The sequence below is a fragment of the Carassius auratus genome, chromosome 26 (assembly GCF_003368295.1).
Source record: "Carassius auratus strain Wakin chromosome 26, ASM336829v1, whole genome shotgun sequence".
NCBI classification, from domain to species: Eukaryota; Metazoa; Chordata; class Actinopteri; order Cypriniformes; family Cyprinidae; genus Carassius; species Carassius auratus.
This window is the reverse complement of record NC_039268.1, coordinates 1,618,544-1,851,197: the sequence shown is the minus strand read 5'-3', so window position 1 is coordinate 1,851,197 and position 232,654 is coordinate 1,618,544. Positions and strand designations below refer to the sequence as shown.

At 35.0% G+C, this 232,654-nt stretch overlaps 1 protein-coding gene across 1 annotated transcript; it reads right to left on the bottom strand.

The window, feature by feature from the left end:
• Positions 1-2,811: 2,811 nt before the first annotated feature.
• Positions 2,812-146,467, bottom strand: LOC113044051 (VPS10 domain-containing receptor SorCS1). Its single transcript, XM_026203639.1, has 27 exons — positions 145,547-146,467; positions 70,730-70,797; positions 61,539-61,638; positions 44,845-45,003; positions 42,422-42,495; positions 39,595-39,659; positions 38,877-38,995; positions 38,194-38,283; positions 36,686-36,865; positions 34,625-34,771; positions 32,529-32,631; positions 29,226-29,302; positions 27,052-27,143; positions 26,661-26,768; positions 24,705-24,822; positions 22,518-22,651; positions 20,364-20,477; positions 19,944-20,115; positions 17,608-17,794; positions 15,416-15,549; positions 15,123-15,246; positions 14,423-14,535; positions 11,024-11,158; positions 9,147-9,246; positions 8,835-8,940; positions 3,930-4,096; positions 2,812-2,988 (listed from the first exon to the last, which is right to left on the bottom strand). The coding sequence occupies exons 1-27, from the start codon at positions 146,216-146,218 to the stop codon at positions 2,924-2,926; spliced, it is 3,723 nt and encodes a 1,240-aa protein (XP_026059424.1). The 5' UTR covers positions 146,219-146,467; the 3' UTR covers positions 2,812-2,923.
• Between the last annotated feature and the right edge of the window lie 86,187 nt (positions 146,468-232,654).

Below are 232,654 nucleotides of genomic sequence, written 5' to 3'. Positions count from 1 at the left end.
TTGGACTATTATAGTAGTTAGTTTTTTATTATTATATATAGTATAGTTAGTATATATAAAAACCTCAGAAACCTTAAAAAATTACTATTAAAAATATATACCTATAAATGAAATAAAAACATACACCATTTTGATTGATACTTTATTTTTATCTATGCTTTAAAGGTTACTTCAGCAAATTACATACTGTTTTTACAAAATACTGTAAGAAAATCAAAACACAATAACGGGGACTGATTTCATTTAATAAATACGATTGCACCAAACAGAAACAATTCCACAGAGCACAGAGTTGAGGTCAAAGAAAGATAAAAAATAAAGAAACAGAACATTACCCACCTAAAACTTTTATATATTTATATATATATATAAAATCTTTACAGTAATAAAACTCTTGTCTTCTACAAAAATAATCTTCCGTACTCTTAAGAGAGAAGTGGCAGCGCTGGATTTTGATTTCCTGGCTGCCGCAGTTTGTCCGTTCAAAGCTCATAAAGTGTCCTGTTTTTGTAGCCAGTGGTTAAACAAAAGCTCTGTCTTCAATCTGAATGTACAACTCCATTTAATAATTACAATGTATTTATCTTCAGCCACCAGGTTTGAAGTAATGTCATTTTTAGACTGGATCTTCAAACACTGATTCTATCGTATATGATTTTTTTCTTCTTCTGCCTTTCAGCAGAAACAATTAAATTATATTGCTATTGTTCCTTTAAATAGCCCCTCCCTTACCCACAATGCCCTGCACTCATTTGATTGACACTTTCAACTCATAACTTGAGAGTCTTGTCATCCATCGTCTCATATGCTAAAGACAGCATCATACCGCAGAGCGTGATATTATGAAAATATAATCTGTACTGTGATTGTGTCAAGTCCATAGTGAATTGTCTCAGTATGAACATCTCTACTGCTGTGGCATGATATTTATATGCAGTGTACAAAAGGTTACAGTCAAGGACAACTGAAATAAAATTAGCTATTAAAATTTCCCTTTTAGACATGCTGTTTTCAATATCCTGACAGTTCTGCAATAAAGATGACCTCCATTTACATCACTGAAAGTGAGAATGGAAAGACTTACAATAGCTGGTATGATATTTAAATATAGCTTAATATTTAAAAGAAAACATAATGAAAGGAGAGCAGAATTTGGAAGCAAACAGTTCATAGATGCAAGAAAAGGGATATCAGTATTGAGTGTGACAGAGATGATGAGGAGTATGATTATCTGGCGTGTGTAACAGCACCATTATAATGAACAGAATGGCCATGCAAAAAACAAAAAACTAAAACAAAAGTCACTATTTTATTGTTTATTGTACTAAACATAATTGTGTGAAACATTATTATATTTTTTTTTAACAAAATTGCAAATTAAAAGTTTAATTTGGCCATTTCAAATGAACCAAATTAAATTAAATTAAATTAAATTAAATTAAATTAAATTAATTTAAATTAAATTAAATTAAATTAAATTAAATTAATTAAATTAAATTAAATTTATTAATTATATCATAAAACAAAATTAAATTAAATAAAAATGTAATTAAACAAATTTTTTATCAAATTAATTAGGACAATTAAAGTAAAATGTAAATAAAATATATTTTTCAAAATTACACTGAAATAAAATGCAATAAAAATAAAATAAAACGAATGAAACGTATTACTTGTTTTTATATAAAATAATAAAAAATAAAATACATTTGACAAGAAAAGCAGGTTCATATAAACATTGGTTTGTGCCAACAGTTTTTTTTTTTTTTTTTTTTTTTTTGTGTGCTGTGAATTGTTGGCGATCTTTGAGTAGCTGAAGCCATCAAATTAATACTATAAATTATTATAATTATTGAATAGTGACTATATGCTAATGGATGAAGGTCTGTATGCTGACTTCCATACATGACAACTATTATTTGGATTTCAGATTATATAGTATTAGTAAATTCATCAACTGATCATATCTTCCCTATGATTTTATACTGCTTATACTGTATGTAAAGAGGGAAAGTAAAAAAAAATAATAAAAAAAATAAATAAATAAAAATTTAAAAAGTCTTAAATATTTCATTGCGTACATACATTCTTATCCATCAGCCTGTACAGTTCACTCAAGTCATGACTGAATTGAAATGCACAGAAAATGACAAACAAACAAGCGAAATGAAAGCATAAATCATGTAACCATACAAATTGTTTATGAAACACAAGACACAGTATATGATTATCATCTTCTGCTTGGCCATAATGTCTCAAGAACATCAAATCAGTTTACACAGCATATCTTGACACTGATTGATCTGTAAACCAACAGTCAGTTATTTCTACATAGAAACACAGAATTTATTTTACTAAGAAAAAAAAATATATATATATACTTTGATATTGCAGAGAAGCCAAAATAAGATAAACAAGCTTCAACATTAACCCTGTTTCATGAATAAATGCATGAAACCCATAAAATTAGTGGTAAAATCTACATTTCTGTTACATGTAAAGTACAGATGTGCTAGATGTACAAAATGAAACCCAGAAAATGTGTTTCATTTTACAATAATCATTAATAACTTTACATTTTATTATTAAAACACTTCCAAAATGTCACATATCAATGTTGCACTGCCACTTTTAGCGATAAAAATAAACGGAAAAGGTAACCAAGAATAATTGTCTTTTTTTTTTCTTTCTCCACCCTTCATGCTGGCCTTTGCCTCAGACTTTGTACACACTGGCATCTTTAGAAATGAACAGCATCAAAAATGTTTTATTGAATACATAGATGTATAAAAAAGCTGTACAAAGTTGTTCTAGTATTCACAGAGCACGGTAAAGTTAATGTCCAACATGCACAAGTACTGAATAAAGCTTGAAACCTTTGTGTCCGCATGACCAAAGTCCTTGACATGGCGGAGGCTAGAGTTCAAACGTCGATGTATGTAGGAAGATCTGATGAGAATTTGACACGTGGATGAGGATTGATGCATTCTGGGAATTGCAAAGAGACAACATGACAAAGAAATCTAAATCACTACTTATTCTGTTCTAGAACTCAAATGCACAATATATACTAATAATTATAAAACATACGGTCTGTCTGCCTTGGATTGTATTTTAATTACTATTATATATATATATATATATATATATATATATATATATATATATATATATATATATATATATATATATATATATATATATATTAAAAAATATATGTCTAATATATTAAAAAATATGTCTAATATATAAAAGAATATATGTCTAATATATTAATAGCATATTCATATTTTTACTGTTTTATTTATATCACCATGTAATTTTTTTTTTTTTTTTTTTTTTTTTTTCTTCTGGAGAATTTGACACATGGATGAGGTTTGATGCATTATGGGAAATAAAAAACAGACACAATGAAAATGAGAATGTATTTATAAGGTTTCAGAACCGTCACTCATCTGCACAATTTTTTTTTAATAAAATGTAAGAAGAAAAAACTTTACTGTTCTATTTTTTATCACCATGTAATTAGTAATAAATTTAATGATTGGTAATATTTTATATGATATATTATATCATTTAGCTATTTTTTTTTACAAATATATGCAAAATTATATTGTGTAGAGAAAACACCATTCTGTCTGTTTAGAGAGGTACATTCTTACTATCTTACCAAATGACAAACAGCCTTATATGAGTGTATCAGTGATTCCCACAGCAGCCTAGACGGCTGAAATATTTCATAACCTGATGTTCTGTTGATTTATTATAGGCATCAAGAGGTCGAGCTGTTCCCTGCAATTAACAAGGCCCTCTTTACCAACAAAAACTGGTGAAGCCATTTTTCCTGGAAGTGGGATAACAGGCCACGACTGAGACGAGTGACAGGTACAGTGAGAGTCCAGTAGAAGAATGGACAGTGTGGTACTCACCGATGGTCTGGGTGTTGGGCTCTGTGTCCAGAGGCTCCAGTGATGTGAGCAGTTCTCTCTGAGAGCTGCAGCTGGGTGTGCTGTCAGTGGGAGAAACTGGACTCTGGATCATTTCTTGCTCTTTTTCGTCCTGCATCGCTGCATAGACGTGGAGGCCTGGGATCTTCCTTGAGGAAAGATTTACAATGAGACACAAGCAAACAAAGCTTGATGCTACGAGGCATGCTTGGGGAATCAGCCAGTGAGAAATGAGAAAAAAAATCAATATTGTCAAGTGTTAAGCAATCATAATAACTGAAGGGGAAAAGTCTCCTAAACTTTTAGAAGTTACCTTTTTGATTTTTTAGGAAATAATCATTATAAGTTACAAGTTAAATTATGTTAATTTTAACCCATTTATCAAGAATCCAATATCTTTTTCACAGCATATTTAGCAGCATAACTCTTTTAAACATTTTTAATAATGCAAAATGCTTTTGAGCGGCAAATCAGCATATTAGATTGACTTCTGAAGGATCATGAGACACTGAAGACTGGAGAAATGATGCCGGAAATACAGCTTTGCATCACAAAATAACTTACATTTTAAAATATATTCAAATAGAAAATAGTTATTTAAAATTGTAATAGTATAACACAATATTGCTGGTTTTACAATACTTTTTTAAATCAAGGAAAGGCAACCTCGGTGAACACACACACACACACACACACACACACACACACACACACACACACACACACACACAAATACTTTCTTTTTATTAAAAAAAAAATAAAAATACCGAATCTAATATATTATTTATGCATTTTTAAGGCTTTTTTTTTTAAAACCAAGATAAGACAAACAAGCTACAGTAGTGGTAAACAGTCATCTACAGTGACTAGCAGACACTTATCTTTCAGCAAGGACTACTGGCCGAACATTACCCAATTAATATTCATGAGCCCAGCTGATAAGGTTCGTAATGTGCGCTTCCGCTCTTTTTCCGAACTTTCTGATGGCCCTCACATTATCAGCTTTTCCATTCACGTCATTCTGTTCCTTTATCACTGGAAGCATGCGTTTATAGTTTGTGAGTGCGGTACAGTCCGTTTACAAGCCGAGGTCTGGGATCTGCTTCAGGGACAAGTTGTAAAAGGACATATGAACAAAAACATAAAAATAAAAACTCTATGTGAAAAGTCTCACTTAGGAGTTGATAAATCAAGGCCTCCCTTTAGAGAGGTGATTTTATCCGTCTTGGTCTGCATCATTACGGAGGGAGTAAGCCACGTAAGCAAAAAACCTTAACAAGAGGATTCAAAAGCAAATTTATTGTGCTAAATACAACTGGAGAGGGATTTAGCAGAAAGAAAGCAACACAAACGGGCAGCTCATTAAACTGTGATCTAGCACCCTCATTAAAGGACTGGTTCACAGAAAGAAACTCACACTCATGCCGCTCTAAACCCATTTACATGCATTTGGCAGATGCTTTTCTTCTGAGTTTACTATACTGCAACTGCAATTAGTCCTCATGGGACATGAGGCTTTCAAGCTTCAAAAAACGGCACAAATGCACCAAAAGTAGTCCATAGCACTTATGCTGTATATTTAGGCCGTTATTCACTGATCTTCTGGGAATTGAGATTACAACTCATAAATGAATCATTCAGATTCATTAATTTATATATTTTTTTAACAGGAAGTTCTTCCTGTTCCTTCAGTAAGTGAAAAGCCAGCTGTAGCATCGCCGAAAGCCAGACTGCCAATGTATTAAAGCGCTGGGAAATTCTTGGCACTTCTGTTGTCTCCAGATCTTGTCTTATTGAACTCTTGTGCCCTTTTCTCTCTGTCCAGTGATGGAAATGGTGCAATCATTTAACATTTCATAAAGGTCAACCTGAAAAACTCAAAGGGCTAAATATTGATAATGTCTGTGCATTGACTGACATTTCTCATTTGTTATGAGCACTTAGACAAAAAAAAAATAAAAAGAAAGAAAAAAAGAAGGTTGTGCAAAAGAGAAAGGGTGAATCACCACTTGACATATATGCTCTGTGCTTTACATTGTTTTAAGCTGTTTCGTTAAGATAAACTGAGCCACAGCTTAGTATATATATATATATATATATATATATATATATATATATACATACATCAACAAGTTACTGTGTGATGGAGCCTAGAGAATATCCCCCAAAATTCAAGATATGGGGCAAAATGCCCCATATGAAAATCTGTCTCATATTTACATTACATAGTTAAAAATATCACACAAGCTGTAGGATAAAAGTGCAAGATCACACGATGTGCAAATGTGATACACATCTTATACAACAGTTCATTAAGGAGTTAATATTGTGTTATTTTAGACACAATATTGTCGGTTTTGCTCAATTTTGCCAACCAAAATATAAAGACAAAGCAGAACTGTTCATCCCTGATCAACCCACAGTGGCATTTCATTTCTTAATCCACATTTTGAACGGATTGGGTGAACCATTTGGCGAGTTGAACCATTGGCCAAGTCGCGTTGGTTTTGAAGTGGCGCTGCACTGACCCATTGTGTATGACATCAAAGTACCGCGAGAGCGATTAAAAAGCACAAGCAGCCGTATTCTCTCATAAAATCTTGCGGTACTTTGAAGTCACACACCGATCGGTCTGATGGTGATGACCCGTTTCAAATCGAACAGGCCTAATAGATGCGTTTGACTTGAAGTGGGGCTACAGACAGCGATCAACGAGAGTAGCCACTTGCAGTCAGTGCGGAGTTGAAAACGGTGCCGTCAAGCTGGACACTTTCTGCTCCCGTTAGTGATGAATCTGCAATGGACCTCGAAACACTCTTGCGGTACTTTGATGCCACACGTGACAGTCATGTGGCGATGGTGCCGTTACAAGTCGGACAAAATTTCTAACCGGCATGCACTGCTTCAAGTCAAATTGCAATCGGTTTTTGTCATTGGCTATAGCGGACCCCCACCTGCTGTTAGCATTCCACTGACTCCCATTCATTTTGGCGTCACTTTGACAGCGAATAACTTTACATCTAAGGTGTTTAAAGACTCCATTTGTCCATTAATTATTTCTAAAGAAACACGAAAATGTATAAAAGGCTCCATTACCCTCTATCTTACGTTATGGTCCCGTAGAAGCAGTTTTTGTAAAAAAATAGGCTAATGATTGTATCATAACCAGCGACTCTCTGTCGCACAGTAGAGAAATTACCATATGGACAGGAGGAGAAGCTCGCAGGCAATCTTTTACTGTCTATGAGGCTATCGGGGGGATGTGGAGGCATAAAGTCAAGGGAGATAATTACTCAGAATACTTATCAAAACTTGCTCCTGTTCACACTCGCCTTCTCTGCAAGATTCGGTGGGTGATTCAGATTTCTCTTGGCACAGCGATTAGAAGACGTACAGGTTGCTCATGTGACATCTACATCATCAAGTCTGCGCAGTACGCCCGAACCCCAGGAAGTGCGTGCTTCTTATTGACTTCATTTTTCTCCATTGAATCCAATGGGGTCGCTGTGTCCATTTCTTTTACTGTCTATGTTTGCACAGTGCTGCGTGAAGTCGAACGCACCTAATGACTCAGTGAACCATTCGTAAAGAACCCTTTACTTCACTTCTGAATGAATCAGCCATTTGAACGAATCAAACGAATGAATAAATGACTCGTTGGCTTAATCATTAAGACATTTACCACCACCTACTAGCAGTTTTAATTGATTATTTAGAGTATCATTTAATTAAAGCAATAATTTAATATTTTCATAGTAATAATAATAAAAAAAACTTAAGAAAATAAATGATTAAAGTTATAGTTTAATGTTATAGTTCCACCCAACCAAAAATGACAATTCTGTCATCATTTACTCACATGGTCCAAAAGATTATATGTATGAAACATTTTTATCAAACAAAATATTTCTTGCTGAACCTACTTTTTGTAATCTGTTTGCTGCTTTGCACTGCAATGACTTTAAATGATCTTTTCAGAGTAATTTCTCCAAATTTGATGTGCGATTAATTAGATTAATTACCACATCATGTAATTAATTAGATTAAAAAAACTTTAATCACTTACCAGCCATAATACACACACACACACACACACACACACACACACACTACACATATATACATATATTACTATTTAAAATTAATAAATGTTTTCTATTGGAATTTTTTTTAATGTAATGTGTGTTAAACATGATTTCAAAGCTGAATTTTTATAAATATAACTCCAATCACATGATCCTTCAGAGATTATTCTAATATTCTGATTTGCTGCTCAAAAAACATGCATTATTATTATTATTATTATTATTATTATTATTATTATTATTATTATTATTATTATTACTATTATTATTATTATTATGTTTTTCAGGTTTATATATAGTGTATAGTGTATCGTAGTGTATATTTAAATAAATAGTTCACCCAAAAATTAATTTATTTTCCTTCAAGTTGTTCCAAACCTGTTTGAGTTTTTTTTTTCTTTTTCACAAAAGAAGATATTTAAAAAAATGTTGGCAACCAAAGTACTGACCGTTGACTTTCTATAGTATGGGGGGAATAATACTGTGGAATCATCAACATACCCATAACTTTTGTGCTTGACAGAAGAAAAAACTCATGCTGGTTTGGAATGACATTATTTTTTGGTAAATATATAAATTATTCTGTATTAAAATAATAATAATCTCCAGTGTAGTTATTTTTATTTTATTTTTGTAACATTACAGAGTCTTGATTTCTTCATTAATAAATTGTAATCTTTCAGGCTTCCCCAGACCAGGCTTAAACCAATTTAGAAAGCTTACCATATTTTAAACTGACAATAAAATTGATTATGATCTATTGACTATGATAGGTTGAAGGTTTAAAAATGGATGACGATACCTTTTGAATTTATAGATGAGGAACACGGCTAAACCCACCACCACCACAGAGAGGAGCATGAGCATAGCTGAGCCACTGTGATTCTCACTTGTGTCCACTAGAGGCGCTAGATGCAGGGGAAAATAAGACAAGCAATTGTTGTCAGTGCACAGTCTGGCACTCCTATTAATAAACCGTCACAAATCTCTAAAATTAAAATGCCTCAGTATTTATAGAAAATAATTAATTGTACAATCAATGTCATATGGGAACTGTTCATCTAAAAATTATAATTCATATGCAGAAGAACAGTGTTTGATTCTAGTTCATTACCTGCTGATAAATGGGCAGCGTATACTGTGATCTGGACTCCTGGTCTGAGTGTGAACTGAACCAGATTCTGATTCAGAGCGCTGAGAACCAGTTCTGAGAGCTGAAAGCAAAATCACATACTCATCATATTCATACCACGCTGGATGGGAAAACACTGACTTGTTTATAATACGTCCAAATCTATTAAATTAAATGACACAATAAGAAATAAGACATTTCTGTCCGTAGGTGTCTGATTTTTCAGTCCTGATGCATTGAGGCAAAACGTGGGATCTTCATGTTGTTTGTCGTACGTGAGCCTGTACCACACTGAGAAGACGTTTCAACATAAATCAACTCTATCACCTTCACTCACAAATAAAGATATATGACATAGGAGGGAGATCTCATTTAGGCCTAACATCTCTCTCCTCTCCCTCAAACACACACAGAGCCCTTGACAACCAGGCACTTTTATGTATGCATAAATCTTGAAAGCAGATAGTTATTTCCCTCCCAAATAAAAACCTTGTTGGTTTTCGTGCTCGATTATCGCAGATCACATTTTTAAGGGTCATTCTGAAACAGGTGCTAAAAGGGATATTTCACACAAAAATGAAAATTAGATGTTTAGCTGCTTACCCTGAGGACATCCAAGTTGTAGGTGACTTTGTTTCTTCAGTAGAACACAAATTATGATTTTTAGCTTCAGTCGTTGCAGTTCACTTCACTGTTTTGCACTCTATCTGCCATGTGCTGCTCTACTTACCTTTTTTTTTTTTTTACATGACCTATTTGTATAGTTTTTTTTAATTATAATAAATATGATGTTAACAGTTGAGGGAAAACTTTGTTTATTTATTCTTGGGCATCAGATCTGAGCGATGATAGTACCAAACCTCACATAAATGTACTTCCTGTTCAAAGAATACCTTTTTTCGCTCTTTCTACCCAAGCTTCATTAAATCTGTCTCATTTACTAAATGACTCCTGACTTATTTCTGCGCTCCTTTATTTCTCCGCCGCTCTCACCTTCTGTCTCTCTCTCTCTCTCTCTCCTTATTTCTCACCCTTTTAAAATTAGACCATTCCATGAATAATTACTTTCTTTATGAATTGTACCAGGGTCAGTCAGTCTATTATACTTTTTTAATAAGGCTATCTACACATTATACTTTGAACACGCCACCCTTGAATAGAGATTTATGAGGATCTGCAGTGAAAGGTCCATTGCAGATTCAAGGTATGTTTGGGTGAGGAAAAAAAGCAGCTCATGCATGGACATCCTCAAAGTGCAGATATCCCCCTATCATCCGTGATATATCCCTGGCCCATAAGTGATCCAGTGGATGGGTTACTTATGACCTCCTCTATAGTGAGTCTGTATCACTGCCTCAAAAATATAGATGACTCTGCATATTAATATTGGAGAATATGAGCCATCTTCTCAAATTCGATAATGGCTGTTCTCTGTTATGGCCAAATATACTGCAGAATGGCCAGAATTGCCCTTGACCTCACAAGTGAGTTATAAGAAATGTATCTTACTGATACTTTCTGAAGTTGCTTATGAAAGTGTATTTATCTGCTTGTCTCATAACCTAGTATTTCATTTCAGGAGAAATTTAAGCGACTTTCTGATGAAGAACAATCTCTGTGGACTAGTAAAAATAGGTTTTTGTCAAGAATTAAATAGGCCAACATTGACATCTGCTGGAGACCATAAGAAGCTCTTATCAAGATCCTCCTTTTACCCACCATCCTTTTGTGTTTGAAAAGACTGAAAACAGTATTTGAATATCTGAGCCTTTTCTTCTGAATACGAGACAAAGCTAAAGCAAAACATTAATTATAGCTGAGTGTTTCACGACTGAGATTGAAAATCATGCATAATGTACCTGGTCTAAATGGGTGGCTGTTTTGTCTGGTTTCCCCTCTGTCAGCTGTTTGTCCGGTAACAGGAAGAACTCGGCCGCTGTTGGCAGTCCGGGCAACACAGTGACCAACAGCTGCTCTGGATCCACTCCTGTCGCCTGAAGACCAGCAAACAGACTCTTAGAGATTAAACAGGATTAGAGGAATATAAGAGTCAAAAAAAAAAAAAAAAAAAGACAATGCCTTTATTTCAAATATTCTTTTAAGACTGACTTTTTACCCCAAATATGTTTTTATCATTTATTATTATTATTATAAATTATTAATATTTCAATATTGTATTATTATTATTATTATGAATACTTCAAAATGTTATTTTATTATTGTTATTTTATTAATGTTATACAATTATTGTTATTATTATACACATATTAATACCTTTATTAAGCAAAAATACATTAAATTGATCACAAGTGACAGTTATGATTTATAATGTTTTTCAAATAAATTATTTTCTTTTGGACTTTCTATGTATCAAAGAATTCTGAAAAAAAAAATTAAGTAGCACAACCATTTTTGACATTAAATATGATTATGAGACATTTCAAATCAGCATATTAGAATGATTTGTGAAGGACCATGTGACACTGAATTAATAAATTATTAAAATGTTGTAATATTTCACAATATTGCTGTTTTTGCTGTATTTTTGAACAAATAAATGCAAAATAAGGGACTTCAAAAAAAAAAAAAAAAAAAAAAAAAACTTTTGTGTGGAAATATTTGAGCCATTATTTAAAATGGTCTCTGAAATAAATGCAATTATTATTATATTATTAAATATTATATAAATATATGTACTTAATCCAATACAATTAATAGTTTTCTGTCTCAAGAATACACATGATTGCACATTCCATTGCTGCAATGCAATTTAAAGAATACATCATTTACTCCCTCATGTCTTGTAGATGAGTTGAACCAGATTTGACATCATGTCACACATCATTGGTTCCCACTCTCGCAACAAATCAATTCTTCTGTATTTCCCCTTTTGTGTTCCACAGACGAAAAATGGTAGGGCTTAGAATGAAATGAATTTGAGTAAATAAAGAAAGAATTTTCATGTTTTTTAGAAAATAAATATATAAAATTGTCCTTGGTTCATGTTACAAGGTTACATAGTCCACCTCGTTCCTGTCCATATGCCTTGCGCAAAACTCATTACACACATTACCACTAACCAACTAGAGCAGAACACACATATGGCTCACATGAGAACCGTTATTCTCAAGTGTCATATTTCATAAACATCCATAAAGAAAGTCCCCGTGTTCCATTATAATGGCCTCTTGAAAATGCCACGGGGTAAGTGCAGAAGAACACTGAGGATTATTTCGGTCTGTTGTGCCATATGTTTGAATATTCGTAAAGCTTGTTCTGTCACAGTGCTCTTTCCCTTCCATCGGTGAGAGCAAGTCTGGAAGCCAATTTCACAAGTGTGTCAACTTGAGTTCTTCAAGCAAAGTGTGGAGCGTGGAAACCCAACAAAGTTCCTAAATACACTTGTGTTTGTACCCTTCTTATAGCAGGAATGGATATCACATACCATTCAAAAGTTTGGGATCCATACTTTTTTTTTTTTTTTTTGAATAAGTTATGCTCATCAAAGCTGTTTATTTGATAAAAAAAAAAAAAAAAAAAAAAATCTTTTTTTTTGCTGCAATATTTTTAAGGATTCTTTTATGAATAAAATAAAAAAAGAACAGCAATTTTTTCAAAATAGAAATCTGGTGTTTTTTTCTTCTGCATTTTTGATCAAATGAATCAACAGCCTTGATGAGCACAAGAAACTTTGTTAGTTTGATCCCAAACTTTTGAATGGCAGTGTGTGTGTGTGTGTGTGTGTCAGTATACAGGGCTGGGTAGATTATTATAAATTGTAATCTGTTACTGATTCCAAATTAAGGTAAACCATTACATTACACATTTTAGGTAACATAATAAGACTGCTTTTTGATTACTTTTATCCTAACTTGTTTATTACATTAATTTAAATAGGATAATCTTGTACAATAGTGGTGTAAAAATACAAAGAGTAAGAAAATGGACTCATTTTATTTAACAACATTAAGTGTATTGAACATTATGCTACATCAAGTTTTCCAAAACTTCCAAAACGAAAAGCTAAAAATGAACAACAAGCTTCTGCCTTGGTTTGTGATATCACTAACATTAAAATGTACATATACCCTGCCCCCGGGAGCACACAATCAGCTAGCCAATCTGAGCCCAATGTGGTAAAATATCTGAAAAAATAATGCATTTAAAAATAATAATTAAAATAAAAACAAAGCATGAACACGTGTTACAGTGCCCATCATAAACACAATCAATCCTTCGAAAATAGCTGGGTGACCACTCCTTTAAAGGAAATACATGAAGTTCAGACGACAAAAAGTTTGGAAATCTCCGCATTACATGTAAATAATGTAAAAGTTTAAAAATACAATAACAGATAATAATACTGTTAAATAACCTATAATTGAAATAAAACGGATATGTTCTTGATGTTGAAACAGTAGTTGATATTGAATGTTGAAACACTTCTTAAACCTGAAATTATTATTTTTTGTAAATCAGTTGGTGAAATGATGTGTGTCAGTGTCCACAAAACTGGACTTTCTGAGTTTATATAAGCGGATTATATGAAACCAGTCACTACCAGCTCAGTATATATAGACTCTGAACATTTAAATGCCCTCTTGAATTGGTTCAAGTAGTGCTTTAGATTGAGATTCTCTGAAAGGAATTTCTGTTAATGTCGTGACTACTGAACAGAATTCTTCTTGAACATTTTTATGCTGACATTTGTCAAATAATGCTCAAAACCCGAAACGTCAAATGCCATTACATTTCTGAGAAACACACCCAGTAGTGCTTTATTGTCATCCTTTGTGTTTAATATCTATACAGGAAATTCATAGAAGACCTTGATTATTGTTTGATTAAATCATTTTGTTCTTGATAGAAATTAGTCATCTTTTATTCTGTATCCTAGAGCTATGTCAGATCAGACGATGAATATTCTTGCACACATCATTTAAACTTTGTGCAAAGAGCACTGACAGAAAGTTCAAGAGAGTTTGAGTATTAATATGAATAAATAGGCCATAGTTACATACTCCAAGGAAAATAAAGACTTTAATATGTATAGCTTTTAAATGTTATGTTAGCACTATGCCACATGTAGATGGCCTCCAAGGAAACAGACATGAATGCCTCTTCATGCTTTATTATAATGTATATGCAGTGGAGCATTATATATTGAACTCTGTGATGTCACTGAATAGGGGAGCAGATTTTGTGAAAACTGTGTGAAAACTGAATGTTTTGTCTGATGGGAAATGGTTTAAACTCACCTGCACCATAGATGTTTTAATGACTCGACTCACATCAAGCCTCCATTCAGCCACATCAGGGTTGTGATCATCAAGATTAGATGAAAAGGCAAGAAGATGAGATCTGAAGTATTCTGCAATGATAAAAGAATAATAATATGTGCTTACAATTATTGTGCGTTTCTGACTACTGCAGTGCAGTACACCTGTGCTGCCGCATTTCCTTTCAATGTGTATTTACTGTATGATACTTACAATGCAATATGAATATGGTTTCATTTTGAGTATTGACATTTTTGAATAAAAAATGTTTCTTCACCAGCAAACCATCATATTAGAATTACATTTTACATAATATCCAAATAGAAAACAATAATTTCTAAACTATAATTATATTTTACAATATTATTGTTTTTATTGTATTTTATTTTTTTGTTGCTGTTGGTAAGCACAAGTGGTTCTTTCAAAAACAATTGATATATTAAAATATATATAAAAAACATAACATTATTTTTTATTTTTATTTTTTTTATTTATTTTTTTACCATACCATTTACCATTTTTACCATTCCTTGTATGTTTAACTACAATAGAAAAACAAATGTATCACAGATATACAAAGATCAAGGAGCAAGACATATTTTGAGAGATCTTATTGCTCACATATGAAGCTATCTTCAATACCTAGCAGCCTATTTCCTTCCTTGTGTGTAAAACTCACCGTGGACAGCGATGGTTTTCCTGTCTTGCAGGATGGTATTCCCAGCAGACACCTGCACAGTGACAACGCTGATTCCCTCTCGAGGGAACGTGAATGCCACACTCCCCTCCAGCGTGATCACGGGCTGTGAATACAGTTTGAGAGAGACTCTCAAGAGGACGCCCTGTCAGCGCAGCTGCAGTGAACATGCCAGCTTTATTTACATGGCAGTCGGTGAGGCAAACACACACACACACACACACACAGATTGAGTCATGCACAGATGTCTAATGAGTCACACAAGGAGACTTTACCTCTGAATTGTTCCCAAGCCACCAGATGTAGGTGACCGTTCCCACTTGGCTTGGCGAGAGAACCACCGTCAGATTGACTTCTTTATTTTTCACAGCGACAAAAGGGGCGGAGAGGTGAATAGACTCCAGCTGACCTGCGCCGAGAGAGAAAGAGAAGAGAAAAGTTGGTTGGTCAAGCCGAAAGAGTTTAACAGTGCTTGCTAGTTCTCAAATCTTGTTCACTTCCTCACATTCAAACCTGCTGTGCTAAAAAAAGATGAGAGAAACCAATTAAGTTTTTCATTTTTGTGCTAAAACTAGATATAAATATATCTTAGTATAACTTGCCTTATATTATAATTATATATATATATATATATATATATATATATTTATTTATTTATTTTTTTTTTTAATTAACAGTTTATTGGGCACAAAATCAACGTGAGATTGATTTCTAAAGTGTCATGTGACAATAAGTAATGGCTGTTAAAAATTCAGCTTTGCCATCATCACAGAAATAAATTATATTTTGAAACATATTCAAACAGAAAGTAGTTATTTAAATCTGTAATAATATTTCATAATAGTAAAAATAAATGAGACAAAATTATAATAATAAAAAGTAAAAAAAAAAAAAAAAAAAAGTAAAAAAAATAACTGAACAGCAGTTTTATGATATATTCTCAGAGAATTATATATGAGCAAAATATGGTGGAATGTGGTTCTTAATTGTGACCAAAAAAAAGAAAAGAACAGCCTTAATGAAGCACAAACTAAACATCTTCCAAATAATATGTATAATGACATATATTCATTCATTCACAACTACTGCTCATAGGAACACAGAGCCATCTGCGTGTGAGTTTCAGCTCATGCTCCAGAGGCCCTATTTGCTTTGCCTGGCACGACAGGATTGACAGATTGGAAGCGTTCCGTCTCCCTGATCAATATGTCACTGCGGAGGCATCTGCCTGCCTGAATGAAGCAGGGGGTGGCAAGTTCACTAAGTGGTCATGGGAAAAAGGTTGAACATGTAAATCAAAATACTTAGTTAATCTATGTTAAACACTGATATTTGACGAGCTTCCTCTAGCACAAACACAGACTACAACTACTAAAACAAGCTCAAACTCAGGCCATCTGCTCGCAGAATGTGTTAAAATAGCAACGTCCAACATCATTGCTACATAGGATAGAGCTGTCTGCTCAAAAGTCTGTAAAGCCAGAATTTTCAATTATTGGCATGAAGTCTGATCCATATTCTGGCCAAGAACCACCCACGTAGACAGGAACGGGCCATGTGACCACCATTTGAAATGACCAACCGCACTTTTCTTTTTTTTTCAAAACATTGAGGGGCAAGGACATCTGAAATCAATGCTTTTTAATGATCTCTCACAGTCTGTAGAGACAGCATGAAGGCAATTCAATAATTGGCACTAACTATATATTAAACTAGCTAAAAAAATTTGTGACATTTTTAATGCTACTCATAATGTACCTGTGCATTGTCATAAGACGTCTAAGTGGTTTAAATACAACTTAACAATAAATATAACAGTTCGACGCTGTTATTCACTTAAAATAATTTCTGTATTCTGTGTGTTTTGTGGCATAAAGAATCAAGAGAATTTGAATAAAAGTATTCCAAATAGTTCTGCAATAACATTCCAAACCTTTCTTGAATTGGACTCTTGAATATCCTTTTGAAAAACATTAAACAAGAAAACAAATCTAAACTAATAGTATTTGATTCACTTAAAATAATTTAGTAATAATAATAATTATAATAATAATAATAATAATAAAGTAATAATTTATTTGTTTGGAAATTGTATGGTTTTAATTTACTAAAAATAACTGGTCCATAACTCTTAAAGTTACATTAAGTAAAGTTCATCAGACCTTGATGATATTTTGGGTTCTTGGGACCTTCATCATTCACTGAAGTTTCTGTCGGCAATAACTAAGAGGGATGATTCCAATCTCGTGGTCCAGTTAGAGACTATAAGCTTGAAATCTAGACTGCTTAATGTAGAGTGCAATACGACCAAGGCCAAATGAGATTTTTCTGGTCAATAAAGCATTAATGAGTTCATAGTCCTCAGACCCAGTGGGTCTTTAAAATACATTACGGATACAAAAGTAGAATACGATATGGCTGTCTGTATTGTGCATATTGTTACTCGCCCTCCCATATCTTGGCTTACATGTAATGTGTAGGAAGAGGAGCACTGTTTCCGAGCCCAGACTGTTCTCCGCCGTGGCTGACACTCGGTAGATTCCCACATTCTTGTAGATGTGTTTAATGCCATCTTCGATAGAGCTCACGTTGGAGTAGGTGAAAGCATTTCCATCGCCGAAATCCACTGTGATGCTGGTTTTCGATCCATCACCCTGGGGAAAAAAGGGTAATAACATAAAACATCATTGAGTCTTGGTCAAAAGAAATATAAAACACACACACACACACGCACACAACCAGGCTGGTGAACAAATGTTCTTCATTCAAAGAACCACCTGTAATATCTTAGAATATTTCCACTTTTTTTTTAGGCAGAAAGCAAAACTGTTCCTGACTACGGTATTGGCAGAGCTCTGTGTACGATTCATTCAGCTGTCAGTTCATCTGCTTTGGAAGATGTCTCGTCAGTCCCAGACCGCTGATCTACCATTGGAAAACACTGCTCTTGTACAGGCAATATGGACCCACTTTATATTAAGTGGCCTTAACTACTATGTACTTACATTTTAATTAATAATTTAGTACAATGTACTTATTGTGTACATACATGTTTTTACATTGTACTTATATATATATATATATATATATATAAAAACTACATGTAATTACATCTGTATTTAATTTCTGTGATTACATTTATAATTACACTGTTGACCCATACTTTACACCTTAACCCACCCTTAAACTTACCCATACCTCCAACCCTCTCCTTAACCTTAACCCTATCCCAACTCAATAGCAGCAAAAGTCTTTTACAATACAATTTGAACACAGTAAGTACATTGTACTTATTTTTTATGTAAGTACATAGTAGTTAAGGCCACCTAATATAAAGTGGAACCGGCAATATTTCTAAAAAGCTCAAGCTTATAATGCCCGATTTATGGTGGATGATGGTTATCTCTGTACTTTGGGATATAGCAGTAGGTACTATGGATAAATTGTAAAGGTCACACTTTAGTTCTCACTATAACCAGTTCTCACTATGACTAACTATGACTTTTGCCTCAATTAACTCGTAATTTTCTGGTTATTAATAGTAAGTAAGGTAGTTTTTACAGTTTAGTCATTCATTTCCAGCGTGGTTAATGTATGAAGTTTACATACATAAGTTTACATAAGAGTTCCTGTAGCTCAATTGGTAGAGCATTGTGATATCAAGTGCGAGGTTGGGGGTTCGATTCCCTGGGAACACATGATAGGTAAAAATTGACAGCCTGAATGCACTGTAAGTTGCTTTGGATAAAAGCGTCTGCTAAATGCATACATTTAATTTTAATTTAATTTAATTTTTAATTTAAGTTGTGGACATGCATCTCAGAGCTAAATCAAGATGAGCATTTGTGGTTAACAAGGATTACTTTTTTTAGTAAAATGTCAATTGTTTCACTAGAAAAGACCCTTATTCATTGTCTGGGATTGTGTTTGAATTTGATTTTGAATTTGAACCTTTAACCTGTTTGCTCCCATTGAAGTCCACTATATGGAGAAAAATCCTGGAATGTTTTCCTCAAAAACCTTAATTTCTGTTCGACTGAAGAAAGAAAGACATGAACATCTTGGATGATATGGAGGTGAGTAAATTATCAGGATTTTTTTATTCTGGAAGTGAACTGGTCCTTTAATATGTTCTTTGTATTAATAAACAGCCAATATGCTAGTAAAATGCATGCTAATACACTACTTGTCAATAGTGATAATTGGTTCTTAAAACAAAGTGTTACTGGAGTTGTTTGTTTGTGACTGAATACACTGGTCACAATAGATGGGTTTTGTTCTAAAGTTGCGAATTTAACTTGTGCACAAAATTGGAAACATGGCATAAAACATTTTCAAATTAGCACCGTTTCCATTTAACAAGTCAGAGAACTGAATGAACAAAATGCATTAACATCTCTCATTAATCAAATTAGATTAATTACATTACTCACATTTCACTGCTGGTTATGTATTCTCTTTATAATCATGTATATGACAAATAAGAATCTTGAATTAACCCTTTTTGCACAAGTTAAAAACCACATCTAGCGAGCGTAACAACTTTTTTGTAAATTAAGGGATTTTTTTTCTAAATTTGCCATTTCCATCACATGTTTCTGATGCGATACTTTAAAATGTGCATACAATGGGATAATGGAAACATAGCTAATGACTGTAAGCAGTCATTGGGAAAGATGTGTTTTCTAGCTATTATTTTGCAGTTGTTTTTATCTGCTCAGAATGCAAACTCACATTCCCTGAAAGATGATGTATGAATATGTCACCTATAGGCAGTGCAGGAAACACTGAATCTTTCTATACCTCCTCCAGGAAGACGAGAAAGGTGACGTTGCTGGCAACAGAAGCCGTTAGCTTCCCTTCGCTGGTCACTAAGTGAAGGCCCCGAGGGGCCTGGCTAGGGCACAGCTGCCTACGAGCTGTGTACTTCTCCATCACTCCACCGGTGCAGTTATTAGACACCACCTTTCTGTACCTGTACATACATTCAAAAATCACATTTACAAACCAGTTCTGAAGCTCCAATACAAAACAATCAGTTGACAACATTGAAATGCACTAGCCTACTTATCTGCGATAGTGAAAACACATACAACATTTTAAATGAGTCATACATCAAAATCATTTGAGAATGCAGATGGCAAACATGATTAACATCAATGATAATGGGAACACTGAATAATCACTTTAATGGATAGATGCATGCGTCAAACGAGATCTCACCCAGTGCTGTTGAGGAATGTGTGTTCTGTAGTACAGGTCCGAGACATGGAGGAGGGCAGGAACCAGAATGCTGGAGTACATTTCCCATCAGCCCTTCTCTCGAAGCCATAATCACTGTTAAAAAAAAAAAAAAAACCCGGTGAGAACAGACATGATTTTCCCTGCTTCAAAATGCCATGCTTAATTCAGTGTGCTAATTGCATTATCTTTTCAATTTCTGAGTTTTCAAGTAAATCCTACTGCTTTTTTTTTTTTTTTAGTTTATGGTTGGTTGAATTACATAGAGATAGCCTTTATTATATTGAAGTCAAATTATTATTATTACATTATTGAAGCCTTATATTGAAGTCAAAATGAAAATTTTTCTCTCTGTGATTAACATTAATAATTCTCAATTTTTTTTTATATGGAAATAATTATAGCTGTCATGAATAATATGTATTTAAAGCAAAAGCCACTGACATTATAGTGTATAGTATGTATTCAATCTTTTTTTCTTACTGACAAGTCAAGAAAAGTCTTTAACAAGACATTTTACTCCTTAATAATAATGCTTGTTACATGCTTTAAAGCTTTTTTTTTCTTTGCAGTTATATAACATTTAATTTCTAACAATTTATAAAAATTGTATAGCAGCCTGCAGTTAAAGTGCTAGCATTTCTCTTTCATGTTAACATTTAACAAATATCCCAAGGAAAGAAATGTCTATGTATTCTAATACATGGAAATTTTTGTCAGCATAAAAATACTTTCGGCATCCACTTTTATATTAATTCATTTATTTTTAGACTTAACTGTCAGACAACAGAAGCCGAAGTTGTTTGTCCTGCAATGCAATGCAGCACCCCAATCAAGAAAAAAAATGACACTAATTACCATGACAAGCTACACAGATGTAGCCAGCTTGTGTTGGTAAACGCACAGCATTTCACTCCCTGATTAACAACTTTCACACTTTGTTCTGTATGGCCCCGAGGGGCCTGCAAATTTGGAACTTTCCAAAACAGTGACATTAATAACTTTGATAATTCAGGGGGAAATGAGGAGAGAGGCCACATTTACATGATGAGCAAAGACTGTTAGGAATACAGATGGAGGGTTTAATCAACAAAGCGTGGGGCGTGAAATACTACAGAAGACAGGGTGGTTGACAGACGGAGACAACAGTATTATTGAGGAACTGTGATTTTTAAGAAGTAACATGTCTGTCTCCATTTAGCCGTCTTCACACAGCTTGACTAGTTTCCACATAGCAAAGATCTTCTTTAAGAAAATAACTGCAACTCGTGTGAAAATGCTGATCTTGTAGTGAGGACTAGCCACGACTTATAGATAGACAGACTTATTTCATAAAGATATCAACTCACAGATACTTCTTCAAAAATTTATTTTGAGACAACTGTTGACATGCACTAAAAAGTTGAGTTCGATTTGTAACTTTTTGTTGTTGTTGTTTTTTTTTAAAGAAGTCTCTTGTTCACCAAGGCTGCATTTATGTGATCAAAAATACAGAGAGAGAGAGAGAGAGAGAGAGAGAGAGAGAGAGAGAGAGAGAGAAAACTGTACTATTAATACAATTAAATTATTAATATTACAATTTAAAAGTGTTTTCTTTTTTAATATATATTTAAATTTAATATATTCCAGTCATGATCCTTCAGAAATCATTCTAATTTTCTATTTTCTGTTGATATATATATATATATATATATATATATATATATATATATATATATATATATATATATATAATTATTTAATGAATAGAAAGTAAATGTAAAAGTAAAGCATTTATTTTAAATTAAAATATAACATTATAAATGCCTTTTTAATGTCACTTTTGATTAAATGCAATTTTGCTGAATTAAAATGTATCCTCCTTAAAAATTAAATTAAATTAAATTAAATTAAATTAAATTAAATTAAATTAAATTGTTACTGGCCCCAAACTTTTGATTGGTAAAATTATTTAATTAGAATAAATAATAATAATAATAATAATAATAATAATAATAATAATAATAATAATAATAATAATAATAATAATAATAATAATAATTTGCTGGGGTTTTTCACATTGACATATCACAGTGTTAAAGTGGTCTGTTTTACAACAGATTGGGAATCTTTAAAGAACAATGCTTGTTTACTTACCACTCAAAGTCTGACTCAGTGCAGTCACATGGCTCGGATATCATCGTGACAGAGTAGGTTTTACCCATAACACACCTGGCTATGGGCTTTAGCTTTCGGTAGACTCTTTTGACTCCCATGAGGCAGCGGTCACCCTATAAGCAGGATTTCAACATAAACATAGATGCATGCATACACACACACACACACACACAAATGTTTTCTACAATAAAGTTGGCATGTGGTGTTTTCGTTCAGGTTTGTTTTAGTTCTCACCATAATTCATAACAATGAAGCATGTGTGCATCACACTGAATTTACAAAAAAATGACTGGAAATTTCCAGAGACTTGAAAGAAGAAGAGAGAAAATAGGAAAGAGAGAGGAAAAACTGTTTCCGCTCATTGTACTTGGTCGTTCCATATTTCATATCTCACACCTGAACTCTGTGGGGTTTATTTTGTCAAAGATTTCAGGCTTCTAGGCCTCTCACAATGTTTTTTTTTTTTTTTTTTTTTTCACTGAATGGCTTGATCTCATCAGCATAGTACTGTAGTCTACAGCCCAAAAGCTGACTTTTAACCATCCAAACTTTGATATCATTCTGTCTTCTGTCGACTTCTGTTGTCTTCAAGTCTGCCTTAGCTTCTCAGAGTTTGTCACAGAAATAGAAAGCACTACAAGGCTTCAGGTTAAAGTAGGACAGTCTACTACCATGTCCTTACAACTAATAAAGGTACATCTATTATACTCCTGTGAGAGGACACTTGGCTTCTGGCGTGGCTTCTGGGATATATATTATTCTGTTCAAATATAGTCTCAGCAGCGGACCCTGGGATAGAATGTCAGGACCGGTTAGTAAAAAATATTGTAAAAACAAAAAAACAGAAAGCCAATGCAGAACACTCTTTAGTGCAATCTAAAGCATCAGGCCTCAGTGGAGAGTTTATTATGCTGGAAAGATCAGACAAAGCAGAAAGGTATCTGACCGAGACTATACTGGCTTCTTTTAATTTTAAGGCTTGAGATGCAGTATAGAAGCTGAGTTGAGGACAGTGATGCATGTAAATGGACTGTATTTATATAGTGCTTTCAACAGACCACATGGCATGGAGCAGCTGGGGTTAGGGGTCTTGCTCAAGGACACCTCGACACTTGGTCAGGTGGATTGAACCACCAACCTTCCAGTTTGTAGACAACCTACATGAACCACTGAGCCACTGCCGCCCTATGGGACGATGGGGAGATTTGTTTTACAGAGGAGCCCGAGGGAACTTGGAGCAATTTATTTCAGATTTTTAATCAAAGCTAACAACGTCTCGGTTACATACGTAACCCTCCTTCCCTGGTGGAGGACACGGAGACGTTATGTCATGACAACATTGAGGATTCACTTGGGAGAGAGACCGGGGAGCCAGAGAGACCGGGATGGGTAGCAGCAGCGGGTGCCTCTCTTTTTAGAAAAGAGGGAGATCGCAACGATGCCATGCTCGTTCGCCCACAAAAGGTACATGAGTCATCAATGAATGCACTTTCTGCATGTTAGATGCCCAGACACTGAAGACAACGACTATGTTCATCCTCAGAAGACAGGTAACGACCACAACCAAGGGGGGCATGGATGGAACGACATCTTTAAAAAGACGCAAGCCGTTCGTGATTTGCTCTTTCAGTTAAAGTGCCCAGGGGAACGCTGTAGACAGGGACACTGCTGTTCGTACCGTGACACCAAGCAGAAAAGATTCCAGCCACCTGATGAAATGGGCTCTGTGAAGATCAAGAACATTCATCCACTCGGCTCCGAAGCAAAAATCTGAATGAGTGGATGCACACAACCCCTATCTATACCCGTATGCATGGGGAGTGATGCAGCTATGCTAAATTTCATTTGGCATTTTCTCTTAAAAGTCATAGATGATTGGGGCTCCCAAGTGAAACCATAATGACGTCACAACATAACTCAAAATGACTGACAAAGAGTGAACTTGTTTGTTGTTGGTGACAGAGACAAATTACAGTTCACAATTTTGAGGTTTAAGATGATATTAACTCAACATGAAAACTAGTTTTCTGACCTTTCTATTCACTGGGTCATATTTATTTATTTGTTTTTGTTCTATCAAATGTGTATGTGTTTGAAAAAATGATTTGGGCAAATATTCAAATTGGAGAACCAAATGCTAAAATACTAAATACTAATATTTCTCACCTGGTCATGTAAATCCCACTGCACATAGTCAGACTCGATGCATCTTCTGTTAAAGATAGACCTGAAGTCTATCTTTACCAGCTGCCATTCTGAGCGGTGACTGACGTGACCGAAGATCCTGCAAACAAAGGCACAACGTCAGCCGCTGTATGTCTGGCGAGCAGTGGCATATCGAGAGCACACTGACTCTAATGATAAGAAAGATGTAGAGCGGACAGGAAGAGGAAATGCTTAGCAATGTTATCCAAGTCAAACCACATCAGTGGAAACCTGCGTCAAACTGTCAACAAAAAGTCTGAAACTCACATTGAGAAAGTCTGACACTCAAGAACAGTGTGACACTTTTAGGGCCTGTCAGAAAGAGAGCAGAAAGTATCTAGGAATATCCTACAAAAGGCAAACTTCATGAAATACTTCTCAAAATAATTTGAGGTTGTGCTGGATTCGGGATGATGCCAAATCAGAACTGGCATGGTCTTAATGATTTGCCTTTTCAAATAGGTGAGTCATCACTGGAAGGTTTAAAAATAAACCATTTGCTTTATCATTAATTGCTTTATTTTTATCACCAAGCAAATCACTGAGCATTTTATTCTTACGTTTTTTTTTTTTTTTTTTTTTTTCACAATTACCATTTAATCATATGAAACCTGTAATTATGACAGATTTTTCACTGTAACATAAAGTCACAATTAGGAAAAATAAAGTAGAAATTTAAAGTCATAATTACAAGATATAAAGTTTAAAGTATAACATTTAATAAAAAGTTTAGTTATACAACATAATTTTAATACAGATATCAAATCAGTTAATCACATAGCAGCAATTCAACGCATTTTTGCATGTAGACATGGTCAAGATGTTCTACAGAAGTTCAAACTGAACATCAGAATGGGAAAGAAAGGTGACTGTGAGTTCAACACATTCAAATGACCTCCAGATCTCAATCCAATAGAGCACCTTTGTGATGTGATGAAAATCTAAAGCAACTGTCTGATACTATGATGTCAAAATGGACCAAAATCTCTAAAGATTGTTTCCAACAATTTGCTGGATGCTATGGCACAAAAAAAATAAGGTTGTTCTGAAGGCAATGCCGGGGTCTAGGAAGGTTTACCTAACGAAGCAGTCTATATATTGTTTTCGAGCTAGATAAAATGGTACTAATATGCATGTCTAACAAAGCTGTTTAGTCCTATAGAGGGTAATAACTATGGAAGCCCATTTCTGCCACTGAATAAAAAAATAAATAAAACAAAAGTCTTTTTCTTTTCACGATTATCGCAGTTCTGACTTGTTTATCTCACAATTCTGACTTTTTTTCTGAGAAATGCATGATATAAATTAACAGTTGTGGGCTATGTAGTCAGAACTGTAAGATATAAACACAATTTTGACTTTTTTTTTTCTCGCAGAAATGTGTGATATAAATTAACAATTGTGGGTTATAAAGCCAGAATTGCAAAGATACAAATAAACTCACAATTCGGAGAAAACAAAAGTCACTGCGAGATAAAATTGCAATTATGAGAAAAAAATTGTGAGATTGAAATTCTGTGAACAAAGTTTATCTCACAATTCTGACTTTATTTCTCACAATTAGTTATTTCTCAGAATTGTGAGTTTATATCAAACTTGTGAATTTTTAACCCACACTGCGAGTTATTAAGCCAAAATTGTGAGAAATAAACTCACAGTTCAGAGAAAATATTCATATTTTTTCATCGCGATTGTGAATTTTTCTTTTTGGCGTAAACGGGCTTCCATACAGTAACAGAACAAATCATGTCAGTTAGGGAAAAAGTGACAATGCCAGCACTACTTTGAATTTACTCAGATTCTTTGAGGACATTCAGGGTTTACAGTGTTCGTCACATATACCATATTTCATCAAGCACCATTTTCTCATTCCAGAACAAGCAAAATGTATTACTAATGAATATTCTTCAAACTTACGTCATTATAAGCGTTTCCTCGCCCGGTTCGCCCAAGACACCGTCCACGAACAGTGGGGATGAAGTGAAGCTGTATTTGTTCCACACCCTCCCCTCATCAAAGCTCAACCTGTATAGAAACCAGTTGCACACAGCTGAAACTACAGTGTAGAAAAGTCATGTAGAAAAGATTGCATTTCTACACACAGCTGGCAAATAATTCAAACAGGACTTTACTGCACCTTTACGACATTTAATCTAGATTACTAGACAAAAGAATTACACAGTCTACTGGGTTTAATGAGAATGTTCACACTCCCCGTGATTATGTGAGTCAGCTCGGTGCGATTGCATTGACTCATGTTTTACGAACACACGCACTGAATATTAGTAATGATTTGGTGTAGGATTACCAGAGGTGCCTGATGGGAAGAGGGGTGTGTCTAATTGCCACTAAAGCTCCGCCTTGATCCAGATACAGCACACTGTACTCTTCATCAAATATCTGGAATAGACAAAGAATGTATTAATTATGTGCTGCTCCATTCATTTTGGTATTCTCATTATATACTGTATTAAAATACTGCATAAAGTATAAAACATAACAATATTTAATTTCCTTTTATCACAATTTAGTGAATTTATGTGTGTGTGTGTGTGTGTGTTTGATTTATATTCAATATATTATTTTACATTATTTTGCATGGAATTAATCTTGAATAATTGATGTGACAGCCCTATTTTTAAATGAGACAAACTAACTAATATCAATAGTAAAATTTCAATGAATTTATTAAATTGCTAATACTCACTGATGCGTGTGCTGTTGTTTTCCCTCTAAAATAATATCTAAAATGATTGATGATATATACATATAGATGTACACAGTACTCACACATATTATGTAAACACAAACATTTATTTTGGATGTGATTAATTGCAATTTATCGATTTGACAGCCCAATTTTAAAGCATTTTATCCTATTTGATAAAATTATATAAACTTAATACACGTTAATCAACCTGTCAGCTAATTCAAAAGCAAATTTTAACCCTTTATTTCCATCCAGTTTGATTCTGTCCTGTTTATATTCTTTGTTGTTGTGTAATCAATTTACAATTAAGTCTGTTGTGCTTTTCAGTAAATTACTTCCATAAATTAGACCACACTCAAAAAAAAAAAAAAATACAAAAGCAAAGAAGAAAATGTACAAACTGTGACAGTACCTTTTCTAAAGGGTACTACAGTAAATTGCACCATTAGGTACTAAAATGTTCATTTTAGGTACTAATATGTACCTTAAGTTACTATTTTGCATTCTTTAGAGATAAACATGGTGCAAAAGTGTACCTTTTAAAAAGGTATTGCCCCAGTGACAGCTTTTGTACCTTTTCTTATAAGAGTGAACACAAGCATAATTTTATATATATATAGAACTAAATAATAATAATAATAAGAATAAGAATAATAAAAAAACTCTAAAAGCAGTGGCCCCTCTAATCATCATTACATATTCGCTATAAGTTGCAAACATGTATGAAACAAGTAATTGCCTTACAGTGGAAAATCCAGCCTGATACAACAGTAGGTTGACCTACTGCAAAGTTGAACTGAAAATTGAGGCCCTAATTAGCAGTTTCCATTTGTTTGCCCCAGAGCTCTGATAACTGCACTGTAGGTGCTGTGAATTCTTGCTGACATGAATTCCTGTTGAGTTTATGCCTTGGGGCTTCAAACATTTAGCATACACAAGTCTGTTAAAGTGGAGGAAAACACCATCTGATTGGCTTAAGTACTTCATGGGCTAATGATTACGAGGCTAGTGTTTATGTTAGCGGGATACTGTGTGGGGTCTGTTTTGTTTTCCTTTGGCTGTGAACACACTGGAAAAGTTGGATCAACCGAGCTACAAGCTCCGCTAGAGTCATTATAACCAAGAAATGCATATGACCCTGGGTGCTTTGATCGACATAAATCTATGATAAATAAGGACTGCTTATTTCTGAAAAATATTTTTGGTGGTTGAGTGCCAAAGTTTAAAGAAAAAAAAAAAACCTTCACATTATGTACTCCTGCTCATATGTGTCTCAGGGCATTATTACATATGTTCTCGTGTAATTTTCATTCATAATGTCAGATTGGATGAGTTATGACAATATTTCCTATCCTTACTCTTATTGGGAGGGCTTTCAATTTGATTAGATGAAAGCTGGCAACCACAGGTCTGCTGTCCTTGAAATGATGCTATTTCTCAAATCCCAGTGATTGTAATTCTTACTGACAAGAAATATGACATCAAACCCGTGCCCTACCCGTGCATGCTTTAACTTTTTGCCACATTAATTTTCTCTTAATTATTTGAGCTCTCCAATTTTAATTAGACAGCTGGCCCCATAAATTTACATCGCATCATCAAACATGCACCCACGGGCATCATATATGTCATTGAATTTAGTTTTCTCTGAAGGTGTCATTTGATTATTGGCTTTGAAATGCGGCACATGGATTTATCCGCTTAAAGATAAGCATCAGTGCTGAAATTACTGTCCACCCTCATCTGGCTGAACACCCCATGGTCAGAGTCACCTGCCGCCACGTGTTTCCAGCGTCGGATGTGATGAACATGCTAACGTTGCTGCTCGTTAACTCTGCGCCGATTGAACCTATGGAGAGAAGAGCAGAACAATTACAGTCATGCTTACCGAAGCAGATCGAGAGTAGATAACTAAAGCTATATGAATATGAAGATTGAGTGGATTGTGCCAAATGATCATTCCAAATGCTGGCAAGTGTTTTATAGATTTCGTCACGATTTGTATTTCTCTTAATCATTCATTTACCCACAATGACTACATTTTATCATTAGTTTGTGATTATTAATGATGACTAGATTAGTTTGAAGATTAGAAAATAAATGTTTTTGGACTGTAAAATGCAAGGGCAGCTACAGAATATCATATACTCTCTTTCCCTTTTTCCCATAATGCTATAGTGTGTGCAGTATTCTGTGACAGAATAACTATTATGTTACTTGGTTTTGTTCCATTGTGTACTGCAGGATAAAAGAAAAGAAAACAAGTTTGAATGAGAAACATTCAAATGAGGTGATGAAAAGATAAATTCATGCATTCAAGGGATAGATAAATGGATGGATAGATGGATAGATGAATGGATGAATGGATGGTAAATTAACAAAGATGGTTGGATGGATTAATGGATGGACAGAAATATTGATGGACAGATCAATGGATGATGGACAGAAAGGTGGATGTATAGAAATATGGATGGATGAATGGACAGACTGAAAGATGGATGGATGAATGGACAGAAAGATAAATTAATGGATGGAAAGAAAGAAAGATGGATGGATGGATGAAAAGATAGAAGGACAAATCAACGGATGGATGGACAGAAAGATAAATGGATTTTGTTCAATTATGATAATTGATGCAATGAAAAGATATGCATTTAAGGGATAAAATGATTGGCGGACAGAAAGATAGTTGGATGGATGAATGGATGTACAGAAAGATGGATGGATTGCTGGATGGACAGAAAAATAGATCGACAAATCAATGGATGGATGGACAGAAAGATTGATTTGTATCCAGCGGGATAAGATACAAAAATATTTTTAAGATATTAAATAAAAAAATCTATTCATGCAATAAAAAGATAAATCCATGCACTTGAGGGAGGGATGGATGGATGGAACAGACAGAAAGATAGATGGACAGATAAAAGGATGGACAGACAGAAAGAAGGATGGACAGATCAACAAATGAATGAACAGAAAGATGGATGGACAAAGATGGATGGACAGAAAAATAAATCAACGGATGGATGGACATGAAGATGGATGGATCGATTGGATGATGGATAAACAGACAAAAAACAGATAGATAGATAGATATATAGAAATAGTCAGATTGATAGATAGATAGATAGATAGATAGATAGATAGATAGATAGATAGATAGATAGATAGATAGATAGATAGATAGATAGATAGATAGATAGATAGATAGATAGATAGATAGATAGCTTTTTACAGCAGCAAATGCATCATGTGTAATGAAATCAGAGTCTGACCCTGTGAGGTAAGTAGGAGTTCTAGAAAACCTCTCTATCTAATAAGCTAAGCAACTCAGGAAAGTCTGTGGCTTCTCTACAACCCTTCTGCCATCAAATCAATCAACTAAACGTCAATTTAGAGCCTAATATCTAATAGTCGCTCTCCTCCTAGGATTACTTATCTAGATAGTTACAGTGCCAAGACATTTATATTTCATCTGCGTGCATCCGGAGGCAATATAGTCGGCGAGCGTCACGAAAGACACAAGCCTGAAGGAGTAAAATGAAAAAGTCACAAGCGCTTTCAATCTTATAAAATAAACATTTGAAGTTTGAAGTGGTGGAAGAGTTAGTCGGTTGTGAAAACAGAAGATGACGGAGAGAGAATAATAAGAATGCTCTAAAGACTCTCTGCCGCTAATCTCAAGAGTAGCACTTAGCATTTCCATTTGTTTATGCTAGCACGACACTAATCTTGTTTATAGTCCATATACAGATGCCTGTGCTCCACGAGCGCAAAATGAACATCTTCGACAATAACAGTGTCATAAGCGCTCAAGATGAAAGGAATTTAAATATGTTTCGCCTTTGGAGTTCCAAAACAAAAAAACGAATTGATGTCAGGGATTTAAGGAAGAATACAAGAGCTACACACTTTAAAAAGTATTTTCTTCTTCCAGTACCTGTCAACTAGACAATTGTTCTACCTGTCTGTATCCAAAGCAAAAATACAAATAATCCTCGAGTATTGAGTTTTATTAATCTTTTTCTAAATATGTGTCTTCAACTTTGAAATGCTTCTTTAAAGATTTAATCTGAAACATTTCAGGCACATTTTTACAGGGCAGTTCCAAATTAAGAAAGTAAAGTAACCACAGTTTTATATAATTACTAGAGGTATTGTTAATGAAACAGTATGATGAAAACATTTATGTAATATTAATAATACTATTACATTTTAAAAATTAAATTTGTAAGTGCTTGTTTCAGATAATAGTATACTTTAATGGTACGCAAATATACATGAGAAAAAAAAAGGGGGGGTGGGGTTTGGTGGTACAGTCAGACTTTTATTAATTTCTTCATTTATTTATTGTAAGTAATTAATACTTAAAAAAATGCTTAACAATAAATAAATAAATTTTGAGCATCAAATCGACATATTAGATTTATAAGATTTATATTAAATTTATTATATTTCAATTTTTTTCATTTATTATTTTTAGAAATTAATTCATTTTTATTTGTGAAAGGAAATTATGTATATATATATATAACATTAAATTAAATTAAATTAAATTTTATTTGTATAGCTTTTTTCTTGATGCAAATTGATCATGATGCGTATAAAGTTATATTTTTTTTTATTTTATTTATTTATTTTTTTGTGTGTGCTTGTTATTGAGAGTAAAGTGGAGAGATGACAGAAAAGTATTGGGTGGAAAGAGGGGAGTAGGATCAGCAAAGGACCTTAAGGCGGGATTCGAACCTGGGTCGCTGTGAGTGCGGGTACACTGCTCCCGGTGTGTGTTCACAATGTGTGTGTGTGTGTTCACTGCTGTGTGTGTGCACTTTGGATGGGTTAAGTGCAGAGCATTTATTCTGAGTATGGGTCACCATACTTGGCTGAATGTCATGTCACTTTCGTCACTATATGTCAATGCACTAACTTATTTTCACCAGCGTAAAGAGTTTTTTTTTTTTTTTCTTACTACCCTTAAAATTTTAGAGAGTAGAGCATATTTGCACTTTATGTATGAATACAAATAAGATACGAATATTGTTATCAGCATCAGTCATTTTACCCAAACTCACCTGATGCTACTATGATTCCAGGGGCAGACTCTCTGCTGGCTATGTTTCCAGATGTGTATGGGTTTGCAGATACGTGCAGGTGGAGATGCAGGGAACAGTACGGCTAGAAGCAACACAAACAATCATATCAATCAAGCAGGGTCTCAACATCGGTACGACCCCCTGTGTGTGGCCTCCACTAAACTGTCATTGTGATTGGGCTCGAATAAAAACCCATTTAAAAATCCCATAACAGCAAAGGCTTATGACTTTTTTTTTCCCATCCCAACATTAATTTTGATTGGAATAACCTTTAGTGACACAATTCTCATTATAAGTCTGGAAATGCCAATGGTAAGCACATGTTGCAAGGGTTGTTTAGGGGTTTATTAAAACTTTGACATTTTCAAACAAATAGCTCTGTAATGGATGGTGAAGGCAAGGCCAGCAGTGGGACTATTAATTAGTTGAGTTTATCAAAGGGTAATTATTTTTGTTTGCACTTGGGGGGGTTGGGTTGGTGGGTTGGGGGTTTGTGGAGGCCATTCACTGGAGATGGAAAATATCTCCACAGAATGAAATATACGTCATGTCATTTGAAATGACTAGCAGCATTGATTACGTAGACCTCATCCAAACACCTGTGTCTACAGGAATGTGCATTCTGTTGGCATATTACCACTTATTACTTTTATTATTATATTTGAGCCATTGTGCAAAATTGTTTCAAATACCAAAAAAATCAAGCATGACCATATGAAACATGAGTGCTTTTATTTTCTTCTAAAATACACATTCTCAAAACTAAGTTTTCCTGTCTTTATTAGTTTCATGTTCAACTGTGAACATCACAGGAACATTTCCAATGCATCTCAAAGAGCGTGCTTTAAGTACTAGTTATACATTATTGTTATAGTATTTATTGATATGTCACAAAATAACGGTCTTAGCACAAGTATATTTGCAGTAATAGACAACAATACATTGCATTTTTTGTTTATGGCAAAAAAAATTTCCATCAAGATATTTTGTACATTTCCTACCATAAATATATCAAAACCTAATTTCTGATTAGTAATATGCATTTCCAGGAACTTCATTTGGACAACTTTAAAGGCAATTTTCTCAATATTTAGATTTTTTGCACCCTTAGATTCCAACATTTTCAAATAGATTTATCTCAAATGTAAATTTATCTCAGCCAAATATTGTCCTATCCTAACAAACCATACATCAATGGAAAGTTTATTTATTTATTAGCAACTTATTTTTATATATTTCATATTATTATTATTATTTTAATTTACCCTTATGAATGCATTTTTGGTCCAGAATGGCATATTTTGAATGAGCTTTTTAATTAATACTATTATTATTTTTATTTAATTAGAAATTTAGTTCTGTGCTATTTGTCATCAGTTTTTTTTTTTTTTTTTTTTTTTGACATTTGCATTTAATGTTTTATTTCAGTAATTTTGTACCTCAATTTTGTACTAAATTTCAGTTAGTTTTCAAGCCAAAAATGCTTAATTTTTAATATTTTATTTGAATTAATGATTTTTTTTATAGCTTTCATCACCAAAAAGAACATAGTATATATAAACAAAGTATATATAGTGTTCAATAATGTACATTATATAATTTTAACTAAATATATATATAGATGCATTTAATAAAATAAAGGGTTCGTTCCTTTTACATCAGTTAACACATTAACAGCTTTATTGGAAAAGACACACACTAAAATATGCTATTCACAAATAAGTCATTTGTTTAATTATTAGATTTTTCTTCTTTTTGTTCATTCTCATATTCCATCTATATTCCTCTTTGACACCGTTGTCTCTTTAGTAAGAAAGTACAATTAATTTAAGGGGGAAAAATAAAATAAATAATAATAATAATAATAATTATTATTATTATTATTATAATTTTAATATAATTTAATAAAAATCAACCCCCGAGACATACACTAAAATGCTTATAGCTGAAGAAACTTCCCTCTTTGTTTAATGCTTCAAAAGCTAAAATCTGGTAAGTTGCCATTGTGAAAGTATACACTGTCCTCATAAAGCTCATTTATGAATGTCTTTTTCCTTTCCCACAAGTCCACTCACCAGCATACAATGGATTCGGTTTCCTCTGAGATCAGCCGAGGGAGCCTGCAGGAGCCTCCAGTCACGGCCTTTGTTATAGGTTATGTATGTCTTCACCTCATTATTCAGCTTCTTATTAGCCAAGAACATGCCTTTTATTCCTGCCACCTAGGGATGGGAACATAAACAAAGAAAGATAATGATGAAGAGATAAATCACTAATAACCATATCCCTAAAGTTACACCTTTTCCTCCTATAGAAAAAAAAAAAATACCTAAAAAGCTCCGTACATACAGAACAGCAGTTCCTGGTCTATCTATTGGTGTGGAATGGGAGTTTGTAAGGGAATGAGAAGGTAATCCATGTCTGTCCTGAACAGAAGTGACATCTCTTCAGGGCCAGGAAGCACTAGAGAGGAGGAGAGGCAGCCAGGGATGGGCCTCGAAGGGCACTGACTATTCAATAATTGACGAATATTTCAATCTAGCCACCGGCTGAGATTTTAGCATATGTTACACGGAGGTGGCGACCTCAATCAAGTCACCGGACTCTTCAGCCTATCCGAGGGCCAAATGTGATTTTATGGGGGTTGCTATCATCAACAGTTTAATTATTTGATCAGGAGATAGCTTGACACCTGCTGGCCTCTGTTGCAATGCGCGGCTGCATGCGCTGTTCCTTCCAGAGGTGTATGAATAGAGATCTGGGGTATTCTTCAAGAGATGAGCTGTCTACACCCAAACCCTAATTCGCTGGCTTCAGTCAGAGCTTTGGCAGAGCTATCAGACCAGTTTGTAGTGCTATAAAAAATTGGGAACTAAAAGCACTCCAAAGCCCTGCCTGCTCTCAGATTGTAAGGTATCTTGTTGCATTCAGGTATTTGGAAAGACATTGATCAGAGTTAAATGCTGAGAAGGTCAATAGTACACCAGGGACAGGAAACTAACTTTTGTTCAGACAGGCTGCAAAATCGTTTTTAGATTCCAATCCAGTTGTTTAGTTGTTTGTAGTCTTAACACACACACACACACACACACACACACACACACTCAAACACATTAAGTGTTTACCGGGATATATTAAAATTAAATATATATATATATATATATATATATATATATATATATATATATATATATATATATATATATATATATATATATATATATATATATATATATATATAAACCCATATGTGTTCTGAAATCTAAGTAAAATGTTATTTTCTTTCTTTTTGTTTTCCTTTAAATTTATAATAATCATAACCATTGCATTTATTTTGAAAAAAAAAAAATATTTTTTTTTATTTTCAACAGTCATTAATTGTGTACAGTCTTCAGCGTCATATGATCTTTCATAAATGCTTCTAAAATGCAGATTTGGTGCCCGATAAACATTTCCTCTTATTATCAACGCTGAAAACAGATGCTGCTAAACACTTTTGTAAAAAAAGTATACATTACTATTCAGCAGTTAAGTAATAAATATGTAATAAAATATTAATTATATAATAATAATACTTTAACCAAAAAAGGACAGTAAAGACATTTATTATGTTCCAAAAGATTTCTGTTTAAACAAAAGCTGTTCATTGGACATTATATTCATCAAAGAATCCTGAAAAAAGAAAAGAAAAGAAAGAAAGAGTTTCCAAAAAGTTTTTTTTTTTTTTTTTTTTTTTACATGGATAATAATCATTGTTAATAATAGTGTACCAGAAATAATGAATATTGACTGAGGTTAAAATCAGCATGTTCCATCCATCCATCTATTTAACATAATAATAAACACATTGTAAAAAATATATACATAAAAAACATTTAACACTGTGTCCAAAGATTTAGATGCACAGAGAGTATTCTGGGTTCCTTGTTTAAATAATCCACTTATAGTCATGTAATGAATACCTTAATTAATTAGCACTGCTATTAAATCAATTAGGACTACACCCAATTAGCATTAATTAGTGCATTCAATTTGATCATGCTTTAATATCCAGAGAAATGTGAACATGAAGCAGTGATATTGTCTCAGCACTGTGTGGAAAATAAATGACACTGTTGTGTTGTAGAGGGATGCACCTCATATAGATCTATCATGACATTTCCCTCTGGTCCCATACTGCTCATGACGTTCTCCAAAGCCAGCGTGTAGTAAACGCCTCCGGCCTCTGACACGTACAGGTTGTAAGTGTCATTCTGGTTCCACTCTTGAACTGCCGCCACGACCCGGTTCTCATCTGTACTGATCACATGCAGATCCTGGGGAAAAAATAAAAGATATTTCATGAGACGGATCTTTGATTTATTTGACAAAAGAATATTCTGCCTCCGGCATTATCCAAATGTTGGCATAAACATGTCAATAAAGAAGTCTATAAAACTGACAAGGAGTGTTTTATAATAGTGGGTTATGATTGATGCACTTAGGTGCGGACCAGTATAGCTGCATGACTTCAGTTTTGTATAAGACATTATTTGATAATAATTATGTAAAAAGAAAAAAAAGAAAAAACTGTAAAACAGCATATAAGAATGATTTCTGAAGGATCATGTGACACTGAAGATGTAATGATGCAGAAAATGCAGTTTTGCGTCACAGAAATAAATGACATTTAAAAAAAACTGTTATCTTAAATTGTAATAATATTTCACAATATATGATATTGTCACTGTTGTTGTACAATAATTTCCCTTTATCTAGCTGTCTATGTCTGTATTTAATATTGATACAATGTGCATTTTGTCAATAAAACTGCCATGGAAGTCTCTAAACTTCAATTGCCTTTTATTCTCTTGATGAGCCGACTGAATTTCCTGTGCGGTTCATAACCGAGCCATTCAGATGATTTAACAACTCTGTTCAATCTTTTCTATCATCACAAAGAAAAAGGAGGCAGAACTATTAAAACTTAAGTGGCTTTTAATATTCAAGCATCAAAACACCTTTACCCTTCTCATTTGCATATATCAGAGGAGGACGACTTTAACTTTAATGTGATTTTTGCCTCTAATCAAGCGAGATTGAATATGAATGTATTTACCGGGACGGCTGGGGACAGCCGGAGAGCAGTGGCGGTTTCACCCCACTGAGCTGAATCCGATTAATAATCAGTATCAGACCCTACTCTCACCTGCCTTGGTTTGCTCACAGCTCCGGCGTACAGCAAATATTCTTATTAGGCCTAAATCGAGCTTGTCAGTTGGGCAAATGCAACAAAACCACATGCTGGCAGTTTGCGAATTTCATCTACCCCAGACTGGGTGTGTGCTTAAAGGAGCGCCGAGAGCTTGATTGAATAAAACATGTTTAATTGTCATGTGAGCGCAGCAGATTTTAAGCTTTGAATAATAACACAGCATCGTGAGAGGCGAGGGACCTTGGTAGCATCTGCGTCCCCGAATTCACTCACTCAGAAGTAAGAGCCTGCCAGATGCCGGCAAGAAAAAAATTTGTAAAGGTTTAAAGCTTCAAAGGCTAACATCGAGGGACACGGTGATCTGGGTCTGAAATAGAAATGACTGTTTACTCTGTCACAGCGTAGCAGATTCTGACTTTGTGTCGAGCAAGTGTGAATGAGCTACCTTACCTTTGGAAGGGTGTATTTGGGAAGCTTCATGGGTGTAAACACATCTCGCCTGGATGACACGTAGTAGATTGGCCGACCGCCGGTTGACACCTTGGGTAATGGAGGGATCACAAATAGACAGGACAAAGACGCTTTAGAAAGAAATAACATTTTGAGTTCTACCGGGATTTTGGTCACATATTAGGGTTAGCATTATGCATTGCGATATGATCAGCGCAATTCAATCACGTTATCATAATTGAATCGCAGCTGAAACTGTGCCAAATGCCTGACACGGACTGGATCTGGAGGATTAGTTTCTATCTGTGCTTTAATTAGGGCACCTCATAGACCCTGTTCACACATGGGCAAAAATCTGGGGGAAAAAAGTTGTGTACTGAATTTCAGCCATTTTTAAAATAAACTTGTTGGTTGTGTGTGTGTGTGTGTTTTTTAAAGAGAACGGCATGCCCATGAAATCATATTGAAAAGTGCATAAATAACTGAATATCATTTAATGAAGGTACTTGACAAAAAATAAAAGAAAGATACCATGTTTGCACTTAAATTAAAACTCAAGGATGCACTTAGGTATAATAAATTCAAGCATAACTAAGAATTAAAAATATATGTGCAAAATCATATGAAAAAAACAATGATTACAGCCATACTAGTCAAAGGTTTCCCCTCTGTAAATAACTCACCTGAACAAACACATACTCATCTTGGACCACCAGGGAGTTGGGGTCAATGTATCCAGGAAAAGGTTTGCCCTTGTTGGCATCTGTGCAGTTCTGAAGCTTGCATGTGACATAAAGAGCCTCTGCAACAACAACAGGACATACGGCAGAAAAACATGACGGTACAGTCAGACTGTAGAGAGATAATAGTAATACTGTTATTGATTTCTCCTGTATTACATGTTACAGCTTACCAAAGATTTTTAAGTTTATTGCAAATAAAACAAAAATGCTACTTAAGTCTATAAACTTCAACATTTCAGATTTAATTCAATGTGTAACTTGCGATTAATTTATTATTTTTAGTTAAAACTATTTTTATTCACTACATAACAACAATTTCCATCTAATATTTCTCAATATAGGTCGATTTTATGGTACTTATAACATCAGCAGACTTACATTTTACTTTAACCATGAGAGGAAAATCTTTAGTAGCCTGTACGTTTAAAAAAAGTTAGAACTGTACCCAGCCTCACTAATTGTCCTTGTATATTAACTTAAAAAAAAGAAAAAAAAAGAAAAAACACTCAAAATAACATACAGTAGAACTGAGTAGTGCAGAACTGTCTGTTTTTAATTCTAAAGTGAAGCCTGTTTTTAGTGTTGCCTTGTGCCATTTTTGAATTATTACTTCTTGAAATGTAATCAAAGCACGTCCAGGGACGCCATTCAGACTTACGGGTTTCTGAGATGCTGGTCTCAAGGTGAATCAGGCCCGGCTCTTTATCAAGGCCCAGTTTAGACCTGGAGAGCCCAAAGGAAATAAAAAACATGGTTTTATAAAATGAGCTTTGGAAAACGAAAATCCTTTGTGTTTCCCTACAACAACAGATGGGTCAAAATAAGGGCATTGGCTTTTTTTGTGTTGGCTAAAAGATCCATGTTAGCCTCCCAAAGGAGCGATGCAGGTTGAGTCTAGAAAGTACCATCAGAACACCCAATCCTGTTAAGTCTCCATTTCCATCTCCATCTACCCGTGCTTTCTGACAGAAGCAAGGAGCATATCCTGACATCATTAAAAGTAAGCCCTTCTCATTTGCTTCCCAAGAACACCCACAGGCAGCGCACACAGCTCTCTCACTCTTTTTAATGTGGAAAAAAAAAATCATTGTTGCATGAAATATTTATTCCAGACTGAAAAATCAGACAGAGCTGCTCCGGAGAGGAACACACAAAGGTAGAAGCAGACTATCTCAAGACTTTATCATGACACTTATTGGAAGTATTGACGCTTTCACAAATATAGCATCCCTTGGTGTGCTCTGGGATCAGCCTTAAAATTTTAAAGGCAGAGCGGCTGATTCAATAAACCTCTTTTGCACACAGTATTTTGAGATTGACCTGCAATGCACAGAGTGACGAGGTTTATTTAGCAAAAATGATAATTAATGTGAGGTGACTGTATAAAAAAAAAAAAAAAAAACACTTATTACACAGCTCCTCAAATAAATAATTAAATAAATGGACATACATGGTATTGATTTTATAATCATAGCTGTATATTATCTTATAGCTTCCCCTAAGAAAAATGAACTCTAATCATGCATTGTTCGTTTAAATTGATCTTCATTCTTTTTCAGTACAAACACTCTCCCTTTACGTATATTCAATTTAGGCTTATTATTGCTTATTTACTAAAGATAACATTATTTTTCTGGTATAGTTGGCCCATAGCAAGCGAGAAGTGCATAACCAGGCAATGCTGGCATATAATGTATATCAGTATGCTAATCTAGTTTTACTTGATTCATACCCAAGATTATTACTTACTCCCTTACTCACAAGAACAGTTCAATTTCAGAGAAAATTGACTAGGTTTCAATTTCAGATCAGTTGGGTAAAGAGGTAAAGAAGTTCTGACCGATTCAGCTCCACCAAGACTTGAAATCTGTGCAGGCATTAGGCCAGAAACGAGCCACATCAATTGAGAGTTGCTTTTGAAGCACTGACAGATACAAAAGTCCTTTTCATCCATTCAAGGCTCCATTTCTTCAATAATCTCATATGCTGGCTGCGACTATGGCGGTGTATCTCATCAAAAGGGACAATCTAATTTCACATAGTCAATAGCTACACATTTTTAAGGGATATATGTCTCATCTCACTTCAGATAATAAGACTCCATATGTGAGAGTTCATAGAGCGGAACTTGTGAGGATAGATCATTACCAGCCTAAAAATAATGGTACTCCAGGCTGACTCTCTGATGTCTTCGCTCTGTCCTACTTTGACGGTGCTTATGCAAAAATCTCACACTAAAATGTTCTCACAAAACAAAATCCTGGTTCTAAATTACTAGAATTTGAGAGAAACAACTGACATAACAGTTGAGAGTTTAAACTGAATGTAAGATGACACAATCTTACAAAAGCATTCATTTACCTTTTTAATAACATTTACTCAATCAACCATTTAATGTGTAATCAATTATTCTTCATATATATATATATATATATATATATATATATATATATATATATATATATATATATATATATATATATATATATATATATATATATATATGTATATATATATATATATATATATATACATGGTCTTAGTATTTAATACAGTGCATGTGTGATATGAATTTATTTTGTTAAATAAAATAAATAAATAGAAAAATAAATAAATGTTTAAATAAATAAATAAAATTAAATTCTGTCTGACTATAGTGACAGTTCAAAAGATGAAAATCAGCTTTAAACCATTCTGCAGTTTAATTTAATTCATTCATCAATGCCATACGTTAAAAAAACATATTTAACATGACTTTGCTTTGGAATAATAATAATAATAATATTATAATAATAATAATAATAATAATAATAATAATAATTATTATTATTATTATTATTATTATTATTATTATTATTCTTAATTATTATTATTATTGTTATTATTAATAATAATAATTATTATTATTATTATTATTATTATTATTATTATCATTATTTTATTGTTGCTGTTATTTACTTCTGTCATCCCTTTTTAACCAAATACCAAAGATTCAGTTGAATATATGTTTACAGTACTTTATAAAAATGAGTAAGAAAATAAGTAAATAAATAACTCAATTGATCCATGCTCAAAATACCTTTCAGTTCATTTCAGCTTGTCCACTTGAGACCAAGGATAAACATAAAATCGAATCGAATTTAGAATTTATTTCTCAACAGGTCTCTTTAATCACCACAGTCTAGACATCTATTAGCCGTCCTGATCAAGTTGAATAAGCTTTGTTAATGACTAAATTATTTGCAACATTGCAAATGCAGACTCCGACTCAGTACAAGGTCTAATGACAACATTTGTTAGAGAGCTTCTAAGCTTTGGATGAAAACCTTGAGGTAGCATTGGTGGTGGAACACAGTGGGAAAGATCACATCAGGATTGAACAACAGTCCGTGTTCTTTGCTTTATTCTTTTATCAGGCACAGAATGCAGGAGCTCAAATGATTGAAGTTCCACATGCAGTAGAAGAAATCCCACAGAGAGCTTACCAGTAGAATCGATTGGGCGCCACCCGCTCGTGAACGAGCTGCCATCGACGGCCGAACTCAACAGAGCTGTAGAGCTGAAGACGAAAAACTGTGTTAGCAAAGGGTTTCTATGAAGATTCCCGTCTCTTCTGATGATGCACATCTACCTATTGGCATTGTTTAGGTCAGTTTAGTTTACTGGATTCTTATCAATAGCTCTGTTCAATAAACAAGTGAACTGCCTCAATGCATATCTGATTTTCTCCTGTTTAACTGTTTACATTCATTTAAGACATAACCAACTGTGTTTAAGTGAATAAAAAAATATTATTTTTTTAATTGATTTGACCATTTTATTGCAATCAATTTTGCTACTATTTCCTAAAATATATATTATTAATATATTTCCTAAAACTTAAAGTTAGTAGGGTACAGTACATGTGATGCTGTCCTAAAATTGATCCAAAACAAGGTATCTTAGAAGCCATCACACACTGGGAACAGAATTCGCACCAGAGGCATGCCTAAGCAGACCTAAAATGCTACCTACGTAGAGAGCTAACTACGTTTTGGAACCGAGCAAATTAAATTATGGATGACTTTCCAATAAAACACAGAATAAAATAAAATCTTAAAATTATCATTTCAAAATTAGTATAATTAAAGTGGAAAATTGGCAGTCAGAGAGAGAACAAACACCAAGATCTTAAATTCACTAAATGGAGCAGAAAAATGACTCACGTATATGTTTCTCAGTAAGGCTGTGAGCATCCTATTTATGTGCACAGTTCTTTGGGAGAAATCATTTTATATAAATGGCAAACATAAATATGTCACACTGGTACTTACAGCACTTTGGAATGAAATGTAGCTTTTGTTAAAGTGTTGAGCAAAAGTTTTCCCTAGGTGTGAAACTTCACTTGCCTTGCACAGAGCAGCATATTTTTGCCAGGTTTTGCGAGACATTTCTAAAACAGTGGGGGGTTACAATGCAGCACTTGTATTTGCATCAGTTGGGAACTGTGATATCACAATCTCACATCCAATATAACATCCTGACTGTGGGTGGATGGAGCTCGGTCATATTTACACACAGACGTATGGGAAACCAACAGAACAAACTAAACCAAATCAGACAGAAGTGAAGAGTACAGCTCTGCTAAAAACAACTTCTTAAAGAGGGCTAAACTGGTCTCAGCTGGTTTAAACTGGACTCCCACACTGGCCACTTAGTTCTTTGTTTCTTTCTTTTTCAGGAGGGAGGCACAAAAGTGTTGAAGGTTACCAAGCTTTTCATTTGAGCTCATTTCTTCTGTTTACTGTCATCATAAAAAAAAAAAATCAACAATTTCAGGAACCTTGCCAATGACACCACGGCAGCAAAACTGTCAACACTAATAAATTATGCATTTATTTGTGGCATAGATTTGGATAGGGTTTAATTACACTAGTGATTGTTTTCTTTTTATGCTGTTTGCTTTTGCGGCTTTCATCCGTGGCTAGTCATGCACATTGTGCAAACAGCCAACTATTAGCCCGTCAGTTGGCTGATAATTCTTTTTGATTATGTTCATTTAATTGTATTTCATTGTCAGTGGCCCTCCTTCAAGGGTGAAATCAATGTTGATTTGTCAAAATTGAAGTCAATGCTGTTAAACACCGTCACTTGAGACTAGAAACTATCATTATTTCACATATTGCATGTCACTGTGAAAAGTTTTGTTGTTTGAATTTGTACTTGTTTTTTACATGCTTGAAAAGAAAATGTATTTTTACATTTGGGGAAGTATTTTACATACTGTAATTTAAATCCACATCAAAGAGGGAAAAACAATCTAATCAGTTCAGGAATGGATCTAATCCAAAATTAGGGGAAGGAATTAAAATGATTCATCAGCTGCAGAATGAAAAATAAATAAATATAGAATAAATCTTGACTAGTTAAATTATATTTTGATATGATTAAATCTGATGCTTAAACAATCTTTTCAGAATAACTATTTTTTATATCTATAATTTATTAGCCCTAACCCAAGAGCTTGAAACCATATAATTAATGATAATTTCTTGCGACTTGGGATCCATAAATTGTCTTAATTGCCAAATTTATGCTCAATGAAATTGTCTCTTTAAGACGTATTTCCTCTTGCATTGATAATTGCCTTCTAAGGATATATTTCAAGCCTAAATACAGATAAGCATTCATTTGCACACATACTTTCATTATTGTTATGTCTTGCTTTGCATTTTGTGCCTAGAATGTTCTTTATTATGAATGCAAATACTATAAATTAGTTTTTTCCTTTGGCTTTGGTTATATTTGGCAATAAAACAGCCTGGTAATTAGAGAACTGCATGAACGGTGCCTTGCTGAAAGCTTTGTGCAATAATTAGATGCTCTTTGCAATATTTTCCGGAATGATTTAGCTGAAATGATTCTGCACCTTCTGGTCATGCCCATAGGCAAGGATCCAGTCTTCCTGCTCAGGGTGAAACAACAGGCTGAGGATGTAGAAGTTGAGGCGATATTTTTGATAGGTGGCACCTTCATCTGAGCTGATGAGCAAACTGCTCTCCACCTCTGGATCTGTCAGCAGCATGATCTGAAACACAGAAAACAGGTTCTTAGTCTCTTCAGAGTGTCTTCGCTAACCCTCGGGGACCAAATACTTCGGCTAGTGGACCTCTAGCCTTAGGAGGCTAACTGTGGTAATACACAGTGGTTATATACATATACAGAGGTTATCTTGTATTGAACATGGAATGTTTCCTTAAAACCAATCCAAGTCAATCACAATTGAAATAATCAATAAATAAAAACATCAACACTGCGTCTTCACACACAAGACAGGAAGCTCATAAATTTGATGAACTCACAAACCGTGTTCCTAATTTGCAAGTCTTAATGAACACTTTTAAAGTTGTGGCAGCACAGCTCGTGTTAAATGTGATATCTTCATTTCCAGTCCCTGATTTGCTTGGTCTGATCTCTTCATAATCGCAGTGGATCACGAACATAAATCTCTTTAACGCTGTCAATCTTGTAACACACTCCAGTGAGTAATTCATTACGGCATGCGCGTGCACACTTTAACTCACCCTAAAGCGCAGCCAGACTGTTAAATCTATAATTTCCCTAGAGTTTTTTTTTTCTGTTTTAGTGTGCCACTAGTCTTAAATTTGTGCCAATTTCGAAAATGAATAAATAAATATAATCAGCCTCAAATATAATTGAATCAGCGAGGCTGAACCATTTGGAAACCTTATCACTGTCAAAGAGTTGGAGGTGTTGGGTCTGAGGATTGTGTGTCTGAGCTCCACGGTTTACATCATCACTGAACGCTTGAACTGCTTTGGGCTCGTTTTTTTCTGTTGGGTTTGAAACAGACCGGGTCTTAATTCTCCTCTTAGCAACTTTATGGACACAAGTTTTGATTATATTATCAGATCAATAGCCCTCTTGCTGATGTAATATGGGTCAATGTAACTTCTTCAAGGATCTGTCCTGTTTCTTTCCAGGCACATAAAACTCTTAGTGTCCACTTCGGAATCGGTTTTCATTTCAGTTGCGCTCTTGACACTGATCTCCAGGGCAATAGTATTATTAAGTAGAGCAGGGCAGCAGAGCTCGCCAGCCCATCCGTCAAACAGGACATGCTAATGCTAACCATAGTGGCTGGAACCTAAGACCAGCTCATCAATCATTAACATTAACCATAAGCCAACCAATCAGCAATGCTATTTGGGCTGGGGCAAGCGTGATTTCACCAAGTACAACATGTTCCTGGATCCACATCCTTGTTGATCCTGGAACAACATTCTAATCAATCAATCAGAATAGAGATATCACTTTTAAGAAAATATCTGTTTCAGGCTTACAATCAGGGTTAGGTGCTTCTACACCCTTCAAATCAGCTATCATTTCACACTGATTTTAGGAATAAATTATGAGTAGGGTTAGGTTAAGGGGTAGGGATTAGGTCAAGTCTATATTTTGGATAATATTGTTGATCCAGGATCATCAAAAGATGTTGATCTAGGAACATGTCTTACTTGGCAATATCACGGCGACCCTGGGCAGGTCAACTGATCGATACCTTATTTTCTTCTAACATTTGATTGCTGCTATTTGTATTTTTTTTTTAAATATGCTGCATTATTAAAAAATTATGATTTTTGTAAATTATTTTTGAAACAGATTATTGGAGTACATGAAAATACTTTTTTTTTTGTCTTTCTACTTTAAAATTGTAGGTTTATTTCAAAGTGTTACTTGCCATTTCTAGTAATCATTTATTTATACTACCAACATTGCTTCAAAGTATTTCCTACACCATTTTTTTTTTTTTAATGGGATTGGCAGCAAGTTTCCATTGTACCAAGACTCATCTTTTTGCTAGGTTCTGAAAGTGAGATGGATTGATACGGATATTCCAACAAATACGCTCGTAAAGGTCGTTTGTCTAGATCCCTGAAATACGACCCATCAGAACGTATACTACAATTGTGCCCCTATCGGCAAAAGGTCGTTTTCATATCAATGTTTTGTACTCTTTTATTTGCCCTCTGGTTTGCGTTTCGTGTTGCTCAGTTGGTAGATTATTGCATTGATATGTAATCATGCTATCATGGGTTTGATCCCAGGGAATGGACATGCACTAAAATATATATGCTCAATAAATTCAGAATTTAGCATGATTTCTGTGAGGGTTAGGTTTAGGGGTGGGGTTAGGTGTGGTCAATCGAACGAATAAGCCACCTAATAAAATATGTACGGATTACTGTGAGATTGCTGTAAAAAGTCCACACATTGCATTTAAATAAACGTGTGTTTTGATTAGTAATGACTTTATACGTCATTTCATGACGACAGATGCAACATGATAATGTCATTATTTTTACGCCCGCTAGAGGCCGCTTAACTTTAAAATGTAAATATAGGTTGTAAAAAATGCTTGCACAAACGACCTATATGGTCGTTTTTTTTTTGTTTTTTTTTTGGAGGACAGGCTCTGATATTCATGGATGTGCATACATACAAAACTATGTTAATTAAACAATACAATTGTGAAAACCAAAAATTACGATCTAAGCAACCAATCAATCAATCAATCAATGTGCCTTTAGGTCAGGACTATCATGGTAAATGTTTCATCCGTTCTCACATAAAGCTATTGTATGGATTATATATAACACAACTTGTATGATACTTTTATGATTTCAATAAGGTAGATTCAGGCAGATTCAAACTTTACGAGTGCTTGCAGCTTTATAGGATAACAGTCTGACATGTTTACTACTTGTGCTTTATCAACACAGTGAGAGATATGTTTGACAAAGCCATAAAGAGACATTTTCCTCAAAAATTATTCACTTGAGACCCATCTGAAAACTGATTTTAATAACAGTCTAAAAACTGTTTTTATGTTTACATTTTTGTGTGAACTGTTCCTTTAAGACAGACTTGTTCAGATTGTATTCAAATCATGCTTGAATCCACCAGACTGAAGATAAGCGCATATATCAGTCATACAAGATGTCACATGCTTTGAAGCTGTTATGGATTAATGCCTCTCCATCTGCATTTCTATACCTGATGCAGACATATGGAAATGTGCAGACACAGGTAGCAAAGAAGAAGAAGAAAAAAGAGTCTGAGCATGAGGCACAGCGTATGCTCCACAGAAATGTAGTAAAAATATGAAATACCGATTATGCTATTTCGCACACTTACTTTGCAAAGCTTTGATCAGCACTATGAAGTGAAATGCAGATAATTCAAGAACAAGTAATTCTAGTTTTAGATAAAATTAAGGCTGGTCGGCGCTGGCCTTGCCGACTTCTCTTTTATAATGTGAGTTACACATTACCAAGGGCAATTCATTTTATCTTCTTTTCTCCGTCTTCATACTCATAAAGCCTCGCAAAATCCACCTCCGTATCTTTCCTCTGATTCTGTATGTTAAGTTCCCTATCAGTGACTGGAAGCATAAGAGCAGAGGTTTCTGGGAAGACAAAGGTTAATGAAGCAGCAGATGAGGTGGCTGGAGAGATGCTTAGAGAGTGCGGTGGAGAATCTTTGAGTCCCGCTGTGCAGCACTACGTCGCCTCTGATAGAATATTAATGAAATTAGGAACGTGTTTCGGCTCCATCTTAAACTAATTGGATTGTCTCACTCCCGTAAATCCTGACTATAACGAGGTCGGCCACGAAAGCCTTTTTTTTATACTACTAACCTGACTTATAAATGGTCTTCTGAGCTTGGAATTCAGATTCCCTTTTTTATGTATGTGGCCTATACGTATAGATAGAAACCATTAAGATGGACGAGGAGAATGAGTCAAAGCATGTTGTAGGCCAGACTTAAACATGTGTTGGAAAGTTTTTAATATGCGTTTTAAATATGATGGCCTAAAATAAAAAATAAAATAAAATAAAATAAAATAAAAAATAAAGAAATAATAAAAAAAATATTTAAATAAATAAAACGTTCTATGTAAAAAATATAAACATTTCTCTTCTTTTTAGTTTATGCATTTACAAACAAAGTTTCTCCAAATGGAAAATGGATGAATAATTATGATACACCTCTCAGTATTGTTTTTCTTTATTTTAAATCTCATCCACACTGTTGAGCCAATACTGCAGTCTTCCTTCTTTTTTTCCCCATACAACACAGATGTGTTCATCTCATTTCAGAACAAATGCCACATAAATCGTGTCATATATTCATAAAAAAAATTATTTTATCATGGATATTTAAAAATAAATGACAGCTGTAATATGTTTTTACACTGTTGTCTATAAAAAATCCCATTGAGGAAATGCATTACTGCTTGATTCAGATGGCAGTATTGAACTATGTTCCAAATGTGATCCTCTATGTTTCTCGCTTTCTCTCAGTGTGGGGTTGTGCTCCCTAGGAGGATTCTCAGGGAACAACTACTTCAATTTAAATCTGTTCCTCATAAAGACATCAGAAAAGTTTCGAATATGAGTCATACGGACTACTTTACAATAGTTTTATGTCCTTTTTTAAAGCTTTTCAGTTTGAATCACTCTTCTGTCATTTTTCATTTTTTCCTTGTTTTCTTGGGTTCTACAAATAACACACTAAAAATAAAAATATGGGTTCAGAATGATATGAGGGTGAAAATATTTATCTTTCAAAGTAGAATCACAGAAGGAACTAAATAATTAACTTAATAACTTACAAGCAAATAAATGAATAATACTAATTATTATTATTATAATAATAAATTCTTATTGTTAGATTTAACAAAAAAAAAAACTACTGGCCTACTGACATTTTTTTTCTGTGTGTGTGTGTGATTTTACAATCACAATACGAAAGTATAAATATTTTTAATGAAAAGTGTTTGGTTGCTTTTGTGTAAAGATGTTTTTGTTTTTGTTATTCAACAGTGAGCCAGAAGAAAGAAAAAAAATTGTAATTTTTACATCAGTTTTTCAGCTTAGCAGTATTCAACAACTTGTTGTCAATGTTTATGGAAAAACTATTAATTTTGACCCCACTTTTAGATAGCATCAGCATTATAAAAGTATATATATATATATACATATATATATATATATATATATATATATATATATATATATATATATATATATATATATATATATATAACAACAACAACAACAACAAAAAAAACTAAACAACAAACAGTTTACCCAATTTAAAAGTGACAAAAACATTTAGAAAACACTAATTTTACAAAAAAGAAAAAAAAAAGAAAAAAAGTGAAATATATTTAAAAGGAAAAAGTTAATGGGATGGGGTTAAGTGAAATGGTGTGTGGTGATAAAATTCTTAAAAACGTACAAAATTTAAACCATATTATTGGTTTGTTTAAATTCTGACACGTTAAATCCAACAATGCATAGCAGACTTTTTTTTTTAGTCTTAATAAAAAACAAATTATAAGCAGGGTGCCATAAGAAAGCACAGTACCAGAGAAGGTTAATGCTATTATAATCTTATTGACCAGCAGAGGACAGTTAATCTATGCTTATTGAATTTGTGTTCAAATGAAAAAATCTTGTTAATTTTTTTTACATAAGCTTGCACGGTCGCATATGCAGTCCTTATTTAAGCACAAACACACAACGCAGCAGCACACACACTCTTTCAGCCTCTGATGGCTAAACATCATTAAAAAACTGTAAACCGTGCTGTTTTGCCTTACAGTGCTTACGTTTATGTTTTCAGCGCACACAAATCTCTGCAACAGTCTTTGTAGGTGTGTACAGGTGGGCCGCATTTCCCCCCGGATCCAGCACAGGAATGACTGAGCGCTAAGTTGCTTTTTTTCTCCCTTGCTGATGCCACAGATCTGAGGAGCGAATCTGCTCCCTGAACTCAGAGCTGTGTTGTTGGGTTTTTCCACACTTATTAGAGATGCAGGTGGTGAACCCGTCCATATGCCTTATTAACAAAGGCTATTGTTTGCTCACAGGAGAACTGGCCAATTAGGGTGAAATGCTGTGTCGGGTCCCAGGTGAGTGCTCAAAGTGTTCACAAAACATCCAAGATGCTGTTATTTAAGGTTGCCTTGGGAGACAGGTGCTGGGATAACTCAGGTCGGTTATTGAGTGCACACTAGTGTATTAAAAAATAAATAAATAAATTACACACACACACACACGCACACACACAGACACACACTGTATTTATATATAAATCAGCATTTATGGCTCAGGTGACTGACATAAAATAAAAATAAATACATAAAATAAAATCAGATTGCTTTTCATACTTTATAATTTTCCATATTCATACAGATTACTTTTTCAAGTAACTAGTATTCAATATTTCTTGACATGTTTTTCTTCATTATTGCCATTATTATTTAGAATAATAATAATAATAATAATAATAATAATAATAATTATTATTATTATTATTATTATTATTATTATTATTATTATTATTATTATAAAAATATGTTTTAGTCAATTTTATATTAATACCATTTTTTCAAAAATAAATAAATAAACATTGTTTCAGCACACAACATAACATAACCTGCATACATCACCAGAGAAAAGCTTTTTTATATAAAGACCCAGTTATGATATTTTGATAAAAACGGTAATTGAATGAAACATGCATGGATGAATAGTTAACAATTAGATCAATAACAAGCAGAATTTGAAAATCCAGACATGGAAAATGCAAATGTAAAGCTACTGACTGCTCTATACAGAAAAACACATCCCATTTAAATGTAAATGAAATACACTTGGCACATAAACCTCAGCTCACAACACTGAAGAATAACCTCCATCTAGTGGCTGAGACAATGCATACACAGTTTACTGCTGTTGCTGAAGGTCAGGGCGATTAAAAACACAAAGAAAATCAGCTAAATGTTCAAAATCTCTCTCAGGAGACACAGTCTCGTGCTCTGACTGAAAGATTGTGCTGATGGCTCAGTTTTAAGGCCCGTCTTTGAGGGAGAGCATGGCACTCTTGGGGTTGCCAGGCGACAGGAGAAACTGATTATAGCTAAAGCATTCCAGCACTTGCATTGAATACCTTGAAAACTATATAAAAAAAACTCTGGCTTTAAACTTACAGTACTACATACTACACTCTTAAAAACTCTGGTAGCACTTTATTTTAAAGTCCTGTTCCCCATGTGCATACTATGTACTTATTATAGTAATTTCAATAACTATGTAATAACAAGGTACTAATCCTGAACCTAACCCTAAACCTAACCCTACCCCATATAGTTACCTTGTTTTACCAGAACTTTCTTAGATAAATACACTGTAAGTGCACTATAAGTACATGTTAGTACACGTACTATAAAATAAAGTGCAACCAAAACCTTTTATTGGCATAGATGTTTCCGTGAAGAATGATTAACATCCATGAAATCTGACAAACCAGCTTTTTAAGAGTGTAGATAAAAATTATCAGTTAACAATAAGATATATTGGATAATGGAAATTACCCTCCTTTCAGAATGAAGAAACCAAAGTCAAGGCAGAAAGACAGCATTCATCTTTCATGTTAGTATCCTTTAGCTCAGTGACAAGATATTTGTCTATAATGTACTTTCAAAGTTTTTCATCTCTTATTCTCTCTATATGCACACATTCTTTCATTCTCTCCCTCTACATGAAAACGTGAGTGCAATTCTTTCCCCAAAAAGATTAACCCCTGGTATCTGGGCATTATCTTTTCAAAGACACATGCATGAGTGTATGAGCTAGTCGAGGGGGCGAGGGTGGGTGAACCGGGGATCTGCTCAGGATAGCAGAGCCTAATTAAAGCTTTGGGAAGAGAAAGGTCAGTGAGGCAGTGACTTCCACCGACCAGGGAAAATGTGAAGTCTTCATATGAGACTGAGAAATGTCAGACACGGGCCTGAGCAAACCGAGCAAAGGTCTCACATGTGATTGAGAGTCTGCCGAAGAGGTGAGCTAACAAGACACGATTTGAGGCACGAGGAAGGGAATGCAGAAGAGAGGGGGTGATTGAACACATTTGGGCTGAAAACATGGCGCTGAGTGGCCATTCATTTAATCATTTGATGTTCTGTGGATAAGCTGAACAGGTTAAAGAAATTTAAAGACATGTAGAGAAAACAATTACATTTTAGCATGATTAAAAAGAATAGTTCAAGACTTCTATTGTCTGGCACAAAATAATAATAATAATAATAATAATAATAATATATATATATATATATATATATATATATATATATATATATATATATATATATATATATATATATATATATATAAAATGAATGCAAAATAAATAAAGAAGAGGGCACCAGACATATTAACTAAGCAAATGTATAATATACTGTAATATATTAATTACATAATTCTATATGATATGTTTGGTTATGTACTTGTAAAATTTGCTCATATAAAATAATTATACATACATACATACATACAATACATACAATAAATACATAATTAATATGCATATTAAATTACAATATATTATTCAAAATGTTATTAATCTAAATTGACTGTAATAAAATTTCATGACATGCAAAAAAAAAAAAAAATCCCCTTATTCTTATTCATAACACTTAGTCAAGTAAATTTTATATTATATAAGTACTTTTTATAAGTACTTTACACCAATACACATTGATTCAATAATATAATATAATATAATATAATATTATGTATTTTTTTTTAATTATATTTGTATGACCAAAAATATAAGCAGACAATGACAAACTGCACACACATGAGATCAATAATCAAAACATTACATTACCACCACTGTGTGGGCTGATGTGACCAATAAAAGTTTGAATTATGATGAAATGATGCTAAGAATTTTTTGCTCATTACTGATAATGCATGGAGATTATCCTCATTAATGCAAGAATAATGAATGAATTCTTCAATAAAGGAAACCTTTTCCCAAAGTTGATCGTTTTGTCTTTTTTAATGCAAGAGTATGGTTACTCTCTCTTTCTCTGTTTTAATCACCTCTCTGTTCTCTCTACTCATTGCAGGCATTTTGAAATGATGCCTGAGGGCTACCCAGATGTTCATCTTTATTTCTCTCTCAGTTAGGCCGTTTGCTTCCGCCCCATCAGTGAATGTTTCCCCTGCAGAGCTCATTCCATACGGACTGCCCTCACCACCTCAGAATAAGACTGAAAATCTCAACCATTAAGACTAGCTTCTTGCATTTTCTCTTTATTGGCACACAAAACTGCTACAGCTTCAGTTCTCACAAAGTGAATCATGAATAAAAGATAGGTCTGGATTTTAGAACCACCGTATGTGTCTCGTTTCACAATGGCTGCTAGTTTCTTCAAGCCTTTGCAGTATTTACCCAATTTCTGATGCTCAAGTTGAGTTGCAATGCTAAGAGACAGTCTTTTTTATATAAGAAAACAACACAAACACATACTTCCTTTAAAATAAAGGCTCCAAAAGGAGGTTTTCAAAGCAATGCCATAGAATCATCATTAATATTCTAAAAAAAACTTTCTTGGAATGGAGAGATTCCATGGATGTTCTACATGGAACCGTGGATGCAGTACTTTTAAGAGTGTACTGTATAATTACACTTATTTCACCACTTTGGGTTGAACAGCAAATGCCAAAAGCTTAGTCAAAATCCTACACAAATGATCTGAATCTCAACCTTGATTTAGTGACTTTAACTGCCTTAGTCATCAGGTATCACCGTTTGTCATGAGGTCACTATCAGCCATTCATTCCTAGCAGGCCATGTGTGTGGTGTACTCCTGACAAGTGGGTGGTTAATGAGGATGTTTTAGTTTTTTAAAAATGTGCCTTTTTGTGAGAGGTAGAAATGATGAAAACGGGTCCTTGAACATGAAAGTGCACGAGATGTCCTCAGGGATGGAGTGCAAACAATGTTTACCTGTAATTTCATTCTCATAAAGCACGGATAGTGTTAAACATACACATTTGCTCACAACTACACACAGAAACACAGTTGTATGCTGGTAAACTTCAAGTGGGGTTCATATAACCTTTTTGCAGGCCAACAGAGAGCCATTAAATGAAAAAAAAAAAAAAGAAAGTTGAAAGTTTGCTTTGTAAAAAGACAGTTCGCTCGCTCTAATCTGAATGAAAGGTCCCTTGTGATAACAATTAACGGCTGAGGCACTAGAGGAGAACAGACTATCAAAACATTTTACCTTTTATTATTTAATAGTGGATTTTCATTTCTTTATGTGTATGATTTTGTGTATGTAAGTTTTGCTTTCCTCTGTGAGATCGTAATTTTTATATTTGCAGAAGGAAAGCTAAACCTAATTAAATCACATTGAAAGGGCATTTCCACCAGGACAAGATTCATTAAGATGTGCATTTAATCACTCATTCTACATTTAGCTGATTTTAAAGACATGTCAAATGCTAACTCTGTCATAATTAACAACCCATGCTATGTCGATCATACCTAAACCTTTAGGTCTTTTTCTTCTGTTGAGCATAACAGATATTGTTTGTTAACAATGTACTGCTCGATCAATAGAGACTGGAGTTTGTGAGTTTCTAAAAGGACACAAAAGCACCATACAGGATCTTTAAAGTATGCTATTATACAATGGCTTTGAAGAGACTGAAGTCAAAGTTGTTTTTGCTTCAAATCTTTCAGGCTGTCCTTGAATCATTAATGAGAGAATAAGCAATGCCCACAAGATATTTTCAGTGAATCAGTTGATCTAATTCATTCACAGTATGAACCATTCAGACTACATTGAATTAATTAGATCAACTGATTCAAATGACTCAATAGTCCATTCTCAGCAGACAGCAACCAAGTGAAGAAAAAAAAAAAAATTATATATATATATATATATATATATATATATATATATATATATATATATATATATACTATATATATCTTATAAAATATATATAGAGAGAGTTCAAAACAAAGCAGTTTGTGATATCCTGTTCGTGAACGAATCATTCGATGTAACCGGATCTTTTTGAACCAGTTCACCAATTCGAACTGAATCGTTTAAAATGGTTTGCGTCTCCATTAATGGTTTGCGTCTCCATTAACTTTTTTAATGTGGCTGACACTCCCTCTGAGTTCGAACAAACCAATATCCCAGAGTAATTATTTTACTCAAACAGTACACTGACTGAACTGCTGTGAAGAGAGAACTGAAGATGAACACAGAGTCGAGCGAGATAATGACTCGTTCACGAGTCAAGAACCGTTTCTGTCAGACGCGTCCTATTCGTGAACCGAGGAGCTGATGATACTGCGCATGTGTGATTCAGCGTGAAACACAGCGTGTTTCTTTTGGTGATTGATTCTGAACTAATTCTGTGCTAATGTTATGAGCGCGGGTAAACCGAAGGCTTGAATCAAGGGCAACCGGTGAACCGTTTTCTTCAACTGGTTTATTGAATCGAACTGTTTGAATGAACTACTGGTGATCCGAAAACCGATGCAACCGGTTCTTGACTCATGATCGAGTCATTCTTTTGTTCATTATCTGGCGAAAAAAGTTAACAGATTAAGTCATTTGTGGATTAATGCGTATTAGAGACGCAAACCATTTTAAATGATTCAGTTCGATTTGGTGAACTGGTTCAAGAAGATCCGGTTAAATCGAATGATTCATTCGCGAACCGGATATCACTTAAACTGTTGTGTTTTAAAAAAATCTCACAACAGACACGGAAGAGAAGACAATGCTGAATAAAGTCGTAGTTTTTGCTATTTTTGGACCAAAATGTACTTTCGATGCTTCAAAAAATTCTAACTGACCCTGTGATGTCACATGGGCTACTTTGATGATGTTTTTCTTACTTTTCTGGACATGGACAGTATACCGTACACACAGTTTCAATGGAGGGACTGAGAGCTCTCGGACTAAATCTAAAATATCTTAAACTGTGTTCCGAAGATAAAAGGAGGTCTTACATGTTTGGAACAGCATAAGGGTGAGTTATTAATCACATAATTTTGATTATTGGGTGAACTTACCCTTTAAGGCCACCTGTTATACAATGGGGACAAACTTCCTCCTTTTTTGACCGGTTTTATTTTTTTTTTTAACTTTCTCCTGTTTTGACACTGATGTAATCATTTTATAATCTCAAACTTACTGTAAGTAAACAGTTGGATGGAAGTGGTATTCACTATGGACTTATATTACTGGGATTGCTTTTTCACACACATTTAATCCAGTGGAGTTTGGCCTGTAAAGAAATGACTCGTCTTGAGTTATCATTTTAAGATACAGACACACTAATCAATGCATTTCTAAGCCATAAGTGATTTGAGTTTAACTCGCATCCAAGTGACAAGCCATGGTTTAAATCTGGTCTAAATATAATACTGTAAAAGGGGCTGAATGTTTTTGGAGGATAAATAATCAGATGTGGAGCTTGTGATTTTGGTGGCAAAATGTCAGGTGGATAATTTGTTCAAGGCAGTGGGATGAAAAATAAATAAATAAATAAGTAAATGAGAAAAATGAGCAAAGCCAGAAACGCTTTGTAGTGAATATGAAATTTACTCAAGATGAAATTTCTATTATATTCTGTCCTGAAAAAGCCAGTGTTCTGCGGGAGAATGATTTTGTTTTATTATACATTTCACAAAGAAATTTCTCAGTGTGGAAAATTTAGTGGCTTTAAGGAGTGCATTACAGGGTGTGACAAATTGAATTTGAGGCATCAACAAATACAGAAATATGCCTAAATCTGTTCCTTGGGGGGCGTGTTGCTGCAAATGTATGGTTTGCAAGTCATACAGTCCTATAGCAAAGATTATATGAAGTCAGAGTGTAATGAGATGGAGAAAATGAAATCACCCTGTAAAACTAACTGTCATATTGGGATTAAATATTTCTCTACAATCATTAAAGGATGGTGGATAATTAGTGAGGTATGAGCCAAACCACCGTGCGGTAGTTTTGAACAGTGAACGCCACGGGGAGAGGTAAATGCGCGCAGCAGAAAGTGCAACCACAGCAGATTGTAGACAGCGGAGAGGAAAATGAAACGGCGGCACTGCCAAAACCCTGCAAGAAATGCGGTCAGCTACGGGTGGGAGACTGTCTGGGAGAGAGAACACAAAAACCAATACTGAATGAATTAAAGTGGTCATTTCTGTACATAGGATACTGTATCATGCTTTGCGCTTTGCAGAGTGAAGATTTAAAATAACTGGATCACATCCATTTGATATTTTTTAACCAAGCCAGAACATATTTCTTATGCATTCTTTTTGCTAAAATATGCTTATGCAGGATTTGAAGATGGGTTTATAATATCCTGACCAGCAGACAATTAAGACAAAAGTAATTATACATACACTATTCTACAAAAATTTGGGGTCGGCAATATTTTTTTATGCTGAAAGACGTCTCGTTTGCTCACCAAGGCTGCATTAACTTGATCAAAAATATAGTAAAAATAGCCAAATTTATGACATTTTATTACAATTTTAAATAACTGTTTTATGCATATTATTATATATTCTATACATTTAAAAATTTAATCTATTATGTGATGTTAAAGCTGAATTACTCTTCAGAAATGTTGTGATGAAGAAGCATTTCCTGTTATTATCAATGTAAAAAACAGTTGTGTTGCTTAATATTTTTGTGGAAACAGTGATACAGTTTTTATTAAATCAATATTTCAATATCTTTTGTAACATTTAAAATGATTTTTACTGCCATTTTTGATTCATTTCATGCATTCTTGTTGAATAAAATATAGACCCCTAACTTTTGAATGGTTGTGTAGCTATAATTTAATCTTTTTACAATTCCACATACAATTTGTATTGTATTTATCTTCAGCAACTCTCAAAATGAACATTTTTAATAGTACATTATACATTTTATAATATCCATTATATTGTTGATTAAATTTAGATTATATTGATTTATTTTTAATTATACTTTAATTAGACTTATGACTAAAATAGTTTAAAACTAAAATATTTTGTCTAAATAATTGTTTTATTTTTTAGTCTTGTTACACAGTAATATAAAAAACATGTTGTAATGTTGGAGCCATATTCTATTATTCACCTGCTCCCATTAAGCAGAACTTTTCTGCTGTTCTCTCGACAAAAAGTGGCCAAAAAACATATAAATAAACTATACAAATGCTATATTTACTACTGTATACGCTGTATACACACTAAATCTAAGTGAGTAATCACTCGTTGCTGTGTTGAATATGTTCCAGTGTGTCACTGAGAACACTATCAACTAGCATTAATGGGTTAATAAAGCTCTACTCTCCACTCCACACTATACTCATTAAGGCTCTTTGTGATATGCTGCATTGACCAGCCCTGCTTCAAATCACCATTCACGTTCAAACATAATGACTGCTTGTTTTATATAAATAGCCGCCCCTCATTACATGTTAGCATAAAAGCAGAAAAATGGATGTTGACTATTCTATTAGACCCAAAGCTGTTATGTTTACAGTAGAGCCCTTAATTATGACCCAGACCTGGTTTTATAATGTCAGTGGAAGTGAGAGGAGCTATTTATGTGAACCTGCATTTCGTCTTTATTACTGGCTGGAAAATGAAGCATTTAGATGAAACAAGAAGAAGGAACATCTCCTGTGGGTTTCTCTCTCCCCCTCTGATGTACAAGTTTGCTACTTTGCTGAAGAAAACGATTGTCCTTTGGCATTCAGAGAGCATGAACAATACAGTATAGCGTTGAGCAGATGTTGATGACATTTGTGTGCGTGTTGGTGGTAGAGATGCCGTCTAGACACAACGTAATTAAATCTGCCGCTTCAGAACTGCTGGGAAATATGAATCCCTAAATAAGCACCCACAACTGTAGGCAAAACAAAATTGATCTGTTAGAAAAAGAACATCCCGGATTATTACATTATGATTGAGTGCCACGATTGCCACAGTTCCTGCATCTTAACTGAACAGTGGAGGGAACAAGACTGAGCAGCAGTGCTGGGGAGTAATTAAGCAAAAGAAGCGACATAACTAACTTCATTACATTCCAGTAGGCATGTTTTAAGGCCAAAAAAAATAAAATAAATAAATAAAAAAATAATTTTTCAGGAATGATCAGTTTTGCGATTTTGGTGCTTTCGTCTCTGTACACTGAAAATACACATGCATTTTATCTATTTGCATCTGTAAATTTCAATTGCAATACATATATACATATATATATATATATATATATATATATATATATATATATATATATATATATATATATATATATATATATATATATATATAATCTTACCAAAAGTGACTTTTTTTGTGACACACAACGAACTTTAAAGTTTTATTCTGAAGAATTTTACATAATGGTTTATAATTGGCATGATTTATATTGAATTTTATTTCTAAACAACTTGAACAGTGAAAAATTAAATAAAATAAATTTGAATTTTATTGCAAATGAATAAAATAAAATACATTTGAATTGTATTGCAATTAAATTAAATTAAATTAAATTAAATTAAATTAAATTAAATTAAATTAAATTAAATTAAATTAAATTAAATTAAATTAAAAAAAATAGCTTCCACAAATAAAGAAATGGTGGTTAACGCTTTGAAGGAAATGTGAAATTTTGAAGAAGAAATACTGGAAAAGTATTTTTGTAAAGCATACTCCACAATCCATCAATATAATTTTTTTCATTGCTTGTTCTGATTTCTGTTCTGAAAATATAAGATTTGTGCATATTTAATTAGATAATGCCTCATATTACGTTACCAAAAGTTTGACAAAACACAACATCCTCACGACATTGTGCATCTAATATGTAGCTTTGGGAAATCTAGATTCATTCTAGTGAATTGATTCGTTCAGATGCTTCATCTGAATGAACTAAATTCCATAAAAATGATTCACTGATTCAAATGACCAGATGCAATTATAAATACTCAAGTTTCCATAAAATTCACACACTTTTACAGAAATGAATGACTAGCATGTAGCTTAGCAATGTTAATGTTAACTACTGGAGGTTCCATCTTCGTTACTACCCATAATTAATTGACTAATAGCCACAATTAACTAGTAAACAATTTCTCTTGATAAAGAAAATATTAAAGGGAAAGAAAAGAGGTTTAAAGAAGGAGGAAAGAGAAAGATAGCTTACACTGTCAAATCAAACTCCCAAGCCTCAAGCCATAAATACAAGCCTTCTTGTCATGCCTTTGATTAAAACACTAGCAATTTATGAATCTCTTTTCATCCTGTTCATAATTCATTAGCCCTCAAAGTAAAAACTGAAAAAATACAGCCTTATCAATATTAATGATATACGAATGCGTTTTGCTTTGAATGCTACTATATCTTCAAGTGAAAACTACGTGGCGTAGTCAGTGAATCTTTAAAATGCATTGATCTCATAAAAAGCGGGAGAGGTTAGTAAATACTACCAGAGGATAAATTAGCCAACAGTACACTGAGCCAAGAAGAAGACCTGAGAAATCCTTCCAACACGGCCAGCGGTCATAAATGATCGAGGGGTTCGAGGTCCGCACACACATAAGCATAATCACCTTGAAAAATGCTTTGACACTTTCGTAAAAGAGACATCATGAAGACTAACAATGCATAGCTGTAGCAAAAGAAACTGACGCCATTAATCTTACCTTGCGCTTGTTGTTAGGGCTGACGTACAGATAGCTGAGGATGGTCTTTACTCCCACCTTTTCATTGAGTTTCTCGTAAGTGGTTCCGTAATCTGTTGACCTGAAATGCAATCAGAGGCTTTGATGAGAACCCGGGGAATCAGCCGTTGTAATTAAAGCATCAGAATTAAAATATGGAACTGTAGCTTATTCATGGCAGCGAAACACTTCTTAAGTGTCTAATTTGATTTGTGGAAGGTAATTACAAGTTTAAGAAAGGTTGCAACGATTTTTTTTCTAGTTATGCAGCGGCCATGACCCTGTACATTGCTTTATAAAAAGAGATGGATGAATCTACCTAATCTCAGGATCATAGATGTTTTACGAGGTGGTGCTTTCATAGGAAACATACTTTTATAAAGTGTATTTATTATGCAAAATACACTGTGAATTTAATGTTTTGGAAAACCTAAATGCACATAATGTGAGATTGATTTCAAATGTATTATATTTTAATAAATCTATATTAAATGCTATTTGTATTTTTTTTTACCCACATAATTGCACATTCATTGCAATTCTTTATTTGAAAAACAAAAAAGTGTACTTCTCAATGTAAGTGTACTTCTCTTAATGTCAGTTAAAGTTACAGTTAAATATATTTGTAAATACTTTTTTTTCTAATAATGAAGTTGCGATTTAGCATAATTAAAATGCATTACGCCAATCTATTAAAGTGTATTTTAATCAATCACACTATAATGTGTTTTAATAAGGAGTTTCGTAAAAAATTAACGTGACTGAATTTAAATTAAGTTAATTTAGTTTTAATGATTTTTAACAATTTAATCTGTGTTAAATTGAAATGACTAGTGTATGTTTAAAACTTTTTTGTTGTTGTTGCCTAGTTTAGTACAATCTAATTCTAAAACAACAACAACATGAATTCTGAATTGCTAAGGAGTGATAAGCATGCAATTTAAAGCATATTATTCAACATCTGCATTAATCTTAATCTACAAACATTTGATAATCTTTGGTTCTAGTGTCTGCATTTTATGTTAAATTGTCAATAATGGGCCATATGTTACATTTGAGATTCTTGGAAACTAGGACATTTTTGGAAATGTTCTCTTTTAGGATAGAAATAACTGTTGACTTCCGATCTCAATATGAATTGTATGAAAACATATGATTTTCAGAAAATGAAAATACAATATAAAATACAATACAAATGAGATTGTACAAATACATATTTAGCCACCAATTCACCAAAAAAAATAAATAAATAAATAAATAAATAAAATAATAATAATAATAATAATATATATATATATATATATATATATATATATATATATATATATATATATATATATATATATATATATATATATATATATATATAATGAACTGCAATGAGACTCAGTTGGATGAAGAAAAATAATAAATTAATGTATTATGAAATTCATTATTAGTTGTACTTTTATTTTGTATAAAAAATTATATAGCACTTTATTTAAATAATTTAATACATCTAATCCAAAGTTTTATTCAGTTTCAACCTTTTTTTATCCACTTAAAGCAATTAGGATCTATCATTTCATTTTATGTAATGAGCTTTCATTAACTCATATCTTATCAAATCTTGTTGATATAGAATTTAATACTTTTTCACATCAGCAAATATTTAGATTTAGTTAAAATGCAATTTCTGTAAGTAGACCCCCTGCCAGCCCATCATCCTCATGCCCATCAGTATTCACACAAAATGTCAGCTTTTAATTAAACTTACAGTATGGCGGAAGTTAAAGAAAAGAGACCATCAGTCAAAGCTGAGGAAAGACACACAGAGAGTTTTATCTCAAGAATCTGTCATTTTGAATGTTAATGAGACTTTGCTAACTGACTTTTCATTTTCATCATTCAACATCCTGAGTTCTGTATTCTAGAAACTCAGCAGTTTCTCCATGATACAATAACAGTTCCAAATAATAAAGTACAGGCCAAAAGTAACACTGGCTTCTTTTTTTTTTTTCACTATCGGGTGAAAAAAAAAAAAAAAAAAAAAAGATTAAAATCCAAGAGACAGACTAGGTCAACACAACAATGTTCAATAACTGGAGCATTAAACAGAATACACAAAGACAGCTGGTCAGGATCGCATTAATCCTACAAATAAGACTTCACAAATGACCGTTGAAACAAAGGGAGCATTTAACGGTTAACTAATGAGCTCTAAATGCAACACAGGTGTTTGGTTACTATGGGAACAAGCTTGGGATAAACAGGGAATTCCAGAGAGGATGCCCTCTGTTGACTGTTAGGGGAACAACAGACACTTCCCTGACATCTACACAAACAAACACAGCCATTTCAGAGGATACAGCTGTGTTGCTCTGGTGCTATATGTAGCATTTGTTGGTTATTAACTAAATATATGTCATTTTCTAGGCCCGGGAAGGTCCACTGAGATGAAATTAAGGTTCTCAGCATCGTAAACAGAGCAAAAACAGTCATTTAGCTCTTTTATCTCATCGATTTACAACATACCCAAGGCCCTTTCAGTTCAGTGCTTTAATGTAAAGCACAACGACAAAAAAAGTCCTGCCGGTTCGCTATACATTGCAAACTGAAAAACAAAATGACTTGTTAAACATGGGTTCACAAACGTTTATCAGGATGCTCTTGGAAATTTTAATAAGTTAATTAAATCTTATTTAGACAATGCAAAGTGATCTAATGACATTGCAATAAAGTTCAGTTTTATATATAGGGGAGAACCGGGGCGAAAGTAACACGGGACGAAAGTAACAAAGCGATTTTCTCCGAGCCTCTTTCTGCATTTGCATTCCCAGCTATGACAGCATGTTCAGCATGCAATCCTTGACGGAGCTGAGAAATATCATGTGATTTCCTCATCGTTTCCGGAAGTTAGGTCCGCAAAACTGTTTTCGAGTGCAAAAAGTAAAGTAATTGTTGAAGCGGTAATTATTTTTTTTTTTTTATTAGTCGTGTTGTTTTTCTTGTTTCATGTGTGAAAGTAATGATCAATCTACAGATTATTTAGTGCTTTAACACTAAATAATCCTAAAGTTTGCATTTTCAAATTTGTTACTTTTGTCCCGCTACAGTCACAAAAAGTATTTATTTTGTTCCAGTGCAAGCTATATTGTGAATTTCTGTGTCTTGCATCATTTCTTACAAATGTTTATGTCATATTATACCAAAAGAATATGTCTTAGTGAGGGTCAGAAAGACAGACAGAGGTCTGGTTTTATCCAGATGTTTTTGAGAGTGTGTTTCTGGACATAGAGGAACATCACTCTCTGGGCAGCTGCTACATCACATTTATATTTAGGTTTTAGCCATATCTTAGCCTTTACACCTCCACCTGTGAATTTGCAGTGTTTCCAGATGTTTTAATGCACATTTTCAATTTATGCATAAAAACAACTGGATGGAAACATAAATAGCCATGTTTAGAGTTTTTTTATTATGCTAATGTGATAAAAAATTTATATTGTGCATTATGTAGATTTTTTTTTATTATTATTTAAATAAAGGACAAAATATGTTTGCAGTTATTTATTAACAAGGTCACAATCAGGTATACTTAAGAAAAATAAGACTAACAGAAAACAATCTAGCTTATATTGTTGTGTTACTTTTGACCCACCTGTGTGTTACTTACGTCCCAACCGATGGGGTCGAAAGTAACAATGTTCAACTTATGATCAAAGTGAAATTATACTGAAGTCTTTCTACATTTCTACAAAATACCACCTGGTATTGTTAGACCACACTTCTGAGTTACTGGCCACAGCAGAAATATATCTCTGTACACAATATTATCTTTTAAAATGAAGTTTTTCTGAAAAATGGTACTTTCGCCCCTGCTCTCCCCTATATATAATTGTATAAATACTAACAAATACTGGACATTTCAAACCTTGCGCAAAGCTGAAATTTCCATTGTAAAGTATATGCCATTCCTGGCTGCAATTCCAAAACTTGGCGATTCAAAGAACTACAGGCGATATGCCAACGATGATAACACTGTAGTTAATGTTTCGCTCTATAGATCATAACGCAACGGCAAATGTTAACACAATTAGCCCCTCTGGAGTAACCTGGGGTTAAGAGTCTTGTTCATGGGCTCAATAGAAGTTACTTTTACACTGCTTGTACGGCGGTTTAGCCACATCACAGAAACAACAACCATGTGTCCTGACCAGAACTCAAGCTCAGGCCGTGACCGTGAGGTCACTTGAGGATGATAAACAGCAACACGGTTAAACTAAAAGGGTACATTCCAAGTAGTTATTAGTTTTGTGACTATTCTAAAAATTTGAAAATAAAATAAAGCAGTTGGCATACACTAAGTGTTCAAAAAAAGAATTTTGTTCCAGAATAATGTGTCGACCTTCAGAATCCCAGAAAGAGACGGTTGCCTCATTACAGATCAGAAAGATCCAATTAAAAGCTGTTTTTGAAATGAAAAGCACTTTTCGTTTGCTTGTTTTAGAATAGCGGTATCTGCACACCTACATAAACACAGTGTCATAAAGAAAGAGAGAAGGAAAGATATCCAACAAACTGTTGTTTACATTCCCTGTTATATGAAATGTTGAATATTGACAGCATTTGAAAATAGGCTGCGGTGAAGATGTGGTGAGTTTTATAAAATATTCATACGTTCATCTGTGTGCTAATGTGAAACTTGTGTTCGGTTGAGACCTGACATTTTTTAAACATGTTTTTTCGGGGTAGAACTGCCATTTCAAATCTATTTTAGAAGAGCAACGTCTTGCCAACTCGCACACAGACGACGCGAACACACGTACTTCAGAGAATCAAAATATCTACTACCACTTTAAAAGTGTGCAATCAAACGTCCAACCGTAAAAATAAAAATGATGTTTGGATGTTAAAGTTTTACAAACCTCATTTGACTTGCAGTTTGATAATGCCAGAGAACTGTGCTATTCTTACATCTTTAAAAACACTTACAACATCATCTTTTTATAACAAGCTTCTACATATTTTTTTCCCGCTTCTCTTTCAAAATTCTAGCCTAAAGCTGTATTACAGCCCAGCAGCGTTTTTCCCCTGTCGACGTTTGACCTTGGACCATTTAGAGTTCTCATTGCTACATTAATACATTAAAAGCATGCAATTTCAAATATCCTGCTTTGAAGAGGATTTGTTCAAATATTAAGTTCACTTCTAATGTTAGTCCATGTTTCTTGCATCAACATAATTTAATTGAATCCATTATTTCACAAGCTTTAATTGCAAATGGAAAATACCAGTGTAGCTGTCATTCATTAGGGAGAATCAAGTTGCTGAATACTGAAAAGATGTTGATGTGTAAATGTATGTTACTCACCCCGGTCATACTATTTTCCACCAAACAATACATTGTGAATGGGTCCTTGATACAAACATGACATTGTGTTGAGGTGAACGGTGTTGGGAGTAGCGAATAACAAGCAACACAAATTGCTTAATCAGAATACTTTTTTTTTCAAGTAACTAGTAAAGTAACTTAAAAATGTATTATTGTGTCCTGGGTCTTCACATTGAGGATGTTATATAGTATAAACAACTTTTATATTAAAAGAGCAAGGACAATCCTTCAGTCGTGACAAAAATATGTACAAACATGGTTAAATAGGCATGAACAGCTCAGCAAAGACAAACAAACTCATTATACATCAAAATGCTAAGAACAGTTGGATATTTCAAGTGGAGATGAGTATTTATTGCAAAAGGGCAGTTTACAATGCTCAACAGAAAGAGTATTCTTAGAGTAATCGCTGTAATAAACATGATTATGATTTCACAACAGGAGAACACTGAATAGCTTTTCACATAATGCTTAAAACCCTTAAACAACTGAATGTGATTCATACAGCTTAACATCTCAAATAATGCATGAGTTTTAACCAAATAATTACTGCAAGTGCCATTTCTGCTTTACATAATTCCTTGCAAAAAATTGCACAGTTCACTTCAACTCTCCTGTAATTAAATCAGTGTAACATTGGTTGATTGATCAATTAACTGATTGATTGATCGATTGGTTGATTGATTTATTGGTTGATCGATTGGTTGGTTGATCGATTGGTTGATTGGTTGGTTGATTGATTGATTGGTTGATTGGTTGATTGTAATCAATATTATGCTGTAAACGGATCTTAAACTTGTGCTGAACCTATACTTTCTTTGAATGCCTTTCATTGTAAAAGTGATCAGTTAATTAATATTAATCGGTATCTTGACTTGAATAAAAGCAGTTGATTTAATAAAAGCACATTTTATATTATTTGACAAAACCCTTTTTACAATGCATTTTTCTGAACAAATGAAGGAAATTTGCAATGAAGAAATTAACTAATCTTTTTTTTTTTTTTTTTTTTTTTTTTTTTTTTTTTTTTTACCAGCATAGACATGAGGCATGAGGACACAAGGCTGTATAATTTGTGCCTATGTGCATTAATCAAACCTTCTTTCATACTCAAAATTACATTTAATAACCAGCACCTCAATAAGAGCAGCTATCACAGTGAAGCTTTGTTCAAAGCCAACAATGTCATAAATTAAGTACTTACCAAGTACTTTTATTTTTTGCTCTCTCTCTCTCTCTCTCTCTCTCTCTCTCTCTCTCTCTCTCTTGGTCTTGTAAGTATTTAAGGGTACTAGAGGCTAGTACTTTTTTATAATAATATTTATTCATTTTACAAAGACACCTGGTTTCAGAAATAGCACTTTTTTTGCTGACCATATGTTTACAGTGTTTCACTATTCACTATACATACTACTATTCCAAAAACAGATTACAGTACCTACATTCTAGGAAGTGACTTAGTTCTTTATAACTTCCCATGAAAGTTTAATGATCTGCCATGGAAGGGATTTGACTACATTCATTAAAGCGTTCCTGAATTTATCTACTCGGGTGAAGGGGAAATAATTGTCTTGAAATATGCAGATATCATGAGGGGACACTATAGGATGCACGTGACCTTTAATATGGCCTAGGTTATTAAATTACCATCGATTAGAGAAGCTTTTACACTTACAATATACTACTATACAGTACTGTAACTATACACAGATACTATGCACTTACATGATAACCTGTATAAGACAGAAAGCACATCATTCAGAATATTTAAAGATGCAATTCACAGAATATCAGTCTCAAAATCACTAGAAATTATGCATTTTTTTCATAAATTTACACATTTGTATCCATTGCACACTTATATTATATTATATTATATTATATTATATTATATTATATTATATTATATTATATTATATTATATTATATTATATTATATTATATTATATTAACCAGAATATATAGTAAAAAAAATACAGCAATAACAGTATATTAACTTTGCTGTTATTATTGTGAAAACTGTGATACTTTTATTCAGGATTCCTCAAAAGAACAGTATGTATGGATTTTTCACTTTTCAATTAATTTGATGTATTTTTTGCAGAATAAATATTCAATTACTTCTCAATAAGAAACAGTTTAAACAGTTTACTGTATATATTTTGACAAATGTAAAAGTGTTGTTTTGACACGGATGTGTTTCAGTCTTGACCTACATGGATAAATAACCCATTTTTCATAATGAAATACATAGGTGAACCTTTACATGATGAACTGTAGAGCATGCACACACACACACACACACACATAAAGGACAGACATAATCTAGAAATCTAATTATCATTTCCAGTTCATCTTAAATGATTGGGTAGGTAACTACACCTCATACTGCCATTTAATGAATAACCCTCTGGTTACCAGCATATTTTATGCAGGGTCACTAACTTCATTACTGAAATGCTGGGTCAACAGCAAAGCATTGTCTGAGAGTGAGAGATTGCTGAACCAATCAGATTTTTTTCTTTGTTATGAGCTCAGCTGGATCTTTTCCTATTCTGCTATATTACAGAATGTTTGGCCAATGCATTTCCGATAGAAGCTCCCACTTCCCAAGCTAAAGGGCCACACAGTCTGCTAAGCATCTCCACTCCAATCTGCTGCTGGTAGAAGCTGCCAGATCTGGTGATTTGAGGCCAATTTGACCATTTGTTTGATGCTAATAGAGCTTTAGATTAGTGGAAGTTAAGAAATAGCTCACCCAAAAATACTCGTTATCATACATGATAATGACAATTGAGTTTTTACAAAATAAGATGTTTTGAAGAATGTTGATAACTGTTTTTGGTCTCATTGACTTCTATAGCATTGTATGTCCTTACAATGGAAGCCAGTGGGATCTGAGAACCATCTAGTTGCCAATATTCTTTAAAATATAAATTTTGGGTTCCAATGAAGAAAGAAATGCATACATGAATGACACGAGGATGAATAAATGATGACATCATTTCCATAAAAGAAAAGATTTTTAGAAGAAAGCTGGCAACCTAACAGTTTAGAGTCTCACCGTCTTCCATAGTATTTTTGTCCTTTCTATGGAAGTCAGTAGGATCCAAAACCATTGATTGCCAACATTCTTCAATATATATATATATATTATTATTATTATTATTATTATTATTATTATTATTATTATTATTATTATTATTATTATTATTATTATTTATTTATTTTTTTATTTTTTTATTTTTTATTTTTATTTTTTTATTTTTTTGGTGCCTGCCACAGAAGAAACAGGTTTGGAATGGCAAGAAGATTTTTTACTTTTTGGTTAACTGTCCCTTTAAAATGTTCAATATTAGCTCCATTCAAGCAGCTCTAATACACATGTGTTATGTCCACTCAGATCAATGAGCTGTGCGCTGGAGAGGGAATAAAAACAATCAGCGACAGACACGCCATTAATCAGCTAATGTAGCTTCATCAGACTATTAATACAGAGTTGATTTAAAAGTCACAACGCTGGACGTGTTTGTACTGCCACGCTGCTTAAACAAACACAACTCCAGAGAGAATATGAGAAATTTTAAAGCACAATGTATTTATCTGTTTCTCTCTGATGTTTGTGGAGCTACCACCGGGACACTGTATCACATAATTTACACAATGTATAAATTGTAACAGTGAACTATTTTATCAACTTGCTTGAATAAAAGCTTTAACAATTTCAGAAACAAACAGTCACAAAGGTATATTACATAACATGCTAGTAAAACATTTCAGCATGAATCTGTATTCTTACCTCCATAAGGAGCTCTCTGTGACACTGCCCAGATTGAAGTCATACAGTTTGGTCAGCATGAGAATCACCTGTAGTACAAGAAAAACATATATATTCATTTTATTTTGTCTTGTTTAGTTATGATTTGTGGGTAGGGTCTAAAATGTCAATCCTGTAACCATGATGTTGCATTAGTAAATAACTGGCAACTGAAACGTTAATTGAAATATATTTGATTGCATTGATTTCTCTAAGAAGTTTGTTGTACTTTCACAACCTTGATCACAAGGCTTGTTACATTAAATTGCAAAACTGTTAACCCTGTTAACCTTCTGAAAGCATATTTACTGTATATGTTTTCAGATGAAACGATGCATTTTAGTAAAACTTAAATGCGTTATTTATCTGGCAGAATGCTGTATACTGTATAAATTCACACAAAAAGTTCATTTTCAAGTTCAATTATCTTAGATTAATATGTAAGATTAATTAAGCATATCTCAGATCATGTAATTGTTTACATTTATTTCCAATAAATTAATTTCATTCATTATCATTAAAAAATAAATAAAATAAAAAAAACAAAACAAAACATTTTGCCCCAATTACATATGTTAATAAGCACTATGTTGTGACAAATTAAGCAGTTAATATGACTGTAGATCATAAAAGCTGCACACATGACTTTAAAATAGCAAAATGCTATTTAAAGTCATGATAAATGAAGTATTGCATGCCACAATCATGTCAGCTTCTCAAAAACATTTCATATACCCACATATAGTTGTGTTAGACAGATTCCTTGGCAGCAAAAAAAAAAAAATAAAAAAAAAAAAACTAATTTTGGAATTATTTTTCATGCATAAAAAAAAATCAACAAATCATCTCTTAGCACAAACGTCCACATAAAATCTGAATCAGAACTATTATTAAATTACCCATTCCATAAACTGCTCAATAAATCAGCCTAAAACAACCTCAAAATGCACAAATCCTCACATCTTCTTTTCATCTCAGCATATAACACCATTAAATGATGCATCAGGCTTCCTCCTTGACACCCTAATAATTCATCTCTTCATTACTTAATCATATCATGCTGAATCTATCTACAGCGCTGTAAATATCCTTTATAAAATTCTTAAGGTGCACGAGACTGTGCTAACTAGGTCAGTCAAATTCCTCCAGGAAAATTAGAGACGGGAAAGAGAGGAAATTCATGCCTAGAGCGGAAAAAAAGTAGACTCATAAACTTACAATCTATGCTCCAAGAAAGAATTCATACCTATATGAACTCAAAGCCTCTTGAAGAAGCACTGATCATTACGGGGGGAGAGTTCATTGAGTCTCTCAGAAGTTATAGTAACAAGTGTGTGAAAAAAAAAAAAAAAAAAAAAAAAATTATATATATTATATAAATATATATATTAACCACCTGAAAGCCCTCACTCATATAGAGCACGTTTTGAGTCAAAATGTTATCATTTGGGTGTTAAAAAAAAAAGATTAGTTTAAACATTCACTCAAATCATTTTAGGATGAAAACAATGAACTATAATATATTGTTTTGTGAATTCTTCAAATGCAAACCTATTTTTATGTAATACAGCTTCAAAGGGCAGCCAGAAATGACCATATCATTAAACTTTCAATGTGTTCCTCAAGGCTAAACTCATCAAAGTCTTTAGTCTACTAACATGCAGGCCTGAATCCAGCGTTAATAAAACTGGTACAGTGATTCCAGCCCATTTCAAACAGGCCTCCTGCGTGTGAAAAAAAATAAATAAATTGAAACTGCTGAAAGATAGAAGCGTGAAGAACCATTCAAACAGAAGGGTACTCTGGGAAAGAAAATGAATGGTGGAATCCCTCTTCAGCTCAAAGAATAATGCAGGTCTTCATGTAAAACAGACAACAAATTTAAGGCTATGGTGGATTTGTTCAGCAATATGGGGAGCAACCTGAACTGCTGGGATCTCTTGTAGTATTTGGAAGCTGCCCTGACATTTACATACAGTTCAGTAACGGAGAGCAAAGCACCAGAGCACTGCTCAACATCACGAACAGCTCGGCAGGCAGAAACGATGTCTGGAGCTAGACAATATGGCATTTAATGGCTAAATCAAAAGTTTAATTTCAGTTTCAGTTTCAGCCATACACTAAATAGATTTTGAGTTGGTTAAAAACCTTTTCAAAAATGCAGTTACAATAATAATAACAATCCATATTAGTCCATATTATTTTGCTATTAATGTTTAAATGTACAATTTTTTTTTTTTTTTTTTTTTTTTTTTTTTTTTTTTTTTTTTTTTTTGTGGTTAGATGCATGGGAACAAGATAAATCATGGTGATATGTGTGGTCCAAAAGAACTCAGTTTCTTCAGTGAAGTATGCTGGTGATAGAATCATGAAGTGTGCTTTTTCTTGTTAACATCGAGTATTCATGTCGTTAAAAGGGGGGAAAAGGGAACAATGGATGGTGCAATACACATGAAAACATTGCAAGAGACACTGCCTCAGTCTGCTGGAAACCTTAGAAAAAAAAAAAAAAAATCTTGCTTGGACAATCTCAAACACTTAATTTGAAAATTAAAATAGTTCAAGAAGAAAAAGGCATATGTCTAGTAACGAGCCAGTGTGTAATTCATCAAAAAGTCAGTAATGCTGCATAAAATTATTTTTTGCTTACTTCAGTTATATGCCTCATTTCCATAACACCACCCTTGAAAGACACTGTTAGCCAATCAGATGTCAGCATTTCTGAACGCACACAAAGATTGACTGGTAGGAAGCATTTCTGATTGGCTAAAAGGTGTAGGCCTTCTAAATGCTGCCTTTTTTCTTTATTATTTTCAGTGATATATGTCATGTAGTTGGGAAGCATTATCATATTTTTATATTTTTATGATGTGAAATAGAACATATTTTAATATAAAACACACACACACACACGTATATTACATATATATATGTAATGTAAGACACACAATTCAGTAAAATCAGACAATTTAAACAATTTTGTAATGAAATTAAAACATTAGAAACAATGGTTACTTTTCTTTTTTTCACAACCATTAAATCTGAAAAAATGACTTTAATACTGCTGATGCATGTTTCTGTGAGTAATGAGTCTAAGCTGTTTACATGTTGAGACCTTTATTCTGATTAAGTTTCCTTCATTTACAAAGGCTTTGGCTTGATTCTCTCTGCATTTTGATCAGGCTTATTAGACACTTCACTACAGTGCTGTTCTGAACACCTTATTAAATCAAGTATTTTCTTAAATTCTAGTTATGTACGCTGAATTATGGAAATATTTACAGAGAAAACAACACTGGCACATAATTAGTTGAAATAACACTGAAGTGTGACTTTAAAAGGTTTACATTTGTTGGAAGGACATACATTACCATCCATATATTTATATATAAAATTCACAATTTTCAGGACATTTTCACCTAATTTCATTTTGGACTAACTATTCCTTTAATATTCAAATAAAACACTGCATTTGGTATAAAGCATGACTGTTTTTGGGAAGCAGTCAAACAGAAACCAGTGTTAAAGTGTTTGTGGGTAGTGTTTTGGATGGATGGTACTGGGCCATTCTCTTGTATTAAAGGGGAGAAGATCATTCCCACTGAAAAATAATGCATTGCACTAGAACAGGTGTTGTCAAATGAAATTATCCCAGCCTCGAACAGCGAGAGCAATTCGGCAACAATTTCACATGTGGGAGAGAGGCGTAAAACATATAAGGCTGTCCCCATAAAAATCCCCATCTTAACAAATAGTGACATGCCCCATAGCTTAGCATTGCCAGGACTAAATTGTCCAAGTCGAATTTGTTCTAGTTTATTTTCCTCCATAAAACTCAAGGTACTGTCTCTATACACCTAATTTATAACAGACACGTCATTTGGCCACAGCTGAGGAATGTTTGGAGGGAAGAAACCCTATTAACTAATGAAGAAACAATTATATACAGCCCTATTCAGACAGGATTAATTTTACACAGGGAAGCGGGGAAATGTAATAACTACCACAGCTCCTCTGTGATTTTAATCCTGTCCGAATTGGGCATGTCAATGATTTTTTTGCCTACTATAAAATGCCCTGAAGAAATACCCACCATATGTAACCGAGACGTTCTCTTTCAGTCGGTCGCTCTCGACGGCATGTCGGTGGCCGACAAAATTGGGACTCGATATCACAATTCGTTGGTCACCGACGTGACGTCTCTGTTCCGTCCTTCAGGAAACGAGGGTTACCATATCTAATCGAGACACAAACTAGACCTACATGAAATTATATAAATATAAAAAGCCTACATAAGCATTTTTGCCGTCTACAATTTAGAATGCCTGGAATATTTCGTTTTAGTACTTTTAGTAATAAATCAATGTGCGTGCACTCTTTGTGTGATTTAACGTCAGATTGCACATCATTACATTGCACCTACCATATTATCATTGCTGTATTGCACACCCCTGACTCAACTTGAGAAGAAAATAAAATCATCTGCGGCTGTGCGCAGCGCACACTTGTTTGCACATGAGCAAAGGGGTTTTTATGAGTCTTGGAAACGCCCGACCACTGTTTCGCCAAACCTGCTTTCCTGCAGACTGAGTTCTTCTGACTATTTTGTAGTAAGTAACGAATATGCTTATAGGGGAAATGTATCGCAGTAAAAGTGAACTATACCAAACCCTGCATCCCAGTGGGCATACTATTTATCCTAAATGAATAAGTGTGTCCCAAAGCATATTATGTTAAAACAGTATGTCAGAAATCCCTGGAAAGTCTTATATTGAAGATCTTAAATGGTTTATATTGGCAAAAACCCAATAACATGAATAAACAGAACTACAAACATGGTAGATGTAACCAATCACAATTCAATTACATGTTAGTATGAAGTTTGCTTCCTCTTCTACACACTAAAAAGTATCTACTACTGCACAGAAAGAGTTCACACTTTTAGGGCATCGTGGCATGCAGCACAAATCTCGGGTCAGAGCTTGGCTGGCCTAGTGAACCCCTGCTGGTGGATGCTGTAACTACAAGATCTTGACTTTTCTCCTCACCATTTCCAGAGCTCTGCCTGTAACAGAGACAGGTGTGACTCTCCAGACTATTTCAGCGACATCTGTCAGGTAGTATGGACATTTTATGCATGACATTCATTATAAAGTATCACGAGATGCATCGTCCTTCAAATGTTTGTTTCTGATTATTTGATAGAAAAAACATGCAAATTATAGCATAGATGCTCCTGAAGTGTGTGCCAAAAAGGGAAATACACAAATGAAAAGTCTGCAAACATTTAGTGTCCTTAAGCTTGAGAGAGATAAAATAAACCACAACCAGCAATCATCAGGGTCAAAGCACATATACTATGACATTCAAAGTTTCAGGGAATTTAGATTATAGCCTTGCACAATCACACAATATAGCAATCTTGTACCCCCTACTGTGTAATATACTTTTCTGTATGATAAACAATTGTTTACATTGTATTTGCCATCTGGCAAATATTTTTAACATTAGCATTTTTCTCAAAGAAAATTATTTGATATTTTGACAAAGCAAAATTCACTTGATAACTTTCTGTCATGATAGTCTCCATATGAGAAATAGTTTAACAACTCATCAAAAATTGCACGTTTTGAAAAATAGTAACCACTGCATTATTGCAGTATTGTATTATTAAAAAATTATGATTTTATGAAAAACTCATTAAAAAACAACATAGGTAAATAAAACTGCATTAACAAATATTTTAAATGTTTTCTAATTGTATGCTTTATATTAATTTCACAAATGTAATATGCTCTACACAGTAATTTATTATTATTATTATTATTATTATTGTTGTTGTTGTTATTATTATAATTTTTTTTATATTAGTCTATGTTTGTGCTTTTGTATGTGGGTCTTTAATATCCCTAATTAGGCTGATTGTTTTGTATTTCAGGCTCATATTGAACACAAACTATGACTTAAAAACAGGCAATACAATTTCACATGCGTATGACATCATTTCCAGTGGCATATTAACTGTGTTTATGTTGTGTCTGTGTGTGAGGTCAATTTCTCATCCCTGGACGGCATCTTTTACAGCAGAGCGGTAAACATTAGCTGAAGGATGGTGGGCCCTTCTGTCTCTTACATATGGAGAGTGTTGTAGGTGGCCTTGCTGTTGCCAGCTCCTGTCAGATTAAATCCTCCCGCAAGCGTACAAATGTCGTGTTACACAGCTTGTCAATTAAACCTAGCAATGCCTCTCAGTGCCAGACAAATAGATCCACCCATAATAATATACTGATGGATTTCTGGGTGAGTTCAGTGTTACTTTGTGAAAGGCAGATGATGCTATACAAAGATACTACACAGATGTTGACAATATTTATATTTAACTTTTATTTCATTTAATTTGATTTCATGTTATATAAAATGTATATAATTTTAATAGTTTTAGTTAACAATAACAACATTAGTATATAAGACTTTTCATCTTGTAGTAAAAACAATATGGTGACATGTCTCATATAAAAATGTATAAAAAGGAAGCGGTCCAGGAGAACTGTTGTGAAAATCTGAGATGAACTTGGTACAGAGGGCATGAAGGGAAAGCCAGAGAAAGAGCAACTGTAGGCCCAAAGGTGTGGAGCCAGATGGTCATGGATTATATGTCAGTACAACTGCATCACACTGTTCCAGGAGCTTGAGGACACTGTGCTTGCATCTGAGAAAAGAGTTCAGCACCAGAAAGCAATGGTGGATTTATGACAACCTGCAATTCACAATACAGTCACTGGCCCTTTTGTCTTAAATGGACAGTTCATCTAAAAATGACAAATCTGTCATCAGCATCACATCAATTCAAAGTATTGCATCTCACAGAAAGAATAAAGTTGTACAGCTTTGTATGGCACGTGAAGATCAAAACTGATGCTGTAGCAGGTCTCTGAGTATATTATTTGCTTTACTAATAGCTGCCAGCTTGCACCTCTTTCTCTCACTTTTTGGTGCTTGTCCTTGGCTTAAAAAACCAAGGACTAAAGTCCCACAATAAAACTCCCTCTCACAGAGGCACGAATTAACAGCACTCACCATCTCCTGTGGATCTGGAGGTCACTGTGTGAATGCACAGAGAATACTGAACTCAGACAGCAAAGCAAACTGACAGATAGGGGTATTTTACTGATGCCAAGGCACAAAACACACATACAGTGTAAACCAACAGAGTAAGAGCTGAAGTTCAAGTATAATGTGCATATCTGAGTGCATTAGCAGGTGTTTTTGCTGAACGCAGGAGTGAGAAAGAGCTGTTTGAGTGTGATGCTGTTACCCTGACTGGGGAATCACGTGGAGGAACAGTGGGATGAGAAGAGAAGAGGAGAAGGAGCTGTTGCATTGTCTTATGACAGCAGGAAGAATCAATCCCTCGCAGCGCTTGTTAAAACACTGTGGTGAAAAGAGCTGTTGGCTGAAGGTGCTCAAAGGCAGATCATTGTGGCTAAGATTTACTGAATTGATGGAAACACATGATGGATTTCATTGCCACTGCTTTCAATAAGAGTTCTTGATTAGTTTATTGATGAACTGAATGACTGTTTTTTTTTTTTTTTTTTTTTTTTTGCTGATCTTTTGGTTAATGGATTTTGTTTGGTCCCAAAAAGTGTGTGAAACTATATATATATATATATATATATATATATATATATATATACAGTGTTCCTGAAGCTCAATTGGTAGATCACTGCAATATCAAGCGCAAGGTTGGGGCTCCAATTCCCCGAGAACACATGATCTGTGTAAACTGATTGCCTGAATGCACTGTAAGTTGCTTTAGATAAAAGCGTCTGCTAAATGCATAAGTATATATAAAGTATAGCACACACACACACACACATATATATATATATATTGTGAAGAGTCAGTCGCCTCCTCCCTAATTAACATCAGCACCCCTTCCTAAATCGTCGCCCTTCATCAGGTTCCAGACAGGAGAGAGAGCAGTAAGTTGTAGTACAATACGATAACACAACTGTTATATATAACTGCTAAACTTGGCATTTTCAGTAAAAAATTTAATCCTCTCCGGGTTAAAACGACCAGAACACAACATGCCAGTTAAAAATAAAAGCAGCTCTGGTTAGCATAACAGACTTCTTTCAAAAAATTACTTGAACGTTTTAAGTGTGACTTATAATCAGAGTATTATTCCCTTGGTGGCCTGACCTATAAATTCACTGTAAAACTTTTGGAAGTTGTTATAAAATGCTTGTGGCATAACAGTGTTATATATACATATGCTGAGTTTTAGCCCTTAGGTCTATTTTCTCTATAAAAGTAGAACCAAAATTCAGATATATTTTTTTCCTCTCCAAAATTCAGTCTCAAAAGCTGGAACAGATTTAATCTTCCCACACAACTTGTCAAGTGTGCTCCATCTCACTATATGTTGACAGCATCTTAAACTTACAGTCTTCTGCTAATTCAAAGAGATATATGTACATTCAGAAAGTGAACAAGCATCGAGCTGCTCAACATAAAAACTGTAAATACATAATTAGCGGAGAGAACCCGTCTTTCATGCTAAATTAAGCGCCTGGTACATGCTTGTTGCTTTCCAAGTTTTTAATAATCCATGTTCTGTATTGCAGAGTGTCATCTGTATAGAGTTTTAAAAGCAGACAGTTGTCAGATTGTCAGACAGCAAGCCTGTCTTCATTTGCATATAGTACACAGATGACAGCATATGCCAAATAAATATAAGAAATAAATATATTAAAGGGAAACAAATAAAATAAATATATTAAAGGGATACAATTTAAATGAAATTAAATGAACCCTGAAATTGTTCCAAACCTATAAGCAGGGATGGTCAGTATGTCAAATACATGTATTTGAAATACAAAATACCATTTTTGTATTTAAATACATTTAATCTTAGTATTTGTGTAGTTTCAAAATACATAAAATACATTTTTCCAAACCTCTTTATTAGACTGCTGATTTCCTGTATCAACAAGTTTACAACAATCTTTTATATCAAATTCATAATTTGTTTCTTCACTTTTTTATTTTTTTATTTCTTGTCTTTTTATATCTCAGTGATTCATAAAAAAGGTGTAATTAGATTAAGGTTAGTGCCACCCCCAGTATTAAGAAACCAGAAAAATAGCTTCATCAAATTAGCACATCTACAAGATGCATACATAACAAAACATTCATTAATCTGAATATCGTTGTGCATATAAACGCAGTGAAAGAGATGCACTAATTGGATCTCTCGTTTTAAAGCCCCTCATGACCTGAACTAACATCAACATACCCGCTCTGAAACCCAGCCCTCAGCCCAAAACCACAACCCAAGATGAAAACACAGGCTGGCCAAATCATTAGCTAATGCCTCTGTGTATGGCAGTGTGACTCACAAGTTGTGATAAATTATGAAGTGCGCCATCGTACCAGATTAATTATGTCTAGCGAAAGTCTGAATGCCTTTTCCAGGGCTGGCACCTTGGGATGTCAAAGAGAGATGTCAGTATCTCATAAGTGATTTGCTAAAACAAAATATATAAGTACTGCTCTGAGAAAAAATAAAATAAAATCTGTATATAGTATCAGGTTTATTTTTCAGTAAATCCTATGGATTTTAAAGATCCTATGGATCTTAAAGTATAATCATCACGTATTTGAGTCTCAGTCTAGAAGTCAGTTTTACTTTCCCCCTAATTTTATGGTTTTAATACTGCCTTTTTGCCTTTCAGTTGTTTGACTAAAATGTCATTTAAAATCTCCCAGTCTTAACAATAGATTTTTTTTCTTCTATTAAACTCTAAACAACTCCTAATTTCCTGAAAGAAGTTGAATATGAATAGTACATCAGCATTACTTTACTGTTGTGGCTTGTTTCCCAAGAGCATTATTACCTTGTTACATTCCCATTTCGTCTTCCAGAAAAACCAGAGCAGAGCACTTTTTCCCATAATACTTTTTTTAACAAACACCCTACACGTTGCTTTAAGTGCAGCTCCATCATTAAATAACAAATGGCACAATTTTAGTGACATTATAGGGAACATTATGTAGAATCTGGGTCTGGTTCCCGAAGATAAATCCTAATCGTGAGCATAAAATGTTCGTTCCCAAAAGTGCAGGCGGATTCTCTTGAGTCATGGCGGCACACTGATTTTCCCTTTGCACTTCACCCTGCGTTCTGATGCAGGACGCTATGCATAAATCAATATCCCACTCAGACATGAGAATAGTTTTAAACAAGGGCCTTGATGAGCAATTTCGAGCGCAAAGCACTACCTCTTCTCGCAGATGACATGCTGGAACATGTTGACACTCTTTACACGGACTGACGAGAGAGTGAGAGAGAGAGAGAGAGAGAGAGAGAGAGACACTTGACACAGGCAGATGCGTCTTGAGAAAGTCCAGGCAACTACTAGTGTTTCCACTTGTCCTCTTCCTTGTTTCTCTAGCGGTGTTTTTTCTTATTTCAAAAATCTACTTCAACATCTCTCATATTAGAATATTTTTTGTGTGAAGTATGAACAATAAAAACATATTCAGAAGGTCAATTGTATTGCAATTCAGTAATGACACAAAGAGCATCTTAAAGAAATCCAATCTATAACTTCAAAACATTTCTGTTTTAAATGCTGGAAACCTGAAATGTTAAACATATTTCCAGGATCGCAAACCAAAAAGCTGATTTTTAGTGATTTTCTATATATTTCCAGGATTTATTTTCAGATTTTTAACTATGTTCATTTAAAATTTTTAATGCTAAAAATGTCTATATATTTCCTGAATTATAAAAGTTTTTCAGAGATTTTCACTTTCAGTTTCACTCTTACTGTAAAAAATTTTTTCAGGATTACAAACCAAAGATCTGAATTTCAGTGATTTTCATTTCAAATTTTAAATGCTCAACATTTCTATAATTTTCCAGGATTGCAAACAAATAAAATATGTTTAGTGATTTGCATTTTATATTTAAAATGCTAACATTTTCTATATATTTCTAGGATTATGAAATATTTTCACAATTTTCAGACATTTTCATTTTAATTGACCACTTTACAAAACAATGTTCCATAGATTTCCAGGATTACAAACCAAAAAGTGGATTTTTAGTGAATTTCATTTTAGGACACCATTTTACTGTAACATTTTCTATATATTTCCAAGATTATGAATCCAAAATCTAAATAAAAAATATTAAATTTTAGTTTAGAACACCACTCTACTGTGAAAATATATTATATATTTCCAGGATTACAGAGCAAGAAAAGTTGTAAATGAAACAAAGATTGAAGTATGTTTTACAAATACTTTAAAATATTGTGTTTAATTCAATATACTACTTTGTAATTATTTGTAGAATTTACTTTATTTGTAAGTGAAAATTGTTCCTGCACCAAATTATTTCCAGTGCACTGTATGCATTTATTTCCAAATGTGATTACTTGATTAAATATGATCACTCATAATCAAAAGTGATATTTAAATCAGTAGAGTTTAAAATAGCTCCTGAGGTTTGATTGCTTTAAATGTATATAGCTTGATAATCAGCTATCAGTGCATATTTTCACAGGAGGAATCGAAGATGAGGATAATCATTCCACAGTCTCATATAACAATGCAAATGCATTATTTCACACTGTGAACGAGTTTGCATGAGCGAAAAGAATAACAGAAAGCAGACAGAACTGTCTGTACGTGTTTGTGTGTGTGTTTGTGTGCATCACAGCATGTGTGAAGCGCATGTGAACACCCCTGTATTTGACAGGCCGGGGGCTAAAATGAATGATGTGTGGGAAAACTCTGCTTATTCGGGTGATAAATCATTGTTTAGCAAGTTGCCATAAGGGCGAGATAACACTTGACACAATTATTGAAATAGAAAGCATGGCCAATCTCTGTCTCTTGGCCGATAATGCCAGACATGCTGCCACTTGCGTAAAGATACTTCCACACTATCTGCTACCAAACCTAAACTTCTGACGTGCGCTACGCTGCCCTACTTAAACAGTGCACCATTTTTAGGCTGCACGACTGCAAATGTTGTTACAAACAAGATCAACTGCACAAACTGGCAGCACATTTAAAAGACTCACAGTTTGTTGTTTTGCGTCATGTTGGGGCAAACTTTATATAACTAATCACACACATGGTGCATCGGTTACAAGATGATTTAATTTTGCTCCCTGACTGTGGCTGTGACTCCGAAATTCATTCTCAAACACGTTCCGTGCAACATGTCAACAAACAATTGACAGAGGAAAGCAAGGGGAAAAATATGCCAGAGCCTTAAAACGTGCGAGGCTGATGTGCTCTTAGATTAGGAGATTCAACTGTTATAAAGAACACAGTTTGTTTTGAAATGATGAAGCATTAACATCAGAATAATTCTGAATTTCATTAAAACTGAATCGGGATGATTGTAAATTACAGCTGACAAGTTTTCTATAAAACATTTAGCAGAAAAACACTGATAAAAGTATTTCAAGGACTAACTGTTGTCATGTAATTCAGTTTCATTGCACAGAACGTAAGTGCTAAGGATCTAGTATGGTAGGGTTCAATAGTGAAACAGCAACAAAAGTTAGATAACAAAATAGGATTTGTAAAGGTGTACATCCAAGTTGCAAGTGCATGCAAACATGGTTTGCAGAATCTTGTACAGCGGTCAAAATTCAATTTACAGAATTGATTTTATACACATAAAAAGCATGTGCAAGTGCAAGTGCAAGTAAAGTGTATTTAATGTTCAAATAACTTTTGTAAAATAAACAGGTTACATAACTCAATGCGATTCCGATTGCTTAAAGATCTTTTTATTCATCTTTCAACCACATGCATTATAAAAATGTGCATTAATATGAAAATAATATATCTAAGACAAAGTCAACACAGTGCCAAATGAAGTAAGGAGCAATGAGATTTTCTTTTACTTCATTTGACACTGTAATGTTGTCATTTTATAGAAACAGCATGCAACATTGAGTTGCTATACTTTATTTCAAAACTATTTCTTTACCTGACACTGTTTTTTATGATCTCAGCATCTGAAATGTCTTGTAACCCTTTCTCTTTCTTCTAGAATAAAGCTATCCTGAGATGTTCATGACAGCAGCTGTACAAACAAAAACGGACATACAAAAAGTATCTGCAATTTCCACTAAGTTAGCACACAATTACTCAAAATCCTGGACCTGGATCACAATAATGACCTTAAATCCTGAGGGTCTATAAACTATGCTTTTGGTTTCAGGAAGATGGCTTCTTAAACTTCTATCAAATTGCATCAGAGGTTTTCCATTGAGCACAACCACTTTATTCTTTCAAAACACCCTTTGTGCTTCACGCTTCCCAATCAAAGCCTGTTCTCGGCACTTCTGTCTGATTAGGAATGATTAAGGTCTAGGTTCCGATGGCGTTGCTCCTCATAGCCCACCAAGCCTCTTCAGACACCCACAGTAAAGACGATGACCTTCTATGTTCCTCATCTATACTGGAATTGACAATTTTCCTCCAAAGAGGAACCCACATGTTATCTGCACTGCAATTTACAAATGCAATCTGCTGTGAAATGTGAGTGATAGGAATCAGTATGTACAGAATGCTGTACGTACAGTACAACTGCTTGTAATAGGACTGGAGAGCATGTTCTCCTTGGGGAGGGGTTTTGAAGGCCAGGCGAAGACGTGCACCATTAAATTTACAGGAGAATTGCAATCAGTGCAGGTCTCAACCCCATCTCAACTTTCTCATAATGAGATGTTGAAACCAAGCCCTCGGGACATGCAACCATTTTACTCTTGTAGAGAGATGGACATATTGATAGACATGCATAGACGTCTCAACACAAGCCTCGGCTACAGGACAAAAATAAGCTTATTTCATTACGGATGACGCCATTGCTGTAAAATAGAAGGATTATTGGTTTTGTTACGCTTACTTGATGGGATAAAAATTGGATGTTTGCTTATGGTTACTGAATTGCATCTATAGTGCTGCATGTGAGCAGTCAATATAAATATCTCTTGGCTGATCAAATGAAACTGGACAGCCATCTTGATGCCTTCTCTGTTGTATTGATCGGTATTATAAAGGAACGTGAATCTTGAATGTACTGTAGAATTCTAGTTTACTTTGCAATACATGCAAAACGACATGACCTCCAGCTAAGTGCAAGTGGTTTAATAAAAAACCTTTGATTCAAGAGATCACAACGACTCATTGTTATTTATATTTTATTTATTTGGTTATTTATAGGTTATTGACTATAATTTTGTTAATATTTCTATATTATATATAATCAATTATTTAAGTTTTTTTGTCCACAACTGTGCTTCGACGTTTGCATTCGAAAGTTAGAGATAACAAGAAGAACTCAAACATGTTTCATGCCAAAACACTTTTGCCTATAATTAAAAGGCACACATTTTAATATAAACATATCCAGATTTTTAAGACAAATTTTGGTTGCACTTTATTTTACAGTACGTGTACTTTCATGTACTTATATTGTACTTACAATGTATTTATCTAAGAAAGTTCTGGTAACACAAGGTAACTACATGGGGTAGGGTTACGTTTAGGGGTAGGTTCAGGGTTAGTACCTAGTTATTACATAGTTATTGTAATTACTATAATAAGTACATAGTATGTACATGAGGAACAGGGCTGTAAAATAAAGTGCTACCCAAATTTTTACCATCATAAATATACTATACTATCCTTTGTAGTTTTGTAAATATTAAGAGAAACATCTGAAACAAACTTGACACTTTCATGAAGCACAACACTAACATATCCAGAGCTCTGAAAGTGCCAATTATTGTTGTGCTCATAAGATAGATGATCGATACATTCATTCTAAGCATATTTTTAAAAACACAGGCCCTGTTTAATATTAGGACTGCATTATCCTCTTCAAAACCCTAGTGACAAAGAATTATAAATCAGGAGCGACTCTCGTCTGCGAGACACTTTGTCAAACTCAAACATTGACAGAAGTGGCTCCTCTGTCTGTCCACGATAACACCAAAATCTCCAAACGGATAGAACGTCACAACCGTCCGTGATCAGTGCCATGTTCCAATAAAATATTTCCCCTTCTCCAGACTGAAAGGAGGATGTTTGGGAATGTGAGAGCAGTCCTTAGAATCAATCAAGACAGCATTGCTCAGCGGATAATATGGGACGTGTTGTAACCCGATCAATATTTGGCCCTGCCGCACCGCATATAAATCTCCTATGCTGGATATTGATGAATTAACCTTAAATAACCTTTACTAGATATATGCAGAGATCTCGGTGGAAACTGATAGATTTATAACCTGTCAAAGATGAATGCTGAATCGATGGAGGAGAATAACTCCGTTTCTTTAGTTGATCCTTTTCGCGATTCATAATCCCTTTGCTGGAAATTGATTTCATACGCTCTCGTTTCAAAAGTACATGAGGAAATCTGGTTTAAAGAAACTGTAATCCCAGTTTTGCACATCTAGCTATTAATTTAAAGAGAGAGAAAACAAATTGTTTCATTGTTTACCATCTTAAAGCAATTCTCTAAAATGGACAATATAAATTTATCATAAAAGTAGTCCAACCAATGGGGTTTTGGTGTCAAACACATAGAGATGGTATTTTTGAATCATGGATGAGATTCGGAGCCCCAGCTGGACTACTTTTGTGGTGTTTTGGTCCATTTTGGAGCATGACAGCTTTTCTGTTCTCCACAGGAAGTAGAAAGACAAACTGGTTTGGAACGACATGGTGGTGAGACATACATTTGAGTGAGCTAAACCTTAAACACTGTTCAGGTTTTCTCCGTGTTGGTGTACAATATTATTGCAGACTTACCGTCTCTTTAAGTAGGACAGTGGGCGGACATAAGGGTGCAAACATCTATTAAAAAGCTTGAGATGAAAACAAGTGGTGTTGTGTTTGGACCCCACAGCTTGTATACGCTTGATTGATCACTGGCTCTCTGTTTCTCTGGCCTCACCGCATTAATGGCCTTCCTCGCACCTTCCAATTACTCTCAGGAAAATGATTTGAGCCTCTCCTGATGTCTAAGAGCCATTGGAAATTTCTGAACTGGATCCTGTCCAGCTTAATGCATAAATTAACAGGGCCTCACCGGGAGGAAGAGGAGTTATTCATCGCTCGAGCCATAGGCGGCTCATGTTACAGTAACCAGCCGAATCCCACAACCTGCGGTGCATCGGTTAACCGTAGACCTGTGTTATGTACCTGCATGTGTATGGGATAGTGTCACTTAAGAACTGAAGGAGCGAGGCTGCAAGGCTGGATGGCTTTCGGAAAGAGGATTAAGGGCAGAATTCTCTGTGGCGGAGCGCAGGGGTGGGAATGAAGCACTGATGCGGGGAGATAGACAGAGGATGGAGAGTGAAAGGGAAGATGTGTAGAGAGGGATGAAGTGTTGACAGATAGGCAGAACTATTTTTTGGCTTCAAAGCTACTGATGAGGAAAGAGGCACAGCAAACTTCCTCTCACAAAAGCTGCTGGCCACAGCGTTTACTGTTGCTCTGCAATATGTGCGCAGTTAAAAATATATGACTACTGTGAAAAGAGAAAATAAAGTTGAAAATAAAGCAGATATAGCTTCCCCCCCCCCATCTTTTATTTTTCATGAGGATAGACTGTCAGTCCTGGGTGGCAACTAACTAACTAACTAACTTACTAGATAACTAACTAAATAAATAAAGCTCTTTACGTTATATGGTTATATGCTGTATGTTATAATTTTATTATTTTGCAGAATTTATTATCAACTAAACTAAACTAAACTAGTCTTTTCTTCGTGGGGATACACAATGTAAGTCCTGGGTGGTAACTAAATTAATAACTAACTAACTAACTAACTAACTAACTAAATAAATAAACAAATAAGGCTTTTTACGTTATAGAGTTGTATGCTGTATTATATAATTGTATTAATTTACAGAATTTATTTAAAAAAAAAAACGTGAAATGAAAATGTTTTAATTTTGGAAAATCCACACTGTATCTACAAGTGGCAGTTGTAAGAAAACTAAACTAAATTAAACTAAAAATACTGTGTAACAAATAAAGGTGTCCTGTGAATTCATTTTAACATTTGTAATTAAGTTAATTTTAACAAAAAATATAATAAAAATGAATAATAATAATAATAATAAACACTGTGTACACTGTATTTATTGAACATTAATCTCATGATGTTTTATTTTTAGGTTATTTTTTACAAAAACAAAACAAAACCCAAAATAAATGCGTCTGGTGATTTTACTTCAATCAATCAATCATTATTGGACTAATTATTTAAATAATGCAAACTTTAGGGACAATGAAAATAAATTCATTTTTCAATTAATTCAAAAGTCAAGAATATCTGAAAATAAAATTTACTTACAGTTACAACTGGATCAAGCCAACATATCATAATGACGTGTATATCCTAACCATTAGCTTATTAGTGAAAAACAACAACAAATAAATAAATAAAACACTTGACAGGCTTACCCACAATGCAATTCATTTAGCTTTATCAGCATTAGGAATTAGCAAACCTCATCAAGTTCACTGTCTGCATATTTACGGAGAGTAATTAATCATATGCTAATATATTGACTCGGCTTGGAGAAAAATAAATTGTGAGCTAAGCTGGACCTGATTAAAACCTGCCAGCACTTCATGGAGAGGGAAATAATAAGAAGCAGAACATCTCAAGTGTTCATTGTACCGAAACACTTCGTCTTCAGCTGTTATTAGACCGATACCTGCACATTTCTTTTATTAAAATAGCTTGCATAATGGTTGCATTTGTTATTTTCATACGAGCCTGTCCTCCAACAAAAAACGACCATATAGGTCATTTGTGCAAGCATTTATTACGACCTATATTTACGTTTGAAAGTTAAGTAAAAATAATGAGAGTATTGCGTTGCGTCTGTCATCATGAATTGACGTATAACGGCATTACCAATCAAACCGCACGTTTATTTAAATGCAATGTGTGGGCGTTTTACACCGATCTCACAGTATTTCCTACATATTTTACTAGGTGGCTTATTCGTTCGAATGACCACACCTAACCCCACCCCTAAACCTAACCCTCACCGAAATCATGCTAAATTATGATTTATTGAGCATATACTTTTTTGTGCACGTCTGTTCTCTGGGATCGAACCCGTGATAGCATGATTACATATCAAGGTATTACACAATAATCTACCAACTGAGCTACACGAAACGCAAGCCAGAGTGCAAATAAAATAGTACAAAACATTAATATGAAAACGACCTTTTGCCAATAGGGGCGCAATTGTAGTATAAGCTCTGATGGGTCGTATTTCAGGGATTTGGACAAACAACCTATACAAGCGTATTAGGACAGGTTGATATTCCAATATTCAAATACAAATTTAGCTATAATTGAAAAAGGAAAGCAAAGTTTTCTTCTCCTGAGCTATTAGATCCTCTTCTGTCTGTCTGCAGTATCCATGAGCCTGGAGACTTCATACAAGTTCTGCCGCTGCGGCTGTCTTGTTGAGCACATGTACAACACAGCTGCACCACCTTGTGTGAGTGAGTGTGCCTCTTCATCTGCTCTCCTTCTCTAGTCATTCCCATCAGATTCAGGTGACAGGCGATGCTGCGTCTAGTTTTGAAGTTCAGAAATAGAGTCAGAATCCAAGGGGAAGCGTGCATCCATCAGGGTCCATCAGAGAAGACTCTCTCATTGCTGTAAACATCCCTTCCCTTCCATTTCCTTTCATTGACAGGCTGTATGGGACATGAAAATAGCTGGAAAATCCAGAGAGTTTGCTAATGCGAGGCTGAACATTGATATTTGGTCATCTAGTGGTGTCATGCAGGGTCGCACGATAGTATGCGATGGGGGGAATCAGCAATTCTGTGCTCTCATCAAGTGGATGCTGGAGGGAGTGTGATTATGAAAGAGAGTGAAGGGGGGCTCACTAAGAGTGTGGATGTGAGGGTCATTTCAGGGGAAACTGAGGCTTAGAAGTAAAAGAAAAAGTCTTTGAGATGTTACAGAAGTACATTTTTAGTTGGGTTACCTACTTACTTAAAAGTCTTAAGTATTATGGTGCTCGTATGACTATTTATAAAAAAAAACGTCATGCGTAATTAGTGTTGTAATCATTTAGGCCAGCACTGCATTTGTATATTCACATTTGAATGAACCCAAACTACTGAACAGTAGCATATACATACATTTCAATCATTTACACTTAATATATATTGAATTTTGCAAATTTATTAAGTCCAGGACTAAATCCTGGTACACCGTGTTAAACTGATCTGAAATCAGTGCTGCTATATTTCCTGTATATTGATTGTAACTAGGCAAACAAAGTCCTTGGTCATTTTGGATTGGATACCTTCAGCATCTAATTCCCAATATTAACCTTGTGACCTAATAAAACTTCTGCACATTGTTCTCAACATGAATCTCCAGAGGACAAAAATAATGAGCAGATTTTTCGGTATGAAGGAAAAACGAAAAATAGGGACCAATTAGCACTCATCTAAAGCACAGACGTATGAAAAGACATAAATAGAAGGAATTCGATCATGAAAAGTTATTTGACAGTCATTTTGAATGCCATACCTTTACATAATTTAGTGAATTTATTATCATCATCATCAGAAGATCCACTCTGCTTAACTATTTCTTGTCTGACCCGACGACAACATCGTGCATCGCAATGAGAGATAAACCGAAGCATTGTCATCTCAGCATTCATAAAGCAGAGTTCTATGGCATAATTTGTTGACATGTACTTGTACTGCACTTAAAGTCCATTTATGTTTGCATTTCGTGTCGGTCTATGCGACTGGACGATCTTGGTTCTGTGCCAGAGCTCTGGACTTTAAAAGGGTTTTTCTTACACTTTTTTTTTTTATCAACATAATGCTTCTTTTGAGTGACTGCCATCTACATTGATGCAATCAATATAGATAATGTATCCTTGAGCATCAGAGCTCACTAAATCAGATCGAGCTTCCATTCAAATGCAGTCTGGCAGATATGATAGCTGCGGTTATATAAGTTAGCAATACAAAATCACTGTTCTCGAACAACCTGACCCAGCACTGTAATTATATTGCACTGCCCTATTAGTGACCCAGCCATTTTTCACCAGGATTGAGATATTGAACAGTCTGACCAGACAGATTGTGCTCTGCATATTAGAAAATGCACTTGACTATGCCGTGAACCCATTTAAAACACGCAATCCATGATAAAGATGCACAGGCAGACTCGATGCAGCCAGAACACCTCCCTTCTCTTTTGCCCTTTTTTGAATCCATTGGCTTCCATGCCGCGACAGCAAATCTCTCCGCTCTGTGAAATTCCTCTGATGGAGCTGTACTAGGTGCCATTTCTCTAAAACTCAGATGTGACTGGCGCATAGCAGGTATCTCATTATTTCTCGATGACCACGGTAAAACACAAGGTCAGAACTCAGCAGATCTTGCTCGTAGCAGGCTTAGTATTCCATTTAGATGCAATTTTCGATTCCTTGCTCTAGATTACTGTGCGGATGTCAACCATTCATATCTCATCTGTCCAACTCTCATCCCTTTTACTTCCACCGCACAGGTCCAACAAGTATTTGACGGAGAACAAAGACTGCGATTCATGCTGTGTTCCAAACCCTAGTCAGCTGCCTACAGAGACAGCATTTACTACACATTCTCATAAACCTTACAGAATACCTCGTTTTAACCAATGCCAGCATCTTAGGTGTACTTCGTGGAGAAGGCAATGATTCACACTCTGCTTGTGTGGGCTATTTTTATGCTTATTTACCATTAGATTAGCAATGTTCCACCATAGAAAAGGAAAGTCTGTTCCCTTGGTGGCCATATTTGTACCTCCAGGAAGCTAGTTTGGGCACTTAAGACTATATCCTAACTACTTGAATGGGGAAATTGTGGAAGCTCTAAGATGGCTTACCACACTTACATTTAAAAAAAAACATATTTCAAGTAACATAAGCAACATTTATGCATCATAAATGTTTTTATGTTTTAATATGAACAATATATAAAGTTGTCATATTTGAGTAAAAAAAAAAAAATCCCCACTGAAGCTAAAGCAACAAAATAGAATGATAAAAAATAGCTGTTTGACTTTTGCTGAAATTACATAATTATATTTAGCTTATTAAAATTATTTATTAACTTAGAAATGATCACCATGCTTATGATAAAACAATTATATATATATATATATATATATATATATATATATATGATATTCATCATTTCGTGAAATAAAATATATTTATCGGTACTGCTTTAAAGCTAATATAAATTCATAAATAAAATCATGGGATCTCATTTATTGCTTTCAGAATGTTTATTTATTTTTATTTTTTTCATTTAAAATTAAAATTGTATTCATGTCCAAGTATTATATACATCTTTGGATCTCAGCAAACTGAAACTTGCCAAATGACACACAATCAAAATGTTCTTTCTGATTCCATTGTTTTCTGATGAGCTAAACAAGCGCAGATCACTTCACAAACTCTTTTTTTGTGACTATTTTTAGAAACTAGAGCTGTCACAGAGACAGGTGTGATCTCTCTATTTCAGTGAAGTCTGTCAGTTAGAAGAGACTATTCTATTCTACAATAAAGCAAAACAATGCATATTTTTAAGTAATCAGATCATCTGGATTCCTGCAAAATCCTGCACAAATCCATCATGTTCACGGTTATCTGACAATTCTTTGTCTTAAGAACAAATATTCTTGTCTAAATTACCAGCTGTTGCACTCCACTGATAATTGTCGTTCAGCTTGAATCGTCCTCTCATTTACGTTCACATCTGGTTTTTAACAGCTTGTCTTTGTATTCCTACACTGACTGTCAGCATTGAAAACTCTGGAAGATGTTGCAGTGTAAAACATCTACATTCTAAACCCCGAAACCTGACCCTTAGAGAAGAAAAGGCTATGAAACGTCTTGGAAATGGAAAGAAGTGCTCTTGAAACAGTTTGCGTTCATTCTAAAGAACATTAACATGAAAAGTAGAAGAAGAATAGAAACGGTCAAAAAAAGAGTACACCAATAAATGCCTAAGCCTATGGCAATAGGAACGAGTTGAGATGGTGAAGGTTGAAGAAATAATGTTTAATGTGATGCAATAAACGTATTTATGTATAAACAGATGGCTCATGTGCATATGTACATCTCAGAAGATGCCACTGAGGTAGTTATGCAGGCCCTAAAATGAATGCACTGTCAGTGAAAATTAAGTCAAGCCCCTGAAACCATAACAACGAAGAAGAAGAAGATGGATTTTAAGAGGGGGACCTTGAGTGTATTTCAAACACATCAGCACAACACCTGCGGCCTAAAGTGAGGAAACTGTTTAGCATGTATGGGAATTCGTTGCATGCATATACTGCAAACATTTTGGATAATATGTCCTGGATGAAAAGTAGATAAGTTCAAATGCAATATAACCTGTAACACAAGTGTGCGAATGACAAAGAGAACTTAATTTAGACAAGTGGTAAACCCAGCTGTGATGGCTTTATTTATAATCTAAATCGGAATCTTTACCTAAAGACATGCTCAGTGAGAACACAATGACTCATAATCTGGCTCACTTATAACACTAAAGCTTCTCACATAGCCACTAATGACACTAAATCAAATAAACTAGCCTAAAGCCTAATGGGTAATTATCAAGTACGCCACATGTGCTCACTTTTACTTTTTAAAATGCCGGTTGGAGTTGAATGTTAATTGCAAGCGACCTCATAACAGCTGTCTAAAATGACATCACCACTGTTCTGTCTAAAAGTGTGAGATTAACATTATGTATTATATGTACTAACATGGTAACACTGATTTACACCACACACAACCTTCTGTAAATGTGTTAAGCAACAGCGCAGATCAGATAAGGTCGGAAAGGTTTTTTTTTTTTTTATAAACCTTTTCCCACTCAGAAATTGCTATTTTCATATTCATAGTCATTTACCATTGTCATGACACTCAACTCTCAAGAATCAACAATTATAATATATGATCATAGCAGTTATAGAAAGGCCAATCACAAATCAATACAATTATAATATGGAACTTTACTAATTCTAACTAAACTTTACTAATCTTTTTATTTTTTATTTTTTTCCTATCAGTAACAACTGTTTTCCCTGAAAACATAAAATCCTTGAAACTTTTGGAATCACAAAATGTCATTTTAATGTTTTGATACAAGCAGCCATTTCATAATTAGGGTAGAAAAAATAAAAAATATAGAATATTGTGTGAAACTGTAATAGTTTCAGAACCACTAAATTACATCACAATTCAATTTGTACATACAGTATTATGGTAACATCATTACTATCACTAACATTTTGAATGACACATATGAATAATATATATATATATATATATATAAATAAATAATTTTTATGTTATACTTCACTAGAAAGTATGTTTTTATTGCTTTTAATTTTGATGCTTAAAGGTCTGAGCTTATTATATCTGATTCTAAATTCCTGTGGTCAGTCTCTCCATCTCTATTTTTAATGCATAATATACATAAGGTATACTGATTTGGTGCAAGGAGTGTCTGGAGTTGACAGGGCTACCAGAAGTGATGCAGCGGAAATAGACATTTGCAGTTCGAAAATATTACATTTCTTTACATGTTAAAGAACTACCTTTAGTTAACTCCCCAAACAAGTACATTCTGTCATCATTTATTCACCCTCTATGTCATTTCAGACTTGTAATACTTTCTATCTTCTGTGGAACATTTATGAAGATAGTTTGAAGATGGTAACCATATAGTTTCAGTTCTCATTGATTTACATTGTAGAGACAACAAAACAGTGGAAGTCAATGGACACCAAATCTGTTTAAAAATTATAAAAAATAATATATTATTATTATTATTATTATTTGTGTGTGTGTGTGTTCTGCAGAAAAATGACATGCATTCAGATTTGAAATGACATATAACTGAAATGACATAAAACTGAAGACAGAATAACCAGACTGTTCCTTTAAAACTAATCCAATTTCATTTGTTAGTATGACTTGGAACTGTAACCTGAACACAACGGCTGCACTGGTTTCTCCACGGTTGGCACCCACACAAAACACGTCACATTACTGAACATTTTCTTCCCTTGATTTGATTACATTTCATTTGACATGCTATTTGGGGGACGCCATATTGCATATTCATCTATTTGTGTCACTGATTCTTTGTCTTCGCATTTCTCTCGCTCTCTCTTTCTAGTACAAAACGCAGACACACACCCAACCTCCTGCCAGTCCTGTCTGCATCTCCCCAGCCTCTCTATAAAAGGAGCCTTTTCAAGGGGTCTGTGTCAGGGAGAATAGGCCCAGGAAGCTTGCCAGAGGCTCACCAATGGAGACAGAGCACTTTAATGCTGCTACTATACGCTGAAATCAGCACAAACAGAATGGAGGGAAAGGTGGAGACAAAGAGAGAAACAAGGAGAGAGACTGTGAAACTCAGGAAGACAGGCAGACAGGGAGGTGAAGTCTGATGAGCACTACACAAACTATAAATCTGTCTAGAAAAAAAACAAACAAAAAAAAAAACAAGGAGGTCTAGCAGGACATAGGCATCCAAGTAAACAATGTTACATTGTTCAAAATAACTGCCCTTTTAAAGGTGTCATATGATGTTTTTTTTTTTTTTTTTTTTTTTTTTTTAAATACTGTACATTATTGTAGGTCCTCTATGCCCCTCCTCTATCAAAAATTGAAATTGCAAAAATATAAAAATTTAATTTATATTAATCAGAGAATTAAAAAAATAAAAACCCTGAAAAATATTAAGTAGCACAAGTTTCTAACTTTGATTACAGGAAATGTTTTTTGAGCTTCATATAAGTATGATTTCTGAAGGATCATGTGATAATGAAGACTGGAGTAATGATATAGAAAATTCAGCTGTGCATCACAGGAATAAATTAGATTTTCAAATATATTAAAATAGAAAACAGTTAGGTTCAACTGTAATAACATTTTAATAGTTTATATTATTGTTATAATAAGTAAAAAATATTATGCAAAAAAATGAAGATGATTCGATGAAAAATATTTGATGGCTGTTTGGACGTATGTCATTTCAAATCTGCCAATCAATGAGCTGTAAGCGCAATGTGTTTAATCACTCTGGAGCCATTAAATGACATCATAACAATGCTGACTGGCTGATGCCACCAAAAAACAAAAACAAAAAAAACTAAACAAAAGATGCATAGTTCTCCAAGTCTTAACCAGCAAGGCAGTGATTTGATATGTGTCCATGCCCAAGGTAGCAATCCGTATTATTCATGTATTATTAAACAAACAAAAAGAAAGAAAAAAGTTATGTATGTTTAAGCAGTTGCAGAACCTGAAGCTGTTTACACTGAATGCAAATATCATACTACTGAAAATAATAATGTTGTGTGTTAATATATTTGTATACATGAGTAGTTAAATATTTATGGGACATGTATTCTACTATATTGTTTGCTTTATGAAACACATAATGCTATACAGTCATTCCAGGGATATGATATAATATAATATAATATAATATAATATAATATAATATAATATAATATAATATAATATAATATAATATAATATAATATAATATAATATAATATAATATAATATAATATAATTTTCTAATCACTTTTTTTATATATCCTCAAATAAACATATTTTAATTAAAGTGTCAAATAACACTTTTATACCGTATTATATAGTCAGCTAAAGGTTCTGATTTTATGAGCCGACTAAAACTGACTTATACTTCCAATTTACAAGAGGATGCATAAAAGTCAGTGACACAAAAGGGCTGTGGCACTTAATGAAGCTTTATGGGTTGTGCTGTATACATGCGTAAGCGGTGAAATTGGAGGTGTTCGCCTCTGTGTCTGCAAACAAAAAAACGCAAGCCACAAACAAGGCTGACTAGGCTTGTTCTAAAACTCCTATGTAAATGAGTCTGACAGGTTTTGCAGAGGTTATGCCAGAGTTGGCCTTTTTGATGACTCTCTAATATCAGTCTTGAACTGAGAAGAGGAAGCTGGTTACGAGCTGTTCAATAGGCCAGTGCTTCAGGTAGAAGAAGCCTTCCTATGGTGCTTTTAATAAGAGCCCCACCCCCACCCTCTCTCAGGAGCTGAACTGCTAAATATATTCTAAGCCACACATGGTTCTGTGATGAATAAAACATTGCATCACTGAAACTTAGACTTTTGCATGACAATTAGCAAATGCATCTAGACATTGAGAATGTTTCTTGTTAGATCAAGGAATTTAGACATTTTGCTTCAGTTAAAACGCAGGCGAAGAAAACACTGTTCGTTGGGACAGCGCTCATCTTGTGCCTTCAAAATTTTCTTAGTTTGCATTAAAATAGCAGCCAGTCAATTATATGCACTCATTTTCAGATACACATATTGATGTCCATGAATTAAACATTAGCAATAAATTGAATGTTCTTTAACATATTTAAGGATGATGGCTATTGCGTATACAATCTCATAAGGTTTTAATTTACTTTTATGGTTTAAACTAATAACTATAGTTTCTGTATAAATGCATATTTAGATATTCACATCCATATTGTTAAAAGCAACCCACCTTCAATGGTGAGGTGAGTGGAATTATAAATGCGCTATTACATTTGAAAATAATGTAAATCCAAAACTAAACCCTACTCGAAACCTAACTGAGCAAGTAAACGTGAGATAAAACACATTTACTGAATTAACCATGCCATTTTAGTTTTAGTAAGTCTTTGAGATCTGTTTTGGAGACTTGTGTTTTTTTTAGAGTGCTCTTCAGTACAAGTGAAATGTTGTTGATGTCGTTTTTAAAAAGATTTATTATTGGTTTACTTGCACTAGTGTTCATTTCAGCAGAAAACTGCGGTGATTAGTAGAAGTGTGTTTTTGAAGTTTTGAAGAAATGTAGGTAGATGCATGTTTATGCAATGAGCATAGGGAAGTGTAAGAGTATAAACAGCTTTCATTTACCATCCTTTTCGAAGGAGCCTAAGTAGTAAATGGTCATGGTCATAACTAATGTGTGGTCGCACACTTCTAATGTTGTTCCTGTGCAAACTACCAAAAAATAATAATAATAACAAACTCATGTGGAATAGAGCTGAAGCTTTTCTGAATCAGAGCTAAATGAATGAGCAGTGCTCCAGCTCTGCATGTCCATTGATTTTGAGTATGGAACTGAAGCTGAGAGAAATCTTGCGCACGCTAACATGCAGCTCTGATTAATCTGCGAGACTAGGACTGCATGCTAGAGCAGAACTGAAGTCCACAGTGGCACCCAATGGAACGGAAGAAATGATGACTGATTCCAAACATCCAGAAGCCCACAGAGGCCATGCAATATTATTTCTCTGACTAGATAACCATTTATTTAGGAACTACCATTTTGCATAGTAAAACAAAACGAAACAAAATAAAATATTTTAAAGACCCCCTGTGGTGCCAATCAAGTTTTATCATTGTTTTAATGTATGTCTGGTGTTTTTTTTTTTATATTCTTAAATACAAACCTATGCAAATGTATCTGTCAGCACCATTGCTTAGCATTTTCCCTTTAAAGGGGTCATATGACATTGCTTAAAATAACATTATTTGGTGTATTTGGTGTCATGCAATGTGTTTATGTGGTTTAAGGTTAAAAAACACATTGTTTTCCACATAATGAAGATTCGTGTTGCTCCTCTATGCCCTACCTTTCTTTTTACAAAGCTCATCCATCTGAAAGCGAGGTGAATGCTGATTGGCCAGCTATCCAGTGCATTGTGATTGGCCGAATTCCTCAAGCGAGTGACAGAAATGTTACACTTCTTACCATACTTTGATACCGTATCCTGGCATGATGAGACAAAACCAATATAACCCATAATAAAAAGCCATTTGTTGCATCCAGTGGGGACATAATTACTGGTTATAATGAATTATACTGTCTCTTTATGCATATCTCCATAAGATGCGTTGCAAACATCTGAATATTTGGGTTGTACTGTTCAGGAACAGTGTTGTAAATACAACTTAACCGCTGGTTTCTAGTTGTGCCATCTTTTGGAAGGCCACACACAGTAGTCTTGCTTCCACAACGAAACACACAGCGTCAAAAATATGTTTTGAAACAACCCGTTTCTTACCGCTTCAGTACTGTCAACTTGTGAGGGGATTTTCATATAATTAGCAAATGTTCAAAGTGTTTCTCCCTAAGAAAGTTGATTTTTAGAAGGTAGCTGTCTGAGATGACAAATGGGAACATGGTTTGTGCAACATAACCAACATAATATTAGCTGTTTGATAAATGTCAAGCCAAAGGCCAACGATATCAATAATCAATATGTGTCTGATGTTGTAGTGTAGAGTGATAAATAAATATAAATTAGAGTTTGTTTAGCGATGTTTGATCTGTAAATAGATAAGTGTGCTCTTGATTCACTTTGAGCTTTGCTAATTTTCTTTTAGAGTAGTGGATGAGCTTCTGATCATCTTGCCCAAACACTGCAAATCAGTAAACGACTTATCTAAAAACACTTCATTTGCATGCTAGCAATATACTTCTTTATCGAACTGTGCTATTTCTGGACTTATGAAAGTGAAAGACAAAACATGATCTCAGATGAAGTATAGTAATCACACACACACACACACACAAAAAAAAAAACACCTCACACTTGTGACCATTAGTGAGTTTCAAGCCTGTAAGCAAAAACTTCAGAATAAAAGGTCCCTCTAGTTAGCATAATTCTCCTCATAAAATAATCCCTTTAAAGCAAGTGGTCTTGTAAAGACAGCGTGCTGTAAGACAGAAGCTTTCTGACTCACGTACAGCAGCTGGCAAGGGCAACATCAGAGGAACAGAACAGCTGATGCTCCCCCTATTAACTTTCAACTTATGGATATGGTGGCACCTCTCCAAAGATATCTTGAACCCAGGAGCCATGATTGCCAAGGTCATAACTGATGAAAACATGATGAGACGGCAGTTTATATTTTAACTCTCCCCCTGTTTTTTTTTTTTTTTTTTACTCCTTTTTTCAATGCACGGTGGGAGATGTGAGCTTTTAATTACATCCTGAACTGGTGGGTTAATTGAACATAACAGAAGCACAATTTCGTGTTACAGCAAATCAAGATGTTACTTATGCAAATTGGGAGCTGTCCCTCAGGGGGCTGGGGACGCCTCTTTAGATGCCAATGTCACACTCCACGCTTAAAGTGCACACTGTGCTCCGAGTATAGCGTCTAGCAGGAAGAAAAAGCCTTTTATGGAGATTATCGCTTCTAAATGGATGTTCCTGGGGTGTGTCTGCCAGACTTATTTTCTCATTTCTGTCTATCACAGTTAATGTATCTATCACAATATTCAAGACTGTGCCCTTTCTGAAAAGTGATCTTATTTTCCATATAAAATGACTGAACAGGTAGAGGACAGAGAGGATATTAATTTACTGAAAGCAAGTGATTATAGTTTGGCAGCGGATATGGTATAAACATAACTTTTCAACAAAAAACTATTAGAAAATAAATATAACATATAAAATAAAAATACATTTCAGAGAAAATGCCATAATACTGAGATTAAATAGAATCAAAAGCTACATATAAATCACTAATTGTCAAGTGGCCAAAACTTGCAAATCAATCTTCTAAGCCTGGATTACAAAACCATTCTAAAATTAAACATATTCTTGGGTTCACTTTGGGATCAATCAAAAAAAAAAAAAAATATTTCAGAAACATTTTCTGAAATTGGCTTTAATATGCATTGCAAAACACCAATAATAAAAATAAAAAAAGATTTGTAAATGTAAAAAGAGCTTTGCAAAACATGTGCAGATTCTGCTCATTATTAAGCTTAGGTTGAGTATTTATCAACTAGACTTAATCGAATTTAAGTTATTCTTGATAAATATGTTGTATGTGCATATCTGTTTCCTATTTATTTCAAAATATCAGAGGTTCGAAGAAAATCTTTCTCAAACTTCAGCTATGCATTTCAATGCACATCAAAGATAAATGTTCAAAGTAAAGCCAATAACTTCTTCCAAAAGTGCATTAACCAACTTGTTGATCCAATTTCTAGTCACATCCTGACTAAACATGTGATCCCACACTGATGTCAAACAAATAAACAGGAAAACTCGAACAAAGGTTTAAATGATTACAGTGTAGCTAAACGCTAGATTAGCGTTCCATATCGAAGGTTCACAGAGGAGGCTGAGGTGGTTGCACAGGAGCAGTGGAAGAATTACTGGAGCTCTTTACTTCCTGAAATCTCTGTTTGTGCTGGCATCCCGAGGGAAAAATACCAACCAGTCGGCCATATGTCTGTGGCAACAAAAGACGAGAATTCCTCTTCTCCTCCCTTTTCTTTCCCTCTTTTCTCTCTCTTCTGCTCGTTCCCACCTTGACACCTGCACTGAAGAACCTGGGAGTTGAATCACTTAGGTAAGGGGAGCTGTCAAACCAGACCGCAGGAACAGAGCTTGGTTGGTGGGATGAAATATGGGCAGTCTGGTCTCCACATGAACGCACACCTGGAGATTGTCCGGTTCTGGGCTTTGTTAGTGAAACTTACAACTGATCTACGACCAGCTCCTTGTGTGCAGTCCTTGAGCTGAGCGTATGAAGAAGTTACAGAACTGATCTCGGATCTGTTTGATACTTCTGTCAGCAGTGAGCTCCAGCCACCAGCTGTTTCCGGGTGCTTCAAGAGGAAATGAGAGGACAGACATCTGTGAGACAGACTAAAGGTTGTCTTCCTGTGGAGTTGCACAACTCTACGTAAGCATAATGCCTGAAATAGTCCATTCCTTGCATGAGATAGGATTTTAGGCAAGACTAATTGAAAAAAGAGCCTTGGCAATAGCATGAAAAAAAAACTTACATCTATCTATATCACTGACAGTCAATAAACTTTATATCTATAATGCTACTAAACTTTCTTTTTTCTTCTTCTTTTTTCATGTTTCATACAAAGGCTTGGTCAATCTGACAATACATATTTTTTTATAAATAAAAACAATTGCCAATATGTGCATAAATGGGGAAAAAATGAACATTTAAAAAGGTTTCAAATATTATACAGAAAGACAGACAGATGGACAGTACCATGCTAAATATTTTTTTTTCAGTATTTCAATTAATATATTATTTTAGATGGATGGATGGATGGATGGATAGATAGATAGTTTATCTTGACAAACTGGTTTTCTAGTATAAAATTGCAGCTATGAATTCGAACATCAACATTCAAATTCAAACTGCAATGTTTCATTCTGTTTGACATCTCAATTCAAATTCAGTAACGGTATAAAGTAAACAGTTCTGACAACGCTGTTGTATAATTTTGCATTTGAATGTCTGATGTTCGGGAATGTAATCATGTGAGGGAGTTATGGGAGTGTTTATAACAAATTATTTTGATGATAGACTTCAACTCAAAATTATTAAAATGACATTTGGGATGATTAAAGCACAGAGTGACATAAGTGTGAGCAAATGATAGATGGAAAACACTTTGTGTGCAGTATACTTTTATAAACTCATTTTAAAAGAAAAAAGGGATATTTTTATAAGCCATGTCTGGAATGTGAAGTTCAGCCTCCCATTAGAATGAAAATGCGAAGGAAGATTATCTATTCCTTTCTGTGTCAAATCAAATCTTTTCATTTTCTTTTGAATAAAGGCTTCACCTAAGGATAGACAGTTTTTTAGTTCTTAGAAAAAGTATTGTTTTTTTTCTCAATAAGACAGGAAAAACACAACACCAACTCCTCAAACAAAAGTAAACAACTTCTTTTTTTTCTCTATCATTTTAATGGGGTTTCAGGCTTTTTAAAATTGATTTGTCTTTTGATAACCCAGCAGGACCATTTTGACAAGGTTGAGTTCACTAACTCCTGCTAAAAGCATGTTGTCATCGCGAAACACATTTAAATCTCTTAAAACACAAACATATATTTGATGACCATTTGAGGTTCTGATAAACTAGTCTAAAATTCACTTGTAATTGGTTACACAAGGTCTCTAATGGCAGAGCCTCAGCCTTTTCATTTCAGAAAATTCTGCTATGTGTTTTCCCATCAGCCCTCAGTCTTTCTATTTCACTAGGCTGACTTCTTAACACCACACTTCCAAAATAAAGACTGAAATGCATCGAGGCGGGGGAACGCGCTCCTCAGCCTTTGCTCTGTAGGGCAGCTTGCATCAGCTCGCGAGACAAGACAAGGATAGAGACTCGGAGACTGATGGCAAACTAGCAGTGTGGGGCAGTACGGTGTCAGCTACATATGCATGGAAGGATGGTTCGAGGCCAAAGGGGGTTGAAAAAAGCACGCTGAGCCCGCTTTGCTATCAGCATCAAGATCAAAGTCATTTTCTGCCACCTCGTACATGTGCTACAGGCTCTTGCCCAAGAGACGGGGAGACGTTGTGCATATGGGATGGGCTTGTGCTGCTAAACTGTGCCACAGAGCCTCCGTCGCACACTTTTATAGCCACTGAACTTATTTGATTTAGCTTCGCTGTTAACTTATTCATAGTAGGATTAACATACTGCTACTCTAGTAGTTTTTCATGTGTAGTAAATTATACTACAAAATCAATAAACATTCATTATTCCAGCCTGACTTCTTTTATGTCTGGTAGGTGAGTGGATCTCGGGAAGTTGTTAAAAACATGTCACAGTTATATTATATATTATAACCCCAAATGATATACCTTTTTATGTTCTAAATGTACCTTATATTAATAGTTTTCCAGTTTTTTATACTCTAATCAACAATGGCATGGACAAATATGGATGCTAAATGCTAATATATGTTTATTATTAGTGAAACCACAGTCAACATAGAGCATGAATGCTACACATTTCACAGGTCGTACATACAGTAATTCCCATTATTCACATTGCTGATTCATATACCGTATTTTTCAGACTATAAGTCGCACCTGAGTATAAGTCGCATCAGTCATTTTGTCAATTGTAATAAATAAGTCGCACCTGACTATAAGTCGCAGGACCAGCCAAACTATGAAAAAAAGTGTGACTTATAGTTCGGAAAATACGGTACATCAAGTATTTTGTTTATACATTAAACACAGTAAAACATACTAATATTAGGTATAACCAAATAACAGGTAAATATAAACCAAATAATAGATATAACCACATTTTCTGTATTGACCCGTGGCCTAATACTTAAGTTAGTCTCAGGATCAGACGTCCCGCCCACGGACTGTAGGCTAAACATCAAGAGCATATGGGACAAAAAATGTGGAAACACTTCAGGAGTGTCGAAATCGTCATCGAATGTATACAGGATTTCCGGGAGACGTGTTTCTTTAACGTTCCGCCTGGAAGCAAAGATGACGTGCCACCAAACACCCTCATGAAAAAAAGAAAGCCGTAGGGTTTGCAACTGTGACCTTTGAAACATGTCTAGCCTTCATGATCTTTGTTGACTACGGTATCACTTATAATAAACATGCATTTGCATAAAGCATCCATATTTGTCCATGCCCTTATTGATTTGAGTATAAAAAAACTTGGAGACTATTAATTTAAGGTACATTTAGAACAGATAAAAAGGTGCAATTAAGTTAAAATCATGCTATTAATCAATATTTAAATCGATTGACAGCCCTGATATATATGTATGTATGTATGTATGTATGATGATGCTACTATGCGTAGGTAAAGTCTGTACTGTCTTTACTTATTTGCAGATTCTTTTAACTCTGCAAATAGATGCAGACAATTCAGGTGCACAACAACTCCTGTTGCTCAAGATTCAGAAATGAACCCTTTCTGTAAAAACCACTAGATGGAAAGAAAAGACTGTCTTTGCCTCTCTGTAGAGACTAATTATTTTCTGTCTCCACTTTCTTCCAGGATGCACTTCTCTATATCTAACATGAGAGATGTACAGATGGGAGGGAGTCTGAGAACACGTTATTTCTCTGTCTTTTCAAGTCTTTCTCTCTCTCTTCTCATCGAATGCCATTCTAATTCAGTCGGCACCTTTGGTTATTTATATGCTTTTATGCTTCACTCTCTTTTGGCTGTCACATCTGCGGATGACAAAGGTGTCAGTCTCGCTGAATGTATTAAAAGTTGTGTTCCAGGCAAGCGCTGTTAACGTTAACCTGGATTTTGTTTGTTTATTGTAAATTCTTAACAACTAACCTTGCGTCTGCAGAAATATTTACCTCATGACCACAAAAGAAGACAGCATCCATCATTCAAAACAAATTTTCTAACTTTACTAAAAACTGTATAAAATACTAAAGAATTACTAGAGAATAGCTTAACCCATATCTCAAATTGGCCTTTTTTTCTTTCTCTTTTTTTGCATTTTCATATAATATGAAAATTCATGAAAATTATGCATATACCACCCTGCCAAATTCTTAACAAAAATGGCCATTTATAAATTTTTACTTTATTATTATTATTATTATTACCATTATTTTTACATTACTGTTGTACAGTTTTTATGCATTACAGTAAAATTATATTATTTATTTATTTATTTATTTATTTATTTATTCAGTATACTAGTGTGAAGTATACAAACAGCCTCAAAACTGAAATATGTTTAAAATAACTAGCTGAAATACATTTTTTTAATGTTATTTTTAATATTTTAATTATATTAATTGTTTTTAGGTGTGTTTTGTTGTTGTTGTTTTTGATGTTGATGAGGCATACAACTCACTATGGTTTTGTGCTGAAAATGTTTTAATTATATATATATATATATATATATATATATATATATATATATATATATATATATATATATATATATATATATATATTACGATGTTTTAATTATGTTTAGATATTTTTTAGTGAAAAAAAAAATACAAAATTAGGAAAGTTCTTTGGTTAAATGGAATGGTATGGTTTATTTTACCAATAATAATAATAATAATAATAATAATAATAAACATGGAAACATGAATAAACAATAATAAACATGTAATCAAGACTGATAATCTATGTTCTTGATCACAAATGCTATGCCACTGCATTGCATTTGAAGTATCTAAAACGTAGCTTTAAAACCTCCAAGATGAAGTCTAGTTCTGAGCAGAAGTGTATGTCAGATATCTGAGACAGAGACTAATTTGCACTAAGTCTCACACAATCTCTCCAGTCTCCATACTAATGATTGATAATGTTTTATTAATGCTGAGATATCCTCCACCGAGGATCTAAACAAATTGTAGCAATTTAGTCAATCCCATGCACAGAATCAATCATAGGCAGCTCTGAATGATCATGAATCACTGCCAACATCCCCGCCTCGCAGGCCTCATGGAGCCTGCAGCTTTCTTTGTATCTATAATACACAACAAGCTTCTCCATCCTCACCTCACAAGCTCCTCGTTTCACTCCGTACACAAACTTCTCTCTCTTCCCATTGCAGCACTTACTGAAGTTTGCTGCCCGTGCTTCATATGGAGAGTTTAATTTCACTTCATCTGATTCTGAAACTGCCAGAGGAAATAATGTAGAGTTTTTGTTTCTAGTGGTAGTATTTTTAATATTGGTACAGCCAGAAGCACTTGCTTTGCAATGATATTGTGTTTTGAGACTAGATTTAAAGAGGATGTACATAGAGAAATTTACTTTATGAGAAAATTTACCATCCATAAATCTATCTATCTATCTATCTATCTATCTATCTATCTATCTATCTATCTATCTATCTATCTATCTATCTATCTATCTATGCTGACATACATTTTTATTTAGTTATTGTTTAGTTAATTATTTGGTTATTTTAGTAAATCAAGTTGAAATAAATAAAAATGAGAAATATTGGCTATATATATATATTAAACAGAAATTTTATGCATTTGTTTCCGAAAACACCAAGGCCTGATTTGATTCCAAATAGATGCTCGCATTCAGCAGAGCTTAAGCCAAAACAACAAATAAAAAACAACACCTGCCGTACCAATCAAAAAGACTTTGAGATTCGGAGGAATCTGATCTTCATGCCGAATCTGACTTCCGGACAACGTACACAGCCACTGTAATTCATCCAACTAAAGCCTCTTGCTGAATAATTCTACTCCACATTTCTCATCTTAGACAAGCAGCTTAATGCAAATCTCCTATATCTCTGTCTGTTCCATCTGAGTCTGAACAAAGAGCGGCTTCAAACCTGCCCATGACATTGAGGCCATTATGTTTGGAAGCTATGATATGCGTGGAAAAGCGTTGTTCTATCCAAGAACCCTTTTTGAGGGTGACACAATGGGTGGAAAGAATGCTCTTTCAGGAACAGGTCAAGGGAGTAACACAATTAGCATTTGTACGTCTTACCAAGGCTCATGTCATTCAATGATCTTGGTAGTATTCTTGAATGGCTGTGCATATAGTATATTGATTTTCTTTTTTCTTTTCTTTCATTTTCTTATTCTAACATCAAAGCTTGCTCAGCTCTGCATGAAGTAATTCTAATAAGAAGTAGATGAAAATAGAAAAGGACAATAACAGAGTAAAGTGGAAGACAAAAATGTGCTATTAATGGAAATAAATAATTAAACATATCAGACAAATACAGATGTAACGTACAAAGGCATAGCACCGAAAAGCATTTGGAAAAGACCAATCATTCATGATCTGAATGTCGGCAATGATTTAAAATGGTAGCTGAAATTATATTAAATGAAATGAAATTAAATAAAAATGTGTTTTGCCGGTGAAAATTCTGTCATTATTTACTCACTCTGACATTGTTCCAAAATCTGTTTGTCTTCCATTCTTTGTTGGAAGACAAATGAAGAAATTTTGTAGAATGTCTAGGGTGCTCATTTTCTATAAATGTCTCTGGGGTTGTCGAAAAAGTAGTCCACATGAGTCTTCAAAAGTCATTATATAGCTTTGTGAGAGAATTTTAAAATACTGGTGAGCTAAAAAAAACATATATCTGTATGGATATAATTAATGGCAGATTTGTAAACTAATTGTAAGTCCCCTCAAAAATTCCCCAACATTTTATGTTGTTAGTCCACTTTAGACCTTCTACTATAACTAGAAGTAACTTTACACCTACATGTCAGCTAGTCAATAGTATATTAGTAGATTCTCTGCTTAATATCTGCAGACATTTTATTTTGATGGTCATCCAACAGACATGCATCTGATAAATTTTCATATACTTCAACTTATTCTACTAAACCTAACCCTAACCTTACAGTCTACTGATACTCTTAGTTGGCATGTAGCTGCAAATGAATAAGAGTTATCTGACATATACTGTGTAGTTACAAAGTAACTTACAGTCAGCAGAATGTCTTTAGTGGAGTATCAAAATAAAGTGTAACCAAAGGCCCTTATTTTTGTTTCACACTGCTGTTCCTTAATTAACAGAACATGTGTTGAAATACGTACTGGGTAAATATGGCAGCAGGTTAATTATGCTGTTTACTGTGGTAAGCCGTGGATTTAAAAATGAAAATAAATTAAAAGAAAATAAAAGAAAAACGCCTCTGCACAGCTATTGATAGTTTTGCTCAGCTTGAGACAGTAAAACAATCCAAAAAAAGTTTACGCCAAAAGTCATTTATCTTGATCACATCTGACAATTTTGATAAGGCACATTTGTTACCCCATTACTCTAAATGTTTGGATGTGACTTTGAAGCATAATCGCAGCTCTGCCAATTAACGGGAACAAATCTGCTTTAGTGTGCTGTACATAGAGGAAGCTCATTAATGTCAACTGGTTGTTAGCAAGTTATGACAGAGGATCTGTCTTCTCAAATCATTGCCACAATGTTGTACCTATAATATCCCAAATCCCAGTGGGACCAAGAGTAGTTGTAGACTGTTATGTCCAAAATAATGAATGCAGGCCATAGAGGTTGTAACAATTAATCCATATGATGATAGCCAGAAATATATAAATAAAACACTATATATTAATTTGTTGTCATTACACGATATGTAAAAATTGATAGCCTGAATGCACTGTAAGTCGCTTTGGATAAAAGCGTCTGCTAAATACATAAATACATACATTTTAATTTCATTAATTTAATTACACATGATATGTACTGTATGGTTGCATAGTAACTAGCTGTTAATTTGCAATATTCAAAACATAAGACCAGTTCCCCCATTTGAGACAAAAGATTCACACTTGAGTCTTTTCCTCGTGAGGAACTAATTTGCCTCATAAGCTCCTGCATTAAAGTCTTTCTAGCGTGTGACAACCAAATTGCCATCATTGTAAAACGCTTTTATAAGTTTGCAACATTTACATTTTTTAGATGCAAAAAACAAAATATAAGACCAAGACTGCTCTGAAGTTAAACAGGGGTTACTTTAAGTAAATGACTTGCTTGTGATAAGCAAAAGTTTTATTGTCAAACAGTAGCACGGACCAAAAAATAATGGAAAATATGGTTGAAAACAAAGTGCACTACACTTTTAGAGAAATAAATATTTGCAGGTTTTGACTCACACGGATACAGTACATATAGTATATGTCATAGCAATGTTTTGGGTGTTTTATATTTTGAGTTTTGTACACATACAAGCTAAATGCTGCAACTTTTCAAAGAGAAATAAAAAGTGAAAGTGACGTGACCCATACTCAGAATTCATGCTCTGCATTTAACCCATCCTAAGCGCACACACACAGCAGTGAACACACACCTGGAGCAGTGGGCAGCCATTTATGCTGCAGCACCAAGGGAGCAGCTGGTGTTCGGTGCCTTGCTCAAGGGCACCTCAATCATGGTATTGAGGGTGGAAAAAGTCTGAAGTCTGAATCACTAACCATTAGGCCACAACTTCCCCAAACATTCTACTTATATTAAAGCCAGCCATATATGTAGACAGTTGTCAACTGGAGCTACTTTGGAGCACTAATGTCAATTGTCAGTTAAGAGTTAATGAAGTTACTGTATGTCATGTTGTATCAAACTGAGCTAAAACCCCATTGTGACATCAGTTAAAACTGTTAATAAGTAACGTGTCCCCAAAAAACTATTCAAGATCAAGAGAGAAAACTGCTGTTATCTCCTAATGAGCACCAATGGCCCAGTTCCATTCCATAGCAGGCCTCATCCAAATGAGTGGAATTGATTAATAGAGAGAGTCATTAATGAATGCGAGGATGAAACACTAATCTGCATACAGCGTCAGTAAGGCAAACGGGCTTGCTGGAGGTACACCTGCTCGCAATTTCCAACTCCTCGGCAGAAGCTGCAAGCGCTCCCTGTGGGACCTTTGATTTCTGGATGGAGAGACAAACTTTATTTGGTGAATTATACAGGGCTGTGGGGGGAAGGCCTGTCCCCTAAGCAGATGGCTCTGTTTGCTGTAATCGGAGCACTAAACACTGGATAATACAAACTTTAATGAGTTTAATGTCAACTTCTCCATTCCCTTCTTTTGGCTGCTTCTCCTTGTTGCAAGGGTGTTTTGGGCAACAAATATTGTTGCGGTCAGAAGCCCTGAAGTCATTGTAATGTAATGGAGACATGAGAGGGTGAGTGAATAATGCGATTACACTAGAAATATCAATAATCAACAACTCAATTAGGCTATATCAAAAAGTATTTATGTAACGGAGGCCAGCGAGTAGGTGCTGTGCAGTTAAACCTTACTCCCCTGATCTGAACCGACACATTAGCAACTAGTTGTTGCAATCATTTAGCCTCCCTGTTAGTGTGTCATGCCGGAGACCCGGGTTCGAGACCCACTCGGAACAAGAAGAAGGAGAGAGGGGTTACATCGGTGTTGTGACCCAAATGGGAGTGAGGTTTAGGGTGGTTGAGTTTATCAGAGGCAGGCAAGTAGATACTGTGCAGTTAAACCTCACTCCCCTGATCTCAAGAGATGCGCTAGTGGTTTCAGTCATGTAGCCTCCTTGTTAGTGTAACCGCCTCCTATGCCAGAGACCCACTGGGAACAAGAACAAGGTATGGTGGTGAGGACCCAGGAGAAAGAGGTTACGTTGGTGCCGTGACCCAGCTGGGGTGAGGTTTGGGGGGGTGAGTTTAACGGACGCAAGCGAGTAGGTGCTGTGCAGGTAAACCTGTGGCATTGGGGACCTGGGAGAAAGGGGTTTACATATAACAAAGTAATTTACTGAATTGATATTTGAAAATTATATTAAATATATTAAATTCACAAATCTGGTAAAATGTGCATAATCAAAGCATTTAATACTGTTAAATCATATTCTGCGTTAAAGATTCAGCAGGGGTTTCTGACTTCATAGGGTAGTTAGAAGTTTTGCTAAAATAAATAATATTTGGTGTTATTTAGATATTATATTGACACACACACACACACCAATATTTTTTTTTTGCTACTTTTGAAAATATTATAATTATTTTTGCTTTTAACTGCTTTTAAATAAAAAAAATCTTTACTTGTTACAATATTTATGAAACCTGACACTCAAACACCAGAACCACAAATAAAATCTACAGAATCATAAACTAGTTGTTGGCCTTTGACTCAGTTTTCAATCGCATAAAAAAACGCAACATACAATTATCTATGTAACACACAAAAATCTAAGAGGAATTCATAAATACTTTAAATGTTAATAATATTCTTATTACTATTACTGTATTTTTAGCTAAATGAATGCAGACTTTGTGAGCATAAGATACTTCTGTTAAAATCTTACTTAAACCCACATTTTATGTTAAATATATACAAATTTTAATTCACAGAAATTTGTCAAAAAAAAAAAAAAACCTTGTGGGTAGCAACTCATAAAACTGAGGATGTGTATGCAATATTTTACTTATTTAAACCATTCAAGTAGCGTGACATTCAGCCAAGTATGGTGACCCATACTCAGAATCCATGCTCTGCATTTAACCCATCACACACACAGAGCAACGAACACACACACACACACCTATAGCAGTGAGCAGCCATTTATGCTGCCACACCTGTGGAGCAGTTGGGGGTTCAATGCCTTGCTCAAGGGCACCTAATACGTGGTATTGCCAGCCCGAGATTCAAACCCACAACCCTAGGGTTAGGAGTAAAACTCTCTAACCACTAGGCAATTGTCATAAATATGGTCACTTACATTTTCACAAGTATGTCATCAAGACTCCTATTCTGACTCAAGTGTTTTATGACCAATAAGAATAAAGCTTTGTTAATTAAAGTGACCTACAGTTGTGGCGTGTTTGGTATGAAGGAGCAGTGAAAACTGCATTGAAACACAACTGAAGTGTTCCTCCACTCTCTCTGTGAGCTGCAGAGGGAAAGATAAGGCATTCAGTGACAGCAGGTTTCAGCCTTAGGAAAGAATGGTCTCAAACTGGCTAACTGAATATGAATTTACAACAAACGCTCATAAATCATTCGAGGTATGTTCCTAAGAGCCCACCCTTGTCTACCATTTTGGAGATGGCAAATTTAGCTCTGTCTTTCAGTGCGGGTTCTCAAGGGCTCTGGATGGACAGTTTTAAGAATAGTGGTGTTATTTAGGGTCTAATTTAGTTGGCTCAGAGCAAGAACAGGGACTTTGTGAAACTAGAAGGTGCAATCAGTCAAAAAAAAGTTGAGTTGAAAACAGTCTGTGAAATTGAAAAAGTTTTGTTCAGCCATGATGATGCATAAGAAATTGATTAACCAAAAAAAAAAAAAAAATCTTATCATTACTTACAGAATTTTATTTTTGGATTAACTATTCTCTTGTATCCCACAGCATGATATATTATGAAATGTATAGTTCACATGGAGGAAAGAAAAGGAAGAATGAGAAAACATGTTTTTACCTAGATTAGACAAAAATGGTGACACAGTATATATATAAAAAAAAAAAAAAAAAAACTTGAGATGTTATATAATCCACACAAAGAAACAGAGGTTTCTGCAAAAATCAATTATGACACCTTTGCTCATAATTTAGCAGGTGATCTCACTAAAAATAGCATTTTATAGAAGCCTTTGAAAAATAATATTTTCAGTCAACAAAGGGAAAGTTTCGTTCACTCAATTATAAAGCATGAATTGGCAGTAATATGATTTTGAGAAGAGTTAAGTTCTCTTCTTCTTCTGTTAACGGATCTTTTTTAAATCAAGTTTTAATTTAATCAGTACTCTAAATGTGTTTCCTGAATAATAATAAAAAACAAAAAGAAAACAAGCCAAAACAACCGTAAAGAAGAAATATTCATTTCAAAAGCAAAATTGCGTAAGACCTGACACTCTAGAGGTTATTATTATTATTATTATTATTATTATTATTATTATTATTATTATTATTATTTTATTTTTTCTGATTCTATTGGCAAGTTTTTCTAAGGTTTTGCTGTGAGAATAGATTGGATGGATGGATGGATGGATGGATGGATGGATGGATGGATGGATAGATAGATAGATAGATAGATAGATAGATAGATAGATAGATAGATAGATAGATAGATAGATAGATAGATAGATAGATAGATAGATAGATAGATAGATAGATAGATAGATAGATAAAGGAAATCCTGCAAAGTTTATTTCTCCGATTTATTCTTCAGACAATACACGGATCAGCAAAATGCATTCATCACTTGTCTTGCTCACAATACCTCTCTTCAACTGATTCTTAATCTGTTTGAATAAAAATTCTATCAGATGGCATCCATTTCTACGCTAACAGAGAAGACAAGGCAAACATTCCAGTTCTAAGCCCTTTCAGCCCAGATTGCCGCATGACATTGTATAATTCCCAATAATTATTCAGGAACCACAGGTCCTTTTCACTTCCTAATCTGCTCATCTTTTGATGGAGGGACTGAAATCTCATCAAAACCAACATCGGGGCTCTCTGACACGTCTGTGGAACACCATCACAGCATGGCATTCGGTGTGTTCAAAGAAAGGCTTTCCATGATATATTCATCTGCACTGAATAATGTGCTCTTGGGGAGACTGATATGAATGATTTTTTTTGGTCGACTGTTTCCATTCTGTTCAGGTTCTTAAACTTAAGTTTCTATTGAAGATTGGCACTTTTATGGTGCTGTGTTTGCCTGGGGGCTCATTTTCTGACATTCACAGATTGGCAGGGTTAGGAAAAATGGTATATAAACTATAGTTTGAGCCCTGGAATTTCCACATTTTTGTTCTCACTTTTCTGCAATCAATGAAATGTTGAGAATTTCAGAAAGACTAAAATGACTTTTTACTGTTGCACATATCAGCTACACTAATATGCTTCAAAAACATGTCACACCAGTATGAAATGGCAATATAAAGCATATTACAATGTAGCCATGTATTTCAAGTCTAGCAAATGCTAAAGTCATTTTAGGCAAACTAATAAACTAATTGTACTTGCAATGAAATGGCACTGGGGCTGCAAAAAAAAAAAAAAAAAAAAACATTATAAAACTACAATAAATGTTCTCCATGCCTTTTAAATCTTCTGAAACCATACAGATACACTCATATAAGAAACTTTGTTTGTGTGTGTGTGTGTGTGTGTGTGTGTGTGTGTTTAAACCTTTATGTTGTATGACTTCAGAAGACGTAAAATATAAGTTATGTGAGTTAAATTAATAAAGCTATAGGTTTGAGGGAAAAAATTCAGTTTTAACCATTCATTTAGCTCAGTCTTATAAAGCCTACTATATCATATATGATTTTATAACACAATTTTTTTACATTTTGACATAAATAATAAAGTAAACTTTTTTATAACCTCTCAATTATCATTGTATTGAATTGCAAATATCACACAACATATAAATATATATATATATATATATATATATATATATATATATATATATATATATATATATATATATATATATATATATATATATATATATAAATCAAGCTATATTTCATTCATTATGTCAAGCTTTATAGGCTTAAAAGTCACTGATGTCAGTTCCATGATACTTTTGTTTTATAATTTTTCTTAATAGCTGCCTAAATGGACATATTTACTTGCAAGCACAAGCACAAGTGACAAATTAATCCATTTCAACTGCAATTTTCACTTTAAAGCAGAGAACAAGCTCTGGTCTGGCTACATCACTGAATATTCCTCTAGGCTTGCTGCATTCGAACTGAGAGAAGCCATTAATCTCGTAATTAAGATTCTGCATTTCATATACACATCCAACTGGATTTCAGAATTATTGCTGTTTAATTGCATGGTAGTGATTCTGCAAAATATTGTATACTGTTCTGGAATTACTTGCACTGAATAAGATATTTTCTCTGCAAACGAGCAAAGAACAGATGCACAAAAGTGAGTTTAGTTTATTGATACACAAAGCATGCCAAATACAGAATGACATTATAAAAATAGTCAAAGTCAACAACTTTCTTTATTTCCGTGGAACAGAAAAAGTTTTGAAGGACTGTACTTACAATTAAAGGGCTTGCAGCTCCAACAAATGACAACAAAGCACCATAAAAATTCACTAGAATTTTCCATGTCTTCTGAAAACACATAATAGGTTTGAATAAGAAGCGTTGTGTTTTCATTAAAAGCTTTTAATTTGTCAGAAGACTTGAAATATGAAATATGAAGTATACAAGTATTGAAATGTCAAGAAACTGAGAAGTTTTCCCTTTGTCGTCTGTGTTCGAAAGGTTCCATAAAAGGCAATCACGCAAACGTGGATCTGCAAAACAAACTAAAATTGCTGTAGTATCATGCATCAATATCACTTTGTAAAGAAACTTTCGCATGCCTGTAGACTGAGCACGTAATATGTATGTGCATGGCATCACTGTTTTCACAAATTTGTATTTTTATAGCGTATATGGAGAAGATAACTATATAGTTTTCAAAAACACAAAGTTTGTGTTTTCAGGCCCCCAAAATGCCATTGTAATGTAAATCAATGGCCAAAACACATAAAAAGAGTTCTGTTTTTATTTAAAAACAGTATTTCCTAAAATTTCATACTGAAAATCATCGTGCTCAGGATCCCAACTCCTACCATGATTCAGTCACACAATTATTGTGTTTTCATGGTTAATCATCATTTTTGACAATATAAAACAGACATCTGATGACAGGTTTGTGGAGAGAAACTGTCTGTACATTTACTTGGAAAGGCTGATAGTGATAGACTATGCTAAACATCACTGAAGTTACAAGGGAATTACGGGTATCAATGCCAAAGAGCGTGGAAATGGTATAAGAATGAGTCAGAGTGAGGCAAAAACACAGAAGAAATCAAACGGAAGCACCAAAGTTGATTAAGTTGCTCGCTCGTCCTCATCAGAAGAGAAACTCGCAGAACGTTCTGCCTTTATCAGCCAATCACAAACAGACGAAGCCCACATCTATTCCAATCCTACAGGATTCAGTCCACACAAAGGTGTTTTGTGTATGTCCTGTTTGTATTCATTATTTATTCATGACACATTCCAACGTTATCACACTGTTTACTCACATACTGTACAATACGCTTCTTCATATATCTCTTTAACTCTTGAAAAACATGTTTCAGTCAATCTTGTTTGTATTCCATTTGTAAGCGAAACAAATGATTTAGGATCAATAATGTACACTACTGTTATATTTTTGCAAGTCGCTTAGGCTCACTGAGGCTGCATTTATTTAATCAAAAAAATACTTTAAAAACTGTAATCTTCTAAATTATTACCATTTAAAATAGCAGTTATCATCAATGTTGAAAACAGTTTTGCATAATATTTTTTGTAAAAATGTAGACTTTAGTTTGAGGATTCTTTGATGAATGTCACTTTTCATCTATTTAAAGTGTCCTTGATGAATTCCATTAAAAAAGTGATAATTCCATTAAAAAAAATAATAACAATAATAATAAATAAAATGATCAGAGCCTAAACATTATCAACATACTGTATAGAAAGCATCAAAACCTTTTCACAACTTCATAAATCCTCAGTAACTGCAGGAACCTTTGTGAGATTCATGATTCCAGCATCTAAGATGCCCAAAGCATCTGTAAACATTCATAAATTGACAAGTTATTCACTGTATATCTGAGTTGTGTGCCTGGGTACGGACATGGTCTAGTTTGCCAGAAGTAAAACATTAGTCACACACACGTATTCATCTTAATCTCTACAGCACTTTTTTTTTTTTTTTTTTTTTTTTTTTACAGCTATGGTTATCAAAGTAATGTAAAACATTCATAAATTGACCAAAAAGGAAATGTTTCCAGCCCTCATGTTCCCTCCTCTGCTCCAATATCACTGTATGACAGTCAGACATTGCATGCTGCATAATGGCAGTTACAAGTGCTTAGACCTCGAACCAGATGATTTATGAATGCACCAAGTTTCTCTATATCCATATATACTCTATACAGCTCTGATGCCCGTCACTGTAATGCTGTTCTTTGTGCATCTGAAGCAGCAAAAACTGCAGGAGAAACTGTAACTACAGAGGCCCTTAATGACCCACGTTGAGTTTAATGACATTAACTGCATTTGTCTTGGGCTATTTTCATTTATCTCTGTGAAGTCGAGCATTAATATTTTCTGAAACTCCGCCTTACCAAAACCATAATTTGTTTCTTTTATTAGATTCAGAAATGTTTAATAACTTTCAGCGCATCGAGAGAAAAAAAAAAAAAAAAAAAAAAAAAAAACAATGATGTGCAGTTTCAGGCTATTTTTGTGCTGAGGTGACAAACTTGACATGTAAGTGAGATTTTGGCACATTCGGATATTAGATGCAGGAAATATGCCTCATCTATCCAATACTAGAGCAACAATTTGCATATGCATAATATATATATACCAAACTAATGGAATTGCATTGTGTTATTAAAACAGTTTTGAAATGTACTGTATTGTTAAAATACGACTAGTTTAAAAGCTCTTTTGGGGAATTTATTTTGTTTTTGACAACAAGAAGCAAGCATTTTGGTGTTGGCGTAAGTGCATGTTTTAAGTGCAAACGATACAAATAATGGTGGTTATTGAACTATTCTTTACAAATGAGCTTTCAAATGACATTTGAATGTTTGCAGTTTCCAGATAGTTACTATGATACAACTTTGGCTCACAATATAATATTTGCAATGAATTCTTCAATCCTCGATGGATGCGAGAAGACTTGCGTTTAATTCATTAGCAAACACCAGTTTACGCCTTGAGCGATCCTCCCTATGACCTCTTGCTATTGCCGATGTTCTTATTGTAGCATGTTATGAATGAAGACAATTAAAGATGAATGATAGATTTTCAGGGTTGTGCTCAAAGCCTGAACTTGAGTAATCACGTGGCAAAGCCCTGTATGAAAACACGTCACACTGGTGGCTCATCTCATTAGGCATATGGTTCTGCAACTGTGATGACTTCAGGAAGTTATGATCTAGTTCATGCCGTGAATAACAGCAAGCATCAGCAGCAAAACAAAAACGCCTAAGGAAGTAAAACACAGCTTGTTTCAGTCTGATACATTTCAGCAGAAGTTCCTTACAAAGCTGCTTTTGATTGATAACAACAGCATAAACTTTTTTATTATTATTATTTACTCTGCAACATATGCAAAGCAGATGGAGTGTTGAAAGTACGCTGATGTATGTGAGGAGACAGTTTGTTACATACATTATTAAAAGTCAACATAACTGTAGTCTATTATGCATAGTGTGTGTAGAGTAGTATAAAGAAATTAATACAATTTTAATTGAGTCATTATAAAAATAATGAAATCACCACAACAATGATAATCATAAGAAATGACACAGAAGACTGGAGTAATGATGCTGAAAACTCAGTTTTACCGTCAAAGAAATAAATTACATATTAAAATACATTCAAACAGAAAATAGTTATTTAAAATTGGAATTCCATTTTAAAACATTACAGTTTTTACTGTATTGTTGTTGCATAGCATAAAAATATGAATTTTAATTTAAATTTCAGTATGAATTTGATTTAAATATTCATTTTCATTTGATTTAAATTTTCATTTTACAACTGCTTAATTGTTGATATAAAATTATATATGATCTAAATAAGAAGAAGAACAACAACAACAACAATAATAATAAATAAAAAAAGAATATTGAATATGAAATACTGGATATGAAAACTAGAATAAGTCTTTTTTAATCCCATAAATAAAATTTTGGTATTGCAACATAGTAATATAATAATAATAATAATAATAATAATAATAATAATAATAATAAATAAATAATAACTTTAATTTGCCATTTTGAAATCCCATTAATTAATTTTAATATTTCGAACATCATACTAGGCATATGACAAGTGGAAATTCAACCTGAGACTTAACATTTATCTGTTAAAGATTAACTTACAGTATGATGTTTAAAGATCATTTAAATATAAGAGAGGAGAAGTGATCATGCACAATTATAATAAACTAATATCAACTGATAGCAACTGATTTTGCATGCATACTTTAATGTATTTAATGCAAGAAAGAAAAGAGTGCAATACACAGCAGTTATAATCTTTTTTTTTAATTTCAGCTCTGTAATTTTGATTTGCTTCAGATCAATCTCGAGCACTCCAGTCTCAAGGATCAAACATGATACAAAATTGGCTGAGAGGTTGAGGAACCTCCCCTCTGCATCTTCCCACTGTCTTTCTGCACCTCACCTTTTTTTCCCAAATGAAATTTTTGACAGTGGAATACAGTACTAGGCCTCTCCATTTGAACTAAACAGCCTCCTCAGCAGCAGGAGACGCCTGGGGGCAAGGGGAGAGCACGCGGAAATCTCATTAGGTGCAATATCATACCTTTTTCTAAAGGGCCTGTCACAGAGTCGGTGAGCTCAGGCACTGGAAGTCTTAAAGGACAGCGGGCGGCTATAGAGGAAGAGCACCTTAAAGGAGCATGCCGCGCTTGATGTGCCTCGGATGCTTTAAAGTGGAAGCTGCAGCGCTGCAAATTTAATAACTTGTGTGGAAAGGATAGAGAAAGAGAAGTAAAATCTGCACAAACCAGCAATATTTAACCGTCCCAGGTGGGAAGCCAACACTTGCATACCATGCACATATAAACACAAGCTTCCCCACAGATAAAAATAGATAACTTCAAACAAACTTACGCTCATTGAACACTAGAGGCTTACTAGGGGAAACGATCCCGCTTTGCTCCTGAGAAAACACTCGCAGCATATTCAAACAAATCTTCATTAAACTGGAACAGAGTTAGTAAGTCTACAGAAAGTTGCACTCGAGTATGTTCAACGCGAGGTTGAGGCGGCGAGAATCTCGGAGCGATTTGTCAAGAAGCATTTTGTTAGGCTTGTTGCACCCTGCCGTGGGCTTTCAGCGGATGGCTTTATGTTGACTAGTCAATAAACATCTCCTCTGCAAAACACCCACAGCGCTGCTTCTCACTTTCAGTGAGATTGTTAGCAAAATTCAAGATTATTAGACCCTATCTAGTGTCTATGCCTAAACTCCATAGTGCATTGCAAGCCATTCCTGATAATAAAAGCTATGCAAAAGCAACATTAAATAACTTAACGATATCCAACAAAAAACCATGTTATTTTGGATGCTTTTATTTTGTAGGAGAGATTGGGGTAAGATGTCCACATTGGAGCAGTCATCTCCCCAGCTTTAAGGTTTTGAGTCTGAAATACAAAATGCTTTTGTGGTATTTTCCATCAGTGTCAGGATGGGGCAAGTTGTCACATACTTTCAGTGTTGTATTTTATTAAGTTTATTCATTAAAATATCTGCTGATCAAAAGAATGGCTTATATTTTAGGATGTGCAAGTTTTTTGCTTAATGGCTTAATGAACTGCATTTTCTTAATTGTTTTACTGTTCTTAATATTACTTAACTGCTGTCTAAATATTACTGAATTACAAAAATGGGCATGATAGCAATTTTGTAGTCATAAATTGAAGATATTTGTTTATAATATTTTTTTAATTTTTATATATAAATGAATTATAGAAATATTGAGTAAAAGTGTGATAACTAGCCCTGGTTTCCATATGAATAAATTATATTGGTTTAATGATTGGAACACGCACAAAAATACAATTGAAACAAAAAAAACTAACAAATAAATACATGAATAAATAAATATTATTGTCCAGAATCCCTCAAGTCTCCAAGCTACCTGTCCTATATAAAATAACTAATTAAAACATGCACATATACATCATTTTATGTATAATTAATTCTACTACTACTATTATTTTTTTTTCATTTATTAATCATTTAACATGCACGTATACATAATTGTATGTATAAATAATTATACTACTATTCAAATTTATTATTATTCGAAATCGAGGTGAAATTAGCTTAGTGAAAAAAAAAGTCATTAGTTCTTTTTTGTACTTTTACTGGGGGGGCAACCTTATTTGTTAATTAACAAAAGGAAAATATTTTAGGCTCCACGAGTTTCAAGCTAATGTCTTTGGCAAAAGTAATCGATCTAATTGAAAACAGAAGGGTATGTAAGGCTTTTGGGCCATTATCTTGAAATTTTTTTACACAAAGAGAGCTCACACATACTTCGCAGGTGCTTAACAACCCATCCCCAACAATTACGCCTTAATTGAACCACTTAAACCTCTACTAGGAGAGACGTGTGCACAAGCCACCAACACTAGACCAAGTACGCTGTCTAGTTTAATCCAAAGTTTTGCTTTCTCTTTGCCAGCCAACTCAAATGTGAAAAACTGGTGCTAGTTTTTCAATGCAACACATTGTGAGTGCCATCGAAATGAAACAAGTGGCACCTTTTTTCCACTCTTTCTGTTCCACTCAAATAATCTTAGTTTAAATTGAACTTGCACTGAAACTGACAATTACACAATAGCTGGCTTTGATTCGCAAATTCATCGCTTCGCGTAATCAACACATCTCAATGCAATCCTGAAACCATTTGCACATCTTCCACTGGAAAACATCCGTGTAACACTCCATCCACTGCAAAAATCGAACTTGATGTTCTCCAAGCGTTGGGATATTCAAACTAAAAAGCTGTTCTCATCCTATATATGCTGCACATTTTCTTTGCAACCTCAAATGATACTCACAAGCGTCACAACACTTGTTCAAAGCGTCTGGCTTACCCACAAGCCCCCACCATCCCTTCCCACACTCCCTTCTGAGGTTATGTAAGATGTTGCTTTTTGAAACACCGTCTGAGCATCTCGCTATGCCCGTCCGACAGTTGTGTTTTCATCCACATCCACACTGCTTTTCTAACCTGATTCAGTCAAACCCTGACAGTTAAGCATGGGGTAGACTCGACACCAAGGAGCTGACATGCTAAGCAAATATTTTTCATAGTTTCTTATTTGCGCGTTTCCATGAAATATCAGGGGGAAATCAGCAACGGCCAGGTGCGCCAGCTGATGTGAAGTGCTGTTTCCTGGCATCGCACGCATGTCTCCATGGACACCTGGGTGAGTCATTACGCTTTAAAATACACGCACAGTCCTCTGATGTTTGAAGCCCCACTGAACTTTATTAATAGAAAGCAGAGATTAAAACAAACAGGGAGTAAACACACATCAGTCCTACTGGCAGATGCAAGAAAAAGAAAAAAAAATACAGATGTTTTCACCTCTATTACATTGATTCCCAACCAGAAATGTATCCAAAGTATAATAATTTCGAAATGAATGATTCCAATAAGTTCTTTTTTAAGTAAACCAAACACATACAGCTAAATAAACGTATGAGTCGATTTGTTTTAGGATAAATAAAATTATACATAAAGGCAAAAAGATTGAGAAGCACTGCCCTATTGGAATAATAAATGAGATAGAATTGTTCTCTGCCACAATAGGCAACAATCATATCAGTCTATCAAACATTACAGAATTAGCGGATCACACTGTAAGCCTGTGTGAGGCTTTCTTTCTTTTTCTCCACTGGCTTTCTGTTCAACAGATAGCATTAAAATCTTCTTAATTTGTCAAACTTGCCCTTCATTTTTTCATATCAACGGCCGAAATCAACAAAGAGTGTAGAAAAGCACTCTCTCTGTTGAAGCTGCAGGCGTTCTAACACACACTGAGCAAAGTGAATAGATGTGCTTGCACAGCCAGTTCTGCTCAAATGTCCTTGACCTCAGAGGCAGCCTGCAGGAATACGTATATTATGTTGAAGAGACTGGACTGGCTACCTTTGAGCCACACTTTCAGCCCTTTCCTCCTCCTCCTCTTTTTTTTTTATAGTTTGATTGTTCATGTCCTGATTTATAACAATCAAGCGCAGTGTCTGCGATGATGTACTTTAACACCAGCAGGGCTGGCGAGCAGAAATGGGCCCTGTTGATTGCGTCGTATGGTTCACGGACGGGTCTGATGTAACCGAGGGTGAATGCAGTATTTCACACGTGGGAAATCTCATGAGGAAAGATCTTCAGAGTGACCTGACACTCAAACATGTTTACTGCACCTACAAAACACTCTAATGGTGGGAATATAAGACAAAGGATGACCTGATAGGAATAGAAATAACTGAAGCTGTCAAGAAAAAAAAAAAAGAAAAAAAAAATCACCTTAAATCTCTACATTTGCTAGGAATAATCCACCCCCAAACCCCCCAAAAAAAGAAAAAAAAAAACTACACTGATTTTTCCATACAAGCTCAAAAAAGAGATAAATTGTCTCAGTGAGATACTATTATAGTTGTTATAAATATTTGGAATAATTAGATTTTATGTAATTTCATTTTAGAGTTTCATATATATATATATATATATATATATATATATATATATAGAGAGAGAGAGAGAGAGAGAGAGAGAGAGAGAGAGAGATAGATAGATAGATAGATAGATAGATAGATAGATAGATAGATAGATAGATAGAAAAATGTAAACTCAGGTTGAGATCAGGAGACTGACCTGACCATTGCAGAATATTCCACTTTTTTACCTTCAAAAACCCCTGGTTTGCTTTTGCAGTATGTTTTGGGTAATTTCCACTTGTACTATGAAGCGCTGTCCAATAAATTTTGTGCATTTGGCTGAATCTGGGCAGAGAGTGTATCCCTATACACTTCAGAATTGTTCCGGCTGCTTCTGTCTTCTGTCATATCATCACTAAACACCAGTGACCCAGTGCTGCTGGAAGAAAAAGCGCTCATGCCATCACACTGCTCCACCGTGTTTCACAGATGATCATTTATTTTTATTTTTTTTGGAGGGGGGGGGGGGGGGGGTTATCAGCTGTTCCTAGCCTTCCTTAAACGTGTTTCTTCCCTTCATCCTGGTACAGGTTTATCTTTATGTCATCAGTCCAAAGAATGCTTTTCCAGAAGTCTAATCTGGCCTGGTTTGCCACCTTGTGGTGAACCCTCTGTATTTGTTCTCATAAAGTCTTCTCTTGATTGTAGACTTTGACAGTGACAAACCTACCTCCTGGAGAGTTTTCTTGTTTTGTTTTTTTCTTGGCTGGATGTTGTGAAAGGGTTTTTCTTTATCATGGAGAGGAACCTCAGATCATCCACAACTGTGGTCTCCATGGCCGTCCAGGCCTTTTTGGGTTGCTGAGCTCACCACACCAGTGCCTTCACCAAACTATTGATTTGGCCACTCCTAACGTCCCTGTTATCTCTCGGATGGATTTGTTTTATTTTTGAAGCCTAATATTTGTCTGTTCCACCTGCATGGACAGCTCATTTGACTGCATGATGTGGGTTCACAGTAACAGCTTCCAAATGCAAATGGCACACTTAGAATCAACTCCAGACCTTTTACCTGCTTAACTGATGTAGAAATAATGAAGGAAAAGCCCACATTAGTCAATGAAATGGCTTTTGAATCAACTGTCCTTACTTACTTATGGTCCCTTGAAAAGGGTCGGGGAGGGTGTTCATAAAGAGCTGTAATTCCTTAACCTTTCCTCCAATTGTGATGAGAATACCAAATTGGTTACCAAAAAGGTCAGAGTTTTCACTTTAAGCCCGTATTCATTTTATAACTGTAAATTCAATATGTTTTGGTCAACAGCTAAAAAAAAATTACAATTGTGGTCCAAATATATATGGACCTAATTGTTTGTTTGTTTTCTGGTAGCAAAAGTCTCCAAGTTTCAAAGGTTTTGCTTCTGGCCTTCACTGAAAGTTTGGGGGGAAAACCTGGAGTAAATTACATTTTTCAATTTTCAATGTAGGGTGAATTTTTCTTTAAAATGTAAATAATTAACCTCAATATAAAAAAAAAATCACTTTTCTGTTTTGATTTTTTTAAATATCTGCCTTCTTCCTCTGCAGTGCTCCAGTTTTTATTCCGCGGTATCTTGCTTTCAGCACATTTTTGTCATTGAAATGTTTCACTGCATATTTCCTTATGCTCTTTGTTCATCCGTTTGCATCTGGGCTCATATTCCTCTATTCCGTTTTGCTGCAGTACCATCTGCTTGGAGAAGAGTGGTACCTGGACTGGCACGGCTTTGCAGGATGCAGGTGCCTGCCAACCCTGGCTCAGATTGCCCGTGGATGTGCCAGCCGGGGTCCAAGGAGCATGAGCCAGACGGGTGTGAAGATAGAAGCGTGGTAACCAGCGGGGGAAGAGGAAGTATTGCCCATTTGCCTCAAACCAAGGTGTAGTGGAGGGCACAGGCGGTCGGTTTCAGAAGCAGGTTTGGGACACTGATGGCTGTACAGCACATGTAAGGTGATAATTAATGCACGGGTTTACATCATTAGTTAACAGCATGATGTTTTTGTTAGGTTGCTGGGTTTGCATAGACTCATACACTCATATCTGCAGGTCTGTAATTCATGATCTTGCTGAGAAAAGCCTAATTCTAGTGAGCAGGCCCAACAGTTTGTGCAGTGCTCACTGTATGTTCACCATTAAGGACCATTAAGATATTTTGCATCAAGAAATTATTTCTGACAATTTCTTCTGACAAAAAAAGTCACAGTGTATAAATACATTCAATGTTGCATTATTTATAATTTACTGAAATATACACAAGAATATGTATGAATATAATGTGACCATACATTGGTCTAACTTTGCCCTAGAGCTCAAGCGATATTCTTTATATAGAAATATCTAAAGAAACACTCAAACTTTTTTTTTTATGTTGAGACCAGAAGAAAGATTTGATCTTAAGAAAACAACATTAAAAACCACGGAAAAGCAATAATGCATCGCTTCTTTCAGCTTGACAATGTTTGGAAAGTCATTACTTTTGCAATCCGGTGCTGCTCTGAACTTGAAATCGCAGTACTGTTTTAAGATGTGGTCCTTTTGTCAGAAATTGAAACAGTGCATATTTATATGTCAATTTTTATAGCTTAACATCTACACCAAAAATCAATGGACATGTAAATGGAATCCAGCTGGAATGTCGCTCATTAAATTAGTTTAAGAAATCTCTCTTCTTCTTTTTTTTTTATTGAGTCTGAATTTTGTGCAGCTAATAAGGCTCGATTCACGGTCAACTGAAAAAGATAAAGAAAGTTTCATACAAATGAATGCAGTTAAGAGCAAGACTTATTAAACCAAACTATATATATATATATTCAAAACTCTGTGATGCATTTAATCTAAAATGTGATGTTCCATCTATTAGCATGAACTGAGGGCTTTCATTCCAACTGGTCGAAGGTTTAAAGGGAAATTAAAATGTAAGGACACACAATCAGAGCTGGAGCGCGTCCTCAAGGCGGTGAGAATTAAAGAAGGATCTGTGGGGTTGAACATAAGAGCAATACCCTGAGAAATCGACTGTCGCTCTTTCATTCCTGCATCTCTCTGTGTGAATCCTGACGGCGCTCATTTCTACAGCTCGGACGACTTTCAAGTCACCAGCCGATCTCTATATATTCCCCAGTCTCTTCTCCACCTATCAAATGAATGTCTGTGATGCCTATTTAACTTAAAAAAATAAATTATTGGAGTATCAGGCAGACCACCTGGTTCAATAAATGATGAATGGGATGAATCGATTAATAATGCATTGGAGCAAGTAAACTAGTCTGTTTGATTGGCAGCGCTAAGAGACTTAAAAGGGAAGGATGTGACATAGCTGGTCACAGAAGGGTAGCCACCAAAAATATATTTTATTATTCCCCCTACTTGTGTCAGGCTAACAAAAAATGCACAAACGGCACATTGTGTAAATTTGTGAATAGTATACATCTGTTTTCTTCAGCACAGATCTTCTCAGTTTCTCCAAGGTACAAAGCTCACAGCATCGACCGTGTCTGATGCTTGCTTTTACCTCGCACGGCCCGAGTTTCTTTCTGCTTATCTTGTCGAGAGTGTGAGCGAACACGATGGAGACGCCAACCCCCCACCCCCCAATCTTTTAGTGTTTCCAACCTCATCTTTCCCCCATAGTGAAGTGGCCCATGGGGCGTGTGGATAAATCAATTAATCCTGATCTCTTTTGCCAATCCGAATGGTCTGATCACTAATGATCTGCGGCCTGTTGCGGTTTTGTGCTTAACTAATTCATCATCTCTCCACCTGCACTTCCCACGCTGCTTTACATATAAATTACAGACCGACGGAAGGAGGAAAAAAAAACAGGTCGGACAGTGCCATCTTTATTCCCCGGCCCCCTGGTTTCATTTGCGAAAACATTAAGACAGTGGAAATGAAAGCTGATGGAAAGGGGGATGACGGAGAAGAGGGATGGATACAATTATCAGACGCCTATCATCACTTACCAGTGCCTCGGGGTAATCTGAAAACATGTATACCTTCACAACAACATGAAGAAACTCTTCAAGGCCAGAGAAGACGTGAAATGAAAAACCTTGTTACGTTTAAATCACCTGCTAAGCTTTGAGAATAAAGTACCTAGCATATATTAAAGCAATAAGCCAAGGGTCGTGCGCTAAAGTGATTTCATCATGGGTAAAGTGTGTTCTTTAGCACAAGATGAAGTGGGACTGGCAGAAAACGATTTAATAGTGGTAAAATTTGTGTAGTGCACAGACTCAAGTGGCTTGTTAGTTTTATAAGACACAGGCTGCATAAATACGATTAAAGATACTCATGTTGAAATAATACTATTAATAAAAATTAGGGTTATAGTTAATTGAAATGAAACCAAAATAGGGATATAGCCATCTGGAAATGCATCAAGCATCCTCCCAAACCTGTAATGAGAAGTGTATATAAACCACTGTTTTCCACCAAAATAAATGCACTTTTTCTACCAAAATAACAGCTCTATCATTCCAAGTTTGAAACTGAAGAAAGTAAGACATTCGTACATATTAGTAATGTTATTTTACAGATGTACTATAAAGATATTAGTACTAATACTACTACTACTATTAATTATTATTACTAATATTACTATTAGTTTCAATACGTATAAGTAAATAAAAAAAATATGAAACAAGATATGAAATGCTTTGGAATATTTATTGTAATTATATATATATATATATATATATATATATATATATATATATATATATATATATATATATATATATATTAGTTTTGTATTGTGCTGTAATTTTACAGTTATTATTATTGAATGCTTATTTTAACAGTGAAATATTGCAAAGCATTTTATATTTTGTTTCATATTTAATATTCTTATTTTTAAGAATAAGAATAAGAATAGTTGCTGTTGTTGTTGTTGTATAGTATAAAATTTGCAGACCAGTAACAGAAATCTGAGTGGTAATGTTTATTACAAAAACCTTGACTAAAGTTTTTCCTCAAAATTATGCAGCTCTGATCAAAATAATCTAGTTTCATAATTAAAGTTCTTGGCTAAATATTGCACCCGAAAGTACAGAAACAATGTAGTAACTATCGCTGGGTAAAAAAATGTTAACATCACAATTTTAGTTGATTCTCATTTTTAAGAAACAATATTGATTATTCTAGCCTTTGAATCATTTAATGTATGGAACATTGAAGGGCAGCTCCCATCCAATATATCACAATAAGCAGTGTGCTTTTTACTTTTAATATGATTTTTTTTTAACTTGAGTAAATTTTGCATGTGTACCTGGTATAAATCCAAAATAATCAATGTTGAATCTAATCAAATCACAAGCTTGTAAATGAGAATCGAATCAAATCATGAAATTTGTTTCAAAACCCAGCCCTAGTGCTAACTGCTCATTTTATTGGAAAAAAGAATGAAATAATTTTTCCCCTCAAAATTGTGAAGCTCTGATCAAAATAATCAAGCTTCATCTGTCTAGAATATTTATATATATATATATATATATATATATATATATATATATATCAAGTAAATAAGTACAAATAACATAACTAACAAAATTATGAAGTTCTTTTTGATTATGACCGCTTTTAGTCAAAACTGGATGTGTAATGTATTTGTTAAACCGTTTATAAGAGGCTGTTTATGAGTGCTTAAGCCATGTGGAATCATTTAAATTGGTAATGTCTTTGTTTTGAATATAAATGACCAGTGGAGGAGCTAATGTCTCCTAACGGCCATGAGAAAGGTGACACATGGAAACACTTGATCAAAGCTACGGCTAAGAGGAGTGCAATCTTTTAGCACGCTTGAGGAAAGTGAGGTAAACATGTTTAGACATAGGCAGATGTGGCAGGTGCCTCCAGATGTCTTCATCCATCTCCGAAATGTCTTTTCAAAGACGTCTCACACAGATGGGCCTAGCCTAATACTGGCAGACACCATACCTCAATATTTGTATTTCTTTATTTCTTTCTTTATTTTTATCTGAGCTTGCATAAGGTGGTGCACTACACCGCTTCTGAATGCAAATCACATTTAACCTCAAAGAAAATAATAAAAAAAATGGGTTAAGCTGGAGAAAGTATCAAACAGCTACTCAGTAAATCAAATTGCACATTGCTTTTTTAAAATGTTTTGTTTTGCTGGCCTCTTCAAAGGACTCACAGGAAGGTTAAGAAGAAAAAAACACCTTACTTATTTAATACATTAATTTACACCGGCCTTTGATATGCCATACCTTCACACAGAGGTTGTTGCATTCTTCCACGACAGCTGTTTGATGTTGCTTTCCAGGGAATATTAATTTAGCTTTTTTTTTTTTTTTTTACTTCTGTTGAGCTGACATGAATGCTTTATTTTGAATACAGAATTGTGCTCTTCATTGTGGCTAACAAAGGCCTTTAGCTGTGACTTTATTCAACCAAAATATAGCTTAAGGTATAGTTCACTGCTTAAAAAAAATAATAATTATCTCATTATTTACTCACACTGTTGTCATTCCAAATGGCTTTCTTTCTTTTGTTAAACTTGATTATACTTAAAATATTTAAGGCAGGAACTGAACTATTTTAAGTTGAATTAGGTGATTCATTTATTTTTTTTTAGTCCAGAAACAGTATGTGCAAAGGTGTAAATTAAAAAAGTAAATTATAACATTGATCAAAATATTCACATATTTATTTCAGACTTTTTTTATTTATTTTATCTCATAGTTATGAATTATCTCACGATTGTGATTTTTGTCATAATTATGATTTACATAAAGACAGATTTCTTCTTCTTCTTTTTCTTCTTCTTCTTCTTATGTAACAGAAATGAGATTCCATATATTTAAACATTTGAATAAAACAACACTATGGTCTCTTTATTTGAGACTATGGGGAATATGGTGTAAATCACAATGATGTTCATGATAGTTGACGCTTACTCGCATATGACTTTTACCAACAAAAAGTGTCTTAGAAAATTTAAATCAATATGTTGTTTTCTGTAAGTGAGTAAACAAGATGATTTTCACATAATTTAGAAAGAAAAATTCTAGGCTACAAGTTCTCAAAAGTCCCGGGAACCAATGTTCTTTATGTGTTTTCTTTCCTTATTCAAGTGATTTAACATTTTTAGTTTTTCACTAACCATGCATAACATTTTTTTTCTCAAAAACACAATCATGTACATACATGCTGCACACATATTATTATAGCCCAGTATGTGCTGATTGCATTGAGACTAGACTTTAGCCATTAAGGTATTTATAAGAAACTGAAAAAAGCACAAATGTCAGGGCATGACAAAACTTCTCCAGGCCCCAAAAATACCCTGGGTTAAGAGAATCCAGAGGGTTAAGTTTACATTTGGATGTTATTCAAGGCACCACTTGTCTCTTTGAAATTGGACACTATTTTGTTCATTTTACCACTTACATCAGCACTCTGAAACAGATGTCTTTTTCTGAATGCAGTAGGATTCTCCTTCCTTACGTCTGGCGATTAAAAACGTCCACTAAGCCAAATCAAGTTCAAAAATAGGGCCTGGCTGCTGCATTTTCAATCCATTTAGGCCTCTGCATCAATGTCATTAAGCATTTCCCAGTTGTTTTTGGTTGTCAGCTAGTTTGGAGGGTGTGAGCAAGTTTGGGCTGTAGCGTGGCAGCAGCCGGTATTGAGGTGCTGCATGTTTAATAGCATCCAGAGGGAATGTCAATTACATGTGTAAGATTGATTTGGCTTTTCTGTGCTCTCCACAGAGATCCATGTTGATTCCCTTAGCCTGTATCTCACACCCCAACCCACCGTAATACCTCCACACACCCAAATGTATATCAGTATATTTGTCCTTTCAAATATATAGTTTTCTTTTAGAACCCTTTGCACTGCTTTATTTTAGAAACAATCAATAAAAATAATATAATATAACAGATATTTTAACCTGTTAACTGTCACAGTGCTCTTTTTTATTGACTTTCTTCCCACCACATATTTAGTAATCATTGTAAATTAGATATCATTCAAAAGCATAAACACTCATCCTGTGAAAACAGTTTTGAAATGGAGATTGCATAACCATGTAAATGGTATTTGAAACCCTCTTAGCAGGCTCCTCCCCCTAGTGGGCAGTTTCAGGAGTCACAAACTTTACTACAGTATTTTATAATCAAAACATTTTATAATCTTGGCAAAATACTTATTGTTGGAAATTGTCAGATTTTTTTATTTGGTGATTATTGTGACCGAAATGTACAGATCTTTGACAGGAAGATCTATTTTTTTTTAATTATATGGAGATGGGTGTCACCTGGTGGCTATTTTTGGTATATCACAGGAACCAACATTTTTGTAATATCAACTTCAAATTTGGAGCATAACATATTTAGACATATGGCTTTGATTTTTTTTTTTTTTTTTTTTTACAAAATATTAATTTTACATAAAATAGCACAATACATTTTCTTTACAGCAGACAAACTTCTATAACTTTTTTTTTACATATTTTTCTTAAAATGCTTAAGTAATAATTGATTTAAATTATTTTCTTCTTTAAAAAGAGACCAACCTTAATAAGTTCGTACCATTTAAGTTTGTTAAGTTTGCATAATGCCTTTTTACATGTATGTTCAAAACAGGGGATGTCAGTTAAAAACTTTAAAGTTTGTTAACAACCACCCTGAAACCACGTAGAACACACTAAAACTTAATAAAAACCCATAAAAAAACATGAAGAACTTGTTAACAACTACATAACAACCCGAATGCAACATCTTGAAACTGCATTATGACGCAATAAAAACCACTCCAAATGCCTTTCAACAACCTGGCAACCCCACAGGACACCCAAGCATTGTGATGCCAAGTTTTCTTCCACTCACATTTTCTTCTGAAAATATTCTGCTGTTCAATTTCACATAGAGAAAGCATTAACTATATATTTTATGAATGTTAATTGCCCAGTGTCACTTTTTGGAGCATTCGATCGAAGCTTTCTACTTGAGAATTATTCTATATAACATTCTTCATACTAGATGGTTTATTACCAGACATTTACGTGGATTAATCCCTTAACTGCCATTTAGTCTGAAGTAAATCACAACACAGATGTCAATATCACCAAATTGCTTTTCTCTCGAGAGGAGAAGAGAGGTAATAATCACTGGCAGTGTGTGAGGCAAGAGCAATAATGGCTTTATTCAGATGTTGTAATCTCAGTAGATTTGTGAAGTTTAGCCATGCCTTTCTCCAGCATGCAATGGCTAACATGTACAATTATTGCAATCTGTCATCTCATCTTTCAGCATGATTCTGTTCTACTGAAAAAAAAAAATGTTTTCTTTGGCTTTTTTCACTTCTGTTCCTGTGGCTACAGATTGCTTGGAATTCAATTTGTGCCACTGAGCAGGCTGTCTATGGCCGAGATGGGTGTTTCCCACTGCATTCTGGGATATGGAAACCCCTGACTAGTTTTAAGTACTGCTCATCCCCGTCACAAAGAAAAAAATGCATGCTGGGAGAAGAAGACTTTTGTGTGTTATCTCCACACAGTAATATGTCACTCCTGTTTATCTCTCATTCTGTTGGACATGTTTCTCTTGCAGTCATTCTGTCTCCACTCAGAGTAAAGTCAACACTCACTGTGTTAATTAACATTTTGAGAAGATCACTTTTTAAAGCCTACTTTTAGCTTGCTGTCTTCTTTATCATGAAATACAGCAGTGACAGATATACATTTTCATTAATTACTGACCCTTATTAGAAGATTATCTAATTTCCAGAGATTTTCTGACATTTGTACAAAACACAACAACAATACACATTATTTTCTCACATATGAGTCATATTTCTAATTTTTTGACATTCAAGACTGGTAGAATTGTGTGTGCGTGTGTGTGTGTGTGTGTATGTGTGTGTGTGTGTGTGTGTGTGTGTGTGTGTTTCTTGGCCTTTATGAGTCATGGAGCAAAATATGATCATGACTACAGAGCAGGTCTGACTTACACTTGTCTTGAACTGAAATTGAAGTTAATACATCAAAAATATATTGCAGCTTGACTATATGTGAAATATGGGGCTGGACAAGAAATTAAGTCTGATATCTGAACTTGTTTACGTATGTAACCATTGTTCCCTGAAGGAGGGAATGGAGACGTCACGTTGGTGACAGAGGAATTGGGATCTCGCTTAGAGAGACATATCTACTTTGCGTATAAACTAAACATTGGACATAGGCATGCGATGATTCCACCCAGCTGCCGCTGATCATAGTGCCATTGATGCTTCCCCTTTCAGTGTCCTGTGCGAGCTGCCTGTGCCCCTTTTTGGTGTAGGCTGGGGCTCGCAACAAGAAGTCCATCACTGTTGTCATAGTACTACCCACTCAATGAGATTGGATAACACTGGGAAAATTTACCCATACCACTTGGGACTGGAATGTTCCTGAAGGAGGTTTCAGAAGCACTTACACAAGAACAACTGTTAAGGTGCATATGGGAGATTAGAGGTGATTATAGCCCTCTTGGAAATGGCAGAATTCTGCTGCGGAAACACAGGCTCTGAGGCTATATATAGGACTTTACACATGTGGGATCTTTTTACTCTCCAGATATGAAACCCAGCCCTCTGCCGGTTCTCAAGGAATCATTGAGTGAGAGCCTAGACCCGGACGTTCTGCCATGTTTGTCTGCTGAGGGGATGGAGGAGCTCAACAGGGTCTACAGTACAGATACTCTGGAGTGTTTTAGCAAGCGGACACTAAAATGGGCCCCTCAGTGCCTCAGTACCCATTTGAGGTGATGACACAGGAGGATACCGGCTCCACATGAAGGAAATAGAATCTAGCGAACGTGTTGGGGTCACCCAGCCCACAACTCTGCTAATATCTGTCAGTGAGTTCCCACGAGCCAGTGCCCAGGAGGATGCAATACTTCTAGTATAGTGAGATCACAACGTGAGTGGGCATGCCACACCCTGTGCCTAAAAGCCAGGGTGATGGCATCCACAATCCAGTGGGACATCCTCTGCTTAGAGATGGCCTTCCCATTCTGCCTGCCTCTGTAACAGACAAAGAGGCAGGCAGATGTCCTAAAGCTTCGTGTCCTGTCTACGTACTATCTCAAGACCCAAACAAGACAAAGCAAAGCTAGGGCTGGGTCTGCCTCCTCCAGGGGCAGCACTTGCAGGTTCAGTACCTGATACCTTAAGGGGGTAGTAGGAACCTTGGAAATCAAGGAGTCAGCTGGTCCAATCCCTAGGCACGAACCGAGTTAATGAGTTTTTCATTTTCAGATTTTTAATGGGTTTTCATGAAGTCGAGCAAGAATGCGTGCAGGTCCCCTACCCTATTGATGGAAGCTAGTACAAGCAGTAACAGAGTTTTCATTGATACAAACTTCAGCTCATCTGACCGCAAAGGCTTAAACTGTCCCTGCTGTAGTGCTTTGAGCACTAGAGACAGGTCCCAAGAAGGTATAGAGGGGGGCAGCAAGGATTTAACCTTCTTGCCTACCTAAGGAACCTAATGACCAGGTCATGCTTCCCTACCGACTTTCCTTCCATGGGGTCATGGTTAGCAGCAATCACAGCGACATAGACTTAAAGGGTGGAGGGAGACCCTTGCTGTAGAGAGAAAAGCACGACTCTGATCTGGCATTTACGGGAGTCTTATTGTAATTGTGTCTCATAGATGGTGCTCTCGCCGAAGTGACGGTTTCCACTGTCTCCTGGGGTAGGTCACCTAGAACCTCTGCATCCCATCCACAGACCAGACATGAAGTTTACAGAGGTCTGGCGCGGGTGCCACAGGGTGCCCCATCTCTGAGTCAGCAGATCCTTCCTCAGAGAAATCTGCCAAGGAGGGGCTGTCATGAGGAGCATTATTTCTGGCACCAATAAGGCACCATGACCAGAAGCTGCATTTCATCCTCCCTGATCGTGTACAGTGACTGGGCAAGAACGCTCACTGGGGGAAACACATACCTACGAAGGCCCTGTGGCCAACTGTGTACCACTGCATCCATGCTGAGGGTTCCATCGGTCAGGGTGTGAAACAACTGGCAGTTAGAAGGCTCTGGAGATGCAAATAGTTCTGCCTGAGGGGCTCCAAAACGTCTCCAAATCAGCCGGACCGTCTGGGGATGGACTCTCCATTCTCCTGGAAGTGTAGTTCATCGGACGTATGGTTGAGCTGACCCAGAATGTGAATGGCACGAAGTGATCTCAGACATGAGCGCAGACCACCTTGTCGGTTGATGTATGCAATGGTCGCCAGGTTGTCCATTCGGACCAGCACGTGCTTGCCTCGTAAGCGCCCTTTGAGTCTGTTTAAGGCAAGGCGCACCACTAACAACTCTAGGCAAATGATATGCCAGTGTAGTTGGGGTCCCGTCCAAACCCCTGAGTGTGAAAGCACTAAGTCCCTGTGTGAACACAACTGATCCTGTTCAACGTGATGTGAACAATGACCGACAGAAAGGGAACTAAACACAGTATGACGCCTCACAAAATCTTTTAAGAACATATATTAACAAAAAATAATAAAATTAGGAGGAAAAGAAAGAAAGAAGGAATGAGGGAGGGAGGGAGGGAGGGAGAGAAGAACATGAACATTACTCTCATTACTACTAATTTAAACTGTAAATTAAAACAAGTAATATATTATTTAAATTATATTTATTCATCATGGCAATATTCGTTGTACTGCATTTGTTTTGCATTACAAAACAAAAATACTACATTACATAATCTAATGAGAATAATAATAATGGGGGAAACTGTCTTAAAATAGTCTTAAAAGTGTCTCTTTCTTTTCTTTTCTTTTCTTTTCTTTTCTTTCTTTCATAAGTCTGAAATGTGACCTGGAGTTTCATTATTCATTCATTCATTCGTTCGTTCACTCATTCGTTCATTCATTTCACTCCGTTAGAAGACAAAATAGCAAGACACATTGATGCATGCTACCAAACAGATTACTTTGTATGCTTGCTTACTTTTCTAATATATATTTATTTTTTATTTTATTTTTATTTTTGAACATGTTTCTAGTGATCCAGAAAACATCCTGGCGTTCTGTGTTCTGAGCCACTAGGCACCCCCTGTAGGAAACCACATTTCTGCCTGTAAAAGTCTACTACATCAGTCCTTCAACTGGTTTCCAGTTCACTGAATACCTTCTGTCATTTCCTAAAGTGTATTATTGGATACATGGCAAACAACAAGCTAATGCTCTGATATTCACACAACTTTCAACATTAAATGCAGATCACCACTAAGCACTGTCCAGCTAACAGAGCAGTCAATAATAATATTGTACTCGTAATCTCACAGAATCCTGGGATTTTTGTTTTACATTTGACCTTTGTGAAACAGTGCTTTGTTCCACCATTAATACTTTCATAAGTTAAAATGCCACCAGCAAATCTTGAACAATATGAATTTATAAAGGGCTATCCGCTATGATAGAGAAACAACTGAAAAGATTTGATCCTTTTATTGCATTAATCAAGGTTACAGTCTAACAACAAACACTTACTCTAAAATCACAGCCTAATCACTAAAAGGAATTAACATTTTATTATATCATACTAAGCAAACAAAGAGCTGTATTCTTGATTAGTATTCCTAAAAATCTTTGTTTCTACAAATACTAGTTTTTTTTTTTCCCGAAATGCTGATTTCAATTAATAATAAAAAAAAAAAAAAAAAAAAAAAAAAAGATTCTTGTAAGAATCATAATGCAAAATTTTTGACAGACATAATATTATTGTGGCCAGATATTTTTTAACAAAAAGCCCAATGTTTACAGGTAGTTTGAATAGATCAATACTGAAGAAAAACATTTTCATTTAAAGTTTCTATCTTTGATGTTTACCTTAGAGCAACAAAAATGCATTTGCCAATCAATGTAAACATGAGAAGCAGCGCTCTGAATTGGCCCTTAATGTCAAACATGAATCCTACAAGAGGGGTATATATGCCAGTAGTGATTTTGTCTTTCTATCATGACATTTTGAGAACAATAAACATCACTGTGACACTTGAGAGAAAATAAAAATGCAGGCTTGCTGGATCAGGACCTAAATTGAGGGAATGATCAGTAAGAAAATCCTGCATCTCAAAAGAAGTAAACAATAATACGACAACACCTGCATCTAATTTGATCTCATTATCTTCAGATTACTCTTGCTTTATAAAATTCTGCACTCTAATGGCCATGATTGCTCCATACAGAATCCCCCGCTGACACTTCCATTATTCACAGATTAATTACTGGATTTGAGTGCAAGAGAAAGACAGAGCTCAAATAGGACCGAAGGAATGGACTAAGAAATAATCTGCCAGATATTGTCATGCAACAGGTGTATATAAATGTTTGGCGTGTCTGAAGAGTGTCTGAATACTTTTTGGTGTGCAAACCCTTTCAGTAAGAGTATTTCTGTGAGCTTTATTAAAATCATCATTTGACTGACTATAATATCTTGAAAAAAAAAAAAAACATAATTGTGTATTTATGATATTTTACAGTTATGGTCAACAACAAAAAAAAACTAGATTTATACTAATTTTACGCTGATGATGAGATCTTTTCTTTGGAATTAAATTTATCGATAAATCCTTCACATTATGACATGAAAAACGTATAAAGAAATTAAATATTGCCAGTTCTGTTTTCATGTTGACTTTAACTGAATTATTAGCTTGAAACGCAACCGGTTTGTAACTCTAGCAATAAGTCATTGTGCCATACTGCTATGAGTTTGCCATTTCCAGTAGGGCACTATTCATTTTTCAAGTGAAAAAAAAAAAAAAAAGACCTGGTATTGAATGCTTGGAATGCGGTTACACTGGAGAGTTATTTGTTTCAACAGGAGAAATTATCTCGAAGGGTAAAATGTTTGTGGTGGCTGTTCGTTTTTGTCTAGCAAAGGCATTTTCAGTGTTATTTGTCTTCATTTACATTGCTTGCCAAATACTTAATGGCAGAGTTAACGTTCATATCAGAAAAACAAAAAATGCTTGCCCTTCAGCTGTCCACCCACAAACCCGTGCACACACTCTAAAAAATGCTGGGTTACATACAACCCTGGGTGAAATATGGACAAACCCAGCAATCGGGTTATTTTGACCCAGAACAACCCAATTGAGTTTGAGTGAAGGAAAGGTTTGTTTTTATTTTTATTTTATTTTTTAATTTATTTAATTTATTTATTTTTTTGCCATTTCTCTCTTTTGCACTCTGTATTTGAAATATAAAATGGCTATTTCAGTCTAATATTTTCAAAATACAAATATTAACCCGTTAGTGCTGATGTGAGTTTGTGCCTTTCAAAGAATCACACATACAGGATTTATAACTCAACAAAAAATAATACGACCTCAGTATCACTCAGTTCGGAAATAAAGCATTAATCAAGCAGGTTTGCAAGGCACTATTCTTTGTAAAGCTTCACTGGAACAATATATATGGTGAAAAGCACTGTGCAAATAAAAATAATTGCAAATAGTTATTCAATACAACATGAGGGAAGATAATGTTTCATCTATCAGATAAGCCCTTAGAGAAGTAAACCACAGGAAGTTCAAATAAAAATAAAAATGTCCACATCCAGTAAACCATCATGCTGTTCAGGCTTGAATCAAAGACATAGTGTTGACTGCACAATATGTTTTTACCGTCCAATTAATTGCATTTCAGGAGTCAGTTTGTAACATAGTGTTATATTGCTCCTTCCCTTACATGTGTTGCACTAAAGAAGCCAGAAATAGATTTGAGTGAGTTAACAGCATTAGCGTGAGACTCTTACAGATGACAACTGGTGTTAGTTGCATATCTTATAGGGTTCTCGGGAACTTTTGGTGACTAACTTCTTACTAATTGGCTACAAATAATGTTTGATTCTCTCCTTCTGCTGGCTGACAGGTACTACTTCAGGCGAAGTCACTCCAGCAATTGAATAATCAGATGGCTTTAACATAATATTACTTGTTTCTCTGTTTTTCAAAAACATATATGATGAAAGATGCTGTTGTTATAAGCTGTATACTTGTAATATAGAGTCTTATAAGCAATCACCACTAAATATTAATGTGCATAAACACATTTGCATGCTCATATAGATCAACAATACAGTAACAAATGCCAGCACTCACCACTTTACACACATACACAAGCATTATCAACTCTGGGTACTGTGATATACAGAGACCCAACATTAATCCTCATTTCCATTTGCATAATAAAAAAATCATTAAAAACTACAGCTGTTTATTTATTCATAAAGTACCTAAGGAAGAAAACTTTGGGCATACTCAATTATTCCTTATACTGCAATGACACTGAATACTTAATGAAAGTCGTCTTTTTACTTTGCCCATTGTTAAGTTTCCCTGTATACCTACTGAGAATGAAAAAGACCATATATATATATTGAAGCTACTGAATATGCGATTCATACAACACAACTTCAGGAAAATTCAATTAACAGATATGATAATGGCAGTAGCTCTGAGCTGAAATGATCGTGTTCTGCTGGTGGGACACACTGAAGTTCATTCCCCTGAGGTTACCGTTTCCCCATATCCATCCTGAAAGTTTTCACTCATAATCATCTCACTAATAAATGTGTTGTGTTAGTGAGTACAGTGTTTAAATCTGAAAATGCCCCCAGATTTTGCCTGAAGGCAAGAAAACATCTGCTCTGACAAGCGAGGGGGAGGTGGGGGGGGGGGGGGGGATATAATGCGGATGAGAAATTACATGTGAATTGTAGTTTCTCTGATGAGATATTGTGATTGCGCAGGAGAATTGTGGGAAATGCTCATTATAGCTCATTAAGTTGGCTTGAAAAAGCCAACTTACTGATCTACTATTTAATCTTATTATTATTATTATTATTATTCTTCTGATCCAAATTTTACACACTATCTCCTCCTAGAGCTTTCAAGCTAGAACCACCAAACTCGGGTCAGACCTTCAGACTGGTCTGACTCGGGTTGCTATATCTTTTCTAACTGATTCAGCTTATGGTTTTCGTAAACCAGACTACCAAAACCACCTTAAATCCCATAAACTTTCATTGAGGGGGTACAAACTTTTGAAAAATAAGGCTTATAATATATTTAAGCTGTCTACTACCATAGCAAACCTTAAAAACTCTCTACTGAGAATACAGCTAAAACCAGCCTAAGCTGATCAGTTGTTTTGGCTAGTCTCCCAAACAGGTTTTTAAGTGGTTTTGACCACTCTCACGTTGGTCTTAGCTGGGTTTTAGCTGGTTTTTACTGAATCCACTGTTTTTAGCTGGTTTTGGCCAGATTCGCATAGAAACATGCTAACAACATGCTAGTTACTTGCTAATCAGACTAGAAACATACTTCTAACAAGTTTTAAAGTGGTTTTGGCCACTGTCACACTGGCCTTAGCTGGTCTTAGCTGGTTTTAGGTGGTTTTCTTTACTGAATCAACTGGTTTTAACTAGATTATCATAGAAACATGTTAATAACATGTTAGTAACTTGCTAATCAGACTAGAAACATACTTCTAACATGGTTTAAAGTGGTTTTGGCCACTGTCAAGCTGGCTTTAGCTGGTCTTAGCTGGTTTTAGGTGGTTTTCTTTAATGAATCAACTGGTTTTAGCTGGATTAGCATAGAAACATGTTAACAACATGTTAGTAACTTGATAATCAGACTAGAAACATACTTCTAACATGGTTTAAAGTGGTTTTGGCCACTGTCAAGCTGGCTTTAGCTGGTCTTAGCTGGTTTTAGGTGGTTTTCTTTACTGAATCAACTGGTTTTAGCTAGATTATCATAGAAACATGTTAACAACATGTTAGTAACTTGATAATCATGTCAGAAACATGCTTTTAACATGGTTTTAAAGTAGTTTTGGCCACTGTCACGCTGGTCTTAGCTGGTTTCTAACTGAATCAACTGGTTTTACCTGGATTAGCATAGAAACATGTTAGTCACTTGTTAATCATGCTAATGACATGCTAGTCACTTGCTAGTCATGCTAGCCACATGCTAGTCACATGTTAATCATGCTAGCAACATGCTAGTTGTACACTAATCATTCTAAAAACATGCTAGAGACATGCTAGCAACATGCTAATCATGCTAAAAATCATGCTAGCAACATGCTAGTCGCATGCTAATCATGCTAAAATCATGCTAGCAACATGCTAATCATGCTAAAATCATGCTAGCAACATGTTAGTCGCATGCTAATCATGCTAAAAGTCGCATGCTAATCATGCTAAAATCATGCTATCAACATGCTAATCATGCTAAAATCATGGTAGCAATATGCTAGTCGCATGCTAATCATGTTAAAATCATGCTAGCAACATGCTAATCATGCTAAAATCATGCTAGCAACATGCTAGTCGCATGCTAATCATGCTAAAATCATGCTAGCAACATGCTAATCATGCTAAAATCATGCTAGCAACATGCTAGTCGCATGCTAATCATGCTAAAGTCATGCTAGCAACATGCTAATCATGCTAAAATCATGCCAGCAACATGTTAGTCGCATGCTAATCATGCTAAAATCATGCTAGCAACATGCTAATCATGCTAAAATCATGCCAGCAACATGCTAATCATGCTAAAATCATGCCAGCAACATGCTAGTCGCATGTTAATCATGCTAAAATCATGCTAGCAACATGCTAATAATGCTAAAATAATGCCAGCAACATGCTAGTCGCATGCTAATCATGTTAAAATCATGCTAGCAACATGCTAATCATGCTAAAATCATGCTAGCAACATGCTAGTCGCATGCTAATAATGCTAAAATCATGCTAGCAACATGCTAATCATGCTAAAATATGCTAGTCGCATGCTAATCATGTTAAAATCATGCTAGCAACATGCTAATCATGCTAAAATCATGCTAGCAACATGCTAGTCGCATGCTAATCATGCTAAAATCATGCTAGCAACATGCTAGTCGCATGCTAATCATGCTAAAATCATGCTAGCAACATGCTAATCATGCTAAAAATCATGCTAGCAACATGCTAATCATGCTAAAATCATGCTAGCAACATGCTAGTCGCATGCTAATAATGCTAAAATCATGCTAGCAACATGCTCGTCGCATGCTAGAAACATGCTAATCATGCTAGCAACATGCTAATCATGCTAGCAACATGCTAATCATGCTAAAAATCATGCTAGCAACATGCTAGTCGCATGCTAGTCATGCTAGAGACATGCTAGCAACATGCTAATCATGCTAAAATCATGCTAGCAACATGCTAATCATGCTAAAATCATGCTAGCAACATGCTAGTCGCATGCTAATAATGCTAAAATCATGCTAGCAACATGCTAATCATGCTAAAATAATGCTAGCAACATGCTAGTCGCATGGTAGAAACATGCTAAAATCATGCTAGCAACATGCTAATCATGCTAAAATCATGCCAGCAACATGCTAGTCGCATGCTAATCATGCTAAAATCATGCTAGCAACATGCTAATCATGCTAGTAACATGCTAGTCGCATGCTAATCATGCTAAAATCATGCTAGCAACATGCTAATCATGCAAAAATAATTTTAACAACATGCTAGTCGCATGCTAGAAACATGCTAATCATGCTAAAATCATGCTAGCAACTTGCTAGTTGAATGCTAGTCATGCTAGAGATATGCTAGCAACATGCTAATCATGCTTAAAATCATGCTAACAACATGCTAGTTGCATGCTAATCATGCTAAAATCATGCTAGTCGCATGCTAATCATGCTAAAATCATGCTAGCAACATGCTAATCATGCTAAAAATCATGCTAGCAACATGCTAATCATGCTAAAAATCATGCTAGCAACATGCTAGTCGCATGCTAGTCATGCTAGAGACATGCTAGAGACATGCTAGCAACATGCTAATCATGCTAGCAAAATGCTAATCATGCTAAAATCATGCTAGCAACATGCTAGTCGCATGCTAATCATGCTAAAATCATGCTAGCAACATGCTAATCATGCTAAAATAATGTTAGCAACATGCTAGTCGCATGCTAGAAACATGCTAATCATGCTAGCAAAATGCTAATCATGCTAGCAACATGCTAATCATGCTAGCAACATGCTAATCATGCTAGCAACTTGCTAGTCGCATGCTAGTCATGCTAGAGACATGCTAGCAACATGCTAATCATGCTAAAATCATGCTAGTAACATGCTAGTCGCATGCTAATCATGCTAAAATCATGTTAGCAACATGCTAATCATGCTAAAATAATGCTAGCAACATGCTAGTCGCATGCTAGAAACATGCTAATCATGCTAAAATCATGCTAGCAACTTGCTAGTCGCATGCTAGTCATGCTAGAGACATGCTAGCAACATGCTAATCATGCTAGCAAAATGCTAGTGATAAGCTAGCCACATGCTAATCATGCTAGAAACATACTAGCCACATGCTAATCATGCTAGAAACATGCTAGAAAAATGCTAGTCGCATGCTAATCATGCTATAAACATGCTAGCATCATGTTAATCCTGCTAAAATCAAGGTAGCAACATGCTAGTCACATGTTAGAAACATGCTAGCAATTTTGCTAATCATGCTAACGACATGGTAGTCACTTGCTTATAATGCTAGTAATATGTTTATCACTTTCTTTTTTAAACTTATTAACTTTTCAAACTTTTAAATCTTTTTAAACTTTTTAAGCTTTTCAAACTTTCTAAATTTTTCTAACTTTCTGTCCAGGCTTTTTCAAGCCAACTTAAAGTTTGAAAACAAACTTTAGTATCTAGTTGCAAAATACTGTAGTCCTTAGTAAATTATCACAATACACAAAGAAAGAAAGAAAGAAAGAAAGAAAGTTAACTTAATATTATAATGAATTATTAAGTTCAATGCATTGTAGAACAATTAACCAATTTTATTCGAGCCAATTAAATTTGTTATTAAAATTTAGTACTAAAGGGCCTGAGGTATCAGTATATTATTAATAATAATAGAACCTGCCTCACGCTCAAACGACATGTAAACATGCACAGTAAACAGTCTGACGGAAAACAAAAAGCAGTAAACGACTGAGTCTCATAAAACTGCTGATTTAAAATAATAGTGTTAAAGTATGTTTGCTAATTTCTGTTGGGTCTTACTAATAACATCTCATGGGGCCATAAAAGAATAAAATGCACGAGTTTACAAATCTGATAATAATAATTTGAGATTAAATGGGTTAAATATCCACCAGAGATCAGTGTGCAATATGTATAAAATGGAATTGCAACTCATTGTGGCTCTGTACGAAATGGGTTTCATTAAGTTATTCTCACAAAATCTCTGCTAAAGTGTTTCAGGTAACAAACAAGACCTACAGTATGCATCACCTAAAAATATCGCTGCTGCAAAAAAAAAAAAAAAAAAAAAAAAACTCATCCAGCCAGCCTAAGCTGATATGCTGTTTTAGCTGGTTCGAGATGGTCTCATAGACTGGCCAAGCTGGTGTTAAGCTGATTTAGGCACTCAACCAGGTGGTCTCCCGCAACCAAAATCCCTCTAAAACCAGCAAGCACACCATTCTGGCCAAGTGTAAAGGGTGTATTCTCTCTCTCTCTCTCTCTCTCTTTTTCTCTCTCTCTCTCTCTCGCAAAGCATACCAAAGCATTACTCTCTCTCTCTCTCTCTCGCAAAGCATACCAAAGCATTAACATTCAAAAGCGTGAGTAGCAGCTGGTGAGCCAACATCACCAACAATCATAAGTAGGAAACGTGTTGCACAGGAAAATGTACTTCATTTCGCCAGGGATAATCAAAGACCAAGCCAGTTTTAAAAATAAAAAAACTGGCGTGAAACGCATATGAATCAATCACTAGGATATCAACAATGGACATCTGTTCGTCTCTGTCTGCGCCCCAAATCTCTCACACACACAGCCTTCACGCAAGCGCACGCACGCAAGCTCGGACACTCATTTAGATCAGAATGTGGAATAGTGCCTCTAAAATTCTCAACAGGGGGTTCAGGTTTAGCAAATTAAAGTGTTTTTTTTTTTTTTTTTTTTTTTGATTGATTGATTGTTTGTTTTTTTGTTTGTTCACTTACGCTGCTGTTTTGGCCGGACCAGTGCACCATGGCTTGGTTGTGAGCGGAATCTCCTGTCAGCGCAAAGGTAGAGCTGGTAAGTTTCAGCTCCTCCTGTCGCGATGTGGCCGTTCTCCGCTCATCCCTGTTCCCTCTCAGATCAGATCGGGGGACTCTGCGCGCAGCCCGCCCGGTGCTATTGCCAAAAGCCGGGAGCGAGCGCGCATTTGGGGGCGAGCCGGATCCTTGGGTGCTTCTACGCACTCGGCGTTGGGGCTCTCCAGGGGCTGAACCTTGTGAACCTGGACGTTTGATGTTATAAACTTTGCCATTACTGCGCATCGACTTCCATTTATCATTGGGTGGCATTTTCTCTGAGCGGAGACGGTCCGTATTCCTTTTACGCACAAAGTGAGCGTGCTCGCAGTTGTCGGTTGCGCCGCAGTCGGGTTGACCAGTTTCAGCACCAGCCAAATTAAACAGCGCCGTTGACCCGTCTCCATTTTTATCACCAACTTTGCCAAAATCGACACCACTGTCCATCCTCACCAATAATTCCCGACCGCTCCACTTATCCAGCAGGTGACATGACCTGCAAGTTATCACTGTTTTGGTCACCGGAACCCAAGCGAACAAAACCAAAAGCAGGGTGCAGAAAGCATTAACCCGGCAATATCTGATTCCTCTCTCCATCGCGGATAACAACACGGTACACTGTCCTTTTCCTCTGTTTAGCGTCAGTTATTGACGGAAAGAAGTCCTCATACAAGTTGCAGCGCGGTGAAGCAGCCACAGTTGAGATGTTGTGGGAAAGTGCGATTCAGCGAAACGCTCCAACTTGAAGGATTTGATCAAATGAAGCTCTCCACGCGCTGAGGGGAGGAGCTCGGGGGATTACAGAGGAGAGAAAGACCATAAAGACACGATTCTTTCCAGTGCCACAACATTCATATTCACCCAGACATTTTCCAACAATGCTTTCTGCAATAAAAAATTTTGCGCTTTTGTTCGTCGCGTTTCCTCTCATTGACTGAACTTTCAGACGTAAAGAAATTGAATTTCACTCAGAGCTTGAGCACATTGTCACTAGTAATTCGCATATTAATAGCCCGAGAGACAATTATGACGTTTGCCTATAAGTGGTAATGATTATATACTAATAGTAGTATGCGAATTGAGTTACTTTTAGTAAAAAATAAAAAATAAAATATATACGTAACGTCATGAATAATATAGCTAATGATTTGACTATCTGTGTACTGTCCGCCACAGATCTTAAATTATAAGTGCAAGTTTTGCCTTGGTTACCTTCCCAAGTGAACTAGCTTCTATTTAGTATTCTGATGAACTGTTGTGATTAAAGAAACGTTGTTGAAAAAGTAATAAAGATATTTATCTGATGCCATAAACGCCCCACAATTAGAGACGGATATAAAGATTTACCTAATGATTACCTTTTATTTCCGTTAATTTAATGTTCACGCACGTCCCGGAAAAAATCACATTCTCCACAGCATCCTTTGGATCGATAAGAGAATTGCAAATGCATCTGATGCACATCAATCAGGTTTTTGTGTCTAAAATTGTGCTCCAATTCCAAGACAACAATCCTAACCACTGAACTAACCAACTCCAAAGCAGACCTCAAAAATAGTACTCATAGACAACTAAAGGTTTTGTTGTAAAATTCAGATTATGCTGAAAGCAATCCATACCTGATCTACCATATACATCAGTATATGCCTACTTTCATGTCTTCGGGGACATAATCTCAGGATCTCTCTTGACCCCTCTTTTCTTATGCTTAAAGAGAGAGCTATAGATCTGTAGATACCTTGCCACATCAAACCATTATTAGTATGGCAAAAAAATCTTTTCAAAAAAGGGCAGAGTCATTATCTTATTCCAGAGCCCATATTTCTCTTTCATAATAAGAAAGAATATTAGTGCAAAGTTTATACATACTATACTGAATACAGCTCATTAAAACATGTCTCACATCTTGTTTGCTTTAGAAATGGATTGCATGCTCACATTAAAGAAATTATTTGGATTTACGTAAAGCAAATGTCAATACCAAGAAAAGCAATAATATATATATATATATATATATATATATATATATATATATATGTGTGTGTGTGTGTGTGTGTGTGTGTGTGTGTGTGTGTGTGTGTGTGTGTGTGTGTGTGTGTGTGCGTGTGTGTGTGTGTGTGTAAACGATATGTTTTACATGTTCAGTCTATAGCTATGTGCATAGGTACTTAATGTTAACAAAGTGACATACTATTGTGTTTTTAGCAGTGCTGTCAAAATTGCATCCAAAATAAAAGTTTTTGTTTACATAATATAGGTATACTAAGTTTATAATGTGTGTATAAATACAAACACATGCATGAATATATTTAAGAAAAACATGTTTTGTTTATATATTAAACATATTTAGATAGAATCTTAAATATAATAATAAAAATATATACAAATTTAAATATTTTCAAAATATATACTTAATATGTTTGTATATATATATATGGTATTGACATACATATATATATATGGTATTGACATACATATATATATATATATATATATATATATATATATATATATAATAAATGAACACAGTATACGTGCATTTGTGAACAGAAACTTTTATTTTGGATGCGATTAATTGTGATTTGACAGTACTAATTTTTAGCTGTTTCGTGGATTAGTTGCGCTATATGTTGGCACACTAACCACGACAAAGGGTCTTATTTTGACAGCATTGTAATCTGTATGTAAAACCTTGCTAAAATGACTGCAAAGGAAAATAAATAAATAAATAAATAATTTAATCTTGGGTCCTGCAGGAAAGGAGATCATAGGATTTTATTTGCGAATGAATGAATGAATGTCATCATGTCGAATGTCAACCTTTCCATTTTTATTACACTGAAGTAGTTTAAACCCATTGTGGTGCGGATGACACAGAAGAGCATACGCAGCACAGTGCTATATGGAGTGACACAGAGGAGACCGTTGACAATGGAATTATTGAATAAAGTTATTTTAGTTTTCTTCACTTACAAAAAGTGTTCTCGTCGCTTCATATAACCCAGATTGCACGTCTGATGGCAGATGGAGTATTCTGACGACGACTTTTCATACCTTTTATGGACCTTGACACTGTTATTTACTGTGGGACAGTCTATGGGACAGTCTCAAGCCTCCAGGTTTTCATCCAAAATATCTTAAATTGTGTTCCGAAGATGAGCTTTTGATGGGTTGATCAATGACAAAAAAAAAAAAAAAAAAAAAAAAAAAAAAAAACAATTAGGGTGGAGTATCCCTTTAAGGACACCTTAATGACCTTTTTAATATATTTAAAGTTTTGGTTACCTAGACTGTCAACAAAAGGACAGAAACTGCTCATATTTCATTAAAAATTTATTTGTGTAGAAAAATACCATAAAGTAAAAACCAAACCAAAGTCTTATGGGCTTGAATGACATGAGTGTGAGCAAAATGACAGTTTTTTAAATCTCAAATAGCCTTGACTTTCATCATCAGAAGATTTTTAGTGACTGTAGTTTTGGTTTCAGAGATTTGTGTCCAATGAAAAGAAAGCCTCAAAGTTGAAGAATAAAATTAAAGTTGTACTTGAGCTGTAAAAACCATCCAAATAGAGATTCCTGGTTGTCTTTTGCCAACACAGTTAGAATCCGATGGAAATCTGGTGTATGTCACATTCACAGTCCTAAACAAAAACAACAGCAAGATTAAAATTCATGTTACATTTCCAATAATCTCACAAATGTACATTTAACTTTGGACCATAATCTTATGCTCTATGTACAAATAACAGAGACAAATAATGGTTGTTAAATATTATGAAGAAATTAGACAAAATGAATAGTACAATTATAGCAGAACATGCACATAAAAAAAAAAATGTAAAAAAAAGAAAAAAAAAAGATATTCAGAGGTTAATCTGGTGCAAATTGAATGAAGTGTAATTGATAGCCCATATGTGATGTGTACAATGTAAACAGAGAGTGAAATATCAATATAGTTACATTTCCCTTGCATGACTCATTTCACAATAAGTTCTGCAAATAAAGAAAACAATAATAACATACAAAAATCTTACTATACATCTTTTTTATTTACAAATCATTGTGTGGAGTTCAACCATTTAATCTTAAGTAATCTAAAAGTTAATATATAGATAATAACAGTGCCTGTACAACACATTCAAAATAACATTACAACATATATCAGTAAAGTCTCCCTCATTCATGAAAAAAGCAAGCATTTTGAAAATACAAACGCTTCCATGAATCTGAAAATTTAGGTCAGAACTGCTTTTCAAATGATTTAAACAAAAACTTGTTTTTTCTCATATTTCATGAATGAGTCTTAATAAAAATAAATAAAACATCAAAATGTTAATTGATTAAAAAAACTTGCCATCAAAGATTAGTGATGCCAGACTGTTGATTTTGATTAACACAATCCAAGACAATCCTACGATTGGATTAAAATCACATCCAATGGTGGTATTGCCGGCCCGAGATTCGAACCCAAAACCCTAGGGTTAGGAGTCAAACTCTCTAACCACAAGGCCACAACTTCCCTATTAGTAAAATCATCAGCTACGGAATACTAAGAAAGATTGTGTCTAACTTTAAAAAATGAAGGAGGGAGGGAAAGGGTAGTGAATGATGTCCTTGGTCGCTAATGACTCGAGTTATGCATTGAAGTTAAATAAAAATAACTACAGTTATGGGTGTGACCGTACTCATATTCGTACCAGAAATTTTCGGTTTGGTACGCACGGTTACCAAATAATTTTATTAATTTTTTCAGGAAATTCAGACAAAAAATGAAATTTTTGGGGCTCTTTGATGAGGCGTGACAGCTCACTGTGTAAACGCTTCAGTTCAGCACCACGAAAAAAAACATAAATTAACATCTTGTTCCTTGTGTAATCGCACAATTTGTGTTTCACTTGCGGAAATATATGATTAAAACGGCTTGTAAACAAAATGTAACTTAGTATTTCATTTGCGCCTGGCAAGTCATCAGTCCACAGCTTTTCTTTTCACCAGAGAAATGTCTAAAAGTCCAGAGAAGAGCATTTTGCGAAATATTAGACTACATAGCTATACATTATATTTTAGAGCTATGTCTTAACATTGTTACAGTTAAACATAAATAGTAATTCAATTTAAATTTTGGCTCTGTTCTGTTGTTAATAACCTTATAGTAATGTAAAGGGAGGGATATATTAAATAAAATGTAAAAATCTACCTCAGCTTCTGCTCTAAACTATAGGAAGATTTGCCTATTCTTTCTTATTATTTTATGAGGTAGATTTAAAGAAGGTTTTAATTGTAATTATAATTATGGTCCCACTTTATATTAGGTGGCCTTAACTACTATGTACTTACATAAAAAAATAAGTACAATGTACTTATTGTGTTCATATTGTATTGTAAAACACTTTTGCTGCTATTGAGGTGGGATGGGGTAAGGTTAGGGAGAGGGTTGGAGGTATGGGTAAGTTTAAGGGTGGGTTAAGGTGTAAAGTATGGGTCAACAGTGTAATTATAAATGTAATTACAAAAATTAAATACAGATGTAATTACATGTAGTTTTTTTTATATAAGTACAATGTAAAAACATGTATGTACAGAATAAGTACATTGTTCTAAATTATTAATTAAAATGTAAGTACATAGTAGTTAAGGCCACTTAATATAAAGTGGGTTCATAATTATTAAAAGAAAAAGCAATATGGTCAGTAAAACATTGTTTAATTTATATATGTGTATCTTTGTTTAGTATTTTTTCCTCATGCTGTACCAAAACCAACTCTAAGCAGTGTGAAGCTACAGCACTTTAAATATGCTTTGTAACAAATCTATTCTCCCTCACAGTTCAGATATTTTGCTTTTTCTATTTCAGAATACTTATTTAATCATCTTGAACAAAATATAAAATGATAAAACCTGTGTATTGACTCAAAATATGAGATTTGAGGATTTGAAATCTAAATAAATTAACTAACTTTAGACAAAATTACCTCAAACCCAGCTTTAAAGTTCAGACAAAGTTCATATCAACAAGCAGCTGTTTTTGTATATTGCATATTGTGCATATATTCATTGTTTGTGCATGCTACTTTCTATCTCTGTCTGTCCATGCGCCCTTTTTCTATGAGTTAAATCCACCGCCTTGTCACTCTTAAAGCATTAAAATGACTAACAGCCAGACAGGCCTAGACTCACAGTATTAAATAGATATATTGTATTGGATTAATAGAAGAGCTATGGACAGGCCTCCAGAGATGAGAACACACTCATCACTTTCTCTCTTTCTTTCTCCTCGCTCTCTATAGGTGCTCTAGAAGACATCATGGTCCATCATCTTATATTCTGCCTGCACGTCACAGAAATCAATGCTATTTAAATGTGATCCACCCAACACACGACAGCCTCGTTCTGTGATCTTCGAGCAGGTGAAAGTGAATAGAAACTCTTGGCATATAATAGCACTACCTGGAACAGATCTCTCAGACACCTACATGATATCCAGCGGACAGGGCAGAATGTCACTGCTGGTTTCAGATCTGCTGGAGTCTCTTTTTTTAGCTTGCAGTCAACTGGTTTGACTGAGACAAGCAGTCTGGTAAACCAGACACTTCTGCAGGTATTTGTCAAATTTGCACTTAAGCAGATGAGCCATGTCAGCAATCTGGACAAGTTCTTCTGTTCTGCCAGGCAGTTTGTGCAAACACACAACATTCTGGGAGTTAAAATTTCAAGTTTTGGTTTCATGTCAAATTAGGCACAGGTTTCAGCCTGCAAAAAGACTGACATGTTGTCATCGGTGTTCCCAGGGCAACAGCCAAGGATGGCTATAACTGGAACACTCCAAAAAAAAAAAAAAAAAAGGCACAGATCATAGTAGAAGAACGACAGAGCTCGCGTATTTGATTGGTGCTCAGAGCAAGGACATGGTTTCAGTCAAGTTTGCCATTGACTTGTGTAGCAGCAACAGTTGAGAGACCAATAATTAGCCAACGGATGACTCACAGAGGCTTTGCATCAAAGGTGGAAACTGAGAAAAAGCACAAAGAAGAAGAACATACCAGCCAGCCACCTTAAGTTATATGTGCCTTAAAACCTTTACTTCTCTTGTGCCAAAGAGACCGTTCATTTAATGGAGCTATTTCCTCATATTATTTGGTATTCTTTCTCTGTAGAGGTCCAGTGGGAAGGTCAGGAGCAAACGTATAAGAGCTGGATCTCAAGGTGTGATATTTATACAGAGTTCAGACTCTTGATACTTGCTACTCTGTTTTAATTCATAAAAATTTCATAGCAGTATCTCGCCCATAGATACGTACACTAGGTATAGGTTAGTATTTAAGGTTTGTTTAGAATCAGGTCATGCATCTGAGCATTTAAATGCTTTGGGCAATTACTTGCAATTCAGTTCATGCTTGTCAATAAAATTAGTGGGGAAAGATCAATTCAAAATTCTACAAATGAGGCAGATACTACTTGCGCCCTGGTGTAAATAATTGTAAATGGCATTTGGAGCATGTTTTAATTAACAAAATGAACTATTTATATTTTGCATAAAAAATAAATAAAATATTACACTGTATATATAAAATGTTGTATTCGATATATTTTATTTTTAAGCATGTCAGGCATCAGCAGATTCAGTTTGCCACACAAAATGCTGTTTTTATGGTACAAAACACCTTTTATCCTCAGATTTCCAAAGGATCTTTCTCCCATGGAAATGAATTTCCACCATTGAATACATACATAGATATATACATAAATGAAAAATAAAATGAATAAATAAAAGTAATTGTGACTTTTAAAACACAATTCACACTTTGTCAGTACTGTGAGATATAAACTTAAAATTGCAAGAAAAAATGGCACAATTACCTTATTATTATTATTGTTATTATTTATTAATTGCAAGATGTAAAGTCAAATGAAAGAAAGGTCAGAATTACGCGATAAAGGACAAATGTTACTTGCAATTATGAGTTTATAACGTGCACTTTTAGGAACCCTTCAATTCTCAGAAAAAAGAAATCAAAAGCATTTTTGCATAAATAAGCTTTCAGTTTCTCCAAATGAACAACTTAACTAAGCAGACATCATCAGATACATGGAACTACTGTTTACTTTAGAGGTTATGTTTACATGGACTACACAAATACATTGGTCTCATTATAAATATGACAATAGTCCAATTAAAAGAAAAAACAAATGTTTATAATGGCTCTACCTGAGCTATTCCATTTATATTATACAGCTACTAATGTATTAATATGTCATTTAGCTCCTGCAACTATATACAAAGTACACTTCTTATAGTCTCTCATGGAGACATGGATTTAAGTATGGTGATGGTTCATGGAATGCAAAATTTTGGTTGCCAGGCCATATCTGAAGCCACCACTCTTTTGCTTTTTTTTTTCAGGCTATAATCATGATGCTTCTGCAGCACGGAAAGCAAAATAGTTCAATTAGAAACCTGTGTAAACTGCTTAATCTCAATATCGTTGTATTTGGAAGAAGACCAATAATAACTGCAGTCCATATGAATATAGTAACTGCCTATAATGCCAGCAACTCCAGCCAATGTGGTTTTCATTGTGATATCAAAAGCGATGTCTGCCAGGATGCCAGCTGCTCTATATCCGCCGCTTTCACTGGCAGGAGTTTGCAGTCACTCCTGTCTCAACAAATTTACTGTGGCATCTGCCGATCAAAACCCCTGGTAATATAGCTTCCTTCTTGCTTCCTTTTCACCAACCTACACATCCTCCAGTGATTATTTTTGAAAAAAAATGGTAAATGTTTGAGTATCAGCCAAATACAACAGTCACTTCTGTGAGATGAAGTCATTTACCCCCTTTTGCACATTAATCTCTTATTGGAGTCTGTTATTTGGCTGGAAAACCTAATAACTCATTCTGACAGATAAGATTATGTCACTGAAACATTATTTGGTGATTTTGCATTAAATGAACAGTATCTCAGATACTGTTTCCCAATCATCGAAACCCTAAATCATCTCGAGTACTTAACAATGAGACAATCCCAGAATGAAATATTTTTGCCTCAAAGAGCATTGGCAGTTTCTTGTCAGAACATAGCATTTTCCTCTCAAAGGTAAATTAAATGAATCTGATCGCTTCGGTACATTTAACATCTTCTATGGTAATGTTCATCATGTAATGCAAATAACTGTTTGGTACTTCTTATTACTTTAAGTTGTCCAGATGACATTTTTCCTGGCAGCAGTATAATTTCTTCTGCTGATTTCCTTATTCAGCTACGCTCAAGTAGGCTCTCTCAGCAAACGTTTTAATAAAATGAGCCTAGCAATTTTATTTTGTGACTTTTTGTATCATTTCCTTCAATGTATTCCAGATTTTATGACATATTATTGAGTTCTTCGGTTCAATTTCACATAAATGTTCTCACTTTTATATAGCAGACTCATTCCCACCCAATGAAGCATGGATTAAATGTCTATTTAAGAATGCTAGTGTACCTGCATATCTACAATAGGGCCATGTGCTATTTATAACTGAATTGAATTTTAAGTAGCAAGTAGGATGCAGAACTGTAATTCAAATTTGACTCATTTTATAACTATAACAAAAGAACACTTAAGTGCAGTATGTAATATTGACAGCTAGCCACTGAAATGGGGACTGCAGTCCCAGTTTTAAATATTAGAAAGTTGATTCTCCTCAGACTCAACGCTGATGCGGATTGCCAGATTGAAGACACATAACAGGAATGAGTGCAATTGCCAAATGGAAGGTGCCAAGCCTTACGCTGTAAGTTGATGGGTTTATCTGCATTTTAATATTCTTCTGGTGAAAGAGATTTTTAGATGCTATGGCTTTTTAGTTCAGGGAGAATCTGCAATCTCTAACACAGTTTGTTTGCTGGCTTTTATGACTACACTGTGTTTTCCACCAACTGGCAACCTGGGGTACTGAGTAAAATGACAATGGGGGAATCACACAGACCAAAACAAAAACAAACAACGCACATTTCAAAGGAGAGTAACTGGCTTAAGCTTTTTTTTTAGCGGTGGTAATATAGTGTAAAATATCCATATAGTGTAGTATTTACAAATGCAATCCCACAACCAGTTCATATCTCCTTTTTTTTTCACAAGCTAATAGGACAAAACACTTAAAAAGTAATTTTTTGGTGCAATTCATGTATTGTGAATTTGATTGAACATTGTATGGTCAATTTATTCAAATTACAACTCATAACCAATTAAAAAATTCAGATTTCTGTACAAACCTGTTCTATTAATTTCTGCTAAGTTCACTGTGCTCACTGCTACTTAAGTTGCTACATCATTGATAAATGCAGTACCTTTGCCCTCCCATTTACCTTCTTTCAACCACAGGTCCATTACCAGTCATGCTAAAAGCAGTATTTCTTTTCCCCAAATGCTCAGTTCTTTCCATTGAGACACCTGCATCAGTGCCTGTCACTCAAACTCGCTCTCCTCCTGTGGTCTTGATGACTGCAAGTGCACCTGCGGCGTCACCTCCTGTTCCCTGCCTCTCTATCTCTTGCAGCCCCTACATTTTCTACCTGTTGGGCCTCGTCAGCCCGTTGTGGTACTTGCTGTGTTTTTTATGACTGCTAGCATTACTTTTACTGTAGAGTTCCTCTGTCTTCTACTGTGGTTATGGTGATCGCTACTTTACCTACTTTCCACTTTCCATCCACTCTACCAATCATCCTCCACATTTTCTATTGCAGCTAGCGGGATTTTCTCAGTATATAGGCTAGTGCAAGCAAAATGAGAGAGAAAGGGGCTTACTGTATGTCGTCTGTACATACCTTTTGTTTGCAGTTTCACGCTGCCTCGTTTGCAATCTTCGTAGTCTCCAATTAATGTGCAATGATTCCCTTACATTCCTTTCTTCTTTGATTATTTTTACTCCGCAAACCATCTCAAGTGTTTTCATTTCTTCAATATATATATATATATATATATATATATATATATATATATATATATATATATTAGAAAATGATTTGAATGATTCTTTAAGATTTAACTGAAAACTGAGATTCTGGAGGCAGGAGAATGCTAACATAGGGTGGCAATCAAGCTGCCAATCATTTTCCTTGTTATGAATGATTTTTTTTTTTTTTTTTAAGCCCAGTCTACATCCAATTTCCAGTGACACTGACCTTTCAGGCATACCAGCATTCCTTTACTTTGGTTACCCTATACATGCAATCCCTTGGTGCATGGTTTTCCAATACTTTCAGCATGCATTCTGAAAGCATATTAACCACTTCATTAAGAATTCATTTAATAAACATCAGTCAGAACTTCAAAACTAAAGATGGTTTTAGAAGAGACCTCATACTGCTAATGGATTTAGCCAGAAGTGTTCCCCAATACAGAATGTTTTTAACCTGCACACGATTTAACCACTGACGAATATATGCTCAGATATGCACACTAACAAGTCCACACACAGCTGGAACTCTCAGTTAACTGCATTGCTCCATATCGATACTCCAAATCTACTCCTAAAATAGTTTGATATTTTCAGTTGTTTAATAATTAAAACACTGCATTAAAACATTAACTTAAATTCATATACATACCGTAAATTACATAAAACTGATTTTTTTTTTTCAGTTTTATGTAAAAGTGCAATTAGATCACTTGGCTTCTACATTCAGTGCCCCAAACTGGCATTCTTTATTTCTTTAGCCTTATCAAGCACTCTTATACAGCCTCAACTTTGGGAGAACATTCTTTCCCCATGAATAATAAATGATTCACATCCAGACACTGGTTTTAGGAACATCCAAAACCCATTTTACTGTTTTAAGATGTAACACCCAGACTCGACTCCAATCATCAAAGCAGCTACAATGGGCACAAATGCTCTCAGACTCAGACATCACGCCCACGGATCACCCACAGTTTGTTCACTGACCGTCTGATGCATATTGCACAAAGAATAAGGCAAGAGCTGACAAAAATTGCCTGTTCCAACCTCCAGGAGTCAGAGAGTGTTTTACAAGCTACCAGGTTGATACAGTGAACACTTTTAAAGAAAACCGAAACTTCCAATTTACAGGCATCAAATCTTTAAAAGATATTCATCGTTTTGTGTGTAGCACTTTAGCAGCAAATACACTAGTTATCCTCAAGATTATTTTCGAGTTATGTCTGTGAAATATTCTGCACTTGCAATATTTGAAAGCAGAATTACTGTACATCTATGCCATGTTGCTGAACCAGTGTACCATTTTCACCTTTAAATGTTACAGATCAGCAAAACAAACTGTGAGCTTTTCATTACTCTCTGACGCTTTCTAGCTAAGTGGTTCTGGCTAGAATAAGCTGCAAACAAAGATTAATTTAACATATGTAGGGCAACATTCAGAATTGTAGAACTGGCCCAAGAGTTGGAATATTAATTGAATTGGCCTTACACCCACAGAAAGTTGCATTAGAATATGAATTGGATTGACAGGAAGAGGGATTTACTGAACTGAAATTCTAAGAAAAACAACAAATTCTAGAAAGCATGTTCTAATAATGCATGTATCTACAAGTAACCAATCAACCAACCCAAGTCGATGTTTAATTTAACTTAATTTGACTTCTTAAAGGGATATAGTTCATCCAAAAATGAAAATTCACCCTCATGTCGTTACAAACCTGTCAGACCTTCGTTCATGTTCGGAACACAAATGAAAATAAATTTGATGGAACAAACCACTGATGTAACATGGATTATTTTAACGATGTCCTTACAACATTTCTGGACCTTCATCATGTTAGGATCCTTGCTGTCTATGTGAGGGTCAGAGAGCTCTTAGAATTCATCAAATTTATTTTAATTTGTGTTCCGAAGATGAACGAAGTTCTGACATGTTTGGAACGACACAAGGGTGAGTAATTAATGACAAAAATTTCATTTTTGGTGAACTACCCCTTTAACAACCAAATTTATAATGCAATTAAGCATCCATTTTGCAACAGTGCCTCAATTAAAATCTAGGAATTAAACTGGAATTTTAAAAGCATTCTCATATTTATTCCTAATGGTGCACCACACCTGCATCAGTGGCACTCAGCAAGCATATATTTAATAACTAATGGAGATGTTCCACATGCAAAACTGTGAAATCGACCCAGCAATCACACTCTTTCTTGATGGTAAAGTTGAGTGTCAAGCTCATGACCTGTCATTACAAATAACTAACCAAACTTTCCAAACCCTTTCTATTTCCGACTTTTCCATTTCTCTATTTCAGCAATGGAGGGCAAACACCACTGGCAGTTCATTCTAATATAATTCCACCTATCATTTTCTACACATACGTTTCTGAAACATATCATCACTTATAAAGATACAGCAGTTGAGTTGATTTGTGTGAGCAGCTCATCGTTGGCATGAATAATATTCTATTGTCTTGACAGGCTATTTCCCTCACCAAAGTTCTGAGAAGTCTGATTGTCTTTGAATACATATATCTGGAGACGACTCTGCCTACTGAATATTGCATGAACCTTTGCACTGTACAGAGCACCCATTCATACGATTTCCCCAGAGGACATATCCCACAATGCAATTCCAGGTTAATGCCAGAGTGCTAGGGAGCCATATGCATTCCCAACTAATGTGGTTAATCCTTCCTGTTCTTTTTCCATTTCCCATTTTGAGGAGTACAGTTAGTGTCAGTGGAACTGACTGATGTTACAGATTTAAATAGAAGTGAAATTCTTCCTTACCTAGCAATCTGTCATCAAAACAAATGGTTGGAGCAAGAATTCACCGGGACAGCATCATATTTTCATTAAAAAGTTCAGGTTGCATTACAATTGCAGATCTCTTCGCTGACATCTACAATTACATGCTAATGTATTTTTGTAAGAACTCTTTCAGAAATCAGTGTTTCTTTCTCTCTCTGGTTTTCAGAAAACCAGGTTCCGCAGTAGAAAGATAACACTTGATCTTCCTGATTCGAGTCTAAATCCTCTGTGAGCGCTTTAAAAGCTTTCCCACGGGGAGTAAAATATTCATACTTCCAGTCTTGCGTTACCAGTCATGGAGAGTGAGACGACCACAATAATTAATGAGTTTTTGTTTCATCCAACAATACTATGTGTTCAAATCACATGGACTGGCAGAGACTGGCAGACTCTTGAAACTAATATTAGGCTGAATAGGATACCTTACATTAAACCTTTAAGAATTTCTATTTGTTGATGGATTCTGGTTATTTTGACTGATTGACAGTGCTGCGACGATTACTAACAAATTACATTCTGATTACAAATTACATGATGAAATTGTAGTCGGTAATGTAATCTAGAATACTCGTTTTAGGTCATGTAATCTGACTACTTTTGGATTACCTTTAGATTACTTTTGACCTAAAGAACAAGAATTAGGCAGAATAACTAAATTAAGAATAATTTATTGTCATTGTGTGATTAATCTGCAATCGTGTAACTATTCTAACTCTAACCCTAAAGTAACTATTCTAATTGGGAACATTTTAGAATATTTACTACTAATAATCAAATTATTGCTTTTAGTACTACTTTTTGGGAATCTGGTTATGTAATCCAGATTACACGTAATCAGTTACTGCCCATCTGATTGAATATGTTGAGTATGCTCTGTCTTCATCTGAAAATTTCATAGAAGTGTAAGGATGGAGCCAGACCGTCTGGACTGAGGGACGACTTCTCTCTAAGAAAACAAAGAACTTTCCTGATAATTAACATTTGAACACTCTCTTGAATACCCTCCATCATAAGTAATAGTGCTATCGAAGCTGCACCACACCTAGTAGTTCACACCTCACCATCACACTCCCTCCACTTAGTTTCACTCAGAATTGCCAATACTATAATATCCTGCATTAATGCAACTGATATTTACAGTCATGTTTGGTGTCATTTGAATTGTCTCAGGGCGACTGGTACAATGGTCTCAACCTTAGAAAAGTAGAATAAAAGATAATACAGATCCTAAGAGTTAAGAGATATTTTGATTACTGTAATGGGAGTGCCCTTTTCCAGGGTCTTCCATGTAAATTACCTTCTGTTCCCATTGAGGTGTAAACTACCCTGGTCTGGGACCTGACCTAATCAAATTCCAATTGTTAGTTTCTGTCTTCATCTCCGGGGGATGTTGGTTTTGGTCTGAGGTATTTAAAGGATTGCAGCAAAAGGATCAGGGCGATTCTGTAGCCAGAAAGCCCGTAGTGTGGTGTGTCTCTTCACTTCATACTATGTATTTTCTAAGGTCAGGTATGCATATTTTACTTTCATTAATCTTTGACAATTTTATGTTTTCTAATGCTATGATTTGATAGGTTTCAATTGGATATATAATTGGCAGAACACATATTTACCTGACTGATAATAAATTGTTACATTTGATTTTATTCTGTTTTACTCTGTAATTATTGACTCTAGTAGATTACATTGTATCCTTGTTAGCAACATGAGCACCCGAATGAACGAGTTAATATAAAAGTAGGAGTTAACTAGAATAAATGTCAGAAGAATACTAATTAAAAAGGCATACAACCAATTTGCATTTCAACCTAAATTCAAGGTCATACTAAAATGGAGTCAGATTGAATAATAAAATGGAGTCAGATTTGAGTTTAACCTAAATTGAATTAACTCTACGCGCTGAAAGGCAGAACACGCAGGAAACCTTCATCCAGCACCGGATACCTTCCTTGGGCCGAGTGCCTGGACCTTACAGAAGCATCACCACTTTAACACATTTTTCAGCAGGCAAGTGGTAGCATTGCTGATTTTCAAATGATTTGACTTTCCAATAGCTAATCTATTTATTATGAATCTTGTAGCACTGACACTTTTACCTGAGAATATTACTGCAATCAAGTCTGAATTGTTTGAAGAGGTTGCATACTGAGTAAACAGGATACTTTAAACACTTCTATAAACACAGAGTACTTAAAAACACTTGTAGCCAATCACAAAAAAAAAAAAAAAAACACTGCTTGAACTTCAAAAGACTCAAGAGCTATTTTTCAAATTAACCTGCAAGCTCTGAATTCTATCCAAGAGCAACCAAATCATTTTAAACCAGGAAAGCTAATCAGAAATGATGATAGGTTTAATACAGTATCAGCAGTCAGATTCCAGGCTGTTTTGCCATATCAAACAAAGTGAGGGTCTTGTGACTTACAGCTTGTGACCTCTGCAGATCTGTGCATGTATATTAAATCCTGTGCTGGGGTGAAAACCGGCTTTGGACTGAACACGGTATTGTTCTGCAGGATTCGACCTCTGTGGGGATTTGGAATGTAAGGCATCTTTCTCCATGAAAGGCCTCCTCTGTCCCAGCACATCATTACTGTCTGCAGCAATGGAACTGTAATGAACTGTAACAGTTAGACCTATTACATAACAAACAATCAATGTTGCAGATATTTTATGCCATTAGGTGTGTCACTGTTTTTAGCAACAGCTTTCCACACAGAAACATATTCTGTCTATGTTTGCAAGATGCTAAAAAAATAGATGAATATTTCTTTCATTTTACTTGATTTAAACAAAGCTCTATGACGTATTGCATAAGTACAGCAGATCTATGCATATTATTGCCTTTTTTTTAACTGAATTATTGAAAGAAAATAGATGCATGTGCCTTATTATGTTTTCTAAAAATGTTAATTGAATAATGGTTCTTAAATTATAGTTTGAATTTAGTTCTACCGGAATATTAAACATTCATAAACAATCACTTGAGACACGTTTTGCATGTCAGTTGCTGAGTGTCGGATTAATTTACTGTGAAAACAGGCTCATGTTTCCAATCTGATAAACATTAATTAGAGTCCTGATGAAAGAACTGAAATTTCTTAATTACATCTGTCGTTCTCGACAGACAAAATGACGGTGCTCTTTAAAAACCCTACATGATTAACATTTGCATTCAGTATGTGTTACCTGTTTATAATAAGTCAAGTGAAATTTCAGAGACAAATATAACACACATAAGATCAGAGAGCTATACAGCAAAGCAAAGCAGTTTATGCAATTCAGTGCAACAAAGAATAACCTGACATCAAGGAAACAGAACAATCCCTTATAAGCCAACAGCTCAACATAGAAGTGTGAAACCCTCCAGCCATTTACCTGCATCTGAAGGACAAGGATCATTAATTCAAGGATAGAGGACTATGGCGAGGACAGAACTGAGAGTTCAAATATAATCTTTTAAAAAGATGCATTCTGTGCAAACCATGTGATTTACTTTAATTTATTAGACACAATATATGGTGCAAGGTCTTAAAATTGAGAAAATTTAAGCATGAAAAAAGTATAAATAAATAGTATTAAAAAATCCTTTGACAAAATCCCTTTTCACACTAAATAAATATATAACAATAGAAAAAATAAATTAAAAACAAATAAAACTGATTAAAATAAAATCAAATGCACCAATAAAATTAAATAAATAAGTAAATAAAATTGTCTATTTTAGACTTTATATACATTATTAATGTACTGCTTGTTTTCTTTAAAAAACACTAGTTTTTCTAATCTTTTTTATACAATTAACAAAAGTAAATAAAAAAAATCCTCTAACAGCTTGCTCTGATCTTTTTCTATTTTATCTGCTTTCTATTTATTTTATAATAATAAAAAATAACCTTGGTACATGTACTGCATTAAGCTAACTGAGACTAGCTTAGCACTTGCATATGCCTTTTGTTGATTTTGATTGCTTTCATTGTCCTCATTTTTTAAATCATTTTGGATAATAGTATCTGCTAAATGACTAAATGTAATTGTAAGTAAAGACAATGTGCCGTATATGCATGCATATTATTTAAGCTTAACAACACATGCAGCTACAATAGGTAGGCTAACAGCAAAATCCCTTATAAATGTCCAAACTGCATGTGCTCACACTGAATACAGTATTTATGTGCTATTTTTATAATGACAAGACAAAACTATGGAGATACTGGCATACATTTTGGCTTTAGCTCAACAGCTTTGAGAGCTCTGGATGCACTTAATGCTGACACATGCAGGCTTGGGAAACATTCTGGCTTTGCTTGGCATTTATCCATCATAAAACAATGTAAAAAATATGTTACAGTGATCTGTGTAATTTCCAATGTCAAATTCAAACACAGCCACCATCTACACCAAACTATTGTTTGCTATTATAACGTAATTCTTGCACTTTTAGTCTGCCAGTTGTTCTCCAATTTACACAGCTTTGGCATTCATATCATCAGAGCAGGCGATTTATACAGTGGTTCACAAATCTTATGACATTGCATTGCAGAATGACATTCCAAGAAATCCCTGACATCCTACAACTGATGAAGCAGCTTTGGATAAGTGGCAAATTGCCATAAACGAATGAATAAACATACCCAGATGCTCCAAAATAAGCACATTTCGTTTTGCTACAGCAAAGCCTGCAGCTGAGACCTAGAGAATATATGGTTTGCTGAGTAATTAATCAGTGCATCATATTTACAGCCAAATGCATAGTCACTTTAGGAGGCAGATAATTTATGTGTTTGAACAAGGTTAGGCGGAAACGTTAAATCCAAAATTACTGCTTCTAAAAGAGCTTTAGTTAAGGAAGCAGTTAGTCAATCAATCAATCAATCATTAAGTTTAGCCAGGTTTTAGTGTTTCATCTCTGTAGACTGTCTTTTTATAGCATGATGCACCAGTCTTTGTCCTATTACCTAGATTAATCCTCATGCTTGTTCAGATTTTACATGCTTTATGTTTTTGATTGCAAAGGCTCCAGCACTCTATGTGTAACAGAGTTGTGCGTCATTGAGATTTATAAAGCAAATGCACTTCAGATTCCAACAACTGAACTGATTTTGAATTAAGATTTCAATCAGGATGTAGAACTCAAATTTAAATGCAAGCAGAATTATAATTAATTGAAATTTCACATTTTAACTAGAAAAGTTGTTTTCAGAGTCTTCAGGCAATACTTTCAAAGTTTGTCACAAAGTTTGAGAATGAAAAAAAAAATTGATCAGTTAACTTACATTTTACACTTACACAAAAATACACATATAAATATATAAAATGTGTAGAAATATTTGGAAGTTAACCTTTATCTTATCCTCAAATTACAATCAGGTCCATGTATTTGAACACTGACACAATTTTCATAATTTTGGCTCTGCATGCCACCAATAGAATTCAAATGAAACAATCAAGATGAGACTGAAGTGCAGACACTTAGCTTTAATAACAAAAATATACCACACAATTCTTAGGAATTATTTGTTTCATTTACTTATATATTTATTTGTTCCTCCAAAAATAGTCTATAAATCCCAAACAGACCATTAGGGTGAAATGTAAGAACTGTGGAGGCCTGCAGGGAATTTCACAGTAAAATACAGAACATATCTGATGATGAAATGTAGTGATTGACACCCACTGGAGATAGTTGATATTCTCCTGATATATTGTATATGGCATATGCTGGATATTTTCAAGCTGCCCTTCAAATCTAAAGAGATCTCCACAGCTCTGATGCTTTGCTTTGGTTCCCTCAGCACAGTCTGTCAAAGAGCACACGGGATGGACCGATGGCAGTGGAATCCTCAGCACACCGTGTTCAAGATGATATGGTCAAAACATTGAAATTCGGGCATAAAAATCAGTTTCACTGCGATTAGTTGGCCAGTGTGTTCAAATATATGCCAAAACATGCCAGGCGGTTGATTTTTAATGAGGGTTAATGAGTATTTTTGAACAACACTTGAAAAAACAAAACTACAAACGGCGCATTTGGGAATCAGCACTGAAAACACGTAATTGCCGGAAAATGAGTGGGACTACGTGACAAAAAGCTAATCACGCTTTCAAACTGTTGATAATTTAGCATTCAGTCAATGATGCCGCACGTCCTGCTTTGCCTTTTCGCCGATGATGGATTTGACGTACATTTGAAGGGCAGAGTGGAAATGAAAGGCCACCCACCAGCAATCATTCCTCCAAAACTTGAGGGAAAATAAAATAAAAATGGTCACATCATGAAAGTTAAATATGAAGGGGAAAATATGCAAAGCAGCATTCCAAGAGTTGTGACAACATAGAAATATGCTTGCTCCAATAAGAAGATCTCTCTCTCTCTCTCTCTCCATCTCTGTAAGTTGCTCTCTTTTTTTACTATTGATACTAACCATTTGGACTTCTTTCCACTAAGATGTGAGCTTTTATAAAATATTATCAATTATGGCCAATTTATTCCTGGTATTCATCCTCACCAGCGTTAAAATGTGTTTAGAGGTAGCGTTTGCAGAATGAGGCTTTTAGAAAGCAGAATCAGATTGGAGGGAAATCTGTATCACAAATGCCCTTCACTTATAAATGTCCTTGAATATGGCTTCATAGGGGCTCAAGTGCACATTACCCATATAGTGTTTTTAGAAGAAAATGTCTTTTGCGATATTTCAATTTGCAAATGATAATTAAATGCAGAAATTAATTAACGGATGCAAATGATAAATTGAACTTCTGAGAAAAATGCTGCTGCTAAAAAAGATCACAAGTGCAAGTTTGTGCATATGCTACAAACATTAAAATTAGTGTCCATTCGATGCAAATTAACTGTTTAATTAATGTGTTAAAAGAAACTTGTACAAAAGCAGCACAAAGTTTATTAATTGCTTTTTTCTTGTTTTAAGAATGTTAAAAAAATTGAAAAAAAAAAAAAAAAAAAAAATGATTAAAAAAAATTTAAAAATTTTTTTTTGTTTTTTAGATTAAGCACTAAATAAGTTTCCAGACTTCAGGTTTGTTCATTGAAATGAGCTAAAAGGCTCTCTGTTGTTTTGGTTATATCATATCCCTATCCATTAATATGTATTCTCCACATAACACTTCAGTCTCTTCAGTATGGTTCAGTATATGTTGAACCTTTTAGCGAGCAAAGCACAGGTGATCTGTTTGGTTTATGACACAGCCGTGAAATCAAATTTGAGGACCAAAACTTTGTTTTTACGAGATGGATCTATTGCCACAGGAAAATGTCAAGACCCGAAATGTAGAGAGGCAATTACCATAAAATTAACATTTTAATTAAGCCAATCCATAAACTGCATCAAAATCCTTCGTATTAATAAATGCATTTCTATTTATTGCAATCTGCAGTGGACTTCAAATAAGTGGGCATATCCTGACCTGAAATGAAACTTCCCACATACCTCTCTCTGGATCCATTATAGCCATTACTTTTGGCCATTTTAGCTAAATTATGATCCATGCATATGAATTCCAAGCCAAAGGCCATGTGATATTTCAGACTGCAAATCCCACTGGGAGAAGCGATGAGGCAAAGTGCTTGTTTGGGGCATGATTAGGCTATAATTTCCAAATTTCTGCAAACAAAAACACAATCAATATTTAATGAGTATCTATAATGACGAATGGAGGAGCTCACAATCTATTCTGACCTTGGTAAATGTAAGTAAAAAAATACATAAAAAAGAAACTGCCATGTACTAGGCTGACATATACAGTAGACTTGCAAGGAAACAGTTCTTTAATGAAAATTGTTTGGTTTGGATGTTGTGGCCATATACATGAAGCATAAGATCATTACTTCTTGAATCTTAATAAGGTGCATTCTTGCGCTAAGAAGGGAATGGATTTAATACTTTAAGTAACACCTTAATTAAACCGTGTTTTAGGTGATCAACCTCTGTGGGGCCAGTTATAATTGTGTTTAATCTGGTCTCATTTTCACCCAGGCAGCCCAGTAAATGATGGCCTCTGCAATTACGACTGCTAAGTTTTAATGTCTATGGTGCTATTGGCTGATGTTTCTTTAATAACAAAAAGGCAATGATGTTTTGTTATATTTTTGGTTCTTTCTAATGGGAACAGTGAAAGGATGTGAGCATGCTTCACACTCACGTTGTACACTATGCCTCAGTGATTTAAGACACGTGTGCAATCCATCATGCCACAATTTCAGTCAAACTAAATCTTGATACGATCAAGTCATGAGGCAGATTCTCCACATGCTATGTTTTATATCACAATATATATTTTTAATGATGCTTTCTGATTATGTAGTATAGGCTCTTTTACACCCACGGTCACACATAAATGATTTTCATCTAATAATCTTGTAAGCATATCATTAATTCTGTGGAACAGTCGTTGTGGTGTTTACTAAAGTGTCCAGATAATTGTGAAAAGGCAAACCATATTTAATTGGTCTTAAAGCTCCAATCTGAACCCTTCCCCCCCAAAAAAAATAAAAATAAACACACAAAAATAAATAAATAAATACATAAAAATATGGTTAATTGGGATTTTTGCATCTCAAGAAACTAAACAGTATTTTTAAGGGGAAGCACAAATGTCTACTAATAGCAAATGGAAATTGTACATAATTATTTTGTATTTGTCTGTCTGTCTATCTATCTATCTATCTATCTATCTATCTATCTATCTATCTATCTATCTATCTATCTATCTATCTATCTATCTATCTATCTATCTATCTATCTAAGTGAAATGGGGGGGGGGGTAAAATGTGTCACTCTGAATAAATGATTTATATACTAAGTTGCTTCTGCCTCACTTCTCATATGGCAATGGCACCACTGATCTGAGCTGACTCTAATGCTGTTGAACGTGATTTTGAATATAGCTAAGTAAATGATTTATTCACTTAAGCTGAAATTTTCATGAGGTAGGTGACTATGTAAAGAAATGTGGTCCGTATCTTTGCTTTTTCTCCTCTATGTTGTTTAGTAAAGTGAAAATGAACTCTCCTAACTTTTAATAGCTGCTGTAAAATAGCTAACTGCAAACATCTACCTCTCTTCTTAATCTTTAGGAAATATTGATAGTGTTTGTGCAATGGGGTCTAAAAAATGAAAGTGCACTAAGACATATTGAGTTTTCATCATTAGAACCTGGAAATACACAAAGTTTACAAGAAGAGATTTTAGGTCACAAGTCAAATAGGCAAAATCGTCACACTGACATTGCTCAGACCAACACTTTTACATAATGTTGGAACGTTTTTAATGGATAGCCAAGTTTATTTTCATTGTGAGTGCCTCAGAACTACTGTTTATTTGGGAAACACTTGATAGATAGATAGATAGATAGATAGATAGATAGATAGATAGATAGATAGATTGATTGATTGATTGATTGAACTTTATTGTCCAGTCTGTTTTCACAGAGAGGAATTTTTTCTTTGACACTGTAACATACATTCACTGCTTAAAAATTAAAAATATCGACAGCCATTCTATTGTTTCAATTAAAATACTGTATGATTCAAGATAATCACTGCCAGTGGAAGAAAATATATTTTATAGACATTTTTCCTAGCTAAGGAAAATGTTTAACTCATGTTGGTGAACATTTGGTTTTCCACAAACGTGTGGACTTCATGCAGCTCGAGCACATGTTGTTGTAGTAGGAGCTGTTCACCCAAAAATCATTTACTCATCCTCATGTCATTCCAAAACTGTCTTTCTTACTGTTGTGGAACACAAAGAATATGTTTTGAGAAATATGTCAGTGATTTGTTTTGTTTTCCATACAATGGTTTGGTTATCAACATTCTTCAAAATGTATTGTCTTTGATGCCACAGAAGACAGAAAATCATCCAGGTTTGGGTGAATAAATGATTTTGGGTGAACTATCCCTTAAATGGAAAAGGGCAATGTGTCAAAATTATGAATCACTGTATGTTTGATCAGAATTTAAATGGAGGTTGAAGACTTTTGTCTGCAAAAAAGCTACCTTGAAAAACTATGTGTCAAATTTAAATTAAACGCATGATGAAGCCCTTTCGAAAAAAAAAAGATGTGAACGACACTGACTTTGACAACCTGTTCTCATTCATAGTCCACACACTCTGTCTCTCAGTGCATGTGACTTTGTGTCTCACAATCCACATGCTTCTGTTCCACAATGCACACATTGTTCATTCAGAAGGATTCAGCATTGCATGTTCAAGTTCGTTTCACTGGGTACTTTATGTGTGTGTGCACATGTCTGTCTTCTGTGTACCCGGCACAAAGGGCAGTTAGCATTTCAAAGAATTAAGAACTGTCACTGTCTATCTGATGGTGCGGGGAAGTCCTTAAATCTCTCCGCCAGTGCGATCTGTCTCTTTCCAGCCATCGAACGAGAAAAAGATAGATGCATTCAATAATCGTGGTCTTGAGAAATCTGCAGGAAATGATTAAGAGTGATAAATAGGGGACAGGGAATTTTTTTCTCACATCCATTTGACATCTTTTATGCCTTTGGGGCCACGGACAAGGACAGAAGAGAGAGAGTATAAGATGACTAGCTGCCATCGAAGCACATGTCATTATAGGCACAATAAAGGGAGATTATTTGAAAGCACTTTCTAACCACACTTGAGCCGTAGTCTGCATAAAATTAAGTTTGAATCGAATATGTGAACTGCGTCGTTAAACGTACAGTACCTAGAAAGCAGTCGTGTATGTCTGTAAAGCAGTGAATAGGTGCCGTCAGAATGAGAGTCCAAACAGCTGATAAAACCACACAATAATCCACAAGCAACCGACACAACAGTCCATCAGTTGATATCTTTTGATGCAAAAAGCTGTGTGTTTGTAAAAAACTGTTGCTTTAACTTTAAGTCGTCGCTTCTGGCCAAAATCTTCCATGATCTATAATAGCGCTTCCTCAATTTAAAAATCCATCTCCTGTTACCCGCTTACGTCAAAATCCACTGACAGTTTCATTTAGAACATGTTGACTGCTTTCCTATGTAAATGGTGCTTGACCTGTGTATATTTCTCTCCTGATTCAGGCAAGATTACTATTTTTTCAACAGGAGAAAGCAATGCTATGAATAGAGGACTCACATTTTAGGCCGAAGCAACGGTTTGAAGTTAAAATATTTTTACAATAATACTAATAATGTAATGATTGATTTGTTTCATGCAGCTTTTCACTTAACAAGACTGTGAATTTCACTTAATTCATTTAAGAAACAAGACTAACTTGAAATCAAGTTTTGGAACCATAAGAATTTGTGGAAACACTTTCTTGATTCTATGTTAGCAATACAGCACTCACTTAGAATCTGGGAGAAAGAAAACTGTGCTGTGGTTGGATTTCAAGTGTCAGAGTCTCCGAGACATCTCTTCACACTGATGATGGGCGTGTCAGATGAGTGTTGCCTCATCACTTCAAGATCTCAAACCCTGACCTCCATGGCAAATGAGCCATATACTGACGCAGAAGTCAATGGACAGACGTGATCTATAGACAGATGATTCTCTGAAAGGATGTCTTGGAGTTTCTATCTGTCTAAGCCACCCAGTAATCAGCAAACTAAAGTGGGTCATGACATCCAACATTTAAGAAATACTTCAGAAATTTTTGCTTACTCTCATGTTGTTTCTTGAGATGACGTTGCCCTGGCCACTACTTTTAAAATAAAAACATGTGAATGAAAACTCTGTGTGTAATGCTCTATACTACTACTACTACTACTACTACTAATAATAATAATAATAATAAAATCCCTTCCACTTGTGTGGTATGTTTCTAGGCCTCTGAAACCACATGATAACTTTAATTATCAATAAAATACAGTAATAATTTTGCATTTTTAAGTAATTTTTGTCATCAACTCTTTAGCTATACATGTCTAATTCATTTATTAAATTTGGGTCTGTTCCTAACAATAAGCTTCAGCCAATTACTCCAGTAAAAATGACATAATTTGTGTTCTATGGACGAAAGAACATTTTTTGGGGGTGAACTATTCCTTGAACTTGTGACTTAGCTGATAAAACTAGAGTAAAACTTTAATATAGTATGAAAAGTCATGGTTTTTCTTTTTCAGTTAAATTTTTCTTATGCACGTGGGAATCAAGACTTACTTGAAGTCAATTTATGCAAATTTGTGGACTTCCCATTTGTGGATTTCACTGTCACATTTTCATGCATGTTAATTTATCTCTCTTGTGTAAATCAAAGTTTTGTTGTTGTTTGTTTTAATACAATTTTAGTGGAATTATTTTTTTCATAAGGATTCTCACTGAATAAAGTCAGAAGTTGAATAGAGCTTACTTAACAATAATAATAATAATAACATACAGTAGATGACATAGATGCTTTTAATAGATTATCTATCTTTGTGAAGAAGTACACAAGGAGCCAAAACCCCTTCTGTGACTATAGACTAGAACAGCACTGCCCTCAGTAATACAGCGTTTGTTTGAAATGTATAAAATCCCTGGCCATTACTTTTTTATATAGGTCACTCTGGAGAACTGATAAATGGGATTGTCCAGACTAACTTCTTATCTGTTCGTTTATATGCCTCATTAAGCAGCACTCAGAGAGTTATTGATGTGCTTTGTCTAATTCATCATTTATGTTAGTCTTTAGTCAGACAATCCCTCTCAAAGATCTTATCCATGGCTGATAGAACCCCTTTCCAGTGATGATCTTCCAGTTTAACATTGTCTGAAGGATAAAAACTATTTTATTTCTATAACCCACAATATTCACCAATATATAATATATTATCAGATAGATGCATCAGATTTGTAGGAAAGTATCACTTTACTTGAGAGATTTACTCTCATTTCTTTTCAAATTACCTTGGAAAGGTGCATATATTTTATTTATTAAATCTACTCAGAGTCTGCAAAACCTTGCAAAAGGAATTTTCAGTAAATCTTATTTTTTATGCTTTTTGAAGAGACATTCTATCATCATGTGTTATAATGCTTATTATGCATTCCATGCTCTTTTGATTCAGTTGTGCCTGGAAAAAAATGACCTTTCGCCCACTAAGAGAGCTTCTTTATATCCAGGAAGAAAGATTGTGCCTTGCAATTAATTTTGATGAATACGCTTTTGTGGTATAGTCAGTGTGAAGGCCAAATTTCCAGGCGCAAATGCTATCTTGAGTTTCAGGCCCATATTTTCTCCTTCTGCTCTGTTTATGTCTCTCTTTCTCTCACACGCTCTCTCTTCCTTCTGTACACTGCAAACACTGACCAGCTGCTCTTTTATTCTTTTACTTTCTCTTCTGTCAATCCACACTGATGCTGTTGACAGTTCACTTATTAGCAATATGAGAACAGTTGGAGTTTGAATCCAACCTGGGTCACGTCCCAATCCCATTCCCACTCCCACTCTCTAAAGGAGAAGATTATGTAATCAGATAATGTTTCGAATAAAAAATGCAACTTAATAAATATTCATCCTCAAGAACCATGATCAAAAAAGTGAGGTTAAAGAACAAGATTAAACAGACTACATTAAAAACATTTTCACTTGCCACAAGAATAAAAATAGCTTTGTGAAGTCAGATTTTAAATATCAAGAGCAAGACACTTTCAAAATTAAAGATATATTTTGAGTCTAAACAAACAACAACAAACACAATTCTCAACTAAAAAGTCAGTTTTTCTTTTTTTTTTTTTGCATGTGCAGTTCTTAGTAATATCAATATGTTTAATTCAAGGACATTTTGCTTGCTTTGTACGATAAAGAATTTATTTTATTAGATTTGTTTACTTATTTTGTAACATTTTGTGCTACAAAATAAGGATTAGAATTCACTTTACCTCAGTGATGCAAGAGTTGGCGGTGACATGAACCATATTCAAGTGGAAATGCAACTGGAACTGTTCCTTACTGCATTTAGAGAAGCACTTAACATCCAGTGCAAAATCTAAAAAAAATGAAAATAGAAAATAGAATGAAAAAGAGTTTATATTTCTGGATACATTTGAAGCTTAATACATCAGAGAAACTTCACATCAACATATGGTACACGTTGTCTAATGCACCGCCTGTGTGCATAAAGCAGCATTAATAACTGACAAACAAATTGTTTTAAGATAACAAGAGCTACTTTATGCATTTGCATATGCACACGTCTAAATCCTTTGCTTCTACTTGTGGGTTTACAATAAAAACATGTCACATTTCAGATAGGCCTTTCCCATTCGAGGTGGTTTAGTGAGGATTTACATTAGAAAAAAAACCCCACAAGAACAGGAAAGAAGTGCTGAGGTGAAGGATGTGAAATCAAGGTGGTGTCATTGTTGTGTGGGGAGTAAAAAGACGCTCTATGCTATGAAGAGAGCAGCAGGTTCAGTGGTGTGGTGATGGGCTGTCATAATTCACAATGTTATTCTGTTCCTTGACCTCAAGAACACCCCGTGAATGTGCTTCAGAAACCAGCGGAGGAGAGACAATACAACAGATGTATAGCAGCAGTGATAAAGAGCAATCAACATGAAGAAAAGTGACTTATTTTAGCATTTTATTTTATGCAAAACTCTTGTGTTGGGGAAGTGTGGGGAAAGTAAATCACATACAGTTATACTTTAAAATTGAAAGCATCCATTTCAAGTGTCATGTCTGACAAAAAAAAAAGTTCTCAAATTGAGGAACTATTTATTCTTCAGGACAGATTTAAATGCAGTAGAAAGATGCTGCAATCAAAACCTGCCACATGCACACACTTTAGATTTGCAGTCAATAACAAACCATGGTCAAGATGTTTGCAGATAGTCCTTGACGCAAGTGTAGCGTCCTGGCAATACAACAGGTATTATGAGCCATTTACAGCATCATCCCGACACAGAGGCACAGATGAGGCCAGGACAACACAGTTTTAAACCAGACACTTAGTGCTCATTCAGATCACAAAGCAATAACTAAAGCGCTAGAGGTGTTCATAGCAAAAGATTTGTAGCCCTAATCAGTTGGATCAAAGATTGGGGATTGCAATTTGATTAAAACACATTTACTACATCATATAAAAATGAATTTGAAACATAAATTATTATGAAAGAAATTAAGAAACTTTCCTTGAAAAATATTTCATATAATAAGTATTAATTATATAAACAAACCAATCAATAAAAATAAATAAATAAATAAAATAAATAAATAAAAAATATATATAAAATAAAATAAAATAAAAATATACTAGTTTTTAAAAATGGGATAGAAAAGAGCTTATTACTTCTAAATTACCATTTTATGTTTTTTTTTTTTAGGTTGGCTGAACTATAATAGCTCTGCTTTGCATGTCCAAGAAGGAACTATCATCAAGTGCCCCACCTAAGAGCAGCTTAGAAAGTAATGCATTTTCTTTCTCTCTCTCTCTGCAAAAGTATCAGGTTCTAGACTTACTTGCTCACAAATTATCCATGTTATCTAAGATCAGCGGAACAGCATTTATGACACATGTAAGCAGTATCTGGTGTAGCAGCCTGACATCTACTCTGCCTTAATGGACAAGAATGTCAAGAACTGATATTGTCTGACAGTGAACTGAAACTTGTAGAGGAAATTCTTAATCTGCTTAACCCCTTTATGAAAATTACACAGCTCTGGATCCCCGAAGCAACCTCCTCGGTGTCAATGATCCTCCCACTGAAGAAAGTGATTTTACAATGATACCATGAAGACAGTCCAACCATAAAGTCTGCCGTGACAGCCATCTGTCAGGACCTGGAAAACCAATATACTGTACAGAGTCTAACCTTCAGGACCATCTCCTCGGAGTCTCATTCATTGATCCAAGGTTTAAGGCCATGCACACACTACAGCTTATGCTGTGTCAGAGAATACTGCCAAGCTAATCATTTCAAAGGTGATTGTGAGGATGTAAAGGAAGAAGGTTTTTTAAAGCTCATTAAGTTCTGTCATACTTATAAAAGTTGAGAAAACTTTAGCGGTTACTGCAACACACTCTGATATAGTGTTATTATAATGCTAAAATTGCAAAACAGCATCTTTGTCTCAACAGCTTCTGCACCAATTTTCTCCACTGCTGGAGACCTTGTTACCATAAGCAAGTCACCTTGCAACAGGAAATGTTATTTAGCTTGTTTTATTGCAAAAGAGCATTGGCCATGTACACACCTTAAAGAGCCAGTAAGATGAAAATTCTAAGCTTCCTATCTCTGTTTATAAGTCCTGTACAACAGGTTTAAATCCATCCAAGGTTAAAAAACATTGTCATTTTGTCAAAATATCATTTTAAAATTACCTCAATTCTCAGAGATCCCCAAACGGTTCGCGCAAAGCTGTTCAAAAGATTCAGTGTCCTTAAACCCCACCTTTCGGTAGCATACTGTGTTCTGATTGGTCAACTAACATAGTCAGTTTTGATTGGTTGTTCCGCACACAACTTCACGGTAAACAATGCGTTAGCATCTTTTTGGGGTGAATTATGTCTTATTCCTCTCACCGCGAAGCAAACAGTAAAATAAAAAACTTGAACAGTCTCGCTGCTTTTTCTTCTGTGTGGGTGTATTCAAGCCGCGCGCTTCAGTTTGAATCTGAATAGCGCGTTCAGCGCGGGGCCGTGGTCACATTAGATATAATGAAGGGAGACGTGAAAGATTGGACATCACGTTGTTTTCATATGGATTACTTTATCACAGAATATCTGTTTTCGGCAGCACTTGTTTAGTTTTAAAGTAGACATGTAAAGCTTTCTATAGATATCTCTCTCTCTTTGTTGAGTATTCACGGAGTTACACTTCATTTTAATGACGTGTTTGTAAATGAAGATCAGCGCCGACTTTTTCGGGGTTATCAGGGGAAAATGACTCATAACGCGTATCCGCGTTAATTGACTCCAGAGGGTTTTAACATAAAACTGTTAGTGCTAGCGCGACATACTGATAAGACGCTCGGGAGAAAACAAACACATAACTTCATAATCATACTTTGCGTTGTGATTCGGAGATGCTCGTTGGTCTAAATAAAGTTGGTAATGAACCCTCTTTTATGGCCAAACGCTTTGAAAATCCCGCCTTGAACTCACCGAGATTAGAAAAGCAGTCATCAGTGAAATGCCATTGGTTCTTCTGATCTTCATTCTTTGGCAGTGAAAATAAAACAAACTTGCCTTTACAATTAAAAACACACTGTCTCCTCGACATGACGCTATCACACCAACCACCAACCAGAGCGTCTGTGTGGGGGGGTGGTGCAGGTCAGAGTTCCGTTTCTCCCAAGACGGTAGGCGGAGATTATTATGCAAAGTGTTTCTAGTGACGTACATAGAGATGGGCAAAAGATTTGAAATCTATAACGACTCGTTTCAGCGATTCGAATCGACTCCTAATTTTAGAAGCCAATAACTTTATAAAGCGTGTACTTTTTGGTTTAATTACTTTGCACATTGTTTACACTGATGGACAGCTACATCATACACTGTAATACAGGTAATTCTTGATTTCCCATCTGTGTGGCTCTTTAAATAAATTACAAGTTTTGTGTGTGCATAGAACAGGACTAAGGGTGTACTCACACTAGCCAGTTTGAACCATGCCCGAGTGCGTTTGACCACCAAAGCGCGGTTCGTTTGACTAGTGTGAGTGCTCCGAACCGTGCCCGGGTGTGGCTCGATTAGCCGGCCCTGGCACGCTTGGAAGAGGTGGGCCAGAGCACGGTTCAGTTGGACTCGGGCGCGGGTTCGCATGCAGTGTGAGGCGTTGCGTCACAGTTTTACGACGCTCCAAAACCAACATGGCAGGAAAAGGGTCGCTTTGGTCTACGGCAGAGGTGCAAAACGCATAAAAACTAAAAACTGCAAAGTCCTTGCTGCACTTCAGCTGGTACCTTGCAAACATCCTCATACAAGCAGCACGATTATGTGAAAATTTTTGCGCCACTAAGGCGACACATCTGTTTAACAACAGGCTGTGAGAGGGCTGTAGACCAAACGACACAAAATTATCCACAAAGAAAACAGAGCGATGGACTCCATTGTGATCAGAGAGCGCCGCTCTTCCTGTTTATCCCGAAACAGTCGCACCATAATGACGTAAGCGTGCTCCGGCACGAATGCTGAAACCCTATATGTGAGTGCAGGCCAGTGGGGGAGTGGGGAGGGGGAACAATCGTACTCGGGCCCGGTTCATGGCAACCGTGCCTAGTGTATGTACACCCTTACTCTCAAAATTGGCATGAATGACACTTTTGTGTATTTAGTATCCTATGTTTTTTTTTTTTTTACCAAAGTAATAACTAAACCACCATTAACAGAGCCGTCATGTTTTGTTTATGTTTAGAAGGCTGATTTGCACAGCACGCTCTTGAAGTGTCACCCTGTCCACTTATTGCAATCATCAATTAAGCATCTTTGGGCTCGGTTCATAAAAGCAATCCATTTTATGGAGTTAATAAATTAGGCAGCTGCAGGTCACAATATTTTGGTATGTGGCTTATTTCCAAGATAACGCATTTGGAGTTAAGTTCTGGCAACACTCATAGTCAAGACGTAACTTGTTTCCTGTGATTTCTCGCAAAGAGGTCTATACACATTTAGAATTTCTGTAATTTCAGAGTTAATTTGGATGTAGAATGAGGTGCTCACTAACATAAATTACTGAACCTTGTGTGCATAGAATAGGATTAAGTGAATTAAAAAAACGAATTTAGCTATGTGACCTGGGGCCTGAGAAACAAAGACCTCACCCAAGTTGCTTACATGATATGCAATTTCTGCATGTAGAATTCAAACGATTTGTCTATTGCTTTAAATATGTTTACTTTGGACTTGGCAGCAGTATTTTCCAACCAACATGTAATTTGTGTTACCACTACACACACATATCACAAAAAAAGGCTAACATGCTGAAAGAACAGATGTGCATACAGAACACATGGTGACCTATCCATGTGACCTTTAATTAGAAAACTTAATATTACATCAATTTAGTTGGCCTTTTCTCTTCATTGAACTGGCAAAAATTTGTTAGTATTTGATGACAGAAGTAGTCAAGATGTGGGGTCACTGTGAAAAAAGTCATTTTCAGCTAGTCATTTCAAAGATTGGTATGCTGAAAAATGAGGTTATATTGAGAAAACAGAAATAGGGGTATTATAAAGAGAGTGATTAAGTGATGTTCTATGTCTTTTAAAGCATCAAAACCTTGGGAAGTTACATATCAATGTGGTTAATAGCTCTCAATTGAATGCTCTATACAGTTTGCTAGTATCTACCAGCACAATGTCATGACATCAAGACGACTGCAACGTAAAAGAATTGAATAACATCTGTCTCAGGTGATACAGTAACAAGTGGACAGCATTCTGCGATCTGATCAAACAAACCACATTTGGAGGTCAAAGCACACAATTATATTGCAGTTTATGGTGCAAGAGCAAACGTATGGACAATAAAGAACTGCATAAGCTACTCAACTATCAACCACTGAGCTAAAAGCAAAAATGCTTTAACCCTTTGGAGTCGATTATGCGTATACGCGTTATGAGTCATTTTCTCCAGATAAGTCCGAAAATAACTTAAATTACACTTTCAGTTTTAATCGTACAGATAAGAGCAATACATCAATCAAATCTGTAAAGGGTCTACTTTTTTGTATACAGACATAATAACAACAAAACTTTATAAACTTATAAAATAAAGATAACAAACAAGGTGTGCTGTCTGCAGCCTTTGTCTGCGCTGATCTTCTTTTACAAACATTAAAAACTGTAACTCCGTGAATACTCAACGAAGAGACATGAGAGAGATGTCTATAAAAAGCCTGAAATGTCTACTTTTCAACTAAATAAGTTCCGCCAAAAAGAAATGTTCTGTGATAAAGTAATCCATATGAAAACAACGCAATGTTTTTCACGTCTCTCTTCATTATCTTCTAATGAGACCACGCCCCCGCGTTGAACGCTCTGTTGACTGTGATTTAAAACTAACCTAAAGAGGTTCATAACCATCTTAGTGCTTAAATAACCAAGAATCTAATTGAAAGTGTAACGTGTAAAAGCCAACGAATTCTGCACCATAAACCAAAACCTCAGCGGGCTGTATAATTTTTTTTTTTACAGATGCGACTATGAAATTACCATTAATTAGGCAAAATGTAAATAGTTACAAACTATCGTGAGTGTTGGAAAGGACAAGGAACCACATTTGAACTCACAACGTGACATTATCATTTAATGTGCTAAACTCAAGGCCACGGCTCCAACGCCTCCATTTTGAACCACCCTAACAACTGAAAAAGACACAACATCATCTCTTTAACCTGTCAAAATGACAGCAGTCCATGTTCATCAGTTCAGCTGATCAGCTGGGCCTTCCTGTCAGAGTGCATCACACATCTCTGCACTTAACGATCTCATCCAGACTCATCTTGTGTGTGTGTTTGCTCAAGATTCGCTCAGAAGCACGTCGAGCTTAAGGATTCCAGAGGGACAGGTTTTCCTTTAATAAGACAAGAAAGATGCCAATTATAGGCCCTTTGGTTCTTTTGACCCTCCAAGCTATGCCTTAAATTGGTTAGTTTCAAACACATCACACTGGGCTGCTCTCTCCTAGCAAAGAGTTATGAACCTTTCTCTTCTCCTCTTTCTCAACAATCAGCAGCTTTCTGGGAAAATGAAGGGGATGGTGAATGTAAGATAATCACACAAGCAGCTTGTTTACACTCAGACTGGGTATTTGGTGCATTAATTCTGCATATCTTTACACATTAATCTTTGTAGAAATAATGAATGGGACAGCATCCCCAATATGCATTTTTTAAATGACTGTACAATTTAAAGCAAACATAGTAGCAGACCAAGTTAACTGGTTTCCGCCAAGTTTAACTCGTAAAATGCTATTGAGCTTAGTCGCGTTTATACATTAGCGTTTACTGGCCCAAAAAAAGTTTTCTCTTACAATATTTCAGCAAATAAAGTTGTGAGTACCGTGTAGTTTGCTGGTGGTTAAGAGTCTGAACTCATAATGTCTCATAAAGTCTCAAAAGAATAACTTCTTGTTTTCCACAACTGAATGACTCTTATGAGTCTGATATTTTTAATAAATCGGATTAGTGAATAGGTTCGCAATTCAGTCTGAATCATTTTGACAGATCACTCACACTGCTTTGTTGGAAACACTTTCTTAGTAAAACTCAGAGTAAAATATCTTATATTTTAGAATGCAGAAAACTAAAATGGTAATACCTACATTGTATGTGTGTGTATGTGCCTGTGTGTGTGTGTAGACCTAGGAATGACGCTTGTAATGAAGAAGTTAAGAGTGTTCTGCCATTGTCGTGACATATTGCCAAGTATAGTAACCCATACTCTGAATTTGTACTCTGCATTTAACCCATCCAAGTGCACACAAAGAGCAGTGAGTAGTAAACACAACTCACATACAAACTGTAAACACATACCCAGAGCAGTGGACAGCCATTTGCTTCAGCACCAACTGGAGAAATTTGGGGTTCAGTCAAGGACACCTCAGTCGTGGTATTGAAGGTGGAACACAGCACTGGTTATTCACTCCCCCACCTACAATCCTGGCTGGTACTGAGACTCAAACCTTGACCTCCTTCAGGTTACAAGTCTGACTCTCTAACCTTTAGGCCACATCTGTCCCTTATCTTTAACATCAGAAACAGTCAATAGTCATTGTTATAAGATACCTTTGTTGAGCACACCATAACTTACAAATGTTGCATACACTATATTTCTTAATTCTTTAAACCTAAATCTGTAGGTGGTTTTCCACAGATTAAAAAATTATTTGTGGAAATGTTTTCTATTTTTAATAGTATTTTGTTATTGCTGTGGTTGGTCTACCTGTGCACGTTCATGAGTTTTGTGGGAGTAGTGGCTTTGGAAAGTGATTAACTTGGAGGGTGGGATCTTATGCTTTCTAGCCTCTCATAATTCACCTACTGTACACTACCCTTAAATATTGATTCATTTTAAAAAGTTTAAACTGTTCTTAAAACATACTAAGCTATATATACAAAAAAAAACACAATCATTGTGCTTTGTGGATTTTTGTGTTAAGAATGCACTAAGAAAAATACTCAATAAAAAGTCCACTATATATAATACCTGAAAGTAATTCAGTATGTTGACCCATCTGTCTCTGACTTTGGCTGTCTCTCTCTATATGTCTCTCTGTATCTGATTGTAAGACATCTGTCCTTTGTGCTGTCTGTCAGTGTAAGCATGTCCCTTTTCTGACTCCTCAACTGTGTGCTTCTATGTCATGTTCAAAGCCTCACACTCACACATATACACACAGGTGAAGGAAAGGGTGATGAGTTGGTAGCACTATGAAAAGAGTGCTGGATAACTAAAGGTCCAGTTGACAATAGAACTTTCTGCCTGTAAATAGATGGATATTTGGAGCTAATTATAGGGTAAATGACTTTCATTTGGCTTTTAGGTGTGTGAGTCATGTACAGACTCAATTAAGGGCAGGATGTGAATAATAGCAATATAAATTGGAGGATAAATTAAAAATACAAATCATGAAGTGACTTCAGTCACTGGCACAAAGAATGGCACAGTCCAAAATGGAATTTATTTACAATGAAATTATAAGCAAAATGACAGAAATACATTTAGCAGTTCCTTAAAAAGAGTTAATCTAAAAATAAAAATAAACTTCTGCGAAAAAACTGGAGCCTTATTTTTAAAAGCGTGCATATAATGATCACTATGAACAATTTTAAAATCTTCCTATTAAATTATTTTATAAAAATGCACAAAGTGCATTAATTAATCATATTTCATCTAAAATTAATTTGCATCATATGCAAGTGCATCAACTCCTACAGGACATCCAGAAATATCTTTCTATGATTCAATGACCAAGGAAATTTGAGCATACTCTTGCAAAACTTATGTGTGGTGTTCCCATTTTTTATGCATGTATATTGTCATTTTTTTAGAAGCTTTTTAATATTGATTCATTTCAGTCAAGTTATTATTAAAAAGCAGTTAAAATGATGTTCATTTGTGCATATAATTATATTAATGCATGTTGTGTTTGCCTTTTTTTATAAACAATTTTGAATTGATTGGTATATAAGGACAGAAAAAGGTCATTTTCGTGTCAGTTTCTGCCTTTATAAATCTGATTTGTTTTTCACTTTTGACGTGGGATATTTAAGATTAAATCTGATTGTATCAGCGATATAAATGCATAAAGGCCCAACGTTTGAAGTGACATGAAGTTGAGTAAACAACCACAACATTTTCATTTCTGTGTGAACTATTACTTTAATAAGAACTTAATGGACCAAAAACATAGTTAATACATCCTTATGGAATGGCAAAGAATATTAAACTGCAGTAAACTTGGCAATTCAAGCTCATAGCACTAAACTGTCTGCTCTCTTTAGCCAGCTAGCATATATCAGCTAGAATTCCCTTTCATCCCCCCCCCCCCCCCTCGCCCCCCACCTCTCTCTCTCTCTCTCTCTCTGCTCACCAAAACTCAATTTCATAGAAGTATGAGATATTGATTCCATAGGCAATGCGCTTGTGTCCAAGCTGTTACATTAGCTGTAGCCCTAATCAGGAACCTGAATGTGCAGGGTTTAGGCATAAATCTCTGCTTTTCACTCTCTCTCCTTCTTCAATCCCTGAAGAAAAAAAAAAAAAAAACTTTCATTGTGATGTATTAAACCCGAGCAGGTCTAAATATCCCCCGACAGGCCTCCAAACACAAATCAAAGTGCTGGGTAAGAGCAATATGTAAAACCATAGACTCCATGTCCGTTGAGGGAAATCCTGCTGCCTTAGAGAGGGAAAATATAATGCCTCCCTTGTCACTTAGGCACAAATTAAATAAAACACTGTTTAGCGGAGCAAAGAGCTGCATAGGTCTGACTTTAGAAACACAGTATGCTTGCGATGGGAGGGAAGCGGCTGCAGGCGGTTGACTTTAGATCTTCGAGTTTCTTCCGGAGCTCATTCCTCTGGCATGCACACAGCCATTGTCCAATCAGGCTCAACAGAACGTGGCGGGTCTTGGCGAAATGCAGAATCTAATAACCGGCTCTGTTTTCATTCATGAGCTGGAATTTGATTTGAATCGGTCACACGCTCCACATAATGCTGTCGAGGAATTCTCTGAAAATGGTCACGTGTTTAAGGTTTTGAAAAAGCTTTGTGTTCAGCTCCACCTTGAAGATGTCCTTGAAAATTAGAACATTCTGGCAAAATGGAGTGTTCTTAAAATACGGTCTATTCAGTAAAATGAATAATAAATGTTAGGCTAATTAATTATTGAAAATCAATGTACACCCTGAGGTTGTAATGCAGCCACACCATGAAATGGAGTGAATATGTATGTATTTATTTATATTTTCAAAATAACGGCATTAAGTACAGTGTAATTAATAATGAGAACCACTTAAGGAATTTATATGAAGAGAGGCATCATATGAATCAGTGATTATCAGCACATATATTACATTAATACATTCTGTATGTTGATATATTAGAGCATACAGCAACAAGCAGAACAGCAGACAGAAACTGCTGTGTCATAAAACTGACTCGTAATTCTGATCTTTGAAGGAAATGTATTTGATTCTTCGTGGCATTACCTTGAGGATGCGGTAGGCCTGCTCTTAAAAACGAGATTGCATTTCAGTGATCCATCACTCCAAATACTCTTCCATCTACTCTCCCTGCCATCTTTCTTATAGCACAAAGTGAAGCGCATGACACTAGCTTTACATTCATTTAGCTTGTGGTTAAAGCACCTCTTACAGAGCTTCAGTGTAGAAAAGACACTGAAATATTGCCCCAGACAGGAACATTAAGCACCTCCTTGAGCAGAAAGACCTCATATGTTAAAGATATATAACTGTAATATTGCATGAATTGGTGCAGGCTGATTTAGTTTGACCCACTGAGGATGTCAAATGTCACGCATATGGCAATTTCTTAGCCTGCAGTCATACGTCAGGCTCCTTATTTCATCTCTGACTGTCAGTTGTTTTTTAATCCTCTATAACAGGCAGGTATAGAAAATTCTGCTTGGAGACTCTCTCTTATTATGAGTGGATGAGTCAAAATGTCTGGGGGAATGTGACTTTGCCACACAGACTTGTGTCATTAGTGTGACCTGTCATGGATTTTTGCAGTTTGCTCATTAAAAGTCTCCAATGCCGGATCAGCTGGAACTTTGCAAGTGGCTTTGGATAAAGGTGTCTGCTAAATGACTAAATGTAAATGTAAATTTAACTTAATCAGTGATTATTTATGCAGGTTTTTCCTTCTTTTCTTTTTCTTCCAACACGCTACTGAATAATTAGGATAAATGAGCACTAGGGAAGTTCTTCGAATGGGAAATGCTCATTAGACTTATAATTGTTAAGACATAAAACTTTTTAGACAAGATGTGACTTAAAGTCTGCTCGCAGTCAAGCTTTATTTATTTATTATTAAAAAAGAAATGGGGGGGGGGGGGTCAGATAATGAGGTGGATTTAGGGATGTATGAAAGTCCTACATAATCAAATGTTTATTGGCGACACTTGGATATCCTGAAAAAAAAATCATAATCAGAATTTTTGTTCAGAAACTATTACACCGAAGCTGCTGTCTTATATTCTGTTATATTCTTATGTGACTGTTTTGTAATTATGGTATTGATCAGAGTCCACACGAAGAAGGAGTCTCTTGAAACTAATGCCCCTGTTCTAGAGCGAGAGAGAGAGAGAGAGAGAGAGAAGGGCAAGTGTGTATTAGCTGTAGATGGGACACGTAAAGAGTTTTTAGTAAGGTTAATGGGAAATTAACTAGTTATCTGATTAATTTCATTTAATTAGCTATTAATTGGGATTGTAAAAAAGTTAAAATCTTCTAATCTAAAATTTGATTCTATTCAATATTGATTATTTTGGATATAGTGTATATTAGGTGCTGTCACAAGTCGGTCAGGCTCATCACTCAGCCAATCACAACGCATGCCCTCACCTGGGTACTAATCATCAGCACCTGTTCACGATTTCCTCCTGTGTGCCCCAAGCGATCCCTCCTCCAAGATCTTCTCTCCTGCGTTACCCCCGAGGTGTGTGTAATGATTCCTCCATCCTGGTCACCCCACCTTCAATGCACAGACAGCCCATATCCAATCCAGTCATCCAAACCCTGCTCAACGGTTCCTCCGGACTTTCTCACCTGCTTTTCTCCAGAATTACTTCTATACCTGTTTTTACAATAAACTTGTCAAACTCTAACCATCTGTCCCCAAGTCCATGTGTTACAGGTACAGTGCATGCCAAATTTTCTCTAGGGGAAAAAAAAAATCTCTCAACTAATGCTGTAAATAATACCATGGGTTAAATTTGAATGATTTGTTAAAACTACACATAATGATTTTTTTTTTTTTTAAATAAGTTACAATAACATAATATTTCTATTCAGTGTATAATGGTGGCTGTCATAAAAACTCTAATTCATTAAAGCATAAATTAAACATTAAAGAACAGTAAAATGTATAATGAATGTGTTATATGGTGCATATATTTAGCAAAATGCCCCTCTGTGTAGTTTATTTTTCTATCTGACTATTGAGTCACCAAAAGGTTTTTTTTTTTTTTTTTTTTTTTTTTTTAAGGTAAATGTGATGTTACATGACATTGTTTACAAGCCATTATATTGACGTCTTAGCACAGCTGTAACATTGATTACATGAGACAGAATATGGCTCATAAAGTTGTACCCTTTCTGTTACCTTGTTTATTTTTATGATGTTTATTTTGTGCTGAAATGTGGAGCAGATGATAGTTCACGTGTGCTTCATGCTGCTGCGTCTGCTGAACACTGTTGCCCACACTTGCGACACAAATAAGCAACCGAAACTTCAAAAACAAGCCCAGTATTTTTGGATGATTTATTATCATGAATATTATTTATTATCAGTTATTTATTACCAATAAATGAGCCTGCAACATATTCAACTGAAACTACTCTTTTATCCAAAAAGTAAAAACAGAAGTTATTTTACAAATATCACAGTGGGAACAATACTCTTCTCCAATCACCCGTGAGAACAATGAATTAGAGAGATGGAAAATGAAAAGAACACAGGAGATTCAAAGGGGAGTTGTAATATAGTCACATATTTATAGCCTAATAAAATATATTCAAACCAAATGTATATATTATATATATAACCATAAGCCTACTAGTATTTTTTTTTTTTTTACAGCCAGTGAAAATACATTACAAAAACATTGTTAAAATTAACTTATAAAAGAAAGTCATCCCAATCCTCTATTATGTCTACTATCATCACTTGGATTACAGCATCACGCTCCTTCCTTTTGAACATGAGGGGCAGAATATTTGATGAATTACACTACAGCATGTACTGTATATTGTTGCACTAATTGGCCTTTAACTGTGAGCAGACAGAGTGTCAATCAACGCTTTGGAGAATGCGGTGAACACAAACGTAAAGAAATAAAGTTGATTTCAGATTTTTCTTACAAGCCACTATATTTTTAAAAATAAGCTAAAAAAAGAACGTAACACTGTATTCTAAGAAATTTACTCACCCTCAAGTTTTACAGCACTTTATGAATGTCTTTTTTCCACCAAACAGTTTCTGGTTATTACAGCATATTGTTTTTGTTTATTTGTATTTTTTCTTCTATGCTATGAAAGACACTGGGGGGTCAGTAACTGTTAAAGCTGATTTATACTCCTACGTCGGACATAAGCCCCAGCCTTTACGCCATAAGCTATGCGTCAGTTTTCATTTATACATCTGTGTCATTGTCTGCGTCAATCAGAGACAGAGGCTGTTATCTCTAATCTCTGTCCCACATCAAAATATGAGTTAAAATTGGAACTCGTATAGAAATACTTTTTATATAGAAAAGACAAATACTTATTTGGCCTCGAGGGTAGACACAGTTTGCAAAAACTGTGGTCGGAAAGCGACTGCAAAACAAGGAAACACATTGAACATGTTTACCTATTCAGAACATCATCCCTCTGTGCAGACACAGCTATGTCCCATTTATAACTTATGGATAAGGCATTATGATTTCTGTGATGCGGAGTGGATCCCAGAATCCAGTCATGACAATGACTTTACAGTAGCTAGCTACAGTGCAGAAGTCACATAAAATATGTGATTTGATGGATTGATGAATAAATCAAAAACAAAGCTGTAAAATAATGACAAAACACTGCTATATACTGTAAATATATAGGCTAATCTGTTTGTTTTGCATGTCTCTCTGTGAATGAGCAGCGTTGTCATGTACTATATACTCAAGTATGCGTCGGCGTGGCTTATTGCCTGGTTTAACAGTCCCTGCAGTCTCACTATCTGAGGACGTAAACATAAACACTGAGAGCCTCACTGAGAGAACAATTAATAATCATTTCATCATTTTATTTGAGACAACCACTGTCAAAAACAAATACATTCTGACACTCAAAGCTTAAATACAACCAAGCAGAGGTGGGCTTGAGAATGGCACGCAGTGGAGTCAAAAGTATTGGCATTCATTACTCAAGTAGAAGTATAGATACTAGGGTTTTAAAAGACTTTTGTAGAAGTTGAAGTATTAACTCAAGCTTTTTACTTTTTTACTGGTTTAAAAAACTACTTAAAGTATAAAAGTAAAAGTAATTTAAGGGAAAAAAATGCCAATAAGAACAAAAGCTTGGGTAGTGCCACAGGGACCTATTGTGCACTACCCCACCTCCTCAAAAAAAACATTTTTCTAAAGGCCATAATGACTATAATGTTATATTAAAATGTTCATGTTGAAAAATTTGGGATGCACTAGGCTACCTGTTTCAGCCGCATGCCCATTGAAAATAAACGCATTTTAGTACAATGCAAATACATTAAAGAGCTAGAGATAAGATGACTAGTTGCCAGTAAGTATTGTTATGGTGCAAAAAGTCTGACTTCAGAGGCATGTCATCAATAACCTTTAATGGAATGTAAATGTACATCCAAGCTTAGCTGCAGGTATCTGCGAGGGCAATGGACAAGAACATTAGTGCAGGCTTAGTAACAATTACACTTTTATGGTTGTCTATATACAATAAACATTATAGTGCTTTCAAAATGAATGATTAATCCAAGTAATTATTCAAAAATGAAAAATGAAAAATAACTCATAATCCTGATACCTTTTTGATTGATAGCTTCTTGTATTCGGTACATATGTCTGCTATGTCCAGTGTTCGGGGGGTAACGAGTTACAAAGTTGGTAAAGCCTAGTTATCACAACATTGTCAATCGCGTCATCAATCGCAAACGATAATTTATTAAAACGTCTCGCTACCGAACTACCTACAGTAGCTTAATTTGTGGAGGAGGAAGAGAAAGCACCCATTTGGTAAATGAGCCAGTGAGAAATAATAACTTTTAAGTAGGGTCCAGTGACTTTTTGATACTTTTAAAACGGTGCCTGAACCGATCCTTTAAAAAAAATAAAGAACCACAAAAAAAAAAAAACTATGGATAACTTTAAAGAAGATTACAAGTTCTCTCATTTCCCAAGTTGTGCTTCCCTTAATCTACGGCTAATAAATGTCTTTCACAATCTGGGTCATTATTTAATACAAAACCTCACATAATGTTTCTACTGTATCTCTGTCACTCACTCACTGTCTTTAATCAGTTCTGTGAATTACTGTATGCTCATTCTTTATAAAGTAGCAACAAAGTCGTTTTTAAAATACAGTACTGTCCAAAAGTCTTATGAAAAAAAAAATAGTATTTTCACCCGAGAAAAACGGTTTTAAGTCAGTTATTTATATCTTTTTCTGTAGTGTGTCCGTAGGAAATATCAGTTTGCCATTAATTTTAATAATAATCTAGTGCGATTTTGAATGCACAAGCAGTGTGACAATGGCAAAATGAATGTTTGGAAATGTAAACTGATATTTTCTACTGACACACTACAGCAAAATATATAAATAGCCGAACACATTCTTTTAAGTGAAAATACTAACGTGCCTAAGACTTTTGCACAGTAGCTAGTGTATGTATAAAGTTAAATTAAGTATATTTAAATAAGTGTAATTAAAGTATGTGTTCGTTCATATGTGTTAAGGGCTAGATTTTCCTAGTGACCTTTTGTAAACTGTATTTATGACAAAGAACTGCACAGATATGGATATTCTAACAATCTATCGATAAACACACAACTTGTGTCCTCTGTCTCTGTTTGAGCTCACGCTGCTCCGCTTGCGGTCTGCAGATTGAAGAGCACGCTGAAAGACGGGGAGGAGACCGGTCTGACGCCAGTTTCATACGAAATTTAAGCGGACTGACTCTGAGACGATCGGATACCGGTGTTGTGCCCAATTTCGACCACCTGCGGAATTATTATCCCCCTAGTTCAAGTCGCTGCGCTGCCTAATCCTAACCCCACCCCTAATCCTAACCACTCCCCCACACCTACTCCTAAACCTACCAATACTAGGGGGGTAATAATTCCCACCGGTTCCATACCCAACCCTACTTTTAAGAAATATATTTTTTGATAAACGAACCCAAAACTGGCTATGTCCTTGCTGGAGTGTGATGTGATTTGTGTCATGTGCAGGTGCGATGGATCGCGTACTAACCAATTGGGTGTCGGAATGGTATATGTTTATACTTACTCATCCAACCACAATCAAATTCACTCCATCCGGATGGCGCGATTTATCTGGTTAGTTTTTTTTTTTTTTTTTGAATGATGACAAGCCGGAATGAAAACAAGCCGAAATGAAATAGCAGTAACGAAGCTATTTTTAAAATGTAAGGAGTAGAAAGTACAGATACTTGCGTGAAAATATAAGGAGTAGAAGTAAAAAGTCGTCTGAAAAATAATTACTCAAGTAAAGTATAGATACCCCAAATTTCTACTTAAGTACAGTAACAAAGTAGTTGTACTTCGTTACTTGACAGCTCTGACGGCACGGCAGGTGGATTCTATGAAGGCGCTTCCGTTGGGCAACCACATGTGACGACCCCGGGCCTGACTCCGCTTCGTCCACGGTGAAAGCTGATCCAGCAATCCACAGTGAAAAGTTGATGTATTTCCTTAGCGACCAGCAAAGATCAGCTGCATGCATGACGAAGAAGATATTGTCCTCTTTTGGAAGGCCAAACAAATTCATTCTCTCTTCATTGTTAAGCTTCATGTCATTAAACAAAGCATTGTAGAACCTGATTTTGCAACTTGTAGTGCTCATATTTAAACAATTAAACCGTAGCCTTTTAAAATGTAAGCTATACCTCAGTTTGCATGTATAGTATGTTTTTTTTTTTCGCCCGAGCACCACCTGAGTCTTCTTCTCCCGTCCCATTTTTACCAGTGATCCTTACCTGCAGTAGTCATCACTGTTGTAGGTTGCAAATTTGAGGGGAGAAATTGGTTGGAACTCATATTTGTCGATCATGTGAGAGATGCATTTCATACAAAATCTGGCAACTGGTGAACCTTGGAATTTGTTGATGTGATTATTCATATAATGAGGTTTGGGCCATATACAAATTACTGGAGTTTTACCAGAGGCGAATGTAGCAAACATCTAAAATATGCCCAGTGGGATTTTTTTTATAGAAAGATTACAAATATGGGAGAAATATGGGATATGGGAGATGAGAGCGGGATAGAGTGGGTTGACAGGTATGAGATACAGGTTTGGAAAGAGCAAATGATGATGAAATTTTCAGTTGCATATATTTTTTTCTCTTTCTTCTTTTCATTAAACAGTTTTTGAGTCATTCGTTTAAATCATAGAAAACTGAGAGATGTAAAGAGGGAGAGATGGAACAAATCAATAAACTAATTTCAACGTTTCGAGTAAGTTCATAACTTGCAAGCAGCCAAACTAATGGCCATTTACTCTGCTAATTTGTTTTCTGTATTGGACAAAACTGCAAAAGAGGTCTGAATTAGGATTGACACTTTAACATGCTTTTAAGACTTACTGTGTGTCAACTTATGTGGACTGCTAACGGCTTAATTGCTGACCTGCTTGAGTCAGAAATTTAAAGCTACTTTGTTTTACATTTTGTCCTGCTGTTCATGGCTTTCTTTTCTTTGCTTTGACTTTATAATGAAGTCTCAAAGGATAAGACTATGTTAAACAAATGGTCGTTTTACTGAGAGTTGCTTTTAACAAAATATTAGCTGAGTGTTCAGGATTATAACTGAATATGCCAGTGTGCTATTTGTTGAAGGAGAAAGTGAAAAACATTTAACAGCATGCAACTAAGATTTAATTACTTAATGAGTTCCCAACAATCTTTTTTGTATACACTTGTATCATGAGAACTCTCGGAAGGTTTATCCTGGTAAAGTACTTTTACAATGTTTGGTCTTGGGGAATAGATCTGTGAAGTACAAAACAATAAGATATATGTAATTTATCTTCCATAATACTATTATTATATTACATTAAAAATAATTGCACAAAAACAAAGTGAATTCCTTGATGCCTTCTTGCAGTATCATCAATTAAAAGGAAAATATGTGTTTCGTACTTGTTCCTTACCTTTGTCGGTGAGGGTACTTAAAACAAAAAGGTTGGGCAACTCTGGTAAATACTACAAAGAAGCTCAATGCCGGATGTCAAGAGTAGTGTTTGATGTCCAGAGTTCAGTGCCCCTCAAGCAGGTAGTTCAGTTACAGATAAGACACACTGCTCTAGGGAAGAAACTGTTCTTATTTCTGATTCTTTTTGGTTTTATTGTCCTGGAATCACTGTTTGGAAGGTAGTGCTTTGAAGCTTGATGAGCAGGAGGTGAGGAATCAATGGCTATGTTTCAAAGCCTACTTCTTTAGACCTCAACCCACAGAGCCCTGAGGGAGCAGCAGACTGATCGCCAAAACACGGCCGATGAAACCCTGTGGTGGATTGAATTTATTCAATTGCCATAGGAAGTACAACCTCAGGAGACTCTTCAGAAAAACCACTTCCCCTTCACTTCAAATCCTGAAAATTATGATTTTCAGCAAGATGGGAAGTCTCGACAGTGATGACGGTCATGTCGCTGAAAATGATCAAGTGGGTCCACGTCATTTCTTGTCTTCTCAAGCCACTCTTCTTGTCTGTAGACTTGTTGCTTATACCAATTATGTCAATCACACCAAAGTGTCATCTGCACACTTGCGATGAGTCCAGGGATATGAAAGCACTCGTGTAGAAAGGTTTAAGGACTCAAATATCTTTGTGGCACTCTAGTACCATGGGTCAGTTTGTCTGAAGTTTGATTTCACGGCCTATTTGCCCTGTTAGCAAATTGCACAAGGTCCAGTAAGGAGTCAATTATGATAGAGTTGGATAGCTCAAGATGTTCAAATGTTTTCATGACCTCAAGAGTCAAGGAGAGTTTGTAGTCTTATCAAGAGTGGGTATATTTTGGTCTTTTTTGGTGATGGAAATAGGCTGGAATTGAAGCCCAGGACCTTTGAATTGTCATGAGCTGATCAGCACAGAGCTTCAGGGAGAAATGGAGGGACTGTCTAGACTGGTTGTGTTTTTGGTTATTTGGCCCCTAAGGAAACTCGTTCATTGATCATTAGTGAGGTTCGGGATTCTGCAGGACTGCTATAATGGTGGAGCACACCCGTGTTTGATTGATGTGGGAGGTATAGGGTTGGAGGAGGCTCGTCTGACTTTCAAATCGGGACTTGTTAGGGCCACTGGATACTAAAGGTTGTATGTCAATTTGAGAGAAATCTCATCTTTTTGCAGTTGGAACCATCCCGTAGGCATTTACATACTGAGGATGGGTCATTGGCTGAAAATTTCATCCAGCTTTGCAGAGTAACCCTGAATTGGCTGCTCTGACTTCCCTCACTAGTTTGTTCTTGGCTGCCTTGTAGAGGTTTTTATGCCCACTTCTCTAGGCCTTAGTTTTTGCCAGCAAAGCTGTTCCATTGTAAATCAAGGCTTGTTGTGTACAGCGTTGCAAGAAGCCAATCAGCTACAAAACATTGTTTAGAGCTGTCTCATGGAGACATGTCTCAATAAAACAAAGGGCAATTGAAAAGTCCTTATGTATGTTTGAAAGGCACAAGAGCACTAGTGGTCCTGCTTTATAATCCCTCCTACTTTATCTCAAGACTAGCAATAAAACTGCAGCAATAGTTCAAGATACCTAATAAATCTAATGGCGTGTAAAATGCTGTAATCTGTTGATATAGCATGTTCCTGATTTGCGATCTTTCTTAGAATGTAATCAGATATCATTAACATTGAATTAACAAATACATACAAACACATAGAAAGCATATATTGTTTGAATTTCTTGATACAAACTGAGGATTTGAAAGCTGAGACTTGGTGAGTTTTCTTTGTGCATCAAGTGAAAACAGCACAAATTGAAAGCACAATTTTACAATTTAAGATTGTCTAATCAAGGTTATCAACCCAACCCTACTATCTAGGACTACAAATCTGCATTCTTAGACCTTTTAAGTTTTATCAACATTTCAAATGACACTTTGTGAAGTCAACATTTCAAATTTATGTTGACAGACCTTGCTGTTCTGGTTAAAAATGCTGTTGACTTTATTATTATTATTATTATTATTATTATTATTATTATTATTATTATTATTATATTTTTAATATGTTTTCGTTTAAATGTGAATTGCAATGCTGTAGTTTGTTACCTCAATGTAAACATAATTAAAAAATTGACATCAACTGAGACATTTTTATATATTCTCAATGATGTGCACAAGCCTTAAGGACATGGTTGTTATTTAGGGAGAGGAGGGGAGATTTTTCAACCTAAACAAAGAAAACTTACCATTGTACCACTGCTAGCTATTTCACATGCAACACCAAAAACTTACGGTTTAATTCTAAGGACCATAGAGAGGTTTAAAAATTTTAATGAAAATCTAAAATATACTTTACTGGGCACAAATTCATGGGGGGGAAATAACAAAATGTACAATACAAACCCTTAAGGGTGCAATGTTCAACTTAGAATAGAAAGCATGTCTGAGATAAAAGTGCAGGTGAAAATGTAGAGTGTCTGGGTTTTTAAAACACTTTGAACAGCAAGCAGCCAAAATGTGTAGGTACTTCATTCTCTCTTCCCCCTCCATTGTATTCTATCATCTTTCTTCTCTATCAATAATCTCTGTTTTGACCTTTTCAGTCCATCACTCGTCTGTAACCTTATTAGCAACCTTCGTGGACCTTTATTTGAGAGAACGTGCTAAAAAGGGGGAACTAATCAGATCTCGGGGCTGACAGTGGCCCGGCAGCAATCAAGTGTAATGGAACAAGCCTGCGAATCAATAGCACTAGCAGTGATCGCAGACTGACAAAGGTTGTTTAGAAGTAGGTTCGTGCTAATTGAAATCAATGGGTAATCTGATGACAGTTCTTTGCCTCGATCCCACAGAGGATTCAAATGATAGGTGAAGATTATTGGAATGGGCACACAAACTGATTGGCTGTATCTCTTTTTTGCTGATTCACAATTTAGAAAACTAATCCATTCAATGGGTGTTAAATAACTTGGATCGATAGAAGCGGCATTACAGATTTAATGGTGATTTCTGTACACCCATGAAGGTTTGTCAATATGCTGTTAAACACCACCTCTGACAACATGACTCTTCACTAGTGAGGAATTTAGTGAGAGGGCATGTGTCTGTGACTAAGTGAGTTAGGTTGTTGAGTCTCAAGGCTGATTTAGTCTGTTTCTCCCCATCAGCTTCACATTAATTATGTAGCCTTGAAAACATGATGTATTCTGAATATCAAATAATTTTTACCAATTACTGTTATTATTTGCAGTGTATTAATTAGTGGTGCTCACTTAGGCAAGTATCAATTTAACTAATGCTCATATTTAGGGACTAAGACATATTGATTAATTGACTAGGCCATTAAGCAATGTTTGCAGCTACTCAGTGGTCATGACTGAAAATGAATGAAAATATTAAAACTTTTTTTGTAGCAGTTTTCTGTACAATTTCATTACTTAAGGTATCAATACATTTGCTGCAGTATTTAATAATCTTTGTAAACTTTAGGTAATTAAAATTCAACTTTTCATTGTTACCTAAAAGGCAACTAATATGCAAAGTTCACTTTTACATGTTGTTTGGACATAAATGTGTGTTAGCAGTGTATGTACACAATCAACTTATAATCATAAAATCCCACAAACTCCTTTTTTTTTTTTTTATCTCCATATATCATTACCAGCATCTTAGGGCAAGCCAATCACAGAATCTGTAAAGTGTGCCATCACAGTTTACCAGCCCCACCTACGATTGTTGATTGACAATGCCCTGAGTGAGCTAGACACAATATGCCATGTTTACCTTCACGCTAGAGCATTTAAAACAGAATTCAAGTAAGGAATGTCTTCTTATTAAGGCTACAGACGTTATTCAGTCCAGAGCAGTATGTGATTCTATGCTTTTATTTTATTCTTTGGGTCATATTAATAGCATAGACAGCAGTATAGGTACTATATATTATGCTGGTGTCACATAATAAACAGATCTAATATAAACATGCAATTTCTTACCAAGTACTTCTTACTTTATGTTTTTAACATGAACTTTAGTACATGCTGTGTGAAGCCACTTTCTATACGCGTGCTTCGGATGTTTTTGGACGTCTTTCAGAAGGGTTTAAAACGCATGATTTCAGCACAATAGACATTATAATCAAAACCAAACATGGTGTTTTTTAATAGTTACAAGCTGTAAATGCACGTCCCTATTCTGGAAATATAGGGCGGGGTGCAGCAGCTCATTTGCATTTAAAGAAACATGCACTAATACAGTTTGTTTCTGCTTCCACTTAAAATAGGATTTTTTTTTTTTTTAATATATAATAAATTATTTGGGGGATATTTTGAGCTGAAACTTTACAGACACATTCTGGGGACACTTGAGACTTATATTACATATTGTAAAAAGGGACATAATATGTGCACTTTACGTAATATTCAATAAAACCTTTGATTTTAATAATATATCAGTAAAATTTGAAATTAACATCAATGCAGATTAATACATGCTTTAGAAGTATTTTTTGATTATATAGTTAATGAATGTTAAAACTGAACTTTGTTGTAAAGCGTTTTTAACTTTTTAACTTTTAAATAAAAATTAACATAAAATCAAATAAATGGTTTTAAATGATTTAGTGAACATTATTACTGTAATCAAAATTAAGTTACATGACTTTGTTTATCAAATAATGTATAAAGTGCTTCAGCCATGATGTCAAAACCAAAAAGTCTAATTTTCCATGGGTTACATTGAAATGTTTTAATAACCTTTATGCATTTTTTTTTTTTTTTTCATGAATAAAATGAGGTCTGTAGTAAACATAACTTGAAAATTGCCTATCTGGTAAACTGCAACTATTCTTAACATTCTTATGCAGTTAGGGTTTCAAATGTTTTTAGGATTGTTTAAACATTTTTAAAAATAAACATTTATTTCAAAATAATTGTTTTCATTATGGGTGTGTGTGATTTACATTATAGAGCAACACGTCCAAGTATCATCATTTTATATTTATCCCAGACCTTGTTTCTTACTAATTGTTACTCACAAATTGAAAAACCTTATAATAAAAATCCATGGGAAAACCTCAAGGAATACCATGATGAATAAGCCAGGTTGTGAAGTCACTGTTTACTCAATAACTACAAGGTTATTGATTAAACAGGTTTTGTGACCATTGTCTTTCAATGTATGGACAGCACACATTTCTCAGAATACCATTTTTGAACATTAGGCTATTTAAAGACATGATGATAAGTAACTGAAGACAGAATTCACATTTTTTGTAAGTTCTATCCCTTTAACAAAATAAACAGTCAAAATTCATATTATGGTAGCTGTAGATGCAAATATCTTCACATATCATGAAATTGCTGAAAACTTCACCTCTGGTTCACTATGTCCCGTTAGCTGTTGTCTCTCCCAATGTCAAATTCATCAAAAGTCAAACTTGAATAAAATGACTAAAGCAAGGTCAAGAAGCAACGTATTAGAGATGCAGTTTGAGCAGATTCCCCCACAGTGCTCCGAGTGCAGTTCTCTAAACTCCGAGCCTCTGCTGGGAAACGTCTCTGAAGTGTCTACAGTCAAGGGGGCTATTACTGAGATTATTTGGAGTGCAGTGTTTGATTTAATTAATCTGTTGGGAGAAATACCCGTGCAGATTTACTTACATCTGTTTTCCTTATGTTACTTCGACAATTCCCTACGCATACCTAATTAAATGCATAAACATTCATGCAGACACGGTCGCTAGTGTTCTGCTATGATGAAAACTTTGATGAGATCACTTTGATCTACGTTTTGTTACTTTACCCATGGGCCGCAAGTATTAACACGTGCTCGTGTGCTTCTCGGCCTTGGTGGTTGGCGATCAAATTAAGAGGCAGCTGTCAGTGATTTGGGGAGTTTTGCAAAAGTGACATTTGGCCTGGCTGAAAAGTCCTTGAAATGCAAAGCGGGACGATTAGAAAAAAGAGGCCGGTATGCTTTATCAAAGTGTGGCCTGGTCCTGCCGATCAGCTCATTTGGAATCCGGGCACCGCTGCTGTATTTGTCCAGTGCTTTGATACATGCATGTGCACACTTTCTTATCCCTCGGCTTAAGTCTTCAATTGCCACGGACAAGGACACTGTGACAATTTAAGGCCGGATCTCTATCCTCACAGCTTGCGTATTCATCCTGACCTATTCCAGCACATCTGCAGGGTTTAAGCTCCGGACTCAATTAATCAAGCTGTTAGATGTGATTGAATGGGTCCAAGTGAAAATTGTGATTTTATGAAAAGAGTGAAAAAAGCACCTAACTGCTGCACTGTTCAATGGACATTGGTTATTAGAGATTTTATTAGAGAAAAGGATGTACAGGAGTCCTTTAATATCTCTATATTGATCCAGTTGAGCATAAGTTCATTAGTGCTAATGAGATTTCTACACACTGTCTGCATAGTTTGCTAGTGTTTCTAAATGCAGTAGCATAAAAAGTGTATTGATGCAAGTTTCAATTTTAGTTTTTTAGTCTGCTTTTTGACCAAAAATATAGTTTCAAAATAATAATAACTGTCTGTGGAAAAAACATTCTAAAATTGTAAATGTTTAGAAAAATATGAAAAAAAAATGTCTATTAATTAAAATTTGTAAATTCTGAACATATTTCATTGTTTGAAATATTATTTTTGCCATTTTGGTAAGTTTACAGTGAAAAAATGCATTAATATAAAACTCTAGAACTCTTTAACCATAGTAGGCTCACTGTAAAGTTTTGGCAAAATATACTTTTATAGTATCATTTAGTCTGTGGAAAAATATTTTAAGCATATGCATTCAAAAGTAACACTTCAAAAAAAAAAAAAAATTCTATTAATTCATGTAGAAAAAATACTAATTAATAAACGTTTTACACTTATAAAATGTAAAATGTAATTTTCATAATTTTAAAATGCTAATAGTTAAATTTATCAGCATAAAACCTTAAAACACTTTACCAAAAATAAAATGACTATAATGCATTGTCTCATAAAATGTTGGCAGCAGCAATATGATAAAGTGAATGTTCAGTAAAAGTCTACTTTTAATAATAATCACAATAAACAATTTTGTCTAGTGATGTAGTTTATAATTGTCTGGGCTTCCTAGCTACACATCAGCTTACCAAAAGTTAATATTGAATGTCTGTGTTGGTCAGCATTCTGTCGTTTCAAACGCAGCTTATCCAATCAGAATTGAGAACTTACTGCTTCATTAAAACGTGTTTTGAAGGTTCTTTGAAAGCAATATATCTCTCAATAATATCCTAAGTATCCTTGGAAAGTTATTTTTCTGTGTAAATAATAGTGTACAGTAGACACACAGGGCACGTCTCCACTGAGAACAGAACAGCTGGAGTCTGCTGTCTCGCTGACTTGTCTCCCTGACTTCTATTTGGAGGGTCATATGAATCTTGCTCTGGGTTATGCTGATATTAATGCAGGACAATGCTTTGGACCTTATGTAGGTTTTGTGACCTTGAGGAGGATCATATGTATCATATTTCCAAAAACATTGTTCTTTAAAGAGCCAGTAAGATGAAAATTCTAAGCTTCCTATCACTGTTTATAAGTCCTGTACATTAGGTTTAAATCCATCCAAGGTTAAAAAACATTGTCATTTTGTCAAAATATCATTTTAAAATTACCTCAATTCTCAGAGATCCCCAAACGGTTCGTGCGAAGCTGTTCAAAAGATTCAGTTTCCTTAAACCCCACCTTTCGGTAGCATACTGTGTTCTGATTGGTCAACTAACATAGTTTTGATTGGTTGTTCCACACACAACTTCACGGTAAACAATGCGTTAGCATCTGTTTGGGGTGAATTACGTCTTATTCCTCTCACCGCGAAGCAAACAGTAAAATAAAAAACTTGGACAGTCTCGCTGCTTTTTCTTCTGTGTGGGTGTATTCAAGCCGCGCGCTTCAGTTTGAATCTGAATGGCACGTTCAGCGCGGGGGCGTGGTCACATTAGATATAATGAAGGGAGACGTGAAAAACAGACATCACGTTGTTTTCATATGGATTACTTTATCACAGAATATCTGTTTTCGGCAGCACTTGTTTAGTTTTAAAGTAGACATGTCAAGCTTTCTATAGATATCTCTCTCATGTCTCTTCGTTGAGTATTCACGGAGTTACACTTCATTTTAATGACGTGTTTGTAAATGAAGATCATCAGCACAGACAAAGGCTGCCGACAGCACACATACTGATAAGACACTCGGGAGAAAACAGACACATAACTTCATAATCATACTTCGCATTGTGATTCGGAGATGCTCGTTGGTCTAAATAAAGTTGGTAATGAACCCTCTTTTATGGCCAAACGCTTTGAAAATCCCGCCTTGTACTCACCAAGATTAGAAAAGCAGTCATCAGTGAAATGTTCTGAACACAACAAGGATTTGTTGTACTGCTCTTGTATTGTGGTGAAAATTAATTTTAGCCATTGGTTCTTCTGATCTTCATTCTTTGGCAGTGAAAATAAAACAAACTTGCCTTTACAATTAAAAACACACTTTCTCCTCGACATGATATCACACCAACCAGAGCGTCTGTGTGGGGGGGTGGGGCAGGTCAGAGTTCCGTTTCTCCCAAGACGGTAGGCAGAGATTATTATGCAAAGTGTTCTAGTGACGTACATAGAGATGGGCAAAAGATTTGAAATCTATAACGACTCGTTTCAGCGATTCAGAGTCGACTCCTTACTTTAGAAGCCAATAACTTTATAAATCATGTACTTTTTGGTTTAATTACTTTGCACATTGTTTACACTGATGGACAGCTACATCATACACTGTAATACAGGTAATTTTTGATTTCCCATCTGTGTGGCTCTTTAAGTTTGTGTGCTGGTTTACTTGGATTGTGGAATTTACTTTTTAAAGAATAAAAAAAAAAGAAATCCTGTGATAAGAAAAACGGTGAATGAAATGCAACCCATTGTACCTCTGTAATAATATATATTTTTGAAGGAAGCAGCATATTTGACAGGAAAGATTGTGAGGGATTGTGTGATGTCCTCAGAAAATGAGGCTGCACGAGTTATTACATTCAAATTAAGATTACAATATTACTTTAAAAAAAAACATTCACTGATGAATCATGCACAAATTAAGTATTAATTGTCTTTTTTTCCCCCTCCTTTAGTTTTTTTTTTTTTCTTTGTTATCATCTACAAGTAAAAATAAATAAAAAATAATTAAATAAATAAATTAAATGTAATTGTACTGACGCCTTTGATTAATGGTCTTTTGATATATTACTTTATTTATTTCTATTTGACTTTTCAGTCAGTAATCACTCTTGGAAATATTTGATATCTCAGTAGTTGCTTACATGAAAAACTAGAACTAAAAAAAGAAAACACTTTATGCATTTTGGGCCTTTTAATTTGCACGACAACTGCTTTTTGGGGGCCTGTAAATGCAAATGTTTGAAAACGGATTTCAAAAGTTCAGCCAAAGTTCAGCCAAAATGAAAATTCTGTCTTTAATTACTCATTCTCTCGTTGTTCCAACCGTGAAAGACCTTCGTTCATCTTCGGAACACAAATGACCCTCTGTAGACACAAATCACCCTCCATAAACAGGAAAGCAACTGCCATGTTCAAGGTCCAAAAAGTTAGTAAGTACATACTTCAATAGATAGTTCACCCAAAAATGTACATTTTGTTGGTAAAATAATCCATGTGAGAGTACCCCAGAATGTAAGCAGCGTAATCAGTGTTGTTTACATACAGTAGACAGCGCACGCATGCTGAAATTAAATAATGCAGATTATGTTGATTATGTTCTGGGGTACTCTCCAAAATGGTGGAAGACGGTAACTCGGGGAGAAGATAAACTGTGTTATTGTTGTTTTTACTTTGCGCACAAAAAGGATTCTCATAGCTTCATAAATTTACGGTTGAACCACTGATGTCACATGGACTATTTATAGATGTCCTTGTTATGTTTCTGTGTGGTGATCATGGTATTTTCTTTGCTGTCTACAGAGGGTCAGAGAGCTTTCAGATTTCATCAAAAATATCTTAATTTGTGTTCCAAAGATGAATAAAGGTTTTACAGGTTTGGAACGACATGAGGGTGAGTAATTAATAACAGAATTTAAAATGTTGGGTTAACTGTCCCTTTAAATAGTCCATTTAACATCAGTGGTTCAACCCTAATGCAATGACGCTATGAGAATACTTTTTGTGCACAAAGAAAACAAAAATAACAACTTTGCTCAACGATTTATTCTCCCTGTCAGTCTCGACAATTCCAATTTATAGGAGTACCGCGACACACGACGAAAGCATCTGGATATAGTAATGTGGATATGTTTGCAACAGTTCTGTAATTTAACATGTGAAATTTATTTATGTAGCACTTTATACAACATACTGATTCAAAGTAAACAGCAACAGTTTTTGGCAAGCTGTTTCAAACTACGGATATAAACTCCTAACAAACTTTGTTTTGGCACGGTTTCATTCGAAATCATGTCATACCAGTTCATGTTTTTAATTTTGCTTGAAGTATATCAGTCCTTTAGACTGCTACTACAGCGTCCATTGTACTCTTTCTCTTTAATTAATTTTCTTTGTTACATCATATGAAATTCTAGAAGTACTTGAACCACCAACTGTTTTCTGACCCAGAAAGCTGTCAAAAAGATCCAAATGCATAATTAAGATACATCAGACAGTGAAGATATATAGCATTAGTAATAGTATGAAATGAAGTTCAAAATGAATAGAAGTGTTTTTATATATATATATTATGGCACAATGGGATTAGATTTTCTCAAAGGACCCCTGAGTAACGCTTTGGAATTTTTACAGAGGTTGAGTAAGAAAACCGCAGATGTGCTCGATATTAAAGAGATCTCATTTGTGATTTTTCTGTCCCATCTTTCAAAGGCTGTATGAACCTCACAGGGCCGTAGAACCGAACTGTCAGTGTGACAACTGTCACATTGTTGAGTGATGTCAGGCAGAGATAAGTAGCATGAGATTTGTGACGCCAGACAGACTCACGTTTTGGCAGCTAAGATGCCATTAAGTTGTTATCCATTGGGGCAGGGTGAAGAGTCATGCCACAAGTCGGCCCTTTAACCAAAGGAAAACGCCACACATGCAGCCATCCCTCAAAGCAGCTTTTTCCTCATTGTTTTCCTTTCTCACCTCACCTCCATATCACAATTACCAAAACCCCATCAGCAACCCAAAATGATCCAGACAGTGAGGAAAAAACAGAGCCAAGAAAGCTTTATTTTAGCTTGGAAAACAGCAGGTATGAAATTGGGTGGCGGTGACACTGCCCTTGGGGTAAAAATCTGTCGCGCATAGCCTTTCCCTGATGGTGCTTTCCTGGCAGTCTGGACACGATGGTCCTTGTTGAGAACATTAGATGGTTATGAACCTTAGCCTGCTATTGCATTTCATCAGGACCACCAGTGGAAAGTGAAATAAAGCTTGGTAGATTTCAATATGTGCATCAGCTAGACAAACGTTTGTTTTTGCTTGCATATCAAATCATGTGATGTAAATTTGAAAGTGTGTTTGTATCCAAATGCTGTGCTTACAAGCATCATATAGCAGATTTTAAAAGCATAATAAACTATGCATGCCTCCCTGCGGCATCGCCTATGTGGATTAGGCATGTTTATTTTTGCAAAACCTAGTAAACAAATCTGGTGATGGACCTAATGTCCTTCTCATGCACATAGTCTCTTTAATTTATTTTGAGCATAACATGATTGATTAATTAACATGATCAGTAAGTTTTTCAATGTTTTAAAGATGCTAATTAAGGCTTCATGTATTTGATCAAAAATGCAGAAAAAAATACGTAAAAAATAAGTTTATTATTATTATTATTATTATTATTATTATTATTATTATTATTATTATTATTATTATTATTATTATTATTATTATTCCTGTGATGTAAAAATGAACTTTCATCAACCATTACTCCAGACTTCAGTGTCACATGATCCTTTAAGGAATCATTCTGATAAACTAATTTATTAACAGTGTTGAAAATAGTTGTGCTCTTGTGTTAATTTTGTCTGTTTGATGAATAAGTAATAAAATATACATATATATATTTAGAATTAACTGGCTGTTTCTATATTTTCTCATCAAAGAATCCTGAAAAAAATATCAGGTTCTAATAATGTTTCAATTATCAATTATCAATGTTTCAAACATTGAAAATAATCAGCATATCCGAATGATTTCTGAAGGATCATGTGACACTAAAGACTAAAGTAACGATGCTGAAAATTCAGCTTTGCATCGCATTAATAAATTATATTTTGAAGTATATTAAAATGGAAAACCATCATTTTAATTTTTTTTTTTTTTTTTTTGCATTTTGGTTCAAATAGATGCAGACTTGATGAGCATTAGAAACTTATATTAAAAAATATATATATATATATAAAATCTTACTTAACCCAAACTTTTAAATGGCAGTGTAGTATACGTCATGCATATAACATTATTTTACACATGCTCAGCCTTCTTAGGTTTATTTATTTTAATAAACCAGTTTATCTATTTCCCTCATGTGCATTTTCCATCTTTACTATTAACTGAATTGTAAAGTTTGTTGGGTTTACAGCAGAACAAGCTTTGCAAAGAGATTACAGCCACTGCCTTCTCCCTTTTGTATAAACAGGAATTCTACAAAAGAATCTCACTCCCTCCTGCTGTTGCTTAGACTAGTCCATTCAGTTTCAATTCACATCTCCTATTCATCACCAGACAGATAAGACCAGGCAGATAGTGCCTGTTCACAATATCAGTGCTAACAAACAGTGTATACCTGTGTGCAATGCACTTATAATCTATAAAAAATATTTATCTTATGCATTTCTAGGAAATAAATGCAAATTTAGTCATTTTATTTAACGCATCAGATGCCTTGTGGACTAAGCATGCTGTAGGGTTTCCTCCAGGAATTGGCTGTTCTTGGAAAGAAGATTAGATTATTTATTGTACATAACATGGAATGTGCCTTGAAAATATACAGTAGATGAATTTGCATTCCAAAGCAAGATACAGCCAGTAATGTGGAATTATCTAACAATATGACACATCTGTTTCAAAACAGAGTATGCTCAAATGAGGTGGAATATCACCCTCGGGCTGTTTTATACGCGTTTGCACGTGTACGTGTGAGCTGGTCATGTGTCTGAAGCTGTGCGTGCGGAGTGCGGTGTCTGCTCTCTGCAAGACTTCAAAATGAACTCGGGAAGCTGATGCAATTATTAATTTATCTCTGAGATTTATATCACAGACAGTGATGTGTAAGCTGGGTATTTTTGTCTGTTTTGCTTGTGGAATTGGGAATGACTTGTGTTCTGGTGTGAGGAAACTGGTTTTGATCTGTCTATACAACCAAAAAAGTTCTTGAAACATCTGAACATTTCACTTTTCTGCCAGTCTTTTATGTGTAAATCATTTAAGACGAGACCCATAAAACTGGTAGGAAGCTATCCCATATTATTCCCTTTCAACTTAATGGCAGTTGGTCGTCTGGGAAGTACATACACTTTTGAGTATGTGACATTTTAATCTCAGTACTTATTTTAAATGTGCATAACATTAGCCTGTGTTTTGAGGGAATTTAACCATCTGGCTAAATTATCTCATGCTAACTGTAATCCTATTTTACACAATATTCAAAATGCTGAGACATATATGAAATATAAATGGCGATTTTTGACAATATATTTGCAATTCCTTATACGCTTCACAGCCACTCTTCCCTGAGGCTAAATTACTACTACTTTTTGTAATTGATTTAATGTGGGTGCACTTTTGTCCTGTAGACCTACAGAAGTAATGCTAGATATCCTGGGGCTGGACACAGATGCTAGATAACATGCATTTATTTCAGATGAAATGCTTTGTCTCTGGTCACTGGTTCCTAATGCACGTGGTTTCTGGCTTTCACATGACACATGTCTGTTTTAGACACAATGCAAGCAACTGTGTGCTGTGTCTAGAGATGTTTTCTGATGTTTTTGAGTAGCAGTCTCCAAGGTTAGCTGTTGGTACTTTTACAGAATCTCACTTGTCAATTCAGCCTCAGATGTTGAGATGGTGGTTGCTGGTAGTTTCATGGCAAAAAATAATTAATTAATTAATATCAATAAAATTAAATCAAATGTCTTGTTTTAGTGTAAACACCCAAAAGTAAACTTCTAATAAGATATGAAGCATATAAGGTATAATAATTAAGATATGCCCTGAATACATTTTTTTATGTTTTTTTTTCTGCTTTTCTCTCTGTCTCGTTCTCTCTCTCACATATGTGTGTGTGTGTTTGTGTGTGTGTGTGTGTGTGTGCGTATATTTATATATATGCACCGCATTAGCCAGAATTTACAAATGTTGGTTCATTTCATCTCTGCCATTAACTAATGGTAATGTTTACAATCTTTTATTTTATTTTATTACTATTATTTTACACTTGCTGAGCCCTCTTAGGCTTATTTATTTAAATAAACCAGGCTGCCTGTTCCTTTACCTTCATATGAATTTATCATCTGGATTTTAAATGTTACAATATTTTGAATTAAATGTAATGTACCACATTAGCATTAACACAATAACACAATAATTGCCGGTTCATTTCATCTCTTGCATTAACCAGTGGACCTAAAATAAAATTTGCTTTTAAAATAAATGGCTCTTTTTATGGATTTATAGATACTTTTACTAGAAAATAAGGAAGATTCTGGCAATACGATACGTTTCACGATACAGGGGTTCCGATATGATATGTTGCGATACATTGCGATACTTTCAGCAAGGCGATATATTGGGATATTTCTTATTTTAGGAATAGGAAATATTTTTAGGAAAGCTGTCATTAAGAACACAATTAAATTCAAGCTTATCTGTATAGCGCTTTTTAAAATACAAATCGTTGCAAAGCAACTTTACAGAAAGTTACGTTTCTACAATATTTAATAGTCACTTATCAGTGGTGACTGTTAGTTTATGTACATATGACAGAAATGTGTGAAAAAATCTATTAAAGATGTAATCAAACAGACAATGAACACTATTAACAGCTATTATTTTATGATGCATTTAAACTTGTAAAAAAAAATTGGTAATTCTGTATTTTGTAAGAACACACCACCATATGCCAACCTTAGCAATAAATAAATAAAAAATATTTAACCAGAACTGCTTAATATAGAAGAAGACTAGCGGTCGGGATGTAAACTCAAAACGAAACAACTGAATGAATGAATCTTGTACGAATTCTTTTATTTATATTTTTTAAATATCGATATACCGTTTTTGAGAATCGATACAGTATCGCCAAACAAAATATTGCGATACTCACGTGTATCGATATTTTCCTACACCCCTACTAGAAACTGGCTAAAAATCCTGATTAACAAATTATATTTTGCAGTGTTCAAGGTCAAACCCTCACCACGTGGACGCACAGAGCTCTGCCAGACTATTTGCAGAGGGTATATTTTTTGGCCTTGTGAATAACCTCTGATTCTTTCATCTCAGCCCTACAGAGTTTGTTAACTCCAGCCGTATTTTCTCTCTTTCTGCTTCTCTGTCTTTATCTTGTGCTGAAGGGGAGTGTGTGTGTATGTGTGTCTTCAATGACAGTTCTCCCCAGGGGCTGTTTTTTTAATTACATCATTTGGTGATATGCGTATGTCGGCAGCAGACTGTTACTGTTAGTACATGTGACAAGTCCCAAATCACTGTATAGCCACAAACGATGGCTCCTTGAAATATTCTGCCTGATTCACGCTTCAGTGAGGTTCACAAACTCACGTTTGGATTGAACAGTCATGTATCTCACCACTTCAGATTATCAAAGATGACAATTTATTTGAACAGTTCCACGCGGTGATAGATGAGGTTGGACCAACACCATTCACTATTTATCTTTTATTTATTTTTTTATGCATATTAATTTTGTCACACCAACTATGTCAGTCAGTTTCTAGATGATTTACATTCACTAAACCAGATCAGATGTAAGTTTGTGTCAAAGCGACGAAAGAAAGCAATTAGACTATCCTCATCAATCTGAAGAGCAGAAATCTTTGCCAGTCTGTTCCTGGTCTTGAATTAACGCTGACTTGTGTTCTGGCTCCGCCGTCAAAAGCTGCAGGGCCTGTGATTAACTGGCTACAGGCCCAAACAATTGGGCTTGATTTGACATGAAACAGCAACAGACTTTGATTGTGCCCGATACTGGACAAAGGGTTGTTTTCTGATAAATGTGGGCCAAGCTTTGAGCAACATGTACTGTATCAGAAGCAAACGTTTTGATTTGACGTTACTGGAATGAGTTCAGATTCAGATGTGATTAGCATATCGTGAACTATATAATATGATGAAGTGGATAGTGTTGGTTTTAACACCTAGCAGGTTTTTAAGGAATAATTTGTCTAAATTAATGTTGTTCTATAGCCTAGACAAGGAGCTTTTTGATTTTGGAGCTCGAGAGTTCATGGTGGGCACATCTTATGCTGTGTTCCTTTCCTATATAACTCTGAAACATTATGTAGCTGTGTCATCCATATTAATTAAAAGTTTGTCCCGTTTTGAAAAATGATGGATTGCCTGTGAGGAAGAATATTCCTGGCTTACCTGAATTAACGTTTTGGAGGTTTTAATGAAATGTCTATATATGTCCTCAGGGTTTCCAGACTAAGAAGATGCTCTCATGCCATTATCATTTGCATGAAATATACATCTATATATACAGAAGTAATTCATTTCCACCTAAGAAATTGCCAGTAAATGGTAAAATCCTGAATTTTCAGCATACAGATACATTAAACCAGTATTTCCCAACTGGCTACAGTATATGTGGCTAATCATTAATAATAAAATATTCATGCATAGTTTGCATAGTTAATCAAAGTCATTTGATTATCTTTAGCCTTTCTCTGTCGTTTAGTAGAAGCTAACCAAAGTAGCGAAATGCCAGCAGGGACAGTTTGCATGAAATGCTGTATTAAAAGAAACTATTAATTATTTATTCCTGATTTGGTATATTGTTGGGTTTCCATCTGATCTGAGTTCTAAAGCAAAGCCAGCATTTTCCATTCTTCAAAGCCTGTCATGACTCATAAATGAAATTAAACAATAAAAACGAAGACGAAATGAAATCCAATGCAGGAAGATGTCACCATGTTTCAAAGAATAGTTGTCATGAATATCAGTGATTATACTGCAAATCACATCAAATCAAATGGCCTTCTCCAAAGACACGTCAAGGACATTTTGCTGTTCTCTTCTACCTTGACAACTTGACATTTTTCCCTCCAGTAGTTTTTACCGCTACTGTATTTATACAGTGTCTTTCTATAAACTACTATATCTTTTATTTTCAGTGTCAGCATCTGTTGTATCTATATATGACCTTGATCGCAACGTAGAACTGAGAAAAACCCGCTCATTACATCCTGCGGCGTCACCAGCTGAGAGGAAGAGCAATTTGCACACACTACACTGTAGAGGCTCCTCATGTTCCTGCTCACTGATGGATTGAGGACCTGAAGGACTCAACTTGAGTGTCATGTTAGCCCTTGTCCTTCAGCTAAACCCAGTTGTACGCTGTGAGCGTTTCTGTGATTCATCAAATTTTTCAATACGTACTTCAACAAATAATTTGCTGTATTTTTATAAACAGTATTTTATTTTATTTTTCATCTTGTTTTCCATGAAAAACATATGAACACCATTCAGTTTATGGAAATCAACCATTATTTCTGCAGTTCTGTTCGGTCAGTCCTGCAGAAAATGCACACTTCTCCTTTAGTTTAAGATGTGTTCTGTGAAATATTGAACATTATAAGCAAGTTTTACGTGATGCTTTATATACACTACCATTCAAACGTTTGATTCAAAATAAGATTATTATTATTTTATTTTTATTTTTTATTCAGCAAGGATGCATTAAATTACAATACAAAAGTGATTTCTGAATGATCATAGAGTAATGATGCTGAAAATCCAGCTTTGCATCACATTACATTTTAAAATACATTCAAACGGGAAACAGTTCGTTTAAATTGTAATAATATTTCACAGTAAAACATGAGAGACTTCTTGCAAAACATAAAATAGTCTTACAGCCCGCAAACTTTGAATGGTAAAATACAAATAAAAATGCTTTTAATCAGTGAGATTTTGGGCTAAAGACAGACAGACTGTGTGAAGTTGTTTTTATGTCTGTACTGTGCAATACACAGTATATGACATGGCAGAATAATATAGTGTTTCTTATTGCGTTTCATAGTGATTTTAAAACCTATAGTATTTGTTACATTTATGCATTTTTGGCACTACTTACATTGCATTCAGAATATATTTATAATGCATTCCTTAAAAAACTGAAATCCTCAACCTTGTTTTTAAGCTACAGGGTAGCTAAAAATGTTATATGACAATTTTGCATCCCATATAAATAGTATAGTATCAACATTGTCTGAACATCTCTACTGTACGTTCTTCATTAGGTATTCATATTACAAAACAAATTTCGGTTGTATACAAGCATCTCTGACTTTTTGTCACATTGTGTGTAATGTTATTTTTTTTTACATATTGGAGAACATTTGAATACATCCTGAATGAGGTAATTAAGAGCCCACTTCTCCTCCACCAGCACTTTCCCAAGAGAGTCCATGCTAATATTCTGGATGACAGTGTGAGGATCATCACTTTCTGTGCAAACAAAATGGCTTATCGCACCTTTTCCTAATGACACGGTGATCATTATCATACCGGCCGTGATGGAAATTATCGAAACCCCTTCACTCAGCTGGTTTTGTGGCTTTGTGCTTTGAAGGCCCTGTCAGCTATTTTTAGTGCATCTGCAGTATCTTCTCATCACTGGTGTTACATGTTGGGCAATTACCCCATGCTCTGAAGAGAACAGGGTGGCTGTGAAAAGAAACTCCAGCTGTCTTTTTTTCTTTTTTTTTTTCTATTTCTCTCTCTCAGCAAATGCTCCTCTGAGTCGTCTGGTAACCAGGGAGAATCAAAAGCAAAGAGTACAGAGAAAAAGGACGCCAGTAGAAAGTGTACTACTCCACGAACTCACAGCCGAGACATCAATGATTAAATGAAATGTGAGCTGAAGCACAAACGGAGAGATATTTAGGAGTGAAGATCCCTAGTTACACGATCATAATGAGCACATCAGAACAGACTGAGCATTTTAAATGAGATGGAGAGAGCTAACCTGCCAGCAGTAAACAAAAGTAAAACATGTAGACTACTCCACACTGTGAACCCTAATGTTTTCATTAATAAAAAACTATCACGTTGCATCTGAAATGTCATGTCAGTCATGCTACCTGCATGTAGGATACTGCTTATAAATGCTGCCTAAAAGAAACTGGAATTCATATATTTTACGTAAGCTAAAGCTGAAAGATAAATTCTTAATCAATCTTCATATTGTTGTGTCTTTGAGCATTTTAGGTAGAGGAAATACCCGTAAAGCCTTGCACTTTAATAATTTAAAGGTGTGTGTATGCATGATGAAATCATAGGAATTTATAGGCACAAATAAATAAACATAAATTATAAATAACAATTATTTAGAAATATTTATTTTTTACGAGCCATGAAACTGTATGTGCATTTTTTCAATTAAAAAAAGTCAGAACCGGGAAAACACACAAAAAACTGTTTGTTTGTTGAATCAAACAATAAAAACTGAACAAATCAAGAGAAATATCACTATAATACCACTCAACTAAAGTATATGACTACTGATATTTATTAATTATTATTGTGATTGTTATTAGTATTGTTTTGTATGTTTTTTTTTTTTCTCTGTCTTCAAATTGCAATTAATACTGTTTTACATACTCGCCAGTGCTGATTTTTATTCACATTTACCATTTGCTGATTATAATTATTATAGGCCCTGTAAACACGTATTCCAAATAAATAGAGTTTTTAGCTCTCTTTCAGTATAGCTGATGTTATTTTTGTTTGTGTATTGTGTGCAGTCACCGTTACAGGGCTATTAGTTGATTAGTGCTCCATAAGTTGGACCCTGTTCGGAAAAGCCATTTCACTCCACAGCAGTGAGCTTTAATGCACTATTTTGTTTGTGAATCACTTTCTTGTGTGACTCACATTTGACTCACTCAGTCAAATGATGATAACATAGTCGTTATCTCTATATTGTACTTGATGTGTCATTCAACTACAATCATAAAGTGTGGTGTGTTTGCATTTGTGACTTCCCCTAAATGATTGCATTGACTCTTTGAGAAGACCACATTAGGTTGACTTACTGGTAAGGTTTTAAGAAAACACAGCTTGATTCATGTTTTGAGCAAAGTCATCTTCTTAGGGGTTTGCAATGTATCGTAAACTTCCAAGAAACAAACTGATGTGTTACATTAAAATGGAAATTAATCATTGGAATTTATTTTTTTCTGTGCATTGTGTCTAATAAAAGATCGGGAACTTCTGTTAGGCTTGAAACCGAAACATCTTTCCATGTCGTGGTGATAAACTTCCAATTTTTTCAGGCGTATAATAGATGTTGAATTGTTCATTTATGAAGCCATCAGGTTTGTCAAGTCAGCAGTCAAATGGTGATTAAATCGTTCATTTCAGTCGTGATGCCGAGCCTTTTTATGGCATAATGGAAGTTCAGAAAGCGATTAGCATTTTCTTCCATCCATTTTTTCCTTTTTGTTTACGCCTCTTGTCTCTTCTGTTTGATATTGTTTTACATTTTAAAGGTCTCCAAATGATGAATAACACATGAGCTACATGGTTCCAGTCTAATAGTCCTTTTCAAAAAGACTGTTTTGCAAAAAAAGGCCAACTTTAGTATTCTTCTGTAGGTGCAAATTGTGAACAGCAGTTTCAGCAATTAGTGGATTAGTGGGTGTAGTGTTGCAAGTAGTTTGTGCGATTTCTTTCCAATTAGTGAATAAAATGTTGGATAAAAAAAATGACAAGTGTACAAAGCAATTCATATTTATTTTTACTATTGTTAAATTTGAGAAATACCATGTTGTTGAAGATGTAAGATTGTTGATGTGTTAATTGTAATATACACAGTAGTTGGGGGCAATTGTAACACTTGAAAGTAATCATATTTATTCTTATTGAATAGTTATAAAGTATTAAAGGAATAAATAGTTCACCCAAAAATGAAAATTTGCTAAAAATGTACTCATCCTCAGGCCAAGAAGTAGATGAGGTTATTTCTTCTTTGGAACAGATTCATAAACATTTTACATTACATCACTTGCTCAAAAATTGATTCCTTGCAGTGAATGGGTGCCATCAATCTGAGTCTAAAGCTGTAATCCACACGACTTCAGTCAATCAATTAATATTTTGTGAAAAGCTGCATGTTTATCATAAACAAAATGTAGTGCTGTCAAATGATTAATCATATACATGTCTATATTTATATTCATATCATTTATACTACATATACATACAATTTTTGTGAAATGTATACATGCATGTGTCTGTATTTTATATATGCATAATAACTATACACAGTACACACACATATATTATATATAAACAAAAACTTTTATTTTGGATGTGATTAATTGCGATTAATCGTTTGACAGCACAGATAAAGACAGATTAAGATATTTTAGCTACATAAAGCATCAATTTTGGTCAAAATATGAATCCATAATACATAATAATGCTTCTTCTGGTGAAAAAAAGTCTATCCCCTACTGTCCTCTTACATAAAAATCTGACATATTTAACAGTTTTTGCTTGTAAAACGGTGCTTGATCTATGCATATTTCTCTCCTGATTCAGACAAGATGGCCTTTTTACTGGAGAAAGCAATGTAATGGATACAGGATTTGTATTTAGCCAGAAGCAACGGTTTGAAGGTAAAAATATCTTAATGATGGATGTGTTTCTTAAAAAAAAAATGCAGCTTGGCTTCACAAGATTTTAATCAATGGATTGGAGTCGTGTGGATTAATTGTGAATTATTGTGAATTATCAGCTGTTTAGACTCATTCTGATGGCACCCATTCACTGCAAAGGATCAATTGATGGGAAAATAAATAAATAAATACAAACATAAAAAATTGTCTCTGCCCTACTTTGAACTTTTTGCGACATACTGGAAGACAGTGGAGACGAGACAGAAAGTGATGTAGAGCATGAGGAAATGATTCAAGCCAGATTTAAATAATCTCAAAGCCTCTTTTTAATGTAGAGTAACTCACTTCAGCAGAATACCCTGAGTTTCTCACAAATACTAGAGCAGTTTCACTCCAACACAATCATAAAACTGCATCAGCTGCTCAGAAACAACAAGAACAAAATAGTCTATCCCATTATTCTGCTGACACTTCCATCGCCTTTCTTCCCAGGCTAGTATACAGGGCATTCACATATTTAGCGTCAACACAGATATGAGATGAAGCCTGCAAATTCTGCTGCCAGCTCATGAATTGAGAGATAAAATACATGAGCCTTCAGGTATTATAAATTACTGGGGTCTATTCTCTTCACAGGAGGCTGTAATAGAATAACCCCAGGGACATGTTGCCAAGTTGAGCCATTTAATGGTCTTGGGTCACAGAGCCTGTTTTGTGATAAAGTTTATGTAAGCTGCAGTGCAGCTTGTTAAATTTAATGCTCAAAGTGTAACAAACGAGAGGCCGTGCTCCTGTCCAGATCTGCATTGTCAACACGCCTGCACTCCATGATTTTCTAACCGATACAGTAAGATAAAAGGCCTCACAATAGTGAATAATTTATAGCTGTGTATTAATTTCATGGTCCAATAAAATGTTGGACTGTGGGTGGGTGAGACGAGTCTGTGGGAAAACGTCTCCTGCGCTCAGAGAGATGTGAAAACACAGGCACCAACTGCAAAAGGCTTGCAACTCTCACCAGTGTAATTGCTCTGTTTGTCGGCTTGTACTACAATTTCCTCAGTGCTCTGGTTGCAACCTGTATCTGTGCTATTTATAAAATATCTTGTTAATTCTGACTTGGATAATTAAGCAGCACTGTTGATTTGTTGGTTTCTAGCTTAATTATCCTGGAATTAATGGAAATCAGGCTGATTGTCACTTAATGTGCCGCTCATAGTTTTAAATCGCGGCATGTATTGAGGCATTTTGTTAGTATGTCATATTCTTTATGATATCATCTAAAGAATAAAAAGGTGGCTTTTAAATACAACATCTAAAAAAAATGTTAAAATATAAAAAGTTGGTATCCTTGAAAATTAAGTTTGCACACAGTAATTTACACAGTGAATAAATATACTGCTAGCTTGAAACCATGAATATGATCACTTTGCTTAATTCCAATATTAAATATACACAAACATACATCAGTGTTATTATAGTAAACTAAATCTACTACCATAAAACATTTTCATTATTTAAATAACTAATTAAATGTTATCTGAAATTAAATATATAACAACAGCATTTCTCATAGATTGACATATTGTACTCAATTGAACTCAATTCAAAACTGAAATGAAAATGAATTTAAAAAACTGATAGAAATAACAAGAACACAACATCAAAATTACTAACCTTTACACTAGCTACACATTACTAGCTAATGTTAAAATTAAAACACAGTTGAAAATATAACAGAATCACTATGACCAAAATTAAAATTAAAATCTGAATCACTCCCCAACTGACTCATTCACTCACTCTCTCACTCACTCACTAACTTAGTCACTCACTGACTCACTCACACTCACTCACTCACTCACTCACTCACTGACTGACTGGCTGACTGATTAACTCACTCACTTAATCACTGACTCACTCACACACACACACTCATTTACTGAGTCACTAACTGATTCACACACTCACTCACTGACTGACTGACTTACTCACTCACACACTAATTCACTCACTCACTCACTCACACACCGACTGACTCACTCACTCACTCATTCACTCTCTCACTCACTCACTCACTCACACACACTGACTGACTCACTCACTCATTCACTCTCTCACTCACTCACTCACTCACACACACTGACTGACTCACTCACTCATTCACTGACTCACTCATTCACTGACTGACTCAATCACTCACTCATTCACTCTCTCACTCACTCACTCACACACACTGACTCACTCACTCATTCACTCTCTCACTCACTCACTCACTCACACACACTGACTGACTCACTCACTCATTCACTGACTCACTCATTCACTGACTGACTCAATCACTCACTCATTCACTCTCTCACTCACTCACTCACACACACTGACTGACTCACTCACTCATTCACTGACTCACTCATTCACTGACTGACTCAATCACTCACTCACTCACTCACTCACTGAGTCACTAACTGATTCACACACTCACTGAGTCACTAATTGATTCTGACTGACTGATTCAAAAACGCCTCGCTAAAGAAAAATAAATAGCATTGTCTTATATTGTGGTGAGCTAGGACCCCATGATAAGACCTCCAGTTTCATCTAAACTGCTGTTGTAAGTACTGAAGTCAAGTTCCAGATGAGACACTCATCTAACATCAGAGCCTCGACTTAACATTATTTGAGGTGATGTGGGTGCCCAGACAAAGTGAATTTGCATGATTAAATTAGGATGTGCACGCACATATGCCAGCCCATATTTTTCCCATCACACCCATTTTAGTGCTGATTTACAGCCTGCGGCCCAGCTTCAGTAAATTCAGTTCTCCTGTGGAGCAGAGTTCTCCTGACGGAAAGTACCTGAGGACACAAACACAGAAGTTAGAATAATCTCATAAATTCTGAATATCTAAAATTACAGTATCTGACATAACAAGTCATAAGTATTTTTTTCTCTGCTTTTTCTCCTTATTTATTAAAAAGGGTCTTATGACGTTGCTAAAAAGATCATTATTCTGTGTAATGCACTATGTTTAAGGTTCAAAAACACATTATTTTCCACAATGTACATTAATGTTGCTCCTCTATGCCCTGGCTTTCTGAAACGCATCAATTTTTCTAAAGCTCATCATTCTGAAAAGCGAGGTGTGCAATGATTGGCCAGCTATCCAGTGCATTGTGATTGGCTGAATGCTTGATGGAAATGTTATGCCCCTCACCATACTCTGGTGTCATGTGTCCCAATGATACAAGCCAAAAACAATAAAACCCATTACAAACAATGCATTTGTAAACATAAGACTGCATTTGTGATCAGAGAAACGTCAAAGAACAAGCCCTAACAGTTACTCTACACTGCTCAAAACTTGAGTTTGAATCAGTGGCAAATCCTTTACATGTGTAAACGTACTTACAGACTGAGTTATAAGTGTAAGACTATCCTTGCAGATGAAACTGCTCTGCTTTATAGAAACAGACACTGGTGTTGTAGGCAACTCTCACAGGACACAGTCCTCATCCTCCGTAAAATGTGCTGCACAGATCTGAATATTTGGGTTGAACTGTTCTGGAACAATGTTGTAAATACAACTTAACCACTGATTTCCAGTTGTTTCCTCTTTCGGAATGCCAAACAAATACACGTCTCCAAAATACGCCTTATTTCTTTGCGTGAACATTTGGACGGTGTTGTGCAAATCTTCCCACATTGTGACATTATCAAAAATGTCATTTTAAAGTCTGACTTCAGTGTCTAAATACTTTGTGGGGCCACTTCATATGCATCACACTTTTTCAACTGACAGCAACACTTTAACAAACCACACTACTCGACTGCTACTCTTGATGTATTGTTATGCTTATTTTCATACGACATCAGAAAGATGAACACAATTATGAAAATGGTTTGCACCTATAAGGCAAAATAATGATCCTTGACTTGGTATGTAGGGAAGCATCCTTTTGTTCCGAGGTGGAAGACTCACAAAATGGAAAGTCTGTGGGTGGATTTGAGATTGGCAGTCTCTCTCTCCAGACCTGTAAGCATTTTATGTGCAATCGACATTCTAGTCTCAATGACCTTTCGCCAGATTCAGACATACTCGTGAATGACAAGCACATTGATTCTGTACCAGAGCACTTTGTCTCCCATTAGGAGGAAATGGGAGCCAGCGCAGGTGATTATAAAAGAATACATTCCCATTACAACATGAATGGATCTACCACTACATGAACTTGTGTGTGCCTTAGTGTCCACACTCAAGTAGATATACATTTAGAATTAAGTCATTAACTTTTTTTATTAAGGCAATGTGTTTTATTTGTGTTTACATCAATTTTATGAAGAAGGTTTAAATGAAACTCTAACTAGTAACCGTTTCCTGTACATTTCTCACTTTCTGCCTTCATTTCTAACAGCCCTGGTATGTGACAAATAACATTTTAGATGTATATTGTAAATTTGGAAACATTACAAAATGAAAATGTTTTTAATGAAATATCATGCTCACCAAGGCTGCATTTATGTGCTCAAAAATAGAATAAAAACTGTATTCATGTACAAAGATGTATTCATTTTATAAATCACCATGATTACTAACTCTTTAGATGTTATTAGAAAGCAAAAAACATGGTATCTGTGTCTCAAACTCTTTCCCCTGTGCTGACGAATGGCACATAGTTTGGTCAGAGGAAATAAATGCCCTTTCAGTAGCAAAAGGAAATAATCGCTTTAGTGCTTTCTCTGCTCCCGTCTTTCTCTCCGTCTGTGTCTCGCTGTAGACCTCTCATTCTCTCTCTGCCAGACAGTGCTACTTGTATTTATTAGTTGAATGGTTTCACAAATCAAACTACTAAGAAATGATTAGCTTTGCATATTCCATGCCAGTCAGCACTGTTTCGCTGTTAATACCATTTGAGCCAACCGTGAATTAAATATTATCCCCTCCTCTCTCAACAGAACTCTGTCTTCTGTTTGCTGAATGTACAATCACCAAATTCAAAGAGTCCGCAAAAACACGGGAAAACCTTTCTGGAGAGCTTTCATGTACACTCTGAATGCCGTGTTTAATTTAATAGTGTGGGATACAAAATTCTTGAAGAACAGAAAAATCTAGGCTAAATGTAATTTAAACATGGAATTTTAGGATTATATACATTTTACATGAATACCAATAGTAATAAAAATGTATTTAGTATTTATTGAAAGATTGATTTGATCATTTTATAATACGATTTTAACTTTTAGATTTATTTTGAACATTGTGTGATGATAATAATATTAACAAATAAATATGTTCAGAAGTTAATTTCTGTTTAATAAAGTGGAATGACCCAAGGAAAAAAGTATTGAACACACGAAGAAGGTGCAAAAAGGCATGGAAAACCAAGACACCAGCTGAAATCTATCAGTAATTAGAAAGCAATCCTGCCCCTTGTCAGTGGAAATTAATATTAGCTGGTTTTGGCCTATGAAAAGGTGTCTCATTACCAGCGTGTCACACAAGAAACATTTAATGATGGGTAATAGCAAAGAGCTTTCTCAAGACCTTCACAGCCTTATTGTTGCGAAACTTACTGATGGCACTGGTTTCTATACTTCTGAATGTTCCAGTGAGCACTGTTGGGGCCATAATCCAGAAGAAGAAAGAACATAATTTTACCATAAACTTGCCACTGACTGGTGATTAGGTGCTCTTCATAAGATTTCTGACAGAGGAGTGAAAAAAAAATTATCAGAAGAGTTTTCTAAGAGCCAAGGACCACTTGTGGCGATCTTTCAGAAAGACCTGGAATTAGCAGGTACAATTGTTTCAAAAGGAAACCATAAGTAATGCACTCAACCTGCATGGGCTGTATACACGCTCATCACGCAAGGCTCTACTGCTGAAGAAAAAGCATGTTGAAGCTTGTTTAATGTTTCCTGCAACACATCTGAACTTATTTGTTTAGTTTTCTTTGTAAGTATGGACTACTTGGGTTGTTACCGACATCTGGTAAAAATGTCATGTCAACAGATCCTTTAGAAATATATTTACTTAGAAAAAAAGGTGATGTGTTCAATATTTATTTTACCCGCTGTATTTATAAATATGTACATACAAATTTCTGGCATGAAACTCTAGATGGTGCAGTCCAATAGATCTAACTTAATCTGACATCATAATCATTATTACATCACACGGGTTATTTCATGTATGCCTTTAGTTACTATGCTGCCCGCAGTTGGAATCAGCTTCCAGAAGAGATCCGAATGTGCTAAAACACTATTCACATTTAAATCTAGACTTAAAACTCATCTGTTTAGCTGTGCATTTATTGAATGATCACTGTGCAATGTCCGAACTGATTGCACTATATTTTCACAGTTTATTTTTTTATATATTTTTTTTATGTAAAATCATTTAAATGTTTTAAATTAATTTTTACATTTTTATTTTTTTATTATTATTTTAAAAGTTTTAAAATTGCTTGTTTTATTCTTGTTATAATTTTTCTTTACTATTATTTTACTTTTTTATGTAAAGCACTTTGAATTAGCATTGTGTACGAAATGTGCTATATAAATAAACTTGCCTTGCCTTGCCATGTTCCCTCAAGACTAAATTTGACAGAAATATAATTATAAAGCTGATTACATTAATGGAAGTGTTAAAAATGTGTATTGCTCCAATAATCTCATATTTATTCATTTACTTGAATGATACATACACACAATCATAATAAAATAACACTTAATTTTAACATTTATGCTACTTGCATCCATACACTTGCAGACTATTGGTCATTTCCCACTGCATGGTACAGCACAGTACGGTTTCGTATGGTTCACTTTTGGGGGGGTTTCCACAGGATACAGTACCTGGTGCTTTTTTCTGTACCACATCGGTTGAGGTTCCAAGCAAACCATGCCATTATCAAAACATGACGTGTAAACTGCTGATTGGCTGAAGAGAATCATCACTACCTGTGTCACTGAACTTGTGACACAAGACACAACAGACCTGCTAGACTTATAGTAATTGCCAGCGAAGGATTGAATGCAACTGTTTTAAACAAGTGCGCCTTTTTTAACCAAAAATGGCTGTTTCTTGATCGGACATGGAATGAAAAAGTTTTTCAGGAGTCTCGACAGTAAAGGCAGCTCAACTGTAACGACATATGAATAATCCTGCCCTCTCTAAAGCGGAACTGAACTGCTGTGGAAACGTGAGCCAAGCCGTGCCATACCAAACAGAGGTAAAGCGTCATAACATCATTACAGTGCATGTGCATAACAATAACAGTCTGTGTATGGCTTTACTAACCTGCTCTTCCAAATATATCTTGAACCACTGCAAAAAGCTGGATGCCTGGTCTCCCCATCGGAGTGCTCTCATAGAGCATGCTTCCATTAGTGCAAAACGAAGGACCTCTTTCATGGTACTCTGCAAACGTTTTTTCCACTTCCTCAGAGGGCTAGGTCTATTTAGCCAGGCAGTCACTGGACCTACATAAGCTTAAAAAAGAAACTTCTACTCTGATTCTTCAGAGGCACTCTGGGAAATCTAGTGAGCTCTGACGACTGTAAAAATGTCTTCTTTTCTGGAAACTACAGGTAGTAATTGAATCATTCACTGGTGTGACCAATGGTTTATAAGTGCTTGGTTACCAATTTCTTTTTTTACTGACCGGCTGAAGTAAATGATCCTCAAGGACTGACAAACATGCAGATTGTAAAAGAAGCATTACAACGTCTGTGTCACAGCAGCACAGAAGTGCTTTCGCAATATGTACAGTAGGCCAGTGGTTCTCAACTCCAGTCCTGGGAACCCACTGCTCTGCACAATCTGTATGTTTCTGAATCTGACACACTCATTCAGTTGAACCGAGAACAACTGCAGTAGGCTATATGGCAATTGTCATACTCCACTAATAGTCATTAAAATGTATTAACTAACAAATGTTATTATTCTTTTTTAGAGATGTTATTTGTCCTTATCCATTCTTGCTAATTCTTTGTTAGCTTTGCAAGTTGAGTCCATATGCTTGTACTAATGAGGTCAGAAAAGTCTTTGGAAGAGCACAGCTGCCACTTAATTAGTCTTTGTGTTTGTGTGTGAAACTGACCCAGTGTTAATAAGCCCATTTGCACTCATTCCACGGGCTCTAATTCTTCTATTTCTTGATCTTTTTGTTATTTGTCATGTCTAGACTTTTGGCATCAGGTAATGTTTGTAGATCTTAAAACTGCTGATTAAAAATTTTGAATCGAGACAATTTGATTTCTAAATACCTGTTCATTGAACATGCATTTGACTCAGAAATAAGTTGCATAGTGAAGTAAAATAGCTTTCAAGGGTTTGTCTCTGGATAGCAGACCTCTACTACCTTGTCTGATTCCGCTGCTGCTCTGTATGTTGATAGTTATTGCTTTTTTAAGGTCAGTTGATGCATTGGATTTTGAGGTCTTAAACTACAATCTAGGTCTTACATTGTTATGACTTACCTTCCCCTTCCACGACTCTATTCTCCCTTACCTCTGCCCCTAATGTTTTATGCCATAATGATAAAATAATAGAAATATGAAAAACTCATTGGGTTGAGCATATGTTGCGTAAATGCTGAGCATATGTTGCATACATTTTGAGATCCCACTTTACCTTGAGGTAAGGTCGTTTACTCAAACTTGTAGCCTTTGGCCTTGGATAACAATAATTCAGATTTATATACAGTAGAGTATAAGTCAGCCTGTAGGGCATTGTTTGGGTTTTTCAATGAAATAATTACTACAAAGTTTTCTGAACTTTTCCTTGTTCAGCTGATCTGACCAAATCTTTCAGGTTTCCATGTGGGGAGCTAATTATTTGTCCTTTTCACATGTTGTTACACTGACAGTGTTTTTAGCGGCATAACAGAGCTATATTTAATTAAACGTACATGCATTTTTCTATGTATTTACTTGAATATATCTATAAATTAAATATAATTTAATAAGTTATTAAACATCCTAATGTAAAATCAACATGAGGATGAAGTTTAAATATATATTCACAATATAGAATATAATATAAAAGGTCAAATTACAATGATTCAGTCAGATATACAGAATAGAAGTGTTTTTGTGCCTGACGCTCAGTCAATTGGTGAATTTTGATAAATAGGTTTATAGTTCATTTTTCATCTACTATATGTGCAGCACTTGCACCTTCTGTACAGCTTAGCTTACGTGGGCTGTGAATCCTGTACCTGTTATATAATTGTTACATAGTCACTAAAATATATTTGTACATGCATTTGTTTACATGCTGTGAAGCAGGTTTTATTATCAAGGTCATTTTATGGGGATGGATAGTTCAAGCAATGTAACTTTTTTTGTTTTATTTATTTATTTGAAGTAAGTAAATAAAAAGGTAACTTAATTTTTTAGTTTTATTATTTTTTATTATTATTATTATTATTAATTGTAAATGCAATGTAATCAATGTGGGGGACAGTCAGAATTGTAGAATAAAAAGTAAAATTGCCTTTTTTATTTTTTTCTGTTGTAGAAATTGGCTTCCATATATGAGAAGACTTCTAAACAGAATTTATAGATTTTTTCCCCACCTATATATGCTAGTGCCCTTGTTTCCATGGTGATAAACTTTACACGGTGTTGCAGGATATTAAAGATGTGTTCCTGTGTTGACATTTGTCCTCATTATCATAATGATTGTTTAATTTTCCGTTCTTTAAGCACAAACACCAGAATGTAAAGTATGTTTTGCATACAGTCTACTTTTTCCTCAGACTTTCACTAGTGACATTAATATACTGTATGTGTTGGGGTTTGCAGGGTTTTCAGCTGACATAAGCCTTTTTGGTTAGTTGAGACCGAGTCTGTGCATTGACCAAGTCTAGTGATCTACACAGTCTCATTTTAAAAAGATCTATATTTTATCATTAAACCACTAGGCTTCTCACCATTTGTCAATACCCATCAGCATGCCATTCTTCCATCCAAATAACAGAAAGCAAACATGTCATAAATCCACTATCAAATCCACTTAACCTGAACACATCTTGGCACTCTGGAGTACCTTATGTTAGAGCATGGGCTCCATATTGCATTTCCATTCAGTCTGAGAGCTGTTTTAGCCATATAAGGATTAAAACCTGATTACACAGACAGCTGACAGTGCAGTTTGAGCATGTCAGTCCTGACTAAATAAGTCAACTCTTAAACAGCTCAATATGAGAAAAAACAATGCATTATTTAAAATGTACTTGCTGAATATGGAATCAAAAGTCAGTGTTAAGACAGTCTATAATAATGCATCATCTTCATAGTGTGGAAATAAGGAGAACGGAGAGTGTTGTAACACTGGGTAATGTTTTACCAACTGGAAATTAGCAAAATGGATGAAGTCACGCATGAAAAGCAGAAGCTGATATATTTCAGATATAAAAATAAATAAAATATATATATATATATATTTTTTTTTAAATGGCATGTGCATCTGTCTGTTTTTAGTTATGCTAGCCAATGTTTTCTGTGTTTACAAATAAGGACATTTGATTACCACAGTGAATGCATGTAGAACCTGATGGATGTTTTAGCATTACAATCCAGCTAGGCAACGGATGCAAGCGCATTCTTTGCACTTGATTAATTTAGACAGTTTATGGATAAATTGTAGATTTCTCAACTAATTTAATCTGAAACGTCTGAGAGTTTGAGGCTGATAGTGCAAAAACAATACAGACACTGTTACAAAAAATTTAAACAGAAAGTGCTGGACTGATTTCATGGAAAATTGAGCAATAGTTGTACAATAAATCTTTAAGCTATACGTTCTCCGATGTTAAGCTTTCAGAACACGCTTGGATTGAGCAATTGTTTCATAGTTGTGTTTAGTTCTTCCAGAGCTTTGATTCCTTCTGCTGTATTTTCTCCATTTTTTATCTGTTTTTTCCCCTAGTAGTTCAAAGGCATGAAACCACATTACTTTGACAACAATTGTATTGACATTTCTCAGTGCAGCGCACAATAAAGTGATTTAAAAAGTAGTCCTGTAAGCAAGTTTTATCCCTTGTCCTCACTGGATGGAAAAGTCACAAAGCATACTGGACAAATATGCAGGGGAAAAAGTTATCAAAATAGCTGAATCAGGGAAAATTGCAGAACGTTGAACCTTACCAATAACCATGCTTTACGACCGAAAAAGAAAATAAGGCAGGCAGACTTATGACCTCACATGTCGTAATGGTGTGCCACAAGAACACGTGCGTGGTTCTCTAATGTTGCCATGCACAAGTGGGTAGCAGCTTTCTTTTGCCTTATACAATAAAGGAATGATATTTAGAAGAATCATGGAGAGATGAAAATGCGAATCGGCCATAGCTGATCCATTTTTCCAATTTCACACTATTTCCCACACTGCATTGCTTTCAATGGTACATTTGCTACATACATCGCATGAAATTCTCGCCTTTCCCATTATGCTAAATACCAAACAAAGATAGAAATGGCCTCTTGGGAACCATTAGGCCAACCATGATAGGTGGCTTTCCATTTCCTGTGCCCTCAACCAGAGATAGAAAGTACTCCATAATTCAGCTCTATCCTGCACACTTCCTTGTGCTTTATTGCATCTCATGAGTGACACACGGCAGGTTATTATTCACTGTGTCTTCTCCCAAGCGTACTACACCTCTGCATTGTCACTAGAAGCCTTGGAAGTGTATATGGCCATAGGCCAGGTAATACACCATGGATTCTTGAAAAGTAATCACTGGCAAGGTGGCCCCTTGGGCATTTTAGTGTGAGGGCACTATATCCACACTAGATGTGCTCTGGGAACTGTCGTCCACCTTCTTCACTTCTGGGGCTAGTCATATAGTGTGGTGTCTACCAATTAGTGCAAACTTGTCTACATGTTCTGTCACACTGCTAGCTAATTAGCTAAACTGATATCTAATAACATATACAGGATTCAAATGGTTCACAGAATGCGTCTTAAAGGGACAGGACTTGTTATAGGTTATTCACCTTCATGTGTCCTCATCTCTTTTACATGCCTGTATAACAAAAGGTGAATTGTGAAAATGATTTTGTTGTCCAGGCTCATTAGAAACACATGCTTGTGGTGACATTTCTGCAAAATTATATTACTTAACTTCTCCAACATTTCGCAACATTATTAAAGTGAAATGTCTGGCGACTGGCACTGAAAATATAGCTACTCACTGGTAGTCTTAACAAAAAGAAACATGCAATACAAAGACATTTGCTAAAGCAACCATGACATTTCAGCTTACTTTCACAAATATTTGAGCTTGATCATCATGACTTGTGTTTCATATGACTCATTGTACCTGTGCTCAAAAGCTACCATGGTGAGCTACCAATAAAGTTTATTAAAGTAGAAAATCTATAAATATGGTGCTGGTTCTGTGAAGCAAATGTAAAAATGTATGACTTTTAGCAAAGGAATTAAAAACAATGGTATTTTACTGTTTATTTCAGATAGAAACTGCCTCGAATTGTATTTATAGGAACTTTTTTTTTTTTATGTAGAGGCATGTTTCTCAATTACACTGTGTTGTTACTTTGAGCACTCTTTTTAAGCATAAGGCAATGAATGCTTAATTTAGAAACTATCCACATGAAAGGAAGCTATCCACATGAAAGCATCTGAATCATCCAAGTGACTGCAAAACTGTAATGCATTCATTGAAATTGAATCAGCAATATACTGTGGGATACAAGGGAAATAATTACTTAAGCAAAGCATTTGTAGACTATAATTACTCAGTCAGCTCTATAATGAATATGTCATTTAATGATCTGCTGCTGTATGGACAGTGACTGTCAGAATGCAAGATGAGACAAATCTTCTGAAGGACTTTGGGTCCGATTCAAAGCTGGTACCTGCTGAATGAAAAGTTCCATAAATCTTAATGATGAACACATGCAATACATCCTATTAGCCCCAGGAGATAAATAGCATTGTGGAGTTGTTGTTTAAGCTTTATGATAGTAGTTGGGTAAGTATTTATCCCATCACTCCTTCAGTGTTATCAGGTATCTACTGTGAAGACTCCCCTGACCCACATCAAATGTGTGAGAGGACCAATCAAAAAGCAGTAGAATTCAGTGTCACTCACCTGGAGACAATTTGTGCACCACAGCTGTGGCCTGTGACACCAACATTTTCCTCTCCAAAAAAATTATATTGCCATATACGACGGGGCCATAATAAGGGTGTTCTCATATTGCTGTGTCAAAAGCAGACCAGCACACTTGTGAAAATTTGTCATGACACCTCCGGTGGCTGGAGATTCAACAATACAAAGTTATCAGACTGGAAGGTGCAAGAAAATGTGATTCTCAGATTCTTGGAAGAATAGTATTGCTTTTTTTTTTTTTTTGGAGGGGGGCACCTGTATCTGTAGATTAGTGGAAGAGTTTTATTTTACTTTATTTTATTTTTTTTTATTTGATTAAAAATCAATATATAAAATATGTATAATGGTAACTGTAAATTAAATAGAATTATATTAAATTAAATTAAAACTATCTCTGTATTTAACCATTAATCATTTTTCATTTGAAACTAAGGACAATTTAAAACTGTAAATTATGTAAATTGATCTTAACTCACCCTAGAACATTTTTCTGAAGAAATCTTACTTTTTTTATACATTTGAGACTCCTGCAAGTTTCTTTTTGTTTGGCTCCTGAGCCCGTAAGGGTAACATCTGAACTTTTATACAAATCTATAACTAGAAGTGTGCATGGAAATAAAAATGTTATTTTGTCCGGAAAATACATGTTTTTGTAGTCATGCTTTATATAGCATTTTTCAGTTTTTGACAACCTCTACTTCTGAATCATTTTGTCGTCAAATCTGAGCAACTCCTTTATACAGGACACAATTAAACTTTCGAAATTACTTGGCCAGAATGTTGAAACCACGCTTGGAAAAAAAAACAACAAAAGGAAACAGTTTTCTGTTTGCTGTGGCATTCGATCAGCTGGGTTTGGATTGCCTCCTAAACTGCCCCATAAAACAGCTGCATAAGAAACTGCACAATTATGGAAGCCATCTGGAATAATAACACTGGAGAATGAATATGATTAACGCTAAAATAAACAGATGGCAAAGTGTTAGATTGCTGTTCAACAAGCACATAATGAGAGGCAACCTTAAGCTGAATTATACAGGCAGGAATCGGCTGGAGAAGACGGGCTTGGGAAAGGGAGGCTGCTAATTGAATCCATCACTGCAGGGCGAGTGTAAGACTAGATTCATTAAACAACACAGATCAGGTGTCTGGTCATCTGTCACCCCCTTGAGAGGGAAAAAAAAGATTGCATACTTAGGGATATTGTTGTAGTGATGTGATGTTTAAAGGTTCTTTGACAAGATGTCAAAGTGTACAATGGCTTATGAGTATCATATCGTAATGAGCTGTCAGGACTGCAAACGTCATGGGATTAGATTCAAAACAAGAGATGGAGGAGGTCTTGACAATAGTGAACGGTGTTGACGTTTCTTTTTCTGACTCTGCACACATCTATCATGATATCAATGTGTGATCACACCCTTACAGTTTTATCCCTTTTCCGCCGTGTTCAGATTAATGCAAGACATGCCAGACACTCCATAATCCTTTAAGGAAGGTGCACAAAGGCATTCTGGAAGGTATCGGATCAGTTAGTAATTGACTTGTGGGGGATGGCGGTGGTGGGCGGTTGTTGAATGAGTTCTGTCTCTGTTCTGAGACCAAAGAGTATGTAGCCTTTTCTTCCTGAGAACATACAGTAAACAACAACTGAAATTGTTTGCTGGCCTCATCTTTCCATAAAAGCCCGGACCTCTTGTTCATCTTGCAGCAGAGCAAATTGTTCACCTTTTACATTTCCGTTTTTTTTTTTTTTTACCTATTTCAAGGCTCAATCTTGAGTCAGCTTGCCCTTCAGAAAAGATAAACAGAGTATATGTAACTTTTATTCTGCCGTTGTTTTTATCAGTATTGAAAGATGAAAGGATTAGTTGGTTTATGCCGATCTAGAAGTGGTCTGATAGTCTGTCAGCAAATCTTGTCTGGTTCAAGTTGACCAACTATGATAGTCTTACTAGTTAAAGGGATAGTTCACAATCATGTTGTTTCAGATCTGTATGACTGAATTATCTGATAAAAGAAGACAATGATTTTTGATGCTGGTGTTTGCAGCAGGGGATGCAAATGAATATTTATGTTAAAGAGAATCTGCAAAACTTCATAATGTGTGAAATCCGTGGGCAGATGGGTGAGAAAACAAGAAACCAGCCTTTTATAATACTAGTTTCTCTCTTTTTCCTTCACATGCAATTTATTATTTTGACTCTAGCACTATTGCCACAAGCTGTCATTAACTGATGCATGGCTAATATGTTGTTCCTAGTAATCCATCAAAGTGCTTAAGTATTCACAATAGCGATGCAGGAAAGTGTTCTTGCATGCTTCTCCTCAGTCCCAGATCCAGCGACGTGCTTGCATAAATCTTCTTGAGTGAACGCCGGTGATAGCCAGATAGGCACAGGCTTCAAAGACTCAGATGCATGTATTGGTTATGAAAATGTAGAAGCGTGCTAGTGAGCCACTGTCCACCTTCAAATTGGAAGCGGATGGCAGGTTCAACCTTTTGTGTGAAACATTTGTTTGTTAACTAAAAATCAAACAGCAAACTCTATAGCTCTATAAAGCTAAACACTCTATGACTCCTGAGCAGTCTAAAGCCTTTAACTTTTCATGTTGGTGTATCAATGATGTAGCTTGTTAAAGACTTTTTGTTCTGGTCTAGATCTGATCTTTGTGACATAACAGAAGATGTGACATTTAAAGTGCCCCTATTATGCCTTTTTGACTATTACCTTTCTTGCAGTGTGTCGTGTAGCTGTATGTGAACATAAACTATCTGCAAAGTTGTGAAGCCGACAGTGCAGGATAGATAAAGTTATTAACTGTCAAAAAAAAAAAGAGTCAGCTCTCAATTGCCTAACTAAGTCATCAGGAATTTGAATCTTATTCTGTTACGGCTCTACGTCACAAAGTAACACATTTGCATAATGTCCGCCCACGTTATAGGTCGCCAACTTGCCTGCCCACACAGTAACATTTCTGTGTGGTTAACATCATATCGAGAAGAAAATGTATTCTACGCTGTTTTATCACATCTCATAATTAGCATAAACTTGTGAACACTTGACGCTTACCACTGAGAAATGGCCCGCTCCAGTCGTGTTTGTGAATCAATCTCTTGTCGACCAGCCAGTTCAACCGTTTCATCATCAGACTCCAACTCAATTTGGTAAGCTACAGTCCATACCATCTTTTCTATGTATTGACAAGTTTCGAGGGCTGTCATTCTCTCATGTCAATTGGCGTTTCGTTTCCGACATGCAGTGTACGTGGTAGACCAATCACAAAGGACTGCGCCATCTGACCAATCACAACAGTGAGGACTCAAGGAAAGGAGGGGTTTAGAGAGACTGATTCTTTGAACTGCTTCGCACAAGTCATTTATGAATCTTTAAATTACTATGGAATTAGGTCAAATTAAATATATTTTCTGAGAAAACGAACATGTTCCTTGACCTTGCATGCATGTAAACCTATTTTAGGAGACTCATGAAACAATATTAGCCTTAAAAATGCCATAAAAGGAGCACTTTAAATTTCACTGTATTTTTCACCAAATGACACTCAAATAATTAAATAAAAATAATTTATTCCCAGGAAATAAAAAAAAGGTCAGATAAAGGGGTAGTCCAGCCAAAATTGTATTTCTGTCATTATTTACTGGTGTTACAGACCAATATAATTGTATTTATTGTAAAACGTAAAAGGAGATTTTTTTTATTTTTTTATTATTATTATTTTTTTTTTTAAGACTTTTTAGGCTGCTGTTTTCTATGACAGTACAATGAATAGTGGCTGAAGCTTCAAAGCTCCAAAAAGGCTGCAAAACCTTCAGTGCATTAAAATTTTTCATATGACATATCTACTATATTTCACTTCATCTGATACCATACATGCTTTTTTTCTAATAACATTCATAATATGTCAAATATTGGAAAGAAGCATTGAAAACACCTGTGGGTGTATATGAAAGAATGAAAGAGTTTTGCAATGGCACGAAGGCGAGCAAATTATGACAGCATTTTCATGTTTAGATTAATTATTCTTGATTGAACTAGACCTGAATCTTAAAGAATAAATTCTTAAAGAAAGAGTTTCATAACAGCATTTTGACCCATCATTGTCAATTCATAAAACCCCTGCGATAATACTGTCATCTCAACACCAGGTCTGTGCTTTGTTTAGATTTTTAATCTGATTGTCGGAAATTAAATAGTCTAATCTTTCCTTGCTGTTTATTCCTGAAACCTGATATGAATGTTTCATCTGTGCTGTGTTTCTTACATCCTCAGATGACTGAAATAATCGTTCATCCATTACCTGATTAAAACGAAGCTCTTTTATCGTTTATGTTTTTACACGAGTGACATTTATAATTATTAGCGTGAAACATAAACCAGAATGTGGTAATTAAGACACGGAATCACAGTGGAATCTTTGTCTATGGGCTTATAATTAGCAACAATGCTCTCAGATTTTTCTCATTCCAAACGAAAAGTGGCACCCAACTGGGAAAAACACAAATGCTTTGTAAAAAGTTGGAGAAAAAGAGAGAACATCGAGAATCCCCCAGTCCAAACGCCTCCCACAGTTCATAGTTTCATTAATTATTAATCACAGCATGGACCAGCATGTCAGAAATGAAAAACCTTCAGAGCTTCGGAGCTCAACCGATTAATAACATGGTTGTTTTGTCTGAGAGTAAAAATGCAATTGGAATTTTTATGGAGCAGTGGGTGGAAATTTAAAACAGATTATATATTTCTTTTTAGCATCAGCTCATGAAGACACTGAAATACTCATCACATATACCAGACAAGTTTAGAATTGAATTTATTGCTATAACGCTAAATATAAATGGATAAACAATTTAACACACTTTTTTCTAGGTCATAAAAGTTGAAAAAATTCATTAAAATACATTTCACATGCCTTGAATATACCTCTTCTGAACATGTTTTCTAGTTGGTGTAACTGTCCTGAGACTGTTATTTAGAGAATAAAGATCATGTACATGAGTGTATAAAACCAACTGGATGAATACAATTGTACATTTCAAAGAACCTGGCATGCTTTTTAAACTATAATCATTTCTCCTCCTCTGACACCCTTATTTGGCACTGACCCAAATCACACTTGCTGAAATGGATAGATACTCAAAACAGGATAAACTCCATCAGAACTTTCTAAATGACTACACAGTGGGTTACTGCTATGAGTGTAACTGAAGTATCATAAAATACTTTGCTGGCATACTCATTGAACTAATTTAATCCTCTAGGTTCCGCCTAATTACTCTACTGCAATGCTTTCCTCGAAACTGAACTGTAAATGCATTATTCTAATGGTGCTTTTCCAGTAAAATTACTCACGGATGTTTCTCACTCATAATGGGATATTAGCTGTGTGTCATAACAAGTGATGCAGAGTGTGCCGAGGCTCTCATAATAATATCATGTTTAAGAGAGCTAAATTAAAAGATGATACAAATGCAACTGCAGAAACAAAAGTGGAATATATTTACCAATGATATATCATCTTATTTTTCACAGCTGAATCAAATTCGAGTGAATCAAGACCTTTGTTTTCCACAGAACATTTTGTTTTGCCTGGACATATGTTGACTTATTGTTTT

Bases quoted from the DNA above. Each gene is read 5' to 3' on its own strand.
- LOC113044051 (XM_026203639.1), bottom strand. From the start codon at position 146,218: ATGGAGAGAGGAATCAGATATTGCCGGGTTAATGCTTTCTGCACCCTG. The intron at 34,772-36,685 runs GTGCATCCCTCT...TCCCATCCCTAG, and splicing joins TCATGATAGATCTATATGAG to GTGGCAGGAATAAAAGGCAT. The intron at 11,159-14,422 runs GTGAGTTTAAAC...GCTGGTCTTCAG, and splicing joins TTAAAACATCTATGGTGCAG to GCGACAGGAGTGGATCCAGA.